The 288,358-nt window shown below is 43.6% G+C and overlaps 1 protein-coding gene across 2 annotated transcripts; it reads right to left on the bottom strand.

Annotated features, from left to right (window-relative positions):
• Positions 1–74,564: 74,564 nt before the first annotated feature.
• LOC140730296 (lysosomal proton-coupled steroid conjugate and bile acid symporter SLC46A3) lies at positions 74,565–208,973 on the bottom strand. 2 transcript variants are annotated; one of them, XM_073050512.1, is made up of 7 exons: positions 208,863–208,973; positions 198,997–199,732; positions 197,027–197,124; positions 143,358–143,496; positions 114,730–114,813; positions 112,684–112,840; positions 74,565–74,914 (listed from the first exon to the last, which is right to left on the bottom strand). In XM_073050512.1, exons 1-7 carry the CDS (start codon positions 208,962–208,964, stop codon positions 74,845–74,847), a joined length of 1,386 nt encoding a protein of 461 aa, XP_072906613.1. In that variant the 5' UTR covers positions 208,965–208,973; the 3' UTR covers positions 74,565–74,844. The 2 variants fall into 2 exon arrangements, with proteins under 2 accessions (XP_072906613.1, XP_072906614.1); XM_073050513.1 differs by lacking the exons at positions 112,684–112,840; positions 114,730–114,813.
• Positions 208,974–288,358: the final 79,385 nt, after the last annotated feature.

Here is a 288,358-nt window from a genome sequence, read left to right as displayed (position 1 = left end):
CAAGATAAAGCAATAACAATGCATAATGAAGTGTTACTGCTACAGAAAAAGTGCTGTTTGCATAAACAATAACGTGCAAGATCATAATATAGCAGTTTGTGAGGCCAAGGGTCCATCTTGGTATGCTCAGGAACCATTTATTCATCTAATAATGGCAGGGTAGAAGCTGCTCCTGGTGTGTGCTTTCAGGCTTTTGGAAGAAGGGAGAAGCGAGAATGTCTGGGGTGAGTGAAGTCTTTGATTATGCTGACTGCAGTGAAAAGTATTGACAGAATCTATAGAGGGGAGATTGCTTTCCTTGATGGGCTGAGCTACGGCCACAATTCTCAGCAGTTTCTTGTGGTCAAGCACTTTCTATGGAGCATCTATAAAAATTGGTGAGGGTCAACGGGAACATGCCAAATTTCTGTAGCCTCCCAAGGAAGTAGAGGTGTTATTGAATTAAATTGATTTGAGTTTATTCCTTACATCCTTCACATACATGAGGAGTAAGAATCTTCACATTAAGTCTCCATCTAAATGTGCAATATGCAATCATAGTAATTTATAATAAATAGAACAATCAATGTAACATAGAAATACACTCAGATCAGTGTGAGTTCATCAGTCTAATGGCCTGGTGGAAGAAGCTGTCCCAGAGCCTATTGGTCCTGGCTTTTATGCTGTGGTACCGTTTCCTGGATGGTAGCAGCTGGAGCAGATTGTGGTTGGGGTGACTCAGGTCTCCAATGATCCTACAGGCCCTTTCCACACCTGTCTTTGTAAATGTCCTGGATCATGGGAAGTTCACAGCTACAGATGTGCTGGGCTATCCGCACCACTCTCTGCAGAGTCCTGTGATTGACGGAAGTACAGTTCCCATACCAGGCAGTGATGCAGACAGTCAGGATGCTCTCAATTGTGTCCCTGTAGAAAGTTCTTGGGATCTGGGGGCCCATACCAAATTTCCTCAACCGTCTGAGGTGAGACACTGTTGTGCCTTTTTCACCACACAGCTGGTGTGTACAGACCACGTGAGGTCCCCGGCGAGCTTTTTTAGTCAAGACGTCAATATAGCTGGCACTACTGTGGTGGGCCATATCTCAAATAACAATGAATTGGAGTACAGAAAGGAGATAGAGAGTCTAGCAACATGGTGTCATAACAACAACCTTCCCTCAATGTCAACAAAAGAGCTGGTCATAGACCTCACATATTCCTGTCTGCATCTGTTAAATTTCACACCAAATGTCAGTGATATTAAATCGGATTCTGATTCTGAATCAGGACTGCTATTGGTGATATTCTCCCCAAGGAACATGAAACTCTCACCTCTCTGAAGCTCAACACCACTGATGCAAACTGGAGCATGTGAAGTCAATAACCAGCTTTCTTGCTGATATTGAGAGTAAGGTTGTTGTCATGACACATTTGTTACTGGGCTATCTCATTCCTATGCTTCGACTCATTGCTATTTGAGATACCCTTATATATGTACCGTTACATTGCAATACATAATAATAAAAAATTAATTACAGAGGCTATTTTTTTTAATTTAAATAAGTAGTGCAAAAAAAAGAAAGATAGTGTTCATAGATTCAATGTTCATTCAGAAATTGGATGGCAGAGGGGAAAAAGCTATTCCTGAATCGTTGTTTGTCCAACTTGAAGAAGATGGTGGGTCCATGAAGTGGTTCGAAAGCGGAGTTTATGAGGGGCAATGGATACTTGTTCTTTATGGTTATATGATTTAGGCCTCAGTAGTCAATGCAGGGACGTAGTGAACCAATCTTCTTCCCCACAAAGAAGAACCCTGCACCCACCGGGGAGGATGCCCGCCACGAGAGATTCACTGATGTAACCCTCCATTGCTCCCGTCTCTGGTTGGGACAAGTTATGCAGCTGACTGGTGGGGAGAGGAGCTCCGGGGAGAAGATCGATGGCACAATCGTATGGTCGGTGTGGAGGCAGGGAAAGGGCCCATTGCTTACTAAACACTTGTCCCAGGTCGTGGCACTCTGCTGGAACAAGTCAGGGGGTACAGCGGCAGACAGGGTCATGGTGGCTTTTACAAGGGAAAGGGCCAACTACAGACAAATGGAGTGACAAAACAGACTCCAGTTGGCTATCTTCCCAGTGGATCAATCAATGTGGGGATTATGGTAGCTTAACCAGGGGTACCCAAGAATTATAGGAGCTTGAGGAGGGGAAATTAGGTTAAATTGTACCTGTTCCTAATGGTTCCCAGAGAGAATCAAAGACAGTTATGATGTACGGTGAGTGACTCGGGCCAGAAGTCCTCCGTCCAGTGCCTGGGCTTCCAGAGGGGTACTCAATGGCTCCCGAGGAATTCCGGTTCAAGAATCTATGTTTTCATCCAATAGATTTCCCTCGACACCAGAGTCCACCAAGACGGACAGAGACAGGAACTGTTGGTGGTAGCTTACAGCAGATTGGATCTGCATCCGGGACAGAAGGGAATGTCGTCTGACTCACGCAGGGTCCCCCTTTCTACTGGTGAGCCCTCCCTTTTGGCCGACGGGAACAGGTAGCACGAAAATGGCCCAACTGACCACAATAGAGACAATCCCCTGCTCTGAATCTCCGGAGTCGCTCTGTGGGAGAAAGACAGCTCCGTCCCAGCTGTATTGGTTCCTCTCCCAGGGTGGTGGAAGCGGCCAGACCAGGAGCTATTATAGGAGCAGGAGGAGGAGAGAGGCTAGGGCTGGGAGAAGATGCTAAAGTGTGCCGTGGGGTGACCAAAGGAGTAGGAGGACCGGTCTGCTCTCTCTGGCGTTCTCGGAGTCGGTTGTCCAGCCTGATGACTAGGGAGATCAATGAATCCAGGCTGTTGGTGTCATCCCTAGCCGCCAGCTCGTCCTTTACCATGTCACAGAGGCCTTGCCGAAATACCTCCTGGAGTGCCTCATCATTCCACCCTGAGTAGGCCCCTAGCGTCCAGAACTCCATGGAGTATTCAGCAACACTGCGTGAACCCTGATGGAGGGTGAGTAGACACTTAGCGGCATCTTTACCATGGATGGGATGGTCAAAAATGTTCTTCATTTCTGAGATGAAGTGCAGGTTTCTGGATGATTATCTCAGATCACGGTGGCCCACGCAACAACCCCATGATGTAAGCTATCTTTGATCTGTCCAGGGCATACGTGGATGACTGCTGCTCGAACACCAAGGAGCATTGCAGCAGAAAGGCCTGGTACTTTCCCAGATCCCCAGCGTAGGGTTCTGGTTCCGGTACGTGTGATTCTCTTAGTGGTCGTGTTGTCGATGCATAGGGCGTTGCCCCTACAGGTTGACCCTTATAGCTGCAGGTTCAAAAGAAGACCTGGAAGATTATTGGGGACACCAATCACCCCAACCATGAACCGTCTGGGCTGATTCTGTCTGGCAAACAGTACTGCAGCATTAAAGCCAGGACCAACAGGCTATGGGACAGCTTCTTTCCACAAGCCGTTAGACTTGTAAATTTGCATGTCTCTACACTGCGACAGAGTCATAAAGCAAAGATTTTTACTCCGTTACATTGTGGGACGGATGAAGTATTTGCATAAATTCATTCATCTGTATTATCATCCTGTTCCTGGCCTGATTAGAATGGTCTGGTTGTGAATGTTTGGATGGTGCACCACACAGGCAGATGATGTTGCTCCGAATGGTGTTGAACTTCTTAGCTGTTATCAGAGCGACTCTTACCCTGGCAGGCAGAGAATCATGCTCCTCATATGTGCCTGTGGATGATAGAGAGATGCTGGAGTTTCAGAAGGTGAAAAACTAGCACCTAACCTCCATGGCAGACATTTCCCCACCTCAGCAGGGAATTAGGCACTCCAGTTACCCTCAATATATAGGTTGATACACCGTATTTACCATGTCAGTGCGTGAGAGTGGATTTTATTCCATTTCTCAATTTTCTACTTAGTCACTTGTGAATTCTGTAAGGGCAAATTTCTGTAAAATGAAAGGCTATAACTCAGGGGCTGTCTATGCTATTCAGTCATATTGTAGTGGGAGGGGGGATTTAAAGCAGATTTATGTGGCAAGTTTTCTTCACAGAGAGTCACAGGGAATGTGCTGAAAGGGAAAAGTGATTGAAACAGATCCATTAGTAGCTGCATGAGCCAATTAGACAGACGTATGACGAGCAGGGATTCGGGGGATACAGACCATGAGCAGGCAGATAAGCAGTTTAAATTGGCATCATGGTCACCACAGAAACCATGGGCCAGAGGGCCAGTTCCTTAGCTACACTGTTCTAAGCTCTCTGTCCTGGGGATGGGATGATGGACTTGCCACAGCTGCCTTCCTTTGTCCCAGGCATGAATCCAACCATTGGAGCAACTTCCCTTTGATGCTCGTTCATCTTTAGTTTATCCAGGGCTCCTTGATGTCGGAATCAGTCAAACGTAACCTCGTCCTGATGAATCTGAATGAAGGGTCTCGCCCTGAGCCGTTGTTGGTTTGTTCATTTCCACGGGTGCTGCCTGACCTGCTGCATTCCTCCCGAATCCTGCTTCTATGTGCTGTTTTCGATTTCCAGCCTCCGCAGACCTTCTTGTGTTTATGATTTGCCCTCTTCCTCTCCAGCCCTAAGGAAGGGTCTCTGCCCGAACATCGACTGTTTGTTTAGTTCCGTAGATGCTTCCTGACCTGCTGAGTTCCTCTGGTGTTCTGTGTGTGTCAGTCAAATATTGACTCATTAAGCGCTGGTGCTCCACCACGCTGTGTCCTCAGCTTCCCGCTCTACTACATGTACACACAGGGCTGTACAGCCACATCCTACTCTAACACCATCTGCAAGCTTGCAGTTGATACCTGTCATGGTCCCGATTGTTAATCCCCTATTTTGCCCCTAATCTCCTTGATTCCAATCGTTAATTTCCCATTTACTGCTAATTCACTTGATGACAACACACCTGGTCTCCATCAAGAACTGCAGTATAAGAACTCTAGCATCACAACCACTGGTTGCCAGTTCGTTGGTCTATTCCTGTGTGATAACTTTGTTTCCTGAATGCTTTGAATGGTTAGTTCTAAGTTCAGCTCCAGTTTCAAATTATTCCATGAAAATCCTGTCTCTGTGTCAAGACTCCACATCAGAGCTCTGTGTCAAGATTTCTCCTGTTTTCTGTTCAATGTTCACGTCTGTGCCAGCAACCCCAACTCAATCTCGGTGCCTGAGTCGTGCACATGGGTTCCCCCTAGTCGCTCCGTGCAACAGAACAAACTAGCCATAATGAACCCAGCGGACATGAGTCCCCTGCAACAAGCCCTCACCAGCTAGCGCTCCCTAGAGGGCCTGCATGTTCAGCTGCTCTGGGATGTCATGAAGAAACTCTGTTTCCTGTCAGTAAATGTAAAAAAAGGTCAGTGAACAGGTCGACTGAGTATCCGCTCATCTTACCCCGTCCACTCCGGGAACTCTGTCTAACCAGCTCGAGAGAAGTTCCAATCCACAAATGTGATGTGCTGTCCGTACTGACATCTGCAGTGCCCAATGATCAAGGTTGGTGCAGTTCCTGTACCAGGCGGTGATACAGCCAGTCAAGATGCTCTCAATGGTGCCCCTGCAGAAGGTCTTGAAAATTTGGGGGCTTATGTCAAACTTCTTCAGTCGCCTGAGGTGGAAGGGACACTGTTGTGCTTTTTTTTGCCATTGTATGTACAGTCCAGGTGAGAACTTCATTGATGTGTACACCGAGGAACTTGAATCTGCTCACCCTCTCAACCCCAGACCCATTGATGTTGATCGGTGTGAGTCTGTCTCCATTCCTCCTGTATTCCGCGATCAGCTCTTGTGTCTTTTGGATATTAAGGGGGAGGTGGTTATCTTGGCACCACTGTGTCAGAGTGTCAACCACTCCGCTGAGAATGAGTGGCAAAGAAACTGCTTCAGGGAGCAGGGTATCAGGTTGGAAATATAGAAACAAAGAAAGCCCACAGCACAATACAGGCCCTTCAGCCCACAATGCTGTGCCAAACATGTACTTACTTTAGAAATTACCTAAGGTTACCCATAGCACACTATTGTTCTAAGCATGTACCTATCCAGGAGTCTCTTAAAAGACCCTATTGTATCTACATCCATCACTGTCACCGGCAGCCCATTCCACACACTCACCACACTCTGCATAAGAAACTTACCCCTGACATTTACTCTCTACCTACTTTCAAGCATCTTAAAACTGTGCCCTCTTGTGTTAGATATTTCAGCCCCGGGAAAAAGCCTCTGACTATCCACATGATCAATGCCTCTCATCATCTTATAACACGTCTATCAGGTCACCTCTCATCCTCTGTCGCTCCAAGGTGAGAAGGCCAAGTTCACTCAACCTAATCTCATAAGGCATGCTCCCCAGTCCAGGCAACACCCTTGTAAATCTCTGCACCCTTTCTATGGCTTCCACATCCTTCCTGTAGTGAGGTGACCAGAACTGAGCAGAGTACTCCAAGTGGGGTCTGACCAGGCTCCTATACAGATGTAACATTGCCTCTCGGCTCTTGAACTCAATTCCACAATTGATGAAGGCCAATGCACTATACGCCTTCTTAACCACAGAGTCAAGCTGCGCAGCTGCTTTGATTGTCCTATGGACTCGGACCCCAAGATCCCTCTGATCCTCCACACTGCCAAAAGTCTTACCATTAATACTATATTCTGCTATCATATTTGACCTACCAAAATGAACCACCTCACATTTATCTGGGTTGAACTCCATCTGCCACTTCTCAGCCCAGTTTTACATCCTATTAATGACCCGCTGTAACCTCTGACAGCCCTCAATACTATCCTAAACACCCCCAACCTTTGTGTCATCAGTAAATTTACTAACCCATCCCTTCACTTCCTCATCCAGGTCATTTATAAAACTCACGAAGAGTAGGGGTTCCAGAACAGATCCCTGAGGCACACCACTGGTCACCGACCTCCATGCAGAATATGACCTGCCTGCAACCACTCTTTGCCTTCTGTGGGCAAGCCAGTTCTGAACCCACAAAGCAATGTTCCCTTGGATCCCATGCCTCCTTACTTCCTTAAGAAACCTTGTATTGGGTACCTTCTCAAAAGCCTTGCTGAAATCCATATACACTACATCTACTGCTCTACCTTCATCAATGTGCTTATTCACATCCTCAAAAAATTCAATCAGCCTCATAAAGCATGACCTGCTTTTGATAAAGCCATGCTGACTATTCCTAATCATATTATGCCTCTCCAAATGTTCATAAACGCTGCCTCTAAGGATCTCTTCCATCAGCTTACCAACCACTGAAGTGAGACTCACTGGTCTATAATTTCCTGGGCTATCTCTGCTCCCTTTCTTGAATAAGGGAACAACATCTGCAACCCTCCAATCCCCTGGAACCTCTCCCATCCCCAATGATGATGCAAAGATTATTGCCAGAGGCTCAACAATCTCCTCCCTCACCTCCCACAGTAGCCTACGGTACATTTTGTCCGGTCCCGGCGACTTATCCAACTTGAAGCTTTCCAAAAGCTCTAGCACATCCTCTTTCTTAATGTCTATATCCTCAAGCATTTCATTCTGCTGTAAGTCATCCCTACAATCGCTAAGGTCCTTTTCTGTAGTGAATACTGAAGCAAAGAATTCATTAAGTACCTCTGCTATCTCCTCCGGTTCCATACACACTTTTCCACTGTCACACTTGATTGGTCCTATTCTCTCACATCTTATCTTCTTGCTCTTCATATACTTGTAGAATGCCTTGGGGTTTTCCTTAATCCTGCTCACCAAGGCCTTCTCATGGCCCCTTCTGGCTCTCCTAATTTCATTCTTAAACTCCTTCCTGCTAGCCTTATAATTTTCTAGATCGCTATCATTACCTAGTTTTTTGAACCTTTTGTAAGCTTTTCTTTTCTTTTTGATTAGATTTTCAACAGCCTTTGTTCACCACGGTTCCTGTACCCTACCATCCTTTCCCTATCTCATTAAAATGTACCCATGCAGAACGCCATGCAAATATCCTCTGAGCATTTTCCACATTTCTGACGTACATTTCCCAGAGAAGATCTGTTCCCAATTTATGCTTCCAAGTTCCTGCCTGATAGTTTCATATTTCCCCTTACTCCAATTAAACGCTTTCTTAACTTGTCTGTTCCTCTCTTTTTCCAATGCTATGGTAAAGGAGATAAAATTGTGATCACTTCCTCCAAAATGCACTCCCACTGAAAGACCTATCATCTGACCAGGTTCATTTCCCAATACCAGATCAAATAAAGCCTCTCCTCTTGTAGGCTTATCTACATATTGTGTCAGAAAACCTTCCTGAACACACCTAACAAACTATTCCATCTAGACCCTTCACTCTAGGGAGATGCCAATCAATACTGGGGAAGTTAAAATCTCCCATCATGACAACCCTGTTATTATTGCACCTTTCCAGATTTTGTCTCCCTATCTGCTCCTTAATGTCCCTGTTACTATTGAGTGGTCTATAAAAAACACCCAGTAGAGTTATTGACCCCTTCCTGTTTCTAACTTCCACCCACAGAGACTCCATAGACATTTTCTTCACGACTTCCTCTTTTTCTGCAGCCATGACAACATCTCTGATCAACAGTGCCACGCCCCCACCTCTTTTGCCTCCCTCCCTGTCCTTTCTGAAATATCTAAAGCCTGGCACTCTAAGTAACCATTCCTGCCCCTGAGCCATCCAAGTCTCTGTAATGGCCACAACATCATTGTTCCAAGTACTGATCCACGCTCTAAGCTCATCCGCTTTGTTCATGATATTCCTTGCATCAAAGTACATCTCAAACCATCAGTCTGAGCGTGCCCCTTCTCTATCACCTGCCTATCCTCCCTCACACACCGTCTCCAAGCTTTCTCTATTTGTGAGCCAACCGCCCCATCCTCCGTCTCTTCAGTTCGGTTCCCACCCCCCAGCAATCCAAGTTTAAACTCTCCCCAATAGCCTAGGCAAACCTCCCTGCCAGGAGATTGTTCCCCCTCGGATACAAGTGCAGCCCGTCCTTTTTGTACAGGTCATGCCTGCCCCAAAAGAGGTCCCAATGATCTAAAAATCTGAATCCCTGCCCCCTGCTCCAATCCCTCATCCACGCATTTATTCTCCAGCTCATTCTATTCCTGTACTCACTGTTGCGTGGCACAGGCAGTAATCCCGAGATCACTACCTTTGAGAACCAGCTTCTCAGCTTCCTTCCTAACCCCCTGTAGTCTGTTTTCAGGACCTCCTCCCGATTCCTATTTTCCTATCTATGTCATTGGTACCAATATGTACCACAACCTCTGGCTGTTCACTTTCCCATTTCAGGATATTATGGATGCGATCAGTAACATCCCAGCCCCTGGCACCTGGAAGGCAAACTACCATCCGCGTTTCTTTCCTGCGCCCACAGAATCACCTCTCTGACCCCCTAACTATCGAGTCCCCTAGTACTGTTGCCTTCTTCCTTTCCCTACCCTTCTGAGCCACAGGGCCAGACTCTGTCCCAGCGGCACGGCCACTGTTGCTTCCCCCAGGTAGGCTGTTCCCCCCCCCCCCCCAACAGTACTCAAACAGGAGTAGTTATTGTTAAGGGGGACAGCCACCTAGTACTCTCTAGTATCTGACTCTTGCCCTTCCTGTTCCTGACTGTTACCCACTTATCTGTCTCTCGAGGCCCTGGTGTGACTACTTGCCTGTAACTCCTCTCTATCACCTCCTTGCTCTCCCTGACCAGACGAAGGTCATCGAGCTGCAACTCCAGTTCCCTAACACGGTCCCTTAGGAGCTGCAGCTCGGCGCACCTGGTGCAGATGTGACTGTCCAGGCGGCTGAGAGAGATGCGTTTGAGAGCAGAGTTGATAGTGGAAGAAGGGAAGCCCCTTTGTTTAAAAAAGGAAGACATCTCCTTCCACCTACCACCTCACCAGCCTCCAGGTTCTCTCCCATTTCCCGCACATCTGTCCTCACCCCATCCGCCTGCCACCCCCCTCGGGATAGGGTTCCCCTGTCCTCACTTACCACCCCACCAGCCTCCAGGTCCAACGTATAATTCTCCGTAACTTCCGCCACCTCCAACAGGATCCAACTACCAAGCACATCTTTCCCTCCCCGCCTCTTTCTGCTTTCCGCAGGGATCGCTCCCTATGCGACTCCCTTGTCCACTCGTCCCCCCCATCCCTTCCCACCGATCTCCCTTCTGGCATTTATCCTTGTAAGCGGAACAAGTGCTACACCTGCCCTTACACTTCCTCCCTCACCACCATTCAGGGCCCCAGACAGTCCTTCCAGCTGAGGTGACACTTCACCTGTGAGTCGGCTGGTGTGGTATACTGTGTCCGGTGCTCCCGGTGTGGCCTTTTATATATTGGTGAGACCCGATGCAAACTGGGAGACCGTTTCGCTGAACACCTACGCTCGGTCCGCCAGAGAAAGCAGGATCTCCCAGTGGCCACACATTTTAATTCCACATCCCATTCCTATTCTGATATGTCTATCCATGGCCTCCTCTACTGTCAAAATGAATCCAAACTCAGGTTGGAGGAACAACACCTTATATAGCGGCTGGGTAGCCTCCAACCTGATGGCATGAACATTGACTTCTCTCATTTCCATTAAGGCCCCTCCTCCCCTTCTTACCCCATCCCTGACATATTTAATTGTTTGCCTGTTCTCCATCTCCCTCTGGTGCTTTCTCCCCCCCCCCCCCCTCCTTTCTTTCTCCCGAGGCCTCCCGTCCCATGATCCTTTCCCTTCTCCAGCTCTGTATCACTTTCACCAATCACCTTTCCAGCTCTTAGCTTCATCCCACCCACTCCGGTCTTCTCCTATCATTTCACATTTCCCCCTCCCCCCCACTACTTTCAAATCTCTTACTATCTTTCCTTTCAGTTAGTCCTGACGAAGGGTCTCGGCCCGAAAAGTCGACAGTGCTTCTCCTTATAGATGCTGCCTGGCCTGCTGTGTTCCACCAGCATTTTGTGTGTGTTGTTTGAATTTCCAGCATCTGCAGATTTCCTCGTGTTTGCTCTTTCGATGACAAACTCTGCCATCTTCATCAGGGATGATGCCTAGGTATATTTGGTCTGGTGGTATTTATAACCCCGTCGTCCCTCATATGCTCAAGGATCAGCCCTGATGATGATGCAAACACACTGCCACCTTAGAGGGGAGCAGTCTACGGGGAACGCTATCACCCAAGTTTTCAAGTCTCCGGTCACCCTGACTTGGAAATAAATGGTTGTCACTTCACTGATGGGTCTGATCACCACCCAGTCGACACTGTGGGAGAAGGCTACAGTGATTCAAGAAGCCAGCTCATGGTTATCTACTCAGGGGCAATTAGTGACAGCTAATAAATTTGACCTTGGCAGTGAAATCCCCATCTTGCAAAATGAATAAAACATCTCTGAAGCCCGCAGGTTCACTGGCTGATTATAACATCTCATCACTGCTCTTGATAACAGAACAGACCCTTCTCTTCCCTGCACTTCCTACCCTGTGCCCACCACCTGGTACAAACTGGCACAGCTTGGTTTTGTGTTTAGTGCTAAAACATATAAAGGCATCGTTTCACTGAGTATTTCCACACATTCAGCATTGTCAAGCACTCCTACAGGAGTATTCACATTTATTTATTGAGCTAGAGCGCATAATAGGTCCTTCTGGCCCTTCAAGTTGTGCCACCCAGCAATCCTCCAACGTAATCCTAACCTAATCACGGGACATTTTAAAATGACCAATGAACCTACTAACCAGTGAGCTGTGGGTGGAAACCGGAGCACCCGGAAGAAACCCACGCAGTCACGGGGAGAACATACAGACCCGTTACAGGCAGCAGCGGGAATTGAACCCCGGTCACTGGAACTGCAAAGTTTTGTGCCCACGATGCTAACATTCTGCCCTTGACATCTGGAACAAAGAAGGTTCTGCAGACGCTGAAAATCCAAAACAGCACACACAAAATCGTGGAGAAGCTCAGCAAGTTGAGTAGCATCTATGGAGAAGAATAAAAACTTGATGTTTCACGCCAAGACCATTAATTAGGTTTCATCAGGACTTGGAATCTGTAATATTTCTTTCACTTCCCAGTAAATGATACCACAACTCCAGAAACAATCCAAGGGACCTTTACACTTTACCACAGCCTACTGGAATCCATCACATAAGCAAGTTTCTCTGTTTAGCTTTGAATTAACAAATAGTTTCAGTTACATGACTTACAGTTGATAGATAAATAAACAGTCCACATTCTTGTACTGGGCAAATACACTTAGTGGCTACTTTATTGAGTACAGGACTGAAAACTGGTGTGGTCTTCTGCAGCTCTAGCCCATCAGCTTCAAAGTTCACTGTGTTGAGCATTTGGAGATGCTCTTCTACACAGTACTGTTGTAACACATGGTTATTTAGTTACTGCCTTCTTCCTGTCAGCTTGAACCAGTCTAGCCATTCTTCTCTGACTTCCCTCATTAACAAGGCACTTTTGTCCACTGAACTGAAGCTCGCTCAATGTTCTTTTTGTTTCTCACACCGTTCTCTGTAAACTCTAGAGACTGTTGTGCATGAAAAATCCAGGATATCAGCAGTTTCTGAGATACTCAAAGCACCCAGACTGGCACCAACAACCATTCCATGGTCGAAGTCACTTCAATCATATTTTGATGTTGGTCTGAACTTTAACTGATCCCATGGCCATGTCTGCATGATATTAAGCTTTGAGTTGCTGCCACATGATTGGCTGATTAGATATTTGCATTAACATGCGGGCATACAGGCGTGTCTAATAAAGTGGACACTGAGTGTATATTTTCCATTACATTTCTTGGTCTGTGGAAAAAAAAATGAAAATCAGCTTTCTTTCTTCATAAACATGAGTCCAGACGGAGAAGACCACATACTCGTATAATTCTTTCTGAGTATGTTAGATCAGCTTTTAAGAGCAGGACAATCTTTTGGCGGGTGGCTGTACATTTCACCTACCTCAGGCCTCCCATTGTTTCAGCTGATAATTTCTGCTGGCAGACTTCTTTGTGCGACCTTGAGTGTTAACCCTTCCCATCCTGGTTCTAGCAATGCGTAAAATCCAATGCCAAAAAAATCAACATGGGCAAGAATCCATAATAGCTCAAGGCTGTAATGTTTTGAATTTAGGAATGATATTTGCTTTAGAAAGTATTTTTTCCATTCACAAAGGCATTTACTGCTGTGCCCATCTGCGGCTAGTTGGGACATTTCATAGGGCAGTGAGCATTCAGAAATTGGACCACATGATAACAGTTGTTTTCCTTCCTTTATGGGATTCTGAATTAGTTTTTTTATTTGTCACACATATTGCGGTAGAGGGAAAACCTGTCTTGCATACTGTTCAGACAGATCAATCCATTACTCAGTGCATTGAGGGAGCACGAGTTAAAACAGTAACAGATGCAGAATGAAGTTCACAGCTACAGAGAAAGTGCAGAACAGATAAGGTGCAAGATAGTAACAAGGTAGATTGTGAGGTCCAAACTCCATTTTATCATCCTAGGGAACTATTTAATAGTTTTATAACATTGGTGTGGACGTTGTTTTTGAGCCTGGTCTTACCTTCTTTCAGGCTTTTTTATCTTCTGCCTCGGGGAAGGGGCAGAAGAGAGGATGTCTGGTGTGGGTGGAGAAAGTATTAACAGTGTCCGTAAGACTATACGACATAGGAGCAGAATCAGGCCATTTTGCCTATCGAGTCCGCTCTGCCGTTCAATCGTGGCTGATTTATTTTCCCTCTCAATCCCATTCTCCTGCCTCTTCCTGTACCATTTGACACCCTTACTAATCAAGAAGTTATCGACCTCTGCTTTGAATACAGCCAATCATCTGGTCTCCACAGCCGGCTGTAGCAGTGAATACTAGCCTCTGGCTAAAGAAATTCCTCCTCACCTCTGTGCTTCTATTCTGAGCTATGCCCTCTGGTCCTAGACTCTCCCACTGTTGGAAAGATATTTTTTACTTCCCAGGCGCCTTGAAGGCAACCTCGTGCAGCACAGCTTGATGGATACAATCAAATATTCCCATTTCAACCTGATACAGCTGAGAATCACAACTGTTTCCAAGGCCTGTACAGTTAATAAAGATGTCTTAATGCAATTGAATAATCTATCACTGCTTAAAACCCATGGAAACAATGTGGCCATACTTTAAAATTACTCAGATCCATCTTGGGCACTAGCCTCTGTAGTATCCAAGACGCCTTTGATGAGCAGTGTCTCACAAAGGCAGTGTCCATTATTAGGGACCTCCAGCACCCAGGGCATGCCCTCTTCACACTGTTACTGTCAGGTAGGAGGTACAGAAGCCTGAAGGCACATACTCAGTGATTCAGGAACAGCTTCTTCCCCTCTGCCATCCGATTCCTATAAGGATATTGAACCCATGAACACAACCTCATTTTATATATATTATTTCTGTTTTTGCAGTATTGTTAATCTATTTTGTACACATATATACTTACAGCAATTGATTTAGTTATGTATTTTTTCTATATTATCATGTATTGCATTATACTGCTGCTGCTGTTAACAAATTTCACAACGCATGCTAGTGAAAATAAACCTGATTCTGATTCTGATCCACTCCACGTCCACTCTATCCAGGCCTTCCAGTATTTGGTCCTGACAATTGTAGTAGTTTCCCAGCTACTATGATGGTAGTATGAGGTTTTATTCATTTGAATTTAAATTTCTCAACTGTTATGCTGGATTTTAACTCAGATCCTCGACAATCAGGCTTCAGGATCCAGAGTGAAGTAACATAGCCAGTGACCTCTTCTTTAAAAGCCCCCACAGTTCACATACCCAGCCTTTGACGAGACATTGTGATCTCACCTACAATGCTTCCTCCCCGTCAACTGAGATTGGCCTCACATTCCCCGCCCCCCCCCCCGCCCCCCAGTATGATTTTCAATTGGAAAGGACAGCTTGATAAACAAATTGGTTGCCGACATGTATTGATTGGCCTGTTGCCCCTCCAGAGGCTAAGATTTGACGATAACAGGTACATTTCTGCAGACTATAATGGATTCACCAGCAGCATACGGAGAGCAGCTTCAGCTGAGGAATTACCCAGGGAATCGCAGATTATCAAAGAGACCCAGAGAGGTATTCATCACGTTAGCTATCATGAGAGCAGTTTTTTTTTAATGTATGCACCCTAACCTTGGACATTAGAGTGTTGGTGCTCCCAGACCACAAAGCTGGCAAAAACTTATAATAATAAAATCACAAAGCCTTTTGCTGTCAATAGGCCTCTGCCAAAGTCTGTAATGTTGCCCACTATCTGATGGTTAAAAAAGGAACCTGGTTCATCAAAGCACCTCCACTCCATTTCCATGTTTTCCTCAAGCATTGTGATTCTGTGGCCAAAGCAACGGCGTTAAACAGAGAATATAATGAATAGTTCCCAGTCACTGTTACTTGTAGTTTTATGAAAAAGCAACTATCAGATTCCTGAACCAGCATGAACCTCACTCACCTCAACTCAGAACTGATTCCACAACCTATGGACTCATTTTCAACAATTCCATAACTCAAGTTCTCGGTATTATTTATTTATTTAGTTATTTTTATTTGCACAGTTTGTCTTCTTTTGCATGCTGGTTGTCCGTCTTTGTGTGTAGTTTTTCATTGATTCTATATTCTTTCTTTGAATGCCAGCACAAAGATGAATTTCAGGGTAGTGTCAGGTGACATCTACATACTTTGATAATAGATTTAGTTTGAACTTTGAGTTACTTGGAGCTTTTCAGCACTGAGACAGTCCAGTTGGTTCACCTGCAAACACCAGAGTTTGTACTGCCTATTACCTCCCCCGATCTTTGCTGAGAGCTGAAGCGCTTTCACTCTTTCTCCCGCATTCCTCCGGTTCCCTGACACGGGACGTCCATCCAGCAGTGAAATTCTTGTTGGAGAATGCTGCTCCTCATTTTGCCTCACTCTCCCCCTACATCCCAGCATCACGCTGTTAGGTTAAATCATCATCATTATCGTAATTGCCGTGTCGCATGATGCAGGCGATCATGGTCATTGACCAAGATTGTTCTTGGCAAAGCTTTCTACAGGAGTGGCTTGCCATTGCCTTCTTCTGGGCAGTGTCTTTACAAGATGGGTGACCCCAGCCATTATCAATACTCTTCAGAGATTGTCTGCCTGGCATCAGCAGTTGCATCACCAGGATTTGTGATGCACACTAGCTGCTCGTACGGCCATTCACCACCTGTTCCCTTGGCTTCACATGATCCTGATTGAGGGTGTGAGCTAAGCAGGTGCTACACCATGCCCAAGGGTGACCTACAGGTTAGCACAGGGAATGAGCCTCTTACCCCTCCTTTGGTGAGATGTATCTCCCCCACCCCCCCAACCATCCCGCCACTCAGGTAGGTTAAACGGCTATCACAAAGTACCCCTTGTTGGATGAATCTAAGGGCAAGCTCGATAGACAGCTGTAAGAGGGAGTAAGATGCAGGGGTGTGTAGCATTAGATTGATCTTAGAGTAGGTTCATAGGTCAACACAACATTGTCGGCTGAAGGGCCTGTAGTGTGTTGTAATGTTCTCTGTTCTATGAAATAGGACGAGAGAATGGGTGGAATGGTATTGGTCTCAGGAGACAGCTTGGAGTTGCTGGGCTGAGCGAGCTCCTGTATTGTTATAAAATAATGTTTACATATGACTTTTGAGTGAGTGACGACTTACAATCAAACCTACAGACATCAGCATGTTGTCCTTCTAGACAAATGGGTTCCTTGCTCAAATTTCCTTGCAATTTGCCGGTAGACACTTTCCAGCCATTTGAAGAAAGGTTTATTTTGTCACCCCCTCATACAAATACTTGCAACTTCCACTATCCCCAGTATCTGGGCTAAATTTAGATTTCGCTAGCTCGAGCCATATCAAGTTCGCCGAAGAAACAACCGAGTCAGCAAGAACGATGAGTCAGCGTACAGAGAGGAGGTGCAGCAGCTAACGGACTGGTGCAGAGCCAACAACCTGTCTCTGAATGTGAACAAAACAAAAAAGATGGTTGTTGACTTCAGGAGGGCACGGAGCGACCACTCTCTGCTGAACATCGACGGCTCCTTGGTAGAGATCATTAAGAGCACCAAATTTCCTGGTGTTCATCTGGCGGAGAATCTCACCTGATCCCTCAACACCAGCTCCAAAGCCAAGAAAGCCCAGCAGTGTCTCCACTTTCCGCGAAGGCTGAGGAAAGTCCATCTCCCACCCCCCATCCTCATCACATTCTACAGGGGTTGTACTGAGAGCATCCTGAGCAGCTGCATCACTGCCTGTTTCGGAAATTGCACCCTCTCGGATCACAAGACCCTGCAGCGGATAGTGAGGTCAGCTGAGAAGATCATCGGGGTCTCTCTTCCCGCCATTACAGACATTTACACTACACGCTGCATCCGCAAAGCAAACAGCATTATGAAGGACCACACGCACCCCTCATACAAACTCTTCTCCCCCCTGCCATCTGGGAAAAGGCACCAAAGCATTCGGGCTCTCACGACCAGACTATGTAACTGTTTCTTCCCCCAAGCCATCAGACTCTTCAATACCCAGAGTCTGGACTGACACCAACTTACTGCCCTCTACTGTGCCTATTGTCTTGTTTATTATTTATTGTAATGCCTGCACTGTTTTGTGCACTTTATGCAGTCCTGGGTAGGTCTGTAGTCTAGTGTAGTTTTTGTGTTGTTTTACGTAGTTCAGTGTAGTTTTTGTATTATTTCATGTAGCACCATGGTCCTGAAAAACATTGTCTCATTTTTACTGTGTACTGTACCAGCAGTTATCGTCGAAATGACAATAAAAAGTGATTTGACCTGAATTGACAGAACAAGTTTACTATGTCCTGGGAATCTAAAATTTTGTTCCCTGTTCATTCCCTGCACATTCAGTTTTCCAGTATTTGCAGATCTGTTTTCCTTTGATCAAGGGCATTTTTAATCCACTAACCTAGTTCTTTATAAAACACTTATTTTTTAGCATTAACTGAAGCACTATTGTGATGGAGGGCCTCGACTGTTTATTTCCCTCTATAGACGCTTTCCAAACTACTGAGCTCTTCCATCTCTTTGTGTATGTTGATTCAACATGTATTACCGAACAGTAACACTTCAATCAGTGCTAAGGTGATGGAGTACAGTTTTCAGATAACAGCTTAAGCTGAGGTCTCACTATACCTCCAGATAGAATGACTCGTGACATGATTTCAAAGAAAAGCAGAGGAATTCTTCTTGGTGTCCTGGTATAAAATTAAAAATAGCGTTATTTGTCACATATACATTGAAACATTGAAACATACAGTGATATGTGTTCTTTTGTGTCAATGACCAACACAGTCCAAGATGTGTTGGAGCTCCCCACAAATGTTGCCAAGCTTCTGGCACAAACATAGCATGCCCACAACTCACTAACCTAACCAATAATTTTTTGGTATGTTGCAGGAAACTGGAGCACCCAGAGGAAACTCATGTAGATGTAAACTCCTTACAGATCAAGATATTAAAACTGTTAGTCTTTAAAAGCAACCCGCCTAGTTAACACTAGTCTAATCACAGGACAGTTTACAATGACCAATTAACCAACTGCTACCATAAGACCTTAAGATATGGGAGCAGAATTCAGTCTGTTAGAACCATAGAACCACAGAACATTACAGCACAGAAGTGGGCCTTTTGGCCCTTCTTGGCTGTGCTGAACCATTTTTCTGCCTCGTCCCACTGACCTGCACCTAGACCATATCCCTCCATACACCTCTCATCCATGTACCTGTCCAAGTTTTTCTTAAGTATTAAAAGTGAACCCGCATTTACCACTTCATCTGGCAGCTCATTCCACACTCCCACCACTCTCTGTGTGAAGAAGCCCTCCCTAATGTTCCCTTTAAACTTTTCCCCCTTCACCCTTAACCCATGTCCTCTTTTTTTTTCCTCCCCTAGCCTAAGTGGAAAAGGCCTGCTTGCATTCACTCTGTCTATAACCATCATAACTTTATATATCTCTATCAAATCTCCCCTCATTCTTCTACGCTCCAGGAATAAAGTCCTAACCTATTCAACCTTTCCCTGTAACTCAGTTTCTCAAGTGCTCGCAACATCCTTGTAAACCTTCTCTGCACTCTTTCAACCTTATTAATATCCTTCCTGTAATTTGATGACCAAAACTGCACACAATACTCCAAAGTCGGCCTCACCAATGCCTTATACAACCTCACCATAACATTACAACTCTTATACTCAATACTTTGATTTATAAAGGCCAATGTACCAAAAGCTCTCTTTACGACCCTATCCACCTGTGATGCCACTTTTAGGGAATTATGTATCTGTATTCCCAGATCCCTCTGTTCTACTCCACTCTTCATTTACCTTGTATGTTCTACCTTGGTTTGTCCTTCCAAAGTGCAATACCTCACACTTGTTTGTATTAAACTCTATCTGCCATTTTTCAGTCCATTTTTCCAGCTGGTCCAAATCCCTCTGAAAGCTTTGAAAACCTTCCTCACTGTCCACTACACCTCCAATCTTTGTATCATCAGCAAATTTGCTGATACAATTTACCACATTATCATCCAGGTCATTGATATAGATGACAAATAACAATGGACCCAACACTGATCCCTGTGGCACACAACTAGTCACAGGCCTCCACTCAGAAGCAATCCTCCACTACCACTCTCTGAGTTCTCCCATTGAGCCAATGTCTAATCCAATTTACTACCTCTCCATGTATACCTAGTGACTGAATCTTCCTAACTAACCTCCCATGTGGGACCTTGTGAAAGTCCATGTAGACAACATCCACTGCCTTCCCTTCATGGCTGAATGATTTCCCTCTCAACCCCAATCTCTTGCCTTCTCCCCATGTCCCTTCATAGGAGCAGAATGAGGACATTTGGCCCATTGAGTTTTCTTTGCTATTTCACCATGACTGATCCAATTTTCCTTCCAGCCCCAGCCTCCTACCTTCTCCCCATATCCCTTCATGCCCTAACCAGTCAAGAATCTATCAACTCTGCCTTAAATATACAAACTACTTAAAGAGAATGCCATAATTGAACATTGAACTCCAGTGCTCCAAGCAGTAATAGCATTGTGCTAACTGCTAGTCTTCCTGATCAATAGAGAAAAAAATACTAGCAGCCTGTAAAATATATGAACTGTGAAAGTGTTTGCAATGTCTTAGCAATGTGAACAACCCAGTATAGTAATTCTAAATATTTGGTGTTATCCATGTTTAAACCAATGCTAATACTTGAATAGATAAAGTGTGACAGCTAAAGGAATAATTGCTATTTGATTTCTCATGTACTTTTGAAAGGGCTAATTATGCAACATAAGTAAAAATGCATGAATCCCAGATTCAGCAGATAGACACTAACAGACTCATTTCACATATAATCTTCATTTACAGCACAACCATACAGTACAGTATAAAGCAAATGTATCTTTTTAACAGGCACGACGATTCTGGGTGCAAACTTCAAAAAACAATAATATCTCAGCAGGGGGATTAAGTTTCTCAAACTAAATTGGAAATGTGTGGCTCGAAGTGCAGTTTCTTACTGATGCAGTAGCTGTTTCAAGTCTCAATTTGTATGGGAAATGTGCCATGAAAAAGGTTCCGAGGAACTAATCCAACAGCATGAATTTTTTGAATAGAATTTTATGGGCTCTTTTGACAATTTCATTGCTTGTGTCGATTTTTTTTTTCAGCATGACTCCTTTTTGCCAGCTTTATTTTCTCTGTTAATCGAATATTAGTTCCGAGAAATTAATGTTTCCCAGTTAAAGCCCCATGTGTCACTAACAGATCAAGAGACTCTCCTCAGGTATTGCTGTCCTGAATTTTCTTTGACATCCCTCTCTCTGTTGGATTGCTTCCAGCTTGTACTGCACTATTGCCTTGCAGAGACTTGAAACTTAAGTCAATTGGCCCAGTCTCAATGGAAGACCCTTATGAGTCAGTTTCAGAGTTGGAAACAAAGCTGGACACATGAAAAGGGACTGGACATTAACCCAATGCAACACACACTTGAAGAGTGTTGTTGCTTTCTACATTGTAAAATTACTGAAGGGTTAAACAATTGATTTCATTGGAGCCTGTGCCAAGGAGACACGATAATGTGATGTTTACTGAGCTAGTAATCTAGAGACTTGGAATAATCATCTCCAAACCAGGTTTAAATCCCACCAGAGCAGTTAATTGGATAAATCTTGTATTAAAAATGCAAGCCATGCTTCCTTCTCATTGAAGATCAGCAGTGTTAAAATGAGAACAGGTTGGGGAAATGGAAACAGTAAATTTTGTTTGCTTTGACATCTCTTCTGTGTAGAAGGTTATCACAGGTTACAACGGGGCATAGATTGGATGCAGATCTGGGCTGAGAAGTGGTGAATGAATTCAGTCTGGAAAAGTATGAAGTGATACACTTAGGAATATCGAACTTGAAGGTGGAGTTCAAGGTTAATAGAAGGACTGTATGGTATTTTGATTTTCATAGTTGGGGAATTGAGTTTAAGTGTCACAATGTGGCGACCCACTTTCTACGCAAGCAAACCGGCTCACAAGATGGTGCACGCGTCGGCAGAGAGGCCAGTCCCAAAATGGCGCTGGGCCTTCTTCTTCACCAGTAAGGGGAGAAAGCCCGTGCGCGGGAAGAGACTTTTGTAATGCACTTCTGACGTCATTTCCGCCTGGAGAGGGTGGGAACGGAACTGCGTAAAAGCCAGTGCCGTGAAGTTTGAATAAATCAGTCTCGAGTGCAACTTACAGACTGCGTGTCATTATTTCTAGCTCTGTGTGTAGCACATCGCTACAACAAGGTAATATTGCAGCTCTGGTTCGACCACACTTGGAGTATTGTGCTCAGTTCGGTTGCCTCATTATAGGATGAATATGGAAGCTTTATACAGGATGAAGAGAAGATTTACCAGGATGCTGTCTGTATTAGAGTGCATGCCTAATTAAGGAAGGTTGAGTGAGCTAGGGCTTTTCTCTTTGAAGTGAAGGAGGATGAGAAGAAACTTAATATAGATGTATAAGATCAAAAGAGGCATAGATAGAGTGGACAGCCAGTGCCTTTTTCCCAAGGTGGTAATGGCTAATATCAGAAGACATAATTGTAAGCTGGAACATGAGTGCGGGTGCCCGTGGTATAAGAAGCATTATTTCGCTGGAATATGAGTGTAAGTGCCTGTGGTCGATGAACCATTGTTTCACTGGAATATGAGAGTGGATGCCCAGGAGAGTGATAAACCTTTCTCAGCAGTTACGTACCATGAATCAGAAACCATGGATGAACTGGGAGATCCAATCCCTACTGAAGTGTCTTGGACTGCAGTGTTCAAATTGGGTGACCCTGACCTTTACAAGAAAATAAGAGGTGACCGCCATCAGGTTACCAGGGATTCCAAGAGACAATACCAATCCAAAATCAGGTTCCAGAACAGCTGACACTTCCGGCAGGGGGATGGGGACCGAAGTGATAGGGCCGAGGATAGGGTATTTACTTTACAAACGGAGGCAGTGTGTAGTGAGACTGTCAGCAAGGACAGGCTGATGATGGGACAAAATTACAGTCAATAGGAGGAGCTGCAATGTAAAACATTGACGAAGTCGCAAAGAGTGACGAATACAGGACTGAAGGTGTTGTATTTGAATACAGGCAGTATAAAGAGTAAGGTAGATGAACTTGTTACAGATTGATGTGTATGATGTTGCGGACATCACTGAATCATGGTTGAAGGAAGATTATGCAGATTATTAACATCCAAGAATGCACGTTGTATCAAAAGGACAGGCAGGAAGGCAGAGGGGGCGGCCTGGCTCTGTTGGTAAAAAATGAAACCAAATCATTAGAAAGAGGTGACACAGGATCAGAAGGTGTAGAATCATTGTGGGTCGAGCTAAGAAACTGCAAGGGAGTTATATACAGACCCCCAAACAGTAGCCAAGATGTTGTGGGCTGCAAATTATAACAGGAGATAGAAAAAGCACGTCAAAAGAAAAATGTTATGATAGTCATGGGGGATTGCAATATGCTGGTAGATTGGGAAGATCAGGTTGGTGCTGGATGCCAGGAGAGGTAGTCTGTAGAGTGCCTATGAGCGATGTTCCCACTAAGGTGAATGCACGCGCACGCGCACACATCTTTTGCTACTAGTTCACAAAAGAATTTAAACTGCGCACAAAAGGTTGTCATCCACTACCTCGTTGGCATGTTAACAATATGTCACGATCATACACAATCACATTTCCTTTTCTGGTTTGTGATGTGGATGGTGTTGATAACATGGAGTTTGCAATGATTTGTCTGCAAATTTTAGAACTGGCTTATTCATTCTGTTTTTATTGACGAAATTATTGATTCACTATGTCAAATTCCAAAGAAGCAAAGGGTGAGAAGCGCAAATGAACTGCCAGTTCATTTAAAGTGGAATGGCTTAACAGAACAGTAGAAACTGCTACACCGAATGCTCACAGTTTTGCTAGCTGTTCAAATGGGTACTTCTATATATAAAATTCAGTGGACCCATGTTTTTGTTAATAAGCAAAACATTGCACAGCACAACACTTTTTTGAGCTCACTGAGGTCAGGAATGTGTGGCTACAAGAAATATTTATGTATAATACAGAAACTGGTGTTACCTACATGTATTGTCAGGATGCAAAAGTTGCTGGAGAATTTTCAAGTGGGAAGACGTGGGCTGATATTTGGAAACTTGACTTTTTAATGTGTCATTTAGCAAGCCAATCACATATGGACAGTGTACCAAAGAACCAATGAGCAATTCCTTCATTACCTGCTATGCATGTTTGGTGAGAGTGCAGATGAACGAGAGTGAAAATGATCAAACCCAAAGGAGATCAAAGTTCTTATTGACAGTGTTTGGCTAACTGTTATAATGGATAATTCTACATATGAAATTCATTGCACACATATTTTTGTCACTGGGCAAAGAAATTGCTCAGCAAAATTTGGAGGGAACTTTGCTTATTGGATAGGTTGAGCCCCCCAGTGGATCAGCTATTCTGGATTTGGTGCTGTGCAATGAACCAGAATTGATTAGAGAGCTAAACTAGAATGGTTGGGGCGTGGGAATCAAATTGAAGAGATGAGGAGAGAGGAGGTTAGTTCACAAGTAGAGAAAGCTAGTAGACAGTGTGTGAAGGAGGATAGGCGGGTGATAGAGAAGGGGAGCGCTCAGACCGAAGATGTAGGGGAGAAGGAAGAAATAGATAATAAAGTTGTTTGCACCGTTAGGGATAAACAAAGAGTAAGAGGTGGAAAATTTCTTAAATGCGTCTATTTTAATGCTAGGAGCATTGTAAGAAAGGTGGATGAGCTTAGAGCATGGACTGATACTTGGAAGTATGATGTTGTAGCTATTAGTGAAACATGGTTGCAGAATGGGTGTGATTGGCAACAAAATATTCCTGGATTTCGTTCCTTCAGGTGTGATAGAATCAGAGAGACAAGAAGGGGTGGTGTTGCATTGCTTGTCAGAGAAAATATTACAGCGGTGCTTTGGCAGGATAGATTAGAGGACTTGTCTAGGGAGGCTATTTGGGTGGAATTGAGGAATGGGAAAGCTGTAGTAACACTTATAGGGGTGTATTATAGACCACCTAATGGGGAGCGAGAATTGGAGGAGCAAATTTTAAGGAGATAGCAGATATTTGTAGTAAACACAAGGTTGTGATTGTGGGAGATTTTAATTTTCCATGCATAGACTGGGAAGCCCATACTGTAAAAGGGCTGGATGGTGTGGAGTTTGTAAAATGTGTGCAGGATAGTTTTTTGCAGCAATACATAGAGGTACCAACTAGAGAAGGGGCAGTGTGGATCTCCTGTTAGGGAATGAGATAGGTCAGGTGATGGAGGTATGTGTTGGGGAGCACTTCAGGTCCAGTGATCACAATGCCGTTAGTTTCAATGTAATTATGGAGAAGGATAGGACTGGACCCAGGGTTGAGATTTTTGATTGGAGAAAGGCTAACTTTGAGGAGATGTGAAAGGATTTAGAAGGAGTGGATTGGGACAATTTGTTTTATGGGAAGGATGTAATAGAGAAATGGAGGTCATTTAAAGGTGAAATTTTGAGGGTACAGAATCTTTATGTTCCTGTTAGGTTGAAAGGAAAGGTTAAAAGTTTGAGAGAGCCATGGTTTTCAAGGGATATTGGAAACTTGGTTTGGAAAAAGAGAGCGATCTACAATAAATATAGGCAGCATGGAGTAAATGAGATGCTCGAGGAATATAAAGAATGTAAAAAGAATCTTAAGAAAGAGATTAGAAAAGCTAAAAGAAGATATGAGGTTGTTTTGGCAAGTAAGGTGAAAATAAATCCAAAGGGTTTCTACAGTTATATTAATAACAAAAGGATAGTGAGGGATAAAATTGGTCCCTTAGAGAATCAGAGTGGACAGCTATGTGTGGAGCCAAAAGAGATGGGGGAAGATATTGAACAATTTCTTTTCTTCAGTATTCACTAAGGAGAAGGATATTGAATTGTGTAAGTTAAGGGAAACAAGTAGGGTAGTTATGAAAACTATGATGATTAAAGAAGAGGAAGTACTGGCGCTTTTAAAGAATATAAAGGTGGATAAGTCTCCAGGTGACTGACAGGAAATTCCTTAGGATCTTGAGGGAAGTTAGTGTAGAAATAGTAGGGGCTCTGACAGAAATATTTCAAATGTCATTAGAAACGGGGATAGTGCCGGAGAATTGGCGTATTGCTCATGTGATTCCATTGTTTAAAAAGGGTTCTAAGAGTAAACCTAGCAATTATCGGCCTGTAAGTTTGACATCAGAGGTGGGTAAATTAATGGAAAGAATTCTTAGAGATAGTATATATAATTATCTGGAAAGACAGGGTCTGATTAGGAACAGTCAACATGGATTTGTGCGTGGAAGGTCATGTTTGACAAATCTTATTGAATTTTTTGAAGAGGTTACTAGGAAAGCTGACGAGGGTAAAGCAGTGGATGTTGTCTATATGGACTTCAGTAAGGCCTTTGACAAGGTTCCACATGGAAGGTTAGTTATGAAGATTCAATCGTTAGGTACTAATATTGAAGTAGTAATATGGATTCAACAGTGGCTGGATGGGAGATGCCAGAGAGTAGTGGTGGATAACTGTTTGTCAGGTTGGAGGCCGGTGACTACTGGTGTGCCTCAGGGATCTGTACTGGGTCCAATGTTGTTTGTCATATACATCAATGATCTGGATGACTGGGTGGTAAATTGGATTAGTAAGTATGCAGATAATACTAAGATAGGTGGTGTAGATAATGAAGTAGGTTTTCAAAGTTTGCAGAGAGATTTAGGCCAGTTAGAAGAGTGGGCTGAACGATGGCAGATGGAGTTTAATGCTGATAAGTGTGGTGTGAGGTGCTACATTTTGATAGGAATAATCCAAATAGGACATACATGGTAAATGGTAGGGCATCGAGGAATGCAGTAGAACAGAGTGATCTAGGAATAATGGTGCATAGTTCCCTGAAGGTGAAATCTCATGTGGATAGGGTGGTGAAGAAAGCTTTTGGTATGCTGGCCTTTATAAATCAGAGCATTGAGTGTAGGAGTTGGGATGTAATGTTAAAATTGTACAAGGCATTGGTGAGGCCAAATTTGGAGCATTGTGTACAGTTCTGGTCACTGAATTATAGGAAGATGTCAACAAAATAGAGAGAGTACAAAGGAGATTTACTGGAATGTTACCTAGGTTTCAGCACCGAAGTTACAGAGAAAGGTTGAACAGGTTAGGTCTTTATTCTTTGGAGCGTAAAAGGTTGAGGGGGGACTTGATAGAGGTATTTAAAATTATGAGGGGGATAGATAGAGTTGACGTGGATAGGCTTTTTCCATTGAGAGTAGGGGAGATTCAAACAAGAGGACATAAGTTGAGTGTTAAGTGGCAAAAGTTTAGGGGTAACACGAGGGGTACTTCTTTATTCAGAGAGTGGTAGCTGTGTGGAACGAGCTTCCAGTAGAAGTGGTAGAGGCAGGTACAATATTGTAACTTAAAGTAAAATTGGATAGGTATGTGGACAGGAAAGGAATGGAGGGTTATGGGCTGAGTGCAGGTCAGTGGGACTAGGTGAGAGTAAGTGTTTGGCACAGACTAGAAGGGCCGAGATGGCCTGTTTCCGTGCTGTAATTGTTATATGGTAAAGGAACCGTATGGGGACAGTGATCATAACCTGATAGAATTCACCATGCAATTTGAGAAGGGGAAGCTAAAGTCAGGTGTATCAGCATTACACTGGAGTAAAGGGAATTACAGAGGCATGAGAAAAGAGCTGGCCTAAGTTAACTGGAAGGGGACATTAGCAGGGATGATGGCAGAGCAGCAATGACTGGAGTTTCTGGGAACAATCTGGAAGGTGCAAGATAAATACATCCCAAAGAAAAAGACATTCTAAAGGCAGGATGACGCAACCATGGCTAACAAGGGAAGTCAAAAACAACATAAAAGGGCATATAATAGAACAAACATTAGTGGAAAGTTAGGGGATTAGGAAGTTTTTAAAAACTAATAGAAGACAATTTTAAAAAGTCTTAAAGATGGAATATGAAGGTAAGTTTGCTAATAATATTAAAGAGGATTCCAAAAGTTTCTTCAGATATATAATAAGTAAAAGAGAGCCAAGAATGGATATTGGACTGCTGAAAAATGATTCTGGAGAGGTAGTAATTGGGGATGAAGAGCGTCAGAGAGCAGAAGTGAGCCAACAAGAAAAGACTCCCTTTATTCCCACTCTTTGCCTCTTGCCAATTAGCCAATGTTCTATCCATGTGTAATGTTCAATTAAGTTTGTGGGTCTGGCAAGTGAGATGGCCCAGTCCATCACAGGTAAAGCCTTCCCAGCCACTGAGCACAGCTACATGAATCGTTGTCGCAGGAAAGCAGTATCCATCATCAGGGATTCCCACCACGCTGGCCATGCTCTCTTCTCACTGCTGCCATCAGGAAGGAGGTAAAAGAACTTCAGCACTGACACTACCAGGTACAAGAACAGTTATTACCCCTCAACCATCAGGTCCTTGAACCAAAGGGTATAACATCACTCAACATTGCTTGCTCCATCAGTGAAATGTTCCCACAAAAATTAGACTCACTTTCAAGGACTCTTCAGCTCACATTCTTGGTATTTATTGCTTACTTATTTATTATTATTATTATTTCTTCTTTTTGTATTTGCACAGTTTGTTGTCTTCTGCTCTCCAGCTGATTGCCCTAGTTGGGCAGTCTTTCAATATCTTCTTTGATATTAGTTGCCACCTTCCTTTTTCCAATCCTTTATCTTCCCACTAGCTTTGGCTTCCTTGTATGCCCTCACTTTTGCTTTTACTTTGGTTCTGACTTCACTTGTCAGCCACGGTAGTGTCCTTCTTCCATTCAAAAATTTCTTACTTGGATTATATCTGTCTTGCACTTCCCTCATTTTTTGAAGAAGCTCCAGCCATTGCTGCTCTGCTGTCCTTCCTGCTAGTGTCCCTTTCCAGTCAACCTTGGCCAGTTCCCGTCTCATGCCATTGTAATTTCCTTTATTCCACTGAAATACTGACGCATTGGAATTTAGTTTCTCCTTCTCAAATTTCAAAGTGAACTCGATCATATTGTGATCACTTTTCCCTAAGGGTTCCTTAACCTTTAGCTCTCTTATCACCTCCGGATCATTGCACAACAACCAATCCCACACAGCTGATCCCCTAGTGGGTTCAACAACAAGCTGTTCTAAAAATCCACCCCTTAGACATTTTACAAATTCTCTCTCTTGAGGTCCAGTACTGGACTGGTTTTCATGTTAAAATGCCCAATGATTATCATGACATTGTCCTTCTGACACACCTTTCTAATCCACATCCCGGCTGCTGTATGGAGGCCTGTATACAACTGCCAGTAGGGTCCCTTTACCCTTGCCATTTCTTAACTGAACACATAGAGACTCTACACCTTCCGATCCTATGTCATCCCTTTCTAATTATTTAATATTATTTCTTATAAATAGAGCCACACACCCCCCTCTGCCCACTAACCTATCTTTCCGATATACCATGAACATTCAACTCCCAATGGCAGCCATCCTTTAGCCATAATGTCATACTTGCCAATCTGTAGCTATATTTCCAAGATTGTCCATTTTATTTCTTACACTGTGTGCATTCAAGTGCAACACTTTCAGTCCAGTATTTGCTACTTTCTGTTTTAACTGCAGCACACCTCTATTGCCCTGTAACTCATCCCACTGGCTGTGATTATGCCTCATCTCCTGCCTGTCCTTTGTATCCTCTCTGTTGCACGCTATCTTTGATTTATTTCTGTTTTCCCCTTCCTCAGCCCTATCACTCTGATTCCCATCCTCCTGCCAAATTAGTTTAAACCCTCCCTAACAGCTCTATTAAACATGCCTGCTAGGATATTGGGTTCAGGTGTTACCCATACTTTTTGTACAGGTCGTACCTCCCTTAGAAGATGCCCCAATGATCCTGGAACCCGAAGCCCTGCCCCCTTCACCAGTCTCTCAGCCACACATCAATATGCCTAATCATGCTATTCTTGTGCTCGTTAGCACATGGCACTGGCAGCAGTCCCAAGATGACTACCCTGCAGGTCCTGCTTTTCAGCTTCCTACCCAACTCCCTGAATTCTCACTTCAGGACCTCCTCCTTTTTTCTACCTATGTCATTGGTACCAACATGTCCGCTAGGCAGTGTCTCCCTTTGATGCCTGAACCTTCCCTGCTATCTAACTCACAACTGGTGCTCTGGTTATAGTCGCTGATAGGCCATGTACAATGGACAAACGCTCTCGAAGCTCCCCTTTTAAATAAGCACCACTGACCTGAGAGAAATCCCTCTTGGTAAAGCTTGGTAAAGAGTTCAATGCACCCTCTTCTGTTTACATCAACAGTGCTGGTATTAAGAGGGTTGAGAGCTGCAAGTTCTTAGGAGTGAATGTCACCAACAGACTGTCCTGGTCTTTTGTTGTTGATGGTAAATAACAGAAGAGACTCAATGGGCCAAATAGCCTAATTCTTCTCCCATTCTTATGGTCCAGACATGTAGATGCCACGAACACGAAAGCTCACCAGTGTCTCGACTTCCTCTTGACATGTCCCCTTGGACCCTTATTGATGCACCACAGAGAACGGCCTACCTGGATACACTGCTCTGCACATGACCACACGAAACTGCGGAGAGTAGTGGGCACAACTCAACACTCAGCACTTCACAGGAACCAACTTCCCCTCCGTGGACTCTGTTTGTAATTCTTGCTGCCTCAGTAAAGCAGGCAGCACAATCAAAGACCCCACCCACACTGCACATTCTCTTTTCTGCCTCCTCCCTGCACTTCCTTTGTAACTGTAGCCCTTTATTCTGCGATCTGTATTGTTGTACCTTACACTACCTCACTGCACTGCTGTAATGCAATGATCAATCTGAACTGGATGTAAGACACTACTAAATCCATATGAAGATAATAATCCAATTTAGCAGTTTGCCAACCCAAAGTGCTCGAGAAACCCAACAGGTCAGCTAACCTACAAACAACACATCTTCAAAGTCAAAGTAAACTTTATTATTGAAGAATATATATGTTATATATATATACTATATACTTGAGAATGGTGCCATCGAACAACGCGGCCAAAGGCAACGTCCTTCAGACAGTTCACAAAACTACTTCTTTTAATTCTTTAACAGATGATTCTGTTACTATTGGATCCAGTGATTTACATTTTGATTGGCATGCTTTTTAGGCTGATTGAAAAATTTGGTGCTTTGCTGTCCCTAAGCGATTTCCATTAGACCATAAGACATAGGAGCAGAATTAGGTCATTTGGCCATTGAGTGTGCGCCACCATTTTATCATGGCTGATCCATCAGCCCCAATCTCCTGCCTTCCTCCTGTATCCCTTCATGCCCTGATGCACCATCAATAACTCACTCTGAGGCGTAAGAAGTGAGATATCGGCTTTTATTGACTGGAAGAATGAACAACACTACATCCTGGAGAATGAGGCCGGGCTCAGGCCTCAATCGCCTTTATACAGGGGTCTGTGGGAGGAGCCACAGGAGCAGTCAGCAGGGGTCTGTGGGAGGAGCTACAGGAGCAGTCAGCAGGGTCTGTGGGAGGAGCTACAGGAGCAGTCCAGACAGGTATATGTAGTTCACCACATTCACCCCCCCCCCCTTTGTTTTAAAAAGAGTCCCCAGGTGGCGAAGTTTCTTACAAGTATATTTACAGGTTAAGTCTATCAGGTGGTCGAATCTGTCGCTGCGATCTACGTAGCTCTGGCTGCGATTGCACAGGTGCCGGAGGTGGTGATTGCACAGGAGACGGAGGTTATGCTGGTTCTGGCCTAACTGAGGTGTCAGGGATCCCTCACGTGTGTGCGAGGCGCCCGGAATATACGCGTATGAGATGCCTGGTACATGAGCATCGTGAGGAGTCTGTGTGGGGCACGGTGTGCGCGGTGTCACCTCGGGTACAGGGTTCATAGTTACTGTGGAGTGTACGGGATAGTGGTCTGCTGCTCCTGCGGGCGCCAGGTTGCGGACGGAGACCATGTCCTTTCGCCCATCAGGCAAGACCACGTAAGCATACTGGGGGTTAGCATGCAAAAGGTGAACCTTCTCTACCAGCGGGGAGTATTTATTACTCCTCACATGTTTTCGTAGCAGCACTGGCCCCGGGGACGTCAGCCAAACTGGTAGGGTGGTCCCAGTGACAGACTTCCTGGGAAAAAAGAATAGGCGTTCGTGAGGGGTGGCATTGGTGAACGTACATAACAGGGAGCGGATAGAGTGGAGTGCCTCAGGGAGGACCTCCTGCCATCGAGAGACCGGCAACCCTTTTGACTTAAGGGCTAAAATTGTGGCCTTCCACACTGTGGCATTCTCCCTCTCCACCTGTCCATTCCCCCGGGGATTGTAACTCGTGGTTCGACTAGTAGCAATGCCCCTAGCTAGCAGGTACCAATGCAGCTCGTCACTCATAAAGGAGGACCCTCTATCACTGTGGATATAGCAGGGATATCCGAACAGAGTGAAGAGCTGGCGCAGGGCTTTTATGATGGACGTGGTAGTGGTGTCAGGGCAGGGAATGGCAAAGGGGAATCGCGAGTACTCGTCAATAATATTGAGAAAATAGACATTGTGGTCGGTGGAGGGAAGGGGGCCCTTAAAGTCAACACTCAGTTGCTCAAAAGGGCGGGTGGCCTTGACAAGTTGCGCAGTGTCAGGACGGTAGAAGTGCGGTTTGCACTCAGTGCAGATTTGGCAGTCCCTGGTCATCATCCTGATGTCCTCCAGGGAGTACGGCAGGTTCCGGGCTTTCACGAAATGGTAAAATCGGGTGACCCCCGGATGGCAAAGATGTGCATGAAGGGCATACAGCTGGTCGAGCTGTGTGCTAGCACACGTTCCCCGGGATAGGGCATCAGGGGGCTCATTGAGTCTGCCAGGCCGGTACAGGATATCATAATTGTAGGTGGAGAGTTCTATTCTCCACCACAAAATTTTATCATTTTTGATTTTGCCCCACTGTTGGTTGCTGAACATGAACGCAACCAAGCGCTGGTTGGTCAGCAAGGTGAACCTTTTGCTGGTGAGATAGTGCCTCCAGTGCCTAATAGCTTCCACTATGGCCTGGGCTTCTTTCTCCACCGCGGAGTGCCGAAGTTCAGAGCCTTGAAGGGTACGAGAAAAGAATGCTACTGGCCTGCCTTCCTGATTGAGGGTAGCGGCAAGCGCGACGTCAGAGGCGTCACTCTCTACTTGGAAGGGAATGGTCTCGCCCACCGCATGCATCGTTGCTTTGGCAATGTCCCCTTTAATACAGCTGAAGGCCGCGCGGGCCTCGGCAGAGAGGGGAAAAGTGGTAGACTTGACCAGGGGGCGGGCCTTGTCTGCGTAATGGGGGACCCATTGGGCGTAATAGGAAAAAAAACCCAGGCACCGCCTGAGGGCTTTGAGAGTGGTGGGAAGAGGGAGTTCTAACAGGGGGCGCATACGGTCGGGGTCAGGGCCAATGACCCCATTTTCCACAAGATACCCAAGGATAGCGAGTCGGGTGGTTCTGAACACACACTTGTCCCTGTTATAAGTAAGGTTCAAAGCTTCGGCCACTTGGGAAAATCGTTGGAGTTTGGCGTCGTGATCCGACCAGTCGCGACCACAGATGGTGATGTTATCTAGATAGGGAAATGTGGCCTTCAGGTTGTACTGGTCCACCATCCGGTCCATTTCCCTCTGGAAGACTGAGACACCATTGGTGACACCAAATGGGATGCGCAGGAAGTGATAGAGCCTGCCGCCCGCCTCGAAGGTGGTGTAGGGGCGGTCCTCTGGGCGGATGGGGAGCTGGTGATAAGCGGATTTCAGATCTATTGTCGAGTACACCTTGTACTGAGCTATCTGGTTGACCATATCCGCGATGCGGGGTAGGGGGTACGCATCAAGCTGCGTGAACCTATTGATGGTCTGGCTATAGTCCACGACCATCCTATTTTTCTGCCCTGTCCGAACAACGACCACCTGGGCCCTCCGAGGACTTGTGCTTGGCTCAATGATCCCCTCCCTGAGCAGCCGCTGCACCTCCGACTTAATGAAGGCCCTGTCCCCTGCGCTGTACCTCCTGCTTTTAGTTGCCACCGGTTTACAGTCGGGGGTCAGGTTGGTGAACAGCGATGGGGGAGGGATCTTGAGGGTGGAGAGGCTGCAAGTAGTGTCAGTAGCACAGCTATCGGCATGGTGCTGGGCGGGACGTGTGGTTCGGTGTGTATGTGTGTGCGGTAACGGGGTATATGGCAAAGTCCCACCAAACTGAGGATTCCTGACAGTGAGCGGCGGGAGGGGCCCATCATATGCCATAGTCACACTTTCGAGATGGCTCTGGAAGTCGAGCCCCAACAGCACAGGTGCGCACAGTCTAGGCATGACCAGTAGCGCAAAGTTCCAATATTCTGTGCCCTGCACCACCAATGTCGCTACACAACCCACCCACCCGGATGTCTGTGGAATGCGACCCAGAAGTCAAGGTGATCCTGTGACTTACCGGCCATGTCACGAGTCCACAGCGTTGCACTGTGTCCGGGTGAATAAAACTCTCAGTGCTGCCTGTGTCAAACAGGCAGCTAGTCCTGTGTCCCTCCACCAGGATGTCCATCATTGACCTTGCGAGCTGGTGCGGAGCGCTTTGGTCGAGGGTTACGGTGGCCAGAGTTGAAATGCCGTCTTGGTGCCCGGTAAACACCGGCGAGTCGGGAACGGGGCATGGCCGCCCACATCCGGGCATGCAAGATGGCAGCCCCCACGTCTCACACGGGTAGGTAGGGGCGGGGCATGGTGACGCCAGCAAAGATGGTCGCTCCGGGCATGCAAGATGGCGGCCCCCACGTCTCAAAGGCAGCGCTGCTCAACCCCGCACGCGGTTTATACTTACAGGCTCTGGCAAAATGGCCCGGTTTTCCGCAACTGGAGCAGGTCGCTTCTCGAGCTGGGCAACGGTTTTGAGAATGTTTCTGAAGCCCACAGAAATAACACAGCTTTCGGTTTGACGAGTTCGGGGAGTGCGTGGAACCGCGACTGGCAGCGGCGTTGGCGAATTCGCTCGCGGGAACCGGTGGCGGCGGGGTCTGAGGTGTCCACGGAACCGGCGGGGAATCACACGACTGGACAGCGTCAGCGTTGTGCAGAGCAGCCTTCAGCGTGTCGGCCGTCACGATCGCCGAGCGTAAGGTAAGATCGGCATTTTCCAGCAGCCGCTGGCGCACGTACACTGACCTAATTCCTGTAACAAAGGCATCTCGTACCAAGAGTTCCGCATGCTGTTCCGCCGTGAGCGTTTTGCAGTCACAAGTCCGCACGAGTGCCTGTAGAGCTCGGAGAAATTCGGCGGATGACTCCGCAGGGCGCTGTCTGCGCGTGGCCAAGCAATGTCTGGCGTAGACAGCGTTCACCGGCCGCAGGTACTGTCTTTTGAGGGCATCAAGCGCCCCTTCATAGGTCGAGAGGTCCCTGATGAATGAATAAACTTTTGGGGCGACTCTCGAGAGGAGAATTCTATGCCTCACAGCGGGGTCAGTTGCACGAACCTCCTCCAAGTATGATTGGAAGCATGCAAGCCAGAGTTCAAAGGCAAGAGCTGCTTCAGGGTCTTGGGGGTCCAAATCCAATCTTTCCAGACGTAAAACGGTTTCCATGTTTTAACTTCCAGTCAATAAAATTGATGCACCATCAATAACTCACTCTGAGACGTAAGAAGCGAGATATCGGCTTTTATTGACTGGAAGAATGAACAACACTACATCCTGGAGAATGAGGCCGGGCTCAGGCCTCAATCGCCTTTATACAGGGGTCTGTGGGAGGAGCCACAGGAGCAGTCAGCAGGGGGCGTGTCCAGACAGGTATATGTAGTTCACCACATTCACCCCCCCCCCTTTGTTTTAAAAAGAGTCCCCAGGTGGCGAAGTTTCTTACAAGTATATTTACAGGTTAAGTCTATCAGGTGGTCGAATCTGTCGCTGCGATCTACGTAGCTCCGGCTGTGATTGCACAGGTGCTGGAGGTGGTGATTGCACAGGTGCCAGGGGTGGTGATTGCACAGGTGCCGGGGGTGGTGATTGCACGGGAGATGGAGGTTGTGCTGGTTCTGGCCTATCTGGAGGTGTCAGGGATCCCTCACGTGTGTGCGAGGCGCCCGGAATATACGCGTACGAGATGCCTGGTACATGAGCGTCGTGAGGAGTCTGTGTGGGGCACGGTGTGCGCGGTGTCACCTCGGGTACAGGGTTCATAGTTACCGTGGAGTGTACGGGGTAGTGGTCTGCTGCTCCTGCGGGCGCCAGGTCACGGACAGAGACCGTGTCCTCCCGCCCATCAGGCAAGACCACATAGGCATACTGGGGGTTAGCATGCAAAAGGTGAACCCCCTCGACCAGCAGGGAGTATTTATTACTCCTCACATGCTTTCGTAGCAGCACTGGCCCCGGGGACGCCAGCCAAACTGTTAGGGTGGTCCCAGTGACAGACTTCCTGGGAAAAGAGAATAGGCGTTTGTGAGGGGTGGTATTGGTGGACGTACATAACAGGGAGCGGATAGAGTGGAGTGTATATGTAGTTCACCACATGCCCTGACCGAGAATCTATCAACCTCTGCTTTAAATATTCATAGTCTTGGCCTCCACAGCTGCCTGTGGCAACAGATCCCACAGATTCACCACTCTCCTGCTAAATAAATTCCTCCTCATCTCCCTTCTCTATTCTGAGTCTGTGACCTCTGGTCCTAAACTCTTCCATCATTGGAAATATCATTTCTACATTTACTCTGTCAAGGCCTTTCAAGATTTGATAGGTTTCAATGAGGTCACCCTTTATTCCTCTGAATTCAAATGAATACAGGCCCAGAGCCATCAAACACTGTTCATATGACAAGCAGTTCAAAACTGAAATCATTTTCGTGAACCTCCTTTAAACCCTCTCCAGTTTCAGCGCATCCTTTCTAAGATTAGGGGCCAAAGATTGCTCACAGTACTCCAAGTGAGGCCTCACCAGTGCTTTATAGAGTCTCAACATTATATCCTTACTTTTGTATTCTAGTCCTCTTGAAATGAATGCTAACATCATATTTGCCTTCCTCATTACAGACTCAACCTGCAAATTAACTTTCAGGGAATCCTGCACATGGACTCTCAAGTGCCTTTGTACCTCCATTTTTTTTAGTATTTTTTCTCCATTTAGAATATAGTCAACCCTTTAATTTCTTCTACCAAAGTGCACGGCCATACACTTCCTGTGCCATTTGTATTCCATCTTCCATCTCTTTGCCCATTCTTCTAATCAGTCTAGGTCCTTCTGTAGCTTCTCTACTTCCTCAAACCTACCTGCCCCTCCATGTATTTTCATATCATCTGCAAACATTGCAACAAAGCCATCAATTCCATCATCCACATCATTGACGTATAATGTAAAAAAGTCCCAACACAGAACCCTATGGAACATGACTAGTCAATGGCAGCCAGCCAGTAAAGGCTCCCTTTATTCCCACTCTTTGCCTCCTGCCAATCAGCTACAGCTTTATCCATGCTAGAATCTTCCCTGTATTATCTTGGGCTCTGAATATTTTAAGCAGCCTCATGTATGGCACCTTGTTAATGTCCTTCTGAAAATCCAACTACTGAAAATCAACCAGTTCTCCTTTTTTTCTATCCTTTTTGTTACTTCTTCAAAGAATTCCATCAGGTTCGTCAGGCAAGACATTGTTTCCTTGAGGAAACCATGCAGACTATGGCCTATTTTATCATGTGCCTCGAAGTATCCCAAAACTACATCCTTAGGAATTAGTTCCAACATCTTCCCAACCACTGAGGTCAGACTAATTGGCCTATAATATCCTGTCTTATGCCCCTCTACCTTCTTGAAGAGTGGAGTGATATTTGCAATTTTCCAGTCTTCTGGAAACATTCCAGAATCTAGTGAGTCTTGAAAGATCATTACTAATGCCTCTGCAATCTCTTCAGCCACCTCTTTCAGAACCCTGGGGTGTACACCATCTGTTCCAGGTCACTTATCTACCTTCAGATCTTTCAGGTTCCCTAGTAATGGTAAATTCACACACTTCATGACTCCTTACACCTGAGACTTCCACCATGCTGCTAGAGTCTCCCATATCGAAGAATAATGCAAAATAATTGTTCAGTTCATCCACCATTTCCTTGTGACCCATTACTACCTCTCCAGCATTGTTTTCCAGCAGTCCGATATCCACTCTCACCTTCTCTTTTACACTTTATGTATCTGTAGAAACTTTTGGCATCTTCTTTAAGTTATTGGCTGGCTTACTTTCATATTTCATCTTTACATTCGTAATGTATTTTAGTTGTGTCTGTGGTATTTGAAAGCTTCCCAATCCTCTAACTTCCCACTATTTTTTGCTCTATTATATGCCTTCTCTTTGGCTTTAATGTTGGCTTTGATATGGCTCTTCCTCATTGGGATGTATATATCTTGTGTCTTTTGGGCTGGTTTGGATTGGAGCATGTGGCCCAGAGGCCAGGAAGCCTCGAGACAGGGTGCGAGACCACAACCAATTCCAATTCTTGCTGATTAAAGTGTCGAGTTGGAGAAGTTGAAGAACACACACTAAATGCTGGAGGAACTCAGCAGGTTAAGCAACACCTATGGAGAGGAATAAACAGTCAGCCTTTCAGACTAAAACCCTTCATGACTTCCTGAGCTCCTCCAGCATTTTGTGTGTGTTCCTCAAGATTTCCAGAATCTGCGGAATCTTGTGCATTTACCAGTTTACTGTTTTTAGAAGCGGTCTCCTCTGAGGTCAACATTTACTGTTCAATAGACTGTGAACTTCTTCCAAGTGCATCACAAGTTTGAAAGAGAGGTATGGTATTTTGTCAGAAAATAAGCAGAAAGCTCTACACTGCTTTGCTGAATCACCGCAGCTTTCTTCTGCTTGTCATTGCCTGTAGAATAGTGAAACTATTAAAAATTACCCATTGTTAGGGAAGTTGGAGGAAGTGTTGAGCTTCTGTACTCCTTGAAGACTTGGACTGTATAGTGGGACTAAAAGCACTGGAGAGGCACCATGAACAATGCCTCTTTGAAACTCTGCAAGTTCGTTGACACAATAAATGAACCAACAGCACTTTCCTCTCTGAGGCACAGAAACTGTTTCAAGGATTTTCTCCTTGGAGCAAAGGAGGATGAGCAGTGACCTGATAGAGGTGTACAATGTAATGAAAGGCATTGATCGTGTGGATAGTCAGAAGCTTTTCCCCAGGGCTGAAATAGATAGATAGATAGATACTTTATTCATCCCCATGGGGAAATTCAACATTTTTTCCAATGTCCCATACACTTGTTGTAGCAAAACTAATTACATACAATACTTAACTCAGTAAAAATATGATATGCATCTAAATCACTCTCTCAAAAAGCATTAATAATAATATTAATAATGGCTAGCACGAGAGGGCACAGTTTTAAGGTGCTTGGAAGTAGGAACAGAGGAGATGCCAGGGGTAACTTTTTTACGCAGAGAGTGGTGAGTGTGTGGAATGGGCTGCCGGTGACAGTGGTGGAGGCGGAAATGATAGAGTCTTTTAAGAGACTCCTGGATGGATACATGGAGCTTAGAAAAATAGAGGGCTATGGGTAAGCCTAGGTAGTTCTAAGGTAAGGACATGTTCGGCACAGCTTTGTGGGCCGAAGGGCCTGTATTGTGCTGTAGGTTTTCTATGTTTCTATGTTCTCAAAATCTACGTGAAAAACTAACATTCTGAAAGATGTACAAATCCCTGACCTGGAGTCAGTCAGAGTGCAGAGGAGCTTCTAGGAAGGCACTGCGAACATTGGGTTTCCATGTCAGCAGAATGGAGATGTCCAGTGAAAATGGTGGAAGGACCAAGGCAACACCCGCACATCCTTGGACTCTGTTGTCGTTGAAGCAAACATTGCACTCACTATATGTTTCGATGTACACATGACAGATAATCTTGTTCATCTTCACATAGCATGCCGCAATGCTATGAAAACACAGACCACAACAAGCAGTAAAGCATTAACAGGGAGACAAGCCCCATCCCTCCCACCCATGGACACGCACAGCCCTCCCACCCCAGGTGTCCTGGGCTCCTTGTGTGTGAAGTAGGAAGTACACAATTCAGCAGTAAACCAAACCTAACTCCGCAGAACACGGGAGTCGGAACAGAACATCCAAGCTCCAGGTGCTTTATTTGGGCAGCATGCACACATACAAGTAAGTAAAAGTAAAACTGAGAATGCCTCTTGAAGTCCAACCCTACGTCCCTGTTGTTAGAGGTGGAAAGAGGTAAGGCCAGCCAACAGGGCTCCGGTGAAGCTGTATAGGCCAATCTCCTGTACAGTGAATACAATGGATTACAGAAACATTGGTGAACTCCAACCACACCATCGACTTTGGACAATTGAGATGGGACGTCATCGATGGTCTTTGCTCCATTGGGAGCTAAGGGCCCAAGAAGAAGAAGAAAACTGAGAGTAAACCTGAAAAATAGCACAAGTACTTAATGCAGCAAACTTATGATGATTAAATCAAACATTCATCAGAGTTAGGAATATAGTTGTAAAATATCCATAAATACACACAACATGATTAAGCAACGTTTTAAAGATTGCAAGAAAATTAATTTAATGTAAGCATTCATTAACTTACCAAGGTTGGTCGATCACGATACTGATAATAGGGAATAAACTTTCTCAGAACATCAACACAAAATATTGCTCAGGTAGCGTTCTCTTTTATGAACTAAGCCAACACTCACAAATGACGGTTTGTGATGGTGCAAACAAGGGAAAGATTGACACAGGGTTGTGTAAGTATGCTTCAGTCTGACTCAAAAAACTCCACCACAACAAAGTGACTGCTCTCACATGATCCAGCTGAATTTCAAATTTAAAGGTGGCCTTGCAGTCAGAATCAAAGTCAGCAGCGCTATATTACGTCAGGATAGAGCATTTTCAGCCTCCAGCTGACACTCACAGGGCTTTGATTTCTTCAGGGGCCCCGCAGACCCAGGCATCCACAGACTTCCAGACTGCCGATCGACCTTCGGACTTCGATCTTCAGTATCGACCCCAGGACTTACCGACATGACGGATGAATGAGCATAAAGAAGTCACCCTCTGTCCTCTTAGGAGACACTGTGACACTATTTGACAAAGAGAGTAAGGGAATTTTCTTCCATGCTGTGGCTAAGATTAATCCCCCTATCAATAGTACCTCAAGAACAGTCTGACCATTAACTGATTGCTGTTTGTATGCTAGGACTCATAGATATAAGGAAAATGGAGGGTTATAGGCTGTGTAGGAGGGGTTACATTGATGGTGCAGTAGGCTCATTTAGGTGAACACAACATTATGGGCTGAAGGGCCTGTACTGGGCTGTACAAGTCTAAGTCTAACTCATAGCAGTTGCTGAGTCACCTTCTAAGGCAACAGAGTATTTAATTGCCTGGAAAATATTTTATAGTGTGCTAAGGTTGTTAAAGACACGGTACTGTATAAATTATTTCTTCCTTTAAGATTATGGTAAATATTCAACCATTATTTCCTTACAACATAGGAGTGGTTATTTGGTCCATTGGCTTATACTAGCTCTCAGAAGATTTTCATCAGTCCCTGTCACTCATTTCTGTGTACCCTGTTCTTCCTCACATGCCCATCAACTCTCAGTTCTCCTGCCACTAATCTTCATCAGGGATAACTGACGGTGGTCAGTTTATCTCCAACCAGCACATCTTCAAAGACAAAGTAAAATTTATTATTAAGGTATGTCTATGTTACTATATACTATATACTTGAAGATGTTGCTGGTGAATAATGTGACCAAAGATGACATCCTTCAGACAGTTCACCAGACTACTTTGTTTACCTTTTCTTTTAAGTATGAATCCGCGAGTATTGAAAACTTTAATTTACACTTTGATGGTGTTTTTGAGCCGATTGAGCGACCTGGCACTTTGCTGTCTCTGAGGGAGTTCGGTGAGCTTTGGGGCAGAGTGTGCTGTCTGGGGGTCAAAAAGCCTGGAGCTGGGGCGCAAGCCCATGATCGACTCCTTTTCTTGCCAATCTCACTCATTAAAGTGCCGAGCAAGTTTGAAATCAATGAGGACTAAAGTGGAAGGTGACCAGGTGTTCAGTAGTTTCTGCCTGCGTTTGACCAATCCCTCCCTCCCTCACACTCACCGTAGCCGGAGGAAGGTATTTGCATTTGACCGATCTCTCTCTCTCAGTCTCGCTCGATGCTGCCGGAGGATGGTGATGGAGTCTTGGGTCTTGGGCAAGATTTAATTAACACAGTTTATGCATTAGTTATGCATTTCATATTATGCGTATTTCTGATTTCTAGTTACTCCTTTTGATTGCTATTTTATGTGATTTCGATTGGGACTGACTGGCTCTGCTGCCTGCAGTTAACCAATGACAAAGCACGAAATTGAACTGAACTGAACTAAACAGAATATACATAGAGTGATTTTGATGTTTATATTCCGTGTGTTCTTCGCTCGTTTTTTGCTGTTTGCAGAATTTGTTCTTTTTTTTTTCCATGTTGGGTGTTTGACGTTTTCTTTAAATGGGTTCCAATGGTGTTTCTTTGTTTTGTGGCTGCTGTGGGAAGAAGAATCTTCGGGTTGTATACTGCCCACGCACTTTGATAATAAATGTACCTTGAATCTTGGAGTCATTGAATCTATACTCTCTTGAGATTTATTTTCTATAATCAAGAAAATAAAATACAATTGAATTTATAAAAAGCTAAGCATAATCAAAGACTGATGACCAATGTGCAAAAGTATATAACTTGTGCAAATAACAAGAAAGTAATATTGAGAACATGAGTTGTAAAGAGTCCTTGAAGGTGAATCTGTAGGTTGGGGATTGGTCCATCTTAGCAATGAGAAGAAAATGGAGAATCCAGCAGAAACCCAACCATTCACCGGGGCGTAGGAGGGAGGATGTGCCAAATCCACAGTTCTGTGTAGGGGCGTATCTACGGAAAATAGCACCCATGGCAAGCACTGAAATTGTGCCCCTGTTCAAACATCTGACACCCATCTTTTAGACAATGTTACCATAATATCAGCTCAAAAATAAAGTCAAGCTTGTTAATCTTTTAATTAACAAATTATGGCACTACATGAAAATTATAACTGCACCTTCCTTGCTTTCACTGATGCAAATTGGTCTATGATGTGACCAAAGTCAGTTTTTTCAGTTTCTTCTTTCTCTACACTCAGCAGAGCAAGATCACAGAGTCTGCCTTCACCCATGGAGGCTCTCAAGTATGAAACTATTAGTTTTAACTTGCTGAATGATCTCTCACAGCCGGCGACGGAAACTGCAATGGTTAGCATTATCTGAATAGCAATGCAAAGATTGGGGAAGATGCACTCATCTCCATACTGAACAATAAATTCATGAAGCTCTTCAGGTCTTGATATATTCATATTGACCAGCCTTGATAGCATCATTCGGCAAACCAAAATTTCTTCATATAGCTGCTATCCATCAACATCAGAGCTGTACAATTCACCCAAATTTTTACACTTCTTCTTTAGGTTGTTACTGTTGGCACCATAACACAGTCCCTCGACATCAAGAAGGAACCCAAACTTGGCATCAGTGTCATGGAAACGAGCGAACCTTTCATCCGTTTCTCTGTGAAGACGGTCGAGTGTTCCCTTCATGGCTCTTTCCATTTCCTCCTTAGCTGTTAATCCAGCGTCTCTTGAGTTTTCATCAGCCATTGTTTCTTTCGACTCTGAGGTCTTTCAACTTCAATATTCCGTTCTTGACAGAAACTGACTCCTTCTTTGAGTGACTCACTGACCAACACTTCTCTTTCATCATAAAAATGATCTCAGAGGACTTTCAAATCCAGGGCAGCATCGTGGAAGTTCATGCTAGGATCCTGCAGCCTCTTTTGAATACGGTCAATGCGAATAAGTACTTTGTTCCAAAATCCCAGCAAAATCAGAAAATCGTAACTCAACATCAAGTCAAGTCAAGTCTCTTTTATTGTCATTTTGACCATAACTGCTGGTACAGTATATAGTAAAAATGAAACAACATTTTTCAGGACCATGGTGTTACATGACACAGTACAAAAACTACACTGAACTACGTAAAAACAACACAGAAAAAAACTACACTAGACTACAGACCTACCCAGGACCGCATAAAGTGCACAAAACAGTGCAGACATTACAATAAATAACAAACAAGACAATAGGCACAGTAGAGGGCAGTAAGTTGGTGTCAGTCCAGACTCTGAGTATTGAGGGTCTGATGGCTTGGGGGAAGAAACTGTTGCACAGCCTAGTCATGAGAGCCCGAATGCTTCAGTGCCTTTTTCCAGATGGTAGGAAGGAGAAGAGTTTATGAGGGGTGCGTGGGGTCCTTCATAATGCTGTTTGCTTTGCGGATGCAGCATGTAGTGTAAATGTCTGTAATGGCGGGAAGAGAGACCCCGATGATCCTCTCAGCTGACCTCACTATCCGCTGCAGGGTCTTGTGATCCGAGATGGTGCAATTTCCAAACCAGGCAGTGATGCAGCTGCTCAGGATGCTCTCAATACAACCTCTGTAGAATGTGATGAGAATGGGGGGTGGGAGATGGACTTTCCTCAGCCTTTGCAGAAAGTAGAGACGCTGCTGGGCTTTCTTTGCTATGGAGCTGGTGTTGAGGGACCAGGTGAGTTTCTCCGCGAGGTGAATACCAAGAAATTTGGTGCTCTTAACGATCTCTACTGAAGAGCCATCAATGTTCAGCGGAGAGTGGTCGCTCTGTGCTCTCCTGAAGTCAACAGCCATCTCTTTTGTTTTGCTCACATTCAGAGACAGGTTGTTGGCTCTGCACCAGTCCGTTAGCTGCTGCACCTCCTCTCTGTATGCTGACTCATCATTCTTGCTGATGAGACCCACCACGGTCATTTCATTATAACCATACAACTATTACAGCACGGAAACAGGCCATCTCGGCCCTTCTAGCCGGTGCCGAACGCTTACTCTCACCTAGTCCCACTGACCTGCACTCAGCCCATAACCCTCCATTCCTTTCCTGTCCATATACCTATCCAATTTTACTTTAAGTGACAATACCGAACCTGCCTCTACCCCTTCTACTGGAAGCTCATTCCACACAGCTGCCACTCTCTGAGTAAAGAAATTCCCCCCGTGTTACCCCTAAACTTTTGCGTGCTAACTCTCAACTCATGTCCTCTCATTTGAATCTCCCCTACTCTCAATAGAAAAAGCCTATCCACATCAACTCTATCTATCCCCCTCATAATTTTAAATACCTCGATAGAGGTCCCCCCTCAACTTTCTACGCTCCAAAGAGTAAAGACATAACTTGTTCAACCTTTCTCTGTAACTTTGGTGCTGAAACCCAGGTAACATTCTAGTAAATCTCCTCTGTACTCTCTCTATTTTGTTGACATCTTTCCTATAATTCAGTGACCAGAATTGTAAACAATGCTCCAAATTCGGCCTTACCAATGCCTTGTACAATTTTAACATTACATCCCAACTCCTATACTCAATACTCTGATTTATAATGGCCAGCATACCAAAAGCTTTCTTCACCACCTTATCCACATGAGATTCCACCTTTAGGGAACTATGCACCATTATTCCTAGATCACTCTGTTCTACTGCATTCTTCAATGCTCTACCATTTACCATGTATGTCCTATTTGGATTATTCCTACTAAAATGTAGCACCTCACACTTATCAGCATTAAACTCCATCTGCCATCGTTCAGCCCACTCTTTTAACTGGCCTAAATCTCTCTGCAAGCTTTGAAAACCTACTTCATTATCCACAACGCCACCTATCTTAGTTCATTGGCAAACTTGATAATGTGGTTCGACCTGTGTATTGCTACACAGTCGTGGGTCAGCAGAGTGAGCAGCAGTGGACTGAGAACACAGCCCTGGTGGGCCCCCGTGTTCAGTATGATGGTGTTGGAGATGCTGCTTCCAATCTGGACTGACCGAGGTCTCCCAGTCAGGAAGTCCAGTATTCAGTTGCAGAGGGAGGTGTTCAGGCCCAGTAGGCTCAGCTTTCCAGTCAGTTTCTGAGGGATGATTTTGTTGAATGCTGAACTGAAGTCTATGAACAGCATCCGAACGTACGTCTTTTTTGTCTAGGTGGGTTAGGGCCAGCTGGAGGGTGATGGCAATGGCGTCATCTGTTGGGGCATGGTTGTACAACATGCGGTTGTACAGCTGCTTTGCATCACTTCTTGTTTCACTGGTCTCGTTTTCATTGTCTATCATGTCCTGGAGAACTTGAAGTATCTCCTCAAAGTATTTGTTGACGGGCTTCACTGCTTCTGTCCTTGCACTCCACCTGGTTTTGGACTCCGACTTAACAACCACAGGCATGGCATTTTTGAGTTCTTCTCAGCGCTGCGTTGAACGAGAGAAAAACACATAGAGAGCTTCAATTGTTCCAAAAAATGTGACCATCATTGTATCCTGCCTGGCTGCATGTACACCCACCAAGTTGAGTGAGTAATTATCACAATTCACAAACACTGCCAGGTTGTTTTCTCACTTATTCTTTGATGAACTCCACTTCTGTGTCCAGCCATCACAGCAGCGTTGTCATCGCACTGAGACCGACAATCTTGTAGCTCCATTTCGTCCTTCTCTAGCTGTTTCAAGATGTCTTCAACCAAGCTCTCAGCATCCTTCTGGTTTATCTAGATAAAACCAAGGAAGGACTCTCTAACATGGACTGTTTTCCTCTCAAAATCAACCTCCACATACCTCACTACTTCTGACATTTGCTCATGGTGTGCCTGATCCAGAGTCGAGTCGAACATGAGACCGCAGTACTTGGCTTTACGAATGCTTCTCAGTAAACTCTGGCAAACAGTGGATGCCATCATGTGGATGAATTCGTTCTGGACACCCTGTGAAAGATAAGACGTGGATTCAGGGTGACTTTTTAAATGCGTGAACTGTTCTTTTATGACAGGGTCAAAGATGACCAGTAGTTTCAGTAAGCCAAGGAAATTCCCCACATTGGAGTCCTTGTCTAGCTGAAGTGACTCCCTGCTTCCTCGCAAAGCCAGATTCTGAGTCACAAGGAATTTTATGCAGTGAAGGATTCTCGTCAAGATATCACGCCACTTCTGCTTTTCCTTCTCAATTTGTGACTGAAATACCGTGTATAACTCCTGTTTCCAGCTAAATTTCTTTCCGTTTCTTTCCACTGTGTGAAGCATTCCCGATGATTCTTGGCATTTTCATGAACACTAATCCTTTCAGTTGCTTTCCACTGGTTGAATCCACTTTCCTGCTCCAATGAGGAATGATGGTCTGACCAGGAATAGAGAAGACAAAAGACACAAAATGCAGACTTTTTAGACCAGCCATGAGCGAGTCACTTCCTCACTATGACCATTTCCCAAATTCCTCTTGAACCAACTTTTGTTCATTGAGCAGTTATTTGTTGGTAGGAAAGGCCCCTCACTGTTCTGGAAATACTTCAAACCCAGTTTTATTATTGCTGTTCTCAATGCGTCAGGCAGAATTGCTTTTCCAGTATCCTTGTCGAACTTCAGGAGTCCAATGTCATGCTGTTCAGTCACTTCTGGTATGACAGTTCGAGGCTCTTTGACACCATCCAGTTCACTAGGTTCAGTGTCATCAGGTTCAATCTCGTCAATAAACTCAACATCACCACCACCACCATTGTCTTCCCCTCCTGTCATGTCCACGTTCTTTGTGGCAGCCTCACTCTTAATCTCGTCATACTTGGATTTATCTAACTTAACTTCCTCCTCGGTTCGTGATGCAGTTGTACTTCATTCACCTTCGGATTCTAACAAACCTGTAGCAGGTGCAGGCGACTCCATGGAACATGTTGAACTACTTGTTCTGGGCTTTTCAAAGAAGGGCATGAAGAACTTGCTCGACTTCTTGGCTTCCTCCGCCTCCAACTTTCAGCTCTTCCGTCCTTCAGCTCCACTTTCCTTCTTCTTCGTGATGAAATATTTCATGATCTTCTTACACATTGTTCTGAAATAAGGCCATCCTAGTGCTTCTCACCCATGATAATCAAAGACAGATCATACATCTGAAGAAAATTCTTTTTTCACTATCTGAGGATGGCTTGTTTGACTTTAATAGAAACTGTTCAGTGGTGCCCAGGGCACGTGCCATACCTGCCATACATTAGATACGCCATGGGTTCTGTGTAAAAATCTTAGGTGCATATAAGAGGGGTGATTGATAAGTTCATGATCTAAGGTAGAAGGCATCAATTTTAGAAAACCTAGCACATTTATTTTTCCTACATGTACACACTTAGTCCAGCGGCCGTGGAGCGCACGGATCCCTTCTTTGTAGAAGTCGGCGTCTTGGACCTCCAGAAGTCGTCTACAGCATGGGGTGATTGATAAGTTTGTGGCCTAAGGTAGAAGGAGATGAGTTATTAACTTCAAACTTTCTGCATAATCACTCAAAGAGTTGAACTGCATGTGCATGTAACAAGAGCTGTATAACTCATCTCCTTCTACCTTAGGCCACAAACTTATCAATCACCCCTGCTGTGGACCACTTCTACAAAGAAGGGATCTGTATGCTCCACGACTGCTGGACTAAGTGTGTACATGTAGGAGGGGACTATGTTGAAAAATAAATGTGCTAGGTTTTCTAAAATTGACTCCTTCTACCTTAGGCCACGAACTTATCAATCATCCCTTGTGTATAGTTAGGGTGCCTAAGACTTTTGTATATTACTGTAGTACTGTAATTTTAAGTACAGTATTGCACTTGCTTGCACTTACTTATTTGCATTTGTACTGCTGCAAAAGAATAACAAATTTCATGGCTGATGCACCATCAATAACTCTCAGAGACGGGAGGCGAACGATAGGCTTTTATTACCTGCAAGAGACCACGATTAGCAGCAAGAGCCCACCACACAACATCCTGGAGACTGAGGGAGGAGCAGTGCCTCCAACCGCCTTTATACAGGGGTCTGTGGGAGGAGCCACAGGAGCAGTCAGCAGGGGGCATGTCCAGACAGGTATATGTAGTTCACCACATTCACCCCCCCCCCTTTGTTTTAAAAGAGAGTCCCCATGTGGTGAAGTTTCTTACAAGTATATTTACAGGTTAAGTCTATCGGGCGGTCGAATCTGTCGCTGCGATCTACGTAGCACCGGAGACGGAGGTTGTGCTGGCTCCGGCCTGACTTGAGGTGCCAGCCCGTTAGGCGTCAGTAATCCCTCATGCGTGTGCAAGGCGCCCGGTATGGGAGTGTCGTGAGGAGTCTGTGTAGGGCTTGGTGTGCGCGGTGTCTCGTGGGTATACACCTCGGTGGATACGGGGTTCATAGTCACCGTGGAGTGTTCGGGGTAAGGGGTCTGGTGCTCCTGCGGGCGCCAGGTCACAGACGGAGACCGTGTCCTCCCACCCATCAGGTAAGACCACGTAGGCATACTGGGGGTTCGCATGTAGAAGGTGAACCCTCTCGACCAGCGGGGAATATTTATTGCTCCTCACATGTTTCCGGAGCAGCACTGGCCCTGGGGACATCAGCCAAGCTGGTAGGGTGGTCCCAGTGGCAGACTTCCTGGGAAAAGAAAAGAGGCGCTCGTGAGGGGTGGCATTGGTGGACGTACATAACAGGGAGCGGATAGAGTGGAGTGCCTCGGGGAGAACCTCCTGCCAGCGAGAGACCGGCAATCCCTTTGACCTAAGGGCTAAGAGTGTGGCCTTCCACACAGTGGCATTCTCCCTCTCCACCTGTCCATTTCCCCGGGGATTATAGCTCGTGGTCCTACTAGTAGCAATGCCTCTAGCCAGCAGGTATTGGTGCAGCTCGTCACTCATAAAGGAGGACCCTCTATCACTGTGGATATAGCAGGGATATCCGAACAGAGTGAAGAGCTGGCGCAGGGCTTTTATGACGGACGTGGCAGTGGTGTCGGGGCAGGGGATGGCAAAGGGGAACCACGAGTACTCGTCGATTATGTTGAGAAGGTAGACATTGCGGTCGGTGGAGGGAAGGAGGCCCTTAAAATCAACACTCAGTCGCTCAAAGGGGCGGGTGGCCTTGATAAGTTGTGCCTTTTCAGGACGGTAGAAGTGCGGTTTGCACTCAGCGCAGACTTGGCAGTCCCTGGTCATCATCCTGATGTCCTCAAGGGATTAAGGCAGGTTCTGGGCTTTCACGAAATGGTAAAATCAGGTGACCCCCGGGTGGCAAAGATCTGCATGGAGGGTGTATAGCTGGTCGAGCTGTGCGCTGGCACACGCTCCCCGGGATAGGGCATCAGGGGGCTCATTGAGCCTTCCAGGACGGTACAGGATATCATAGTTGTAGGTGGAGAGTTCCATTCTCCACCGCAAAATTTTATCATTTTTGATTTTGCCCCGCTGTTGGTTGCTAAACATGAACGCAACTGAGCGCTGGTCGGTCAGCAAGGTGAACCTTTTGCCGGCGAGATAGTGCCTCCAGTGCCTAATAGCTTCCACTATGGCCTGGGCTTCTTTCTCCACCACGGAGTGCCGAATTTCAGAGCCTTGAAGGGTACTAGAGAAGAATGCTACCGGCCTTCCTGCCTGATTGAGAGTAGCAGCCAGCGCGAAGTTGGAGGCGTCACTCTCTACTTGGAAGAGAATGGTCTCGTCCATCGCATGCATCGTTGCTTTGGCAATGTCCCCTTTAATGCGACTGAAGGCTGCGTGGGCCTCGGCTGAGAGGGGAAATGCGGTGGACTTGACCAGGGGGTGGGCCTTGTCTGCGTAGTGAGGGACCCATTGGACGTAATAGGAAAAGAAGCCCAGGGACCGTTTGAGGGCTCTGAGGGTGGTGGGAAGAGGGAGTTCCAACAGGGGGCACATACGGTCGGGGTCAGGGCCAATGACCCCGTTCTCCACGACATACCCAAGGATAGCAAGTCAGGTGGTTCCGAACACACACTTGTCCCTGTTATAGGTGAGGTTAAGAGCTTTGGCCGCTTGGAAAAATCGTTGGAGGTTGGTGTCGTGATCCTGCCAGTCGTGACCGCAGATGGTGATGTAATCCAAATATGGGAACGTGGCCTTCAGTTGGCACTGGTCCACCATCCGGTCCATCTCCCTCTGGAAGACAGAGACACCATTCGTGACACCGAAGGGGACGCGCAGGAAGTGATAGAGCCTGCCGCCCGCCTCGAAGGTGGTGTAGGGGCGGTCCTCCGGGCGGATGGGGAGCTGATGGTAAGCGGATTTCAGGTCTATGGTCGAGTACACCTTGTACTGAGCTATCTGACTGACCATATCCGCGATGCGGGGTAGGGGGTACGCGTCAAGCTGCGTGAACCTATTGATGGACTGGCTATAGTCCACGACCATCCTATTTTTCTGCCCTGTCCGAACAACGACCACCTGGGCCCTCCGAGGACTTGTGCTTGGCTCAATGATCCCCTCCCTGAGCAGCCGCTGCACCTCCGACTTAATGAAGGCCCTGTCCCCCGCACTGTACCTCCTGCTTTTAGTTGCCACCGGTTTACAGTCGGGGGTCAGGTTGGCGAACAGCAGTGGGGGAGGGATCTTGAGGGTGGAGAGGCTGCAAGTGGTGTCAGTAGCGCGGCTGTTGGCATGATGCCGGGTGGGATGTGTGGGTCGGTGTGTGTGTATGGTCAGTAGCTGGGTATATGACGAAGTCCCACAAAACTGAGGATTTCTGACAGTGATTGGTGGGAGGGGCCCATCATACTGCATTGTCACACTTTTCAGGTGGCTCTGGAAGTCGAGCCCCAATAGCACAGGCGCGCACAGTTGAGGCATGACCAGTAACGCAAAGTCCCGATATTCTGTGCCCTGCACCATCAATGTCGCTACACAACCCACCCGGATGTCTGTGGACTGAGATCCAGAAGCCATGATGACCCTCTGGCTTACCGGCTGTGTCATGAGTCCACAGCGTTGCACTGTGTCCGGGTGAATAAAACTCTCAGTGCTGCCCATGTCAAACAGGCAGCTAGTCCTGTGCCCCTCCACCAGGATGTCCATCATTGACATGCTGGTGTGGAGCACTTTAGTCGAGGGTTACGGAGGCCAGAGTTGAATCGCCGTCTTGGTGCCCGGTAAGCACCCGTGGGTCGGAGGCGGGGCGAGGTGGCGCTGACAAAGATGGCCGCCCCCGTGCCTCGCACGCAGTGGGCAGTCAAGATGGCGGCGACCAAGATGGTGACCCCCATGCCTCGCACACGGTGCTGCTCGACCCCGCTTGTGGTTTAGACTTACAGGCCTTGGTGAAGTGGCCCTTCTTTCCACAGCTGGAGCAGGTTGCTTCTCGGGCTGGGCAGCATTTTCAGGGGTGCTTTTTGAGTCTGCAGAAGTAACACTGCGTGGACTTGCGACTGGCAGGAGCGTGGTCAATTGTGGGGACTTCACGGGCTCGCGACTGGCAGCAGCTGTGGTCGATTTGCCGGCAGGTGGCAGGGTCTGCAGCGTCCATGGGACCGGCGGGAGATCGCGCGGCTGGACAGCGTCAGCATTGTGCAGAGCAGCCTCCAGTGTGTCAGCCAGCTCGATCGCCGACTGTAAGGTAAGATTGGCGTTTTCCAGCAGCCGCTGGCGCATCTACACTGACCTGATCCCCGTAACAAAGGCATCTCATACCAGGAGCTCGGCATGCTGTTCCGCCATCAGTCCCCTGCAGTCACAGGCCCGCACGAGTCTCTGTAGGGCCCGGACAAACTCAGCGCTCGACTCTCCAGCCTGCTGCCGCCGTGTCGCTAAGCGATGCCTTGTGTAGACGGTGTTCACCGGCTGCAGGTACTGTCTTTTGAGGGCGTCCAGTGCCCCTTGGTAGGTCGGCAGTTCCCTGATTAGGGAGTATACCCGCGGACTGACCCTGGAGAGCAGAACTCTGTGCATGATAGCAGGCTCAGTCACGGGAATCTCTTCCAGGTACGATTGGAAGCATGCAAGCCAGAGTTCAAAGGCAATGGCTGCTTCGGGAGATTGAGGATCAATGTCCAATCTGTCTGGTTGTAAAATGCTCTCCATGTTTTAAAATTGCAGCTAATAAAATTGATGCACCATCAATAACGCTCGGAGACGGGAGGTGAACGATAGGCTTTTATTAGCTACAAGAGACCACAATTAGCAGCAAGAGATCCCCATACGACATCCTGGAGACTGAGGGAGGAGCAGTGCCTCCAATCGCCTTTATTCAGGGGTCTGTGGGAGGTGCCACAGGAGCAGTCAGCAGAGGGGCGTGTCCAGACAGGTATATGTAGTTCACCACAATGGCATACCGTGAGTGGCGATAAATCTGATTTTGATATGGGTCTCTATTGTGGTCTGAGAGTTGGAAGAAACAGGGAGAAGGGAATCATGGATGAGAAAAGGGAAAGGGAGAAGGGAGGAAGCAGGTAGCATCAATAAACCATCTCTTTGGAATTAAATGACCTTCCTTGGTGTCTCTGGGCTGGGTGTGTCTGCACCCATGCCACCCCCCACCCCTGGCTGTCCTTCTCTGCCACCTGACCCACACCCCTCCTGCGGCACTCCACCCTCACCATTCCCAACATCCTTTGCTCCCACAACATTTACAAGCTCACTCTCTGCTCCAAATTGACAAATACAGTACTGTGCATAAAGGTTTAGTCACCCTAGCTATATATGTGTGCCTAAGACTTTTGCACATTTCTATGGACAGCAAGCAAGTTTGCGATTAAGCATGGGCCACAGGAGAACGGCGGCAGTAGCAGCACTACCTGCTGCGTTGCCACACTGCACTCAGTAACTGTTGATTGCAGGAAGAGCTAATCCAGAGGATCTGGTCAAAGTTTTTTATTAAAGCCAAGGATCATTTAGCAAGGAGTTGTGTGAGGGAAGCAACACAGTACTCACGATAATTCTTGAGACATTATCAGCTGGGTGTCAATATTAATGGTATTTATTGTGATCAGAGGTCTCTAAGTTCTATAGTAACACGTTAGCCCTGGAGAAGATTAAACAAAGAATGGAGAGTAACAGGTGGGCAAGCTTTGTGTTCTCAGTAGTGCAAGAAATTTGCCATTTCACATGCTTCTCTCCTGATAGGTCATTCAGCTGAGGGGAATGCTTTTTTAAACAGCACAGAGGTTTGATTCACCCTCACATTCCTACATAACATCAACATAAATTTTTAAAAATGAATGTTTAGGCTCAATTTTCCACCATTAGGTTTTCTTATTAAAGCATTGTTGATCCTATTCAACATCCAAAGCAGAGGCAGGTGGACTAATTCTTGCATTTCCAAGGACACTTGTGGCTGATATTTCAGAAATTTGTTAATAGAAAAGAAGGTGCATCCAAGAATACATTCTCATCCATTATGTGAAGAGAACAGAGCTGTCCCATTCATTCCCCACTTCTTGGCAAGAATTGCATGCTGCCATAGTGAAAAATTGCAGCCGTTTCCAAAGATTCTGTTCTTTTCAATTCAGTTCAAGCCACCCAGCCTACTTTGTTGAAGACAGATAGGCAGAACAATGCTCGATCACTTTTGGATGGATTCCAGGAGAGAAAGATAGACTTGTTAAGTTCCATTGGTTTGAACCTGAGGCAATCAGAGATTAACCCACACTTACCTGAATGGATGTTCCATGCCTGGAAAATCTAAAGGCCTCTAGTAACAATTTAGAAAGTAAACTTCAAATCACATCAATGACCCCTGTGGAATTTAAATCTGGAACATTAAAAAATGTCAGTCATCATCTGCAATCACCAAATCCATCTGGTTTACTGATGTCCTTCAAGGAAAGTCATTTATTGAGGCTTTATGAGGGATTGGTTAGATTGCCTTCAGGCATTGTGAGCAGCTTTGAGCCCCATATCTCAGATAGGCTTTTTTTGGAGGTTTACAAGAATGATCCCGAGAATGAAAAGGTTAATGTATGAAGAGCGTTTGATGGCTCTGGGCTTGTACTTGCTGGAGTTTAGAAGAATAGGGGCGGGGGGTTCTCTTTAAAACCTACTAAGTACTGAAAGGCCTTAATAATGTTGACGTGGAGAGGATGTTTCCAGTCGTGGGAGAGCCTACGACCAAAGAGCACAGCCACAGAATTGAGGGACATCCCTTACAACAGAGATAAGGAGGAATTTCTTAATCCAGAGGGTGATGAAGCTGTGGAATTGACTACCACAGACGGCTGTGGAGGCCAAGTCATTGGGTATATTTGAAGCAGAAGTTGAATGGTTCTTGATTAGTCAAGGCATCAAAGGTACTGGGCAGAAAGCAGAAAAATAGGGTTGAGAGGATAAATGAATCAGTCATGATTGAATGGTGCAGAGGATTCGATGGGTTGAATATGTTCTCAAGACCATAAGACATAAGAATTAGGAGCAGAATTAGGATATTCGGGTCTTACAGTGGTGTCTAAAACCATGAGGGTCAATGCAGAGTCTTTCTCCCAGAGTTTCAGGTAAGAGAAGATTTACTAGAAATATGATGAGCAACCTTTTCACATTTAAATGGCACTTGGACAGGCACATGGATAGGAAAGGTTCTGAGAGGGAGGGGCCAAAAGCAAGCAAACGAGGCCATCTTTCGCAGGAGTTTAGATCAGTATGGACCAGTCTCTGTGCTGCGTGACCGTATGACTCTATCAGCTCCACTCTGCCGGGAAGGTTGTTGCAAGCTACTTGCAGTACTCTGGTGGATAAGTAAGGACATCCAAGTTTACGGGGAGACGAAAGGGGAATTAGGTTCAGAGGCAAATGATCAGCTATGATCGAATGGCCAAGCTCTCTAAACGCCTGATTTAACTACCTGCTCTTGCAGCACATTCCATACACTGACCTCCATCTGGGAGGAAGAGTTGCTCCTCGGGCTTCTGTTAAATTTCTCACCTCTTATGCTAAGCCTATGCCTTCTAGTTCTTGATTGTCCAGTCTTGGGGAAAAGACAGTGTGCATTGACCCTACCTAAGAGATAGAAGAAACAGAGGTTCTAACAGAGGTTAGAGGTACCCTGACCGTACTGGAACAAGCAGGGCACGGAGGGGTGTGGCGTTAATGCGGGTGAGCAGGATTAGCATGGTGGGAGCATAGATGTGGAGCTGTAGGGCCTGTACAGCTCTATAAATCACTATCAGCAGTTGTAACAGCTATATTAGCAGTGCGATAATTATTCTAAGCACAAGAGATTTTGCAGGTGCTGGAAATCCAGAGTAACATATACAAAACACTGGAGGAACTCGGCAGGTTAGGCAGCTTCTATTAAGGGGAATAAACAGTTAATGATTTGGGCCAAGACCCTTCATCAGGATCTGCATAATCATACATGATCCATCCCAGCATTTTGTATGGTAATTATTGTTTCAGTATTGAAGACACAGCTGTGAATCTCAGAAAGGGCACTGTACATTTTCATTGATGGAGATATGCCGGTCCAGGACCAGGAGGTGGGTATGGTGTGATGGGGATAAGAGAGGGCAAGGGGCCAGGGATCAGGTCTGGGAGCAATTAAACAAGGTAACTGGTAGTTAGTCTGTTACACGGGGGCATTGGGAGCGGATCCAAATGCAGGACACAGACACAGAGATAGTATAAACAGAACAGTGTTTATTGATAGTTACTAGGAAGGCCAGGGAGCAAAGACTAAATGTCAACATGGATGTAAACGTTAGATAACAAACCGGTAAAACCTGGACTAGGACTTGAACTTGGAACCTGGACTTGAACTTGCCTTGGACTCGACTTGGGCTAGGAACCTGGACTCAGACTCGACTTGGACTAGGAACCTGGACCCAGACTCGACTTGGACTCAAACCCTGGACCTCAACTTGGACTCGGACCCTGGACCTCAGCTTGGACTCAGAACTTGGACTTGTAACTTGGGCCTCGACTTGGACTCCGATCTTGGATCTTGACTCAGACTCAGAACTTGGATCTTGACGTGGACTCAGAACTTAACTGGGACTCAGCTTGGACTTGGAACTTGACTTGGAGCCCAGAAGTGGAACACAAAGCCTGGAACTGGAACACGGCTTGGAGCCTTGACTTGGAGGACTTGGACAACAAGGAGACAGACTACCCAACTCAGAGTAGCGGCAAACGGCCGGGCCTACTCAGCTGGACGGACTTAGACAACGAGGAAACAGAATACCCAACTCGGAGTAGCGGCGAATGGCCAGACCCACTCAGCTGGAAGGACTAGGACAGCAGGCTCTCGACTCGACCCAGGAACAGCGGGTGACAGGCTGTCAACTCAACCCAGGAACTACACACGGCAGGCTCTCGCCTTGACCCAGGAACTGCGCACGGCCGGCTCCCGACTCGACCCAGTCTCAGCCGGCTGTGTCAGCAGGACAGGCAGCATCTATGGAGAGGAATGATGAGTCGATGTTTCAGGCTGCGAGCCTTCATTAGGACTAGAAAGGAAGAAGGAAGAAGAAGGTGATTGGTTGAAAAGAATGGGTAAGAGTGGAGCTAGAATGGGGAATGGAAGGAGAGCAGAGAGAGAGGACAGAAATTTCTGAACATTGAAGAAATGATGTTTATGCTCTGGCCTCTAGGTGAGATCAAGGCCAAGTAGGGATGGACCAAATGATTGTTGGAAATATCCACATTCGTGAAAGAATAAATAAAAAGAATCTTTTGCCAGCAATGCACAGAGAATAGCAACATCCCGTGGAAATCCTGTCAGCCACACTAGAGTGAAGTGCCCTGGGAGAGAACCATTGAACCTTAAGAGAAGTGCAGGCCAGTCTGATACCTGAGATTCCGTCTGATTGAAATTGGTTTAATCGCATAATGTTAAAAGTGCATTATGCAATAGAATTTCTCAGCTAATCTGATGAGTGGTAATGGTCAGGATAAATAAAGGTTTTGCCTGCAAACACTTACTGGAATTTTTATATCCAAATTGAAGCACAGAGCCTTTTCTGTCTGTATACCTGTCCAAAATATTGTTAATGTATTTGCCTCCAACAATGTAGCACACCCTCAAGGATGAGCTCAACAGAATTAAGTTTCAGCAGAGCACGTACAGGAGCGAGATACACCAGCTAGTAGAGTGGTGTCACAGCAACAACCTTGCACTCAATGTCAGTAAGACCAAAGAACTGATTGTGGACTTCAGAAAGGGTAAGATGAAGAAACACACACCAATCTTCATAGAAGGATCAGAAGTGGAGAGAGTGAGCAATTTCGAGTTCCTGGGTGTCAATATCTCTGAGGATCTAATCTGGTCCCAACATATCGATGCAGCTATAAAGAAAGCAAGACAGTGACTATACTTCAAAAGGAGTCTGAGGAGATCTGGTATGTCATCTTGAAAACGTGAAAAATTCGACATATGCACAGTGGAAAGCATTCTGACTAGCTGGTATGTGGGGGGTAGAGCAACTGCACAGAATCGAAGAAAACTGCAGAGAGTTGTTAAATTAGTCAGCTCCATCATGGGCACAAGCCTCCATAGTATCCAGGACATCTTCAAGTATCAGTGCCTCTAAAAGGCGACATCCATCATTAAGGACCCACACCCCCCAGGCAGAATCAGAATCAGGTTTATTATCACCATCTAACTTAGCAGCAGCAGTTCAATGCAATACATCATCTAGCGGAGAGAAAAAATAGTAATAATAAATAACATTTTAAAAATAATAATAAATAAACAAGTAAATCAATTGCACATATTGAATAGATTAACAAAAATGCAAAAACAGAAATAATGCATATTAAAAAAAAAAGTGAGGTAGGGTCTGAAGATTCAATGTCCATTTGGGAATCTGATGGCAGAGGGGAAGAAGCTGTTCCTGAATCACTGAGTGTGTGCCTTCAGGTTTCTGTACCTCCTACCTCAAGTCAAGTCAAGTTTATTATCATTTCAACCCTAAACTGCTGGTATAGTACACAGTAAAAATGAAACAACGTTCCTCCAGGACCCTAGTGCTACATGAAACCACACAAAACTACATTAAGAAAGCACAAGGCTACACTAGACTACGTAAAACAACATAAAAACTGCACTAGACTACAGACCTGCACAGGACTACATAAAGTGCACAAAACAGTGCAGGGCAGTACAATAATTAATAAACAAGACAATAGGCACAGTAGAGGACAAATTACAATATAATAATAAATGATGTAGATGTCAGTCTTGACTCTGGGTATTGAGGAGTCTGATGGCTTGGGAGAAGAAACTGTTGCACAGTCTGGTCGTGAGAGCCCGAATGCTTTGGTACCTTTTGCCAGAAGGCAGGAGGGAGAAGAGTTTGTGTGAGGGGTGTGTGGGGTCCCTCACAATACTGTTAGCTTTGCGGGTGAAGTGTGTGGTGTAAATGTCTGTAATAGCGGGAAAAGAGACCCTGATGATCTTCTCAGCTGACCTCACTATCCACTGCAGGGTCTTGCGATCCGAGATGGTGCAATTTCTGAACCAGGCAGTGATGCAGCTGCTCAAGGTGTTCTTGATACAACCTCTGTAGAATGTGGTGAGGATGAGGGGGTGGGAGATGGACTTTCCTCAGCCTTTGCAGAAAGTAGAGAAGCGGCTGGGCTTTCTTGGCTATGGAGCTAGTGTTGAAGGACCAGTTGAGATTCTCCGCCAGGTGAACACCAAGAAATGTGGTGCTCTTTACGATCTCAACAGAAGAGCCATCGATGTTCAGCGGGGAGTGGTTACTCCATCCTCTCCTGAAGTCAACAACTATCTCTTTTGTTTAGTCCACATTCAGAGACAGGTTGTTGGCTCTGCTCCAGTCCGTTAGCCTCCTCACCTCCTCTCTGTATGCTGACTCATCATTTTTGCTGATGAGACCCACCACGGTCGTGTCATTGGCGAACTTGATGATGTGGTTCGAGCTGTGTATTGCTGCACAGTCATGGGTCAGCAGAGTGAACAGCAGTGGACTGAGCACGCAGCCCTGGGGGGCCCCCTCGTGCTCTGTGATGGGTTTGGAGATGCTGCTCCCGATCTGGACTGACTGAGGTCTCCCAGTCAGGAAGTCTAGGATCCAGTTGCAGAGGGAGGTGTTCAGGCCCAGTAGGCTCAGCTTTCCAATCAGTTTCTGAGGGATGATTGTGTTGAATGCTGAACTGAAGTCTATGGACAGCATTCGAACATACGTGTCTTCTTTGTCCAGGTGGGTGAGGGCCAGGTGGAGGATGATGGCAATGGGGTCATCTGTTGAGCGGTTGGGATGATACACAAACTGCAGGGGGTCCAGTGAGGGGGACAGCAGGGTCTTGATATGCCTCATGACCAGCCTCTCGAAACACTTCATGATGATGGATGTGTGTGCAACGAGACATTAGTCACTGAGGCAGGACATTGAAGACTTCTTCGGCACGGGGACGATGGTGGCGGCCTTGAAGCACGTTGGAATGGTGGTGTTGTTCAAGGAGATGTTGAAGATGTCAGTGAGAACATCTGTCAGCTGGTCTGCACATCCTCTGAGCACTCTGCCAGGAATATTGTCTGGTCCAGCAGTCTTCCGTGGGTTGACCCTGCACAGGGTTCTTCTCACATCGGCCACGGTGAGACACAGCACCTGGTCATTTGGAGGAGGGGTGGACTTCCTCGTCATTTTCCGCCTCGAAATGAGTGTAGAATTTGTTCAATGCATCCGGGAGGGAGAGATCACCCGCACAGTCAGGTGATGTTGTCCTGTAATTGGTGATGTCCTGAATGCTCTTCCACATGCGCCATGTGTCGCTCTATCCTGGAAGTGGCTGTGGATTCGCTGGGCATGTGCACGCTTTGCCCCTCTGATGGCCTGGGACAGTTTGGCCCTTGCTGTGGTTAGGGCTGCCTTGTCGCCTGCTCTGAGGGTGACGTCAGTATTACCTGATGGTAACAGTGAGAAAAGGGCATCCCCTGGGTTCTGGGAGTGCTGGACGCTGCCTTTCTGAGACACTGCTCCCTAAAGGTGTCCTGGGTACTTTGTAGGCTCATACCCAAGATGGAGCTGACTAGATTTACAACCTTCGGCAGCTTCTTTCAGTCCTGTGCCTCCATACCAGACAGTGATGCAGCCTGTCAGAATGGTCTCCATGGCACAACTGTAGAAGTTTTTGAGTGTATTTTTTGACTTGCTAAATCGCTTCAGACTCCTAACAAAGTATAGCCGTTGTCTTGCCTTCTTTATGACTATATCAATATGTTGAGACCAGGTTAGATCCTCAGAGATCTTGACACCCAGGAACTTGAAGCTGCTCACTCTTTCCACTTCAGAACCCTATATGAGGATTGGTATGTGTTCCTTCGTCTGACCCTTCCTGAAGTCCACAATCAGCTCTTTCGTCTTACTGATGTTGAGTGCCAGGTTGTTGCTGCGGCACCATTCCACTAGTTGGCATATCTCACTCCTGTACGCCCTCTCATCACCACCTGAGATTCTACCAACAATGGTTGTTCTCATGCTACCATCAGGAAGGAGGTACAGAAGCCTGAAGGCACACACTCGGTGATTTAGGAACAGCTTCTTCCCCTCTGCCATCTGATTGCTGAATGGTCATTGAACCCACGAACACCACCTCAATGTGCACTACTTATTCGTACACATATATATACTTACTGTAATTTCACAGTTTTTTTCTCTATATTATCGTGTATTGCATTGCACGGCTGCCATAAAGTTAACAAATTTCCTGACATACAACAGTGATGTTAAATCTGATTCTAACAGTACCAAGGAAGATGCCTCACCTCTGCAAAAACATAAGTACTTGCAGAACATTGCAAATGCGGCTTGTCATTTGATTCACTAGTTGACTTGGTAAACTATATTTCCATTCATACATTTTTCACCCAGCAAACTTTTTAAAAACTCATGCCCCATTTAAAATGTCATCAACAGAACACATTTTATTAAGGACCTCTTTTCTTAATTTATGAAGGAATTGCCGGGGGCAGCACATTACAATCCTCAGTCCATCAGTTCATTTAACACACATTAAGATGAAATGACACCCAATAAATCTACCGATAAAGTGTCACCGAATGCAGAACAAGCAGTTTCAGGTAGATGTTCATCAGAAATTGTGTCTGGTATACCAAAAATTACAAACCCACTTCTTAATAACTAATTGCTTTTGTACAATCACATATGTTATTGTTTTTCATGTAGTCAATGCGATTGATTTTCCCCTGCAAAGTTAGCTCTCAGTTTGTGGTGTCCTTCTGCAGTGACAGAAAACAGCAACTTGCATTGCATTACACTGACGCCACATCATGCAAACAGTTCACTGGCCCCTCTGCTTGCCTTCCACGAGAGCATCCTTTCAGTATATTCCTGTCATTGTTCTCACTTGTGTTTCTATCTAGCTTCCCCTACGTGTATTTGTGCAGTTTACCCCAATCATCTCTGACAATTGTATTATGGAAAGCGGCCAGTGAGTTGGTGGGCCAGTGAAGGAGTGGAGATTTGAGGCTTTGACTCGAGAGGCTTTGACTCGAGAGGCTTCGACGAGAAGAGGCTGAGGACGAGCTTCACTCCAAGTGAGGTAAGGCCGGGTAAGTTCCTTTCAAAGGAGAAAGTTTCAAAAGTTGAGGCAAGTATTGGGTAGGTCATGGCAGCTGAGATCAGCCCCGTGGTTTGTTCATCCTGCAGCATGTGGGAAATCAGGGATACTTCCAGTGTCCCTGATGATTGTGTGTGCAGGAAGTGTGTCCAACTGCAGCTTCTGGCAGACCGCATTGAGCGTCTGGAGCTGCGACACAGGAGGGAAGGAAAAGGAGTGGGAGAGCTATAGTGATAGGGGATTCGATTGTAAGGGGAGTAGATAGACGTTTCTGCGGCCGCAAACGAGACTCCAGGATGGTATGTTGCCTCCCTGGTGCAAGGGTCAAGGATGTCTCTGAGCGGCTGCAGGACATTCTGGAGTGGGAGGGTGAACAGCCAGTGGTCGTGGTGCACATAGGTACCAACGATATAGGTAAAAAAAAAAACGGGATGAGGTCCTACAAGGTGAATTTAGGGAGTTAGGAGATAAACTAAAAAGTAGGACCACAAAGGTAATAATCTCTGGATTACTACCAGTGCCAAGTGCTAGTCAGAGTAGAAATAGGAGGATATTTCAGATGAATACGTGGCTTGAAAAATGGTGCAAGGGGGAGGGATTCAAATTTCTGGGGCATTGGAACCAGTTCTGGGGGAGGTGGGACTGGTATAAACAGGGCGGTCTGCACCTGGGTTGGACTGGAACCAATGTCCTAGGGGGAGCGTTTGCTACTGCTGTTCAGGAGGCTTTAAACTAATGTGGCGGGGGGTGGGAACAAGTGCAGAGAGACAGAGGGCTGTAAAATGAGGGTAGAAGCAAAAAGTAGTAAGGTGAAAAGTAAAAGTGGCAGGCAGGCAAATCCAGGGCAAAAAGCAAAAAGGGCCACTTTTCAACATAATTGTATAAGGGCTAAGAGTGTTGTAAAAACAAGCCTGAAGGCTTTGTGTGTCAATGCGAGGAGCATTTGTAACAAGGTGGATGAATTGAATGTGCAGATAGTTATTAATGAATATGATATAGTTGGGATCACAGAGACATGGCTCCAGGGTGACCAAGGATGGGAGCTCAACATCCAGGGATCTTCAATATTCAGGAGGGATAGACAGGAAAGAAAAGGAGGTGGGGTAGCATTGCTGATTAGAGAGGAGATTAACGCAATAGAAAGAAAGGACATTAGCCTGGAGGATGTGGAATCGATATGGGTAGAGCTGCATAACACTAAGGAGTAGAAAACGCTGGTGGGAGTTGTGTACAGGCCATCTATCAGTAGTAGTGAGGTTGGGGATGGCATTAAACAGGAAATTAGAAAAGCATGCAATAAAGGAACAGTAGTTATAATGGGTGACTTCAATCTACATACAGATTGGGTGAACCAAATTGGTAAGGGTGCTGAGGAAGAGGATTTCTTGGAATGTATGCGGGATGGTTTGCTGAACCAACATGTCAAGGTACCAACTAGACAGCAGGCCATTCCAGATTGGGTATTGAGCAATGAGGAAGGGTTAGTTAGCAATCTTGTTGTGCGAGGCCCCTTGGGTAAAAGTGACCATAATATGGTGGAATTCTTCATTAAGATGGAGAGTGACATAGTTAATTCAGAAACAAAGGTTCTGAACTTAAAGAAGGGTAACTTTGAAGGTATGAGACGTGAATTAGCTAAGATAGACTGGCAAATGATACTTAAAGGGTTGACGGTGGATATGCAATGGCAAGCATTTAAAGATCACATGGATGAACTACAACAATTGTTCATCCCAGTTTGGCAAAAGAATAAACCAGGGAAGGTAGTGCACCCGTGGCTGACAAGGGAAATTAGGGATAGTATCAAGTCCAAAGAAGAAACATATAAATTAGAAAAAAAAAGCGGCACTCCTGAGGACTGGGAGAAATTCAGAGACCAGCAGAGGAGGACAAAGGGCTTAATTAGGAAAGGGAAAAAAGATTATGAGAGAAAGCTGGCAGGGAACATAAAAACTGACTGTAAAAGCTTTTATAGATACGTGAAAAGAAAAAGATTGGTCGAGACAAATGTAGGTCCTTTACAGTCAGAAACAGGTGAATTGATCATAGGGAACAAAGACATGGCAGACCAATTGAATAAGAACTTTGGTCTGTCTTCACTAAGGAGGACATAAATAATCTTCCGGAAATAGTAAGGGACCGAGGGTCTAGTGAGATGGAGGAACTGAGGGAAATACATGTTAGTAGGGAAGTGGTGTTAGGTAAATTGAAGGGATTAAAGGCAGATAAATCCCCAGGGCCAGATGGTCTGCATCCCAGAGTGCTTAAGGAAATAGCCCAAGAAATAGTGGATGCATTAGTGATAATTTTTCAAAACTCCTTAGATTCTGGATTAGTTCCTGAGGATTGGAGGGTGGCTAATGTAACCCCACTTTTTAAAAAAGGAGGGAGAGAGAAACTGGGGAATTATAGACCGGTTAGTCTGACATCGGTGGTGGGGAAAATGCTAGAGTCGGTTATCAAAGATGTGATAACAGCACATTTGGAAAGAGGTGAAATCATCGGACAAAGTCAGCATGGATTTGTGAAAGGAAAATCATGTCTGACGAATCTTATAGAATTTTTTGAAGATGTAACTAGTAGAGTGGATAGGGGAGAGCCAGTGGATGTGGTATATTTAGATTTTCAAAAGGCTTTTGACAAGGTCCCACACAGGAGATTAGTGTGCAAACTTAAAGCACACGGTATTGGGGGTATGGTATTGATGTGGATAGAGAATTAGTTGGCAGACAGGAAGCAAAGAGTGGGAGTAAACGGGACCTTTTCAGAATGGCAGGCAGTGACTAGTGGGGTACCGCAAGGCTCAGTGCTGGGACCCCAATTGTTTACAATATATATTAATGATTTAGACAAGGGAATTAAATGCAGCATCTCCAAGTTTGCGGATGACACAAAGCTGGGCAGCGGTATTAGCTGTGAGGAGGATGCTAAGAGGATGCAGGGTGACTTGGATAGGTTGGGTGAGTGGGCAAATTCATGGCAGATGCAATTTAATGTAGATAAATGTGAGGTTATCCACTTTGGTTGCAAGAACAGGAAAACAGATTATTATCTGAACGGTGGCCGAATTGGAAAAGGGAAGGTGCAATGAGACCTGGGTGTCATTGTACCAGTCATTGAAGGTGGGCATGCAGGTACAGCAGGCGGTGAAAAAGGCAAATGGTATGTTGGCATTCATAGCAAAAGGATTCAAGTATAGGAGCAGGGAGGTTCTACTGCAGTTGTACAAGGCCTTGGTGAGACCACACCTAGAGTATTGTGTGCACTTTTGGTCCCCTAATCTGAGGAAAGACATTCTTGCCATAGAGGGAGTACAAAGAAGGTTCACCAGATTGATTCCTGGGATGGCAGGACTTTCATATGAAGAAAGACTGGATCGACTAGGCTTATACTCACTAGAATTTAGAAGAGTGAAGGGGAATCTTATTGAAACGTATAAAATTCTGAAAGGATTGGACAGGCTAGATGCAGGAAGATTGTTTCCAATATTGGGGAAGTCCAGAACGAGGGGTCACAGTTTAAGGATAAAGGGGAAGCCTTTTAGGACCGAGATGAGGAAAAACTTCTTCACACAGAGAGTGGTGAATCTGTGGAATTCTCTGCCAAAGGAAACAGTTGAGGCCGGTTCATTGGCTATATTTAAGAGGAAGTTAGATATGGCCCTTGTGGCTAAAGGGATCAGGGAGTATGGAGAGAAAGCAGGTACAGGGTTCTGAATTGGATGATCAGCCATGATCATACTGAATGGCGGTGCAGGCTCGAAGGGCCAAATGGCCTACTCCTGCACCTATTTTCTATGTTTCTATGTTTCTGTTATCATAGTTTAAACACAAGAGACTGTAGATGTTGGAAATTCAGAGCAACATGCAGAAAATGTCAGAGGAACTCAGCCCATTGACACTTTATTCCTCTCCACAGATGCTGCCGGGCCTCCTGAATTCCTGTAGCGCTTTGTATGTGTTACTTAGGAGCTCAGCTGGTCAGGTAGCACCTATCGAGACAAATAAACAGTTGACATTTCAGGCCGAGACGTTTCAGGAGTTCTGATGAAAGGTCTTGGCTGAAAAAGTTGACTGAGTTCCTCCAGCCTTTTCTGAATGTAGTTCTATATTTACTCCATTACCTCAAATCTGCAAACTTTCCCCCCTCAAATGCTTTAAAGTATTCCCATTAATTCATATGGAAGGAATTTTGATGTTGAAATTTATCCATTGATTTCCGTTGTTTCTTCTTTCCTGCAACCGTGACTCAGTGTGGCTCACTGGGAGGCAGCACTGTTCTAGAGCATCACCCCAGTGGCCATTCGGCACGCGATGTGGATCGGGAAAACGTCAGCAGACCCTTCAGTCACACTCCTCCGAAACCAATTCCGTCTGCACATCACACATTTACACTGTCCAGAAGGAAGGTTGGAAACTATCAGACTGCTTTCCCATTCTGAAGCCACGAAGGATGTAGTTTTCTTGTACATAAACTAGTCTGGAATTATAATACAGTTCTGGAGTAGTGACACATCACTGGAGAAGCTGTCAAGCTCAGCACCTCTCAGGGAGTAAGGCTCCCACATTCTTTAAACAATAGGGTCGTTTTCTCCTCTTTATTCCTCAACCTCAACAGGATATCAGATGATGTATTCAGTTGTGGTATCCAGAAGATATGGGAGCAGAATTAAGCCATTCAGCCCATCTAGTCTGCTCTGATAATCATAGCTGATTATTTTCTCAACTCTGTTCTCCTGCGTTCTTGCTATTATTCTTAACTCTTTTAACAATCAAGAACCTATCAATCTCTATCTTAAATACACTCAATGACTTGACCTTCACAGTCCCCTGTGACAACAAATTCCACAGAATCACCATCCTCATCACAGTTCTGCCAAGCTGTGTACACAGATCCTAGACCCCTCCTACTAATGGAAACTTCCTGTCCATGTCCAGCCTTTTAGTTTTCAACAACAACCCATTCTCATTCTCCCTCTCTCTCTCTCTCTCTCTCTCTCTCTCTCTCTCTCTCTCTCTCTCTCTCTCTCTCTCTATAAATATATATATATACAGAGAGAAAGAGAGAGAGAGAGAGAGAGAGAGAGAGAGAGAGAGAGAAAACCTAGCACATTTATTTTTCAACATAGTCCTCTCCTACATTTTCACACTTAGTCCAGCGGTCGTGGAGCATACGGATCTTGGACTTCCAGAAAGCGTCCACAGATGGGGTGATTGATAAGTTCGTGGTCTAAGGTAGAAGGAGATGAGTTATACAGCTCTTGTTACATGCACATGCACGTCAACTCTTTGAGTGATTATGCAGAAAGTTTGAAGTTAATAACATATCCTTCTACCTTAGGCCACACACATCCTTGTACATAATTCTTGAGATTATTCTTGTGAACCTCCTCTGGACTCTGTCCAGGGCCAGCATACCTTTCCTCTGATACAGGGTCCAAAATTGTTTACAATATCTCGAATGCAATCTGAACAATTCTGTGAAATTACTGTATGGAAATTAAGACTTTTGTTAGGCTCAGAGGCCTCCTTTGGTTGAGGCCAACCATGGATGTTGCATTGTAGCTATCTAAATAGACAAGCCAGGGCAGTACAATAAGGAGAGTGATCTGTTGCCCATGTAGCAAGCTCTCCCCCTCCACAAATCTGAAGAACCCCAAGGAATGGCAGAGACCGATACAGTTTGGCACCAACAGTATCACAGGAGTTGCCAGTTGAACGTGACGTAGGCCTGCCTTAGGGACTCCAGCTCCAGATTTTTCCCTCAGGGTTTACTCCCAAAGCCTTCCCCAAGAATGATTTAGCCACAAGGCAGTAGAGGTTTGAGATCAGAGGTTTCCTTCTAGATGAGCTGCAAACCATGGCTGATGAGCCCCATCTGCCCAAAGTGATTGGTTTGGCTACATCTGGACTATTGCATTAAGGCCTGGTTTTCCCACTGCGGGAAAAATGTGAAGACGACGCAAAGGGTTCTGGGGGGGTTGACCAAGATACTGCCTGGATTCGAGAGTCTGTGCTACATAGACATTGGGCACACTAGTGTGGGTGTCTCTGGAGTGGTAGTGGCTGAAGATTGGGGAGAGGGGATGGTTTGATAGAAATTAATAAAATAAAAAAAGACGTAAATAGAATAGATGACAGTTTCCATTTCCTAAGGTCAAGAGGACTTGCATTGAAGTTGAGAGGGGCTAAATTCAAAGATGTGTGCGCAGTAAAAAAAATTTGCACAGTATGGTGGATGCTTGGGATGGTGGGGGAGTCAAATACAATAGAAGCATGTAAGAGGCTCTTAGTAGGACAAATGATTGTGAGAGGATGGAAACATGTCAACCATGTGCTGGCAGAACAGTATCAGGCATCATTCGCTTCATTAGTTTGGCATAGCATTGAGGGCTGAAAGTCCTGTTCAGTGTTCTGTGTTCCAAATGGACCACACTTGTTCCCAGGTCAGTGACTACATTTGGCAGGGAGATGTAATGGCTAAAAGTCAAAGCAAAATTTATTATCGAAGTGCACGGATGCGACCACATTCTACCTCGAGATTCATTTTCTTACGCAAAAATAAAAAAACAATAAAATTTTATGAAAATCAATACATAAAGACTGACAGAAACACAATGTACAAAAGAAGATAAATTGTACAGATAAAAATAAAATTATTACCCGCCAATTTTTCATGAACCCATGAAAACCAGCTCATTATTCCCTTCTTTCACACTATTAATTTATTTTGTAATTTATAATAACTTTATGTCTGCAGTGCTCTGCTGCCACAAAGCAACAATTTGCACATCATATAAGACAGTGATAATAAAGCTGATTCTGACTCTGTCCGAAAGAACACCACAAAAGAGGGTCCAGAGGTTCACAAAGGTTATTCCAGGAACAAAGTGGTTAACATGAGGAGCATTTGATTTGATCTGAAATCTTGATTTCCAAGATGGCGGCGCGACACAGCTTGCAGCGGCCACTCCGGAGCTGATTATCTGTTATTTGTGAAGTGGGGTGCTGTGCGCAATCATAATCGATTGAAAATGGACGTGGGAGCACGGAGGAACATCGGGAAATCTCCAGGAAGACCTTCTTCGTTGCTGCTGTGAGGTCCGGGACTCTGCTGGGAAGAACAGGCCCCCAGTCCTCGGGGTCGCATTGCCGATGGCCGTTAGTGGGGCCATCTTAATACGCTCGGCAGAGGATGGTGCTTGGAGAAGCTGTGCCGGAGGGGATGGTCGTCAGCTTGGAGGTTCGACGGACTCGGAGTCCGCTGTGGTCAGGTTGCTTTCGGTGTGTGCTGTGTCTGCAAGGCTGGGTTCGATGGACCTTTCATTGTGTGCTGCTTCTGCGAGGCTGAGTCGGGCAGCGCCGTGAAAGTCCATAGCGGGGGTATTCTCTTCTGCCACCGGCATGGGATGGCGAGTCTGTCGGGACCCTGGGGACTTGTGGAAACTGTGTGGTGATTTCTTTTGAACTTATAGTCCTTTAACATCTTTGGACTGTTTTTACTGTGCCCATGGTCCATTTTTTTATCAATTATGCTATTGTTTGCACTGTTGTAACTATATGTTGTAACTATGTGGTTTTGTGCAGGTCTTGTAGCTTTAGTTTTTGGTCTTGTTTTGTCTGGTGGATTTGGAGCTCCTTTCCAGGAAACGCGCTAAGACGGTAGCGCGATATTAATATGCAGCAGCCTCTCCGGACTCTGGATTGGGGATTGCCAAACGTTATGTGGATTTTCTGGTGTAGTCTGTTTTGTCTTATGCTTTTGTGATATCATTCTGGAGGAACGTTGTCTCGTTTTTTAACTGCATTGCATTTGTGGTTTCTAAATGACAATAAGCTGAATCTGAATCTGTATTTAAAAAACACAAAATGCTGGCAGAACTCAGCAGGCCAGACAGCATCTATGGGAGGAGGTAGTGACGACATTTCGGGCCGAAACCCATCATCAGGAGTGAAGTAACATGGGAAGGTCGAGGGGGGATAAGAAGTGGGGGGAGGGATAAAGTAGAGAACTGGGAAGTGATAGGCTGGAGGGAAATTACTTCACTCCTGATGAAGGGTTTCGGCCTGAAACGTTGTTATTACCTCCTCCCATAGATGCTGTTTGGCCTGCTGAGTTCTGCCAGCATTTTGTGTTTTTTATTTATTTCCAGCATCTGCAGATTCACTCGTGTTGCCTGTGAATCTGTATTTGATGGCTCTGGGCCTGTACTCACTGGAGGCTAGAAGAATGAGAGGGGATCTCACTGAAACCTGCTGAATACTGAAAGGCCAAGATAGAGTGTATGTGGAGAGGGTATTTCCCAAAGAGGGAGAGTCTAGGACCAGAGGGCACAGCCTCGAAATACAGGGACATCCCTTTAGAACAGCAATGAGGAGGAATTTGTTTAGCCGGAGGGTGGTGAATCTGTGGAATTCATTTCCACAGATGGCAGGGGAGGCCGAGTTATTGGGAATATTTAAAGCAGAGGTTGATATGTTCTTGATTAGTATGGGTGACAAAGATTACAGGAAGAATGCAGGGGAATGAGGTTGAGAGGGATTATAAATCACCCATGATGGAAAAGGCAGAACAGACTCAATGGATCAAATGGCCTAATTCTGCTCCTATGTCTTATGGTCTTTTGCCCTTACTCCAAGCCATTCTCTCATACGCTTCCAGGGAGCTAGTTTAAATTTCACCAAGTCTAAGAATGGATTTCACAAACCTACTACCAGAGGAGACTTTCCCCAAGCTAAGCATGGTTGAAGGTACATATAATGCCCTATACAAAAATAGATAGACCATAAAGGTCAATTCCAAACCTGTCTGCTCAGGATTAGCATAATTCCCCATTTAATAGTGCAGGCTAAGAGTGCCGAATGAGCATTATGTGAAACAAGTCAGCCTAACATTACTTTTCCATCTATAATGTGCAATATTTACTGAAATGCCTGCCAGAAATAATCTTGCATTTCAATAAAATTGAAACTGAACATACAAAACACATGAAATCTTAAAGGTTAAGAATAGAGAACTCCTCCTTAATTATCAGCTGGTGTATGCCTTTTTTGCACTAATATAAGCTGTTCGATTGAGATATAAAACCTGTACAAAATTTTCTGTCCTTTGAGTCTTGAATTACATGTACGCAATGTGCTTTATGATGTGTACAAATTAGCTGACCTCAAAGAATATATTTCAAATCTTTGGAGTGACATGGAATGCAAATTGGGCTACATCATCAGTTTGAAATTATAGCTTGAAATATTTAAAACTCAAGCAACATATTAAATTTTCTCATATAAATTAGCTTACTGGTATATCAAATCTTCACAGATCAAGTTCTGATTCAGATCAGAAATGAAATTTTATCATAAATACAAAAGATTCTGCCGATGCTGGAAATCCAGAGTAACACACACAAATTGCTGGAGGAGCTCAGCAGGTCAGGCAGCATCTAGGAAATTGAATAAACAGTCAATATTTCAGGTCAAGACTTTTCATCAGGACTGTAAAGAAAGAAGATGTCAGAATAAAAAGGTGGGGGGCAGGTTGGGAAGGAGAACAAGCCATAAGGAGATAGATGAAGCCAAGTAGGTGGGCAAGGTAAAAGTCTGGAAAAGATAGAATCTGATAGGAGAGGAGAGTGGGCCATGGAAGAAAGTGAAAGAGGGGGAGGCGATAGTTAAGAGGCAAGAGTAGAGAATAGAGGAAGAGGGAAGGGGGAGGGAAGAAGAAAAAAATACCAAAGGCAAAATCGATGTCCAAGCCATCAGGTTGGAGGTTACCTAAGTGGAATATGGAGTGTAGCTTCTCCATCCTGACAGTGGCCTCATCATGGCAAAAGTGGAGGTCATGGACCTGCATGATAAAATGGAAGTGGGGATAGGAATTAAAATGATTGGCCACCGGGTAATTCCGCTTTTGGTGCTCAACAAAGCAGTCAAAATTTTATCAGTATTTTTAGAAAAAGATGTGAAGGTGAGAACGAAACATTGAATACATATACTGCATAACTAGGACCACGGTTCCCACATGCAGCAAAACAGTCAAGTCAAGTTTGTTGTCAAGGCAAAAGAAATGTTGACCAAGGAACCCTGGAGTCTGTTAAAGCAGTGGAAGGCTCGAGAAGAATCATTAATGTTGGCAAGAAACTGTTGGCCAAAATGTTAAAGAAAAGTACTGAGACTGGTGAAATGAGGCCCTTGGGGCAAGAACACACTGAAATAATAGCATTAGAAGGGTAATCTATTTGCAGCTCTTGAGAAGAGCTAATAGTCTTGCAGGTAAATGCAAGCAAGCTTTTTCCCACTGAGATTGGTTGGGACAACTAGAGGTCATGGGTTAAGGGCAAAAGGTGAAAATTTTAAGGGGAACATTAGTGGAACTGTTTTCACTCAGAGAGTCGTGAAAGTGTAGAACAAGCTGCCAGCACAAGTGATGCATGCAAGCTCGGTTTCATCATTAAGAGAAGTTTGGTTAGGCACGTAGATGTAGGGCTATGGAGGGTTATGGTCCTGGTGCAGGTCGACGGGAGTAGGCAGTTTTAATGGCTCAGCATGGACTAGATGGACTGAAGGTCCTGTTTCTGTGCTGTAGTTTTCAAAGACTCTATGACTCAGTGTTGGAGACAATGGCTGATTGGACACAATGGAATATCCTGCTTTATCAGTCCAGAACATAAGAACGTAAGAAATAGGAGCAGGAGAAGTCTATTTGGCTCATTAATCTGCTCTACCGTTCAATAAGGTCATGACAGATCTGGCCTTGGACTCCGCCTACTTACCTTTTCCCCCATAATCTTTAATTCCCTTGTAACACAAGAATCTATCTAATTGTGGTCTTGCATATACTTAATGAGCTCACCTCTATTGCTTCCCTGGGCAGAGAATTCTACAGGTTCACAACTCCCTGAGGAAAGCAGTTTCTCCTTATCTGCAACCTAGACTTGCTTCCCTAGGTTATGTCCCCAGTATCATACTCATCTACCAGTGGAAACTATGTTCCTTCCTCTATCTTACCTATCCTGTTCATAATTCTATGTAAGCATTCCCAAATTCCTCTGCACAACAGCATGCTGCAATCTTTCAATAACAAAGTGACTTCCAGTTTTCCTTCTAAAGTGGATGACCTCACATTTAACAACATGACACTTGCCCATTCAATGAGCCTACCTATATCCTTCTGCAGACTTTACATAAGTCTGCACAATTTGTTTCTCCAATCAATTTAACGTCATCAGCAACTTAGATACACCACACTTCCAAATCATTCATATATATTGTGAACAGTTGCAGGCCCAGCACCAATTCCTGCAATACTCTGCTCACCACCTAATATCAACCAGACACACACCTATTTAATTCAACTCTGTGCCTTCCATTGGCTAACCAATGTTCTATCCATTACCCCCAACTCCATGGATCCTTAGCTTTTAGGTGGCACCTTCCACGCTCTTTCTGGAAAATCCAAATATAAAACATCTAAGCAACACACAGAAAATGCTGAAGGAACTCAGAAAGTCAGGAAGCATCTATGGAAATGAATAAACAATCCATGTTTCAGGCCAAAACGTCGACAATACACTTTTCCATAGATGTTGCCTAGCCTGCTGAATTCCTTCAGCATTTTGTGTGCGTTGCTCGGATTTCCAGCATCTGCAGATTTTCTCTTGTTTGTGCTTGAAGTGTGATATCTAACCATTCCCTACCATGCACAGTGCTCATTATATCCTCAAAGAACTCCAGTAAGTTTGTCTGACAGGATGTGTCCTTCATGAATCCATGCTGTGTCCGCCTCATGGAACGATTTCTATCCAGATGTCTCCCTTCCTATTTCTTCCTTAATAATAACTTCACACATTTTTCTACTACAGACATTAAGCTAACTGGCCTATAGTTACCCACCTTTTTAAACAATGGCGCGATTTTCACTGTGTACCAGTCTGCCGCAGATGTCAACAATGATCAGTTTCTCATCATTCTGACTTCAAATAGCAAGACTAAATTGCTGGTGCACTGTTATTTATTACTTTTGGCTTACTGACTAGTGCAATTGCTTACTTTGGAATGTCAGCTTTCCAAGATCATTTATTTTTCTAGAATTACACACCAGCGTATCACTTCCCTCTCCAGTACGTCACTACCACATCAGCTAGTAGTGCCAATTAATTGGTAAATTTTTAAAAGCAGTTTGGCATTTAACTGCACTATAAGATTGCTGCAATTATGTCAGGCTGATCAACACCCCCGCCCATTAACCTAACCCACCACCATTACATACACAGCAACTAATGTCACTTCATGTATGTACAATCAGTCTTTGTACATAACAGTGACTTGTACTTTGTGTTTTATAGTACATTTATAGTGTCTTTTTAATTTTTTATTGTGTTCTTGATGCTTATTGTGTTGTTTTATGCTGCATTGGATCGGGAGTAACAATCATTTTGTTCTCCTTAACACATCTACTGAAGAATGACAACAAACTATTGAATCTTGAATTTTATACAAAGTAACTATCATACCTTCAATACAATTACTTCATATTTTTAATTAAAATTTGATTGGCATGCACAATGGCCTGAAGTCAGATACAGGTTACCCAAACCTCTGAAATGAATCAAATGGAAATCGCAATCTTTTCTGGAACTATTAGCCCGTGACATTTAGATGAAAGCTGTAAGTACAGGCACAAAAGGCCAAATGTCCTCTCCTGTGGTGCAGGATTCCACTTCACCAAGACCAGCAACAGGACTGCTGTTGTCATCACGGACTCCAATTGCACGAATAATTTTCGAAACCTTCTTCATTCTTCTGTAGTATTGCGATTCTCAGTATCAGTCAAAGGACGCGAAGTTGGTATTTCACTAATCCATCTGGAAAGCAAAAGCAAAGAAAGTTTGTTAGAGGGTGATCCACAGAAAGTTGGAAAATATGCTCATTGGATCTCCTTTGATGATTAAAACTTGTTTTTATAGGTATTATTTCACTTTAGATTAATTCATTATATATTAGGGTGCCGTGAAATTCCCTGCTCTTCTGAAGCTCACAGAACAAACAGTATATAAGATAATAGAAAATGTAACACTAAGTACAATATTGTGCACGAAAGAGGATAGATACAAGGTTCGAAATCAAGATTTTGGACTAAGATTACAGTGCAATATGAAATCATGCAAAAAGAAATGCTGAAATGACAAGAACGAGGTAAAGTTAGGAGTACAAGAATGTGGCAGCATCACCAGTAAAGGGGTAGGAGAGAGGTCAGTGATTCAGAAGTCTGATGGGAGTGGGGAAGCAGATTCAAAGTACCGTATGTATGCAGTTTACAGCCCTGAGATTACTCTTCCCCAAGGACAGCCGGGAAACAAATCCCCCCCCCCCCCCCCACATGCTCAAGTGGTCAAAACACAGAATATAAAACACAAAATTAAAAGGCATATTTCAGTTCTGTTGCTTAAGATTAGACGTCTGTTTTTAAGCACCTGTGTCATCTCCCAGGTGACAGAACAAAATGTGCAGGACAGCAGGCATCCTTGATCATACCACTAGAATTTTTAAAGCAATTGGCCATGAGGATGGGCTGAGTGGAAGGAAATGACAACTCTACGATGGTCTGGGCAGTGTTTACCACTCTCTGCCGACTCCAATGGTCAAAAACACAGCCGCTGATATACCAAGCTTTGGTGCAACCTGCCAGGATTTATCACACATCTGTAGAAGACTGAGAAAATCCTCATGCACATGCTGAATCCTCTCATTTGCTGATGTGAAGGAACCAGATGAGGTTGTTAGTGGCATGGATGCAAGGAACTTGAAGCCTATAAATACCTAGTGTGGTGTCCTATTGTAGTATTATACAGTCTATTCTGTTATCGTTATTAATCTATAAATTTATTGGGTATGCCTGCAAGAAAAGGAATTTCAGAGTTGTATATGTGACATATATGCATTTTAATAATAAATTTACTTTGAATTTTGAACTTTAAAGACAAACTCTCTCAGATTTGTCATTGGCAAATATCAACTAACCAAGTAACATCATGATCTCACTTCCTTAGAGCTCTGCATCTCTGGAAATCACCGAATCACAGCCTAAAATGGTTTGCTGTAACATACATCGAACTTGGCACTGAGTTCAGTGGAGTTAGGACACAAATTGAAATTTATAAAATATTTTGCCAGTGCTCATAGCCATGTTTTACACAGTAAGATGTCCACTTGAGATAAGCTACTGAGAGATGGACGACCTAAGATCTTAAGACAAAGGAGCAGAATTAGGCCATTCAGCCCATTGAGTCCTGATCCTGGATCCCATTCAACCCGATATGCCTGCCCGCTCACCATACCCCTTGATGCCCTGACCAATCTATCAACTTCCACTTTGAATATACCCACGGACTTGGCCTCCGCCGCAGACTGTGACAGAGCATTCCACAGATTCACTACTCTTGGCTAAAAAATTTCACTCCACACCCACCTTATCTAGTCCTTTCAACATTCAGTAGGTTTCAATGAGATCCCCACACATCTTCTAAATTCCAGTGAGTATAGGCCCAACGCTGCTAAATGCTCCTCATTCCTGGAATCATTCCTCGTGAACCTCCTATGGACCGTCTCCAACCCATCCTTTCTGAGATAAGGGGCCCAAAACTGTTCTCAATACTCCAAGTGCAGCCTGACTAGTGTCTTGTAAAGCCTCAGCATTATCTCTTTGCTTTTATATTCTATTCCCCCTTGAAGTAAATGCCAGCTTCGCCACTGCCTTCTTTACCACAGACTCAACCTGTGAATTAACCTTCTGGGAGCCTTGCACGAGCACTTCTAAGTCCCTCTGCACCTCTGATGTTTGAATTTTCTGCCCATTTAAATAATAGTCTTCACTATTGTTCCTTTTACCAAAATGCATTATCATACACTTCCCAACACTGTTTTCCATCTGCCACTTCTTTGCCCAATTTATCTAAGTTCTGCTGCAATCGCACTACTTCCTCAGCGCTACCCACCCCTCTACCTATCTTCGTATCATCTGCAAACTTTGCCACAAAGCCATCTATTCCACTATCTAAATCATTGATAGACAATGTGAAAAGTAGCAGTCCCATTACTGACCCCGGAGGAACACCAGTAGACACTGGCAGCCAACCAGAAAAGGCCCCCTTTAATCCTACTTGCTGCCTCCTGCCTGTCAGCCATTCCTCTATCTATGCCAGTATCTTTCCTGTAGTGCATTAGGATTTTTATCTTATTAGGCAGCCTCACTGAGGCACCTTACCAAATGCCTTCTGAAAATCCAAGTAAATGACCTTTTCCACTCTTGAAAAAGACTTTTCCACTTTGCTATATACAGAAGCACAGAACACAAGACAACTGTAACTAACACTCAACCTACTAGGCTTCCAATCGCTCCTGACTCATTCTCAAAACATGATCATCCCTACACCACTGCAGCAACTAAGTGTCTTCCAATTGAAGACCAACTTATTACCCATCATTGCTCTGCTGTAGCAGGTCTCCTGCTGTGATGTTGTATCAAGGCACCCCAGGAATCCTGTTCTTGCTGAGAAAATCAGCATATTCCTTCTTTAAGTCACAATGCAGTTCCAAGCTCTCATTGCTAAAGGCAGTGCAGCCTGAAACTATTCCTCCTGGACGTAAACAAAAGAATATCTACAGATGCTGACTCCTCCAAGATCCAGTTACAGGCGATCTTCCCCTCAAACAACCAGTCCCGTGTCAAAAATACCAAGAATTTAATACAAATAAAACTTCATTCTCTTTCAAAAATGTTGTAAGGTTAGTGGGATATGACCATTAGACCCTGCCGACCCTTCAAGCCATGCCACCCCAGCAACCCCCCAAAACACCCTAGCCTAATCACTGGACAATGTACAGTGACCAGTTTAACTTACCTGGTATGCTTTTGGACTGAGAGAGGAAATCAGGGAAGCTGGAGAAAACCCATACATCCAGCAGGGAGGGGACATACAGATTCTTCTTTCAGAATGGCACCCTGATTGAACTCCAAACTCCAGAACGTCCCTACCTGACATATCATTCTGCTAACCACTACACTACCGTGGCGCCTTTATTTCCCAATAATTCCGCCATGCTCCACTCTTGCTCTCCGTGTAGCGTTGGCTTGCAAAGTCGTCAGTTTGGTGAGACTGGAACTACAGGTCATAGGTTAAGAGTGAACAGCGAAATATTTCAGGGCAGCCTGAGGGGGATCTTCTTCACTCAGTGGGTGGTGAGAGTGTGGAACGAGCTGCCAGCAGAAGTGGTGGATGCCGGTTCGATTTCCACATTTAAGAAAAATTTGGGTTAGTGCAAGGATGGGAGGGGTATGGAGGCCCATGTTCTAGGTGCAGGTTGATGGGACTAGGCAGAGCAATAGTTCAGCACGGACTGTATAAGCAAAAGGGCCTGTTTCTGTGCTGTTTCTATAAATTCTTTCATCAGCCAAAAGGCATCCATGAGACATGACATTTCCTCTTGTCAGAGAATGTAACTTTAAACAATTGAAGAACTAAGCCCTTCTAAAATTTAGAGAGATGGCACAAAAAGCTATTCTGAAATCTCTGGCTCTTGGTGTAGGTGATGTGGTGATTGAGGAAGGGAAGGAATTAGAACCTGGTACTACTTCTCGAAGTCCAGCTATTTCCCATAGTGGATCCATACATCCAGTGAGGAACAGTACAAATTATCCAAGGTGGTCGTTTTGTAGGTTTCTCCTCAGGAGACACATAAGACACGTATGTTTGAATGCTGTTCATAGACTTCAGTTCAGCATTCAATACAAACATCCCTCAGAAACTGATTGGAAAGCTGAACCTACTGGGCCTGAACACCTCCCTCTGCAACTGGATCCTAGACTTCCTGACTGGGAGTCCTCAGTCAGTCCGGATCGGAAGCAGCATCTCCAACACCATCACACTGAGCACGGGGCCCCCCAGGGCTGTGTGCTCAGTCCACTGCTGTTCACTCTGCTGACCCACGACTGTGCTGCAACACACATCTCAAACCATATCATCAAGTTCGTCGATGACACGACCGTGGTGGGTCTCATCAGCAAGAACGATGAGTCAGCATACAGAGAGGAGGTGCAGCGGCTAACAGACTGGTGCAGAGCCAGCAACCTGTCTCTTAATGTGAACAAAACAAAAGAGATGGTTGTTGACTTCAGGAGAGCATGGAGCGACCACTCTCTGCTGAACATTGATAGCTCCTCAGCTGAAATCGTTAAGAGCACCAAATTCCTTGGTGTTCACCTGGCGGAGAATCTCACCTGATCCCTCAACACCAGCTCCATAGCAAAGAAAGCCCAGCAGCGTCTCTGCTTTCTGTGAAGGCTGAAGAAAGTCCATCTCCCACCCCCCATCCTCATCACATTCTACAGGGGTTGTATTGAGAGCATCCTGAGCAGCTGCATCACTGCCTGGTTTGGGAATTGCACTGTCTCGAATCGCAAGACCCTGCAGCAGATTGTGAGGTCAGCTGAGAAGATCATTGGGGTCTCTCTTCCCACCATTACGGACATTTATACCACACGCTGCATCCGCAAAGCAAACAGCATTATGAAGGACCTCACGCACCCCTCATACAAACTCTTCTCCCTCCTGCCGTCTGGGAAAAGGCACCAAAGCATTCAGGCTGTCACGACCAGACTGTGTAACAGTTTCTTCCCCCAAGCTATCAGACTCCTCAATACCCAGAGTCTGGACTGACATCTACATCATTTATTATTATATTGAAATTTGTCCTCTACTGTGCCTATTTTCTTGTTTATTATTTGTTTATTTATTAATTAATTATTGTACTGCCCTGTACTGTTCTGTGCACTTTTTGTAGTCCTGTGTAGGTCTGTAGTCTAGTGTAGTTTTTGTGTTGGTTTACATAGTCTAGTATCTCACTAGTCTAGTGTAGTTTTGTGTTGTTTCATGTAGCACCAGGGTCCTGGAGGTACGTTGTTTCGTTTTTACTGTGTACTGTACCAGCAGTTTATGGTTGAAATGACAATAAAAAGTGACTTGAGTTGACTTGAGGAGAAGAGTAACCAAAATTTGTGAGAGTCAGTGAAGAAAGGAAACTGATCCTGCCACCATCCCATAGTATAGGTTGATTTGCCAAGCAGAACTCCAGGAATCAGCTCGATAAAAGAACTATGCACAACAAAGCTGTTCAAATTCGAGTTTAATTATCATTCAGCCATTTATGACTACCCATGAATACAGTCAAATAAAACAACACGGGGTCAAGGTGCAAAACGTAGTACCAATAATCATACACAGCAGAAGTCACGTATACTGTAGCGTACAGTCCCACAAAGAAAATATAATACAGTCGGAGTCCCTAAGTGACATGCCCCATAGATTAGATGGGGCATGAACACTGTGGGCAAGGACAGCTCTCAGCAGTCTGCATGCAATTCAACTTGTCTTCCACTGAGCGAACACTGGAGAGCAGCACTGACAGTAGCGGCCAGATCCCAACTCAGCATGGACGCCATGCCGCACTGCCTCTGAAGTCTCTCCTCCAGGCGGCCGCAAGTCAATATCAAAAGGCCTAGTCCTCACTACAAACGAGGGCACACAGTTCCCCCGCTGTCAGTCTCGCCAATAGACCAGTGAACCAGACTCGCAGTATTCTATAATACCAGTGTTCAACACGGTCTTGCAACCGCAAGAAAAATGTCCAAGACAATCACTCGCTGTTGGACTGCACAACAACTTCGTGCAACGACTCCGAAGTCTGTGTACAGGCATCTCCTTAACATCCTGCTGATGGGGCAGACCTGCAGTACTTGAAGTTCTTAATGTCCAGCAACGTCTTGGAACCATAAAAAAAAATGTTAAAAAAAGACCAAAACAACTTTGGTTGGCCCCAGAGATGCCGCTATGTCCGAGCATGCTGCCATCTTAGTAGAAGGGTCAGACCATTAACAGGTATGTGGCTGTCCACTGCAATCTCGGTAATTCAAACATTCTCCAGTGAGCTTGATCACATCAAGAAGGGAGTAAAAAAAAACTCCTCAAAACCTCCTTGAAAGAGGTTGTAGCACCCTCACTGACTTCTGGGTTTGCTAGGACCATGACTGCACAATCTCCACAAAAGCATCCAGATAGGGCGAGAGCACTTTTAGCCCCATCAGCAGAGGCCAAGCATGAACCGAATGAGCAACTTCCTCTACAGCACACTTGCCCCATCAAGTTCCACTTGGAGAGACTAGAACTAGATGTCATAGATTAAGGGTGAAAGGTCAAGTGTTTAAGGGGAACATGTGGGGGAACTTCTTCACTCAGAGAATGGTGGAACAACTGCTAGCGGAAATAGTGGATGCATTGTTGATTTCAACGTTTAAGAGGAAATGGAATAGGTCCATGGATGGGAGGAGTGATGAGTGCTTTGTTATAGCTGTATGTCAATGGGACTAAGCAGCATAATAGATTGTCATGAACTAGATGGGCTGAAGGCCCTGCTTCTCTGCTGTGGTGCGCTATGACTATATTACTCTGTTAGATATTTTGACCATGGGAAAAAAATACCAACTGTTCACTCTGTCCAAGCCTCTCATAATCGTATAGATTCCTATTAGGTCTGTCCTCAGTCTCCATAACTCTAGAGAAAACACATCAAGTTTGTCCAACTCCTTGTTATAATGCTCTGTAATCCAGACAGCAACTGGTAAACTTCTTCAGCACCCTCCCTAAACCTACTCTTATCGTGGAGTGACCAGAACTGAATGCAATATTGAAGACGAGGCCAAATCAGAGCTTCAAAAAGCTGCAACATAACTTGCTGCTTCTTGAGTTCAATGCCTCCACTAAAGGCATTCCATATGCCTTCTTTACCGCCCGATCAACCAGCGCAGCTGCGCACATAGACCCCAAGATCCTGACCTCACTATCCGCCTCATCATGGCCTTGCATTTCATTATCTGCTTGCACAACACCTTCTCCGTACCTGTGACAATTAATTCTTCATGCTGTTATTGCTTTTCTCTTCCTCTAGCTCAATGCTCGATGAAATAATCTGCATACTGGCATGCAAAATGAAGATTTTCCACAGTACCTATGACATTAATAGCCCTCTGACCTGCTTAGTATTCCCAACATCTTCTGCCCACGTTATAAATCTCATCTCACCATTCAACACTTGGATGTTACCCTTTCTGGAATGTGTCCACATTACATTTTGGATGCTGGGTGAGATGTAAGGTTCAGAGTTACAATTAGTCAGAACTCCATGGTGGGATTTCTGCTGTCAATTAGATCGGCCCCTGTAGTCTTCAGCTATAAAATACTTTTCTTACCAGAAGTTGCTTAAAATGTGAGCAATGAATCTTGAGAGCCAAATCAACAATATATTTCTTCAACCAAAGGCACTGAAGGATTGGTGGTAAGGAGGGAGAATTACAGGCTGTGAATTTTGTGTCAAAAGAGGCACAAAGAGGCAAGAGAAGAGCAGAATAAAAAAAGAGACTATAACTCTGTGACTGAGCAATAAAAGAGATAAATAAAATATAGCTTTTCAATCCAAATATCATCCTCCTCTTCTTCTTGCGCCCTTATCCTCCAGTGGAGTCGTCGGGGCGCCGTCATGACAAGCTTTGCACTAGTCTGTTCCATCTGTCACGGTTGTGTGCCAGGGCCTGGGTCACCGCAAATGTTTTCCCTGTCCATTCTTTAATGTTGTCCAGCCATCTTTTCTTCTGTCTGTCTGCCTCTCCTTCTTTTCCCCTCCATAGTTCCTTGTAGAAAGGTCTTTGCAAGGCCACTGGATCTTGTTACGTGGCCGTACCATCTCAGCTTTCTTTTCTCCACCGTTATGAGAAGGTCTTCATGGGGACCAATGTGGTGCTGGATGGTCTTGTGGACCTGCTCGTTTGTGGTGTGGTCCAAGTGTGGTGGCATCCATCGGTCTCGAGAGACCATGGATCTGCGCCTGGAGTTTCCAGGGCGCAGGCCTGGGCAGGGTTGTATGGGAGACTGGCAGTTGCCCAAGCTGCAGGCCTTCCCCTCTCCACGCCACCGATGTTGTCCAAGGGAAGGGCACTAGGACCCATGCAGCTTGGCACCGGTGACGTCGCAGAGCAATGTGTTGTTAAGTGCCTTGCTCAAGGACACAAACACGCTGCCTCAGCTGAGGCTCGAACCAGTGACCTTCAGGTTACTAGTCTGATGCCTTGCCCACTAGGCCACGCGCCAACTATGAAATGCCCAAGATGTTGTGATAGCATCTCATTTCCAATGCCTGTATCTTCCTCAGTAGTTCTGCTGTGAGGGTCCATGTCTCGTATGTGTACAGGAAGATGGAGAATACCAATGCACGTAGGAGTCTGATCTTGTACTTCATGGTGATGTTGCTGTCTCTCCATATTGTCTTGAGTTTGGACAGTGCAGTCATTGTCTGTGCGGTTCTTGCCAGGACTTCTGGTCTTGATCCTTTTTCACTGATGATTGCCCCAGGTATTTGAACTGCTGCACTGTCTCAAGTTTCTGACCATGGACTGAGATGTCTGTTGTGATGGCACCATTGGCATTTGCCAAGAGCTGGGTTTTCTCGCACTTATTTCCATTCCAACCTTTGTGGATGCTCTATCAAGATGGCTGACCAGGTTGGCCAGTTCGTCCTCTTTTCCTGCAAGTCCATCAATGTCATCAGCAAATCTTAGGTCTGTGATGTTCCTCCCTCCGATGCTGACTGTGCCCACAGGGCATCACTCATGATCCATTCCAGGAAGACGTTGAAGAGAGTGGGGGAAAGGAGGCAGCCCTGACGGACTCCTACAGAGGTATGGAACCACTCCCTGATGGCACTGCACTGGTTGCCTTGGCGTAAAGCTGATGGATTGTATGAATCAGCTTCTGTCCCATGTTGCATTTCTTCATGGTGGCCCATAAGGCATCATGCCAGACTCTGTCAAACGCCTTCTTGAAGTCTATGAAGACGTGGTAGAACTCTCTCTGGTGCTGAAGGTGTTTCTCACAGAGGGTGCGGAGGTTGAAAATCTGCTCATTGCCTTACGGAAGCCTGCTTGTTCCTTGGCAATGACGTCTTCTGCCTGAGGTCTCAGTCTGTTTAAGATGATTCTGAACATCACCTTGTTTGTACGGCTGATCAAACTGATGGTACGGTAATTCTGGCAAAGTTGGAGATTACCTTTCTTGGGAAGCACAATGATCAGCGACTGAGTCCAAAGTGTCGGCCATTCACCTGTCTGCCAGATCTTACTGCAGATGGTGGTAAGCATGTGTATTGTGGCCTCTCCTCCATGCTTCGGTAGTTCAGCAGGGATGTTGTCAACTCCCGCTGACTTCCCGCACTTCAGTGAGCGTATTGCGGCTTCAACTTCTTCACGCATGATTGGATAGTCATCCTCATTGGAAGATTCCTGTACATTCTGCACGCTTGGATCCCCTTTGCTCTGGTAGTTGTACAGTTCTGAACAGTACTCTGTCCACCTTCCCATTATTTCCTTTTCTTCTGTGAGACTTCTGCCATTTTTGTCTTGGATGGTGTTCACTTTGGCTTGTTTTTCTTTGATAAGATCTTTCACCAGTTGGAATGCCTTCTTCATGTTGTTGTTGGAGAGGCTGTCTTCAACATCCGCACATTGTTCAGCTATCCACCTTTGCTTTGCTTCCTTCATATCCCTCCTGATTTCCTTGTTGATTTTCCTGTACTCTGTTCTTCCCTCTGCTGTGTTTTTATCACTAAACACTAAATATCATATGAATTGCTAAATTAGAATCAGAGGCACAGCTTCAGAATAGAGATGCCCCTTTAAAACTAGAGGATATGGAGAAGATGTTTCCTATAACGGGCAGTCTTGGACCAGAGGGCACAGACTCTGAATAGAGGGAACGTCCATTTAGAACCAAGATGAGGAGGAATTTCTTTAGCCAGAGGGTGATGAATCTGAGGAATTCATTGCCATAGATGGCTGCAGAGGCCAGGTCATTGGGTGTACATAATGCGGAAGTTGAGAAGTTCTTGATTAGTAATGGGGTTAAGAGAGAAACGGGGTGAGGATGGGATTAAAAAATCTGCCATGATATAAAGGTGAAGCAGGGTCGATGGTATGTATTGCTTACTTCAGCACCTGTATCTTATGGCCTTATTTTCATATCCTCCCTAAAATAGAAATCTGAAAGAATGCGGCCAATTAACATTCATAGCCAACCATACTGATTGGCAGTAATTAGTAATTTTCACTTGGTACCGAAGCCACTTGCACCAATTACTGAACTGAGTATTTCCAGCACCTTTAGTTAGCATCTACTGTACGAATGTATCAACTTCACAGCAGTCAGGGATAAGGCAAAGATGTCGCTTTTGTGAAGAAAGTAGCAGAGCAGTGTAACTCGGAGTGCAACCTTTGGGTATTTCACCTCACATCTGCAGCTGCTCTGGTATTTACATGTGAATAATGACAAGTGCTGTCACAGACGTGTTATTTTCAAACCTAATTCATTAACACTGTGGGCCAAAGGACGTGTACTGTGCTGTGCTGTTCTATGTTCCCGTTATTAACCATCACGAGGTTTACCATCACAAAGCATCAGCTTGCTCCACCATTTTGTGACCTTGCACACGTGGACCACCCAGATGTGCCATCGAGGCCAGTCGGGTTTCAGAGCCAGGCCGTCTTCTGGCCCCATTTGCAGCCCACCTTTCACTCCTGCTTGCAGAGGATCACAACCTCTGACCCCGCACTATTTTGGAAAAGAGGAGTTAATGGTGTGGTTGAGGCACAGGTCAATAACTGGCTTAGCACGCCTGCCGACACATGAGAGGAAGATTACTATTCAAATCTTGGCTTAAACAGAGGGGACATGGAGAGGTTGATTCCTATAGGGGGGGAGACTAGGAAAAGTACACACTCAGGATAGAGGGATGTCCCTTTAGGACAGAAATGAGGAGGAATTTCTTTAGCCAAAGGATGGTAAATCTGTGGGATTCATTGCCACAGATGGCTGTGGAGGCCAAGTCACAGGGTGTAGTTAAAGCAGAGGCTGATAGGTTTTTGATTAGTAAGGGCTTCAAAGGAGAAGGGCAGAGAATGTGGTTGAGAGGAAAAATAAAACAGCCTTGATGGAGTGACAGAACAGACTCAGTGGGCTGAATGGCCTAATTCTGCTCCTTTGTCATATGTTTTTATGGGAAAAAGGTAGATAATTCTGCAGTCACTGCCCCCAGCCTTGAGAGCTGAAGCAACCCAGTAAGTTATAATATTTTTTATTTATTTAGAGATACTGCAGGGGTAACAGACCTTTCCAGCCTAGCGAGCCCATGTGACCAACTAATCTACTAACCCGGAAATCTTTGGATTGGGGAAGAAGCCATAGTTTCTGGAGGAAACCAGATTAAAGCAACAACAGAAGATTGTATTTATATTAACAATGTAAGAACTTGATAAGATGGCACTGGCAAGACACAGCAACGCTCTGCAGGCAACAAACAAAACTACTATTTTATTAAATACACATTTCCTGGACTATTATTACTGCAGTCCACAGCCTGTAATTTTCCTTTGTGAGTCATGCTTTTCTATCAGCTTTACAACTTGCCATTTTTGTGGTGTCCTGAAGGATTTGGCGAACCAGACTCTAAAGAATTCAGGTACAGCCACGGCGGCCATCGCTGGGATGGATGTGGGGCTGGGTCAAAAGCGGCAGGCCCAGGCCCTAGAGCAAAAATCAAACCAATGTTTGACTGATTTAAGCCCTAAAGCAGATGAAAAAGATCAAGGCTTCATGGCCAAGGATGAAGGACTCCGTGAGGTTTACTTGACTCAGTGCTGAACTGACTCTGCAGCTGTGGCCTGCAACGACCGGGGATCTTAGACTGGCTGCAGCACTGAACTGGTTCCCTGGCTGTGGACTCTGTGCTTCATGTTCTCTGTGCTATTTGTTTACTTTCTTTTATTATTTGCACAATTTGTTCTTTTTATCACATATTAGGTGTTTGACAGTCTTCGTTGTGTGGGTTTTTTTTAATGCTTTCTATTACGTTTGTTTTTGTGGCTGCCTGTAAGAAAACAAATCTCAAGCTTGTATATAATATGCATATTTTGATAATAAATTAACTTTGAACTTTGATAACAGGGTTGCCCGGTAGGGTAGATTAGCACAACACTTTACAGGTTGGGGCCCAGGAATGGGTGGGGCAAAGAAGATTGTAAGGGGCCAGAGGTCAGAGCCCAGACAGGGGCTGAGTGGGTGGGTGAGAGATTGGGGCCTGATTAGGGCCGGGGTTTTGCTGGTGGAGTTGGAGGGAGAGAAATATCGGAGGGGTCAGACTGAGGATTCAGTGTGAGCAGTGGAATCCTAGATCCCTAGCTCTGTTACTCAGGCACCTGCATCATCTCAGTCCCCGCAGAGCACAGCCACTTGTCTTCCAGCTGAGCACTTGTAGGAGCCCCTGCAATGACCTTCAGAGTGGCGAGTGAAGAAGGGAAGGAGATATAACTCAGAAACTCATTCTACTCTTTTCAATTTTGCTGACTATTTATATTTAAATATGGAATGTCAGGGATCATCACAAATAGCAACTTGAAAAAGTTAATGAGCCTGCCAGTGTGCAAGAATCAAGTTAAAATACACAGACAATGCTGAGGAAGCACAATTGCTAATGGCTATGTCTTTCCTGATGTTCTCTTCCATCATGTTGTCCAGCCCTATCATTACAAGTGTGAGAAGGAATAGAGGGACGCAAGCTCAGATGTGGGTGTACAACCCTTTCCTGACCAGTTTCATGGATGGTGAGCCTGACATTTTGGTTAACCCACATAGAAAAATGGTGAAATTTGGGGAAGACCGCAGTTAAAATTTGCTGGGGCGGGTTATCAGCCATAACTGAGTCTTAACAAATTGACTCTGTGCAGCTCCTGATGACATCACAAGATCCATCACAAAGCAGGCCTGGCAGCATCTCTACTTCCTTAGAAGTTGGTGCAGATTTGGCAGGCTATCTAAAACTTTGACAAACTTTTATTAATGCACAGTGGAGAGTATCATGACTGGTTGCATTGTGGCCTGGTATGGGAAACACCAATGCCCAAGAATGAAAAAGCCTACAAAAATAGTGAATAAAGCCTAGTCAATTACAGACAAAACTCCCCCCACCATTGAGAACATCCACAAGGAGCATCCATCATCAAAGACCCTCACCAACCAGGTCATACTCTCCTCTTGCTACTATCATCGGCCAAGAGTTCAGAAATCTTAGGTCCCTCACCACCAGGTTCAGGAACAGTTATTACCCTCGAACTATCAGGCTCCTAGATAACTTCACTCAACTTCTACAACCTATAGACTCACTTTCGAGGACACTTTACAACTCGTTGTCAATATTGTTTATTATTATTTGATTTTTTTTGTATTTGTGCAGCTTCTTTTGTACATAGGTTGTTTGTCTGTCTTAGTTTGCGTGTAGTTTTTCATTGATTCTATTGTATTTCTTTGTTCTACTGTGAATGCCTGCAAGAAATGTATCTCAGTGTTGTACACGGATATTTTGATAATAATTCACTTTGAACGTTGGCATTTAGAGATGACATCTGCCACATCCCTACTACCCTGGTCAGTTGGTAAATGCACAGAGATTGAATGATATCCCTCCATGGCAGCTACAGCCCAGCTGCAGGAAACTAGCCATGGAGGCAAAAAGAGACATGGGGGTGGGGTGGGGGGAATGGTGATCTGAAATATGAGGGAGCTTCCCTTCAAACACGGGCAGACAGTGATTTCCAGCGTGATTTCTCCTCTCTGCCATGACTTACATCCAGTCCCAAAGGATGGCCACCCTCCTGAGGCTCAGGCTAATAGACTGGTAGACACAACATCACCTCACACTGAGGAGTGCGTCAAGGAGTCACACAGAGATGCCTCAGCACAAAGACCAAGCAGTGAATCTAATGGTTGTATGCAAAACATCAACATCACATTGAACAACAAACAAGGTGCTGGAGAAACTCAGAGAATTAGATAGCACCTGCAGAGGGAAAGCAACAGTTGACATTTTGGTCATTCCTGAAGGAGGGTGTCAACCTGATGCTGCCTGACTTGCCGAGTTCCTTCAGCATCTTGATTCTTGCTCCGTGTTCCAGCATCTACAGTCTAGTGTCCCCACGCGACATTCAGGACCCTTTAATTTATGTAACTTTGGCAATCTTCTGTGGAATTTGCTCCTTGCTTGACGGCAAACCTTAAAGCTTCAAAATACTTAGAAAGTCACAAAGTCAAAAGTTAGTCAGCTGGCAGGGTGGAGATACTTCTCTACCAAAGAAGGTGTACAGTGCTCCTTCTCTCTGATAACTTGCAGGTCACACTACCCAGAAGAACGCAATATGGCAAAGCACTTCTGCAGAAAAAATTGCCATCAACAATCATGGTCATGAGACCCCGTCAAACAACACAGCATATAATGATGATGTCACAAAGAGTTGCAGTGCACATGATGACATCAGAGCATTTGTGTTTGATGCAAGGCAATCATCAGAAGCAGCTTAGGCACTATTGACTAGAAGCACCTGGTACATTTTCCCTTTGAGCTTGTATTCACTCAGAATGGACCACTAACACACTCTGCCCCACAGTATATCGCTTTTATGTACTGTACTATTTTTATTGCTGGTGAGATCACAATCTGAGTATTGTGTACACCTCTAGTTACCAAACTACAGGAGTGATGTGATTGTACCAGAGAGTGTACAGGTGAGATTTATGAGGACTGAAATTTTTTTAGCTATACTGGGGTTGTTTTGTTTGGAAGAGCAGACACTGAGGGGTGACTTCAGTGATTTGTATAACATTATGAGAGGCCTAGAGAGAGTAGATAGGAAAGACCTATTTCCCTTGGCAGTACCAAGTACCAAGCAGAAAGAAAAGAGAAAACAATAATTTCACCCAGAGCATGTTAGACATCTGGAATTGACTGTAAAATAGTGGTAGACATAGAAACTCTCACGTTTAAACAGTTCTTGTGCGTGCACTCAAAGAGCCACAATCTGCAGTACTAATGACCATAATTGGAAGGTGGGATCAGGCTAGATAGCTCCTTTTCGACTAGAGTAAACATACCAGACAGAAAACCCTCCTTCTATGTCATTATTTTTCAATAACTCAATATTAAGAATGTTTTCAATCCAATATCCAGGTAGTAAATGATACTGTATAATGGTAATAAAACTTTGATTATAAAAAAAATACAGACCTTAAATCATGGGACTCCTGTTATATATTATTGTTGGACTTTTATTTTCCTCAGGAGGCTAAAGAAATTTGACAAGTCCCTGTCGACCCTTATCAATTATTATCTCTGCACTGTAGAAAGTATACCATCTGGATGCATGACAGCTTGCTTTGGCAACTGCACTGCCTACAACCACAAGAAACTGCAGAGAGTTGTGGACACAGCTCAGCACATCACAGAAAAAAATCTCCCCTCCATGAACTCTTGCTATACTTCTTGCTGCCTCAGTAAAGCAGCCAGCATAATCAAAGACCCCAACCGCTCTGGACATCCTCTCTTCTCCCCTCTCCCACTGGGCAGAAGATACTGAAGCCTGACAGAACATACCACCAGGCTCAAGGACAGTTTCTACCCTGCTGTTCCTTAGTAGGTTATGAAAGGTTCCCTAGTACATTAAAATGGACTCCTGACCTCACAGTTTACCTCATTACAATCTTGCACCTTATTGTGTATTTGCTCTGCACTTTCTCCGAAACGGTTCTGTTTTATTCTGCACTCTGTCACTGTTTTCTTCTTGTTCTACCTCAATGTAATAAGACAAGGTAAGATCAGCTAAAGCTTTATTTATCCCAAAGGAGATTATTGTTGCACAGTTGCTCAATCAGAAATATATACTTTAAAATACAAAATGTAAGCATTGAGGTACAAAAGAATACAAAAAGTGCATTAAAAAAGCAATAGCACAAAATACAGATGTGGAATGAAACCATATACTTAAATACTTAAGGAGGAGGAGCTGTAAAGTCTTATAGCCACAGGGAGCAAGGATATCTTGTCGCATTCAGTGGTGCACCTCAGGGCAATCAGTCTGTTACTAAAGGTGCCCCTCTGTTTGTCCAGTAGGTCATGGAGGGGGTGGGAAGGACTGTCCATAATGCTCCATAGCCCTGCATCAGACACGATCACCAGGGAATCCAGTTCCACCCGCAGAACAGAACCAACCTTCCTGACAAGCTTATCAGCTAAGCTTGTTTGACTGCAGGGTGTTTTCAGTTTCCTGAAGTCCACCAGCAACTCCTTAGTCTTAGTGATGCTGAACTGCAGGTGATTCAGCCCACACCCCTTAACAAAGTAGACCACCTCTCCTCTGTACTCAGCCTCTTGTCCCCAACCGATACAGCCTACTACTGCTGAATCGGCTGAAAACTTCTGCAGGTGGCAGGACTCCGAGTTGTACCTGAAGTCCGAGGTGTGGACGGTGAACAGGAAGGGGAACAGGACAGTCCCTTGAGGTGCCCCTGTGCTGCTAACCACGGTATCTGATACACAGATCTACAATCTCACATACCGTGGCCGTCTGGACAGGTAGTCTGTAGTTGAGGACACTAGGGGAGCATCCACCTGCATCTCCATGAACTTACTCCCTGGTAAAGCAGGCCGTATGGTGTTAAAAGCGCTGGAGAAATGAATGAATTGATCTGTTTGAACAGCATATTTATTTATTTATTGAGATACAGGACAGAGTAGGCCCTTCCAGCCCTTTGAACCATGTTGCTCAGCAACCACCCCCCACCCCACCCCCAATTAAATCCTGGCCTAATCATGGGACAATTTACATTGAGCAATTAACCTACCAACCTTTGGAAAGTGGGAGGAATCTGCAGCACCAGGAGGAAACCCATGTGGTCATGGGGAGAACGTACAAACTCCTTACAGGCAGCAGTGAGAATTGAACCCGGGTCACTGGTACTGTAAAGTGTTGTGCTAATCACTACGCTACAGTGACATCCCCCGAACACAAGACGAGTTTTTCACTGTACTTCAGTACGTCGGTCAATAATAAACCAAATCCAATTCCAAAAAAAAAAAATGCTACAACTATACAGTTGAGAGAGGGTGAGCCTCGATGTGGTGGGGTACACCCGTAAACTTCACATGGACCTGACGGCCAAACGACTTCAAATCCAAAGGATGGAACCTTTTAGTTACCACTGTCTCCTCATAAAATCAAAGGAAGCTGCTCGAGTATAGGAGAACTGGACCACTGGTCCTAATATTTTGATCACCTATAATTGGGGTTCTTCCCACTCCAGTGTCCATGGGTCTTTACTGCACACAAACTGGCTGCTTCCTACAGTGATAACATTTCAAAGATTCCTTATTGGTTATGAAGAACTGGTATTTCGAAAGGAAGTACAAGTGCAGCTCTGATTCTGCAAGCAACAAACTCACTTTCAGGGACTTATGTTCGCAGTATTACTTTTTTTTAAAAATTTGAACTAATCTGTCTTTTTGGCACGGTGGTTGTTTGTCAGTCTTTCTTTAAAGAGTCATTGTCATGACAAGGTGTAGCATAGAAACAGTCTAGTCCGTGTTGAACCAGTTAATCTGCCTACACTCATCGACCTCTACTGGGACCATAGTCCTTCATACCCCTGCTATCCATCTACCTATCCAAACTTCTCACAAACATTGAAATTGAGCTTGCATGCTCCGCTATGTATAATTTTCCATAAATTCTATTGTATTTCTTTATTTTCCTATAAACGCGTGAAAGAAAATAAATGCCAAGGTAGTATGTGGTGACACAGTATATATGGATTTTGATAATAAATTTACTTTGACTTTGATATTTGCTTTCTATCCCAGTAACTGATCCAAGGGAATAGGGGTGGGTGAAATGGAGAACAGTTGGATGAAGTGTGAAAAGAAAGCACTGATGCCAAAGCGCTAGAACACTCTTTACAAATGATAATCATTAATTTTAAATCAGAGTTTACTGGATTTTCATTATTTGCAATTTTTGCAAAAAGTAAGGTACAGACAGGTCACCTGAGTTAAATTATGGATTAATTGTGGCAGAATATAATAATAGAACTATCTGTGGTGAACTACATATACCTGTCTGGACAGCTCCTGTGGCTCCTCTCACAGACCCCTGTATAAAGGCGATTTAGGCCTGAGCCCGGCCTCATTCTCCAGGATGTAGTGTTGTTCATTCTTCCAGTCAATAAAAGCCGATATCTCGCTTCTTACGTCTCAGAGTGAGTTATTGATGGTGCATCACTATCTTCATTTCAATTGTCTTATTACATGCCAATTAAATCCCAACTTGAGAGTGACACACACAAAATGCTGGAGCAATTCAGGCATCTACGGGAGGAAATAACCAGTTGACATTTCAGCCTGAGAGGCTTCGTCAAGGACTGGAAAGGAAGGGGACAGAAGCCAGAATAAGAAAGTAGTGGGAGGGGCAGGAGTATAAGCTGGCAGGTGATAGGTGAGACCAGGTGAGGGGGAAGTTGAAGTAAGAAGCCGGGAGGCGATAGGTGGAAGTGGTAAAGGGCTGAAGAAGAAGGAATCTAATTGGAGGGGACAGTGGACCATGGAAGAAAGGGAAGGGGGAGAGGAACCAGAGGAAGGTGATGGGTAGGTGAAGAGAACAGAAGGGTGGGAGGGGAATGCAAATGGGGAATGGAAAAAGAGAGAAGTAGGGAAGGGGAGAAATTATCAAATGTTAGAGAAATCAATATTCATGCCATCAGGTTAGAGGCTATGGAGCCAAATTATGTGATGTTGCCCCTCCATCCTGAGTTTGGCCTCATCAAGACACTAGATGAGGTCATAGACAGACTTGTCAGAATAGGAATGAATAGTCAAATTGAAATGGGTGGCCACCAGGAGATCCATCCTTTGGCAGCCGAAAAAGCAAAGGTGTTTGACTAAATTATCGGCTTTAAACTGGTATCAGAGCTCCATTCAGAACATAAATAACATTCACTTGGAACGCAAGAGTCGTCCATTTGTCTTACTCTTCAAATACCACTGGAGGAAATCTGTTCAAGAGGGAGCTGCACTACATGAGAACAACCTCTACTGTGATGCAGGGAACAAGTGAAAGGAGAGACTGAACAAGCCAAAGTCCCAACCCTTAACCACAGCCAACACTGAGTCTTACCCACACAGCACCAGGATATATGGATCCTGGATCGGCCTCTACAGGACCTGAGGACACACCAATGGACAACCCCTTAGGAGGACATCACACTCAACTCCAGTGGTTTGCAAATACACTATTGAGTTTGTATACTCAAATACACTATTTGCAAAAGAATTGTAGAATATGGAAAATTAAGAACACATAATTCAAAGACAGTCACAGATTCAGACAGAAATGCAGGACATAAGTAGGCCCTTCCACCCACAGATTTCACGCTGACCATCACCCACCCGTTTAAGCTAACCCTTTATCAATCTCAGTTTCTATTCTCTCCACATTCTCATCAGCTGCCCCCAGATTCAACCACTCACCTACATGCGTGTAGCAATTTACAGTGGAGGGAGAATGAAAATCATCTGTCAGAGAGGCGCCACAGCAACACCTTCTAACTCAATGTCAGTAAGACCAAGGAGCTGAGTATTGACTTCAGGATGAGGAAACCAGAGGTCCATGACCTAGTCGTCATCGGGGGATCAGAGGTGGAGAGGGTTAGTAACTTTAAATTCCTCAGCGCTATCATTTCAGAGGAGCTGTCCTGGATCTAGCATGTAAGTGCAATTACAATGAAGGCATATACTTGTGAGTTTGTGAAAATTCGGCAAGGCACCTAAAACTTTGACAAACTTCTTTCGATGAATGGTGGAAAGTGTATTGACTGGCTGTATTGCAGCCTGGTATGAAAACATCAATGCCTTTGATTGCAAAATCATACAAAAAGTAATTGATACGGCCCAGTCCAGCATGGGTAAAGCCCTCTGAGTTCATCTACACGAAGTGTTGCTGCAGGAAAGCAGCATCCATCATCAGAGATCCCACCATCTAGGACATGCTCTTTTCTCACTGCTACCATCAGGCAGAAGGGATAGGAGACTCAGGACTCACACCACCAGGTTCAGGAACAGCTATTATCCCTCAACCATCAGGCTGTTGAACCAAAAGGGATAACTTCACTTAATTTCACTTGCCTCATCTCTGAAATGTTCCCACAACCTGTGGACTCACTTTAAAAGACTCGTCATCTCATTTTCTTGATATTTATTTATTATAATTGCTATTATTTCTTTCTTTTTGCATTTGTAGTGTATTTTCTTTAGAACACCAGCTGTCTGCCGTGTTGATGCAGTCCCCAATTGATTCTACCATGATTATTAACTTTATTGAATATTCATGAAAATGAATCTTGGACCACAAATCGTATCTGGTGACATACATGTATTTTGATAATAAATTTACTTTGAACATTGAATATTTAAATGCAACCCCAGAAATGTCTGCAATGCAACAGATAAATGGAGAAACCGGAAGAAACCATACAGTCACAGGGAGAGCATTCAAACTCTCCACAGAGAGCACCGTAGGTCAGAATCGAACCCAGGACTGGCACCATAAGGCACCAACTCTGCTTCCTGCACGACCAGGCCACCCTAACTCCTCTGCACTCCTGGTGCCACCACTGCTCTCCCACGAGCAGCCAGTACAATTGAGGAGTGCAGAGTGATGGAGACACAAGGAAGCTTGGCACCTAGCCACACCCTCTTCATGACACAAGCTCGAAGAGTGGGTACAGATTCCCATCCTCCCAGTGACATGGATCAATTTGCCAACTGAAGCTAAATAGACAGAGACGACCACTTCTGTATTGCATGTTGCTATAGTGAGAGGACAGAACTGAGATCACAATTTGATCAGCCATGACTATATTAAGCAGCCGAAGAGTCTTGAGGAGCTGAGTGGCCCACCTTTGTTCCAAAGAACGAGGTGATATCGCATTCTACATCCTTACCTCACGAGTCGCTGTGAGTGGTTAAAGGGGGAAGCTCAAAGACACTGTCACAAAAGGGAGAATCCATTCTTAGAGAGAAGAAACCAAGGAGGAAATGCACCAAATTGTTCTGTCTTAGTGTTTCTCTCACCAATCAGAGCTCATAGAATCACAGTAGTGATGGAGAGGAAAGGGAGCACACAGACTAAAGACTGAAATGAGTGAGCAGAATTCCAAGAGTCACGCTACAGCCCACACCACATTGTCTTTTCCAAAAATATCACTCCCTCCACTCAAATGCTAACATATAATTAACAAATCTTGAAGCTACACAAAACATTTCTGCCAAATGCCACTTTTGAAAAAGGGAGTAATTTTGTGTTGTCATTGTTGTGTTTAATTACATATTCCTCAAGTTTCAAATTTGCCTACCCTCTAAGGTAGCGTAGTGATTAGTACAACACTATTACAGCTCGGGGCATCAAAGTTCGGAGTTCAATTCCAACGCTGTCTGTAAGGGGTTTCTACATCCTCCCATGAATGTGTGGGAATCCTCCCACATTGCAAAGACATGCCAGTTAATAGGGTAATTGGTCATTGTAAATTTGTCCTGTGATTAGGCCAGTGTTAAGCAGCATCCATCGTCAAGAACCATCACCATCCACGCCATGCTCTCTTCTCCATGCTGTAATCAGGAAGGAAGTATAGGAACCTCAGGACCCACGCTACCAGGTTTAGGAACAGTTATTACCCCTCAACCATCAGCCTCTTGAAGCAAAAGGGATAACTTCACTCACCTCAACGCTGATCTGTTCCCACAACCTATGGAGTCATTTTCATCTCACATTGTCGATATTTATTGTTTATTTATTTATATAATAATACAATATACAAACTGAATAGGTATTTTGCATCGGTCTTCATGGTGGAAGACACTAGCAGTATGATGGATGTTCCAGGGGTCAGGGGTCATGAAATGTGGAAAGTTAACATAACTAGAGAGAAGGTTCGTGGGAAACAGCGAGGTCTGAAAGTAGATACATCACCTGGACCCCAGAGTTCTGAAAGATTTGGCTGAAGGGATCATGGAGGCATTAGTAATAAACTTTCAAGAAACACTAGATTCTGGAATGGTTCTGGAAGACTGGAAAATTGCAAATGTCATTCCATTCTTCAAGAAGGGAGAGAAGCAGAAGAAAGGAAATTATAGGCCAGTTAGTCTGACTTCAGTGGTTGGGAAGATTTTGGAGTTGATTATTAGGGATGAAGCCTCGGGGTACTTGGAGACACATGATAAAGTAGGCAGTAGTCAGCATGGTTTCCTCAAGGGAAAATCTTGCCTGCCAAATCAAAATAACAAGCAGGATAGACAAAGGAGAATCGGTTGATGTGTACTTGGATTTTCAGGTCTTTGACAAGATGCACACATCAGGCTACTTAACAAGCTAAAAGCCCATGGTATTACAGTAAAGATTCTAGCATGGATAAAGCAGTGGCTGATTTGCAAGATGCAAAGAGTGGGAATACTGGCCGGCTGCTAGTGACAAGTGCTGTTCCACAGGGGTGTGTGTTGCAACCAATTCTTTTTATGTTATATGTCAGTAATCTGGATGATAGAATTGATGGCTTTGTTGCAAAGTTTGCAGATGACATGAAGATAAGTGGAGGGGCAGGTAGTTTTGAAGAAGTAGAGAGGCTATAGAAGGACTTAAGACATATTAGGCAAATGGGCAAATAAATGGCAGATGGAATACAGTGTCAAGAAGTGTATGGTCATGAACTTTGTTAGAAGAAGTGAGAGTTGACTATTTTCCAGATGGAGGGAAATTACAAAAATCTGAGGTGCAAAGGGAATTGGGAGTCCTTGTGCAGGATTCCCTAAAAGTTAATCTGCAGGTTGAGTCTGTGGTGAGGAAGGCAAATGCAATGTTATCATTAATTTCAAGAGGACGAGAATATAAAGGCAAGGATGTAACGTTAAAGCTTTATAAAAGAGATCAAGTCACACAGCACAGAAATAGGCCATTCAGCCCACCTGGTCTATGCCAACCAAACTTCCCATTGAAGATAGCTCTGTTTGCTTATACTTAGTCCTTATGTCCCTGACACTGTCCTATCCATCTACAGTACCTGTCCAACTGCCCTTTAAATGTTTTTTAATGGACCTGTCCTGGGCAATTCCTCCAGCAGCTCATTCCATACAGTGACCACCTTCTGGTGAAAATGTTTCCCCTTGGGTTCCAAGTAAATCTCTTCACTTTAAACCTATCACTTAGCTCTCGAAAGCCCAACCCTGGCATGAAGGCTGTGCGCATTGACCCTATCTATGCCCCTCATGACATTACCCCTCATTTTCCTACACTCCATGGAAAATGTCCCAACCTGTTCAACTGTTCTCCATAACACAGTCCTTTGAATGCTGGCCACATCCTCATAAATCTCCTCTGCACTCCTCTCAGCTTAATGACACTTTTCCTAGAGCAGGGTGACCAAACCTGATCACGTGATGTAAAGGACAAATGGGAGAGTGCCTAACATCCGTCAAGACAACACAAGAAACTCAAGTCCCCTTTCTTCAAAGTGAACGCAAGTTGCTTATCAAAGTACATGTATGTCACAATATACTATCTTGAGATTTATTTTCTTACAGGCATTTACAGGAAAATAAAGAAATACAATAGAATTCATGAAAACTACAAATAAACAAAGACTGACAAATAACCAATCTGCAAAAGAAAAAAAGAGCAAATAAAAAAAAATAATACTGAGAATGTGAGTTGTAGACTCCTTGAAAGAGAGTCTGTAGGTTGTGGAAATAGTTCAGAGAAGAGTGTGTGGAGTTTTGATCGAGGAATGACTGCAAAGGCGCATGGACGTCAGCGAGTTAGATGGGCAGGAAGAGTTTAAAAGAAGACAGCTTTATAGAATAGGCGTCAGAAGGCAACGGAGTAGAGGGAGTGAAAGCAGGAGGGCATTGGCAATAACGGGTCGAGGCGAGGTAAGTTACTTGTGAAGAATAGGAATAGGAAGTACATCTGTGAGGCCGGTGTTCTGTACTGGGTGTTAGATGTTGGATGTCCGGGAGATTCCCAGCCTCCTGGATGACCAAATCTGTGCCAGGTGCATCAAGCCACGGCTCCTTGGGGACTGGGTTAGGAAACTGGAAATGCAGCTCCATGACCTTCGTCTGGTCAAGGAAAGTGAGGAGGTGATAGAGAGGAGCTACAGGCAGGTAGTCACACTGGGGCCTCGGGAGACAGATAAGTGTGTAACAGTAAGGAGAGGGAAGGGCAAGAGTCAGATACTAGACAGTACTATGTGGCCGTCCCCCTTAACAATAAGTACTCCTGTTTGAATGCTGTTGGGACAACCTACCTGGGAGAAGTAACAGTGGTCGTGCCTCTGGCACAGAGTCTGGCCCTGTGGCTCAGAAGAGTAGGGAAAGGAAGAGGATGGCAGCAATGATAGGGGACTCTATAGTTAGAGGGTCAGACAGGCGATTCTGTGGGCGCAGAAAAGAAACACAGATGGTAGTTTGCCTCCCAGGTGTCAGGGTCCGGGATGTTTCTGATCGTGTCCATGATATCTTGAAGTGGGAAGGTGAACAGGCAGAGGTTGTGGTACATATTGGTACCAATGACATAGGCAGGAAAAGGAACGAGGTCCTGAAAACAGACTACAGGGAGTTAGGAAGGAAGTTGAGAAGCAGGACCACAAAGGTAGTAATCTCAGGATTACTGCCTGTGCCATGTGAGAGTGAGTATAGGAATAGAATAAGGTGGAGGATAAATGCGTGGCTGAGAGATTGGAGCAAAAGGCAGGGATTCAGATTTCTGGATCATTGGGACTTCTGTTGGGGCAGGTGTGACCTGTACAAAAAGGACAGGTTGCACTTGAATCCAAGGGGGGACCAATATCCTGGTAGGGAGGTTTGCTAAGGCTATTGGAGAGAGTTTAAACTAGAATTGCTGGGGGGTGGGAACCAAACTGAAGAGACAGAGGAAGGGGCAGTTGGCTCACAAATTGAGAAAGCTTGTAGATAGTGTGAGAGGGAGGATAGCAGGTCAATAACTCTACTGCGTGTTTTTTGAACATCCAATAGTAACAGGGACATCAAAGAGCAGGTAGGGAGACAGATTCTGGAAAGATGCAATAATAACAGGATTGGGAGATTTTAATTTTCCCAATATTGAGTGGCATCTCACTAGAGCGAGGGGTTTAGATGGGGTGGAGTTTGTTAGGTGTGTTCAGGAAGGTTTCCTGACACAATATATAGATGAACCTAGAAGAAGAGAGGCTGTACTTGATCTGGTATTGGGAAATGAACCCGGTCAGGTGTCAGGTTTCTCAGTGGGAGAGCATTTTGGAGATAGCGATCACAATTCTATTTCCTTTACCATAGCATCAGAGAGGGATGGGAACAGACAAGTTAGGAAAGCATTTAATTGGAGTAAGGGGAAATATCAGTCAGGAACTTGGAAGCATAAATTGGGAACAAATGTTCTCAGGGAAATGTATGGAAGCAATATGGCAAATGTTCAGGGAGTATTTGCATGGCTTTCTGCATAGGTACGTTACAATGAGACAGGGAAAGGATGGTAAAGTACAGAAACCATTGTGTACAAAGGCTGTTGAAAATCTAGTCAAGAAGAAAAGCTTACAAAAGGTTCAAAAAACTAGGTAATGATAGAGATCTAGAAAATTATAAGGCTAGCAGGAAGGATCTTTAGAATGAAATTAGGAGAGCCAGAAGGGGCCATGAGAAGGCCTTGACGAACAGGATTAAGGAAAACCCCAAGGCATTCTACAAGTATATGAAGAGCAAGAGGATAAGACGTGAGAGAATAGGACCAATCAATGTGATAGTAGAAAAATGTGCATGGAACTGGAGGAGATAACAGAGGTTCTTAATGAATACTTTGCTTCAGTATTCACTATGGAAAAGGACCTTGGCGATTGTAGGGATGACTTAGAGTGGAATGAAAAGCTTGAGCTTAGACATTATGAAAGAGGATGTGCTGGAGCTTTTGGAAAGCATCAATTTGGATTGGTCACCGGGACCAGAAGAGAGATACCCCAAGCTACTGTGGGAGGTAAGAGAGGAGATTGCTAAGCCTCTGGTAATGATCTTTGCATCATCAATGGGGACGGCAGAGGTTCTGGAGAATTAGAGGGTTGCAGATGGTGTTCCTTTATTCAGGAAAGAGAGTAGAGATAGCCCAGAAAATTATAGACCAGTGGATCTTACTTCAGTGGTTGGTAATTTGAAGGAGAAGATCCTGAGAAGCAGGATTTATAAACATTTGGAGAGGCATAAGATGTTTAGGAATAGTGAGCATGGCTTTACAAAGGCAGGTTGTGCCTTACGAGCCTGTTTGAATTTTTTGAGGATGTGACTAAACACATTGATGAAGGTAGGGCAGTAGATGTAGTGCATATGGATTTCAGCAAGACATTTGATAAGGTACCCCATGCAAGGCTTACTGAGAAAGTAAGGAGGCATGGGATCCAAGGGAAACTTGCTTTGTGGATCCAGAATTGGCTTGCTCACAGAAGGCAAAAAATTTTGGGGCAGGGTTCCCGGATCTGATCCTGATCAAAGCAAGGATCAAGATCTGATGCAGTATTTTGACCCAAAATGTCAAGAATTCTTTACCCTCCACAAAAGCTGCTTGGCTTACTGAGTTCCTCCAGCACATTGTCTGAGAAAAAGAATGTTTGGTTTGAAGATCATGATCTTAAATCCAGCATGAAGTTTATGATCCACTAGGAAAAGTGATCTCTGTTCCTAAGATAAGGATTACGTATAGCAGGTACCTCAAAGCCCTGGAGAGATATCAGAATCAGAAACAGAGTCAGGTTTATTATCAACACAAGTTCTTGAACTGCTGGAAATCCAGAGCAACAGACTCAAAATGTTGGATGATCTCAGCAAGTCAGTCAGCATCTTCTAGCTAGTCCTCCTTCCCCTTCACCCACCTTTTTATTCTGGCATCCTCCCCTTTCCTTTCCAGAAGGGTCTTGGCCCAAAACATCGACTAGTTATTAATTCCCATAGATGCTGTCTGACCCACTGAGTTCCTCCGGCATTTTGTGTGAGTTATTCTGGTTTATTATCATTAGATCATTAATATCTGGTGTGAAGTTTGTTGTTTTGCAACAGCAGTATAGTGCAGACATAAAATTACTACAAATTACAGAACCATTTAAATGCACGTCAGGACGCTGAAGCACAGGTCCAATCGCAGACCGAGTACTGTGCGCACCGTGATATTTACTGAGCAGCAAATCCCGAGGAGCAACAAGCCAGCGCCAAAGTTCAGGCAGAGATCAAAAATTCCAGAGATATCCAAATGTTTCTGTGCTGTAGCTTTCTGTGACTCTGTGACCAGAATCGGGAAACAGGCAGAGTCAATACTCAGATAGACAGAGTACAGATACAAATGCTGAAAAACTCATTGCCACAATCTGGCAACAAACAGGTGAAAGCATAGGACTAAAGTACACTGAGAGGCAGAGATAAACAGAGAGGCAGATGATAGGTGGAGCACAATGAGATACAGGTGGCAGCAAAACAGGTAATAATGAGGAACAGATGAGAGGCGGAGTACTCAGTAATACAGGGGCCGGAGCAGAGACAGGAGCACATGGCAATACAAAACCACAGACTGACAGCTGGGGGAAAACACACGAAAGGACAGAGTGCAACTGGAGGTACTGACAAAGCAACGCACATAAAATGACGGAGGACCTTCACCAGTCCTGAAGAAGGGTTTCAGCCCAAAACATCATCTGTTTACTCTTTTCCATAGATGCTACCTGACCTGCTGAGTTCCTTCAGTATTCTATGTGTGTTGCTTTGGATTTCCAGCACCTGCAGATTTCCTCGTGTTTGAAAGTAATTTATACTGGCTGCCCAGTCAGCCCGCACCATTCAATTACACCCATGTGACCTGCACATCTTTGGAATGTTGAGAGGAAACTGAGGCACTGGGAAGAGACCAGTGCAGTCAGGGGGACAATTCCTTACAGAGGGCAGTGGAGTTGAACCAGGGCTGCCGGCACTGTAATAGTATTGTGCTAACCGCCATGCAACCGTACTGCAATCTTGTGCTGGTCTCTAATACAATTTACAATGATGAAGGATTATCTAAGTGGGCACTGAAAACCTAGAATCTCTTCACTGGGAGCACACAGAAACTCAATGAAAGTGGCAGAGGGCTACACTATGGCCTACACTACCCATGCATCCATCCCCTCGAGTGTCTCCTGCCCCACCTGTGACTGTTTTTGGAGGGTCCTCACGCTCCCTCTCAGGACACATGGAACTGAGATGGAAATAAGTCACCCTCTCTGCAGAGGGACTGGCTACACAGAAACTGCACAGCAGTTTCCCTTTGACATTTCTTCTCTGCTTGGTGGATTAAGGACATTTGCCTCTGCACACTCAGAAACCAAGTTGAGATTAACTGCTGATATAAAAGGGAAGCGCTATTAAGGCCAGTGCGGAAAAACTGCGAGTGTTTGTCAGCTATTGTAATTAACTTTTAATTTGAAACATGAAAGCCAAAAATATTGCACACCAGTGAACGATAAATTTCGTCTTGCTTGACAATGCCAAGTCATCTGCACTTCACATCACTTCTTTAATATTCAGACAGGATGCAGCCTGGTCCTGTACAGTCAAATACAGGTCATTTCACTTGAGCAGTAGTAACTCTCCTCAGTAATCCACTGAAACCATAAACCATTCATTATTCCCAAACAGATGGAACGTGACATTCCTGTGGTCTTCCTCTGCCCTGTCCTGCTGGTAGTTTACATGTATTAAGCTGGATTCTTGTCAGTATTTCAACCCTTTACACTCCTGGGTTGGGTGCTCAAGCTTCCTGCACAACCTATTTTGCTATAAAATATCGATACTTTGACCTTATTGCTGTGGAGTGCTATCTGTTGCACATATGCTATCTTATGTTTCTCTTTTTTCCAGAATTAGGTCCAACAGCAGACACGTTGTAGTATTATTATTATTTATTTATTTACAGGGACAGTGCAGGCCCAACAAGGCCGCACTGCCCAGTTATACCCATGTGAGCAATTAACCTACTAACTCGTACATCTTTGGAGTGTGGAAGGAAACTGGAGCACTGAGAGGATCTTTTCCTTCATTGCGACTTTTTTTTCCATTACGTTCTGTTGGTTCTTAAAAGCTTCCCAATCTTCTAATTTACCATTAGTTTTTGCTCTATTATATGCCCTCTCATTTTGTTGGCTTTGAATTCTCTAATCAGCCATGGTTTGTCATCCTCCCTCTAGAATTCTTCTTCTTCTTTAGGACGTAAATACCCTGCACCTTCCGAATTGCACCCAGAAATTCCAGCCATTGCTGCTCTGCCATCATCCCTGCTAGTGTCCCTTTCCAATCAATTTTGGCCAGCTCCGATCTCATGCCTCTGTAATTCCCTTTACTCGACACAGTCACAGGGAGAGTCCTCACAGACAGCAGTGGGATTGAACCTGGGTTGCTGGCGCTGTAATAGTGTTAGGCTAACCACTACTCTAAAATGCCACTCGTGTATTTAAGGAAGCATGTGGAAACTTCTGAAGGATGAGGAACAGACTCATTGACACCTACTGAATATCGAATGTTGAAAGGCCTCAATAGAGTGGATATGGAGAGGATGTTTCCTGTAGTGGGGGAGTCTAACACCAGAGGACACGGCTTCAGAATAGAGGGGCATCCATCTGGAACGAAGATGAGGAAGACTTTCTTCAGCCAGGGAGTGGTGAACCTGTGGAATTTGTTGCCACAGGCAGCTGTGGAGGCCAAGTCATTGGGTATATTTACTCTAAGGCAGAGGTTGATAGATTCTTGATTGAAGGGACACGGAGAAGGCAGGAGATTAGGGCTGAGAGGGAAATGGATCAGCAATGATGAAATGGTGGTCAGACTCAATGGGCCAAATGGCCTAATTCTGCTTCTATACCTTATGGTCTTAAGGATAGAGGGGACATGGACAAGATGTTTTTATAAATGGGTGAGTCTAGGATCCAAGGGCACAGCCTCAGAATAAAGGAGAAATTTCTGCAGCTGGAGGGTGCTGAATCCATGGAATTCATTACCACTGAGGGCCTTGGAAACCAAATCATTGTGTGTATTCAAGGCAGAAATTGATAGGTTCTTGTTTGGTAAGGAGGCTACGGAATAGAGGCAGAAGGCAAAAGAATGGGTTGAAAAAAAAAGTGATTGTTGAATGGTGAAGCATTTTCTTCTGAATTCTGCTCCCCCATCTAATGATTTATGGTCTACGTTTAATGTCCTGATTCAGTTTCTAACATCCACAATCTCCAGGGCCTATTGTCTCACAAAACACCTCATTAGAGTTGGTCAAAATCCACAGTTTCAGCAACACCCTTACCAAGCCTTTACAATTCCTCATTATCTCCACCGCTGAAAAATGAACTCACAAAAATGTATCCCACAAAACAAGTAAAGCTTATATTATGAAATTTTTAAAAAGAAAGTGCCTCAGCTATCCAAGTACCTTTGTAAGGACAGATATCGCCCGTTCAAAGATTAAGGTCAAAAACTCTTGGGATTGGGAACATGTCAAAACAAACTAACTGAGTTTGCAAAGAGGAAGGTGGGATTATGGAGAACACAAAGATGGGTGAGGCCAGTGTCATTTAAGTGATTGTAATGTTTATAGAATGATCTGGTTAATAGGTTAAGGAGGGGATTAAAGAGAAAAAACAAACAAGCAAAGGACCTTGTAAAAGCTTCCAGGTAGCACGCAGAGCTGTTGCTGAAACTTCCAGCAAAACACTGCTGGAAGTGTCCCGGGAATCAGGTGTTTCGGGCTGGTGAGGGGAGAGTTACTAAAGCAGAAGTCTCTGCCAGTGGGAGAGCAGAAACTATGAAGAACACCTTTCAATGCCCGAAACTCCAATTGATCAGTTCCCTCCACTGATACTGCCTGACTTGCTGAGTTCCTCCAGAATTTTTGTGTGTCACCTGAATTTTTTATTTATTTTGTAATTTATCATAATTTTATGTCTTTGCACTGGACTGCTGCCGCAAAACAGCAAATTTTATGCTGTAGAAGACATAGATAAAAAATTTGATTTATCTTGATTCTAAACCATAAGACATAGGAGGAGAATTAGGCCATTTGGCCCATCGAGTCTGCTCCGCCATTCGATCATGGTTGATAATTTTTCTCCCCTCCTCAGCCCCACTCCCCAGCCTTCTCCCCATAACCTTTGATGCTGAGTCCAATCAACAACCTAATTAGCACTGCCTTAAATATACCCAAAGACCTGGCACCCACAGATGCCTGTGGTAATGAATTCCACAAATTCACCAATCTCTAGTTAAAGAAATTTCTCCACATCTCTTTTAAATGGACGCCCCTCTATCCTGAGGCTGTACCCTCCTGTCCTAGACTCCCCCACCATTGGAAACATCCTTTCCACATCTACTCTGTCAAGGCCTTTCAACATTCAAAAGGTTTCAATGAGATTTCCCCCTCATCCTGCTAAATTCTGTGTGTTCCCTCAACTTCCCTGAAGTTCACAATCAATTCTTTGGTCTTTCTGACATTAAGTGCAATATTATTGTTGGAACACCATTCGACCAGCTGATCTATCTCTCTCCCGTGTATCTGCTTCTCGCCATCTGAACAGCAGCTGTTGTCAGCAGATTTAAAGGTGGCATTTCAGCTGTGTCTAGCCACACAATCGTGGGTGTGGAGGGAGTAGAGGATTAGGCCAAGCACACATCCTTAAGGTCTTAAGGTGTGCCAGTGTTGCCTGTCAGCGAGGAGGAGGTGTTATTTTTGATCTGCATGGACTGCTCTTCTGGTGGGGAAGTCAAGGAGCAGGTTGCAGAGGAAGTACAGAGGCCCTGGTTTTGGAACTTGTTGATTAGAACTGAGGGTATGATTGTGCTGAACACTGAGTAGTCAACAAACAGCAGCCTAACGTAGGTATTACTATTGTCCAGGTGATCCAAGACCGATTAGAGAGCCAGAGAGTTTGCATCCACTGTAGCAACAGGCAAATTACAGCAGGTCCAGGTCCTTGCTTAGGCAGGAGTAGTTTCTAGCTATGACCAAAGCATTTCATCCCTGTAGGTGTGTTTTGGAAAAAGTCTGATCTATCCTAATTTGCTGTCCCGGTGCTTGAAATGTGGCAACACTTTTGGGCTTTGCCCACCACAGTCCTCGAACTGTGTCGGTCATTGGCGCAGTATAACACATTTCCCTTCATATTTCAATGCATATTTGACAAATCTTTGTGTCCACCTGCACTGCACTTTATATTTAACTGTAACACTACACACTGAATTCTGTTTTCCTTTCTTTTGTACTCCTTCCTTCTGCTTGGTACTGCACAAGCACTGCCGGGCGCCTGTTATAATGTGCAGTCGGTGTGAACGGTGAGAGTTAAATTGTAACATGAGCTTTTACACTAGATCCCCTAAATTGATTTGATTGAGTCTATCTTTAAAAATATTAATGTCAGAAATACTGCGCAGGTCTGGCGGCAGAAGATTCCACTCTCTTGTTGATCTTGGGTAGAGGGAGTACTGGTAGCAAATCTTGTAGAATGAAGAAGGTTTCCAGTGTGTAAGGTCCAGTTTGCTGTCGAGTTGAACAGACCCTGTGACGAATTTGGATGTTTGATGGAGTGATGTTGTGAACTTCTTTGAAAATGGAGATTAACCGTAGATTAGTACGTCGGTTTTCAGGTGGGTCCCTTTGAAGGTTAGAGAGCACATTGGTGACACTGGATTTCCTGCTGTAATCGTTCAGCACAAAGCGAGCAGCACGGCGTTGGATTTTTTCGATGGACTTCTTATTGTTAGCTTGATGCGGATCCCATATGGCCGCACAATACTCAAGCTTTGGGCGGACAAGTGTCTTGTATGTCATGACCTTGACAAATTTACTACATGAGTGGAGGTTTCTTTGCAGGATGCCCAGCATTTTGTTTGCTCTGGCTGTAATCTGGCTGTATGTGGCAAGCCCAGTTAAGATCCTTGCTGATTTCAATGCCAAGATATGGGTGGTGGGTGACTGGTTCCATGTACTTATGTATGGAATGATCTGTCTGGAAGGTATGTGAACAATAGCTTTTCATGGTATCTCCATACAGGTGACAATAATAAACCAATACCAATTATAAATTAGAATATATGGCACAATCAGAAAGGGTCTACAGTAACAAAGGGATCATACAGTACTTAGGCATAAGCTTTAACTTTGGCAAACTGTGTTGAAAAAGTTGTTCATAAAACATACCAAATCCAGGGATTCCTAAGCAGATACTCGTAGGACAACAGAGGGGAGTTATAACGAACTTGTATAAAACATTGTTCGGCCTCCAACCTGGAATTCTGCTTCCAGCTCTGGCCACCCCACTTTAAGAAGGATGTGATCGTCTTAGAGAGGGTATATTTACCGGAAGAGTTCGATGGATGAGCAGAACAGTTAGACTGGAGCAGATGCAATTACAGTAGCTTTTGGCCAAGGACATGGGAATTCAAAATTTGGGGCAAAAGATACAAGGGCAATGTCAGAGGTGCCCTTCCACCAAGAATGGCTACGTTCAGAACTCTGTATGGAAATAACATCAAGCAGTGCCTCTGGAAGGGAACAGGACAGCCAGGTGTGGGATAATGATTTGCAGAGTTATGGGAAAAGATCAAGGCAATAGGAGGGTTGATCCACAGTGTAGACCCAATAAACCTGAACCACTGACCACATTTATAATGAGTGCTTCCACAAAAAAAGGCAGCAGTATTATTAAGGACCGTCACCATCTAGTCCATGCTCACTTCTTGTTGCTGCCATCAGGAAGGAGGTACAGGAGCCTCAGGACTCACACCACCACGTTCAGGAACAGTTATTACCCCTCAACCATCAGGCTCTTGAACCAAAGGAGATAACTTCACTCAACTTCACTTGGCCCATCACTAAAATGTTCCCACAACAAATGGACTCACTTTCAAGAACTGTTCAGCTAATGTTTTCAATATTTATTCCTTATTTATTTATGATTATTCTTACTTTCTTTTGTATTTACATAGATTATTGTCTTTTGCACACTGGTTGTATGCCCAGTGTAGTCTTTCATTGATTCTATTATGGTTATTGTATTTATTGAGTATGCCCAGAAGAAAATAAATCTGAGGGTTGCATACGATGATGTATATGTACTTTTATAAAATTATTTTGAATTTCAGACTGACCAATGCCTTACAAAGCCTGAAGGTCAATTGCTGCACCCTCTCATTGCCTTGGGAGAAGTCAATTAAGATGAGTCCTCCAAATCTGCTGGCAGGACATGAACCAGCTTCAGTGTCCTCTCCTAGGATAGATTAATCTCAGCTGGTTACATTAAAAGCACATAATGAGGCTTATTCTAATGGTCTCATAGGAGAGTGGGGTTGAGAGAAAAATGGATTAGCCATGATGAAATGATGGAGCAGATTCAATGGGCTGAATGGCCCAATTTTACTTCCATGTCTCATGGTCCATGGCCTTAGATAATGCAGTCGAGAGTCCATTTTAGGGAAAGATTCAATAATCTTCTAACAGTCCTCGAGCCTGGTGGTATATGCTTCCAGGCTTTGTATTTTCTGGTCAATGGAGGAGGGGAAAAGAGAGTGTGTTTGGGGTGGGTGGAATCTTTGATTATGCTGGCTGTTTTACTGGGGGGTGGGGTGTGTGTGTGTGTGTGTGTGTGTGTGTGTGTGTGTGTGTGTGTGTGTGTGTGTGTGTGTGTGTGTGTGTGTGTGTGTGTGTGTGTGTGTGTGTGTGTGTGTGTGTGTGTGTGTGTGTGATTTGTGAATTTGCCTTTGTGTCTATTTGTACGTGTGTGTGAATATGCATGTCTGTGAGTGTGAGTGTATGTGTCTGTGTGTGTGCGCATGTGTGTTGAAGGGTGGAACAGAGTGGAGAGGGGGAAGAAGGGGGTCTTTAGAGGAAGTGCTGACAGGAGATCTGTACATTGACGACCACTATGGAAACTACTGTTCAATTCCACCCCTTTCTCTTCAGATTCGAAGCAGTTCTATATTTAGAGTGATTATCCATGGTAAATGTGAAAAAATAGGTTTCATGAGTGAAGTGCTTTTTTTTCATCCCATTCTTATGTTCTGCACACTCCCACACACTTACACCAGCAGAATATAACATTCAAATCCCCCAACCAAGAAAATAATCCAGGTGCTCAGCTCTACAAATTAATCAGTCAGCTATAATCTCATTACTTAGCTAGTCACACAGATCACAGGGCCAATTATTTTTAATATACAAATAAGCAATGAGCGCTACTATTTGTGAAAATGCAATTAATCTTGAGAAAAATGACAAACCACAGGCAAAAGTTTAAGAAGATTAAACTGTGAAATATTGCCTGCGTTCCTTAGTAATCTAATGAAAATTTTCCAGGATCTTGCATTACAAGCTATATTATTCAACAAATTGTTCACACAGATGAGATCTCAATAGCCCTCAACTGGGTAGAAATCATTATTTTTTTAATATTCATTTGTGGAATAAGGCTGTCCTTAGTTCAGTGAGAACTGCTCTATAAAGTTCAAGAGAGAGAGAACTGAAGCAAGTGGAAATTGTACAATGCAAGAAAAAACTCGCAAAGATTCAATGCAATAACTGAAGTGATGAATACCAAAAATAAATGATACTTGATTAGAACACATTTTTTATTTGTTACAAAAGGAAAGTTGGAAAAGTAGACACTATGAGACAAAGGGAGATTTTAGGAGGAGACCAAGGGAGGTACAGAAACATTGTTTAAAATACATTTGGACAGGTCCATGGATCAGAATCAGGTTTAATATCACTGACGTATATTGTGAAATTTGTTGTCTTTGCAGCAATACATAATAATACAAAAATCTGAAGTATACTGTATGTAAACACCAGGAAATCTACAGATACTGAAAATTCAAGCAACACACCAAAAATGCTGGTGGAACACAGCAGGCCAGGCAGCTTCTAAAGGAAAAAAATACAGTCGACGTTTCGGGTCTTCCTATAGATACTGCCTGGCCTGCTGCGTTCCACCAGCATTTTGTATACTTATATGTAAATATTAAATAGTTAAATTAAATAAGTAGCACAAAAATAGAAATTAAAAAGTAGTGAGGTAGTGTTCATGGGTTCAATGTCCATTCAGAAAATGGATGGCTGAGGGAAAGATGATGTTCTTGAATTGTTGAGTGTGTGCCTTCAGAATTCTGTACCTCCTTCCTGATGGTAGCAATGAGAACAAGGCACGGCCTGAATGATAGGGAGTCCTTAATGATGGATGCTACCTTTTTGAAGCATCGCTCCTTGAAGTTGCGCTGGATACTACGGAGGCTAGAGCGTTTGAGGGAGACGACTGAGCTTACAACTTTCTGCAGCTTGTTTCGATCCTGTGCAGTAGCGCCTCCCCCTCCCCGTAGCAGACGGTGACGCAGCCAGTTAGAATGCTCTCCACGGATAGGACAGATTTTGAGAAGTATCGACTCAAAACTGTCAAATGGGTTTAGCATAGATGGGCTTCTTGGTCAACATGAGTGAGTTAACTGAAGGGTCTGTTTCCATGCTGTATTACTCTGAGTTTATGACCCTCAGAAAGGAGAGGCTCAAAGTTCATATTAGCCTGAGTTTCACTGGCAGTAACAAGTACATTGCAAAAGTTGGTAGAAAATTAAAATTTAAGGGAAGGTCTAGAATCAAACTATTTACTTATGTATTCAATGAGATACGGTGCAGAATAGGACCACGCCGCCCAGCAAGCTCCCAAGTTGACCCCAGGACAATATACAATGACCAATTAATTTACCAGTTGATACAGCTTTGGACTGTGGGGGGGGGGGGGGGCAGAACCAGGACACCCGGAAAAAACATAGGCATGTCACAGGGAGAACATACAAAGGCAGCATTGGGAATTGAACCTGGGTCACCTGTACTATGCTACCGTGCACCCATTATGTCACGTTTCTAATATATATGTCTCCATTATATTTTACTAATGGAAATGCATAATGGAGACACATAAAAATGATGATGAACACACAGTCAAGAAGGAAGGGTATGCAAGAGGAAAATTATGGGTTTTTTTTTTAAAACACAAGGAAAAGGATGAGAAAGTTCAGGCTAGATTGGGAAAGTTAGAGAGCAAAATGTAACCTTTCATAGAGGATAAATGAAAGATGTTGCTTTTAAATAAATGTTTTGTCTGTTTTCTCAAGGGAAAAGATAGTGGTAAATAATGAGCACAAGAGAATGGAATGGAATTGCACAAGTCAGAGGAGCTGCTATTCATGGTTTATAGGCCTTCAGAATGGCACAGGATGTGGGCAACCCACTTCAGGTCATTGCAAGGTCAATATTGCTCACGTACAATGATCGAAGCTATTACGGACAGCCAGCGCAGATGCCAAAGACATGTCATAAATAATACAGTTCTTTGATCAGGGAAAAGTGTATTGAGAAAGGAAATATGATAAATAAGAAGGATATAGAATTGATACTATTAACAAAATGAAGGCAGAGGGTTTAACGACTATTATTGAATGGAGCATCACTTTTCCCTTTGTTGCCCATTATTTCATATACATAACACAGACACATACATGAGGAACCCAAAAATAATGAGCTACTTACTGTACAAGAATCAATAGGATCACTTGGAGGCCTGCCATCACAATGAAGGGGAAACCAGGCAATATCGTGAGCGTTTCAGGATAAAGTGTGTAAAATGCAGATGCCCCAATTATAACACAGACTGTTTCTATAGAAGCCATACAAGAAAACATCGCACCTATTCACAAAAGAAAATTAAACAAATTTATAAAGTTACCAATACAAGTTCGGAATGATGACCAGCAAGCAAGCACAGCAGCAGATGAAATGTTGCCAACTATTAACCTAGTTCATAAACTCGAGAAATTCTGCAGATGCTGGAAATCCAAAGCAACACACACAAAATGCTGCAGGAACTCAGTAGATCAGAATATGTATATTGAATATATAAAAAAATGCAAAAACAGAAATAATATATATTTAAAAAGTGAGGTAGTGTTAATGGGTTTAATGTCCATTTAGGAATCAGATGGCAGAGGGGAAGGAGCTGTTCCTGAATCACTGACTGTGTACCTTCAGGCTTCTGTACCTCCTACCTGATGGTAACAGTGAGAAAAGGACATGCCCTGGATGCTGGGGGTCCTTAATAATGGATGCTGCCTTTCTGAGACACTGCTCCCTGAAGATAACCTGGGTAGCCTAGTGTTTGAAATACTCAGCCAGTCAGGCAACCTCTTGTAGAAATAATCTGTTTTTTTCTTCAGAGGCTACATGACTACTGAGTGTGTGCAGCATTTTAGAAGTTATGTAGCATGAAAACAGACCCTTCAGCCCACTGACTCTGGGCTAACCTTACTGTACCCATTTATACTAATCCTACACTAATACCATTCAATCTTTTTCTTTCAGCCCTCTCCACACACTAGAGACAACTCACAGTGGCCAATGAACTTACCAAGCTGCAAATCTTCAGGGTGTGGGTGGGAGCCAGAGCTCATGGAAGAATCTCACAGAGGGATTTTCAAGAAAGTGTGCAAACTCCACACAGACAGCACCAGAGGTCAAGATTGAACCTGGGTCTCAGGAGCTGTGAGGTAATTTATTTTTTATTGAGCCTTCAAACCAAATAATCCCCTGATTTAATCCTAGCCTAATCACGGGACAATCTCCAATTAACCTACCAACTTGTACCTCTTTGGAGGAAACCAGAATACACAGAGGAAACCCACGAGATCATGGGGAGGACGTACAAACTCCTTACAGCAGGATTTGAACCCAAGGAGCCTGTACTGCAAAGTGCTGTGCTAACCCTTCTGCTACCAGGCCTCTTACGTGAGCCTCATTTTCCATTTCGTATTTCCAGTATCAGCTCTCTTCCAATTTCCAAGATAGGTTCGATGCAGAAAAAAATCCAAAATTAAGTTAAAAATACTGGAACTAGTCATCAGTTTGAGAGATGCACACAAAAACTTTTCAGCTTGGTGAATTTCCATGAAAGATCACGGACCTGAAATAATACGTCCATTTGTTTCTCCACAGTTACTGTCCACCTGCTGAGTACTTGCAGCGTTTTTGTTCTTATTTCAGAATTTATTTCTAGTTTGACAAAAATAGTCCCTTAAATCTTTTGGAATGCATAATAAAACACTCCAGGGCCTTTCTTCATAAACAGACAAACAACTTCCTAAACCTCCAACTTTTATTTTTTCTAGATTTTGCTTAAATAGAAACAGAACTGATGAAAGGGCATCAACCTGAAATATTGACTCTGTTCCTCTCCCTACAGCTGCTGCCTGATGCACCGAGTATTTCCAGCATATCCTGTTTTATTTCAGACTTGGAGCAATTTTTCAAAATGGTTTTAGTTTTGCTCTGTACTTTGAGTAAATATGGTTGCATCACCATTTATCTTGTGCACAGCGCAAAGCAATCATCCATGCCTTTGTTTGACTTGATTTATAAGATTTATGAGGGAATATTGAACATTTGTGAAAGTTATAATGGTATAATATGAAAGGAATCAGATTAAGATCACGTTTCAAGCCATTTGTAATGAAAGCAAGTCAAATCGAATTATAACAAAATCATTAAATGTAATTATTTTGCAAGCTAAATTGCAATATTGACCTTGCTCATTTTGTTCCACAACAGTTGATGCCACAGAGCGCAGTATAGGTCCAAGGAATCCAGAGAAACTATTCATCACGGCACCTAAAAGATTAATATTTCAAGAATACCATCACTACATTTTGTTCATTAAGAAGTGCAGATCAATTTTGTTTCTTCCTACACAGTTGATAACAAGAGAGTGTTGTAGTTGAAACTGAAGTAAAAGATACTGTATTTTCAGAGTGTAGAACACAGATCAGTATAGCACCGTATGGGCCCTTCGGCCTACAATGTTGTGCCAACTTTTTAAACCTACTCCACGATCAATCTAACCCTTCCCTCCTACACAGCCCATAACCTTCCATTTTACCTTCACCCATTCAGCATCGTCATCTGAGAGTTTCTTCAATGATCCCAATTCAACAACCCCTACCACTACCCCCAGCAGTGCATTCCCAGTACCTACTGCCCTTGGTAACCTAACACTGACCGCTCCCTAAATTTTCCTACGCTCATCTTCTCTAGAGCTTTCTAACATCAAATTAGTAATGCTGCATTATCAGCTAAAATTTCTGACATGGAGTGTAACATGCATCAGCCAGTACATTTCATTAGGAGTTTCACGAGATTTGGAATGTCGCCAAAGATACTCACAAATTTCTAATCAACAAGTTCCAAAATCTGGGCCTCCATACCTCCTTCTGCAACTCGAATTTTGACTTCCTCAGTGGGAGACCACGGTCAATGTGAATTGGAAATAACATCTACACCTTACTGACTATCAACGCTAGTGCACCTCAGTGATGTGTGCTTAGCCCACTGCTCTACTCTCTCTACACCCATGACTATGAGGCTAGGCACAGCTCAAATGCCAACTATAAATTTGCTGATGATACAGCTATTGTTGGAAGAATTTCAGATGGTGACAATAGGGCATACAGAAGTGAGATATATCAGCTAGTTGGGTGGTGTCGCAGCAACAACATATGTTCAACGTCAGTAAGACTGAAGAATTGATTGTGGACTTCAGTAAGGCTAAGATGAGGGAACACATATCTGTCCTCATAGAGGGATGAGAAGTGGAACGAGTGAGCAATTTCACTCTTGGGTAGCAATATCTCTGAGGACCTATCCTGGACCCAACATATCAATACAACTACAAAGAAGGCACAATAGTGGTTCTATTTCATTCAGAGTTTGAGGAGATCTGGTATGTCACCAAAGACACTCGCAAATTTCTACAGATGTGCTGTGGAGAACATTCTAACTGGATGTATCTCCGTCTGGTATGGGGTGGGAACTGCTTCACAGAATCAAAATAAGCTGCAGCTTAATCAGCTCCATCATGGGCACTAGCCTCCCCAGTATCCAGGACATCTTCAAGGAGCGATACATCCAAAAGGTGGTATCCATCATTAAGGACCTCCATCACCCAGGTCATGCCTTGTTCTCATTGCTACCATCAGGAAGGAGGTACAGAAGCCTGAAGGCGCACACCCAATGATTGTCAGGGCACTGGAGCAGGGATCCAATCGCAGACCCAGTACTGTGCACACAGTGATATTAATTGAGTACCAAATCCCAAAGTGCAAACAAAGTCGGCATCAAAGTTCAGGCAGAGATCAAACCATCCAGAAAAATCCAAGAACCAGAATCAGGAAACAGGCAGAGTCGATAGTCAGACAGACAGAGTGCAGATACAAATGCTGGAAAAACTCAGGAAAAATTCTCTGACACAATCTGGCAACAAACAAGTGAAAACACAGGACTGAAATACACTGAGCAATAAACAGAGAGGCAGATGATAGGTGGAGCACAATGAGACATGGGGGGCAGCAATACAGGTAATAATGAGAAGCGGATGAGAGACAGAGTACTCAGTGATACAGGGGCCGGAGCAGAGCAGGAACGGGGACAGGAGCACATGGCAATACAAAAGCACAGACTGATGGCTGGGAGAAAACACACAAAAAGACAAAGTTCAACGGAGGTACTGACAACGATTTAGGAAACAACTTCTTCTCTTCTGCCATTTGATTTCTGAATGGGCATTGAACCCATGACATTACCTCACTACTCAACGTAACTCCCGTTTTTTTTCTCTATTATAATGTATTGCATTGTACTGCTGCCACTTAACAACAAATTTCATGACATATGCCAATGATATTAAACCTGATTCTGATTATTTAACACATCTCACCGAGGACTATTCCTACCTTGGTCTCTAAGATGTACAAAGAGAGGGATTGACCAAATAATATGCTTTAGTCATACTGAAATACAAATATTTCCCAGGATATCAGAGAAAATCCTTTACCCTTCTTCCATTTTGGCAATGGAATCTTTTATGCATTAATGCCACACTTTAAAGCTTTAATCAAAAGTATTCATTCAGTATTGAATTAAAACTTCATCCTAAATTGCATGGAGCCCCAAATAGGATTTGAAATGAGTCAAGAGGCTCACCAATGCCTCTTTCTGTAAACTATCTAATCCAGCTCTCACCTTGAGGCTCTTACCTATGGATGGGGATTAGCTTTCACCTGCGCCGTGGTTTAGATAGAATCAGAGACTCCAAGAACTGCACAATGTTCAAACATCAATTTGGTTTCTTCAAAGGAGAAGATGGCAAACAAGTCAGCCACCAGAGACATCAACTAGTGTACTTCCACATATTATATCAGAAAGTGATTACAAATTTACCTGTTTTAATTGAGACATTTGTTTTCATTCATTTGCACTCTCAAGATTAAATTCCACCTGGAAATCCTCAGTGTATTTCTCCATGTAATCTGTATCATGCTGCATCACTGGGCAACCTTCTTGCCTATTTACAACACTACCAACTTAACACTGATAACCAATATATATCTACGTATTCATCCCTGGACTTATGATAGAACTTAGGACATAATACAACCATTTAGCCCACAATGTTACAAAAAGTACTGGACACGGCCCAGTCCATCACAGGTAAGGCCTTCCCCACCATTGAGCACACCTGCATGAATCACTGCTGCAAGGAAGCAGCATCCATCATCAGGGACCCCCGCCACCCAGGACCTGCTCTCTTCTCACTGCTGCCATCAGGAAGGTGGCATGGGAGTATAAGGACTCACAGCTCTGTTTGCCCCATCATTGAAATGTTCCCGCACCCAATGGACACACCTTCTAGGTCTCTTAAACTCAAGCTCTCGATATGTGTTGCTTATTTATTTATTGTTATTATTATTTCTTTTGTATCTGCACAGTTTGTTACCTTTGGCAAAGGGTATGTGTGAGGCCAGTACTAAATGCCCAGGTTGGCATGGTCTTTCATTGATTCTGTTATGGTTAATGGTCTCTGGATTTACTGAGTATGTCCAGAGGAAAATGACTCTCAGGGTTGTATATGGTGACATATATGTACTTTGAAAATAAATTTACTTTGAACTTTGAATTAATTAAACTAGCAATTAAAAGTCTACTAAACTAGCTCCTTCTGCCTACACATGCTCATATCCCTCCACTCTCTGCATATCCATGAGAGCTTTCTAAACACCTCCATCACAGTCACTTCCACCACCACCTTTGGCAGTGCATTTCAACCACCCGCTACTTTATGCAAAAACACTTGCTTCACACATACCCTTTGAACTTACCTCTCTCACCTTTCATGCACGTCTTATAGTACTAGGCATTTCAATCCTATCTTCATGTACTTCTGACTGGTGAATACCGTTGAGAAGTGTTTATTTAGGACATTATCCACAATGCCTGGTTCCAAAAGCAGATGACTCATTTGGTCCCTAGGGACACCAATCTTCCCCTAGCTCGGGGGTTCCCAACCTATTTTATGACATGAACCACGGTCTGTGGATCCAGGTTGGGAACCCTTGCCTTATCTACCTCTTGAGTTTCATCAAGGCTAAAATGGAGGAGTTACTTCTCCATATTTATTTGACTCTAGGGATTTCACTGGATGACAGACTGAAGTTTCAGCAGCGTCTTTTGTCGATGAGAACCCAAACCAAATCCAAAAGTTTTCAGCATCTGCAGGTTTTTTTTCCTTTAAAGTCCAGAGGATGTCAAACCCTACTTCAGCCCTTGATGATAACGAAAGCAGCAGTGTAGTGGTAGAAAGACCCGGAGCACAGGGGCAGCAGCGTGGTAACATCGCGGTTAACACAATCGCTTCACAGTGCTAGCCGTCGTCAGTCAGGGTCCTCTTCCTGCCACTGTCTGCAAGGAGCTGTACGTTCTCCCTGTGGCAACATGGGTTTCTTCCGGCTGCTCGGTTTCGTCCCACATTCCAAAGGTGCGCGGTTAGGGTCAGTAAACTGCATGGATGTTATATTGCACCTGGATGCGTGGTGACACTTAACGGGCACAATCCTCGCTGATTTGATTCGAGGCAGACGAGGCACTTCACTGTATGTTTTGCTGTTTACATGTGCACGTGACAAATAAAGCTAATCTTTATCTAACCTTTAATCTTTAGAAATAGGAGAGGGCAGTCCACACTCAACCTCAGAATTCAAAGTATCGGGGGTCGTGTGAGTGAGAATGAGCTGCCAGCACAAGTGGTGCATGTAAGTTTGATTTCAACACTTAAGAGAAGTTTGGATAGGTACATGGAGGTAGGTGTATTGTGGGGGTGGTCCCAGTGCAGATCAAAGGAAGCAGGCAGGTTAAGTAGTTGAGCATGGACTAGTTGGACTGAAGGTTTTGTTTCTGTGCTATTCTATGACTCTACTTTCTTCCCCAAAAGATATAGGCTTCCATTCTTTGCACGCACCCCATGACAGAAACTGCTGCAATTTTTATTTCTTACCTGCCTAGTTATTGGTCAAGAAAATTGCCCTATTAACCAGAGGGAGAATGCTATCTGTTAATACGATTAACTTTGAGCATGGGAGAACATTCACTGGAACTAAATTTATAATTCCAAATGTTTCACAGCAATCTTGAGTGTGTATCCTGCTGATCTAGGTGCAAAATACTTGAAAGTAATTGCTTTTAACGGTCAATAAAGGAGAGTCTGGTCATCTGCTATAAAGTAACATTGGATTTACATCAAGAATTTTTTGCTCATTAAGTACATATCCCTGCATGATAATTCAAGTGTCTGCAATAAATTGGTCGGACAAGAATCCCACTGTGTTCCAGCTTTATTTATTTGACGGTTTTCTAGCCTGGTGATACAACAAAAAGGAATTGCACTTGGACACATTTAATACTACAGCCCATTCCTGGAATGCAATCATCGGGGTTCCACATCTGCATCATTTCCTCCATGTTCTGAGGGGTCTAAAGTATAGACACCATAAAACATCTCCGCAAACCTCCACAATGGTTTTATTGGTTACCTGAGAAAATGAGTGATGGATCTTGTCTGACCATAATGCTTTCTAACTTCATTCTTGGCTTATGAGAGCATACCTTAATGGTGTAACATTGCATCTGTCACTTGATCAAGTATCTGTACTTCTCCTGACTTTTAACTACTTGAAGTTAATTAAATCCATGCCAGCAGGCTCCTGATGCATCCACTACAAATCAGGCTTAAATCGAAAGACGTTCTTTGTTAGGTTCTGACATATCCCATAGCTCACGATCCAGAACACTAGTGACAATCAGCCCTGCACCAGAAGTCAATTGGATTTGTTCAAGATATAATGTCAAGAATCAGACTTCAATTTCAACATAAAGTCCTCTTGGCAAAAGAATATATTCCATGCAAAACTACAGCAAGGAGTTACACCTTTCCAGATGTCGACGTGTGTGCGCGCGCGTAAACACACACACACACACACACACACACACACACACACACACACACACACACACACACACACACACACACACACACACACACACACACACACACACACACACACACACACACACACACACACTTACTTTTGTTTTATGCATCCGTGATTTTACCCCCTCCCGCCCTGACTGTGTGTTGTCAGCAGCTGACATCCTGAGCTCGAGAACTTCCTCACTAGATCTTCTACCCTCTCTGCTTCTATATTTTATGAGGAGATTTGGTTTGTCACCTAAAGTACTAGCAAATTTCTACAGACGTACTGTGGAGAGCATTGTAACTGGCTGCGTCACTGGTATGGCGGTAGGAGGGGCTACTGTACAGGATCAAAGCGAGCAGCAGAGAGTTGTAAAATCAGTCAGCCCCATCATGGGCACTAGCCTTCGTAGAATCCAGGACACCTTCAAGGAGCGATGCCTCAAAAGGTGGTGTCTATCATTAAGGACCCTCATCACCCAGAACATTGTTACGGTCAGGAAGAAGGGACAGGAGCCTAAAGGCACACACCCAATGATTCAGAAACAGCTTCTTCCCCTCTGCCATCTGATTTCTGAATGGACATTGAGCCCAAAAACAATACCTCACTACTATTTTTATTTCTTTTTTGCATCACTTATTTTATATATATCTACTTTAATTCACAGTTTTTTCCTATTATTATGTATTGCATTGTACTGCTGCTGAAAAGTGATGTTAAACCTGATTCTGATTCCCGTTCACTGTTGTAAGTCTCTCCTTTCACTGTGACAAAATTTTCAGTGATTTGCTCCAGTACCTTCTGGCTTGTTTTTGTAACAAATTTCATTTGATGACATTCTTGTAAAGTCGATGGGAATATTTTACCATATGAAAGATTCTATAGTGACTTGTTTACAGAACCCCTGCACCAGTTGTGATCCTTCCTCCAATTATTAAGGAAACCTTCAAGACCATAACCACAGAAGCAGTTTTTGAAGACTAAAGAACTGGGAACTTCAGTGTTCATGAAGAGCAATAGGTGAACTGATATTATGCATAATAATGGACGAATGGAGTGCCCAGGGAGAAAGGAACAGCTCCTCTGGTGAAGGGCTTCACTTGTCCATTCTGGGGAACCTCATTCACCTTTGGTCCCCACTGGACACTCATTGCTCACCTGGGGCTCCAAGTGGCTGTTTGCATGTGACAGTACCCACACCCCCTGTACACCGCTTCGACAGGCAGGCTTAACCAGGTGTGGATAGCCGGTAGGCCTCATGCCCTGCTGAGATAGGGACATGCCTGTCCTAGCATTCGAAGTCAGCTCCAGCAAACTGGCCAGATGAAACCTACAGTGAGATCCAACAGCCAGAAAGGCAGTTCTGCAACACTGTGAAGAGTGACAGTCATGACAAGGCACAGAAGACATCATGGTCATCCACTACAACCAAGGAAGACCGCAGTTTGTAGTGCTTGTTCGTACCACTGGACCTGGACCTGAGGTCAACAGAGTGGACCTTCCCCGGTGAAAGGGCTTTTCCACTTTAAAAATTCTCCCGCACAGGTTTCCCATCATCGTTGGACAGGATGGACAACCACCATTATGCATAATGCAATCAGTATTTATCTGAAGAAAAGTGTGCCTGGTTCTGGTTGAAAACTGAAAGTTCACCATGGCACCCTGACCCTTCTGACAATGGGCTCCGCCTGGATACAGGTTTAACAGAAGAATCTATATGAGGGCTGCATGCTGGCAGCAACATCCATCATCAAAGATCTTCACCATCAGGGCCGTGCCATCTTCCCACAGCTGCCATCAGGCAGGAAGTACTGAAGCCTGATGTCTCACACCACAAGGCTCAAGAACAGCTACTTCACTTCTAACATATTGTTGTTGAATTAATTAACACACCCCTAATCACTACAGTTTAGCAGTATGATGCCTACTCTGATCACACTGCAATAAAATAGACTTTTTTGTGACCTCGACAGGTCAGGCAGCATCTCTACAGAGGAATAAACAATTGACAATCAGACTGACACCCTTCATCAGAACGCAATCTGAAAGGGTCTCAGCCCGAAACCTCAACTGCTTATTCCTCTCCATAGATGCTGCCTGACCTGCTGAGTTCCTTCAGAACTTGTTGTGCGTTGCTCTGGATTTCCAGGGTGGAGACACATCACTACCGAAGGAAGTGTAAGGCACTCCCTCCCTCCACTAGCCTGCAGGTCACCCTTGGGCAAGATGTAGTACCTGCTCAGCCCCCTGATTAGCGTCACGTAAAGCCATGGGAGCAGGTGGTGGATATTCGTATGAGCAGCTGGTGTTTAACAAGTCCTGTTTACGAAACAACTGAGTCCAGGCAGACAATCTCTGAAGCATATTTTCAGGGGTAAGTTTTTGTGCAGGTTGACTCCGTGGTTAAGAAGGCATACGGTATATTGGCCTTCATCAATTGTGGAACTGAATTTAGGAGCCGAAAGGTAATGTTGCAACTGTATAGGTCCCTGGTCAGACCCCCCTTAGAGTACTGTGCTCAGTTCCGGTCGCCTCACTACAGGATGTTGAAGCCATAGAAAGGGTGCAGAGGAGATTTAAAAGGATGTTGCCCGGATTGGGGAGCATGCCTTATGAAAACAGATTGAGTGAACTCGGTCTTTTCTCCTTGGAGCAACGGAGGATAAGAGGTGACCTGATAGAGGTGAATAAGATGATGAGAGGCATTGATCATGTGGATAGTCAGAGGCTTTTTCCCAGGGCTGAAATGGCTGCCACAAGAGGGCACATGTTTAAGGTGCATGGGAGTGGGTACAGAGGAGATGTCAGGGGTAAGTTTTTTACTCAAAGAGTGGTGAGTGTGCGGAATGGGCTGCCAGTGATGGTGGTGGAGGCGTTTATGATAGAGTCTTTTAAGAGACTTTTGGATAGATACATGGAGCTTCGAAAAATAGAGGGCTATGGGTAACCAGGAGGAGGTTACCAGGAACGTGGATGAAGGGAAGGCAGTGGATGCTGTATACATGGACTTCAGTAAGGCCTTTGACAAGGTCCCACATGGGAGGTTAGTTAGGAAGATTCAGTTGCTAGGTATACATGGTGAGGTAGTAAATTGGATTAGACATTGGCTCAATGGGAGAAGTCAGAGAGTGGTAATGGAGGATTGCTACTCTGAGTGGAGGCCTGTGACAAGTGGTGTGCCACAGGGATCAGTGCTGGGTCCATTGATATTTGTCATCTATATCAATGATCTGGATGATAATGTGGTAAATTGGATCAGCAAATTTGCTGATGATACAAAGATTGGAGGTGTAGTGGACAGTGAGGAAGGTTTTCAAAGCTTGCAGAGGGATTTGGACCAGTTGGAAAAATGGGCTGAGAAATGGCAGATGGAGCTTAATGCAGACAAGTGTGAGGTATTGCACTTTGGAAGGAAACCCAAGGTAGAACATACAAGCTAAATGGTAGGATACTAAGGAGTGCCATAGAACAGAGGGATCTGGGAATACAGATACATAATTCCCTAAAAGTGATGTCACAGGAAGATAGGGTCGTAAAGAGAGTTTTTAATACATTGGCCTTTATAAATCAAAGTATTGAGTATAAGAGTTCGAACGTTATGGTGAGGTTGTATAAGACATTGGTGAGACCGAATTTGGAGAATTGTGTGCGGTTTTGGTCACCTAATTACAGGAAGGGATATTAATAAGGTTGAAGGAGTGCAGAGAAGGTTTACAAGGCTGTTGCCAGGACTTGAGAAACAGTTACAGAGAAAGGTTGAATAGGTTATGACTTTATTCCCTGGAGCGTAGAAGAATGACAGGAGATTTGATAGAGGTATATAAAATTATGATGGGTACAGATAGAGTGAATGCAAGCAGGCTTTTCCCACTGAGGATAGGGGAGAAAAAAACTAGAGGACATGTGTTAAGGGTGAAGGGGGGAAAGTTTAAAGGGAACATTAGGGGGGGCTTCTTCCCACTGAGAGTGGTGGGAGTGTGGAATGAGCTGCCAGATGAAGTAGTAAATGCGGGCTCACTTTTAACATTTCAGAAAAACTTGGACAGGTACATGGATGAGAGGTGTATGGAGGGATATGGTCCAGGTGCAGGTCAGTGGGACTAGGCAGAAAAATGGTTTGGCACAGCCAAGAAGGACCAAAGGGCCCATTTCTGTGCTGTAATGTTCTGTGGTTCTATGGTAAACCTAGTAATTTCTAAGTAGGGACATGTTTGGCACAACTTTGTGGGCCGAAGGGCCTATATTGTGCTGTAGGTTTTCTATGTTTCTATGTTTAGTATTGATAATGACTGGGGTCACCCGTCTCGTGAAGAAGGCAGAAATGGCAACCTACTTCCGTAGAAAAATTTGCCAAGAGCATGGAAAGACCATGATCACCCACCTCATACAACAAGGCACAGAATAATAATAGAAACATAGAAACAAAGAAAACCTACAGCACAGTACAGGCCCCTCGGCCCACAAAGCTGTGCTGAACAAGCCCTTACCCAAGAAATTACCTAGGGTTACCAAAAGCTCTCTATTTTTCTGAGCTCCGTGTACCTGTCCAGGAGTCTCATAAAAGACCCTATTGTATCTGCCTCCACTAGCATCACCGGCAGCCCATTCCACTCTCTGCATAAAAAAAGCTTATCCCTGACATTTCCTCTGTACCTAATGTTGTTCTGGATTTCCAACATTTGCAGAAACTCCAGTTTTTTTTTGTATTCTTGTTGTGTTTTTATCTTGTAAAAATTGTGCATAGTTTATGTTTAATTTCTGTTCTTCATGTCAATGTTGTTTATATAATGCAATGTGAGGCTGGAGAATTTAAATCTGTGGCTATGCTAAATTAAACTCTAATAAACTGCAGTGTGTGGGGCTTAAGGGGCATTAAGCGTGCATGGCAGGCTTGAGATTGTTGCAGCCAGTGAGGATGAGAGTGAGGAGCTATAGGAAGGGTGAGCAAGCAAACCATGGTTCAGCGAGCCATTCAAGAGTGGGAAGAGGAGAAAAATATAGTTGTAATAGGGGAATAGACACAATGAAATGAGTTAATTTGGAATGCGAGTGGAAGGATCCAGTTGTCATGGTCCATGTAGTTACCAACGATATGGGAAGAACAAGGAAAGAGGTTCTTCTGAGAGAACTTGAGCAGAAAGGGACTAGATTAAAACACAGAATCAAAGAAGGTAATAATCTCTGAGCCACGTTTAAACTAGCACAGGGTTAAAAAGTTTAGAGAGCAAAATGCTGGCTCAAAGATTGTTAGAAGTGGTTTGAATTTGTGGGACATTAGCAGCAGTAATGGGGAAGGAGAAATTTGTTCCGATGGGATAGGCTCCACTGGGCCAATTTGGGTACAGGGCCTAAAACTGTGGATAGGGTTTTAACTAAATAGTTGTGGGGTGGGCTTAATAGCTTGGAAAAGTGAGGATAAAGTAAAAGGAAAGGAGATTGCAGGAGAAGGTACAGAAATTTCCAGAATAAAAAAAGATAAATGTTTAGAAAATGACAAATATTTAACTTCCAGTAACATGGAGACAAGATTGAAAAGGGTTATACCATAAATGCAAGAGTGAAGTTAACCAAAAATGAATACAATATTCCAGATTTTGAGTTTCATTGAGTTACAACACTCCCTCACAGCTCAGCAACTCAACCTCCCAACTAATGATGGCCAACACACCACACACCTTCTTAAAAACCCTATCAACTGGCATGGCAACTTTGAGGGATCTATGGACATGGACGTTAAGATAGCTCTGAATCTGAATTACATTTAATATCACTGACATTTGTCATTATGTTTGTTATTATGCAGCAGCTGTACAGTGCAATACATGAAAAAAATCTTCTATCTCAATAAGAAATTTTATATATATGTAACAACTCTCTCATCTGGGCTTATTAGCTAACTCTGCTAACAGCTATGTGACTCAGTGATGAGAAAGCCATCTTTCATAAGCAATATATGTCTAGGCGTGGTACAGTTTAGGGTTCAACCAAACAGGAACATCAGGATGTTCTGATTAAAGGAACCTCAATTCGAGTGAATGCTGTGTAACAACTGCCCATGCACAGCCCAGAAGTGACAGACTGTACATGAGCATAAAGTTATAAAGAAAATAAATTTACCAAATTCATAGTTATAGAAAAAGGAAAAGAAAAATAAATGGGCCCATTATAGTTGAACCAGTCCAATGTGCACTTAAACATTGGAGCTCATTTCTCGAGTAGTCGGGGGTGTACCACTTTACTCATGCACTGGACCCACAGTCTGCATGAAAGCACCCGCCACAATCTGAATTTCCCTTGAAGACCATCTCAAACAAACAGAAGGATTGGCCCTTCCTCCTTGGAGCCATTCATCTGGCCAAAGCACTTCTTGCAATGGGGACTCTCCTTCCAACGGCATTCTGCCGCACCTTCCCGTGCCCTGCTCCGCAACTCCCACCAAAAGGACCCCAAACCAGATTACAGTCCTTCAGAAATCTCTTCCCACCCAGCTCTGGAACCTTCTCTGCATCTCACAACCCTCATTGGCTGGAACGAGATTCCCAAGTTGGACAACATGGCTCCTTATCTTTAGCCAAAGCCAAAACCATCTTACCAGCAGAACACACTGCTTTTAAAGAAATTGGCTAAAATGAAATACCTCACAGCATAGCAGTGAAAATCTTAACCAGGACATTGAGTGTGTGTCTTCAGACTCCTGTACCTCCTCTCTGATGGTAGTAATAAGAGCAGAGCATGTCCTGGGTGATGGGGTCCTTCTTGGGGCAATGCTTTTTGAAGATGTCCTCAATGCTGGGGAGTCTGCTGCCTATGATGGAACTGGTTGCATTACAACCCTCTGTGGCTTTTGCCAATCCTGTGCAGTAGCCCCACCATACCAGATGGTCTTGCAACCAGTTAGAATGCTTTCTGCAATACATAGGTAGAAATTTGTTAGCTTGTTGGTGACATAGCGATTTGTTAAAGTCTTTGGTGATGGAATACAGTGTAGGGAGGTGTACAGTCATGCACTTCGGTAGAAGGAATAAGGCGTGGGCTATTTTCTAAACAGGAAGCAAGTTCAGAAATTGAAGGTGCAAATGCACTTGGGAGGCCTACTGCAGGATTCCCTGAAAGTTAACCTGCAGGATGAGTTGGTAGTAGAGAGGACTAGAATATAGAATATACTGTAAAAGGAAGGATGTGATGCTGAAGCTTTATAAGGCAATGGCCAGACTGAATTTGGAGCATTATGAGCAGTCTTGGGTCCCTTATGTAATAAAGGATGTGCTGGCATTGGAGAAGGTCCAGAGGAGGTTCATAAGAATGATTCCAGGAATGAAATGGTTAATGTACGAGGAGTGTTTGATGACTCTACACTTGTACTTGCTGGAGTGTAGAAAAACGAGGAGAGGATCTCATGACAACGTATCATAAATGTAACGGCCTAGATAGAGTGGATGAGGAGGGGATGTTTCCAAAAGTGGGTGAGTTTAGGACCAGAGGGCAAAGCCTCAGACTAGGACATCCCATTATAATGGAGATGAGGAAGAACTTCTTTTGGCAGAGGATCATGAATCTATGAAATTCTATGAATGCTAAGTCATTGGGTATATTTAAAGCAGAGATTGATTGGTTCTTGATAAGTAAGGACATCAAAGGTCACGTGAGAAGGCAGGAGAATGAGACTGAGAGGGATAATAAAGCATCCATGGTGGAATGATGGGGCAGAGTCAACAGGCCAAATTGCCTAATTCTGCTCCTATATCTTATGGCTTTGGCAAGGTAGGGCCAATGGTGTGCAGTGTGAAGGGGGAGTTTGGTGAGGGTAGGGGAAGATAGAGACTGGTGGTTAGTAAGCGGAACTAGATGGCAGAAGGATTTTGGAGAGAAATCCAAAGGGGTTAATTCATGATCTAAGGAACCATTATACAACATTGTTCATAATTCGATAGAATTATACATAGTCTGCAAGCAATGTAATTCAAACTGAAGCCAGAACTGTAAATCTACATAAAGCAAACTGAAGGTATGAAGCATTAGTCAGCTTCACTGGACTGAGAAACTACACTAAAGTCAAAGTCGTATGCATGAGTACACACATGTGCAAATACAGGGAAAAACTTGCTTGCAGCAGCATCACAGGATGATAGCAACATTCACAAGGAAAACTAATTCCTTGGTATTATCATTTCAGAGGATCCGTCCTGTGACCAGCACTTAAGTGCCACTGCAATGAAAACTTTGGCAAACTTCTACAGATACACAGTGGCTGATTACATCACGGGCTGGTATGGAAATACCAGTGCCCAAGAATGGAAAAGCCTACAAAAAGTGATGGATATAGACCAATCCATCAGTGAGCACATCTAGCAGGAGCGTGACCACAAGAAAGCAACATCCATCATCAGGGACCCCCGCCATCCCGGCCATGCTCTCTTCTCACTGCTGCCAGCGGGAAGGAGGTACAGGAGCCTCAGGACTCACGCCACCAGGTTCAGGAACCCAACAACCATCAGGCTCATGAACCAACGTGGATGACCTCATTCCCTCAACACCGAACTGATTCCACAACTTACCGACTCACTCTCAAGGACTCCAACACTCATGTTCTCAGCATTATTTATTTGTCTATTTGTTGGTTATTTATAGTTGCACAGCTTGTCTTGTTGCACTGTATACAGTATGTACTCTGATAATAAATTTAGTCTGAATTCAATTTTAAATTAAATATAAATTACGCACAATTTTTACAGAAAAGAGCACTGCAAGAACAAAAATTCCTGTGTTGTGCAAGGTAGTCATAGTGTTGCTATACTGAGAGCGTGTTTAGGCTTGAGCAGGTTGGTTCAAAAATGAAATGGTTACAGGGAAGAAGCTGTTCTTGAACATGATGGTGTAGGACTTGATGCTTCAGTACCTCTTACATTAAAGGCTATGTCTGCAAACTAGCAATGACATTTTAAAATGTTAATACTGTATGCCTCAATTTATTACTCAGATATCTCTCTAAACACAAAACCCTCACATTAAAAGCCATCCAACCGTGGCTCTCAGGAGAAGTAGCATTCCATCAAAGGAAACAGCCTTTGAGGGTGTAAGAAATGTTGCAAACTTCTGCTTGAGCATGTACCAAGCAGGCAAATAAGGAGAGAAGCAGTGGATGTATTGTAATTGGATTTTCAGAAGGCTTTCTGTAAACACAAGGATTAGTAAATAAAATTGGAGTGTATGATTTGGGGTGATCAATTGGCATGGATTAATGATGGTAAACAGACCATCATTAATAACTAATTTGTATTATTAAATAAATAATACTTTGATTTATAATTATTTGTTTATTAGACCATAAGATTATAGGAGCAGAATTAGGCCATTTGGCCCATCAAGTCTGCTCTGCCATTTCGCCATGGCTGACCCATTTCCCTCTCAGCCTCAAAACTCCTATCTTCTCCCATAGGTCTGTAACCAGTGGAGTGTTTGCATTTCTTACCAGTCCTTACCAGAGAACCGGGTGGCAAGAGGGCGTGTCACATCCATAGTGCTGACAATACGGAGTTGGGTGGCAGTGAGGACTGTGCAGAAGATGCAGGGAGGTTTTGGTGGGTGGATACGGTCAAGCTAAGGGAGCAGGCAAGGACATGGAATATAATGTGGGGGGAAATGCAAGGTTGTTTTCCTTTATGGGGGGTGGTGAAGAATAGAGAAGCCGAGTATTTGAATGTTGAGAGCATGAAAAGTATTGGTGTTCAAGAGAACCCAGTCTCATTGTATTTGAAAGATACAGCAAGTAATTAGAAAGTCAATGGCATAATGACCTTCAAGAGGATTGAGCATAATAGTAATATTTCTTTCAGCATTTATACAGCTCTGGGAATATTATGAATATATCTGGTCTCTCTAAATGAGGTAAGGCATGTTTACAAATTCAGAAGTATAAGCAAGTTTCATCAATTGATTCTTGGGATGCTGCGGGTAATCCTTTCAGAAGGGAATAATAAACTAGGCATATGACTTCATGAGAATGTGATGGGGTTTAGCAGTTTACATAGATACAGGGATGAACTACTGAACTTCTATGTCCAGGACTAGGGTCACAGTCTTGAAATAAGAAGTCAGTCTTTCTTCAGCCACAAGGTGGTGAATCTTTGACACGCTCTACTTGAAGGGTGGAGGTTCCATCGCCAAGTGCAATTAATACAATGATTCAGGAGTTTTTTTGAATATTCAGAGAAAAAATGGACATGGGCCTAATGCAGGAAACTGGTGCTCAGGTAAAAGGTCATCTATTATCCTATTAAACGATGGAAGAGGATTGATGAGCTGAAAGGCCTATGCCTCCCTCTATTTCTTACATTCTTGGCCATTATATCATTATACCTCATTACATCTTTACCCAGCCATTAGGTGGTTGGGTGGGGGAGGGTGGAGTGCTGAAGAAGTGACGAGTGAAAAGAAATGAAAAGGAGCCAATGGAATGAGATGGTTAAAAGTGAAGGGGAACCTGAGAGGGAACTTCTTCACTTAAAGAATGATGTGAGTGTGGAACGAGCTGCCAACGGAAGTAGTGAATGCAGGTTTGATTTCAACATTGAAGGGGAACCTGAGAGGGAACTTCTTCACTTAAAGAGTGATGTGAGTGTGGAACGAGCTGCCAACAGAAGTAGTGAATGCAGGTTTGATTTCAACATTGAAGGGGAACCTGAGAGGGAACTTCTTCACTTAAAGAGTGATGTGAGTGTGGAACGAGCTGCCAACGGAAGTAGTGAATGCAGGTTTGATTTCAACATTGAAGAGAAGTCTGGACAGGTACAGTGTATGGGTGGGATGCCTATGGAGGGCTATGGTCCGGGACCTGGTCAATGGCACTAGGCAGATTAATAATTTGACATAGGCTTATCTAAGAAAAGATGTGTTGACATTGGAGATGATCCAGAGGAGGTTCACATGAATGATTCCAAGAATGAAAGGGAATATATGAGAAGTATTTGATGGCTCTGGGCCTGTACTTGCTGGAGTTCAGAAGAAAGAGGAACAATCTCATTGCAACCTATCAAATATTGAAAGGCCAAGATAGAGTGGATGTAGAAAGGATGTTTTCTATAGTGAGTAAGGCTAGGACTAGAGGGAACAACCTCGGAATAGAGAATATCCATTTAGAACAGAGATAAGGAAGAATTTCTTGAGCCAGAGGGTGGTGAATCAGGCAGCTGCAGATGCCAAATTTTTGGGTGTATTTAAAGTGGGGGTTGATAGGTCCTTGATTAGTCAGGGTAACAAAGGTTATTGGGAGAAACAGGAGAATGGGTTTGAGGGGGATAATAAACCAGCCATGGCGAAATGGTGAAGCAGACTCGATGGGACAAATGGCCTAACTTGCTTCTATGTCTTTTGGTATTCTGGTCGCATAGAAGAGCTGAACAGCCTGTTTCTGAACTGTAGTGCTCTACGAGTAAAATCGGGTTGGCTATACACAGGCTCTTTTACATCTCCTCCACTAACTGCGATGGAAAGTTTCATACAGAACTTGGGAACTGGTGCCATGTGAACACAGAATGGTTAACAGTTTATTAATAGAAGGAGTACCATAACTAGGTATTTAGTACTGGGAAAACAATTACTTACAGTTAACATACATCAACAAAAACAGTGAAATATAAAGATCCAGAACAAATCTGAAGGAGAAACTAATATTTAGAGTTAAAAACTGGGAGAAAGCAAGGTCAGTTTGAATTATTTTCTTAAGTATTAACTAACCAGGAAGCAGTAGCTGTGGATAATTGTGCATATTTATTTAAGGATTTCCAGTTTTCACAAGCCACTCGTTTGTTTCTGAGATCTCTACCACGATTATAAATAATCCTAACTTTTTTTTAAATTGAGAGAAAATGTTGCTAATTCTCAAAATGGTGGTAAAACCTGATTCAAACCCAGATAGCCTAGAGCTGGGGTAGCTATGAAGGCTGCTTACAGTGATGTTGTTGTTGATAAGGGAACATTGTGGTTCTGAGCAAATCAAGTTGTACCTCCAGCCCTTGTGCCTCAATTTGTAATATCTGTGATCTGAAAGAACTCAAACTGCTGATATGCTGGAGACGGACTTATTGAGGAAAAACAGATATCTATTCAGTCACTGAATACACGTACACAAAGAGCATACAGGGTGAACAGAACCAGCTCAAGAATGGAGAGTGGAAGGAGGAAATTATTACCTATTTATCTTCTGTATGACTCAAGGCATTTGTTGGGTGCTATAGACTGAACCATTTCAGAATCAGAATCACTTTATTGCCAGTATGCGAAACGTACCAGAGTTGATTGTGGTTCAGTGCCAAGCATAAATCACAGGACAATACCATAACAGACGACACAATAGCAATCAACAGTTTACCAGACAATAGTGTAAACAGCCTTGAGCAATCAACAATTAGCAGAATGGTCACACATGCAAACATCAATAATCAAACTGTGTGAACGTATGAACAGAGTTAATAATTATCAACAGAACAAGGAGAGCAAGAGAAGACCATCTAACGGATGTTCTGCAGGGAATGCTAGGGTATCACACCTGAGTGAGTTTTGTTGAGAAGTTCGATAGCTCCAGGAAAGAAGCTTCAGAGATGACGCTTAGGCCTGGTGGTGATGGACTTGCAACGTCTCCTGGATGGCAACTTGGTGAGTAGGTGACTGCTAGGGTGGGTGGAGTCAGCAGTAATTTTTTCCAGCTCTGGCGATGAACAGGACTTTTAATGTCGGCAGCTGACACTCAATGATCGTCTCCGCTGAGAGGACCACTCACTACAACCTGAACTTGGAGAGGGAGGAGGCGGCAAGAAACCAAATGTAGGCCGCAACACTCTCAACGATGGCTGAGTGAAAACCCATCACGACGCGCCCTGAGGTGTTAAGTTTCCTCGGTTGCAATAAGTTGTGATTCCAGCGCACAGGATGCCATGCAGACCAAGCAGGTGCTAAAGGGTTTTTGATTTATTCTGTATATCACAGATATTGATTTACCCTCACAGGAGAGTCGGCAACATGTCAATAGCAGTACTGTTTCCACTCTTCCTTGCCGCCAGTGCTGCAAACCTAATTTTTCATGCTCTCCACGTATTTGATCAAAAAAATCTTCTCCATGTCAAACCGTAATGTTCCACCCCAGCAAACGTTCAGAGGTGAAGTGGGGAAACAGAACACAATTATGTGACACACAGCCAAACAAGCTTAGCTCCATGTCTCTGCTGCAACTACTTCTTCAAAGTAAATTCCTAATCAAAGTATATATATATATATCTCACAATACACAACCCTGAGATTCATTTTCATGTGGGCGTACTCAGTAAACCCCTTGAAGGGATAAAAACCATAATAAATTCAATGAAATACCCCAGCTTGGGCATTCGACCAGCCAGCATGCAAAAGACAACAAACTGTGCAAACACAAAAAGAAAGTTAATAATAATTAATAAATAAGCAATAAATATTGAGAACATGAGATGAAGAGTTCTTGAAAGTGTGTCCATAGGTAATGGGATCAATTCAGTGATGGGGCAAGTGAAGTTTAGTGAAGTTATTCCCTTTGGTTCAAGAAGCTGAAGATAGAGGGGTAATAACTGTTCCTGACCCTGGGGGTGTGAGTCCGGAGGCTCCTGTACCTCTTTGACGGCAGCAAGAAGACAGCATACCCTGGGTGGGGAGAGTCCTTGATAATGGATGCTGCTTTCCTGTCGCAACACTTCATTTAGATGTACTCAGTCGTGGGGTGGGTATTACCCATGATGGACCGGGCTGGTGGTGTGGGTCCTGAGGTACAGGAGCCCTAAAACCTACACCACCAGGTTCAGGAACAGTTGTTACCCCTCAATCATCAAGCTCTTGAACCAGAGGGGGAGAACTTTACTCACCTTCACTTGCTCCATCACTGAACTATTCTCAGATGAATGTTTCATCACGAGGGCTTTTCTCTCAAGAGTGAAGGAGGATGAGAGGTAACTTGACAGATGAACATTAGGACATAGAAATCTGCAGCATATTACAGGCCCTTCGGCTCACAATGTTGTGCCGACCATATAACTTACTCTAGGAACTGCCTGGAATTTCCCTAGCGCATAGCCCTCTATTTTTCTGAGCCCCATGTACCTATCTAAAAGGCTCTTGAAAAAACCTATCGTATCTGCCTCCACCACTGCTGCCAGCAGCCCATTCCGTGCACCAACCACACTCTCAGTGAAAAAAATTTACCCCTGACATCCACTCAGTACCTATTTCCAGGCACCTTAAAGCCCCCTCATGTTAGCCATTTCAGCCCTGGGGGAAAAGCCTCTGACTATCCACAGTGTACAAGGAGAGCTATTAATCGAGATATTTTCCCAGGCAGAAATGGCTAATAGCAGCAGGCATAATTTTATGTTGATTGGAGGACAGTATGGGGGAGGGGGTTGTCAGAGGTGAGTATTTTGCACGGAGTGAATGTATGAAATGCCCTGTCAGGAGTGGTGGATGAGACAGATACATTAGGGGCATTTAAGAAACTCGTAGAAAAGTAGATGGATGATAGAAAAAATGGAGGGCTATGCAGGGGAGAAGGGTTAGATTGATCTTAAGAGTATGTTAAAAGGTCAGCACAACATCGTGAGCTTCATGGGCTATACTGTGCTGTATAGGCCACAGATTTACATTTCTATGAATGGATAAAGTGAAAAAATAATCATAAGAAATAATGGCCCTGTATTCCAAGGCCCAAACTATCCATAGTAATTTGGAATAGAGCAAATAAGTGAAATTGTGGAGTTCATCTATCTTTCCTTATTCTTCTTTATTTGAGCACACCAAACCTGATTTGTATACCTCAAATTACAAGTGCCCCATGCCAGAAATAACTACCCTTCTCCACTGGCAGTTTAGATAGTCCAGCAGGAATTACAACAATTTGGTGAAACGGTTGACCTCTCTCTCTCCCTCTGCAATGCTCATTCCCCATTCCCTGGATTATTGATGCACAAATTCACATGTCACTCTTGCTGTTTGAAATCATCGTATTCTGTAAGCTTGGTCCTCAGACTGCATTTGATGCCCAGTTAACAGGTCAGTGGCGGCCAGTGCTATCATGTTTGCTGTTGTGTGCTGGGGCAGCAGGCTGAGGGTTGCAGACACCAACAGAATCAACAAACTCATTCGTAAGGCCAGTGATGTTGTGGGGGTGGAACTGGACTCTCTGATGGTGGTGTCTGAAAAGAGGATGCTGTCCAAGTTGCATGCCATCTTGGACAATGTCTCCCATCCACTCCATAATGTACTGGTTAGGCACAGGGATACGTTCAGCCAGAGACTCATTCTACCGAGATGCAACACTGAGCGTCATAGGAAGTCATTCCTGCCTGTGGCCATCAAACTTTACAACTCCTCCCTCGGAGTGTCAGACACCCTGAGCCAATAGACTGGTCCTGGACTTTTTCCAATTGGCATAATTTACCTATTATTATTTATTATTTATGGTTTTATATTGCTATATTTCTACACTATTCTTGGTTGGTGTGACTGTAACAAAACCCAATTTCCCTCGAGATCAATAAAGTATGTCTGTCTGTCTGCATCCTTCTCTGTGGTTGCAGGGCAGGCTGGTTTGGTCCAAGACCGCAAGAACTTGCTGAGAGTTGTGAATGCAGCCCAGTCCAGCATGAAAGCGAGCCTCACCTCCAGTGAGTACCTCACTACTGATGCACCATCAATAACTCACTCTGAGACGTAAGAAGCGAGATATCGGCTTTTATTGACTGGAAGAATGAACAACACTACATCCTGGAGAATGAGGCCGGGCTCAGGCCTCAATCGCCTTTATGCAGGGGTCTGTGGGAGGAGCCACAGGAGCAGTCCAGACAGGTATATGTAGCTCACCACAACTACACTCACTACTGCCTCAGAAAAGTAGCTAACACCACCAAGGACCCTTCCACTGTGTCCTCCTTATCATCAGGCAGAAGGTACTAAGGGGTTGAGTCGATAGTAAGGATGCCATATGCAATGCCAGCATTCATTTCAAGAAGACTCGTATACAAAAGCAAGTATGTAATGCTGAGACTTTATAGTCAGACCATATTAGGAGTATTATGAGCAGTTCTGGGTTCTACAGCCGGTTTTGGAGAGAGTGCAGAGGAAATCTGGAGAAGGTTTACAAGAATGACCCTGGCAATGAAAGGATTAACATCTGAGGAGCATTTGACTTGAGCAACCAGAACTTGCTGCAGTTTAGAAGAATGATGCAGAAATCGCACTGAATCCCATTGAATATTGTAAGGCCTAGAGAGAGTGGACATGGAGAGGATGTTTCCAATAGTGGGAGAGTTTGGGAACAGCTTCACAATAGAAGGACGTCCCTTTAAAACAAAGATGAGGAAAAATTTCTTGAGCCAGAGAGTGGTAAAGCTGCAGAAATCATATGCACAGGCAGTTGTGGAGGTCAAGTCCTTCAATATGTTTAAAGCAGAGGTTGATTAGTTTTTGTATAATAAAGGCATTGAAGGTTACAGGGAAAAGGCAGTAAAGCAGCATTGAAATGGAAAATAAATCAGCCATGATTGAACAGCGGAGCAGACTCCATGACCCGAATGGCCTAACTCTGTTGCTATGTCTTATGGTCTAAAGGCTTGGGAGGACGTACTGCAAGACTCAAGGTCAGCTTCTATCCCACTCTCATCAGACTCTTGAATAGACTTCTCAAATGCTAAAGATGAAATCTTGATCTCCCAATTTATCTCAAGTGTTGTCGCCCTTACTTATCATAAAGTTTTATTTATTTATTGAGATACAGTGGGGAATAGGCCCTTCCAAACATTCGAGCTGGGCCACCTAGGAACCCTTGGCTTAACCCTAGCCTAATTATGGGACAGTTTACAATGACCAATTATCCTACCAACCAGTGCATCGTTGGAGAAAACTAAAGCACCCAGAGGAAACCCACACAGTCACCAGGACAACATACAAACTCCTTACAGGCAGTGGTGGGAATTGAACCCAGATCACTGGTCACCAGCACTGAGAAGCATACAGCACTAACTGCCAAGTTGCCTTTGTATTATTTACCTGTACTACACTTTAGGGTCGTAAGGAAAGCTTTTGGCACGTTGGCCTTTATAAATCAGAATACAAAGTACAGGAGATGGGATGCTATGCTGAAGTTGTACAAGATATTGGTGAGGCCTAATTCGAAGTATTGTGTGCCATTTTGGTCACCTGCCTACAGGAAAGATGTACATAAGGTTGAAAGAGTACAGAGAAAATGTACAAGGATGTTGCTGGACTGGTGGATCTGAGCTATAAGGAAGGATTGAATAGGTTAGGACTTTATTCCTTAGACCGTAGAAGACTGAAGGAAGTTTGATAAAGATATACAAAATTATGAGGGGTATAGATACAGTAAATTCAGCAGGCAGTTGTTAGAGTGTGGAGCAAGCTGCCAGTGCAAGTGGTGCGTGGAAATTCGATTTCAGCATTTAAGTGAAGTACATGCTGGTAGGGGTATGGAGGTGCAAGTCAGGAGTAGGCAGTTAAATGTTTTCACCATAGACCAGATGGGCCGAAGAGCCTGCTTCTAGCATCTACTTTTCTATGACTTCCCTCTGTAATTATAACAGTCTATTCTGCATTCTGTCACTATCTAAATGTACTTACTGTGCATACTGCATGCAAACAAAAGCTATCCACGATTATCTCAGTACATATGACAATAATAGATAATTTACCAGCATTTATAACACGGTCACCATCTCATTGACCGTTCCTTTAAGTTAACATTCCTGAGAGAAGCCTAATGAGAACCATCCCTATTCAATTGCAGTCATGAAATTTTCTTCTTAACTACCCTTCTATTCTTGGGAAGTGAAATAGAGGAATTTTTATGTCTCCTTTGTAGTATTTCTCTGTTAGTAATGAAATCATTAGAGCCATCCCAGTTTACTTCCTATTGGAACTAAAATTAAGCAGTGTTACAGAATTAAACTTATACAGCTGCTTTTATAGTTCACTTGGGTTACGTCAAAAAATTATATTGAAAAACCTTTCCTTAAGCGTCCACACAACTGCTTACTTGCTGTTTTGTTTAAATTACTAATGCCTTCATTATCAGTTGCTTTGAAGAAGTAATTTACAAGATACTTCAGGTCGGCACATGCGTTTATTAAACGCAGGACTTAAGTTCAGTCCTGACCTCCGGTGATACCTGTATGAAGTTTACACATTTTTCCTGTGCATAATAAGTGCTCTGGTTTCCTCCCACTTCCCAAAGATAGGTTAGTTGGTAGGTTAATTGGCCAACTAAACTGCACCTCAAGTAGGTGTGAGGTAGAATCTCAGGAGAGTTGGATCAAGATGGCATTGAAGAACCATGGCGATGTTCTGCAGACTACATACAAAACTTCTTGTTCAGGAACACTTAATATGCTTCAGCCATCATGCTCTTTAACTCAACATCACTTGTCCCATCACTGAACTGTTCCCACAACCTACGGACTCACATTCAAGGACACGTCATCTCATGTTCTCAATATTTATTCCTTACTTCAGTAAGGACTTTAACAAGGTCCTGCATGGGAGGTTAGTTAGGAAGATTCAGTCGCTAGTTATACGTGGTGAGCTAGTAAATTGGATTAGACATTGGCTCAATGGGAGAAGTCAGAGAGTGGTTGTGGAGGATTGCTACTCTGAGTGGAGGCCTGTGACTAGTGGTGTGCCACAGGGATCAGTGCTGGGTCCATTGTTATTTGTTATCTATATCAATGATCTGGATGATAACGTAGTAAATTGGATCAGCAAATTTGCTAATGATACAAAGATTGGAGGTGTAGTGGACAGTGAGGAAGGTTTTCAAAGCTTGCAGAGGGATTTGGACCAGCTGGAAAAATGGGCTGAAAAATGGCAGATGGAGTTTAATACAGACAAATGTGATGTATTGCACTTTGGAAGGACAAACCAAGGTAGAACATACAAGGTAAATGGTAGGGCACTGAGGAGTGCAGTAGAACAGAGGGATCTGGGAATACAGATACAAAATTCCCTAAAAGTGGCATCACAGGTAGATAGGGTCGTAAAGAGAGCTTTTGGTACATTGGCCTTTATAAATCAAAGTATTGAGTATAAGAGTTGTAATGTTATGGTGAGGTTGTATAAGGCATTGGTGAGGCCGAATTTGGAGTATTGTGTGCAGTTTTGGTCACCGAATTACAGGAAGGATATTAATAAGGTTGAAAGAGTGCAGAGAAGGTTTACAAGGATGTTGCCGGGACTTGAGAAACTGAGTTACAGAGAAAGGTTGAATAGGTTAGGAATTTATTCCCTGGAGCGTAGAAGAATGAGGAGAGATTTGATAGAGGTATATAAAATTATGACGAGTATAGATAGAATGAATGCAAGCAGGCTTTTTCCACTGAGGCCAGGGGAGAAAAAAAGCAAAGGACATGGGTTAAGGGTGAAGGGGGAAAAGTTTAAAGGGGACATGGGGGGGGGGCTTCTTCACACAGCGAGTGGTGGGAGTGTGGAATGAGCTGCCAGATGAAGTGGTAAATGTGGGCTGACTTTTAACATTTAAGAAAAACTTGGACAGGTACATGGATGAGAAGTGTATGGAGGGATATGGTCCAGGTGCAGATCAGTGGGACTAGGCAGTAAAATGATTCGGCACTGCCTAAAAGGTCCAAAAGGCCTGTTTCTGTGCTGTAATGTTCTATAGTTCTATATATTTATTGCTTTTATTTATTTTTTCCATTTGTTTTTACACACTTTGTTGTCCTTTGCACACTGGTTGTCTGCCCTGTTGATAACAGTCTTTCCTTGATTCCATTATGGTTATTGGAGTTACTGTGTATGCTCACTAAAAATTGAATCTCAGGGTTTTATATGGTGACATACATTTACTTTGATAATAATTTTACTTTGAACTTTGAGTTGAGAGGAACGTGGGGAGAATTTTAAAAAACGGGATTACAAAAGAATTGTTGTAAATGGGTCCTTAATGATTGGCATGCACTCATTATTTTCTGTGCTGTATTCCACTTAGACTATAATTCTTCTTTTAAAAGTTCATTCTTTGAACCATGACATTTTGCAAGTGCAAATCTACAGTATAACCTCTTTAGCTGACTATTAGCCCAGAGCACTGTATTCAGGAACAGCCTCTCCTGTGGGTTAAAGGTTAATGTAAACAGATAAACAAACTAAATTTGATGGGGGGTGGGGGGTCAGACGTTAACATTTCCAATGGTCCACAACTGTTGCATTTTGCCCAGGCATTCAACGAAGAAAAACTGCAGCATTCCAAAGCTTTGCTTCGTAAAACATGGCACCACTCCAATGCCTAGTTCACTAACACCATTTTGCTCTTCAATTTGCAGTGTCAAACTGGGCTTTTAAGCTTTGAAAAAAATCACAAATACTTAGAATAAGCTGGTTTGTTCAGCTATTCCCCATTGTCCAACTATTTCTCTTGCACTGCTAAAGTCTTCATTACTGAATAAATCAAAACCCTGCTTGCTATTAGGGTTAAGGTTCACACACACAAAATGAATAATAACAACAGAGCCATTTATCAAGTGGAGGCTGACTAATAATAACCGACGGATCACCAGGGGATGATCTAGATAAATAGGTAACCAGTCATAAGTGTATTTTCCTATCTCCACATTTGTTATGTCTGACATACACATACACTGAGACAACATCAGATATTGCATTTCAAGTTCCGATCATAAATATTGCAGCTTAAATAATATAGAAACATAAATTTCTAATGATCACTGATGGTTAAGAGCAAGCATAATTAACCAAAAATAGAGATCAAAGTCTAAATATCATAATTAAGGAGATGTCATTATAGAAAGTTTAATGCAATTGATGAAATGCCTTTGCCCGCTGTGAGGGAACCTAAAGAATGTAAAATTACCTCTTTTTTTAAATGAAGTCTAATTAAAATAACAAACAGATAGTTTTGATATTGGATTATTATTGTCGGAGAGACAGTGACAGCCTTTGCCTGCAACACCATTCAGACAGATCATTCCATATACATATAAAAATGAGAAACAGGAATTGGAACGTAGTGTTACAGTTACAGAGAAGTTGTACATGGAGGTACTTGGATAAATGAGATGCAACGTCAACGGCAAGGTAGATTGAGAGAACAAGTGTTCATTTTATAGGACAAACAAGAGAAAATCTGCAGAGGCTGGAAATCCAGAACAACATGCACAAAATGTTGGTGGCACTCAGCTAGTCAGGCAGCACCTATGGAAAAGAGTAAACAGTTAACGCTTCGGACCGAGACCCTTCATAGGGACTGGAAAAGAATGGAGAAGAAATCAGAGTAAGAAGGTGGTGGGGGGAGGGGTGGAGGAAGTATGAGGTAGTAGGTGATAGGTGAAACCGGGAGAGGGAGGGGGTGAAGTAAAGAGCTGGGAAGTTGATTGGTGAAAGAGATAAAGGACTGGAGAGGGGGGAATCTGATAGGAGAGGACAGATGGCCATGGAAGAAAGGGAAGGGGGAGGAGCACCAGAAGGAGGTGAAGGGCAGGTAAGGAGATAAGGTGAGAGGGGAAAACTGGAATGGGGATTGGAGAAGGGGTTGGGGGTGTTATCTGTTCAAGAGTCTAATAACAATGGGATAGAAAGGTATCTTCTGCCTGACCGGAGTGGGGGGGTTGTGGAGTGGATATAGAAAAATCAAGAGGGGCGGAGTCCTTAATTATGTCGCCAGCTTCAGTGAGCTGGTGGGAAACTTAGACAAAGGCAATGGAGGAGAGGCTGGCTCCTGTGATGGACTGAGTTGCGACCACAACTCCCCAAAATGTATTGCAGTCTTGGGCAGAGCAGTTGTTACCACAGGCTAAGACACATCTGGATAGGATGGTTTCTATAGTGCATCTGTAAAACTTGGTGAGGGTCATCAGGGACAAATCAAATTTTCTTAGCCTTCTGAGGATGACAGTTGGGTGTAGGGCCTGGTTCCATTCTGTAACATGCTGGTGGATCCTAATGCTTTGCTGATCCAAAAGTATTTGCCAGCTCAGGAATGAGGCTTAAAACTTCTTGCTTACAGGTATTCTACAAAGAGTTAGAAGAACGAAGAGCAAACAATGAAAGAACAGAGACAACAAATAAAAGCACAAGAAAAAGAAGTTGTGGTCATCTCATACACAAATTAGAGACAAACAAAACTCCATTGATAACAATTAACCTATAAAATAGCCAGATTTAAGCGGTGTGTTACATCCTTCAGAAAAATACAAGAGCAATTGTACCATGACTACTGGAAAATTCAATGAACAATTACATGTACATACAGTATATAATTATATAACAATGCAAGCATAGGAAAAGTTAAACTACAAAAAATGAGAGAAGTAACAATTCTACACCCTAATCCATATATGTCAAACTCAAGGCCCGCAGGCCAAATCCGGCCCGCGGTGGAATTATCTTTGGCCCGCGAGATAATATCTAATTACTATTAAAGCTGGCCCCAGTAATCGAAGTGCCTAAGGCGTATGATATGGCTAATGCTGAGTTTATTCAGGTACCAGGTTTTCAGGGTTTTTAGTGTTTATTCGGCAGTCTTCTTCATAAGAAACGGAATTTGTAAAGTGAAACACTTTGTAGTTATAGCAGAGACTGAGACACATGAGAGCAGGCTGAAAAAACAGAGGCAACGAAAGCTGCGTTCGCACGCGTCCGACTGATCCGGCCCGCATGAAGCTGCATTTTGCTCAATCCGGCCCGTGACCTAAAATGAGTTTGACACCCCTGCCCTAATCCATCAACACTATGATACAAATGTTCAGACAAATACATTGCACAACTTAAATTCCAAACTTTCATTCTGAACAGTGTACTTACTCAGAAATGCCATCCAGGTATTGGTGGACAATGCAAGCAGGATGAGGGAAATCACTCTCACCAATGCCCCCAGTTTGGCCAGGGTCAATTCCTTGCTGCAACGCAACAAAAATGGAAAGATCCCGATCAAGATAACTCCCTGTGGAGAAATAACATCACTGAGCAGTGCTGATTTTTTGCAAGCCCATTATTGATTTAAATAAGAAACAGCCATTCTATAGCATTTAAACTGGACTGAGGAAATAACTACCCTAATAATGGATCCCTTATTAATATTTTAAGAATGTTTTTCTGCAAACGAAAGGGATAAAATAAATTTCAAGGAAAATAAGGAATTTCAAAGCAAAAAAGTTACCTAAGTGGAGGAGGGGGTAGAAAATAGTACTCTACTTGTCTAAGAGCCTTTGAAAAGCCAGCTAGTGGAGGAGTCTTGGAAAGTGTAACTGTGCCGCAGTTTAGAAAGTGGAGAAGGAGATGTTGGCTGGAATACCAGACTTTCCACAGTACATGCACTCAGGCTCTTTCCTGGATAAATTGTCAGTAACAAATTAGGTATTCTTTTGTTTTAAAAAAAAGACATAAGTATTTGAATATTCAGAGGGGCAACTTCTAGGTGGAGAGAACGTGATTTCAATGGCAGGTGACTGTGAAATGTTAAGATTACAGGACAGTTAAGAGTTTAGATTAACTGTTAAGAGTTTGGTAGTTGTGTGGTTTAGATTAGATTAGATTCAACTTTATTGTCATTGTGCCAAGTGCAGATACAAAGCCAATGAAATGCAGTTAGCATCTAACCAGAAATGCAAAGAATAGTGTTATTTACAAAATAACTGCGAATAAAAAGTATTACAGCATACAAATATAAAAGTACTGAGACAGTACAATATCCCTCCAAAAATTATTTAAGCTTACACAGGACCAAAACATATGAGTTAGAGTAGCCACCTCTACATTACATCTGTCACAAATAGGGCTTATATTAGGAAAAATATGCACCAATTTATCTTTGGACATATGGGCCGTGTGTACTATCTTAAACTGAATTAAGGAATGACGTGCACAGTTAGATGAATTGTGTTGATAATACTATCTAAAGTTATAGATGTGGATGTTCAACCCAATTCACTTACGGCAATTTTTGGGGATTATTCCAGAGACACAGGACAATTGCCATACCACACTGAGATGCAGTTGGTGAGTACGCTCTCAATGGTACAGCGGTAAAAGTCCGTCAGTATCCTGGGACAGAAGTGAGCTTTCTTGATACTCTGCAGGAAATAAAGGTGCTGTTGCGCCTCTTTGATCAGGATGGAAGAGTTCAGGGACCAGGTGAGATCCTCGGAAATGTGGACACCAAGGAATTTGAAGCTTGATACAGTACACGCTCCACTACAGCTCTGTTGATGTAGATGGAGACGTGAGAGTGGCTCCTAGCATGCCTGAAGTGAACATTGATTTCCTTGGTCTTCTGGGTGTTAAGGGCCAGGTGGTTGTCGACACACCACATGGCCAGGTGCTGGACCTTGTTCCTGTAGGCCATCTCATCATCCCCTCTAATCAGGTCAACCACCATGGTGTCATCTGCGAACTTGATTATGAGTTAGAATCATGTACAGGAAGGCAGTACGCAGTACAGGGACCATGTACAGTGTGGGAAGGAAGGTAGGTAATTAGTCTGAGACAGGTACACCTCAGCAGTGGGCCATTTGCTTATGGAAAAGCCATCGTCCAACCAGTCTATCACTTTTCCTGCAGTCAGGAGTGATCCCTCCTGATGTAGAAATTCCTTTGAGCAGATTAAGGTGCTTTCCCAGAGATCTTAGGTGCCGTGCTTGGGATCTTCTGATATACATACATAAAATACAAGCCAGGAAATTAGGTCAGGTCCAGCTGCAGGTGACTGGATGGTGTAGTGAAATGGGGCAGAGGGCAGGTAAGGTGGTGCTGGTACCCCCCAGCCCTCAGTACTTGTGCAGAAAGACAACCCACTCCATTTTCATAGAGAGTCACAGTACAGAAACTGGCCCATCAGCCAACTGATCCATGCTAGTCCCAGTTGCCCACATCTGGCCCATAATCCTCCAAGCCCTTCTATAGAACACTACAGCACAGAAACAGGCCTTTTGGCCCTTCTTGGCTGCGCCGAAACATTTTTCTGCCTAGTCCCACTCACCTGCACCTGGACCATATCCCTCCATACACCTCTCATCATGTACCTGTCCAAGTTTTTCTTAAATGTTAAAAGTCAGCTCGCATTTACCACTTCATCTGGCAGCTCATTCCACACTCCCACCACTCTCTGTGTAAAGAAGCCCCCCACCCCCAATGTTCCCTTTAAGCTGTTCCCCCTTCACCCTTAACCCATGTCCTCTGGTTTTTTTCTCCCCTAGCCTCAGTGAAAAAAGCCTGCTTGCATTCACTCTATCTATACCCATCATAATTCTATATACCTCTATTAAATCTCCCCTCATTCTTCTACACTGCAGGAATAAAGTCCTAACCTATTCAACCTTTCTCTGTAACTCAGTTTCTCAAGTCCCGGCAACATCCTTGTAAACCTTCTCCGTACTCTTTCAACCTTATTAATATCCTTCCTGTAATTCAGTGACCAAAACTGCACACCATAATCCAAATTCGGCCTCACCAATGCCTTATACAACCTCACCATAACATTACAACTCTTTTACTCAATACTTTGATTTATAAAGGCCAATGTACCAAAAACTCTCTTTACTACCCTATCTACCTGTGATGCCACTTTTAGGGAATTTTGTATCTGTATTCCCAGATCCTTCTGTTCTACTGCACTCCTCAGTGCCCTACCATTTACCTTGTATGTTCTACCTTGGTTTGTCCTTCCAAAGTGCAATACGTCACACTTGTCTGCATTAAACTCCATCTGCCATTTTTCAGCCCATTTTTCCAGCTGGTCCAAATCCCTCTGCAAGCTTTGAAAACCTTCCGCAATCTCCACTACACCTCCAATCTTTGTATCATCAACAAATTTGCTGATACAATTTACCACATTATCATCCAGGTCAATGATATAGATGACAAATAACAATGGACCCAGCACTGATCCCTGTGGCACACACTAGTCACAGGCCTCCACTCAGAGAAGCAACCCTCCACTACCACTCTCTGGCTTCTCCCACTGAGCCAATGTCTAATCCAATTTACTACCTCACCATGTATACCTAGCGACTGAATCTTCCTAACTAACCTCCCATGCGGGACCTTGTCAAAGGCCTTACTGAAGTCCATGTAGACAACAACCACTGCCTTCCCTTCATCCACTTTCTTGGTAACATCCTCAAAAAACTCTAAGAGATTTGTTAAACATGACCTACCACACACAGAGCCATGTTGACTCTCCCTAATAAGTCCCTGTCTATCTAAATACTTGTAGATCCTATCTCTTAGTACTCCTTCCAATAATTCACCTACTACCGACATCAAACTTACCGGCCTATAATTTCCCAGATTACTTTTAGAGCTTTTTTTAAACAACAGAACAACATGAGCTATCCTCCAATCCTCCGGCACCTCACCTGTAGATACCCACATTTTAAATATATCTGCCAGTGCCCCTGCAATTCCAACACTTGTCTCCTTCAAGGTCCGAGGGAATACCCTGTCAGGTCCTGGGGATTTATCTACTCTGATTTGCCTCAAGATAGCAAGCACCTCCTCCTCTTCAATCTGTATAGGTTCCATGACCTCACTACTTGTTTGCCTTATTTCCATTGACTCCATGCCAGTTTCCTTAGTAAATGCAGACGCAAAAAACCCATTTAAGATCTCTCCCATTACTTTTGGTTCCATACATAGCCGACCACTCTGATCTTCAAGAGGACCAATTTTATCCCTTACTATCCTTTTGCTCTTAATATACCTGTAGAAGCTCTTTGGATTATCCTTCACCTTGACTGCTAAAGCTACCTCATGTCTTCTTTTAGCCCTCCTGATTTCTTTCTTAAGTATTTTTTGCACTTTTTATACTCCTCAAGCACCTTATTTGCTCCCTGTTTCCTATATGTCTACATCTCTCTCTCTTTTTCTTCATCAGAGTTCCAATATCCCTCGAGAACCAAGGTTCCTTATTCTTATTCACTTTGCCTTTAATCCTGACAGGAACATACAAACTCTGCACTCTCAAAATTTCTCCTTTGAAGGCCTCCCACTTACCAGCGACACCCTTGCCAGAGAACAACCTGTCCCAATCCACACTTTTTAGATCCTTTCTCATTTCTTCAAATTTGGCCTTTTTCCAGTTTAGAACCTCAACCCAAGGACCAGATCTATCTTTATTCATGATCAAGTTGAAATTAATGGTGTGATCACTGGAACCAAAGTGTTCCTCTTCACACACTTACTTCACCTGCCCTAACTCATTTCCTAATAGGAGATCTAATATTGCATCCTCTCTAGTTGGTACCTCTATATATTGATTTAGAAAACTTACCTGAACACATTTTACGAAGTCTAACCCATCTAGAGATTTTAACAGTATGGGAGTCCCAATCAATATGTGGAAAATTAAAATCCCCTACTACCACAACTTTATGTTTCCTAGAGTTGTCTGCTATCTCTCCGCAGATTTGCTCCTCCAATTCTCGCTGACTATTAGGTGGTCTATAATACAACCCCATTAATGTGGTCATACCTTTCCTGTTTCTCAGCTCCACCCATATGGCCTCAGTAAGACAAGCCCTCTAATCTGTCCTGCTGAAGCACTGCTGTAATATTTTCCCTGACTAGCAAAGCCACCCCCCTCCCCCACCACCCTTCATCCCTCTGCCTCTATCACATCTGAAACATCAGAACCCTGGAACATTGAGCTGCCAGTCCTGCCCCTCCTGCAGCCAAGTTTCAGTAATGGCTATGATGTCATAATTCCATGTGTCAATCCATGTCCTCAGCTCGTCAGCCTTCCCCACAATACTCCTCGCATTGAAATAGACGCACCTTAGAAGATTATTATCACCACACACAACCCTTCTATTTGTACTTTGCATGAACCTTTAACATCATTTATCTTCACCCCCATTCCACTATCTACTCTGGCACTCTAGTTCCAATCCCCCTGCAAATCTAGTTTAACCCCCCCCCCCCCCCATAGCACTAACAAACCTCCCTGCAAGGATATTGGTCCCCCTGTGGTTCAGGTGTAACCTGTCTCTCTTGTACAGGGCCCACCTGCCCCAGAAGAGGTCCCAATGATCCTGAAATCTGAAACCCTGCCCCCTACACCAGTTCCTCAGCCACGTGTTCATCCTCCAGAGCATCCTATTCTTACCCTCACTAGCACGTGGCACAGGTAGCAATCCTGAGATTACCACCCTCGAGGTCCTGCCTTTTAACTTCCTACCAAGCTCTCTATACTCACTCTTCAGGACCTCCTCACTCTTTCTTCCTGTGTCATTGGTACTGATGTGTATCATGACATCTGGCTGATCACTCTCCCATTTCAGAATGCTGTGCATGCGATCAGAGACATCCCTGACCCTGGCACCCAGGAGGCAACAAACTATCCGGACTGTGAGAGGAAACCAGCGCACCTAGGAAAAACACACGAATTCCATGGGAAGGATGTACAGAGTCTCCTTACAGAATGGCACTGGAATTGGACTCCGAACTCCGATGCTCCAAGCTGTAAAAATGTCATGCTAATCGCTACATGACCACGGTATTTTATGTTGTGAGACTCACCTAATTTTAACCCCAATGCAAGTGCTTCAATGGACACAAAGTCTCACTTTAGTACCTATTCTCAGATTCACTCGTGTGAGCTCAACAACCTCATTCTGTTGTACCCACCAGAAACATCTGGGGTCGGCAATGAAACAAATTGCAACCACAGAGGGAGGAGAGGGGCTGCAGGAGAGGGAGTGGAAAAAGGAGGGGTGAGGGGAAATCACTTCAATGAATTAGTGCAAAATTAACTAGATTGAAAATCATTTTAGCTTAGAGGCAAGCCCTTAGATGGGATAATGAGAACAATTCTCATACCTTAGGGTAACAGGACCTCTGGAGAAGACACTGAAGGGTTTTACCAGAATGATAGAAGAGAAGCAGTTACATCAAGCCAGAGTTAGACATTGAGCCATGTACCACAGACTCAGGCCCTCTGGCCCACAAAATCTGTTGATCGTATCCATCCACACTATTTTAGCATAATAATCCCGCTGCTGTCTGTAAGGAGTTTGTACATTCTCCCCGTGACACCATGGGTCCTCTCCTGGTGCTCCAGTTTCCTCCCACATTCCAAAAGGCGTACAGTTAGGGTTAGATATAGTGTGTTGTGGGCATGCTATTTGTTCATTTATTGATATACAAGCCACGCTGCCCAGCTATCCCCCGATTTAATCCTAGCCTAATCGCAGGGCCAATTAACCTATCAACTGGTACGTCTTTGGACCATGGGAGGGAACTGGAGCACCCGGAGGAAACCACACAGTCATGGGGAGAACCTACAAACTCCTTACAGACAGTGAGGAGAATTGAACCCGGGTCACCTGTACTGTAAAGTGTTGTGCTAATTTTTGTGTCTGTACACAACTACATATATATTTTAAAAAATGCATAAAGATCCAGTATGACATCATTGCTACTCAGCCAGTAACGCCAGGTATCAGATAAGTCTTCTGAATTTACCTGTTACAGTGGGGAGTATCTTAACTGGTTGCATCACAGCCCGGTATGAAAACACCAATGCCCAGGAACAGTGAAGTCTACACAAAGTGGTGGATACTCCGCATTACCAGCAAAGCCCTCCACACCTCTGAGCTTATTTACAAGAAGCACTGACACAAGAAAAAAGCATCCATCATCAAAGACCCCCACCATCCAGGGCATGCCCCCTTATCTCCACTACCACCAGGCAGAGCATACAGCAGCCTTCAGTTCCGTACAACACAGTTCAGAAACCATTGTTACCCCACAAACATCAGGCTCCTGAACGACACTCACCTCAATTCTGAGTTGTTTGCACAACCTTACAGACTCATTTTCAAGGACCACAACTCATCATGTTCTCAGAATATTTACTGATTTGCATAATTTGTCTTCTTTTGCACATTGGTTGTTTTTTAGTCTTTATTTATGTGTAGGTTTTTTTTTACATAAATTCTTTGGCATTTCTTTATTTGCCTACAAATGCTGGAAGAAAATTAATGTCAAGATAGTACATGATGACATTCAAATTATATACTTTGACTTTGCTGTTGTGCCACAATGTTGAACATCTCAAGGTGCTTAACCTTTAGGTTTATGGACAAGTGCTGGAGCGGGATTAAGACCATAAGACGTAGGAGCTGAATTGGGCCATTTGGCACATCAACTCTGCAACACCATTTCATCATGGCCGACCCATTTTCCCTCTCAGCCCCAATCTCCTGCCTTCCTCACGTATCCCTTCATGCCCTGACCAATCAAGAATCAATCAACCTCTGCCTTAAATATACATAACGAATTAGCCTCCACAGCTGCCTGTGACAACAAATTCCACAGATTCTTCACTCTCTGGCTAAAGAAATTCCGATTCATCGCCATTCTATAAGGACGTCCCTCTATTGCGAGGCTGAGCTTTCTGGTTTTAAACTCTCCCACCATAGGAAACATCCACTCCACATTCACTCTATCGAGGCCTTTCACTATTCAAATGCTCTTCATATGACAAGTCATTTAATCCTAGAATCATTTTCATGAACCTTCTTTGAGCTCTCTCCAGTTTCAGCACATTCTTTCTAAGAAAAGGGGTTCAAAACTGCTCACAATACTCTGAGTGTGGCCTCACTAGTGTTTTATAAAGCCTTAACATTACATCCTTGCCTTTATTTTCTAGTTCTCTTGAATACCGACATCATACACCTTCCTCACCACAGACTCAACTTGCAAATTAACCTTAGAGAATCCTGCACAAGCACTCCCAAATCCTTTGCACCTCAGATTTTTATATTTTCTCTCCATTTAGAAAACAGTCAATCCTTTCATTTCTTCTACCAAAGAGCAAGACCGTACATGTCCTAACACTGTAGTCTATCTGCCACTTCTTTGCCCATTCTCCTAATCTGTCTAAATCCTTCTGTAGTCTCCCTATTTCCTCAAAACTATCTGCCCCTCCACCTATCTTCATATCATCTGCAAACTTTGCAACAAAGCCATCAATTCCATCATCCAAATCAATGACATATAATGTAAGAAGAATCAATCCCAACACAGACCCCTGTGGAACCCCACTACTCACTGGCATCCAACCAGAAAAGGCTCCCTTTATTCCCATTCCTTGCCTCCTGCCAATCAGCTACAGCTTTAACCATGCTAGAATCTTCCCTGTAATACCATGGGCTTGTAGCTTGTTAAGCAGACTCATGTGTGCGACCTTGTCAAAGGCCTTCTGAAAATCCAAGTACACAACATAAACCGATTCTCCTTTGTCTATCTGCTTGTCATTTCTTCAAAGAATTCCAACAGATTTGTCAGGCAAGATTTTCCCTTGAGGAAACCATGCTGACTATGGCCTATTTTATCATGTGTATCCAAGTATCCCAAAACCAAATCTTTAACAATTGGCTCCAATATCTTCCCAACCACTGAGGTCAGACTAACTGGCCTATAGTTTCCTTTCTTCTGCCTCTCTCCCTTCTTGAAGAGTGGAGTGACATTTGCAATTTTCCAGTTTTCTGGAACCATTTCAGAATCTAGTGATTCTTGAAAGATCATTAATAAAGCCTCCACGATCTCTTCAGCCACCTCTTTCAGAACTCTGGGTGTACACAATCTAGTCCAGGTGACTTACCTACCTTCAGACTTTTCAGTTTCCCAAGAACCTTCTCTCTAGTAATGGTAACTTCACACACTTCATGACCCCTGACACCTGGAGCTTTCACCATACTGCTAGTGTCTTCCACAATGAAGACTGATGCTAAATGCTGACTTGGTTCATCCGCCATTTCCTTGTCCCCCATTACTAGCTCTTCAGCATCATTTTCCTGCAGTCTGATATACTCTCTCACCTGCCTTTGACACTTTATGTATGTGTAGAAACTTTTGGGATCCTCTTTAATATTATTGGCTAGCTTACTTTTGTATTCCATATTTACCTTCTTAACGACTTTTTAGTTGCCTTCTGTTGGTATTTAAAAGCTTCTCAATCTTCTAACTTCCCACTAATTTTTGCTCTATTATATGACCTGTTTTTTAAAGCTACGTGGGAAAAGAATCAAAAGTGGAGATATACTTATTTTCAAAGATGCAGTGCATGATCAAGAATTCACAACCTCACAGACAGTGGAAGCAGATGTAATAGCAAATTCGTAAAGACAGCAATCACACACTTTAAGGAGATCTATTTAACGAGCTAAGAGTAAAGACAAGGAACGTGTGACTAATTGGATAGTACTTTGAAAAAGATGATATGTATAATAGACTTAGTAGTTGCCCTCTGCACTGTAAGAATCACAAGATCTATTAAAACCGCCAGGGAAGCTGTTGTCTGGAGAATGAAACATAGTTAAGCTTGCTCAGTGTGTGGGTTAGTCTCCATTATCCTCCAGTGCCTCTCTTCCATTGTCCATCCAGCCAATGTTAGATCCACTCTAGATGTGGGTCATGCAATGGACACTCCATGTCGATTGGGAATCCTCCAACACGTCTCCCTTCATTTTATCAATTGTATCTTGCTCCTTAGTGGACAGAATTTCAGGTTCTGCAGACACGAGAAAATCTGCAGAGCTGGAAGTCCAAAGCAGCACAAACACAAAATACTAGAACTCAGCAGCATCTATGGAACAGAGTAAACTGTCGATGTTTAGGCTGAACACTTTAGTTCTAGATTAGCTACAACAAAGTCTAATAAGAGATTGGGAGGATTGAAGTCATTACATTCAGCCTGTGTTATTAAAAATACAAACTCACCAGCCACTCGGTACCCTTCTGGCAATCATCTCAGTCAGAACCAGACTGTGCTCTCTACCTGACCAACTGAGCAGGGCCTCAGATCCCACATCATCTGGTGTGAGGGGGCGGTGGGATGATCTACTGAGCAGAATCAAAATACACTGCAGGTTTGTAAACTTAATCAGCTCCATCATGGGCACCAGCTTCCATAGTATCCAGGACATCTTCAAGGAGCAATGCCTCAAGGAGGTAACTTCCATCATTAAGGACCCCCATCACCCAGGTTATCCTTTGTTCTCATTGCTACCATCAGGAAGGAGGTACAGAAGCCTAAAGGCAAACACACAGTGATTCAGAAACAGCTTCTCCCCCTCTTCCACCCAATTTCTCAATGGACATTGAACCCAGGAACACATTTTATTTCTATTTTTGCACTACTTATTTAATTTACAGTAACTATTCAATATATGTAATTTATTGTTTCTTTTCTATTATTATATATTCCACAGATACCGCAAAGACAGCAAATTTCATGATACGTGTTGGTGATATTAAAGCTGATTCTGACACATTTTCATCAGTAAGGCCACCAGCTTTCACCAGTTATATTTTTCATCTCTGTCCCTCTCTCATCCTCACTACACAATTGGCAATTTCCCTTCCAAATCCTCATCAATGCAAAGTCCAAGGAAATTCTGCAGATACAAGAGACTGCAGATGCTGGAATTGGAAGCAAAAATAAATCTTCTGGAGGCAGCAACTGTGAAGAGAAATAGTTGGCATTTTGGGCCGAGAGAGAGAGAGAGGTGACATAGGTGAGTGGGAAGGATGGGTCAAAATTTGGCCTTTTCACCTCATTCTACCTGTCACTTACCAGCTCATGCTCAACCCCTTCTGCTTGCCTCTTTCAAAAATGATTCAAAAGTACATTTATTATCAAAGAATGTATAAATTATACAACCTTGAGATTCATCGGCTTACCAGCAGCTGCAAGGCAAGAAACCCGAAAGAACCCAATTAAAAAGAAGAGACCAACCCCCAATGTGCAGAGAAAGAGAAAACAAATCACGAATCATGCAAACAACAGGAGTGGGCAACAATGACAGCGTTCCGAACCAAAATGAGACCTGAGATCCAAATCCTTGGAGCAGCCCAGAGTAGGCCCAAAGCCTCGGTACCAGTCCTTCATATTGGTGGGGCAAATTGCCACAGAGTTCGCCAACAAGAAGCACAGCAGCTGGGGGCATTCTTTCAGCCTCACGTCGCGGAGAGAGGAGTGAACATCATGGGAGAGCGAGCAAAACCAGCCCGGCTCTGGACACACAGCCTTTCCAGTTTATCTTGGCCGGCATTTAAATTGTGCAAACAGCAGATCGTACCTTGCATTTGGACCTAGGCTCCACTGCGGCAAATCACTCCGGGCCTAGAACACACCACCCAACAATTCACTTCAGGCCCAGATTTCCCTGCCGAAAAAGCTGTTCTCAACCTTTCCAAATCAGTTCTACACTTAGAGCGATCCAACCTCGCACCCTGGTTAGTTGGACAGGCATCAAGACGCCTCTCCCTCAACTTCTCCTCTCCGAATTGCTTACTCCAACTCCATCTGCATCAATTTTGCAGCACACCAGCATGGCTTATCTCTTGAATTCACTTTGCCTTCGCTTTCCTCTTCATTGTTTGTGGTAATAGTTTAACAAAATTTACTTCAAAAAAGTGTTATTAGTGAAGTTTTTAGTCAAATTTCTTTGCTTTGGAACTACCAGTAAGGTGTCACACACCTTCAGTAGCGCCATCTTAAACCAAAACTCTTTATTCTAGCAATTGCCCCTTTAACTTTCAGCCTAAGTGAACAGTCTTGACCCTCGATGTCAACTGTTCATTTCCCTTCACAGATGCTGCCTGACCCATTGATTTCCTCCAGTACCACACAAAAAGAATTCAGCAGGTCAGGCAGCATCTATGGAGAGGAATAAACAGTCCAGGTTTCAGGCCAAGACTCTTCATCAGGAGTTCCTCCAGTAATTTGGTACTCGCTCAGTAATATTCGAACCCATGCTGAGTCCTGCTCAGGTACAATCTACGTCCATAAGGTTGATGGTGGTTCCCGGAGGAAAGCAATCCCCTCACCTCTTCTTCCATCTTGTTATCTCTCACTCATGCCTCTCCCATAATTTCTGCTTTTAAACTATGAGGTGATTTAACAAAGGCAATTAACTAAATCTCTTTGGGATGTAGGAAGAAAACAAAGTGACCATAGTAAACCCTCGTATTCGCAGAGAGGACCTGCAAATTCTGCACAAACAGCATCAGCAGTCAGGATCAAACCCGGGTTGCTGTATCTCTGGGGCAGCAACATCACCTGCTTGCCGCTGTACCACACAACCTCCTAATTTAAGTGATCTTCATAGAGCCACAGAAAAGTATAGCACAAAAACAGGCCATTCAGCCCAGTTTGTCCATGCCAAAACATTTCAAGCGCCTACTCCCATCGACCTACATCAAGACCGCAGCCCGCCATACCCCTACTATCTATGTACCTATCCAACCTACTCTTGAACGTTGAAATCAAGCTCACATGCACCTCTTGCACTGGCAGCTCATTCTACACTCTCACAACCCTCTGAGTGAAAAAGTTCCCCCTCATGTTCCCCTTAAACCTTTCACCTTGCACCCTTAACCCATGACCTTTAGTTGCAGTCCCAACCAACCTCAGTGGAAATAGCCTGCTTGCATTTACCCTATCTATACCACTCATAATTTTGTATACTTCTGTCAAATCTCCTCTCAATCTTCTACATTCCAAGGAAAATTTCCTAACCTATTCAATCTTTCCCTAAAACTCGATTCCTCCAGACACTGCAACATCCTTGTAAAGTCTCTCTGTACTCTTTCAACCTTATTTACATCTTTCCTGTAAGTAGGTGACCAAAACTGCACACAATACTCCAAATTCGGCCTCACCAACGTCTTATACAACTTCAACATAGCATCCCATCTCCTGACTTAATAATTTGATTTATGAAGGCCAAAGTGCCAAATGCTTTCTTTACAACCTTACCTACCTGTGATGCCACTTTCAATGAATTATGGATCTGTATTCCCAAATCACATTGTTCTATAGGACGCCTCAGTGCCCTACCGTTTACTGTGTAAGACCTACCTTAGTTGGTCCTACCAAAGAACAACACCTCGCAATTGTCTGCATTAAATTCCATCTGCCATTTTTGGTTCATTTTCCCAACTGGTTCAGATCCCACTTCAAGCCACGATAGCCTTCTTCTATCCCCCAATCTTGGTGTCACCTGCAAATTTGCTGATCCAGATCACATTATCATCCAGATCATTGATATAGATGACAAACAACAATGGACCCAGCACCAATCCCCATGGCACTCCACTAGTCACAGGCCTCCAATTAGAGCAGTCCACTCTACACACTTACTGCACAAATGACAGCCAAGCCTTTCTCATTCTTGTTCCCAATCTCCCTCCTCTTTGCTATTCCACCCAATACTCCTGTTCCCTTCGGGCTCACCACAAAATAAAACTCTTCAATAATGCTTTAGTCACCTGGTCAAGTATTTCTCCCATGTCTCATTGTAGAAGACCGCCTCCTCATACCTGCAAAAGACTGAAGATATCTGCTGATTGTAAAGATAATGCACAACTGTCCAGTGTTAGTATTAGACCATAAGACATAGGAGCAGAACTAGTCTATCAACCTGTAGAGCCTGCTCCACTATTCCATCATGGCTGAGGTATTATCCCATTCAACCCCATTCTCCTGTGTTCTCCCTGTAATCTTTGACACTCTGACTAATAAAGAACCTGTCAACCTCCAATTTAAATACATGTAGTGCACACTGGTCCTCTGCCCTGTTGGTTTTGCACGCTGGTTGTCCACCCTGTTGGTGTGGTCTTTCATTGATTCTATTATGGTTATTGGATTTATTATGTCTGCAAGAACACGCATCTCAGGGTTGTATTTAGTGACACATATGTATTTTGATAATAAATTTACTCTGAGCTTTGAACTTTGACTTGGCCTCCACCACCACCTTTTTGAAGCATTGTCTTTTGAAGATGGCCTCAATGCTGGGAGGCTCATGCCCATGATGGAGTTTACAACCCTCTGCAACTTTTTCCAGTCCTGTGCAGTGGCCCCTCCATAACAGATGGTGATGCAACCAGTTAGGATGTTCTCCATGGTACATCTGTGGAGATTTGCAAGAGCCTTTGTGGACATTCCAAGTCTCCTCAAGCTCCTAATGAATATAGCTGTTTTTGTGTCGTCTTTATAATTGCATCAATATGTTGGGATCAGGATAGATCTTCAGAGATGTTGATACCCAGGAACTTGAAACTGTTCACCATTTCCATTGATGATCCCTCGATGAGGATGCATGTGTGTGTTCCATCGACTTCACCTTCCTGAAGTCCACAATCAATTCCTTGTTCTTAATGACGCTGAGTGCAAGGTTGTCGTTGCGACACCACACAATCAGCTGATCTATCTCGCTCCCGTACACCTCCTTGTCACCATATGAGGTTCTGCCAACAACAGTTTTGCCATCGGCAAATTTATAGATGGCATTTGAGCTCTGCTTAGCCACGCTTTCGTTGGTGTAGAGGGAGAAGAGCAGTAGGCGAAGCACACGTCATGAGGTGTGCCAGTGTATTGAAGAGATGTTATTCCTGATCTGTACTGAATGTGGTCTCCCGTTGAGAAGGTCGAGGATCCAAATGCAGTGGAAGGTACAAAGGCCCAGGTTTTGGAGCTTGTTGATTAGTACTGAGAATATGATGGCATTAAATGCTGAGCTGTAATCAATAAACAGCTGCCCAACATCAGTATTACTCTTGTCTAGTGATCTAAGGCCAAATGAGGAACCAGTGAGATTACACCTGCTGTAGATCTATTACGGTGATAGGCAAATTGCAACAGGTCCAGATCCTTTCTTAGGCAGGAGCTGATGAACCTCTCAAGGGACTTCTTCACAGTAGACGTGAGTGCATGTGGGTGACGTGGGTGATAGTCGTTGAGGCAGCTCACCTGGCTCTTCTTGAGCACTGGTACGATTGCTGCTCTTTTGAAGCGGGGGAGATGTCTGACTACAAAAGCAAGAGAGTGAAGATGTCCTTGAATACTCCCGCCAGTTGATTGGCACAGTTTTTCAATGCCCTACCAGGTACACCATCAGGGCCTGGCACTTGCGTGGAATCACCCTCAGGAATATCACTCAATGATATTCTGACATCAGCCTCCGAGACAGAGATGACAGGGTCACCAGTTACCTCAGGGATTCGCACAGGTGTAGTTTTATTCTCCCTTTCAAAATGTGCCTAAAAGGTTTGGAGCCCATTTAGAAGTGAAACATCACAGCCTTTCATGATGCTGGATTTCACTCTGTAAACCCTGCCATCCAATTCCATCTCTAGCTTCAATCAGGATTGTTTTTTTCACTCTTAAAATAGTCTTCCATAGGTCATACCTGGACTTCCTTTACAGTTCTGGATTACTGCTGTTGAATGCCACAGATGTAGCCCTCAGCAGACTATGAATCTCATCACTCATCCACGACTTTTGGTTTAGGTATGTCCGACATAGGCACACCCTCTTTTGGGATCCAGTACCAAACTAATTTTCCCAATCTACATTACCTGCATATTGAAATCTCCCATAACTATCGCATCATTGACTTAATGACATGCCTTTTTAATCTCCTGTTGTAATTTATATCCCATATCTTGACTACAGTTTGGGGGCCTGTATAAAAGTCCCATTAGGGTCTTTTTAACTCTACCGACAAAGATTCCACATCTTCAGATCTTATGTTACTTCTGTCTAAAGATCTGATTTCAATGTTTACCAACAGAGCCACCCCATACCCTTTGCCTGTCCTTTTTAATACAGTCCTTGGATGTTAAATCCCCAGCTATAATCTTCTTTCAGTCATGACTCAGTGATGCCCATAACATCATACATGCCAATTTGTAACTGTACTACAAGATTGTCTACTTTATTCTGTATACTGTATGCATTCAAATATAACGCCTTCAGTCCTCTTATTTGTCACCCTTTTCAAGTTTGTCCCTATGTTACACTTCAATTATCCCACTGATTGTAATTTTGCCCTATCATCTGCCTGTCCTTCCTCACAGTCTCACTACACCCTGCATCTACTTGTATACCAACTGCCCCATCCTCAGCCCTATCACTCCAGGTTATATCCTGCTGCCAAATTAGTTTAACCTTCCCCAATGGCTCTAGAAAACCTGCTCGCAAGTATATTGGTCTCGCTTGAGTTCAGGTGTAACCCACCCCTTTTGTAGAGGTCATAACCTTTCCCAAATGAGATCCAATGATCCAGAAATCTGAAACCCAATTCTTCAGCCACGCAATCATCTGCAAATCATCCGATTCTTACCTTCACATGCAGCAACCTAAAGATCATTACCTGGATGTCCTGCTTTTCAGCTTTCAATCTAACTTAGCCTCATCTCTCTTCAGGATCTCCTCACTTGTCCAACCTATGATGTCGGTACCAATATGTACCACAACTTTCAGCTGTACACCCTCCGCCTTTAGAATGCTGTAGACCCAATCTGAGCCATCCCTGACCCTGACACCTGAGAGGCAACATACAGTCTGGGGAGTCTCTTTCACATCCACAGAATCTGCTGTCTGCTCCTCTAACTATGGAATCCCCTATCACTACTGCACTCTTCTTCTTTCCCCCTTCCCTTCTGAGCCACAGAGCCAGACTCAGTGACAGAGACCAGCTCGCTGCAGCTTCCCCCAACAGCACCCTAAGTGGTATTTTGGGAAACCACCACAGTGGTACTCTACAATGGCTGCCTATTCCCTTTCCCTCTCCTGACAGTCACACAGGTAGCTGTGACCTGTAACTTAGAGGTGACTACCTCCTGTAGCTCCCATCCATCACCTCCTCATTCTCCCACATGAGCCGAAGGCCTTTGAGCTGAAGTTCCTGTTCCTTAACACGTGCAGCAATCTAAAGGTTATTACCCTGGTGGTCTCTAAGAAGCTGCAGCTCGGTGTACTTGGTACAGATGTAGTTGTCAGCGAGACTGAAGGTCTCCTAGGATTCCCACATCTCGCACAAAGAACATACCACTAACTCTGGGCCCATTCTCACCACAATTGCTGCTTAGTAATAGGCCAAGGAAGCCTCTGTACAACAGTGAAGACTAGAAATAATAGAGCTCTTTTCTCCAGATATACCAGACTGGAGGTCAGGAGCCCCAAGGGGTGCTTGTTACAGATAATTACAAAATGATTTGTTAGGGCGAATGCAGAGATTCCCAGTGACTGTAGAAAAAAAGTGCGACATCGTTACCAATGATGAGGGCTCAGGAGAAAAATCTTTGCGTGCCATGTAGAATTGCCACATGGAGATATCAACTAATAGGCTGTTTGATACGTGCAGAAGGGAGGACAGAGTGCTGTACCACACATACATGTGAAACAGAAGCCGCTTGGCCCTCTAAAAGACTGCTGAACTTCTAATTCAACTCCATATTCCCACTTTGTTCCTCTTTCCCTATATTTATTTCTGTCTGCCTGATCATCCATCTGAGCTCTGAATGAACTCAGTGACTGAACCTCCAGAGTCCTCTGCGTCAGGGGATTGTAAAGCTTCACTACCCCTCTGAATGTGCCAAGGAGCCTTTGTCTGCTCGTCCAATCAGCAGGAAGCATCACTGACATTGATAGTTTCACTCTCCACAGGTGCCACCTGACCAGCTGGGTTTTTCCAGCATGTGCTGTTTTTGCTCCAGATGTGGAACATCTACAGCTTTTGCTCCTCCAGTACATTCCCAGTCTGGTTATAGTTGATCAGAAATTGGCCTCAGGTCTATCTTACATAGAACATAAAACCCAGAATACACTGCAACACAGGACAGACGCTTCAGCCCACGATGTTGCACCAAACTTTTAACCTACTCTAATATCAATCTAACCTTTCCCTCCTACACAGCCCTCCATTTTTCTATCATCCATGTGCCTATCTAAGAGTTTAATAAATGCCCCGAATGTATCTGCCTCTGCCACCATCCCTGGCAGGAAATTCCACACACTCACCACTATGTATAAAAAAAAGACTACCTCTGACCTCCTCCCTATATTTTCCTCCAGTCGCCTTAAAATCAAGCCCCTTCATGTTAGCCATTTCAACCCTTTTCAGGACTTTCTCCCATTTCAGGAGAAAGTCTCTGGCTGTCCACTCGAGCTATGGTTATTATCATCTTGTACAATTCTGTCAAGTTGCCTCTCATCATACTTTGCTCCAAAGAGGAAATCCTTACCTTTATAAAACATATTCCACTGCGATTCAATTTACAATTCAAATACTGAATTCTTCAGTCAGTGAAACAAGGAACGTAATCATTTCAAAGATACACTTTTTGAGCCATTAAACACTATATAACTTAAACAACTCGGGAACTGCTGAAGTTAAAAGTAGATTTTATACTACATGTTGAGAAACTATAGCATTTGTAAATCTAAAATAGAAACAGGAAGTGCTGGAGATACATCCAGAGAGAGAGAAAAACTCCTTTATCAACACTAAAAATGACAATGTTTTGCGTTGCAGAGAAGGGAATGGGTGAAGAAAACAAAAGGCACAATGTGTGATAGAGAGGAGATCAGGAAAAACAAGTGGTGGTGCTGGCTCAGCTACAGTGATGAAAGGTTGTGAAGAAAAGGAGATGAAAGTGCAGAGGAAATGAATGAAAACTCAGGAAAATAATCAAAAATACCAGATGCTGGAACTGTAAGGTATGTACTGGAGAAGCAAAAAGCTGCAAATTCTCCATATCTGAAACAAAAACAGAAAATAAACACAAGAGATTATTCAGACACTGTAAATCTTCAGCAGTCCCTCCGTTGATGTTACCTAACTTGCTGAATTCCTCCAGCATTTTGAAAATGTTGCTCAGAAACAGAAAATACTCTCAGCAGGTCAGGCAGCATCCGCAGAGAGGGGAACAGTCACGGATTTTGGTCAATGGCTCCCCATCTGGACTGTTTCATTTTTAGTAGTACTACATTATGTCTGGATTCCTTCTGGCTTTCAAAGAATATATGAAAACACTTACACAAGAAAATCTGCAGTTGCTGGAAATCCAGAGCAACACACACAAAATGCTGGGGGAACTCAGCAGAAGGGTCTCGGCACGAAACGTCAACTATTTACTCTTTTCCATAAATGCTACCTGGCCTGCTGCATTCCTCCAACATTTTATATGAAAACACTTCTTTTAAACTAGTACTACCAGTTTTGAACTGAGGAGAAAATCTTTCCTTTAAATTCCTCCCCCACCCCCACTCAATTCCGGAAAACCGCTGTAAAAGTCAAATGATATCCATGTAGCTTAGTCCTTACTTTCAATTTGTTCTTTATTCAATATGCTATTAAACTTTGACGAATACCCTTTAAAATTAGGCAGATTAATGACTGGAACATTGGATTTTCAGTCAATCATTCAGCTGGCTGGACCCAATGAATTCATTTTCTCTGCTGCTATCTCATCAGAAAACAGGGTACAAGCAATTGTTAATCTATTGATAGCAATTCCATTCATAATATCATGGTCTTTACTCAAAAAAACTGCCAGTTCAACACATTTGAAATGCAAAGACTCAGATTGATACCAGACTGTAGCTCCACAGGGACATAAAATTCCAGCTTTGACCGTAAGACCATAAGATATAAGAGCAGAACTAGGCCATTTGGCCCATCGAGTCTGCTCCACCATTTCATCATGGCTGATCCAATTTTTCTCTCAGCCCCAGTCTCCTCCCCATATCCCCTCACGCCCTGACCAATCAAGAATCTATCAACTTCTGCCCTAAATATACATAAAGACTCGGCCTCCACAGCTGCCTGTCGCTAAGAATTCCACAGATTCACCACTTTCTGGCTAAAGAAATTCCTCCTCATTTCTGTTCTAAAAGGATGCCCCTGTATTCTGAGGCCATGTTCTCTGGTCTTGGACTCTCCCGCTACATCCCCTTCACATCCACTCTGTCAAGGCCTTTCACCATTCGATAGGTTTCAATAAGGTCACTCCTCATTCTTCTGAATTCCAGTGGATAAAGGCCCGGAACCATCAAATGTTCTTCATATGACAGGCCATTCATTTTCATGACCCTCCTTTGAACGCTCTCTAAATTCAGCACATCCTTTCTAAGGGGCCCAAAACTGCTCACAATGTTTCAAGTAAGGCCTCACCAGTGCTTTATAAAGTCTCAGCATTACATCCTTGCATTTATATTCTATCCTCTTGAAATGAAAGCTAACATTGCATTTGCATTCATCACCACAAACTCAACCTGCAAATTAACCTTTAGGGAATCCTGCACAAGGACTCCCAAGTCCCTTTGAGCCTCAGTTTTTTTTTAATATTTTATCTACACTTAGAAAACAGTCAACTCTTTCATTTCTTCTACCATAGTGCATGACCATACAATTCCCGACACAGTATTCCGTCTGTCATTTCTTTGCCCATTCTTCTAATCTGTTTAAGTCCTTCTGTAGCCTCTCTACTTCCTCAAACTGCTTGCCCCTCCACCTATCTTCATTTTGTCTACAAACTTTACAACAAAGCTATCAAGCCCATTATCTAAATCATTGACATATAATGTAAAAAGAGTAAATCCCATCACAGACCCCTATGGAATACCACCAGTCGTCAGCAGCAAAACAGAAAAAGCTCCCTTTATTCCCACTCTTTGCCTCCTGCCGATCAGCCACTGTTTTATCCATGTAAAAACCTTTCCTGTAATACCATGGGCTGTTAGCTTGTTAAGCAGCCTCATGTGTGGTACCTTGTCAAAGGCCTTCTGAAAATCCAAGTATGCAAGATCAACCAATTCTCTTTTGTATAATCAGCTTGTTATTTCTTCAAAGAACTCCAACATGTTGACTACAGCCTATTCTATCACGTGCCTCCAAGTATCCTGAGACCTCATCCTTAATAATGGACTCTAACATCTTCCCAACCACTGAGGTCAGTCCAACTGGAGTATAGCTTCCTTTTTTCTGCCTCTCGCCCTTCTTAAAGAGTGGATTGACTTTTGCAACTTTTTTAGTTTTCCAGAAGCATTCCAGAATCTCGTGATTCTTGAAAGATTATTGCTAATGCCTCCATAACCTCTTTAGCCACCTCTTTCAGAACCCTGGGGTGTGTACCAGGTGACTTGTCTACCTTCCCAAGAAGTTTTCCAAGAAGCTTCTCTCTAGTTATGGTAACTTCAAACACTTCATGACCCCTGACACCTGGAACTTCCACCATACTGCTGGTATCTTCCACAGTGAAGACTGATACAAAATACTTATTTAGTTCATCCACAATTTCATTGTGCCCCATTACTACTGCTCCAGAATCATTTTCCAACAGTCTAATATCCACTCTTGCTATTCTTTTACACATTATGTTTCTGAAGAAACCTTTGGTGCACCCTCTAATATTATTGGCTAGCTTTCCTTTGTATTCCATCTTTACCTCCCTAATGACCTTTTTAGTTTCCTTCTGTTGGTTTTTAAAAGCTTCCCAATCCTCTAACTTCCCACCAATTTTTGCTCTACTATATGCCCTCTCTTTGGCTTTTATGTTGGTTTTGACTTCTCGTTAGCCACAGTTAGGTCATCTTTCCTTTAGAATACTTCTTCCTCTTTGGGAATGTATATATCCTATGCCTTCTGAGTTGCTTCCAGAAATTCCAGACATTCCTGCTCTGCCGTCATCCCTGCCAGTGTTCTTTTCCAATTGATTCTGGCCAACTCTTATCTCATGCCTCTGTAATTCCCTTTACTCCACCGTAATACTGATACATCTGCCTTTAGCTTCTTCTCAGATTTCAGGGTGAATTTGATCATATTCACTTCCCTTAAGGGTTCTTTTAGCTTAAGCTTTCTAATCAATTCTGGTTCATTGCACAACACCCAATCCAGAATAGCCGATCCTTTAGTGGGTTCAATCATGAGCTGTGCTAAAAAGCCATCTTGCAGGCACTCTAGAAATTCCCCCTCCTGAAATCTAGCACCAATCTAATTTTCCCAGTGTACCTGCATATTGAAGTCCCCTATGACTTTCGTGACGTTGCCCATTTGGTATGTATTTTCCTTCTCCCATTGTAATTTGCAGGCCACATCCTTATTACTGTTTAGGGGTCTGTATACAACTCCCATCAGGGTCTTTTTACCCTTGCAGTTCCTTATCTCTATCACAATGATTCAACACCTTCAGACCCTACGTCACCTCTTCCTAATAATATTTCATTTTTTTACCAACAGAGCAATGCTGCCCCTCTGCCTTCCAGCCTGTCCTTTTGATACAATGTGTATCCTTGGACATCAAGCTCCCAGCTATAATCTTCTTTCAGCCGTGATTCAGTGATGTCTACAACAACATAGCTGCCAATTTGCAACTGTGTTGCAAGTTCATCTACCTTATTCCATATACTATGCACATTCAAATGCAACACTTTCAGAACTGTGAGCTTCTGTTTATTCTGGTTTCTGCCCCCTTTTCCCAGTCCTGATGAAGGGTCCCAGCCTGAAATGTCAACTGTTCGTTTTCCCCCCCATAGATGCTGACAGACTTGCTAAGTTCCTCCAGCATTTTGTGTGTGTTGTTCACCAGTGTCATAAAATGCCAAATTCAGAGAGACCCCATTACGACCTGTTCAGAATATTTGGCAAAGTTTTCCAGTTTTCTCTTCCCCAATGCCATGTATTTATAACCAATTGGAAATAACAACTCTACCTCGCTGACAATCAACACTGACACACCTCAGGGATATGTGTTTAGCCCACTGCTCTATTTTCTCTATACCCTTGACTGTGTGGTTAGGCACAGCTCAAACTGCATCTGCAAATTTGCTGATGATACAACCATTGTTGGCAGAATCTCAGTTGGTGACGTGCAGGTGTACAGGTGCAAGATATACCAACTGGTTGAGTGGTGTCACAGCAACAACCTTGCACTCAATATCAGTAAGATCAAGGAACTGTTTGTAGACTTCAGAAAGGGTAAAATGAGGGGACACACACCAGTCCTCATAAAGGGATCAAACGCGAGGAGAGTGAGCAATTTCAAGTTCCTGGGTCACAATATTTCTGAGGACCTAACCAGGACCCAACATGTCAATGCAGCTATAAAGAAGGCAAGACAGCGACTATATTTCATTTGGATTTTCAGGAGATTTGACGTCACCAAAAGCACTTGCAGATGTCTACAGATGTACTGTGGTGAGCATTCCAACTGTTTGCATCTCTGTCTGATATGGGGGGGGGGGGGGGCTACTGTATAGGATCAAAATGAGCTACAGGGAGTTGTAAAATTAGACAGCTGTATCATGGGCACTATCCTCCATTGTGTCCAGGACATCTTCAGGGAGCTGTACCTCAAAAAGGTGACATCCATCATTAAGGACCTCCACCACCAAGGACCTGTCCTCTTCTCATTGCTACCATCAGGAAGGAGGTACAGGAGCCTGAAGGCACACACTAAGGAACAGCTTCTAACCCTCTGCCATGCAATTTCTGAATGGACATTGAGCCCATGAACACTACCTCACCACTCTTTTTTAAATTTCCTACATTTTACACTACTTATTTAATTAACTATTAGATATATATACACACACACACACACATACAGTGTGGCGTGTGGCCAAATGGTTAAGGCATCGGTCTAGTGATCTGAAGGTCGCTAGTTCGAGCCTTAGCTGAGGGAGCGTGTTGTGTCCTTGAGCAAGACACTTAACCACACATTGCTCTGCGACGACACTGCTGCCAAGCTGTATGGGTCCTAATGCCCTTCCCTTGGACAACATTGGTGGTGTGGAGAAGGGAGATTTGCAGCATGGGCAACTGCCGGTCTCCCATACAACCTTCCCAGGCCTCAGTCATCATCGAAAATCTATGGACAGCCGGTGTACACACACACACACACACACACACACACACACACACAGTCGGATTTGTACGTAAGTCGGAACAAGTACATCTGGTATTATTTAGCGTCAGTTCGTCAAACGTTTGTCTTAGTATATAGTATATATTTTACCTTTCTATGCATATAGAATAATTAAGAAACATATGTATTCCAATATTTAAACAGCTGCGTTGCTTAGTAATGTAGCTTTCATCAGGGCAGGGCGTTTCACACGATCCATTATTCTCACTTTATCCGTTATCCTTTAAAATTGTTCCGATCGTTGACCGACTGCAGCCTAACGCTTTTCCAATTACCGATGGCATTTCACCTCTTTCCAAACGCTTTATTATTTCCACTTTATTTTCAAACGCGATCGCTTCCCGTCAATGGAACAGAAACACTGCGGGCAGCAGGTCCCGAGCTGCACCGGCTCCCAAGGTCCGCTGGGTCCTAAGGACCACCGCACTGAATTCCCCGAGTCCTAAACTCCACCGCTCTGAAACAGGTTAAATGGGACAAGTGGGGGCTGTGCTGGGTTTGGGTATTTGATCCTCCACAATATTCCGCGTGGGTATTTAAACTGGAGGTGGCACTGTTTTTTTTACGAGGTCGAGTTGCAAACTCGACATCAACCCGGCACGGATAGTACGGGAGTCACTGGATCGACATCAACTCGGCACGGGAGCGGTCTGTCACTAGATCAAACGCGCTGATCTCACTGCACCACCAGCTGACCGGAACGGGGGGGAGGGTGGGGTCAGGGTGAATCTTACTAAGAAAAATTTAAGCCAAATACAAAGTCAATGGCAACGACTTAAAAACTTAAAATGGCGGACGGCGTCACGATCTGACTTAAAATGGCGGACAGCGTTCTCCTTCCTTGGTTCGTAAGTACGAGTTGTCCGTAAGTCGGACGTTTGTAACTCAGGGACTACACACACACACATATACACACACACAGTATATACACTATAATTCACAGTTTTCTCTTTCCCTCTGTTATTATGTATTGCATTGTATTGCTGTCGCAAAGTTAACAGATTTCACGACATTTGCCAGTGATATTAAACCTGATTCTGATTCTGACTAACTTTGTTAGCATTGCCCTCCTGATCACAATTCACTGTACAAAGTTGCTCATGTTTCCTCTTGTCCTATTATCAGTTCTGGTTCACTGATGTCTTTCATAAAGTTATACAGCATTACAGCACAGAAACAGGCCCTTTTGGCCCATCTAGTTTGTGCCAGCCTGGTCCTCTGCCTCGTTTCATCTACCTACCCCCGGACCATAGCCCTCCATATCTCTCTCATTTTCCTCTCTCTTTTACCTTTATAAAATCTCCCTTCATTCTCCAATGCTTCAGTGCATAAAATTCTAACCTATTCTGTCTTTCCCTAAAGCTCCTATATTCCCCATCTTCTCCATCCCAGCAAAATCCTTGTCAATCTTCTCTGCACTCTTATTGATATCTCTCCTGTAGGTTGATGGCCAGAAATCTAAATTCAGCCTCACCATCTGATACAGCTCGAACATCACATCCCAACACCTGTATTCAATGCTTTGGTTTATCAAGGTCAACGTGCTCTCTTTATGACTTTATCGACCTGTGATGCCATTTTCAAGGGGATGGATCTGTATTCCCAGATCGCCATTCAGCCAAGGAAATTTCCCATCTTGATCCATTCTGTCTAGGCCCATCAATATGGCCGACTCCTCAGGCCAGAGACAATTGAGTATGGAAACTCCAATGCACAAGAACACAAGATTCTATAGAGAGCAGTAGACTCAGCAGTTCCATTACAGGTACAGTTCTCCCCACTACTGAGGATAGCTACAAGAGACAATGTGTCAGGAAGGTAACATCTATCTCAGAACCATACCCTCTTCTCAGAGCATACGAGGACTCAAGACCCACATCTCAGGGGAAGATTCCTCCCGACTGCCATCAAGTTCTTGAACTGATCTGATTTGCCCAAACACCACCTCAGATGGTATTTCTTTTTCTCACACAACTTGCACTGATATCATTAACGTCTGTCATGTAACTTATGTTTGTCAGGCACTGTGCTGTTGCTGCTGTATGAAGCTAATTTTCATGCCACTTACACACTGTGTATGTATTTCTTTGACAATAAACTCGAGCTAGAATTAGAAATTTACGTTACATAAAGCTAGGATTAGTCATAGAACTGTACAGCACAGAAACAGGCCTTAAGGCCCAGCAAGTCCACGCCCACAGCCCACAAATAATTTTTTAAAAAGCAAATATAAGCAAATATCAAACCTACACTTAACAAAAGCTCCTTATTTACCAGACACCTAGAAGAATAAGGAAAAGCCAATTCCACTCAGCTGAGAGAAAGGAATGTATGGAGATGATGAGAGGCATCAGCCAAAATTGTCAACCACCCACTTCCCTCCATAGATGCTGGCTGAAGTGCTGAGTTCCTCCAGCACTTTGAGTGTGTGTTGTATTGGAATGATAATGATCTGTTAAAGACCACACTATAATCTATAATAATCTATATATATTTTATTTTATTTGGTTCTATAAATGATAAACTAGGTTCCATAACTTATAATCATTTTTACAGTATTGAATGGCTGAGTGGAGATACATCTCTACCAAAGGAGAGGCAAGGCACTCCTTCCCTCCACTAGCCTATAGACCACCCTTAGGTAAGGTGTAGCACGTGCTTAGCCCCCGATCAGGGTGATGTGAAGCCATGGGAACAGGTGATGAATGGTATGAGCAGCCGGTGCATATCACAAGTCCTGGTGACGCAACCGCTGATGCCAGGCAGACAATCTCTGAAGAATATTGATAATGACTGGGGTCACCCATCTTGTAAGGACACTGCCCAGAAGGTGGCAATGACAAACCACTTCTGTAGAATAATTTGCCAAGAACAATCTTGGCCAAGGGACCATGATTACCTACAGTACACCACACATAATGAATGAATGATGGTGATTTGTAACATTAGGCAGGTTCACTTGGCCATTTTACCTGTGCCATCTTTTCGATAGTGCCGTTCAATAAGTTCTGTATCTCTGCATGCTCCGTGCGCCACAGAAAACATATCTCATCCTTGTAAAGGGTCCACCTCCATTTCACATTAGAGGGTACCCTTTAAGTTGTATAGAAGATGGATCCTCATTTCTATTGAAACAAAGCTATTCCAGGAATGTCCTCTGACAATACCAGGAGTTCCCAATCTGAGGTCCATGGACCCCTTGCTTAATTTTATTGGTCCATGGCATAAAAAATGTTGGGAAGCTCTGGACTACACACACATAGATGTAACTACGGAGAGTGCAACCTGTACCTTAAAGTTCTGCAATGTGCATGTGTCCTAGTGTCTAGACTTCCATTACTTAAAAATTAAATTCCATTTATTGTTGCCAAGGAAAATTTGTCATTGCCATAAAAGAATAAAATTTTAAAAATGGATAAATGGGCATCTGTTTCATTGCTGTAATGCTCGGTTTGAATTCTGGAAGCACTAGAGAAGGTGCAGAGATGATTTACAAGGATGCTGCCTGTCTTATGAGGAAAGGTTGAGTAAGCTAGGGCTTTTTTCTTTGGATTGAAAGGGGATGACAGGCGAATGCATAGGGGCGTACAAAATTAGAAGAAGCATTGATAGCGTGGACAGCCAGAGATTGGTAATGGATAATACAAGACAGCATAATTTTAAGGTGATTGGAGGGATTTATAGGGGAGAAATAAGAGATAAGTTTTTTTTACACAGAGAGTGGTAAATGCATAGAACGCGCAGCTGGGATTGGCAGATACATTAGGGATCTTTAATACTACTTAGAAGGCACTTAAAGAAAGAAAAATGGAGGGCTAGATGGAAGGGAAGGGTTAGATTGATCTTGGTGGTGGTTAAAAGGTCAGCACAACGTCGAGGGCTGAAGGGCCTGTACTGTGCTGTTCTATTTTCTATAAATTCATACACAAAAGTTTCTGATCATCATTCACATTTTATTCTTTGTAGAAAACGGATTCCATGGCACAGAAAAAAAGTTGCCACTAAGCAATTTACTTTGTCAGCTTATATTCTTCCATTAATAAAAAAATCAAATAGTCCATGTTTTTCTTAGGAAAATATTTGTCCAACTACCTTCAAAAGTGCAGCCAGATCCTCAAGTTCCTGCACTACTTCAGCAAGAAAGGAGCACTTCACACGAAATCCCTTATTTCACTGTTTTCAATAAGCGTGCCACAGTTTTTTTTAGTTACACAACCTGCCGTGTTTACAAGCTGTGTCAGCTGCCTGGTATTCCTGAAAGTCGGCTGAACACACACCTGAACACCTGGAAGAATTCATGCTTCCAGCAAACATGCCTCAGGAATCTAATTGGAAACATTCCGGCGAGTGGGATTTTATTATTTTTGGATTAAACTTAAAACTAATGGGAGTTTGATATTCAAAACCAGGTTGTGGACATTTCCTTTCTGTTTTTCCCCTGCATTTAATTCCACTGATGGAGGCCGCAAAAAGGGTGGCCTCCTCCACAGGGAGGAGAATTTCCACCCAACTCTGAAGGTTATTCCACCAGTGTGATGGATGGATTGATAAATTCATAAACCGGGAAGGCTGCAGATCTTTATTTGTTAACTTACGGAACTATTGCATCTCTGAAGGAGCCAGAATACTGTGGGAGAAGAGGAAGGGGAGTTTTTCCCCTTAGCTTTATGAAATTGGTATTATTATCATTTTTAAAGTATAGCCTGGTGGCAAATAAAGTCCCAAACTGTGCATCATGTGATACTAATAACAGGTTAGTTAGAAATTCCTCACCCTGCTTTAAACAGAAGCATTAAGTCATTTAATTTTCCAAGCTAACCTCTGTTAAAATAGCATGAAAGGAGATTTTAGATTAAAGCATTAATGTGCTCAGAATTTAAAAATCCAGCAAAAGGAATCAAGACTTAGAGAGGATCGAAACAGAAAGGGGAAGCATTTGTTTTATCCCTTCAAAAACAATCCCGCAAAGCCTTCCTGGGAACTACAAAGTGCACGCCAGAAGCGAGATGGAAGGTTCAACGTTTTTCTGGGTGAGGGACAATCTGAATGCTCAACAGGGGTGGTCAAAGGCATCCACCCCTGCCACTTTGATACCCCCCTCCCAGTCAACAAGGCAGAGTATACAGAGAGAGCAAGAACCATCACACTCAGGAACTGCTCAAACCCCGCAATTATTGCACCTCATTTGTCTAACTGCACAACACATTATCTGTAATTGCACAACGGTATTTTGGTTTCTGCTTTCTTTTTAAAATCCTGATGTGTTTATGTATGGAATGACCTATCTGACCGGTATAATAAACAAGATCATTTCACTGTATCTCGACACAGATGATGATAAGAACATTGGCCATAAGACATAGGAGCAGAATTAGGCCATCTGGCCCATCGAGTCTGCTCCGTCACTGAATCATGGCTGATCCTTTATTTTTCTCCTCCTCAATCCCACTCCCCAGCCCTCTCCCCGTAACTTTTGATGCCATGTCCAATCAGGAACCTATCAATCTCTGCCTTAAATACACCCAACGACCTGGCCTCCACAGCTGCATGTGGCAACAAATTCCACAAATTCACCACCCTTTGGTGAAAGAAATTTCTCCACATCTGTTTTGAAAGGGTGCCCCTCTATCCTGAGTCTGTATCCTCTTGTCCTAGACTCTCCCAGCATGGAAAACATCCTTTCCACATCTACTCTGTCTAGGCTTTTCAACATACGAAAGGTTTCAATGAAATACCCGCTTATCCTTCTAAATTCCAGCAAGTACAGACCCACAGCCATCAAACGCTCCTCATATGATAACCCTTTCATTCCTGGAATCATCTTATGAACCTCCTCTGGACCCTCTCCAATGCCAGCACATCTTTTCGAAGATGAGGGGCCCAAAACTGTTCACAATACTCAAGGTGAGGCCTCACCAGTGCCTTATAAAGCCTCAGCATCACATCCTTGCTGTGATAATAATGAAGCAATTGTTATCATCATTATCATGTTCCGTGTCATATAACGTGGACAATCATGATTGTTCTTGGCAAATTTTCTGCAGAAATGGTTTGCCATTGCCTTCTACTGGGTAGTGTATCAACAAGTCTGGTGACCCCAGCCGTTAGCAATACTCTTCAGAGATAGTCTGCCTGGCGTCAATGGTCACATAACCAGAACTTTGTGACGTGCACCAATTGCTCATGGGATAATCCACCAGCTGCTCCCACGGCTTCACGGGACCCTGCCTAAGGGCAGCTAAGCAGGTTCTAAGTGGCAGACGGAATCCAGTGTTGGGGAATGTATGATAAAGCATTTTGGTCAAAGGAACAATAGTGCAGGCTATTATCTAAACGGGGAGAAGGTTCAAACATCAGAAGTACAGAGGGACTCAGGAATCCTCATGCAAGGCTCCAAGAAGATTAGTTTGCAGGTTGAGTTTGTGGTAAAGAAGGCAAATGCAATGTTGGCATTTATTTCAAGGGGAATAGAATATAAAAACAAGGAGATAATGCTGAAGATCTATAAAACACTAGTCAGGCCGTACTTGGAGGATTGTCAGCAGTTTTGGGCTCCGTATCTCAGAAAGGATGTGTTGTCATTGGTGAGTCCAGAGGAGGTTCACGAGGATGATTCTGGGAATGAAGGGGTTAACATATGAGGAGCGTCTGGGATCTTTGGGCCTGTACTCACTGGAATTTAGAAGAACGCATGGGGATCTCATTGAAGCCTACTGAATGTTGAAAGGACTAGATGTGGTGATAATGGATCGAGGCGAAGTAGGTTACCTGTGAAGAATAGAAACAGAAAGTATGACTGTGAGGCTGGTGTTCTGTGAGTGTCAGATGTGGGATGTCCAGGAGACTCCCAGCCTCCCGGACAGCCACATCTGCACCAGGTGCATCGAGCTGCAGCTCCTTAGGAATCACGTTAGGGAACTGGAGCTGCAGTTCAATGACCTTCCTCTGGTCAGAGAAAGTGAAGAGGTGATAGAGAGGAGCTATAGGCAGGTAGTCACACTGGGGCCTCGGGAGACAGATAAGTGGGTAACAGTAAGGAGAGGGAAGGGCAAGAGTCAGATACTAGACAGTACTATGTGGCCGTCCCCCTTAACAATAAGTACTCCTGTTTGAATGCTGTTGGGACAACCTACCTGGGAGAAGTAACAGTGGTCGTGCCTCTGGCACAGAGTCTGGCCCTGTGGCTCAGAAGAGTAGGGAAAGGAAGAGGATGGCAGCAGTGATAGGGGACTCTATAGTTAGGGGTTCAGACAGGCGATTCTGTGGAGCAGGAAAGAAATGCGGATGGTAGTTTGCCTCCCAGGTGTCAGGGTCCGGGATGTTTCTGATTGCGTCCACGATATCCTGAAGTGGGAAGGTGAACAGCCAGAGGTCGTGATACATATTGGTACCAACGACATAGGTAGGAAAAGGGAGGAGGTCCTGAAAACAGACTATAGGGAGTTAGGAAGGAAGCTGAGAAGCAGGACCTCAAAGGTAGTAATCTCGGGATTATTGCCTGTGCCATATGACAGTGAGTATAGGAATAGAGTGAGGATAAATGTGTGGCTGAGGGATTGCAGCAAAAGGCAAGGATTCAAATTTCTGGATCATTGTGACCTCTGTTGGGGCAGGTGTGACCTGTACAAAAAGGGTTGCACTTGAATCCAAGGGGGACCAATATCCTGGTAGGAAGGTTTGCTAAGGCTATTGGGGAGAGTTTAAACTAGAATTGCTGGAGGGTGGGAACCGAACTGAAGAGATGGAGGAAAGGGCAGTTGGCTCACAAACAGAAAAAGCTTGGAGACAGTGCGAGAGGGAGGATATTAACAGGGTTGTTGTGGTTGGAGATTTTAATTTCCCATATATAGATTGGCATGCTCTGGTCAAGTGTCAGATCTCTCAGTGGGAGAGCATTTTGGAGGTACTGATCACAATTCTGTCTCCTTTACCATAGCATTCGACAGGGATAGGAACAGACAAGTTAGGGAAGCGTTTAATTGGAGTAAGGGGAAACATGAAGCTATCAGGCAGGAATTTGGAAGCATAAGTTGGGAACAGATGTTCTCAGTGAAATGTATGGCAGAAATGTAGCAAATGTTCAGGGGATATTTGCCTGGCGTTCTGCATAGGTACATTCCAACGAGACAGGGAAAGGATGGTAAAGTACAGAAACCATTGTGTACAAAGGCTGTTGAAAATCTAGTCGAGAAGAAAAGCTTACAAAAGGTTCCAAAAAAAAAACAGATAATGATAGAGATCTAGAAGATTATAAGGCTAGCAGGAAGAAGTTTAAGAATGAAATTAGGAGAGCCAAAAGGGGCCATGAGAAGGCCTTAGCAAGCAGGATTAAGGAAAACCCCAAGGCATTGTACAAGTATGTGAAGAGCAAGAGGATAAGATGTGAGAGAATAGGACCAATCAACTGTGACAGGGGAAATGTGTGTATGGAACCGTAGGAGATAGCAGAGATACCTAACAAATACTTTGCTTCAGTATTCACTACGGAAAAGGATCTTGGCTATTGCAGGGATGATTTGCAGTGAATTAAAAAGCTTGAGCAGAGAGACATTAAGAAAGAGGATGTGCTAGAACTTCTGGAATGCATCAAGTTGGTGGAGCAGACTTGATGGGCTGAATGGCCTAATTCTGCTCCTATGTCTTAAGGTTCTATACTTTGCCCAGAAATAAAGCAATAAACAAATAAAAAGTAATTACTACCTTAATTCTTAATCATTAACTAGTTTCGCTTTACATTAGTACAGTATAGGCTACAATGTTGTGCCAAGCTTTTGACCAACTCTAAAATCCGTCTAACCCTTCCCCCCCACATAGCCCTCCAATGATGCTGTTAAACCGTAAGACACAGAAGTATAATTAGACCATTTGGCCCATTACGTCTGCTCTGCCTTTCCAAAATGGGCAATTTATTATCCTGCCTCCTCCTCATAACCTTTGGAGGCTTTATTAATCAAGAATATATCACCATCCACTTTAAATATACCTTCCACGCCCAAATGTGGCAATGAATTCCATGGATTAACCATTGTCTGGCTAAACTAAACCTTCACATCTCTGTTCCAAAGGGATGTCCTTGTATTCTGAGACTGTACTCTTTGGTCCTTGACTCCCCCACCATGAGAAACAATCTCTCCATATCCACTCTATCTTACCCTTTCAACATTCAACAGGTTTCAGTGAGATCCCCTTCTCTTGCTTCTAAACTCCAGTGAGTACAAAGCCAGAGTGATCAAACGTTCCTCGTACATTAACCCTTTCATTCCTGGGATCATCATTTCAGCAATGTTCTTCCATAATTTCTGTTTTTTTGTCATTACTACAGTGCCAGCTCCTGTGGTCTTGCCACATATAGGCCTAGATCAACAATGCCATGAGCGACATGGTAGCATTGTGGTTAGCACAACGCTCTACAGTACCAGCAAACCGGGTTCAATTCCCGCCACTGTCTGTAACGTTTTGTATGTTCTCCCTGTGACAGCATGAGTTTCCTCCGGGTGCTCCAGTTTCCTCACACTGTCCAAAAACATGCCTGTTGGTATGTTAATTGGTCCTTGTAAATTGTCCCATGATTAGGCAGGGCTTGCTGGGCAACACGGCTCAAAGGGCTGGAAGGGCCTAGTTCAAGCCTGCCTCGACATCACTTCCTTTCCCACCTTTCCCAGCAGCTGATGAACACCTGGAATTACTGTGGACTCCAAATCCATCTGCACGAGGAAGGTGACAATTGAAGAAAGGCCAACACTACGTTCTCAGCAAGACAGGGGAAAGGCAATAATGTTGCCCCACTGGAACCACCCACATCCCAAGAACAAACAAAATCAACTGCCACTAATCTGCATCTCCTCTGCCTCCAGTGTAACCACAGTATTGTATCTGAGGGAAAACAACACAATGTGAGATCACCGTGCACACTGGAACAGACTGACACAACATCCTTCCTTTACCAGGCAAAAAAATTATTCTCTTCACTTGCTGCAATTTCATTTTAAATCTTCTCCTCATCTTGAAATGACATTGCTCACACTCGGTGCTGGTTTGTGATAGATTGTGGCAGCCTTACAACAGCTCTCGGACTCCCCTCCCCCCATCATGTCTAACAGGGGCCGTTTCTGACAGAGCATTCGGAATAGGAAACTCGCCCAACACGAAACGTGACGGCATCATGGGTCGCCAAGCAGCGAGCAGATATGGAACCCTGAACAAAAAGAAAACCGAACACTGGAAGAACGTAACCAGCCAAGCAGCATCAATGCAAGCAAAATGTGTAGGTCGATGCTTCCAGGTATGATCCTGCATCAGGTCTGGGAGGGAATGGGAAAGATTACCAGGCTACAGCATTACAAGTGGGGGAGTGGAATGTGGAGGGATAGGTCGGAAGAGATTTGGAGTAATGTGCGCAGTTTTGGGCCAAGGTCCTTTCAGGTTCTCATAGGGGAGAAGAGATCAGAGAACATTTCCCTCTCTGACACCTTTAATGATTGGATTATCTTATGAGGTAAGTTGGGACAGAGTTAGCTTGTAAGCTCCCACCTAAAGCCTCCTAATGGTGTGCATCTCAAATAGCCTCTGACAACCAAGTCCAGCTCCTGGCCTTCACGTGTGGCTTAACTACTAAGCCCAGAGGAACTGGTTCTACTGACAGGAGAAGGGGCAAAGGCAGGCCACTTGTGCCTCATGACCAGTTGGAAGCTCATCTACAAAAGGAAAACCCTGATCTCAAGCCTCCACTGCCTTGCGGCTATAACCAACTCAGCAGAAGGCTTCAGGAGAAAACCCCCAGGGAAAGATCTGGAGCTGGAGTCCCAAAGGCAGTCCTACATTGAGTTCAATGCTGACTGGCAAATCCTGCAATGCTGCTGGTGCTAAATTGTATTGATCTCTGCCATTCCTTTGGATTGATCAGCTACGTAGAGAGGGGGAGCTTGCTACATGGGCAACAGCTTGCTCTCCATATCGTACTGCCCTGGCTGGTGTATCAATACAGCTAGGATGCAATATCCATGGTCAACTCCACCCAATGGAGGCCTCCTTTAGACCCCATTTCAAAATCACAAAGGGTGTAAGTAAGGTGGAAGCCAGCTCATTAATCCATCATCAAGGACAGGGGACCATAGGTGGAGACTGTACATTCTTTACACAGCAAGTTATGGACACATGGAACAAACTACCTAGCTGTGTAGCTGAGAGTAGTGCCTTAGAGACTTTCAAATCTAAACTCAGTAATTATTTCAACGCACTATGTAAATAGGAATTTGGTAAGCTTGGATGGCCTGTACTTGTCAAAACTTTCTCATGGCGAATCTGTGGAATTCATTGCTACAGATGGCTGTGGAGGCCAAATTATTGGGTATATATAAAGCAGAGGTTGATGGGTCTTGATTAGTATGGGTGTCAAAGTTTACAGAAGGCAGAAGAATAGGGCTGAGAGTGAAGATAAACCAGCCATGATGAAATGGCAGAGAAGACTCAATGGGTTGAATAACCTAACTCTGCTCCCCTGTCTTATGCTCTTAAACTGGAGAGGCTGCTAGGGGCAGCGGTAACATGATGGGGAGGGTGTTCTATGGAGACAAAACTGGATGGGCAAAGGATGAACAAAGAGGGAAGTAGGTGGACAAGTGGAAAATTCCATGTTCGTATCTCTATCCAGTCCCACTCCACTTGTACCCGGTTCCACCTACCCAACATCCCTTCCCCAAATGGTTCCACCTATCACCAACCAGCTTTCCCACTCTCCATTCCACCATAATCTGGCAACTTTTCCTGTTCTCTTCCGGTCCTGACATAGGATCTTGACTCAAACCATCGATTTCAATCTTTTGCCTCCACAGATGCTGTTTGACCTTCTGAGAGCTTCCAGAATTCTGTTATATACACTCTTCTAATCTGGAAACTCATCTGTACATACTTTTCCTCCTCACTTGCACTGGAGTTTCGGCTTGTCTGGTCTATATGCAATTGGAAGTATCCCATTATTACTGCTTCATTCTTGATACCTGTTTGACCATTGAGATCTTCCAGAATTCTGACTCTTTGTGCTAGAGTCCACCACGTGCTCTCACTTTTAACAGACATGGAACTCCATCTCGACTGTGAGACCCATACTTTTCCCCAAACGCAGTGAATATTTCACAATAAACCAAGAGTAATCAAGAATCTTAATACCGAATAAAGACCGAGCCAGGAAGAGTTAAAAGGGCATCGTAATACATTGCATTACATTTCCTTACTCAGCCATCTGAGGAACAGAGTATGAATTTTTATTGACAACACTTCAATCAGTGGAGTAATTTTAGGAATTCAGCTGATGAAAATTGCGATCAGTCAGTGGTATCAGGAAATATTTCATAAAAATCTAAATTAGATTAGTCTCGGGAAAGCTCAGACCATGTGCAGTGACCCGTTTCCACAAGATTCTTCACGGCAAGTGTGTGATTACAAACAAGAGAAAATCTGCAGATGCTGGAAATCCGAGCAACACACATAAAATGCTGGAGGAATTCAACAGGCCAGGCAGCATCTATGGAAAAGAGCAGAGTCGACATTTCAGGCCGAGACTCTTCGGCAGGACTCAGCCCGAAACATCGACTGGTTACTCTTTTCTACAGATGCTGCCTGGCCTGCTGAGTTCTTCCAGCATCTTGTGTGGAAGAGTGCGATTACTTGGGTCTCTGCATCTTCTTCTATTCTTCACTGTTACAACTGCTACAACTCCCACTCGTTACATTTTTTTATATTGCTGAAAAAAAAGACATTAAAGTGAATGGAACTCAAGTATTTCCTGGCTGGCTTATGAATACATCTGATTTAGAACACAGAACATTACAGCACAGTATAGGCCTTTCAGCCCATATTGCAACCTACTCTAAGATTGATCCAACCCTTCCATCGCACATGGCCCTTCATTTTTCTATCATCCAAGTTCCTATCTAAATATTCCCGTGGACAGGTTTAGTAGAGCTGCTGGGAGTGGTTTAAATTAATACGGCAGGGGGGTGGGAACCAGTACGATGGAGCTGAGGATGAGCCAGCAGGTTCACAAGTAGATGATGATGTAACGTGAATGTAAGGAAGGACAAGCCAGTGACTGGGTACCAATGCAGACAGAGCAAAGAGTTAAATTGTACCACAGAGATAAAATTCAAAAGAGCGAAGAATACAGGACTGAAGATGCTGTATTTAAAAGCGTGTAGCATTCGGAATAAGGTGGACGAGCTTGTGGGACGATTAGAGATGAGTCAATATGACGCTGTGGGCATCACTGAGTCGTGGCTGAAAGAAGGCCATAGTAGGGAGCTTAGCATCAAAGGATAAACTTTGTATTGAAAGGGCAGGCTGGGAGGCATAAGTGATGGCGTGGCTCTGTTGGTGAGAGATGGAATTACATCTTTTTAAAGAGGCGACATAGGGTCAGAGAATGTTGAATCTTCATGGGTGGAGTTAAGAAACTGGAAGGGGTAAAAAAAAAAGCCATTATGAGTATCATACATAAGTCTACAAATAGTAGGCAATATGTGGGGTTGAGATTGCAAAGGGAGCTGGAAAAGGTATGTAAGAAGGGTAATGACACAATTGTAACAGGGGACTTCAATATGCAAAGGGATTGGAGCTGAACCTAAAGGAACCCTTAGGAGACAGTGATCATTATATGATTGAATTCATTCTGCAACTTGAGAGGGAGAAGCATAACTCACATGTATCACTATCGCAATGGAATAAAGGGAATTACAGAGGCATGAGAGAGGAGCTTACCCAGGTGGATTTGAGGAGGAGACTAGCAGGGTTGACAGCAGAACAGAGATGACTGAAATTTCTGGGAATAGTTCACAAGGTGCAGGATAGATATGTCCCCCAGAGGGAGAAGTTCTCAAAAGGCAGGTGTAGGCAGTCATGGCTGACAAAGAAAATTAAGGACTGCATAAAAGCCAAGGAAAGGGCATATAGGGTAGAAAAAGTGGATGGGAAGTTGGATGATTGGCAAGATTTTAAAATCCAACAAAAAGCAACTAAAACAGTGAGTGTTGGGGAAGTGCTGAAGTCTGTTATTAAGGATGAGATTTCAGGGTGCTTGGAAACTAATGATAAAATAAGTCAAAGTCAGCATTATTTCTGTGAAGGGAAATCTTGCCTGACAAATCTGTCAGAATTCTTCAAAGAAGTAACAAGCAGGGAAGACAAAAGAGAGGCAGTGGATGTCATTTATTTGGATTTTCAGAAGGCATTTGATAAGGTGCCATACATGAGGCTGCTTAACAAGATAAAGTCCTATGGCATAACAGGAAAGATACTGGCATGGACAACGGAATAGCAGACAGGCAGGAGGTACGACAGAGAATAGAAGGGGCTTTTTCTGGTTGGCTGCCAGTGACTGGTGGTGTTCCCCAGGGGTCAGTATTGGGACCACTACTTTTCACATTGTTTGTCAATGTTTTAGATAATGGAAATGATGGTTTGTGGCAATGTCTGCGGATGATACACAGATAAGTGGAGGGGCAGGTAGTGCTGAGGAAGCAATGCGATTGCAGCAGGACTTAGACAACTTGAAAGAATGGGCAAAAAGTTGCAGATGGAATACAGTGTTGGGAAGTGTATAATGATGCATTTTGGTAAAAGGAACAATAGAGCTGGACTATTATCTTAATCAATGGACTATTAGCTATGTCATGGTTCAAAAATCATAGGTACAGAGGGACTTAGGAGCCCTCGTGCAAGACTTCTAGAAGGTTAATTTACAGGTGGAGTCTGTGGTAAAGGCGGCAAATGCAATGTTGGCATTTGTTTCAAGAGGAATAGAATATATAAACAAGATAATGCTGAAGCTTTATAAGACACTAGTCAGGCCACACTTGGAGTACTGTCAACAGTTTTGGGCCCCATATCTCAGAAAGGATGTATTGTCATTGGAGAGAGTCCAGAGGATGTTTATGAGGATGATTCCAGGAATGAAGGGGTTAACATATGAGGAGCATTTGGCAGCTTTAGGCCTGTACTCACTAGAATTTAGAAGAATCCATAGGGATCTCATTGAAACCTACCGAATGTTGAAAGGCTGAATGTGGAGAGGCTGTTTCCTGTGGAGGGGGTATCCAGAACTAGAGGGCACAGCCTCCAAATTGAGGGGTGACCTTTTAGAACAGAGGTAAGGAGGAATTTTTTATCCAGAGAGTGGTGAAGCTGTGGAATGCTCTGCCACAGACTGCGGTGGAGGCCAAATCAGTCGTTTAGTTAAGGCAGAAGTTGATTGTTTCCTGATTGGTCAGGGCGTCAAAGGATATGGCGAGAAGGTGGCAGGTGTATGGGGTTGAGTGGGATCTGAGAAAAGCCATGATGGAATGGCAAAGGAGACTCAATGGGCTGAATGGCCTATGTCTTGTGGTCCCTAATGTATCTGCCTCTCCCACTGCCCTAGCATGACATTCAACACATCCACCACTATGTCCTCTGACATCCTCAATCAGCTTAAAATCACGGCCCTCAAATTAGCAAGAGGATTTATATTCTTTGCTATTTCATAAGCCATCAGTAAAATATAACCAAAACAAATTGCATTGTTTCTCCCCATACCTCACTCTCACTTGTTAATAGATTCCCTGGTACGAATAGTTCAGCTACTTGTTGCTGTTTATCTTATTCTAAAAGAGTTAGGATAATACGAGTTGGCATAATTTTAAGGTCACTGGAGGAAAGTATAGGGGGGAGGCCAGAGGTCAGTTTTTTTTTAAACAGAGTGATGGGTGGGCAGAACACCCTGCCAGAGGTGGTGGTAGATGCAGATATATCAGGGGCATTTAAAAGACTCTTAGAACACCAACCCCACCTGCTCAGGTCTACACACTCTGCTTAATGCAGTTGTTCCTCAAACCCATCAGAACAAGCAGTAAGTATTGTCCTGTGCTGGTCCTGATGCAGGGTCTCGATCTGAAATGTTGATACTTCCTTTCTCCCAGCAGATGCTTCTCGGTCTACTGAGTGCCACCAACAGACTATTTGCCACTCCATATTCCAGCCGCTGCAGCCTATTGCATATCCAAACAACAGCTAATACTGCCCACAGCCAGGAAGAATTATATTATAAGAACTACTCTTCACCCATTCACAAAAGGTTCACAGATAGTTTTTATTGACCAAAGATTCTTTGGAATCAACAAGGCACGCAAGGCAAATGAGATTAGTGTAGGTTGGCACAGCAAGCATCATGAACACGATGGGCTGAAGGGCCTGTTTCGGTTCTGTAGGACTCTATGAGCACAGTAGCTGATTACCCCACTTTATATTGCCTTGCCCTTCACAGCTCTAATGCAATCAGTAAAAGGCTGAGTGCACAAAACTTGAGGGGCACAGTTTAGGTGAATGCACACAGTCTTTTTCCCAGGGTTGGGAATCCAAGTACAAGGGCATTGGTTTAAAGAGAGAAGAGATTTATTAGGAACCTGAGGTGCAATTCCTTCTCCCAGAGGATGGTCAGTATATGGAATGCGCTACCAGAGAAAGGGACGGAGACAGGTACATTAACAAAATTTCAACTATACTTGGATAGGACAGGTTAAGAGCAGGGTGCTTAATGGTTTTGGTTCATGGCATAAAAAAGGTTCAGACTTTAGAGTGATATGGGCATCTTTGTTGACATGGACCAGATAAGCAGATAGGACTGTATCTATATTGTATGACTCAATTACCACTGAACTCGCAAGTGGTAACTGCTTTTCCACTGATCAAGTCATTTGTGACAGGCATTTCTCACAACAACATCAGGTTCATCCATCTGCATCCTCCAAAATGAAACACTCCTCTCCCCTCTACAGATCATCAGCTCCATGCTCCATCCCATCTCTCGTGTTCAGAGCAAATCTTCCTACATGCACAAATTACCACTGGTACTTAGTAACTAGGGAACTGGCAAAGTGTTAACGTGACGGCAGCTCACTGCAACCCCCTTTTCTCCACGAAAACACACAAGAATCAGGCTTGTCGCTGAATATTTATAGCTGACCAAATCAGATCTGCTTGAATATCCTAATCTTTTCTAGATTATGCATGCACATCAGTGTGGGATTTACTGCAGAGCAAATCGAGAGAACATGTATGCTGTTTTACGAGTTTATACACTTGGGTAAATAAACTAGGGAGAAGGCATTTTGCTATGAGTAGTTTTGCATAAACTAAATGCAGTTGTTGGTCTCCACCTCACGCTAGAACCTCAACTATAAAAGAACAATAAAGGACCAAGATGCTGCATTTTCTCTACTTAACTGCCTCAGCACCAGATGCTACACGAGACTGCTCAATTCAACCAAACCGCAATCCAAACTCAGTCCAATTGAGCGTGATCAACCAAATCAAATTGTAAGCTGCTATAGTCTAGTGCAAACATGATAAATTCAGTGGAGAATTGTTATGTAAGGGAAGCATAATGTTCCTTTATGTTTAAAAAAACCCAATTAAGACGAGAGCAAAAATATCAATGTTACAAATGGAAATACAGAAAAATAAATTCATGGAAACCCTCCCCACCATTGAGCACATCTACATACCACAAGACCATAAGACACAGGAGCAGAATTAGGCCATTTGGCCCATCGAGTCTGCTCCACTATGCAAGCACGGCTGATCCTTTTTGCCCCTCCTCAGTCCCACTCCCCGCCCTTCTCCCCGTAATCTTTGATGTCATGTCCAATCAAGAACCTATCAATCTCTGCCTAAAATACACCCAACTAACTGGCCTCCACAGCTGCCTGTGGTAACAAATTACAAATTCCACAAATTCACCACCCTCTTACGAAAGAAATTTCTCCGCATCTCCATTTTAAATTTATCCTGAGGCTGTGTTTCAATGAGACGCCCCCCCCCCCCCCACACCCTTCTAAATCAGAATCAGGTTCATTATCACCAGCATGTGGCATAAAATTTGCTAACTTAGCAGCAGTTCAATGCAATACATAATACAGTAGAGAAAAATAAATAGAATTAATACTAATAATAAATTACAGTATACATATATTGACTAGATTTAAAAAGATGCAAAAAACAGAAATACTGTATATTAAAAAAGTGAGGTGGTGTCCAAGGGTTCAACTTCCATTGAGGAATCGGATGGCAGAGGGGAAGAAGCTGTTCCTGAATCACTGAGTGTATGCCTTCAGGCTTCTGTACTTCCTACCTGATGGTAACAGTGAGAAAAGGGCATGCCCTGGGTGCTGGAGGTCCTTAATAATGGACACTGCCTTTCTGAGACACGGCTCCCTGAAGATGTCCTGGGTACTTTGTAGGCTCATACCCAAAATGCTGACTAGATTTACAACCTTCTGTAGCTTCTTTTGGTCCTGTGCAGTAGCCCCTCCATTCCAGACAGTGATGCAGCCTGTCAGAATGTTCTCAATGGTACATCTATAGAAGTTTTTGAGTGCATTTGTTGACATAGCAAATCTCTTCAAATTCCTAATGAAGTATAGCCGCTATCTTGCTTTCTTCATAACTACATCGATATGTTGGGACCAGGTTGGATCCTCAGAGATCTTGACACCCAGGAACTTGAAACTGTTCATTCTGTCAACTTCTGATCCCCCTATGATGATTGGTATGTGTTCCTTCGTCTTACCCTTCCTGAAGTCCACAATCAGCTCTTCCCTCTTACTTGCATTGAGTGCCAGGTTGTTGCTGTGGCACCACTCCACCAGCTGGCATATCTCACTCCTGTACACCCTCTCGTCATCACCTGAGATTCTACCAACAATGGTTGTATCGTCAGCAAATTTATAGATGGTATTTGAGCTATGCCCAGCCACATAGTCATGTGTATATACAGAGTAGAGCAGTGGGCCAAGCACACACCCGAGGTTCACCAGTGTTGATCGTCAGCAAGGAGGATATGTTATCAGCAAGCTGCACAGTTTGTGATCTTCCGGTTAGGAAGTCGAGGATCCAATTGCAGAGGGAGGTACAGAGGCCCAGATTCTGCAACTTCTCAATCAGGATTGTGGGAATGATGGTATTAAATGCTGAGCTATAGTCAATGAACAGCATCCTGACACAGGTGTTCGTGTTGTCCAGGTCGTCTAAAGCCGTGTGAAGAGCCATTGAGATTGAATCTGCCAGTGACCTATTATGGTGATAGGCAAATTGCAATGGGTCCAAGTCCTTGCTGAAGCAGGAGTTCAGTCTTGGCATAACCAACTCTCAAAGCATTTCATCACTGTCAATGTGAGTGCTACCGGGCGATAAGTCATTAAGGCGGCCCACATTATTCTTCTTAGGCACTGATTCTTCTTAGCTTCTTTCCAACTGTGATAAGACTGATGAACGGATCCTGACCCGGATCTGGGCCATACCTTCCAAATATCCGGACCTGACTTGCACTACCTTACTTTCCCTTTTCTATTTTCTAATTATGATTTATAATTTAAATTTTTATTATATTTACTTTGATTTGTACTTCAGGGAGCGCGAAGTACAGAATCAAAAATTGCTGTGATGATTGTATGCTCTAGTATCGATTGTTTGGTGACAATAAAGTAAAGTAAGTAACAGTAACAGCATAATTGTTGCCTTTTTGAAGCAAGTGGGAACTTCTATCCGTAGCAGTGTGAGGTTGAAAATGTCCTTGAATACTCCCACCCGTTGGTTGGCACAGGTATTCAAAGCCTTACCAGAAACTCCATCGGGACCTTCCATCTTGCAATGGTTCACACTCTTTCAACATCGGCCTCTGAGACAGAGATCACAGGGTCATCAGGTGCAGCAGGGATCTTCACAGCTGTAGTTGTGTTCTCCCTTTCAAAGTGGGTATAGAAGGTGTTGAGTTCATCTGGTAGTGAAGCACAGTTGCCATTCATGCTATTGTGTTTTGCTTTGTTTAAAGTAATGTCTTGCAAACCCTGCCAGAGTTACCTTGCATCCGATGTCGCCTCCAAACTCATTCCAAATTATCTTTCCGCCTTTGAAGTAGCCCTCCACAAATCCACAAAATCCACTAAAGTCCTGACGAAGGGTCTTGGCCCGAAACGTCGACAGTGCTTCTCCCTATAGATGCTGCCTGGCCTGCTGTGTTCCACCAGCATTTTGTGTGTGTTGCTTGAATCTCCAGCATCTGCAGATTTCCTCGTGTCTCCACAAATCATACCTGGTTTTCTAGTACAGGCCTGGGTTGTCAGACTTGAATGCTACAGATCTAGCCTTCAGCAGACAGCGTACCTCCTGGTTCATCCACGGCCTTTGGTTTGGGAATGTACAGTAAGTCCTTGCTAGTCCACACAGGTTTTAATGTAGTCGGTAACAACTGCAGCATACTCATCCTGGTTCGAAGATGAATCCCTGAATGCAGTCCAGTCCACCGATTCAAAGCAGTCCTATAGGTGCTCCTGTGCTTCTCCTTTTCCCCTATTATTCTTTCTCCTGCCTCATTTTCTAGTGGTCCTATATCCACTCTCAACTCTCTTTTATTTTTAACATACTTGAAAAAAATTTTTACTATCCACTTTGATGTTATTTGCTAGCTTGCTTTCATATTTCATGTTTTCCATTCTAATGATTTTTTTAGTTGCTCTCTGTAGCTATTTAAAAGCTTCCCAATCCTCTATCTTCCCACTAATTTTTGCTTTGTTGTATGCCCTCCCCTTTGCTTTTACAGTTGCTTTCCTTGTCAGCCACGGTTGTGCTATTTTACCATTTGAGTATTTCTTCATTTTTGGAATACATATGTCCTACACCTTCCTCATTTTTCCTAGAAATGCATACCACTGTTCCTCTACTGACATCCTTGCCAGCAGCACCTTCCAATTTACTTTGGCCAACTCCTCTCTCATACCGCTGTAATTTACCTTACTCCACTGAAATACTGCTACATCAGACTTTACTTTCTCCCTGTCAAATTTCAAATTGAACTCAGTTATATTGTGAACACTGTCCCCTAAGGGTTCGTTTACCTTAAGCTCCCTAATTGCCTTTGGTTCATTACATAACACCCAATCCAGTATAGCCAATCCCCTAGTAGGCTCAACAACAAACTGCTCTAAAAAGCCATCGTAGGCATTCAACAAACTCACTCTCTTGAGATCAATTACCAATCTGATTTTCCCAACCAACCTGCATGTTAAAATCTCCCATGACTACCATAATATTGCCTTTTTGACACACCTTTTCTATTTCCTGTTGTAATCTGTTGTCCACCTCCCAGCCACTGTTGGGAGGTATATAATTGTTATCAATGTCCTTTTACCTTTGAAATTTCTTAACTCAACCCACAAGGATTCAACATCTTCTGATCCTATGTCACATCTCTCTACTGACTTGATGCCATTCTTTACCACCCCCTCTGCCTACCTTCCTATCCCTCTGATACAAGGTGTAACCTTGGATATTCAGCTCCCAACTAGAACCATTCTTCAGCCAAGATCCAGTGATGGCCACAACATCATACCTGGCAATCTGTAATAGTGCAACAAGATCATCCACCTTATTTCTTATACTATGCTCATTTAGATACAACACCTTAAGTACTGTATTTGCTATCCTTTCTGATTCTGCATCCCTAATGTTTTGATACTCAGCCTGTTGGCTGCAACCAAGTCCCATCACCTGCCTGCCCTTTCTGACAATCTGACTGCACGCTACCTTTACTTTTTACCATCTGTCCTACCCTGAGTCTCTTCACTCCGGTTCCCACCCTCCTGCCAAATTAGTTTAAACCCTCCCCAACAGCTCAAACAAACATGCCCGCAAGAATATTGGTCCCCCTCGGGTTCTGGTGCAACCTATCACTTTTGAACAGGTCATACCTTCCCCAGAAGAGATCCCAATGATCTAAGAACCTGAAGCCGTGCCCCCTGCACCAGCTTCTCAGCCATGCATTTATCTGTCAGTTCATCCTGTTTCTGCCCTCATTGGCACATGGCACAATTAGGAATCCAGAAATTACTACCCTGAGGTCTTCTCGCTATTGCCATCAAGAAGGTGGTACAGGAGCCTCAGGACTCACACCACCAGGTTCAGGAACAGTTACTACCTCTTAACCATAAGGATATAACTTCACTCAACTTCACTTGTCCCATCATTAAGATGCTCCCACAACCAATGGTCTCACTTTCAAGGATTCTTCATCTCATGTTCTCGATATTTTTTGTTTATTTATTGTTATTATTGTTTCTTTTTTTCTTCTTCTAGTTTTTACATCTTGATCTTGGGAAGGTACATTTAATTCACTAGAGAATTCCCTTATTAACTCTCCTATTGCTCTTTACGATCTGATCTCTCATCTTGGTATCCTCATCTGAATAATGCTCTGTTCTTGTATCTCCATTGACTCCTTTCTTTTCGGACTTCCATTCATCCTGCTGGGCTTTGGTCTTTGCATTTACTTTTACAAGTGGCTTTTTGTCTCAATCCCGAAGTTCATGTAATAACTTTAATGCAGGAAGAGCAGATTCTGGTTCTTTATACTTACAAAAACCAAATGCTTGCAACTTTCCTGATGCTCCATGGTCCTCTTCCAGCTTAAAACCAAGCCACATTTTGCAAGTAACTGCCTGATTAACATTTTGCAGTCAATTACTAAGGATGAAGTCGCAGGGTACTTCGAGGTACACGATAAAATAGGGCACAGCCAGCATAGTTTCCTCAAGGGAAAATCTTGTCTGCCAAGTCAGTTGGATTATTTAAAGAAATAGCAAGCAGAATAGACACAGGAGAATCAGTTAATGTTGTGTACTTGGATTTTCAGAAGGCCTTTAAGAAGGTGCCACACATGAGGCTGCTTAACAAGTTACAAGCCCATGGTATTACAGGAAACATTGTAGCATGGATAAAGCAGTGTCTGATTGGCAAGAGGCAAAGAGTAAGAATAAAAGCAGTCTTTTCTGGTTGGCTGTTGGTGACTAGTGGTGTTCCACAGAGGTCTGTGTTGAGACCAATTCTTATTATGTTGTATGCCAATGATTTGAATGATGGAATTGATAGCTTTATTGCAAAGTTTGCAGACGATATGAAGATTGGTGGACGGGCAAGTAGTTTTGGGGAAGTAGAGAGGCTACAGAAGGACAGACAGATCTGGAGAATGGGCAAAGAAATGGCAGATGGAATACTGTGTTGGGAATTGTATGAGTATGCACTTCGGTAGAAGAAATGAAAGGGTTGACTATTTTCTAAATAGACAGAAAATACAAATAACTGAGGGGGTTGGGAGTCCTTGTGCAGGATACCCTAAAGGTTAATCTGGGTAAGGAAGGAAAATGCAATAGTATCATTAATTTCAAAAGGACTAGAATATAAAAGCAAGGATATAATGTTGAGACTTTATAAAGCACTGGTGAGGTCTCATTTGGGAGTATTATGAGCAATTTTTGTCCTATTATCTTAGATAGGATGTGTTGAAACTGGACAGGCTTCAAAGGAGGTTCATGAAAATGAATCCAGTATTGAATGGCTTGTCATATGAAGAACATTTGAAGGTCTGGGCTTGCATTCACTAGAATTCTGAAGAATGAGGGGTGACCTCATTGAAACCTATTGACTGTTGAAAGGCCTCATTAGAGTGGATGGGGAGAGGATGTTTCCCTCAATGGGATGGGTCCCCAATCCAATTGTAGTTATCTCAGCCAAGCATGCCCCCACAATGCTGGTCCTTCTGTTTTTGCCACATGCAAGATCAATGTAGTTTATTGGTTGTTGTACTTCACAGTTGCAAATGTCATTCCCTCAGAAGTTATCTTTTCTCCAGTTGGACATCTGCAAGCTTCAGTTTAGTATCTTTGAAATGCCTCTCAAACTCACTTGATGAAACAACTGAAACAGCTGAGCCAGTGTCCAAATCCATTTTAATTAATTTGCCAATCACATCTGGTGTAAACCATATTGCTTGTCTACTGTTAATTTTCACACTGTAAATCTCAAGGCCACAAAGCCCTGTGTCACTCTAATCATTATCCGATTTTTCAGATCAGTGCTCTTTTTGAAACTGCAACTTTTTTTATATATATATCTTTTTTCTCTTCCCTGTGTGGTCCATTTACTTCTGTCTGCCCAATATGCTCTTTGTTGCATTTTCTCCAAGTTTCACCCACACCTGTACTGGTCTGGTATACGAGAGCCCCTGCCACAACGGTAACACAACATGTCTGGCCAGGCCTGTTTTTGTTTAGACATTGAAATTTTGTTCACACTTGCTCTCATTCCTGACTGCAACTCAATTGTGTCTCTGGCTGCAGTTTGCATTGAAACAGCGATTTCAACTGCTCTCTTAAATGTAAATTGCGTTTCAGTTAGGAACTGTTATCAAATGCTTTCTCGTAAAGTTCCACAGGCTAAACGACGTCTCAGTGTATCAGTCCGCCCATTACCAATCTGACAAATTTCAGCAAATCTCTTCAATTCAGCCATGCATGCTGAAAAGGACTCCCTTAATTCTTGATTCCATTTATGAAATCAAAAACATTCTTCAATCAACAATGGCTTTGGTTCTAAATGCTCCTGCATACTTTGACAATATCAGTAAAGCTCATTTTTGCAGGTTTGGTTGGAGAAGTCAAACCTTGAAGTAAACTATCTATCTGTAGAAACATAGAAAACCTACAGCACAATACAGGCCACAAAGCTGTATCAAACATGTCCCTACCTTAGAAATTACTAGGCTTACCCATAGCCCTCTATTTTACTAAGCTCCATGTACATATCCAAAAGTCTCTTAAAAGACCCTACCATATCTGCCTCCAGCACTACTGCCGGCAGCCCATTCCACACACTCACCACTCTCTGAGTAAAAAACTTACCCCTGACATCTCCTCTGTACCTACTCCCCAGCACTTTAAACCTGTGTCCTCTTGTGGCAACCATTCCAGCCCTGGGAAAAAGCCTCTGACTATCCACACGATCAATGCCTCTCATCATCTTATAAGCCAATGCACTCAGCAAAACCGGTATTTGTTTCTCATTGGCTATTTCATTTCCTACAAAATACTGTTCAATTTGCTCAGTATATAAAATCTAGTTATTTGTTGTGTATTCAAACAGGTCAAGCTTTCCAATGTAGCCAGCTACTTCTACTCTTTTTTTATTATCACCCAGTACTCACTATTTATGAAGCCTGAATTCTTCCATTTTCTGCCTTTTATTTAACTCCACCATCTCTGCGCACTGTGCGTTGCATTTTTTTAAACTGCACTCTTCCTCACTGCATTATTTTTTAGTCTGAATGTCTCGCTGTGCTTCAACAGGTTGACCGCTGTCTCAGGTTCATTTTAAAAAATACCCCATTGCCACAGTTATGTTTGTAACTTCAAAACATTAAATTAACTCAAAGGAAGATACAGGAGTCCAAAACGTGTCTAACATCTTTACTTTAAATGAGATGTGCATGTATCACGTGGTAGTGTGATGACGTATGCGATTCGTGTATTCATAAATACAACCCACAATGAATCATTCAAACAAACAAGCATCAAAAAATGAATGTGATAGTAAAGTTAAATTAGTCCAATAGTCTCCAGGGAACTGAATAGCAACACCATCAAAAATATTTTAGGGGCAATGCAAGTGGGTGTATCTGTCTATCAGCAACAGTAATAATGGGGAAAACTCTACAACTGTGGTAGTTTAAGGTGGACCTTCAAATGCTGAAATAGCCACACTAACTGTAAATGGCTTTAAGCGGAACCTTCTGTTGAAAAAGTTATGGGCATATTGCAACAGTATGGTGCAAAAAAAAAACCAGATTGCTGGTTCGTTCTTTTCATTCTGGGAGTGATAACACTTTTACCTTTCCAGAATGTTCCCTTGAAAGATGGTCCCAGATGGGACTCGTTAGTCAAAAGTGCAGTGCCGACATTCAAACGCAATGCTAAAGAACTATGAAACAAAGCGTCCCCTCCCACACACCCCCCAACACCATGGGACCACTGTTTGACTGAAAAATATTGACCTCAAGTAAAACAAGCAAGACATTATCGTCCAGTTGATGAAAAATTAACTTCATGTTGGATTTTTTTATTGTGGCAACAATGTAATGGAGGGAGAATTTTGAAGAACGGTTTGCATTGGAGGCTGTTTCCTTCTTTTACACAACCAATTATTTACTCAACCCAGGTCAATCCCATTTTCCCTGCCACCTTTGGGCTACACAAGGCACCTGGCAACTGAGACCCTCTTATGACTGCTACTCCCAGGGCGACAGTGATTCTCAATATGAAGGAAGTGTTTGACTTCTGTGAGATCCCCTCTCACAGAGGCACTTTTAGATGCTATGGTATGGCTGACCAGGATATAAAATGAGGGTGATGTTGAGCAATGCAAGTCAAAACACAAACTGATTGCTTATAATCACCCAAGGACAAGTACATTCTCGACGGAGAGTGGATAATCCATCACCTCTGTCCCAGTTAAAATTGGATATTTCCTCCTAAAGGTAAACAGATGTATTTCAACACACTGTAGAGTCCAGTCCCTGGAAAGAATTTGTTGTCTGAACCAGACAAAACATGAAAAAAAAAACAAAAGATGCTGGGGATTTCCAGCATCTGCAGTCTTTTTTTTGGCTTTTCAAACACATATTTGTGTAAGAACTGAACTGAAAGTGTCAGGTTAACTGAATGCAAACAAATCACAAAATGGTCCATTGTACAAAGACACTGCCAGGGACAGTAACAGTAGTTGGAAAGGTTGTTGGCCATAGATATCCACTACATCTTGCGTTTCCCTACATCAGTGTTGTTGACCATTTTATTGAAAAATCACAGAAACACTCAGAAAGGTGAAAATATTTTGCAATTGTAACAGGCATTTTGAACTCCGGTAAATCAATTCTGTGCATGGTAACGTGCCAAAGGACCAATCAAGATCTTACTGGGAGAAGGAAGGGATAACAGAGATAACACAGTTGGCCCAACAAGGATCAGAGGAACATGTCAGTCCATGGCCTCCTCTTGTGCCAGAATGAGGCCACACCCTCAGAATGGCGCAGCACCATCTTATATTCCATCTGGGTAGCCTCCAACCTGCTGTTACAGATATCCCTCTAGTAAATAAACTCTTCTTCTCCAGCCCTTTAACTTTCCCACCCACTTGGCTTCACCTATCACGCTCCAGCTGTCCTCCTTCCCCTCCCTCCACCTTTTTATTCTGGCATCTTCCCCCTTCCTTTCCAGTCCTGAAGGGTCCTTTGAGGGAATAAAAGGATCCTTTTCTGGTTGGCTGCCAGTGACTCGTGGAGTTCCGCAGGGATGTTAGGATCTTTTTTTATGCTGTATATCAATGATTTAGATGACGGAATAGCTGGCTTTGTTACCAAGTTTGCAGACAATACAAAGACTGGTGGATGGACAGGTAGTGTGGAAGAAACAGGTAGGCTTAGACAGATTAGGAGAATGGGCAAGAGAGTGGCAAATGAAATACAATGTTGAAAAATGCATGGTCTTGTGCTTTGGTAGTAGAAATAAATGTGCAGAATAGTTTCTAAACGGGAAGAAAACCCAAAAATCTGAGATGCAAATGGATTTGGGAGTTCTTGTGCAGAACACCCTAAGGGTTAGCTTGCAGGTAGAGTTGGTGGTGAGGAAGGCAAATGCCATATTAACATTCATTTCAGGAGGTCTAGAATACAAGAGCAGGGATGTGATGCTGAGGCTTTATAAGGCACTGGTGAGGTCTCACCTTGAGTATTGTGAACAGATTTGGACTCTTCATCTAAGAAAAGATGTGTACCGGGGAGGGTTCAGACGATGTTCACAAGGATAATTCTGGGAATGAAAGGGTTATCATACGGGGAACGTTTTATAGCTCTGGGTCTGTACTTGCTGGAATTTAGAAGGATGAGAGGGGATCTCATTGAAACCTTTTGAATGTTGAAAGGCCTAGGCAGAGAGGATGTGGAAAGGATGTTTCCCATGGTGGGGGAGTCTAGGACAAGAGGGCACAGCCTCCGGATAGAGGGGCGTCCATTAAAACAGATGCAGAGAAATTTCTTTAGCCAGCGGTTGGTGAATTTGTGGAATTTATTACCACTGGCAGCTGTGGAGGCTGGGTCATTTGGGGTATTTAAGGCAGAGCATGATAGGTTCTTGATTGGCCACGGCATCAAAATTTATGGGGAGAAGGCTGGGGAATGGGGTTGAGGAGGGGGGAAAAAAGGATCAGCCAGGATTGAATGGTAGAGAAGACACAACGGGCCAAATGGCCTATTTCTGCTCCTATGTCTTATGGTCTTATGTACACAACCGTTCCTATCCATTCTCCTGTCAAAATGCCTTTGAAAAGTTGTAATTGTATCTGCGTCTAGCATTTCCTCTGGGAGCTCATTCCACATGCCCCCGCACCCTTTTGAAAGAAATATTTGTCCTTTGGGTCCATTTTAAATCCTTCCCCTCTCACCTTAAACCTATGTCCTTTAATCTTGGACCCAATGACTCTGGGGGAAAAAAGACTGACCATCCATTTTATTGATACCCCTCAAGATTTTAAATGCCTCTCTAAGGTCACCACTCAGCGTTCTTTGTTCCAAAGGAAATAGACTCTCTGTTGGTCAGGATGTTGCACCCCGGCTCTGTATGTGATACCCAAGCCAGGGCAGTACAATATGGAGAGCAAGCTTTTGCCCTGATAGCAGGTTCCCCCTCTCCACACAGCTGATGAATCCAAAGGATGACAGAGACCGATTCAGTTTGGCACCAGTGACATCGCAGGAGTTGCCAGTCAGTAATGAACACAATGTAGGACTGCCTTAAGGACCCCAGCTCCAGATACTTCCCAGGGTTTACTCCCTAAGCTTTCCCCATGGATGAGCATAGCCGTAAGGAAGCAGAGGTTTGAGATCACAGTTTTCGTTCTCCTAGATAAGCTGCCAACCACAGCAAACGAGCCCCATCTGCCCGGCGACTAATTTTAAGGCACCAGCAACCCAGCTTTGCCCCTTCACCTGTCAGTAGAAATAGTTCCTCTGGGCTTAGTAACTAAGCCACATGTGAAGGCCAGGAGCTGGACTTGGTTGTTCAAGGCTATTTGAGAGGCATGCCATTGGAAACGTTTAATAGGTCATGTTAGTTTATCCCCACTACCTCCACCAACTATGCCAACTTAAGGAATCAAGGGAAAGAATCCCAGCCCTTTTGCAAGAACAAATTTCAAGCAGATTCCATTTTTAAGACTGGCCCCTCTTACCCCAAATGAAACCAGAGTTACCAACGGTTAAGTAAACCACTTATTTTGATATCAGGACTTAAGAGAATAAGCAGCTTGTCAGTTATCTCCCGGTGCTGTGCATAATTAGGTTGGACTGCTAAATGAATTGAAACCAGGAGAAAAGAAAGACAAAAGAAGCAAGATCCCTACACGTGATTGCTGGCAAATACTCTGTAGGAATGCGGATGTGTAATCGTCTAGTGAAGTCAGAATTGCACTCTGCTGTGATTCCCTTTCATGCTTCAAGCAAGAAGATTTTCTAAACAGGAGAAGAGGATGAAACATAAAATTGGATAAAGTGAAAGGATACAGGTGAGCAAATTGATCTTTAAGTAATTATCAAACGACAGCAAAGCCAAAACAATGAAGTGCAAACATATCTGTAAGTGCTTGGGAATGCAAGAATACATGCAGCTCTGTTTGAATTATATTCTCCATGCAAGGCTTGTCCAACAAATGTACACGGGATTTACAGCATAAAAATCACCTATTCAGCTCAACCATCTCATATTGGGAACCTTTCAAACCTGAGCTGGCAATAGGAGAATCAAATATCGGCAACATGCAAAGAGAGGCCAATACCCTTGCCCAGTACTTACACCAAGAAACATCTTCATTGCATTGTACACTCCATATAGTTCGGGTGAAAAGTGGTGTGGTGGGTGTGTCAGGAATAAAATCAGAATAGACTGTTCACCTGTAAAATAGGATTATTGAAAACAATTTAGCATGCAGATAATTTTAGGACATTGTATCTTTTTTTGGATAATCGACTGTAGTAGAGAGAAAATTTAAGTACCTGATGAGGAAAAGTCATGGTAACATTAGTCCTGAAGCTATTTAAGAAACTATAATGTCATAATTGAAAACAAGAAAATAACCATTTCCTTTCTCATCTAATTTTATCTTATCACAAATAATTTTCCTTCCACCATAGGCATAACACTCAAATTTCTCTGACATCACAAACGTGATTGGTCAATCTTGGCCGAACCATACCCTCTGCAACATAGTGGCACTGTGGTTAGAGTTACTAATTCACAGATCTAAAGATCTGGGTTCAGTCCTAGCCTTGAGTACTGACTATATACATTTTGTTCTTTCTCCACAGAGCTGCAAGAGTGGCCCATGTGAGTACTTTTCTAGAAAAGTACAGTTTAGAAACAGGACCTTCAGCCCATCTAGTCCATGCTGAACCATTAAAATTGCCTACTCCCATCGACCACCCCTTTTTGGGACCGGTAATTTACCTACATGCAGTTTACAATTAAACTTAGCACATCCTCAGGAGATGGGATGTTATATTGACACTGTATGAGATGTTGCTAAGGCCTAATCTGGAGTACAGAGCAACTTTGCATGAATATTGCTGGGTCTGGAGGATCTAATTTATAAAAGAGAGATTGAATAGGTTAGGACTATATGCCTCAAAATGTAGAAGATTGAGGGGACATTTGATAGAGGTATACAAAATAATGAGGGGCATAATTAGGCTTTTTCCACTGAGGTTGGGATGGGACTACAATCAGAGGTCATGGGTTAAGGGTGAAAGGTGAAAAGTTTAAGGGGAACATGAGGGGAAACTTCAGAGGGTTGTAAGAGTGTGGAATGAGCGGCCCACAGAAGTAGAGCACGCGAGCTCGATTTCAACATTTGGAAGAAGTTTGGACAGGTACGTGGATAGCATTTGGAGGGCTATGGTCTCAGTGCAGGTCGATGGGAATAGGCAGTCTAAGTGGTTTCGGCCTGGACTAGATCACCAAAATACCTGTTTCTGTGCTATACTTCTCTGATTCTATAACAGCAATTTGTTTTTCACCTCCATTTCCCTCCCTTTTCATCTCCATTTCCTAATACCAACGTCCTTGATCTCATTAACTTACAAAGTTTACTGCAAATCTTCCCAATGTGCAATAGAAAATTTTATTTAAATATAATTGAAATGGAACAAAGGTCCACTTCCATTTCTCATTTAATAAACTTATAGTCCTTTAACATCTTTGGACTGTTTTTACTGTGCCCATGGTCTGTTTTTTATCAATTATGCTATTGTTTGCACTGTTGTAACTATATGTTGTAACTATGTGGTTTTGTGCAGGTCTTGTAGCTTTAGTTTTTGGTCTTGTTTTGTCTGGTGGATTTGGAGCTCCTTTCCAGGAAACGCGCTAAGACGGTAGCGCGATATTAATACGCAGCAGCCTCTCCAGACTCTGGATTGGGGATTGCCAAACGTTACGTGGATTTTCTGGTGTAGTCTGTTTTGTCATATGCTTTTGTGATATCATTCTGAAGGAACATTGTCTCATTTTTTAACTGCACTGCATTTGTGATTTCTAAGTGACAATAAACTGAATCTGAATCTGAATAAAGAACACCAGCCAAGGAAAAGAACAAATAAAAACCAAATGAGATTAAATAAGAAAAAAATAAAAAATCATTTACTTACTCTAAAATGACTAGCATTGTGACATTAGACACATGAACTCAAACACAAGCCTAGCCCAAACGAATTCACACTCCAGGACATCAAGCTGCCTCAAACATAAAAAAAAAACAAATTGCAACTTACCAGTGCCGCAAACACTCATCAACATGCCACAAATAAAAATGAGATATAGCTTCAATCGATCTTGTCCTTCTCGTGCCTTTGAAAAAGTTTTCCACGTTTTTGAGGCATATAATAACAAGGAATTTTTTAGGGTTCTATCTGTGCTGTTGGGAGGTGTTTCACCAGCCAAGTCCGACCATTCACTGGAACGATTTGACTCCTTCAGCCACAGAAGTACGTAGCAAATAGTCAGTACTTGGCATCCACAGTACACACCAAAAACATAAATTAAGGTGAAACGCTGGAGCAACCATCCACTCAGTAGAAATCCAACAGTTCCCCCGATATAAAGCATTGCTTCTACAATGCTGATGTACTTGGTTCGATTCTCAACATTAGTAGTGTCAGAAATATAACTGAAGACACTGAGAAAAATAACAGGATAATTTCCAAAGATTGCAATTATAGCAGCTGCTAAAACGCACCAGTACACGGATATTTCTTTCACACACACCATCACTATCAAAATTATGCCGCCGATTAATGCGCCAACAGAGGGCAATATCATGCCAAGCTTACGACCTCCTTGATCAGACCAGGCACCAAGCAGGATTGACGTAGGTATGGACAAGAAGGTATTAACAGCTGTGTAGAGTAGCATAACATACGAGGCTTGACTTTGAATGACGAGAGAATCCTGTAAATTGTGTGAGAAGTTGCTACACACATCCTTTTCAAAATGCAGCTCTTCACAAATCTGGAAAATATAAACACTTCAATTATTCAACATTATGAAGTGAACATAGTTGCTATCACAACGCTTTACAGTACAGGCAACCCAGGTTCAACTCCGGCCGCTGCCTGTAAAGAGTTTGTACGTTCTCCCCGTGACCGCGAGGGTTTTCTCTGGCTGCTCCAAAGATGTACAGTTGGTAGGTTAATTGGTCATTGTAAATTGTTAGGCTAGGATTAGGCTAGGATTAAATCGGGTGATCACTAGGCTCAAAGGGCTGGAAAGGCCTATTCCACGCAGTATCACAACTTAAAAAAAGGAATAATAAACTTGCTGCAAGGTAAAGGCAATTTGGCTCAATAGGTTTATAGCAGCTTCAATTAGAACAATCACAAGGTCATGATGTGGATGCAAGTTAGGCCATTCAGCCCATCAGATCTACTCTGCCATTCTATCGCAGTTGTTTTTTTTTCTCTGAATCCCATTTTCCTGCCTTCTCTCTTTAACCCTCAACCCCATTACCAATCAAGAATTTATCAATCTTTGTCTTAAATACACCCAATTTCTTTGAAGCTAACCTTTATCAATGACGGCCTCTCCAATCTCATCAATGCCAACTCCAGCACTTTTTTTGATGTAGAGCAGAGGTTCCCAACTTTTCATTTGCCATTAACCCAGGTCCATGGACCCCAGATTGGGAACCCTTGTTATAGAGGGAGTGTATTAGAGGTTCACCATACTGATCTGTAAGATGGTAGCTCTGTTGCATGGGGAGAAGCTGTCAGTAGCTTTCAGATAAAAAACAGCATCTGTTTACAGGAATATCAAAGCAATCCAGCAGCCTTAAGCAGACCTCTTGAATTATCTTTTATTTTGTCAATTATTTTAAAAATATTAATTAATTAGCTTAAATTAGCTTTAAATTGAAACACCGTCAGTAAAATTCAAACTAAGCTGTTAAAGATGAGGTGATATTTTTGGGAAATGATATTAAGTTTGAAGCAGTCTTCACTTGTTTGAGTACAGCTATTGGCCAATTTCACTAAGCCTATTGATCTATTAATACACCAGGGTTTTGACATTTGGTCCTCCATCCATGTTTGATATCCGAGATGCTTTCAGGGGCCAATCATACTGGTTCTATACCAGAGCCAGTCACATTCCCCCACTTGCTTACTCAATTCCCAAAGCCCTATGGTTTCAGCGATTTACCCAGCTCCCTTTCAGACATCACAATAAATCTGCATCCACTTCGACCACTGGCAGTGCATTGCAGATCCTCATTCTGAAAGCAAAATGCTCTCACAACATTTAAGAGTCATCTGGGTGAGCACTTGAATCGCTGAGGTACAGTGGATTGTACACCAAATGCTATTAAAGGGGATTAGTGTAAATATGTATATTATCAAAACCAGACTCATCCGCCGCTATGTCCATGTAAGCCATTATGATTGATAGCATGGGTATGACAGGCTGAATGGTCTGTTTCTGTGCTCTGTCACTCTCCCAGCACACTACTGAACTTCCATCACTTAACTTGCAGAGGATTTTCATTCTATTTTTCCTAGTCTTTGACCTCCTCTGTCAAAGAGAGAAGGTTCTCTATCTACCTTTTTATTCTGGCTTCTGCTGGCTTTCTTTCCAGTCCTGAAGAACAGTCACAGCCTGAAAAGTTGACTCTTCATTCCTCTCCGTAGGTGCTACCCATCTCTGTCATGGACAGTCCCAAAGGAGAAAGGTCAGGCATGGGTCTAGCAACCCCATCCCATAAAAACCCAGCACTACAGAAATGCCAACACAAGCTACAAAGACTCCATCGCTGGGAGGGGAAGGGTATTCGATGATGGGCTACATCTGGAGACAATTTGAAAGATTGGGCCAGGACAGCAGACTCCAGCAAGCTGCTGTTGGTGGCCTATGCCCCAAGGGGGCTGATAGGCTCAAGAAGCAGAATAGATGTTGCCAGACCTGCTGTGTCCTTCCAGCATTTGGTGCGTGTCGCGCAAGCTTTCCAGCATCCATGGAATCCCTTGTGTTCTCTCTATCTGTAACTTTCACGAGAATCCCTCACCTACTCAGTGGAGAACAATCAAGATCACGCACATATTTTAATGTGTCACAGAGGATAGCATGACTGCCCAAATCAGGTCACAGGTTCTGATCTGATCACCAAAATCAAGAAGGTAGTATCGAGGGAGAGCTGTACTGTGACCTTTTGGATGAGATTTTAAAACAAGGCATAAAAGATCCCGCGATACAAATTGAAAACGTCTGGTGTGCTGAATGTTTAACCCCAAACCTACATTTCTGATTCGGACTCTCTGGTCAGCTCAGTGTTACGTGAAAATTGTTTCCTGTATTTAAAACAGCAACTGCACTTCACACCACATCAACTACATATTGAAAGGGGAAGTGATACAACAAGCCAGACCAGAATATACACTTGAACGGCAGGGACCTGGAGAGTGTTGTAGTAAAGAGACATCAAGAGAAAACAAGTACAGAGTTCTCCAAAAGTGCTGACACTGGTAGATGGTGGGGGGGGGGGGGGGGGGGGTGAATTGTGCTTTCCATCATCGTCAGCGGACCAAGTACAGCAATTGTATTGTTCAAAGTAAATGTGTTATCAAAGTACATATATGCCACCATATATAACCCTGAAATTCACTGACCTGTGGGCATACTCAAAAAATCCATAATAGAATAATAACCAACTTGGCCATTCAATAAGTATGCAGAAGATAACAAACTATGCAAATACAAGATGAAAGAATTAATTAATTAATTAATTAATAGATAGATAGATAGATAGATAAATAAGCAAGCATGCAATAAATAACAAGAACATGAGATGACGAGTCCTTGAAAGTGAGTCCATATCACCAGCATGTAAGCACAGGAGACTGAGAAACGGTTACAGCATTGCCTTTTTTTTTAATTGCCTTGTGTCAGTGGACTAGGCTGTGTTCAAGAACTCATCTAAGGGCCTGAATGACTACACCAGGGTCATTACAGACTTTATTTAAGCGGCTGCGGATGAGTGCCCCCCATGAAATCATTCAGGGTTTTCTACAATCAAAAGCCCTGGGCGAAGAATGAAATCTGGAACCTGCTGAGAGCCATATCAGAGGCATTCACTTCTGGAGATCAAGGATGCTACAAGAAGTGGAGATTCCAGACTAGACTGGAATCAATGAGGGATGCTCGGCCTCTATGGCAGGGTCTGAATGCCATAACCTCCTACAAAGTTAAATCTTGCGATGCAGAGGACAGCAGAGCTTTGCTTCCAAATGAGCTCAATGCCTTCTGTGCTCACTTTGACCACCAGAGCAGGGAGGAACCATCGCATACCCCCATGTTTCTCCATGATTCTTTGGTCTCAATATCTGAAGATGACATGCATGCTGCCTTCAGGAGAGTGAATTCAAGGAAAACATCCAGTCTAAACAGAGCACCTGGCCGAGTACTGAAGACCTGTGCTGACCAACTGGCTGGTGTATTCACAGACATCTTCAACCTCTTGCTCTGGAAGTGTGCAGTACCCACCTTCTTCAAGCAGGCTTCAATTCTACCGGTGCCCGAAAAGAGTGTAGTAACCTGTCTAAAGGACCATCTCCCAGTGGCAATTACATCCCCAGTGATGAAGTGTTTTGGGAGGCTGATGTTGAAGCATATCAGCTCCTGTCAGAATGGTGACATGGATCCGCTCCAATTCACCTACCAAAGCAACAGGTCTACAGCAGATGCCATCTCATTGACTCTTCACACAACCCTGGAACATCTGGACAACAAAGAAACATACATCAGGGTGCTCTTTATCAATTACAATTCAGCACTTAACACCATTGTCCCCTCAAAACTAATCAGTAAACTTCAAGACCTGGACCTCAAAACTCCCTTGTGTAATTGGATCCTGGATTTCCTCACTTACAGACCCTGGTCAGTTTGGAATGGCAAAAACATCTCCATCAGCACAGGAACACCACAGAGATGTGTACTTAGCTCCCTGCTCTACTTGCTTTACACCTGTGACTGTGTGGCTAAGTACAGCTCCAACACCAGATACAAGTTTGCTGACGACACCACTGTTGTGGGCTGTACCAAAGGGAGTGATGAATCAGCATACAGGAGGGAGAATAAAAACTTGGCTGGGTGGTGTAATAACAACAACCTCTCACTTAATGTCAACAAGACCAAAGAAATGATTGCCGACTTCAGGAGAGGGTAATGAGAGGTCCATGATCCAGTAATCATCGGAGGATCAGAGGTGGAGAGGGTCAGTAACGTTAAATTCCTGGGTGTCACTATCTCAGAGGACCTGTCTTGGATCCATCATATAAATATTATTGTGAAGAAAGCACAACAGTGCCTCTACTTCCTCAGGAGTCTATGGAGATTAGGCATGTCATTGAAAATCGTGGCAGGCTTCTGTAGATGTGTGGTGGAAAGTGTGCTGACTGGCTGCATTATGGCCTGGTGTGGGAACATTGAAAATCCTACAAAAGGTAGTGGATTCAGCCCAGTACATCACAGGTAAAACCCTCCTAACCATTGAGCACATCTACATGAAACGTTGCTGTAGAAAAGCAGAATCCATGATCAGAGATCCTCACCAACCAGGCTATGCTCTTTTCTCACTTCTACCTTCAGGTAGGTGGTGCAGGTGCCTCAGGACTTACACCACTAGGTTCAAAAACAGTTACTACCCCTCATCCATCAGGCTCTCGAACAAAAAAGGATAACTACATTCATTAAAGGATTCATTAAAAGATTCTGTTATTTCATCTTTGTTATTTGTTGCTATTTATCGATATCTGCATTTGTACAGATTGTTTACAGTTTACAGTTTCTGATGTTCACAGTTACTGTTCTATAGATTTGCTAAGTATGCCTGTAGAAAAAAAAATCTTGAGATTGTATGCGGTGACATGCATGTACTTTGATAATAAATTTTACTTTCAACTTTGAAATGTTGTAGGAACATTTCAATGATGGAGCGAATGAAGTTGAGTGAAGTTCTTCCCTCTGGTTCAAGAGCATGTGGTTGAGGGGTAGTAACTGTTGCTGAACCTGGTAGTGTGAACTTTGTGGCACCTGCACCTTCTACCTGAAGGCAGCAGTGAGAAATGAGCATTGCCTGGGTGGTGGGGGTCTCTGATGATGGATGCTGATTATAAAATACCAGGTTATAGCTCTACAAAGTCATGAGTGACAGGGGAGATAGTCACAGTCTTCTCCCCACAGCAGGGGAGCCCAAAACTAGACAGCACAGGTGTAAGGTGAGAAGGGAAGGATTCCAAGGGGATCTGAGAAGCTGGTTTTTCTACACAGAGGATTGTAGGTGTATGGAATGAGATGCCAGGGGAACTGGTGGAAGCAAAACACAATTGCAATGGATGAAGAGATTAGGAAAAGTTCAGAGGAATATGGGCCAAAAGCAAGCAAATACAAGTAACTCAGTTAGGCTGGTCAGCGTGGATGAGTCTGTGCCGAAGGGCCTGTTTCTATGTGACTCTATAACTCTATGATATCATGCCTTTAAATGCAAACTTCTTCCAAAGTTATTCCAAGGACACAACACCAGCCAAAACCTATCATAACTGGCTAAAGAACAGGACAATTGGTGCCATCATTTAACTGAAAGCAATTACTGCACTACCACATGCATTGCAAGTCAGATCAGGAGCTTCTAATCCAAGCAGTCTCCACACCAATGCCAGCATAATAAATAAAGCATAACTCTAACACCAAAACAAACCAAACCAAACATGGTGAAAGAGCTCGGGAAACCAAAATATGTTTTTTTAAAAATATATCAGCAATCCTTGTTCAATACTACAGAAAAATAATTAGATGAGGGAATTTCAGACAGGATTGTTTAAGGACCCTAACCATACCATATGTTTTGGTCAATTATTGAATTTCCATTAGCTATGCAGTGGCCATGATTTCTGAATTTATCGAGTATGCCCACAAAAAAGTGAATCTCTGAGTTGTATAAGGTGACATATATGTATTTCGATAACATTTACTTTAAACTTTGAATATCTATCTAGCTTTACCCAAATAATTATCCAACACTGGTTGACTGCTGTGTACCATGGACTATCACAGGATCTATGGTGACCTTATCCTAAACTTACTAACATGATTAAAAAGGCATTGATAATAAGCACAAAACATTCTGCAGACACTGGAGATCTTGAGCAAAGCATGCAAAATGCTGGAGAAAGCCAGCAGGTCAGGCCACGTTGATGGAAAGGAGTAAACTGTCGATGTTTTGGCTGTCTCTGCAGAGTGTCACCATTGTGTCACCTGACGAGCTCCTCTGGCAATTAGTGTGTGTGGTGTTCAAAAACACAGAAAACGCTTTCCATTTGTTTTTTGTTGAAGTGTGGAACATACAAACACGAAAGTTTTACTCAAACTCCATTTAAGTCATATTTTGAGTACAGTCGAGGATTAAGGCGGAACATTGCGGAGGTGGAGGTGGGGAGGGGGAGTAGTGGGGGCAGAGGAGATTTACAAAGATTTTGCAGGACTTGGAAAATTGTACCATTGGGAAAGTTTGGCTAAGACAGAGCTGTCTTTGTTGGAGGAAAGATGTAAATTTGGGACTTGGAGAGCATTCTAACTGGCTGCATCACCATCTGGTATGGGGGGGGCGGGGCTACTGCACTAGAACGAAGTAAGCTGCAGAAAGTTGTAAAATCAGTCAGCTCCGTCATGGGCACTAGCCTTCGTGGTGTCCAAGACATCTTCAAGGAGTGATGCCACAAGAAGGTGGTTTCCATCATTAAGGGTCCCCACCGCCCAGGACATGTCCTCTTCTCACTGTTACCACCAGGAAGGAGGTACAGAAGCCTGAAGACACACGCTAAACAATTCGGGAACAACACCTTCCCCTCTAACATCCAATTTCTGAATGGACATTGAACCCGTGAACACTACCTCACTATACGCATGCATGCTTACTGTAATTCACAGGTTTTTTTCCTATGTTTCGCACTGTACTGCTGCCGTAAAGTTAACAAATCTCACAACATATGCTAGTGATATTAAACCCGGTTCAAGTGCCAATACTGAAATTAAGGCAGGCCTATTCCTTTAAAAGTGATGTTAAAAATAAGAGGGAACAGATTTAGAATTAATTACATTTTTTTTTAAAAACCTGCAGAAACTGGAAATCTGAAATAAGAACACAAAATGTTGTAAACATTCACCAAGTTAGGCAGCATCGTTAGAAAGAGAACCAGAGTTAACACTTATCCATTCCTGACAAAGGGTCTTCAGCCTGGCACTGTAACTCTGTTTCTCTCTCTGTCTGTAGATGCTACCTGACCGGCTGAGGGCTTCCAGCAACTTCTTCCTTTCCTTTTTACTGTAGACGTGAAGTGATTTTAGAAGGGTGGAGGGGAGGTGGGGCCACTGTATTTCACTCAGATGGTGGTAGGGTTCGAGACGTCACTGCCTGAAATAAGTTGAACCAGCCATCAGACTTAAGCAGCATTCCACACTCAGTGGTCACTTTATTAGTTACCTGCTGAGTGTATGTTTGTGGTCTTCTGCTGCTGTAGCCCACCCACTTCACAGGTTGACGTGTTGTGCGTTCGGAGATGTTCTTCTGCACACCACTGTTGCACAATGCTAATGTGGTGAACTAGATATACCTGTCTGACTGCTCCTGTGGCTCCTCCCACAGACCCTGCTGACTGCTCCTGTGGCTCCTCCCACAGACCCCTGTATAAAGGCGACTGTGGTCTGCTGCTCTCCCTCATTTTCCCAGGATGTAGTGTTGTTCTTCAGTCAATAAAAGCCGATATCTCACTTCCTAAGTCTCAGCGTGAGTTATTGATGGTGCATCAGCTATATAGCTCAGGGCATCAGATTTTCCGAGTACAATTGCAAAGTCCTCTGTAAGAAAATTTGAACGTTCTTCCCACGTGCCTATGGGTTTCCTCCGGGTGCCTCTAGTTTCCTCTCACAACCCAGTGGAACTGGTTAGTAGATTAACTGATCATTGTAAATTGTCCTGTGATTAGGCTAGGGTTAAAATAGGTGGGCTGCAGAGCAGTGTGGCTTGTTGGACCAGAAGGGGCTATTCCACACTGTATCTCCAAATAAAGTGTGATTATTTGAGCTACTGCCACCTTCCTGTCTGTTTGAACCAGTCTGCCCATTGTCCCATAGCCTCTCACATTAACAAGGGGTTTTCATCCACAGAACTGCCACTCACTGGATGTTTATTTGGGGGGGGGGGTTGCGCACCGTTCTCTGTAAACCCATGAAGCTATTGTGTGCAAATTTCCGGGAGATCATCAATCACTGAGATACTCAAACCACCGTGTTTGACATCAACTACCATTCCATGGCCAAAGTCACAGATCACATTTCCTCCCTATTCTGATGTTTGATCTGAACCTCTTGATGGTATCTGCAGGCTTTTATGCACTGGCTTGCTACCACACAATAGGCTGATTAGATATTCCCGTTAGCAAGCAGGTGCATCTAATAAAGTGACCTCTGAGTGTATGTCCACTTAAAAAGCTCTGGCCTGAAAGATGGACCTAGTGCAGGTAAAGTATGAATGAGGGGACCAAGTGGCCACCTTCCTAGGCTGATGTTTCCCCTATTCTAACTTGTGTGAGTAATTAATGTAAACACTCTCTCAGCTCTACCTAACATATCCCAGGAAGTGCATGGTCTGATCAAAGTTTATTCCTCAGTTATTCTCCAGCAAAAAAAGTGCTTAAAACTTTTATTTGCTGAACTGTTGTTTATTACTCGGCCCCTATGTTAAAATATTGACTACACCTTAAAAACAAAACGATATTACTGCCGTTACGGTACTTTGGGAGGATATGAAAGCGAATACTTAAGTCTAAGTATTTTGCAGCCGCACCTAACCATCTCATAACGGTGGCAACTTTTGAGGAAGCGCGTTTGGCTCTGGATTTGCGGGTGGTTCCCAGTACGCTTTTGAGGAAGTGCGTTTGGCTCTGGATTTGCGGGTGGTTCCCAGTACGCTTTTGAGGAAACGCGTTTGGCTCTGGATTTGCGGGTGATTCCTAGTACGCTTTTGGCAAAGAATGGAAGCAGTCCCACTCCACCACTCGGACCAAACAGCGGCAACGCTTAGCAGCTTCGGACTCACCTTGACCAATACCAACTGCTGAATGGCGAAGGAGCTGAGATAGGTGGACATCAAGAATAGGAACACCACCGGCTCTACCGTGATGATGGTCCTGAGATCCATTTCAAAGCTGTCAAGGGGGCAAGCCACTTGCAACCTGCACCTCAGGTAAATCAGGAAGACAGGTGAGGGAGGCGGGTTGCTACCTGTCCAACACCGGTCGTGCTTCAGGCGGACCCGCCCTCCGCTGCCTCCAGCGCCAATAGCGACGTTCGCGGCACCTTGGCGACCAAGTTGGCGACCAGATTTTACTGGATGCCTGGAGGAGATTTTTGCATACAACACCGCGGCATCGGTGAATCACGTGCTATCCATTCATCTGGGTTCGAGAGGTTCAGTCCAGGTCATGACATTTTTTTTCTCTCTCGCCTTAACCCCGAGTAAGAAGTCAATGTAACAGCGGTGAAACCCAGCGTCAGCTTTTGTGCTGGCACTCCCCTGAGATGAGGTTTGATCAGTTTCGAAACGCACACACGTGCTCCCCCCGAGTAGACGTTTGACTACTTGGCTTACTCCTGCAGATATAATTTCTGTATGTTCTGTGTGCGTGCCTGTGATGATTTTTTTCCATTGTACCTCCATTTCGCCATACTTGTGCATATTACAATGAGCATGACTTGATTTGACTTCCATTGCAGGGGTACTGGGGATCATCTATGTGAAGTGTGTGTTGGCACTGGACAAGTCTTAAGAAAATCCAAACGGGTTTTAAAGTCGCTCGTTCTTTGATGCCGATGTCCATCTTATAATGGACCATTGATCTATGGACTGCCTTACCTGTAACAACTGTGAACTCCAATTTTGAAAGCACACATGGGTTCTTCCTACAAAGGGCTCCTTGCCCGCTCCCTCTCCTGTTTCACAAAATGTGGAACAAGGAGAAAAGGCTTCGGGGCATGAAAAATTGGAATTCTTTATCAAGGACCCTTGGGCATAGAGCTACTGGATATCACGAAAGTGTAATTCATGAGGGGATTCCTGGACATCTCTCGATGTGGTCAAATGGGATTGTTTAAGGATACACCCGCCATGTCCTTTCACAATGTTGGATCACCACCAGACCCACTCACCAGAGTTCCCTGAGCTGAGAATTTGAAAGGAAATCTTTTATCTTTCTGGGAAAGAAACCTTGGTATCCTGGAATTGCAACTTCACTCTGAGGAATTGCCAGTGTAATCTCAGTTTCCAATGGTTACAAAAGCTTGGTGCCCCAGATCAACAGGGATCTTTTTTTTTCATTTGTTTGCATCAATGCGAGCAAAGTTTGCCAACTGACACTGAAGGGATAATGATGGACAACATGGGGGGGGGGGGTGGGGTTGGGAGGAAGAGGCTGATAACTGCACGTGCAAGCTCTGAGCAGGGAAGATTTACCAGGATGTTGCCAGGACTGGAGGAACCAGGTGCTAGGAAGAGATTGAACAGGTTGGCATTTTATTCAGTGGAATGTGGGACAACGATGCTGATCTGAGAGAAGTTGCCTAATTCAGGAGGGGCATAGATAAGGTGAATGCACACAGTCTTTTTCCCAGGGTCGGGGAATCAAGAACAAGCGTGTATAGGTTTGAGGTGAGATGGAAAAGATTTAATAGAAATCTTATGGACAACTTTTTATTTGTTTATTGGGATACAGCATGGTTTCTGTAAAGGGAAATCTTGCCTGACAAACCTGTTAGAATTCTTTGAGGAAGTAACAAGCAGGGTGGACAAAGGAGAGGCAGTGGATGTCATTTACTTAGATTTTCAGAAGGCATTTTATTAGGTGCCTCATATGAGGCTGCTTAACTAGATAAAATCTTAAAGTGTTGCAGGAAATATATTGGCATGGATAGAGGAATGGCTGACAAGCAGGAAGCAGTGAGTGAGAATAAAAGGGACCTTTTCTGGTTGGCTGCCAGTCACTAGTGGTGTTCCTCAGGGGTCAGTATTGGGACCGTTACTTTTCACATTGTTTGTCAATGATTTAGATAGTCGAATTGATGGCTTTATGGCAAAGTTTACAGATGATAAGAAGACAGTGGAGGGGTGGGTAGTGCTGAGGAAGCAATGCGATTGCAGCAGGACTTAGACAAATTGCAAGGATGGGCAAAAAAGTTGCAGATGGACTACAGTGTGGGAAATGTACGATAATGCATTTTGTTGAAAGAAACAATAGTGCAGACTATTATCTAAATGGGGAGAAAATTCAAACTTCAGAGGTTCAAAGGGACCTAGGAGTCCTCGAGCAAGACTCCCAGAGGGTTAATTCTCAGGTTGAGTCTGTGGTAAAGAAGGCAAATGAAATGTTGGCATTAATTTCAAGGGGAATAGAATATAAAAGCAAGGAGATAATGCTGTAGCTTTATAAGACACTCGTCAGGCATCACTTGGAGTATTGTCAACAGCTTTGGGCCCCTTATCTCAGAAATTCAGAAAGGATGTATTGTCATTGAAGTGCATCCAGAGGAGGTTCACGAGGATGATTCCAGGAATGAAGGGGTTAACATATGAGGAGCGTTTGGTAGCTTTGGGCCTGTACTCACTGAAATTTAGAAGACTGCGTGGGGACCTCATTGAAACCTACTGAATGTTGAAAGGACTAGATAAGGTGGATGTGGAAAGGATGTTTCCTACGGTGGGGGTATCCAGAACAAGAGGGCACAGCCTCAAAGTTGAGGGGTGACCTTTTAGAACAGAAGTAAGGAGAGATTTTTTTTTAACCAAAGCATGGTGGATCTGTGGAATGCTCTGCCACAGACTATAGTGCAGGCCAAGTCCGTGGCTATATTTAAAGTGGAAGTTGATAGTTTCCTGATTGGTCAGTGTATCAAAGAATATGACGAGAAGGCTAGTGTATGGGGTTGAATGGGATCCGGGATTAGCCATGATGAAATGGCAGAGTGGACTTGACGAGCCGAATGGCCTAATTCTGCTCCTGTCTTATGGTCTTATACAGCCCTTTGAGCCATGTGCCCAGCAATCCCCTTGATTTAATCCTAACCTAGTCGTGGGACAATGGACCAGGACTAATTAACCAACCAAATGTACGTCTTTGGGCTATGGGAGGAAACCGGAGCATCCGGAGGAAACCCGCGTGGTCACAGGGAGAACGTGCAAACTCCTTACAGGCAGCAGCAGGAAGTAAACCCCAGTCGTCTGTACTGTAAAGTGCTGTACTATGCTACACTGAAGAAGGTTAGTATATGATATGAGTGACCAGAGGAATTGGTTAAGGCTGGTACAGTAACAATGTCAAAAAGACATTGGAACACATGGATGGCAAATGATATGGGTCAAACACAGGCAAATGGGAATTTTTATCAGCGTGGTCATGTCGTGCCAATGTTGTGCCTAATTCCATACACTGTGATCCTATGACTCTGAGTCCATCAATGTAAATCACATCCATTTTCACAAGCTCCAGAAGGAAATATTCTTCTTTCCCTCTCTCCAGCCAGTGATGCAACTGCTTGCCTCTTGACTCATTTCTCCCATGTCTGTCTTCCCCTCATGATCCTTCACCTATATACTTCCATTAAAGTCTTCTGTGCTTCTGCCAGCAAGTTTCCCTTCTGCTGTCTCTGCTCCTCAGTATCTCCCACCCACTCTTCCTTCTTGTTACTAAGTATATGTGTCTATGGAGCATTCTGTCAGTAATATTCTGTTAACTGTAAATAAAACACATTTTGTTTCCTGAGTTGGAGAAAGGAAAGAATCTAAACCGGTGGAGTATCGGTTTAAGGTTTCTTGGAGCTATGGGAAATTGTGTCACATTGCACAATTTAGATGTACAGTCAGTGGTTAATTCATTAGGTACATCTGTGCACCTGCTCGTTAATGCAAATATCTAATCAGCCAATCACATGGCAACAACTCAATGTATAAAAGCATGCAGACATGGTCAAGACATTCTTCAGATCAAATATCAGAATGGGGAAGAAACGTGATCTAAGTGACTTTCACTGTGAAATGATTATTGGTGCCAGATGGAGTGGTTTGAGTATCTCAGAAACCGTTGATCTCCTGGGATTTTCATGCACAACAGTCTTCAGAGAAGGGGTTCCCAACCTTTTTTAAGCCACGGCTCCCTACCATTAACCGATGGGTCTTCGGTGTTTACAGAGAAAGGTGGGAAAAACAGGAAAACATCCAATGGGTGGCAGTTCTGTGGGTGAAATTGCCTTGTTAGTGAGAGAGTGCAGAGGAGAACGGCCAGGCTGGTTCAATCTGAAAGGAAGGTGACAGTAACTCAAATAACCAGATGTTACAACAATGTAGAAGAGCGTCTCTGAACGCACAACACGTCGAACTTTGAAGGTTGGAAGGATAACTGGGCGATGTCACTTCTCCAAGTGAATAGTTCAGAGATAGAATATGTGTGAAGTTGGTGAAAGGACGGGGAGAATAAGATAATGAAATGAATGTACAGTGGGATGAATGGGTAGTTGACGTTCAATGAAGACGGAGTGTGATAAGAGGCCTTGGCAAGAATGGTAAGAACACAAGTGCTAGAGAATCTGAGACCAGAATCGAATCACGATTTTGAGACTTGAGACGAGAGCAGGATTCTTGACTAGATGCTAGATGAGGGTGCTTGGGACTACAACTAGAGGTCATGAGGTGAAAGGTGAGAAGTTTAGGGGTCATGAAGGGAAGCCTCCTCACTCAGAGGGTCGGAAGAGTGTGGGAATAGCTGCCAGTGCAGGTGGTGCACGTGAGCACAGTTTCAATGTTTACGAGAAGTTTGAATACATACATGGATGGTAGGGGTATTGAGGGCTATGGTCCCGGTTCAGGTCAATGGGAGTAGGCAGTTTAAGGACTAGATGGGCCACGGGGCTTGCTTCTGTGCTGTACTTTTCTATGACTCCATGACTAACCTGACAAGACTAGATGAACATCCAAAAGAGACAAAAATCCTAAATGCAATCGCAGACTGAACCAAAGTTGAGTTGACATTGAGCCCCAACACAGGTGCTTTCTAAATATCCAAATCTTGGCATGAAAACATGGCCACCAATTAGTGCAGTGGGCCAGAATCTTTAAATGGAGAATTGCCTGAGGATGGCTCAGTCAGATGAGTACTGTAACACAGAGTGGTCCAAGGGGCCTGTTTCTTTGCTAGTTATAAGTCTATTATCCTTAAATTCCCTCTGTAAATGGATGAGAGGGGTTTGGAGGGATATGGCCCAGGTGCAGGTCAGTGGGACTAGGCAGAAAAATGGTTGGGCACAGCCAAGAAGGGCCAAAAGGCCTGTTTCTGTGCTGTAATGTTCTATGGTTCTATGGTTCTAAACATCTTCGCAACTTCTACCTTCTTTTACCCATTCAGGTAGTCTCATTTATACCCGGAGAAGGACAAGGGCAGCAGGGGCAGGGGAGTATCGTCTCCCGCAAGCTCCCCGCGAAGGTACACACCATCTCAACCTGAAAATATATCACCACTCCTTCATCGTTGCTGAGGCTAAAGCAACAAGGTCTTTCCTCAGCATCGTGGGAGCAGGTTCACCGGTAGGATTGCAGAAGATCAGGACGGTGCTTCACCATCACCTTCTCAAGGCCAATAAGCGATAAATGTTGGCTTTGCAGTCAAAGCCAGTTCCAGAAAATTAATTTCAAAAGAACTGACCAAGCTTTTCTCAAACTTCCAACATCTGCAGAAATTCTTGTGTGTAAGCTTTTGTTCTGAGCTCCTTTGTGATATGATGTCCATTTTCTCAATAACTCTACTGTGATGCGCCTTGGGATGATTTACTGCCGCGCGTACCAGACCTCGGAAAATCCTGACCACAGAAAATGCCCCTAATCAGCTTCCACTGAGAAGGAAAACTGTTCATTTTATATATAAATACTCAAGGGTCGCGTAAGTGTTCTGAGAACCACTGAGAACCCGAAGTTTCTATAAGTTCGAAACACCATTGTCTGAGATCACAAACACATATTCTGTAGATTCTGTAGATGATGGAAATCCAAAGCAAACCACACAAAATGCTGGAGGGACTCAACAGGTCAGGCAGCATCTATGGAAAGGAATAGAGTTGACATTTCAGGCCGAGACAGAAGAGGGAAGAAGCCTGAGCAAGAAGGTGGGTGGGGGTTGGAAGGAGTAGAAGGCACACAAGATAGAAAGTGTTTTGTGAAGCCTGGTGATGGAGAAGGTAGGAGGGTGGGGATGGGGAATGGTGAAGTGAGAAGGTAGGAAGTGATAGAGTGAAAAGGAGATACACGGGTGGCACGATAGCATAGTGGTTAACACAACACTTTAAAGTACAGATGACCCAGGGTTCAATTCCCGCCACTGCCTGTAAGGAGTTTGTACGTTCTCCCTTATGGGTTTCCTCAAGGTGCTCCAGTTTCCTGCCACAGTCAGTCCAAAGACGTACCGGTTGGTAGGTTAATTGTCACTGCAAATTGTCCCGTGATTAGGATTAAATCTGGGGGGTGCTGAGCGCTCGAAGGGCCGGAAGGGCCTGTTCCGTGTATCTCAGTCAAATAAAAAAAGAATAAATGAGAAGGAATCTGATAACAGAGGAGAGTGCAGCTTGAGATGAAGGGAAGAAGGAGGAGTACCAGAGGGAGGTGATGGGCCTGTTGTGGTCAGAGCATGAAAGACTGAGGTTTCAGAGAACCAAAGGGCAGAGTAATTCACTCGTAGTGCTGACAGAAGCAACTGTAAAATAAAACTCTATGGATTCTCACGCCGGGCTCTTATACGGTGAAGAAGGGAGCCAGAACGTTGAATGGAGGAAGAGAGAAGGGGTAGAGGGTGACATTGCCGAAAATTAGGAAAACTGTAGTCAGCTGGGATGGTAAAACGTTCACTAGTAGGTTAATTAGCTACAATTTAATATAGCTCTTAGTTTGATCTTAGAACTAGTTAATGAGTATATAAATTTGTACTACAATTCAAAACATGCTTGATCAGGGGGTGTTGCCAGACCACAGAAAGCCAGACTGAAGAGGTTGAATGTTATTGCTATCATCGTATTGGGCAAGGGAAAAAATCTATTCACCATTGGAAAATGTGAACTTTAGTTTCTAGATTTTAACTGTGCATGAATTAAAGAGACTGATGTCTCCCTGTTCAGAGGCTGGGTATCTGGACACATTCTAACTCCTTCACAAAGGGTGATTGTCATTTGTAAAGTATTGCAGTGCTTCACCGTATAAGAGCCTGGCGTGAGAATCCATAGAGTTTCATTTTACAGTTGCTTCTGTCAGCACTCTGGGTGAATTACTCTGCACTTTGGATCTCTGAAACCTCAGTCTTTCATGCTCTGACCACAACATGACAGATGTGCTCTTTTCTGTTGAGTCAGACTGATGAAATAATGATCAGGAGACCTAAAGGAGTGACAGCCAGTTCAGGCAGAAGTGGGCCTAAGGACCAATTCAACGCAGCACAATTAGACCTTGGCTTGTTTGCTTTCAATGTTTTAATTCAGTTTATGGATGTTTTTTTTCTGGTTTTCATTTATGCTTGGCAAAATTAAACAATTTAGCAAATTAAAAGCAAACTTTCTGGACAAGAATAACTTTTGGTCTCTAGAAAATCCAATTCAATTGAAATTAATACCGCACATTTATATTATAGATCAATTAAAATTAATACAGTGCATTAATATTATAGATCAATTGAAATTAATACAGCATTAATTCATATTATAGATCACAGCACAGTACAGGCCTTTCAGCCCACAATGTTGTGCCACCTTTTAACCTACTCAAAGATCAAACTAACGCTTCCCTCCTACAGAGCTTACCATTGTTCCGTCAGCTGTGTGCCTATGTAAGAGTTTCTCAAATGCTGCTGCTAACATATCCGCCTCTACCACCGCCCGCAGCAGAGCATTGCGCACACCCACCACTCTCTGTGTAAAGAACTTACCACTAATCTTCCTCTAGATTGTACTTTCCTCCAATCCGCTTAAAATCATGATCCCTTGGGTTAAGCCATTTCCATCCTGGGAAAAAGAGACTCAATCTATGCCTCTTGTCATCTTTTAAAACTCTGTCAAGTCACCTCTCATACTCCTTCACTCCAAAAAGAAATTGCCCTGTTTTGCTCAACCTATCCTCATAAGATATGCTCTCTAGACCAGACAGCATCCTGGCGAATCTCCTCTGCACTCTCTCTAAAGCTTCCACATCCTTCCTATAATGAGGCAATTAAAACTGAACACAATATTCCAAGTGTGGTTTAGCCAGGTTTTTATAGAGCTGCAACATTGCTGAGCGGCACTTGAACTCAAAACTAATGGCAGTTTGTTTTTAATTTGCTTAAGTGTTTACTTTTGCCAAACATAAATGAAAAACAGGAAAAAACACCCATAACCTGAAATAAAAATTAAAAGCAAACAAGTCAAGGCCTAATTGTGCTGAGTTTTCATTTGAACTGACTGTCACTCCATCAAGTCTCCTGATCATTATTTCGCCAAATGCCTTCTTAATAACTCTATCAACTTGCGCGGCGAATTTGAGGGACCTATTAACTGGAATATTAACATTAAAATTCACCATTCTCTGCCAGGTAACACTGTTGTCATGGCAATGAGCAGTACATCCCATGCAGAATTGAGAAGAACCATCAGATGACATCTTTGTGTTGAAACCCATTTGCAATAATCTTAGAGAAAAAGAGAAATACAGAGAGATAAATACGACAGAATCCCAGAATCTTTTTTCCAAGTTTAAGATGCCTAGTACTACAGAGCATGCAGTTAAGGTGAGAAAGTTCAAAGGTGATGTGTCAGCCAGGCTTCTTTCAGAGCGGTGGGTGTGCAGAATGGACTTCCAGGGTGGAAACATATAACAGTGGTGTTTAAGGGGAGTTAGACATATGAATATGAAGGAGTGGAGGGATATGGATTGTGTGCAGACAGAGGAAATACAATTTATTCTGGCATCACACTGAGCGTAGACAATGTAGACTGAAGGCCTCGTTCCTGTTCTGTATGGTTCCATGTTCTAATTCCTGGGACGAGTGTTCTGTACTATCATAAATAACTAAAGAATTTGGATCTGTATTCTTGAAAGTTTGAAAGAATGAAGGATGTTTTTGTGGAAAACACGAATTCCTTAAGGGGTCATGACTAGAGATTGAGAGGTATATAAAATTTTGAGGGGTGAATGCATGCAGGCATTTTCTCCTCCAGTAGACTAGAACTGGAGGCATTATATTTAGGGTGAAATGTTTAAGAGGAATCTGAGGGGAAATTTTGTCACACAGAGACTGAGGTGGTCAAGCTGCCAGCAGGTGATAGAGGCAAACACGAGGAGATCTGCAGATGCTGGAAGTTCAAGCAACACACACAAGATGCCGATGGAACACAGCAGGCCAGGCAGCGTCTACAGGAAGGAGTACAGTCGACGTTATGGGCCGAAACCCTTCGTCAGGACTTCTCAAAGGGCCCCAGCCCGAAACTTCGACTGTGCTTCTTCTGTAGATGCTGCCTGGCCTGCTGCGTTCCACCAGCATTTTGTGTGTGTAGCAGGTGATAGATGTGGCTTCAATTGTACCAATTAATAGAAATTTGGATAAGTAAGTACAAAGATGGGAGGGGTTTGGAGCGATATGGTCCAGGTACAGGTAGATGGGACTAGGCAGAAGATCGGGTCAGCAGAGACTATATAGGCCAAGAGCCTGGTTTCTGTGTTGTAGTGCTCTATGATTCTGTATTTCATTAGCGGGAGAGACACAAATAAGGGGACATAGTTATAAAATTAGGGGTTAAGGACTTAAAACTGAGATGGGTGGGAACTTCTTCTTGCAGAGAGTGGTGTATTCTTTGAGTTCTCTACCCCAGAGGACCATTGGAGGTATTTAAAAAGGAGTATGTATATTATTGAAACATCAGTGTACTAAGAATGATGGGGAACTGACACAGAGGAGTATTTGAGCTCAGGGGAAGATCAGCCATGACATATTGTATGTCACTGCACATATGAGCGACCAGGTAGCCTCGGTTTCAATCAATAGTGCTGAGGTGGAGAAGGTTAAGGTCTTCAAGTCCCTATAGTAGGTGTAAGCATCACCATTAGCCTGTCTTGGTCCAACCACATAGACACAATGGTTAGGAAAGCACACTATGCCTCTACTTCCTCAGAAGACGAAGGAAATTCGGCATATCCCCATTGACTCTCACCAATTCTATCAATGCGCCATTAAAAGAATCCTAGATACACCTCAGCTTGGTATAACAGCTGCTCTACTCCCTTTATTTGCTCCTTGGTGAAGGTTGTATAGGTAAATGCTTTGCCTCATCCACATTATTTTAATATTTTAACCATTCATCAATTTTAGTTATTTTTAATGTGTTTAAAGTTTATTGATGGCATGTTCACCCTGATGGGTTGGGATGTTGAAATTGCAGAGTTGTGGATATACATGAAAACCAGCCCCCCCCCCCCCCATGTACTCTGTCTACACTTTACGCTGCCTCAGAAAAACAGCCTGCATAATCAAAGACACCTCCCACTCTGACATTTTCTCTTCTCTACCCCACCTCCTTCTATTGGACAGAAGATACAAGGGCTTTAAAAAACGCACCATCAACCTCAAGGACATTTACAAGGGAAAATTTACAAGGATGTTGTCAGGACTGGAGCACCTGAGTCACAAGGAAAGTTTGACTAGGCTACGACTTTATTCCTTGGAACGTAGAAGATTGGCAGGAAATTTGAAAGAGGTATACGAAATTATGAGGGGTATAGATAGAAACTACAATTGGAGGTCATCGGTTAAGGGTGAAAATTGAAAAGTGTAAGGGGAACATGAAGGGTAATGTCTTCATTAATAGGGTTGTGAGAGTGTGGAATGAGCTGACAGCACAAATGGGGCATGGAGTCTTGACTTCAATGTTTAAAAGAAATGTTAAATGGATGGGTGGGCTATGGTCCCAGTGCAGATCAATGGGAGTAGGCAGTTTAAATGGTTTGGCATGGACTAGATGGGCCAAAGGGCCTGCTTCTGTGTTGTACTTTTCCATGACCCTATGACTTTATGATAGTTTTTATCCTGCCATTATGAGACTCTTGAAAGTTAAACATGAACCCTTGTCCTCACAAACTGCCTCATCGTGGTCCATGCACTTTATTATGTACCTGCATTGCATTTTCTTTGTAACCGTAACCATAACACTATAATCTTTATTCCATTGTTACTTTTCCCATGTACTACCTCAAAGTAATTACGTTCGATATGATCTGTGTGGATGACTTGTAAAACTAAGTTTTCCGCTGTCTTTCTAATTTCAAAGATCTCTATTTGTAGGAATTGATTGAGAAAATAACAAGCAGGATAGGCGAAGAAGAATGGGTGGATGTTGCTTACTTGGGTTTTCAGGCTTGAGGCTGCTTAACAAGGTAAGAGCCCTTGGTATTACAGGAGAGACACCAGCATGGATAGAGGATTGCTGACTGGCAGGAGGCAAAGACTGGGAATGAAGGGAACCTGTTCTGGTTGGTTGCCAGTGACTAGTGGTGCTCCACAGGGGCATGAGTTTATGTTATATGTCAATGATGTCACAAGCATCCTTTAGACGGCTTTTGCACAAGAAGGCTGCTGAAGAGGCGAGATGAGGCAAGGATGAAGATCAAGCCCTCCAAGTCGCGGAGCCTATCCCTCCGAAAAGGGGTCAGAAGCAGCAACATCACCTCTGTTATAGGGGGCGAGGAGATCCCAATGTTGGCCAGGCAGCCAAAGTCTTGGGAGGCAGTACAGCGCAGAGCTCTCTAACAGGCTGATGGGAAGAATAGCCATAGAAACAGCTTGCAGAGGGCCCGGCCAGAATCGACCAGAGCCAACAATCCAGGAAGTACGAAGTGTGGTGCTACCAGTTCACACTGTACCAAAGGATGATGTGGCCCCCGAAACTGTGTAAAATTCACTCAGTAGGATGGATGGGATAGCCAACTCATACATCCAGAAATGGCTGGGCTGCCTCAGTGCTTCTCGGACACTGGCCTCTTCGGGAAGGACATGTTGCAGCTGCCACTAAGATCCTGGGGTACGAGCAGGAGAAAACACGACTGACCATTGAGCTGAGGGAGTCCAGTGCCCTGATCCATACCGGCCATAAATGGAGAGCTTAAACTGAAGTAGATCAGGCAATCAGCAGATTGCAGGTTGTCGGCAGAGTGCAGACTGAACAGGCAGGACTTGGCTGGGGTCAGGCAGAACGTTTCCGTTCCAAGGGCTTGAAGGAGGAGAGGAAAGCCACAGTAATGGACCTGGTGACAAGGACAGAGCAGGAATACTACAGGGTGAAGACAGTGGCACAGGACCACGAAGGAAGCTGCCTGGCCTGGTGAGTTCTTCCAGCAATTTGTGTGTGATCCTTTACTCCCATCAGATTTACAAGCTCCCGCTCCACTTCACATTGACAAATACAGTACTGTGCAGAAGTCTCAGGCACCCTGGCAATATATATGTGCCTAAGACTTTTGCACAGTACTGTTTATGTCACTGTATACAACCCTGAGATTCATTTTCCTCCAAGGGTGAATCTTATCCCCTTTGTGGAGCATAAGCAGTTCGGTGGTGATTCCATCCACAGTGAATTGAGAAGATTAGTTATCCATTTGATTACTAATTTAATTGGTTTGGCACAATGCTATGGCCCAAAGGGCCCGTTCCCGTGCTCTACTGTTCTATGTTCTTCCGTAACAATGCCCAGATGAATTATAAATGAGTGGGCACTTGGATCAGGCAGTGGGCTGTGAAACCGTCACCTAACAGAACTTTGCGGCAGGAAGAATGCTGTGCCTTTGATTTGAAGACACAGGAGACTGCAGACGTTGGAATCCTGGTGGAGGACCTCGGTGGGTTGATGTCACATCTGTGAGAGGAAAGGAACTGTTGACATTTGGGGTCAAGCCCCTGAACCCAGGCTCATTGATTCAGAGTAGAGTGATTTTGGAAGTTCCTAAATTAGTCATTGGGAGCTTCCAACCCATCTTTGGAATTGCTATTGAAATTGATTTATTATTGTCACGCGTACTGAGATACAGTGAAAAGCTTGTCCTGCACACTGTTCATACGGATCAGATCATTGCACTGTGCATTGAGGTAGAACAAGGTAAAACAGCAACAATGCAGAATAAAGTGTAACAGCCTCAGAGAAAGTGCAGTGCAGGTAAACTATAAGGTACAAGATTGTGAGGTAGATTGTGAGGTGAAGAGTCCAATTTATCATACCTTAACCATCCAATAGTCTTACAACAACAAGGTAGAAGCGGTCCTTGTGCTTGCTGGTAGCTGCTTTCATAATTTTGCATCCTCTATCCTATGGCAGAGGGGAAAACATCCAGAGCATGTGGGGTCTTTGTTATGTTGGCTGCTTTACCGAGGCAGCAAGAAGTATAGACAGAGTCTTAGAGGGGAGGCTGGTTTCCGTGATGTGCTGATTTTTGTCCAAAACTCTGCACTTTCTTTCCCTCATCATCTTTCTGAAGGAAGGTAATGGTCATCTCCAGATTCCATTTGGCCGATGCGCCATAGCTTCTGTTTACAGATTGTGACGCATCTTAACAGAAGTTTCCGTTTCTGTGCTATTTTTTGTTGTATGTTTATTATCTCGGCTTTAAAGAATGGTGTAATTGAAAATGTTAAACAATGATAGATAAGCTTGCGTTAGGCAAGGATATTATGGGTTATAGAACACAGGGAGATGGCTTTCAGATCGACATCGGCCTTAACCTAATTGAGTGGTGGACCAGGCTTGAGGGATTGAATGCCTGTTTCTGCCTTGCTCTGAATGGGGAAAATTGATTGCTGGTGTGTATACCATCCTGATGGCTGAAAGATCACACTAGCAGTGCAAATGTAGACATTGTCCAGACAGGGGGAGTCAAAGCAAGCTCTGTGACAAGATGGTTACAGCCCATAAATCACCAGGTGAAACAAAAAGATTAATGAAATTTTAAAACTACTGATGGGAAAACAACAATACATGAGAATAGCTGGTGCTAAAGCCATTAACATTCATCAGTTCTGCAGAAATCATCTATCACTTTCAATTCTTGAAAGAAGATTTCTTTTTAAAAACAAGGCTGGGATAAAGCATGCAGCTACTGAATATGATACTGAATATAAAAACTAATGTAACCTTGGAGACAAAAGTGAGAAGCATTCCCTGTCTCAGAAATTTCCCTAACGCAGAGCAACAATAGTATCTTTTACTCCTGCCAGCATACCTTTCTTTAGAATACAATGGGTGTGGCGAAGGAGGTAAATTCGAATTTAAACAGGTGCAGAGAATGTGTTGAACAATTAATTAACTGTGCCGACTCAGGAAAATGCAGAGAGCTGGAAAGGGTCCAGCATTGTGTGTGACCAACACCAGTAAAGACAATCAAAACATAAAATGCCAAGAATATCCAGCAGGTCAGGGTACACCTGTGAGGAGAGAAATTGGGCGACATTTCAGGTGGGAGACCATACACCCATAGTTTTTTTTTGCTGAGAATAATCATGGATTACCAACCATTGCAGCCGGGCTTCAGACCATTCATATAGTTAGCTTCTTATCACATAATGCAGTGGGTTGAGCCATGACGGGGTAGATTGAGAGATCAAGATCAAGTTCAAATTTATTGTCATTCATGAAGACACATGTACACAGCTAAGCGAAACTTGATTCCCCTGGGGCCAAGGTGCAAAACACAGCACATATAGATCCAACACACAGTGCATATAGTTACAATCTGTCACATATGGTCACAAAATAATATTAGCATAGGTCCCTGAGGAGCACGGCCTGAAGATTGACCAGTTGGCATGGAATGCAAGGTCCATGCTTAAGTAAATCAGTATAATATTATTGACACTATTGTAATAAAACAAGCAGTCGTATAAATATATGCAACAGCCGCAATAGAAGATGGAAAGTGACCAGTGCAGGATGAGAGTGTGTCTGTGAGTTGGGGAGTGGGGGAGGATGGTGGCAGATTGGCATTCAGACAGTGTGTGCGTGTGTGCTACGGGTTACGTAGTCTAACTGCCTGGGGGAAGATGCTGTTCCGCAGCCTGACAGTACTGGTTCTTATGCTGCGGTGCCTTCTGCCTGATGCAGGAGGTCAAAGAGATTGTGGGAAGGGTGGGAGGGGCCTTTAACAATACTAGAGGCACTGCTGAAATGTTCATCTTTACCATAGGATGTCCTTTCAACAGTCTGGTAACAGCGGGTCCTTGAGCTTTTGAATCTTCTGCCCATTGAGAGGGGAAACACTGAGCACATCCACGTGAAATGCTGTCACAGGAAAGCAGCACCCATCATCGGGACCCCCACCACCCATGACGTGCTCACTTCTCGTGACTGCCACCAGTCAGAACTCACACCACCAAGTTCATGAACAATTATTACCCCCCTACCATCAGGCTCTTGAACCAAAGAGGATAAATTCAGTCAACTTCACTTGCCCCATCACTGAAATGGCCCCTCTACCTATGGACTCACTTCCAAGGACTCTTCATCTCATGTTCTCGATACTTATTGCTTATTTATTTATGCAGCAATTATTATTTCTTCTTTTTGCAATTGCACAGTTTGTTATCTTCTGCACTCTGTTGAGCACCCTATAGTTGGACTGTCCTTCATTGATTCTGCTATGGTTATTATTATATAGATTTAAAGAGTATGCCCACAAGAAAATGAATTTCAGGCTTGTACATGGAGACATATACATACTTTGATAATATATTTACTTTGATATTCTCTTAAGGGCTTGTCAGTAGATTCCCTTAATGGAGAATGGCTGTATGTGACTTTGTTTAACATAGGGAGGCTGATGCGCAGGCAGCCATCGCACGGTCTTTGAGATTCCAGGTCAGGGTCCAGTGGCATGGAATGCAAGATGCCTGGGGAACCTTCACTGCCTTTCTGATGGGTCATCATCTTCCATCTGCTCCACCATCCAGGTCTTGGTTGGATCACTCTTTCTGGAACCTCCCCCCTTGACCTTATCACTATGGGCGACCCTACCAGGAGCCAAGCGGCAGGTGGCTAAGCGCCAGAAGGCATCGTTCTCAGAATCTCAGGAACACGCAGGTCCCTCCTCCATGACAAGGTAACGGTCCTCAGAGAAGATTTCACAAGCACCCGCATCTGACAGAATGAAGGTAATTGGCAAAAGAATATGAAACAAGCGGTTAATGTCTTAGTGAACTGCCTGGGAATTTATGTGGAGGCAGAATTAGTTGGGAGGGAGCTGGATGACTATCTGAATGGATATACAAGGCTGAATTAGCAGGGTTTTGGCCGAGGGTCTCCCCCCAACATGTTAACCCTGTTTCTTTTCCTATAGATGCAGCCTCGCCTGCTGAGTATTTCTAGCGTTTTCCATACTTGTTTTCTGATCTTCAGCATCTGCAGGTTTCTTTAGATTTTCACCAGATGAAGGCTGTACTTCAGCTGAGCAAACAACTGGAGAAATGGCCAAGCGGTCAAGGCATCACAGTTCCAGCAGGAAGAGGCCAGACACCAGCTCTCCTCACAAAAACACGGTGATCCACTGAAATAGTGCAAGAGAGGATCTTGGCCCCTACTGAACACCTGCCTGGTCATGCATCTTCACTGACAAGAGTCACGCTCCACAGTAGCAGGACCTAACTCATTGCCAAAGCATTCTACATAATCTGCACCTGTTAATAGCTGCTAGGGAAACCAGCATCCCCTCCATTAACTCTGACTACATTAAATGAAGCTGCCAACATAATCAGCGACCTCTCCCACCCCAGTAACTTCCTTTCATCTCCCCTCCCAACAGGCAGAAGATACAAAAGCTCAAGGACCCACTGCTGTTATCAGACTCTTGAATGGACATCATACGCTGAAGATGAACTCAATCTATCTCCTTTGTCATGGCTCAACACGTTAAATAGTGTTATACTAACTAACAATATGAATGGTCTGAACCCCAGATATAGTGGGTGACAATCTGTCTTGCTGAGTCTGTCTGCCTTTGTTTTGGTCCTTTTATTTCCCTGTGACTGGTTTTAATGTCTTGTTGGAAGTAGGCTTATTTCAAAGTTCCAAGTAATTATCAAGGAACCATATACTGTACTACCCTGAGATTCATTTCCTTGCAGGCAATCACAGTAAAATAAAAAAATTCAAAGGAATCAATGAAAAATACTACACCCAAATATCAACCAAACGACAGAAGCTACTGACCAAAATTTCATTCTGCTGTGTGTAGTAATTAATTCTGTATGTGGAATTACATAAAATACAAATACAAATTGTGTGGGGAAAAAAAACTGAAGTGAAGAGTTTAAGTCAGCAGGTTTCCTTGCGAAGGATCTCGACCATGTGAGTTTATTCTCCTAAAGTTAGATTATCTGCTTCGTAATCACTGCTGTTGATGTGTTGTAACAATTTATGGAATGGATTTGTTTAGCCTTGAGTTAGTCTTGATGTCAGCAACTGCTGTCACAGCTTGTTGGCCTTCAGTGTCAAGGCCACCTCACTGATGTGCGATGGCATTTACAATGAAAGATTAACAATAGTAGAAATGGCAGACTTATTGAAAAATTATTTATGATTCATTGTAGAGAATGCCCAAAAGGCTTTGTATGTTATCAATTAATAATTTGATTGTTGCTATTTGTTTCCTATTCCTCCTACTTCTCTTCCCATCCACTGTCCTCTGGGGAACGTTGACATGCCAATCCTGCTGTTTCTAAAGGATATTTTACTTTTAAAACACAGAGAATGGAGAAAAATGGCATTTGATGAGACACACAATTGTGCTGTACAGTAATTTCTTCTAAGCCCTCAGAATATTCACAATAGATCACAAGGCAAATGTACCACCTGGTGGGACTCCTGTCTCTTAAAGATCCAGGGTTTAGAGAGCTCAAATTTGACAAGCAATACTTTGCAATGCACTCTTTTTGAAATCATTTTCAATTTATAAAGTTACTGCCCACTTGTGTTTAATCCCTTTTTTGTATCTATATTTTATCTCAAGCCTTGAAAAGTGAATCATTCTGAGCCAGTGTAAAGTATTTGTATCTGACCCTTGGTTCATATCAGAACAGAAAGGTTATTTTTGAGGTTGGTGCTGACAAGTGAAATAGTATTTGCATTCACAATCGAAATGCTAGTTTATCATTTTCATTACATATTTAATGTTCAAATGACAGCAGATTTTTCATTAATGTACAGAAAAATCAATGCAGATGACCCCTTTCATGATAGGGGTTTCTTTGTTGATGAAGCACTGAACTGAGGTCAAGAAGATATGCCATGTTTTCCTGGTTTCAAAACCTCATATAAATGATGCAATGGGCTGGATACACCCAGTGGCCATTTTATTAGGTACACATGTACACCTGCACTTTAATGCAAATACCTAATCAGCCAATCACGTGCTAGCAACTCAATGCATAAAAGCATGCAGACGTGGTCAAGAGGTTCAGTTGTTGTTCAGACCAAACGTCAGGATGGGGGAAGAAATGTGATCGAAGTGACTTTGAGCGTGGAATGATTGTTGTTGCCGGATGGTGTGGTTTGAGTATCTCAGAAACCGCTGATCTCCGGAGACTTTCGTGCACAGCGGAGTTTACAGAGGATGGTGCAACAATGGAAGAACATCCAGTGAGCGGCAGTTCTGTGGGTGAAAACACCTTGTTAATGAGAGAGGTCAGAGGAGAAGGGCCAGACTGGTTCATGCTGACAGGAAGGCGACAGTAACTCAAATAACCACGCATTGCAACAGTGGTGTGCAGAACAGCATCTCTGAATGCACAACACAACGAACCTTGAAGTGGATGGACAACAGCAACAGAGGATCCTGAACATACACTCAGTGGCCACTTAATTAGATACAGAAGGTACCTAATAAGGCAGCTACTGATTGTATATTTGTACCAACTGGTTATGGATTTCTAATATTGATTACTACACAGCAGACGAATCTGTTCTTTACTTGTTTATTTATTATTATTTTTACTTTATTTTTTTTTTCTGATTCTTTACACACTTTAGGGTTGTGAAACTCTACCAGGAGCATTTTACTGTTTGATTTCATCTCTTTTCAGTGAAAGGTGCTCATATAGAAGTGACTAGTTGCATTTCAGAGATCAGAGAACACGATGCAGGCTGATGCTTCACTGCAGCACAAAATGGATTAATGCCTCAAGTTTTTTTTTTGAATGAGAATTTAGATCAAAATTGAATCACTAATACATTAAAGATCCAACACCACTATTCAAAAAAGAACTGGGAGTCAGATTCAGGTTCAATTATTTATCACATGTACATTGAAAAATACAGTAAAATGCACTGTTGGCGTTAACAGCCGTCACAGCCTAAGGATGAGCCGAGGGCAGCCCACAAGTGCTGCCACTCGTTCTGCTGCCAATGGAGCATGCCCACAATGTTCAGCGGAATAATAACATCAAATCAATCCCCGATTCTCCCTCACACCCACTCACACATACAGACAGGCATCTAAACCCAGGACAGGCTGCTCCTGGGCCTCCAGTCCCCAGTGGACTTACAGACTTGCAGACCCTGGCCTTCGGGCGTCAGGCCTCAACTTCGACACCTCTGGTCTCGTTTACTTTGGCCTTCAGCCTTCGGTATCAACCCCAGCATTCGCCAATGACAGGACCCCAAACCCAAGGTCTCGAACTCCGACTTGCCAACTCAGTGACTTTAGGGGGCCATCAGTCCTCATGCCTCCTGCCCAGACACACTGCCAATCCTAGGACTCACCATAAGAACATAAGGAATAGGAGGAAGAGTAGGCCATCTGGCCTGTTGAGCCTTCTCTGCCATTCAATAAGATCATGGCTAATCTGGCCATGGACTCGTCTCCACCCTATCAGCCTTTTCCCCATAACCATCAATTCCTCTACTATGCAAACATCTATCCAAACTTGTCTTAAATATATTTACCGAGGTAGCCTCCATTGCTTCACTGGGCAGAGAATTCCCCAGATTCACCACTCTCTAAGAAAAGCAGTCCCTCCTCATTTCCATCCTAAATCTACTCTTCCGAATCTTGAGGCTATGTCCCCTAGTTCTAGTCTCATCCATCAGAAGAAATAACTTCCCTGCCTTTATCTTAACTATCCCTTTCATAATTTTATATGTTTTTATGAGATCTCCTCTCATTCTTCTGAATTCGAGTGAGTACAGTCCCAGGCGAATCAATCGCTCCTCGTAGATTAACCTCCTCATCTCTGGAATCAACCTGGTGAACCTCCTCTAAATTGCTTTAAAAGCCAGTACATTCTTCCTCAAGTATGGAGACCAGATCTGCATGCAGTACCCCAGGTGCGGCTTCACAAGTACCCTGTACAGTTGCAGCACACCCTCCCTGCTCATAAATTTGATCCCTCTAGCAATGAAGGCCACATTCCATTTGCCTCCTTGAGAGCCTGCTGCAACTGCCAAACTTTTGTGATTCATGCACAAGCACACCCAAGCCCCTCTGCACAGCAGCATGCGGCAAATTTTTACCTTTTAAATAATAATGCGATCTTCCATGTTTCCTTCCAAAGTGGATGACCTCACATTTACCAACATTGTATTCCACCTGCCAGACCCTTGCCCACTCACTTAGCCTAATCTACACCTCTCTGCAAATTCTCCGTATCTTCTGCACAATTTGCTTTTCCACTCAATTTAGTATCATCAGCAACCTGGGGAACCTGCCATCCTAGATGGTCACCAGCCCTCATCCTCGCTGGATTCGAACATAGTGCCAACCCAACATTTGTTCACGGGGTTTGCAGCCCTTTGGACATGTTGTGCTTCGACCTGGGTTCTGGTCTGGCTTCTAACTTCCCCACATCCCTGTCCCTAAACCCTAACCTGACCCCCTAACTCCCCATTATGTCCCCAGAATCATTTCCATGAACCTAAAATACAATAAGTCTGAGCCATGACCCCAATGGTCATCACAGTTCGCACCATCTTGACTAGAAGCTTCTATGACTCTTTACAATAAGAACTCAATTTTCCCAACTTCTGAGCAAACATTTATTCCTGAATCAAAATCAGTAAAGCAAATTAACTACCCATTTATCTTTGTTATTTGTGCTGAAATGGCTGATGTGGTTTCTGCATTTACAATGATAATTACAATTCAAAACCACTTGGGGATGTGTTGGGGCTCATTGCGATGGTGAACAAGGCAAATCCCCACTCTCATTACCAAATATTATTCAATGTGCCAATAATTATTTCATTCTGCAGGTTGAGATCAACGCAAAATCAATGGAAACATTCTTCATTGTCCCTCCAAAGCACCGGCCTATTGAAAATGAATCATCATTTAGCCAATTAGAAATTCAGTAACTACAACTCCGGCAACTTGCTGATTCAATTTCAGAGCTTCCCTGGAGAAAATTCACAGCAGTGACAGTTTGGGTTATAGCTATGTGTAACCTCCTTGAAGGTTTAACCTATCTAAGCACCAGCCTTTTTTACATCTCATTTGAACTGCGCATAAACTCCAGAACAATGCAGCATTTTGTACAACAATACAACACGTATGCCATACAGATTCAACACCGCTACATAAATGTATGGCTTTTCATTTTGCTGGGTTGCGATAGTCTGAACTAGCACACAGAGAAACAGATTTAGAAGAAAGCTGAAGACTAAAATGTCTTTTGCTATCCTCCATATGAATGCTGTTCACTCTTCATGCTCAGCTTTGAATTTTGTGCTTTGACTGGTGATACAGTTTTTGATCCTTCAGTATTCTGCTTTCTTGTAAATCTGTTTGTTCCCTGGCAATCATTCCTCAATATTTCTTTATCCGGCCTAGCTACTCCTATATTCCACATCCATGACCTTCAGTAAATTCAAAGGCTACAAGGCTATCTTTCCATCTCTTTATTAGTTAGTGACAACCTAACTTTTCCTTGGTTCTCACCTGAAGTTGCCACTGGGAGCAACTGATATTTTGCTGGACATTTTCCACACTGGAACATTGCATAAAGAACATTACATTAGTTTTCCTCTGTTTTACAGTAATATGATGCTCTTTGTTACCTCTGTTCAGTCTTGAAAAGAAAGGACATATTAAGGCCTGTGGGGCTCAAGCTTTTCCAGGCCTTAGAAAATAGAACGTTAAACATTACAGATAGTACAGCCCTTCAGCCCACAATATTGTGCCGAACTTTGAACCTACTCTATAATCAATGTAACCCTTCCCTCCTACTTGGCCCTCCATTTTTTAATCATCTCTAACAAAAAATATCAGAGAGCTTCTAAAATAACCCTAATGTATCTGTATCCAAATTCTGCGAACCACAGTTTCTGAAGAGACATTGGACTGCGTCACAGGAGAGAGTTCAAAATAAGCGAGCGGGGGCAATTAGGGCATTCTGCGAGCCACAGTTCCAGTGGAGATGTTGGATTGTGTAGTGGGAGAGAGATTTGAAGAGGAGTGGGGGCTGTCAGGTCATTCAGTATGCCACAGTTCCCGAGGAAACTTTGGAGGGTGTGCACTTAGACACTTGGCAATTTGCAATAAATAGGATTAAGTGGAGAGGCTATTGTGGGAGTGGCTGAGTATCAGAGTGAAGAGATCAGGCTTTGGCTCATAGAGGCTTCAGTAACTTTCCACATACTAACTGAGGCTCCCAAACTGTAAAAGTTTGTCAAATGTGTTTGGGAAAGTTTCCTTAATCAGTACATAGAACTCCCAACTGGAGAGAGCGCAATACTTGATCTCCTCTTAGAGAATGAAATAGGGCAGGTGACAGAAAATTGTGCAGGGGAACACTTTGCCATTAGTTTCAAGATAGTTATGGAGAAGGATAGGTCTGGTCCTCAGGATGAGATTCTAAATTGGAGAAAGGCCAATTTTGATGGTATCAGAAAGGATCCGGCAAGTATAGATTGTTTTCTGGGAAAGGTGTACTTGGTAAGTGAGAGGCCTTCTGTGGTGAACTACATATACCTGTCTGGACACGCCCCCTGCTGACTGCTCCTGTGGCTCCTCCCACAGACCCCTGTATAAAGGCGATTGAGGTCTGAGCCCGGCCTCTCTGTCTCCAGGATGTAGCATGGTGGTCAACCACTGCTTGTTCCTTCTTCCAGTCAATCAAAGCCGATATCTCGCCTTTACGTCTCAGAGAGAGTTATTGATGGTGCATCACCTTCAAATGTGAAATTTTGAAAGTACAGACTTACATGTTCCTGTCAGAATAAAAGTCAAGGTTAACAGATGTAGGGAGCCTTGGTTCTTGTGAGACCCTGATTAGGAAAATGAAGGAAGTATGTAGCAGGTATAAATAGGAAGGAGTAAATGAGGTACTTGAGGAGCTTAAAACATGCAAGAGGATGTTTAAGAAGGAAATTGGGATAACTAAAAGAAAGCATGATGTTGTTCTAGCAGACAAGGTGAAGGAGAATTCCAAGGGTTTAGACAGATAAATTAAGAGCAAAAAGATAGCAAAGGACAAAATTGGCCCTCTGGAAGATCAGAATGATCATCTATGCATGGAGCCGAAAAGAAATGGGAGAGATTTTGAATGGATTTTTTGCATCTATATTTACTTCGGAGCTGGGCAAAGAGGCAGTAGAAATGAGGCCAAGGCAGTAGTGAGGTTATGGGCCATATACAGATTACTGAGAAGGAGGTGTTTGCTGTCTTGAAGAAAATTAGGGTGGATAAATCCCCAGGGTTTGGTAAGATGTTCCCTTGGATCCTGTAGGATCTGAGTGACGCAGTAGTGGAGGCCCTAGCAGAGATACATATTTAAAAAGTCCTTAGCCACAGATGAGGTGCCAGAGGATTGAAGGATAGTTTATGAAAAGCTCTAAAAATAAGCTGGGAAATCACAGGCCAGTGAGCCTGACATCAGTAGAGGGAAAGTTATTGGACAATATTCTAAGGAACCAAATACATAAGTATTTGGATAGAAAGGAACTGATTAAGGATAGTCAACATGTTTTGTGCATGCTCGGTCACATCTAACCAAACTTATATAGACCTTTTGAGGAAGTTGCCAGGAAATTTGATGAAGGCAAGGCAGTTGATGCTGTCTACATGAACTTTGGCAACACCTTTCACAAGGTCCCACGTGGGACGTTAGTCAGGAAGGTTCATTCGCTTGGTATTCAAGATGAGATAGTAAATTAGATTAGACATTGGTTTTACAGGAGAAGCCAGAGAGTGGTAGTAGCTGGTTGCCTTTCTTACTGCAGGCCTGTCACTAGTGGGGTGCTGCAGGGATCAGTACCGGGTTCTTTGCTGTTTGTCATCTACTGTATATCAGCAATCTGGATGAAAATGTAGTAAACTGGATCAGCAAGTTTGTGGTTGACACCAAGATTGGGAATGTTGTGGACAATGAAGAAGACCTTCAAAGCTTGCAGTGGGACACACAGAATGCTGGAGGAACTCAGCAGGCCAGGCAGCATCTATGAAAAGGAATGTAGTTGACGTTTCGTGCCGAGACCCTTCATCAGGATTGTAGTGGGATTTGGATCAACTGGAATTTAATGCGGTTTTGAAATTTGAGAGGACAAGGCAGCCTGGGACTTACACAGTGAGCGGCAGGGCGCTAAGGAGTGCTGTAGAACAAAGGGATCCGGGAATACAGGTCCATAATTCCTTGAAAGTGGGGTCACTTTGATAGGGTTATAAAGAAAACTTTTGGCACTGGGCATCATAGATCAAAGTATTGAGTACAGGAGTTGGGATATTATGCTGAAATTGTATAAGACATTAGTGAGGCCTAGTTTGGAGGACTACTTACAGTTTTAGTCACCTACCTACAGGAAAGAAGTCAGCAAGATTGAAAGAGTGAAGAGAACGTTGTAGGACTTGAGGACCTGAGTTACAGGGAAAGATTGAATAAGCACTTTATTCCCTAGAGTATAGAAGAATGAAGGACGATTTGATAGATGTAACAAAATTATGAGGGGTATCGTTAGGATAAATGCAGTCTTTTTCAACTGAGTTTGGGTGAGACTAGAACTAGAGGACATAGGTTACAGGTGAAAGGTGAAATATTTAAGGGGAACATGAAGGGTTTTCCTTCGCTCAGAGGATGGTGGGAGTGTGGAACAAGCTGTCAGTGGAAGTGGTAGATGCAGGTTCAATTTCAACATTTAAGGGGAGCTTAGACAGGTAGGTAGATGAGATGGGTGTAGAGACCAATGGTCTAGGTGCAGGTTGATGGAACTGGGCAGATTAGTAGTCCATCGTGGACTAGAGGATCTGACAGGCCTGTTTCTGTACTGTATGTTCTATGACTCTGTCTGTTTCTACCACCATCCCTGGCAGTGTGTTCCAAGCACCTACCACTCTCTGTGTAATGAACCTGACATCTTCCCTATACTTCCTCCAATCACCTTAAAATTATGCCCTCTTGTATTAGGCATTTCAAGCCAGGGTAGAACTAATAGGACTTGATGTTTCAATATCTATGATAAAGTCGGCACTCTTGATGCTGGCAGTAGGCTTGGAGTGGTAACAAGGAGGGTAGCTACTTCATCAGGGTCATCAGGTGGGCACCTTCCTTCTTTGACATTTTGTTGATAAGCCCACAACGTCTCCAGGGGGCTCAACGGTGCTACCTGGTGTCCCAGATACACCCCCCTCAGTTCCATACCCTCCTGTCTTCATCTTGCAGCCCAGTTGCTGTCTTTCCTTTTCATCCAAATCCGATTGCTGCTTTCTTCTGCTGCATTTGACAAGGATTTGATTGCTTGTTGGAGGGAGACGCTCCTCACCCCCACCTTCTTCAATAGTCTGGTTGTAGATGTAGCTATGAATCCCCTGCATCCCACTTCTATGGGAAAATCTTGGTCTTCCAGCCATTCTGGGCAGCTTCAGTTGCCAATTCAGAGTACTTGGTCTTTTTCCTCTCATAAGCTTCTTCAACGCCATCTTCCCATGGTACCGTCAATTCCACAACATATGCCAGCTTGCCTGTTGTGGACCACAGGACTATGTCTGGCCGGAGTGCTGTAGCCGCAATGTCCGAGGGAAACACAAGCTTTTTCTCCAAGTCCACGTCCATTTTCCAATCCCGAGCAACATGCAGAATGCTTATATCCTCTGATGTTACTTGGTGCTCTGGAGGTTGGCCTGCTGGTACAAATCATGTAATGTGGATATTTCCTGCCGATGTTTGTGGGAGAGCATTTTCTGTGGTTTGCCTCTGTCCCAAGATTGATGTCAGCTGTCTGAGAACTTGGTTATGCCGCCAAGTATACCGGCCCTGGCTGAGGCTCATGGTGCATCCTGTTAAAATGTGCCTTAGTGATCCGGGTGCTTGACAAAGAGAGCAAGTGGAGTCTTCTCCCCACCACTGGTTCAGGTTCTGCGGTGTGGGTAGGAGGTCATAAGTGGCTCTGATGACAGAACATAGCCGAGATCCCTCCATCTCCCAGATGTCACGCCAACTGAGTTTCCTCTTTTCCAGGCTCTCCCAATTAGTCCATTGGCCCTGGTTGGCCATTGAAAAAGCTCTGGCGTGTTGCTTTGCCTCCTCCTGTCTCCTCACGTCCTCCACCACGAGCCATCTTGTCTGCACTGATGTTGCCTTGTGCCATTGAGGAGCCTTTGGGACGAGCCCGAGACCGGCTCTCCCATGTTGGACTTGGCCAACCACATCCCTGAAGTGAAGAGCAGACCTAGCACTCTGAATGGCTTCAGATGGGGTCCACTTCCTCCCCATTGCCACACGGGGGCCGCTGTTTGAATAACAGTATCTTCAGATTCAGTGAGGGTCATGATCAACCTTGCTTTGGCGCATTTGAATTCTTCCACAAGACTTGTAATTGGTAATTCCAATTTGCCGTTCCCGTACAGTCCAACAGGACTTAAGCATTGTGGAAGTCCAAGCCACTGTTTCACATGTGTGCTGATCACTCTTTCGAGCTTTTCCACCTCGTTGATGGGGATTTCATACACTGTTAAAGGCCACATGAGTCTTGGGAGTATGCCGAACTGGAAGCACCACAGCTTGAGTCTTCCTGGCAGCCAGGTCTTGCTGATGCGAGCTATGTACGTGATGGTATCCTTTTTGAGTTGTTTAAACTGCTCGGTGTCCTTGAGCTTAGTATCATACCATCGACCCAAGCTCTTCACTAGCATTTCTGAAACAGTTGAGACAGGTGTTCCACCAATATGAAATATTTGATCCGTGACTTGACCTTTGACAATGGAGATGCTTCTGCACTTGCTGGGCTTGATCTTCATCTTCGCCCATGTGATGTTTTGATGAAGCTTTTGCAGAAGTCTCTTGGTGCAGGGGACAGCTGTCGTCAGTATTGTTATATCGTCCATATAGGCTCGTATCGGTGGTAACCTTTGACCAAACTGTAGCCGTTTTCCTCCCACACCCCATTTTGAGGCTCTGATAATGAGCTCCATTGCCACAGTGAAGGCCAATGGGGAGATGGTGCATCCCACCATGATGCCTACTTCCAGTGGTTGTCAAGCTGTGGTGAAGTCTGATGTTAGGAGACAAACTTGCATATCCTGGAAGTAGTGTTTTACCAGATTTGTTATTGTTGCAAGCACCTGAAAGAATTCAAAAGCAGTCCACTGTAGGGAATGAGGAACTGATCCACAGGCGTTGTCCCGGTCAAGGAACAAGACATGCAAATCCTCTCCTTCCTTCTTAGCCATCTGGATTTGATGCCATATGATGCTGGTATGTTCAAGGCATCCCAAGAAGCCTGCTATGCCAGACTTTTGGATTGATGTGTCAATGAAATGGTTTTGTTTCAGATACCTTGTAAGCCTTTGCACCAAAACGCTGAAAAAGATCTTGCCTTCTGTGTTCAGAAGGTTTATTTGGCGAAACTGTTCAAAGGTGGATGAATTCTTTTCTTTTGGGATCAGAACTCCCCCCGCTCTTCTCCAGGCTTTGGGGATAACTTGCTTTTCCCATGCAACCCTCATGTTTCTCCAGAGGAATCTCAGAACATCCGGGGTGTTCTTGTAAACACACTGTTAGGGCCTGGTGCTGATGCCGATCTTGCCTTCCTCACTGCCTTTTTTACCTCACTCAGCTTGGGAGAGGTGATGTTAAATAGATGTTGTGAGGGTGAGATTGGTGGGATGTCATGAGATTGGTGGGATGTCAGCTGGGACAAGTATCGGTTCATCTTTTAGCTCATCAGTGTGGATGGTTCTGAGATATCTTTCAACCTCCTCTTTTGATTCTTTCAGGGATCTGCTTTTCTCTTTTGTGAAAATGCCTTTCACATATTAAAAGGGGTCTTTGTAGAAGTCTGTTCTAGCTTTTGCCTCCTTTTTGCGTCGTTTCTTTAAATTCTCTGCTCTACGCAGCTTGGAGAACCTCTGTTTTAGGTCCTCTTAAAGGAGGTTGATGCCCTTCCTTTCTTCTGCTGCTGCTTTTTTCCACAACTTCCTCAGGCCTCTTCTTTCTTTAACAAGTCGTTGGATTTCCTGGAGACGACGGGATTTGGGGGGAGGAGGCATATCTTTCCTGCTGACCTGTTCCTTCACTCCAAATTTCTCCTTTCCATAGCTGTAAATCAGGTCGCCCATCTTGTCCAACTTCTTTTCTACTGATCCCTTGATGCCACTTAAGATCAGGTTCACATCTGCATTGATGGTTTCCCATTCCTTGCTGCTAGACTTTGGCTATTTCACCAACGGCTTACGTCCTTGCATGTTCTCCACTTTACGATATGCCTGGCTGTGTCTTGGACTGCTGCTTGTGCCTGAAACTTCTTCCACATCCCGTAGGGTGCTGATACTCTGCGGACTGTGGGTTTCTTCCTGCCACTGAGTTTCATCCGACTGATTTGACCTTCCTCTTAACAGAATCTGGTCAATGCAGGACCCTAGGTTGGAGATTTTCAAGCATTTCTTCCGTCCTTGATGAACTTTAAGACTACGAATTGATGTTACTTTAGTCCAGCCACACCCACCGGTCTGAAGAACATGTCCAGCTGTTGGTTTCTCAGGAGTATTGCCACTTTCTTGATTCATTGTCATGTCCATGCCAAGGTTCATTACCGGGGAGGTCAGTCAGAGAGTCTCCTTGCGCCCCCACTCTCGCAGACTCTGGGGGTATACTTCTCTTTAAATATCTCTGGCTGTCCATTCTAAATATTCCACTTAGCGTCTTGTACACCTCTATTAAGTCATCTTACCCTCCTTCGCTCCAATGAGAAAAGCCCTTTGCTCACTCAACCTAGCTTTATAAAATAGGTCCTCTAATCCAGCCAGCACCATGGTAAATCTCCTCTGCACTCTCTCTAAAGCTTCCACATCCTTCCTATAAAGAGGTGACCAGAACCAAATACAACATTCCAAGTGTGGTCTAAACTAGTGCTGTGACATTAGGCTTTGAATTGACTTCATGAAGGGATAGTCACCACACACCATGGTAATAAGGCTCTTTATCTGGGTTGCAAGCCAATTTGCTACTAGCACAAAGCTAAAAGTTTAGTGTAAATTCAGAGTGTTAGGGTGCATTCTGGAGTTATGTGAATATATCAGATATTAATTCAAACGAGAACCAATCTTCGGTTCTTAATACACAGTACCGTGCAAAGGTCTTAGGCACTTATATATAGCTATGGTGCCTAAGACTTTTGCATATTACTGTAGTTACTTTATGTATTGCACTGTACTGCTGCCACAAAATAAAAACACTTCATGAAATATGTGAGTGACAGTAGATCTGATTCTGATTTGGGTCTGAGAGTGGGAAGGCGGCAGGAGGAGGGGAATCCTGGTTGAGAAAAGGGGAAAGGAGAGGGGAGGGATCAGGAAGCACCACAGGGGCATTCTGTAATGGTCAACAAACATTGTCTGGAATCAAATGACCTTGCCTGGTGTCTCAGCGGTGGGTGTGTCCACACCCATACCACACAGCCCCCCACCCCTGGCACTCCCCTACCATCTGTTCCACACCCCTCCCGTGCCGCTCCACACTCACCATTCTCAATATCCTTTGTTCACGCCAGATTTGCAAACGCTCTCCAATCCACATTGACACTGCAAAACTGTGTAAAGGACTGAGGCTTCTCACTATAGATGTGTCTCAGACTTTTGCACAGTGCTGTAAACTGTAAATTGCAAGCAGTAAATTTAATTTAAAAGCACATTTTTGCAAATAATCTATACTGGCTATGAAGCACAGGCTGGATGCTCAAGAGATGAAATACAAATCAATGGGGTTATGTAAATTGGCCTGCATCAAGCCAGGCAACTACAACTGAATTGTTTGCACCATAGTAACCAAGCTTGCAGACAAGACTGACATTATCACCTAGCGCAGCTGATCTATTAATATCTGGGAGATTTGTGTGTATTCAGAGAGTCAGCCTCAAGACACTAATCTTGGGCATCTGGCTCTCTGACCTCAAAAGTTCTCAGACTATCTGTGTGAAGTAGTTTGTCCCAAAAAAAGTGATGAATGGACCTTCAGAGAACTCAAGCAAAATGCAGAAGGAAGTCATCAGGGCAGGCAGCACAAACACGAGGAAATCTGCAGATGCTGGAAATCCAAGCAACACACACAAAGTGCTGGAGGAACTCAGCAGGCCAGGCAGCATCTATGGAAATGATTAAACAGTTGATGTTTCCGGCCAGGATCTTCATGAAATTCAGAGGTGTCTTATTAATTACAATGTACTTCCACTGTAAATATGAATGTACCTCAAAGGAACCATTTGTCCATACAAAATACTGAAGTATATGTAACAATGGAAATTGTTTCCAATCACCTGCTGTGCCTTTGACCTTTAGAATATAAGAATGGGATGTATTTGACTTTTGGAGACTCGACCGAGAGTGTATCCATGAGAATGTCTGTTTGTTGTGATGAATGAAGACTTCTATGTCCACCAACTCTCCAGCATCTCCAGTGACTTAATCACAGTCACAACAGAGAGCTGGGGGGCCACTTGACACCACATAAAAGTGAAGCATCTCCTTCAGGTGTTTTAAGCTGAAATCACATGGAGCGCACTTAAAGCACCTACGTTCCAAGATCTTTCTGTCTGTCTCTTTGCAGGGATCCTTTGTTTTCACCTGCAAAGAGTGCGCCTGGTCTTGATCTATTCGTTCCAGTCACCCATCAAATCATGGGCTACTGAAGCAAGCTGACAGGCTGAAATGGTGCTCAGTTGGTGTCAAGATGCACTGCCGTCTAACACTTCATTTCAGTTCCCTGAGATGTGAAGACATTTTTTAGGATATTACAGGCTGCTTACATTTGAGGTCCAGAACTGACTCTATGCCCTGTAGACTCACTTTCGACAACTCAGTAACATCTATGTACTTTATTTTTATTTGCAAAATTTGTCTCCTTTTGCACATTGGTTGTTTGTCAGTCTTTGTTATTTATAGTTATTTTCATAAATTCTATTGTATGTTTTTATTTTTCTGTAAGTGGCTACAAAGAAATGTATCTGAAGGTAGTATATTTGAATTTGAATTTATTTAAATCTTACATCCATCCCGCAAAGTGAGGGAGTAAAAATATTTGTGTTATGACTCAATCACAATGTACAGACATGAATTTATAAGTTCAATGGTCCGTAGAAAGAAACTACCCTGTATGTAAATAGTTTGATAATTACATAATTTGATAATGAATTTACTTTGAACTTTGAATACACCCCCTGCCAGGAATTCCCCGTAAACAACTACATATGGGGTTTTGAAAGGAAACTCAATTCTGTATTTTGTTGTCCAATATTACAAACCAGAAAATACTGGAGCGTAGATGATCTGAGAGACAGGATAAGCCAGGTAACGATCTTTGACCTCAATCTGGGGTGAAACAGCTGATGCATTGCCTGTTTTCAAATTAAATGCTCCTCAAATGTTGTGGTGCAACAGTGTGCTAATGTTGCCTCTTGCCCTTTGTAACCACACATAAAGTTGCATGTGAAATAATACCATTAGCCCTTATCTTTTTGCTACCTTTCTCACAGTGCACGTAACAGGTTTTTGCACACACAGGACTTTCTTTCAACTCTTTACCCTCCTTCTTAAAGTCACGGAAAAATATTTGACAGGGCAATTAGTAGTTTTGACAACAGATGATTTACAACCAAAATACCACCGGACCAGATTGTCACATGACGGAAAGTACCTGAGTGAACTTTAGTGCCAAGCCTCTCCAAGTAAAAGGTAGGACTGGATTAGAAATAGACTGAACATGAACACAGCCTCAGGGCATAAATATTGGAAATTACTGTAATTCCTAAAGACCTGAAGGAAAACAGAAATGCACAGTGGGTTTACAAATGCACATTTATTATCACTGACATATCCCTGAGATTTGTTGTCTGACAGCAGCAGTACAGTGTAATACATACTTCAAAAAAAACTATAGGTGACTGTAAGAAATAGCAAAATAACTAGTGCAAACAGAGACATAATATTGAGGTTGTCTTCCTGGTTCATGGATGCTGAAGGGAAGAAACTGTTCCTAAATTATTGAGTGTACAACCTCAGTTCCTGTACCTCCCCCCGATGGTGGTAATAAGATGAGGGCATGCCCTGGGTGGTGGTTGTCCTTCATGATGGATGCTGCCTTTGTGAGCTGTCTTCTTTTGACGACGTCCCTGACAGTGGGGGGACTAGTGCCTGTGATGCAGCTGGCTGAGTCTACAGCTCTCTGCGGCTTCTTCTGACCCTGTGTAGTTGCCCCTCCACACCAGACGATGATGCAACCAGTCACAACGCTCCTCCAGTGGAGAACAGACTCCGACAGGACCCCGGCCACCTTGGAAAGAGAAAAGAAAATGAGAAGAGAAGAATCAGCTGCTTCGCGGATGAACTGAAAGACGTCACCTGGGTCTGCAGACTCCTCTGGTGCCATCTTTAGCTCCTCCCACTCCCATTGAAACTGATCCAGTTCCACACACTCACTACCCCCTGAGTGAAGAAGTTCTCCCTCATGTTCCCATAATCATTTCACTTTTCACCCTCAACCTATGACCTCTACTTCTGGTCTCACAGAACCTCAGTGGGAAAAGGCCCTTTACACTTACCCTCTCTATAGCCCTCACAATTTTGTATACTCCAAAGTTTCAAAGTTTCAGAATACATTTATTATCAAAGAATGGATAAATTCTACACCCTGGAGACTTGCTTGTTTATGGGCAAGAAACCTGAAAGAACCCAATAAAGAAAATAAAATAAATATCAACTCCGAACATGCAGAGAAAGTGGGGGGGGGAGCACAAATCATCAAATAACAGAAGCGAGTGACACCGATAAAGTAGTGGTGGTGGGGGTGTGGAGGGTTGGGTTAGTGGGTGAACGTGTTGATCACCCTTATTGCTTGGGGAAAGTAACAGCTTTTCAGTCTGGTCATCCTGGGATGAATGCTACGTAGCCTCCTCCCTGACGGGAGTGGAACAAACAGTCCATGAGTGAATGTTGTTTTCCTTCAGGATGTTACTGGCCCTTTTCCGGCATTTTCCTCTATAAACGGTATGTCCTCGATGGTGGGTGGACTGGTGCCAGTGACACATCGGACAGTTCCGACTACCTGTTGTAAGGCCTTCCTGTCCACTGCCGTGCACTTTCCATACCAGGCAGTGATGCAGCTCGTTAGGTCGCTCTCTCTGCAGAATGACTTGAGTATAAACGTGCAGAGTCCAGCTTGTTCCAGCCTGCTCAAAATGTAGAGAAATTGGTGAGCTTGCCTGATTGTGTATAATATGTTCTGAGAGCATGAGGGGCTGTGCTAGAAGTGCGCTCCCAGGAGTTTGAAACTGCTGGCCAACTGATGCACCATCAATAACTCACTCTGAGACGTAAGAAGCAAGATATCGGCTTTTATTGACTGGAAGAATGAACAACACTACATCCTGGAGAATGAGGCCGGGCTCAGGCCTCAATCGCCTTTATACAGGGGTCTGTGGGAGGAGCCACAGGAGCAGTCCAGACAGGTATACGTAGTTCACCACACCAACGTGAACCACGGCCGCCCTTCTAGAGTAGATATCCCCACTGAGTTTATCGGTTAGGACAGCCATGCCCTGTTCTTGGATGTTTGAACACAAGCTCCAATATTTACACATCACTAAAGTCAAAGTCCTACGTGCATCAGCCATACTGAGTTGAGTATTTTTGCCATTGTTCACAGTCAATATAAAATAATAAATGGCATTGGTAAAGCTGTATGAATGTGTAGGACTAGGCAGTTAGAGCTCAGTTGTTTGATGGATGTCATTTGTACAGAGTAATCTTGGCAATCTTTAACAAATAAATACAAGTCCAGCTCCTTGCCATGTTTTTATGACCACCACTCAATCCCAGTGGCAATTTCAGCCCTTCCGCTGCCACGGCTCGCTACGCTGCTCATTCAGATGCAGATGTGCTGTACATGAGCTATGCAGATCACAAATACTCAGCGGTCCCAACGAAGGGTCTCGGCCTGAAACGCAGACGGTCCGTTTCTGTCCATAGACGCCGCCTGACCCACTGACCTCCTCCAGGATTTTGTGCGTTGCTCCAGATTTCCAGCATTTTGCGTCTACAGATACTCCAGGGATGGAAGGTAGAACAGCTCAGTATAGGCCCTTCATCCCACGTTGTTGTGTTGACCTTTGACCTCCTCCAATATCCTTCTCTCCTGCATAGCTCTCCATTTTCTTTTCACCGATGTATCTAACGTCTTTTAAATGTACCTTTCACTACCACCAATCCTGCACTTACCACTCCCTGTGCAAAAAAACCTATCTCTGACATTCCCCACTATACTTTTCTCCAAACACCTTAAAATTATACATTCTGGTATTAACCTTTGCCTCCCTGGGAAAAACGTGCTGGCTGTCCACTCCACCTATGCCTCTTATCATCTTACATATTTCCGTCAAGCCCATTGTCATCCTCCGTTACTTCAAAGAGAAAAGCCTAAGGATACTCAACCTTTCCTCATAAAACACGCTCTCTAATCTAGACAGCATCTTGGTAAATCTCCTCTGCATCCTCTCTAAAGCTTCTATATCATCCCTATAATGAGGCGACCAGAACTGAACGCAATACTCGAAGCATGATCTACCCTGAGTTTTATAGAGCTGCAGCATTACCTCGCGGTTCTTGAACTCCCTCAACTAATGAAGGCCAACACACCACACCCCTTCTTAACTACCCTACCAACTTGCGCAGCAACTTTGAGGGTTTATGGGTGTGAACCCTGAGATCCCTTTGTTCCTCAACACTTCTAAGAATTCTGAATTAACCTTGCACTCTCCCTTCAAACCTGACCTCCCAACATGAATTACTTCACACTTCTCTGGAATGAGGTCTTGCAATGGGTCTCTGTTGTAAACACAAGAGATTTTGCAGATGGTGGAAGTCCAGAGTAGCACAGACAAAATGCTGAAGGAACTCAGCTGATCAGCCAGCATCTAAGGAAATGAATAAACAGTTGATGTTTTGGACCAAAACCCTTCTTCAGCATTGGAAATGAAGGGGGAAGATGCCATAATAAAAAGGTGGGGGGGAGGGGAAGGAGGATAGCCAGAAGGTGATAGGCAAAGCTAGGTGGGTAGGAAAGGTAAAGGGCTAGAAAAGGAAGAATCTGATAGGAGAGAGGAGTCGATGATGGGAGAAAGGGAAGAAGGAGGGACACCAGAGCGAGGTGACAGGCAGGTGAGGAGAAGAGGTAAGAGGCCAGTGTGGGAAATTGGAGAAAAGGGAAGGTGGAAGGAAAGAAATTAAAGGAAAGAGAAATCAATGTTCATGTCATCAGGTTGGAGACTATCTAGACAGATTGCTCCTCTGTCTGAGAGTGGCCTCATTGTGGCAAAAGAGGAGGCCATGGGCCAACATGTGGATGGGAAAGGGTATAGGAATTAAAATGGCTGGCCTCCAGGAAATTCCCTTTGACAGGTGGAGGGGAGGTGCTCAACTCCATAAATGTAAGGCTGTCCTGTCAGTTCAGTCTTTGTCACCTGATACCTGAGGAGCAAAGGTGACATAGAGTGGAGAAACGAACACCTTTTGCACAGTACATGATAGTTTCCTCATTCCCTTGTGCACTTGTTGTTGCTATAACCTAAAGGACCCATGTTTGTTCCTTGTGTAGTAATCACAGACCTACATTATGGTGTGCAATATTCACTCTAATTTTATTGTATAGCTACATGGACCAACTATTGCTGAGAGTAAGAAATTTTTACATGGCCTGAAAACTGCATAGCACTTTAAATGTTTTTTTTAAACAAGGGGTGATTGATATGTTCGTGGCCTAAAGTAGGAGTCAATTTTAGAAAACCTAGCACATTTATTTTTCAACATAGTCCCCTCCTACATTTACACACTTAGTCCAGCGATCGTGGAGCATATGGATCTTGGACCTCCAGAAAGTGTCCACAGATGGGTGATTGATAAATTTGTGGCCTAAGGTAGAAGGAGATGAGTTATACAGCTCTCGTTACATACACATGCAGGTCAACTCTTTGTGTGATTATGCAGAAAGTTTGAAGTTAGTAATTCATCTCCTTCTATCTTAGGCCACGAACCTATCAATCACCCTTGCTGTGGACACTTTCTGGAGGTCCAAGATCCATATGCTCCACGACCGTTGGACTAAGTGTGTAAATGTAGGAGAGGACTATGTTGAAAATAAATGTGCTAGGTTTTCTAAAATTGACTCCTTCTACCTTAGCCACAAACTTATCAATCACCCCTGGTATATAATATGCATACTATGAATATTTAGAATGAAAATTGAAAAATCACGTACTTTTTACTTACTAATTGGTTATATTGAAATACAGTACACCTTTCACATTTCGTGAACTTTTTCTTTCTCTCTTTATTCCAGCTGCGGGCTAACAAGTGCAATGTACACAGAAGCACTGCCATTACAGTGCAGCCACACACCCACAGGGCTTAGAGAGAACTCTGATCGTGTGGTACTGCTTACTGAGGAGTTGGGTATTGTTTAAATGGAAGACTTGTAATTCCTGCAGAAGTTGTGATAGGCAAAATGCCAATAGGTACCAAAATGAACACCCTGATCCAACCACCCTAACCTTCACCACATCGTGGTTCGGGTAATCATACAATATACTAACATTGAAATGCTTTGTCAAAGAAAACATCACCTATGGGGATCAAAACTTCAACGTGAGTGGGAAACACGGTGATTTTCTCGATTCCCATCTGCCTGGTTCCCTTTTGGCCACGAAACCATGGAGGCAATTCACTGTAGCAGAGCCAGGGCAAGTCAGAGTTGAGGTGGGGTCCAGGTCCAAGAGCGAGGGGAGACCTGAGGTTTAATCGACTTAAGCACTAACTGAATCGAGGCAGCAGGACCCAGGCTCAAGAGCATATCAAAGCAGTAGGGCCAAGAGCCAAAGTCCAAGAGCGAGGAAGGACCTGAGGTTTGATCGGTTTAAGCACTAAGTGAATCGAGGCCATGGAACCCAGGCTCAAGAGAGTATCAAAGCGATAGGGCTCGGGTCCAAGAGCGAGGAAGGACCTGAGGTTTGATTGGTTTAAGCACCAAGCTGAATTGAGGATGTGGAACGCAGGCTCAAGAGAGTATCAAAGCAGTAGGGCTCAGGTCCAAGAGCAAGGAAGGACCTGAGGTTTGGGTGATTTCAGCACCAAGGCAGATTGAAACGGTCAGGGTGTCAGGGTCAGAGGTGAGGGACAGGCCAGTGTTCAGCTCAGTGCTCTGCGAGGTTTACTCATCTCTGCGCTGAACTGATGCTGTCATCTGCAACTAATGGATTTCTGAATTGGCTGCAGTGAGCCTGACTTCATAAATTTCAGTTATGGACACTATTTAGTACATAGAACAGAAATCTACAGCACATTACAGGCCCTTTGGCCCACAATGTCGTGCTAACTATGTAACCTACTCTAGAAACTGCCTACAATGTCCCTAACACATAGCACTCTATATTTCTAAGCTCCATGTACCTATCTGAGAGTCTCTTAAAAGACCCTATTTTATCCACTTCTACCACCGTCACCAGCAGTGCATTTCACACACCCACCACTCTCTGTGTGAAAAATTTACCCCTGACATCCCCTCTGTACCTACTTCCAAGCACCTTAAAACTATGCCCCCTCATTTTAGCCATTTCAGCCCTGGGAAAAAGACTCGGACTATCCACATGATCAATGCCTCTCATCATCTTGTACACCTCTATCAGCACTTCTCATCTTCAAGACAAGTCAGATCAACTTTTATTGTCATTTTGATCAAAACTGCTGGTACAGTGCATAGTAAAAATGAGACAACGTTTTTCAGGACCATGGTTTACATGACACAGTACAAAAAACTAGACTGAACTATGTAATGAAAAAACACAGAGAAAGCGACTCTAAACTACAGACCTACACTGGACTGCATAAAGTGCACAAAAACAGTGCAGGCATTACAATAAATAATAAACAGGACAATAGGGCAAGGTGTCAGTCCAGGCTTCGGGTATTGAGGAGTCTGATAGCTTGGGGGAAGAAACTGTTACATAGTCTGGTCGTGAGAGCCCGAATGCTTCGGAGCCTTTTCCCAGACAGCAGGCGGGAGAAGAGATTGTATGAGGGGTGCATGGGGTCCTTCATAATGCTGTTTCCTTTGCGGATGCAGCGTGTAGTGTAAATATCCGTAATGGTGGGAAGAGAGACCCTGATGATCTTCTCAGCTGACCTCACTATCTGCTGCAGGGTCTTGCGATCTGAGATGGTGCAATTTCCGAACCAGGCAGTGATGCAGCTGCTCAGGATGCTCTCAATACAACCCCTGTAGAATGTGAAGAGGATGGGGGGTGGGAGATGGACTTTCCTCAGCCTTCGCAGAAAGTAGAGACGCTGCTGGGCTTTCTTTGCTATGGAGCTGGTGTTGAGGGACCAGGTGAGATTCTCCGTCAGGTGAACACCAAGAAATTTGGTGCTCTTTACGATCTCTACCGAGGAGCTGTCGATGTTTAGCGGGGAGTGGTCGCCCTCCTGAAGTCAACAACCACCTCTTTTGTTTTGTTCACATTAAGAGACAGGTTGTTGGCTCTGCACCAGTCCGTTAGCCACTGCACCTCCTCTCTGTAAGCTGACTTGTCGTTCTTGCTGATGAGACACACCACGGTCGTGTCATCGGCAAACTTGATGATGTGGTTCGAGCTGTGTGTTGCAGCACAGTCGTGGGTCAGCAGAGTGAACAGCAGTGGACTGAGCACACAGCCCTGGGGAGCCCCCGTGCTCAGTGTGATGGTGTTGGAGATGCTGCCTCCAATCCGGACTGACTGAGGTCTCCTAGTCAGGAAGTCTAGGATCCAGTTGCAGAGGCAGAGGGAGTTTCAGTCACTCCAAGGAGAAAAGGTCAAGTTCAGTCAACTTATTCTCATGAGGCATGCTCCCCAATCCAGGCAACGTCCTTTTAAATCTCCTCTGCACCCTTTCTATGGCTTCCACATCCTTCCTGTAGTGAGGTCTAACCTGTTTGCTCACTTTTACTGTCTGCACACTTTGCTTCTTTTTCTGCACACTGGGTGTTTGATGTCTTTGTTTGTTTCAATGGGTTCTACTGAGTTTCTTTGTTTTGTGGCTGCCTGTAGGGAGACAAATCTCAAGGCTGCATCAAGTATGCATACCTTGATAATAAATGCACTTTGAAGACTTTGAAATCTTTTAAAAGCTGGGCTATCTGTATATATGGGTTTCTTGTGGGCAGCAGAGTTGAACGACTGATGGAGCTGCTGTCTCCGCAGCACCAGAATCTCGAGTTCAGTCTGGGGCTTGGCCACCGTCTGGTGTCTGCACGTCTGTTGCTATAAACACAAGAGATTTCACAGATGCTGGAGATCCAGAGTAACACACGCAAAGGCAGGGTAGATCGATCCCTGTGGAAAGTGGAGAGTGTGGGAGCAGGAGGTGGGGGTGGGGGGAAAAGGGTGGAAGTGGTGGAGAATGATGTATGGGATCCTCATTACTAGGCAGCTTTCCTCTAGTATCCTAAAAACGCGTAGTTTGGTAGGTTAATTGGCCAGTGGAGGTGAGTGTCAGAATTTGAGGGGGCTTGATGAGAAGAGATAAAATAGGATCAAGGTAGGATTAGGTTCTGTGGGTGGAAGACAGTCAGTGTAGTGGGCTGACTCTCTTGATGTGATGGTTTCATCAGGAACATTTTCAGTGAATTTGCAGCTTTCATTAAGCAAATATTGAAATGAGAACAACCATCTGTTGAGCAGCAATTAGATGTGGACCTTTGGTTCCGCAGAGAATTAGACAACATTCAGTGCAGGCTAAACGGGAAATCCTATGCATTATTGTAATCAGCATCCTCTAATGCTAAGCCAAGCAAGTGTGACAGCGAAGATGCTCCTTTCATCCAAAGAGATATAAATAAAATGTCCCCGTCACTATCTACAGTCTCCCCCTGTGGCAGGGCAGTTTATTGTGGTGGCAAATCAGTAGAATTCGAACCAAGTGTTTAGATTCATAGATTGACTGAGTTAATTGGTACAGAAATGGACCCATCAGCACAGTTGGTCTGTGCCATCCAGGGTGCCCATCTAAACCAGTTGTATCAGCCAGTATTTAATCCACATCCACTCCAAACCCTCTCTATCCATGTAGCTGTCCAAGTGTCTATTAAACATTGTAATTGTATCCACAATTCCCACTTCCTCTGGAAGTTCATTCTGTGGACCTGCCAAAAAAAAAACGTGGCCCTCAGATCCCCTTTAATCTTCCCCTTTCTCCTTAAACCTCTGCCCTTTGGTTTTAGATAGATAGATATTTTATTGATCCCAAAGGAAATTACAGTGTCACGGTAGCATTACAAGTGCACTGATATACAAATACACGAGTATTAGAAGAGAAGGAAGAAAGAATAAAAAATTGATTAATGACATCCATTAGTCTCGCTTGACTATGGATCTGTGCCTGGAAAGTCTTGCTTCAGCTCTCTGGGACGCAGGCCTGGGCAAGGTTGTATGGGAGACCGGCAGTTGCCCAAGCAGCAAGTCTCCCCTCTCCATGCCACCAAAGTTGTCCAAGGGAAGGGCAAGGGCCGGTACAGCTGGGCACCGGTGACGTCGCAGGAGTTGCCAGAGCAAGGTTGAAGGCAACGTCGGACTGCCTTAGGGACTCCGGCTCCGGATTTGTCCTCAGGGTTTAGTCCCGAAGCCTTTCCCATGAGTGGGTATGGCCGCAAGGCAGCGGAGGTTTGAAATCAGAGTTTTCCCTCTCTTAGATGGAGAGTCTTCCCAGGCTGACGAGCTCCAACTACCTGAAGCACTGGTTTTAAGGCACCAGGACCCACCTTCGCCCCTTCTTCTGTCAGTAGAAGTAGTTCCACCGGGCTTAGAGGCTAAGCCATACAAGAAGGCCAGGAGTCGAACTTGGTTGTCAGAGGCTATTTGATGCATATGCCATGAGGAGCACTTTTCGGTAGTGGGAGCTTGTCCTCACTACCACTCCTCGGCTTGACAACCTTGGAACCAAATAAAAAATAAGTTACTTCAAACAGTCCAACAGGAGGAGGTCATCACTAGGTAACCATAGGGAAGACTCCCCTCCCTGGGAAAAAGACTACTATTATCAACTTTACTTACGCCCCTCATAATTTTATACATCTCTAAAAGGTCACTGCTCAGATTCCTTCACTGCAGGGAAAATAATCCCAGTTTATCTGATTCTACATTCTAACTCAAAGTCTCGTGAATCAGTCCTCGCCTTTCCAAATGCAAGTAAACCCCATCTCCCAGAATCCCCTCCAGGAATTTTTCCACCGAGTTCACACTTACTGTCATCTGACTGTACACAACCTAACAAAACATTTCTCCGGACCACAGTGTGCCCACAATACATAGAACACTCACGGCATATAAAACAAATTTATTATCACAAATAAGTTAACAAAATATAGCTCAAATTACATTAACAGTGCGCAGTACAGGTGAACGGTGAACAGCTTGCTTGTTGTCCTAGTGCTGAGACCTTGGTGGTGGCAGGGTATTCATTAGTCTCATAGCCTGTGGAAAGAAGCTGTTATGCAGACTGGCAGTCCTAGCCCTGATGCTCCTGTACAAAGGGAACATCTGCAGATACTGGAAATCCAAAGCAACATGCACAAAATGCTGGAGGAACTCAGCAGGCCAGACAACATCTATAGAAAAGAGTAAACTGTTGACACTTCGGGCTGAGGCCCTTCATCAGGACTGGAAAGGAAGAGGAGAAGTCAGAGTAAGACGGTGAAGGGAGTGGATGAAGAATTACAAGGTAGTAGATGATAGGTGAAATCAGGAGAGGGAGAGGGGGTGAAGTAGAGCTGGGAAATTGGTGAAAGAGATAAAGGGCTAGAAAAGGGGAATCTGATAGGACAAGATAGAACACCATGGAAGAAAGGGGACGAGGAGGAACACCTGAGGGGGGTGATGGGCAGGTAAGGAGATAAGGTGAGAAAGGGAAACAGGAATGCGAATGGGAATTGAAGTGGGTGGCTACCGGGAGATCCCTCTGTCTGGCAGATGGAGTGTGCCTCCATTCCTGACAGTAGTGGGTCAAAAAGATTATGGGATGGGATCCTCAACCACTGATACAAGGTGACAAAAATAATAATTACTATTAAAAATGTGTTAAGAATCTGCCTGATTTTGGCAAATGTGTTTCTTACACATGAGAAGCGTCTAAATTTTGGAATATTGGAACACACCAAACACGTTGTATCCAGCCTGTCCTATCTGCATCACTTTAAAGAAGCAGTCAGTTGTTCCCGAATATTTAAGCCTTTATTTTTAACTGGAGGCAACTTTTGAGTTTTGATGTCCAAGTCATTTGAAAAAAGAATGCCCAGAGTATTTGAAATCCTAAGTTCCAATGCGGGAAGCAAGGATGGATGAGATGGGCAAAAGTTTCAGAGAGAAGCAAAAGAGTAGACCAGCTTCACCACAAATCCATAGCAACCAACAGCTCTCAGTCATCCTTCAATAGCAAATCTATTTTTGGAGTTAGACCATAAGACAGTTACACAGAGTCATTTGACCCATTGTGTCTGCTCCACCATTCTGTTAACCCCCTCAACCCCATCTCCTGTCTCCTTCCATAACCTTTGATGCCCTTACTAATCAAGACCCTATCAACCTCTGCTTTAAATATACCCAATGAATTGGCCTGCATAGCCGCCAGTGGGAATGACCTTAAGTATACGAGCACCACGAAATAGAAAATTTTCTATTCAGCCAGAATAGAAAATCAAAGACTGCAGTTGGTGGTCATCTGAAATAAAAATATAACAGAAAGCACTGGAAATACTCAGCAGGTAAGGTCACACCTGTGGGAAGACAAACAGGTTGAAGACATTTATTTTTTTGTTTATTTTTGCAATACAATGCGGAATAGGCCCATCCATCTGCTGATTTAATCCAAGCCTAATCATTGGACAATCCACAATGACCAATTGACCTACCAACTGGTAGGTCTTTGGACTGTGGGAGGAAACCGGAGCACCAGGAGGAAACCCTTGTGGACGTACAAACTCCTTACGGACAGCGGTGGGAATTGAACCCGGGTCACCGGTACTGTAAAGCATTGTGCTAACCATTATGCTACCGTGCCACAATTCACCATCATTGGATTGGATTACTGGACTGGATGAGATGGGATTATTAAAGGAGTCATACAGCATGCTAACAAAGCCTGTCGCCCCAACTGGTCAATTTAAGCTATCTGAGGAGCCATGTATTATGATAATTATGGTCATTAGTCACATTGGTGGGGACATGGCAAAAGGAAAGGGAATAAATTACGTATTCTTGTTTATTTCGTGGTGCTCGTAGCTTGGAACCTTTGCTGACAACTCAATAACACTTAATACCATTTCAATAGAACCATAGAACATACAGCACAGAAACAGGCCTTTTGGCCCTTCTTGGCTGTGCCCAACCATTTTCTGCCTAGTCCCACTGACCTGCACCTGGCCCATATCCCTCCATACACCTCTCATCCATGTACCTGTCCACGGTTTTCTTAAATGTCACAAGTGAGCCGGCATTCACCACTTTATCTGGCAGCTCATTCCACACTCCCACCACTCTCTGTGTGAAGAAGCCCCCCCAATGTTCCCTTTAAACTTTTCCCCCTTCACCCTTAACCCATAACCTCTGTTTTTTTTCTCCCCTAGCCTCAGTGGAAAAAGCCTGCTTGCATTCACTCTATCTATACCCATCATAATTTTATACACCTCTATCAAATCACCCCTCATTCTCCTATGCTCCAGGGAATAAAGTCCTAACCTATTCAACCTTTCTCTGTAACTCAGTTTCTCAAGTCCCGGTAACATCCTTGTAAACCTTCTCTGCACTCTTTCAACCTTATTAATATCCTTCCTGTAATTAGGTGACCAAAACTGCACACAATTCTCCAAAGTCAGTCTCACCAATGTCTTATACAACCTCACCATTACATTCCAACTCTTATACTCAATACTTTGATTTATAAAGGCCAATGAACCAAAAGCTCTCTTTATGACCCTATCCACCTGTGATGCCACTTTTAGGGAATTATGTATCTGTGCTCCCAGATCCCTCTGTTCTACTGCACTCCCCAGTGCCCTACCATTTACCTGTATGTTCTATCTTGGTTTGACCTTCCGAAGTGCAATACATTCAAGATTGAATGTTTTCTAGTTGCTGATAAAGGATTGGAATAAGGAATTCAACTCTTTGGAACAATCATCTCATTGGAACTGAGGGTGTATCATGTAAGTATACCAACTCCGTAGGGGTCGCAGGCTTGCAGCAAATGCTTTACATTGATTTTGGATTTGATGTTGCGGCTACACGATCCAAAATATTCATATCAAACCCTCTAAAGATTCCCATCAAAATAAACTAGTCCCATTATTCCTCTGAACCATTTCTATCTATTACAAATACTTGAAATGTATCTACTGCTACCATTTATTCTGGCAGTTAATTCCATGTATTGAACTTTGTCCGAGTGAAAAAGTTGCCCCTCAGAATTGTGCTAAATGTCTCCCCTTTTACCTTGAACCTCTGCCACCTAGTTCTTGATTCCTCAATTCACTGCACGTGAAGATGGTAGGAACAGAATTATTCAGGGCCTTCATGAGGGAATTAGGCAGACACTTGAGGAAGAAAATTCAGTGTACATTCAAAGTTCAAGTTCAAAGTATACTTATTAATGAAGTATGTATACTATACACAACCTGGAGATTCGTCTTCTTACAGGCAGCCACCAAAGAAAGAAAGACAATGGAACCCATTAAACAAAATCCACACAACAAAGACCAACAAACACCTAATGTGCCCAAAGAAAGAACAAATTGTACAAACAATAAGAAATAAACAAGTAACACTCAGAACGTGAATGGCAGAGTCCCCGAGAGTGAGTCCACAGCTTCAGCGTTGAGGCGAGTTAAACTGGTCCAGGATCCCAGTAGCTACAGGCCACAGCCGTGGGGCCAGTTCAGCATTGAGGCTAGGAAACCGGTCCAGGAGCCTGATGGCTGCAGGCCACAGCCACAAAGCCAGTTTGGAGCTGAGGCAAACGCCAATGATACAGGCCACAGCTGCAGAGTCAGTTGAGTACTGAGGCGAGTTCAGCCTACATGCTCAGCCTTGACTACTTGATCTTCTAAATCTGATCCAGCACTTAAATCAGCCAAACATTTTCCACTCTCAGGCCCAGGCCCCACCAGCAAATGGCCACTGCAGCCGTACCTGCATTCTTGGGCGTCCGGGTTTCTGAATCCTTCCGGATTCCGCAAACACACTAGATCGTACAGATTATTCAAAAGCACAGCTCCCAAAAGGAGAGTACAGGTTGCCGATTGCAGAGATTTTAGTCCAGAAAAAGTGTAATTAATAGAATAATTAGCAGTTTTGTTTGCTGTCTGCAAAGCATCACTGTGTCCCATCAATGCCATCGTTATCATACTGCACGATGGCAAGAAAAGAGCAGGAGAATGATTAGGTTTCTAAAGAACCTGGAACATTACAGCACAGTACAGACCCTTCAGCCCACAATATTGTGCCAACCTTTTAACCTACTCTAAGGTCAATGAAACATAATTAAAACATAGAACATCACAGCTCAGTGCAGGCCCAGGAGAAAGCCTTCATCTTGTACCTGTTGATTCTGCAGTTCGTTGTCACAGGAGTTTCTGCCTTTAATTCAGATCTCCTCTTAACATCATAAAAAATGCTGCAATTTGTATGTTTACTCATATTCCTTCCAGAAAGCTAATGAAGCACAAACGACAGCCAATTTTTATTATGTCCGCATTGCCTCAACAACTTCCCTGCCTTTCTCAGACTGCAGTACTGTATATGATTCTCCCTTGTACACAAAAAGTTGTTGCAAATCGTTTATATTTGCAGGATGCTTCAAGTTGTGTTAGAGGACATAAATCTAACCCATACTGTACAAATTTTACTTTGGTGAAACTGTTGCTGCATTTTCTTCTGGGTCTGTTCTTTTTGTAACAATGAAGCTTCACTGTAGTATGAGCTGATAAACAAAATTTCTTGGATGCAAAATGCAAGCCCCCGGCACTTTATACATAAAATTAAATTCTATTTGTACTCTGAGCATTAATGATTGTGTGTGTTTTTTTTCCCGAATGATAGCTTGTATTGCCTGAAGATCAATAATTTGTACTTGGTCTTACTGACGTTAGACATAGGGTCGTAGGAAGATGCCACGTGGAAACAGGCACTTTGACCAACCAAGTCTGTGCTGACCATCAATTCTTTACAGCACAAGGAAGGCTGAAAGGAAATTTGATACAAGTTTCTGCCAATGCCTTATAAAGCCTCAGCATCACATTATTGTTCTTATATTCTAGTTCTCTCAAAATTAATGCCAACATTGCATTTGCCTTCCTCACCACAAACTCAACCTGCAAGTTAACCCTTAGGGAATCCCGCTCAAGGACTCCCAAGTTCCTTAGCACCTCTGACATCTGAATTTCCACCCAAATAGAAAACAGTCCAAACTTTTACTCCTTCTACCAAAGTGCATGGCCATACCCTTCCCTGCACTATATTCCATCTGCCACTTATCTGTCCATTCTCCCAATCTGACCAAGTCCTTCTGCAGCCTCTCTGTTTCCTCAAAACTACCTGCCCCTCCACCTAACTTCGTATTGTCTGCAAACTTGGCACAAAGCCATCAGTTCTGTCATCCATAACACTGACATACTGTATAACTTGAAAAGAAGCAGTTCCAATATCAACCCCCGTGGAACACGATTTGTCACTGGTAGCCAACTCGAATAAGCCTGTTTATTCTGACTAGTTGCCTCCAGCCAATTTTCTATCCACGTTAGTATCTTTCCTGTAATACCATGGACTCTTATCTTGTTAAGGAGACTAATGTGAGGCACCTTGTCAAAGGCCTTCTGAACAACAAATAAACAACATCCACTGACTCATCTTTGTCTATCCTGCCTGTTATATCCTCAAGTAATGCCAACAAATCTGTCAAACAACATTTCCCTTTAAGAAAATCATGCTGACTTTGGCCTACATTATCATGCACCTCCAAGTACCCTGAAACCTCTTCCTTAATGTGGACTCCAACATCTTTCCAACTACTAATTGGCTAACAGGCCTGTAATTTCCTTTCTTCTGCCTCCCTCCTTTCCTAAAGAGTGGAGTGACATTTGCAATTTTCTAGTCCTCTGGAACCACTCCAGAATCTAGTGATTCTTAAAAGATCATTACTAATGCCTCCACAATCCCTTCAGCCACCTCTTTCAGAAACCTGGGGTATCATCCATCTGATTCAGCTGACTTATCTATCTTCAGACCTTTCGGATTGCCAAGCATTTTCTCCTTAGTAATAGCAACAATACACTCTTCTGCCCCTTGACACTCTCAGATTTTGGCTAACTCCCCATGGCTTCCACAGTGAAGACTGAAGCAAAATACTTATTAAGTTCCTCCTCTATTTCTTCGTTTCCCCATTACTATCTCTCCAGCATCATTTTCAAGCGGTCCAATATCCACTCTTGCCTCTCATATAAACTTTACCTTTGGTATCCTCTTTGATATTTTTGGCTAGCTTACCATCATATCGCATCTTTTCTCTCCTTAAGTTTTTTTTTTCTAGTTGCCTTCTGTTGGTTGTTAAAAACTTCCCAGTCCTCTAACTTCTCACTAATTTGTACAACATAGGGCAGCCAAGTATCTCAGCAACCAATTGGAGCTAACATCCCAAAGAACTGATTGGCTAATGAATGTTCATTGAAGACTAGTTGAGTCCTACTCTTCCCTCCTTGATTCCTGCATTTGAATTTCAGATTTTCATTAATCCTACATTAATTCTGCACTTTATTCTCTCATATTCTCATCAATTTCACCCAAGATCCTACCACTAGGCATAATTTACAGTGGCTATTTAACCTGTCAACCCACACACCTTTGGGATGTGGAAGGAAACCAGAACACCTGTGAGAAACCCAGCATGGCCACAGAGAGAATGTGCACCACAGACGTGGAGGTCTGGATTAAATCTGGGTCTTTGACAGATGAGAGGTAACGTGATAGAGGTGTATAAAATGATAAGAGGCAATAACCTTGCACTTAATGTCAGTAAGACTAAGGAATTGATTTTGGATTTCAGGTAGGGGAACTCAAAGAAACACACACCAGTCCTGATCGAGGGATCGTCAATGGAAATGGTGAACAGTTCCAAGTTCCTGGGTGTCAACATCTCTGAAGATCTATTCTGAGCCCAACATACTGATGCAATTACAAAGAAGTTACAACAGCGGCTATAGATCATTAGTAGTTTCAGGAGATTTGATATGTTACCAAAAACATTAGCAAATTTCTACAGATGTACTATGGAGAGCATTCCAACTTGGTTGTATCACAATCTGGTATGGAGGAGCCACTGCATAGGATCGGAAAAAGCTGCAGAGGGGTGAAAGTTCAGCCAGCTCCATAATGTTCACAAGCCTCTTCAGTGTTGAGGGCATCACCAAAAGGCGATGCCTCAAAAAGGCAGCATCCATCATCAAGACCCCCATCACCCAGGATGTGCTCTCTTCATCATACTATAATTAGAGAGGAGGTACAGAAGCCTGAGGACACACAATCAATATTTTAGGAACAGCTTCTTCTCCTCTGCCGTCAGATTTCTGACTTCTGAATGGACAATGAACCACCTCACTATGTGGGAGGGAAGCAGTAGATTGATCTTGGAGTATATTAAAAGGTTGGCAGAATATCATGGGCCAAAGAGCCTGCACTGTGTTGTACTGCACTGTGAGCCTCAGAGCTAACACCACCAGGTTTAGGAACTGTTATTACCCCTCACCATCAGGCTCTTACACCAAAAGGGGATAACTTCACCCAACTTCACTAGCCATACCTTTGAAATGTTCCCACAACTAATGGACTCACTTTCAAGGACTCTTCATCTCATATTCTCAATATTTATTGCTTAATTATTTATTATTATTATTATTATTATTTGTTTCTTTTTGTATTTAAATAGTTTGTTATCTCCTGCACTCTAGTTGAACGCAACAGCTGGGCGGTCCTATTATTATTGTACTATAGATTTATTGCCGATGTCTGCAAGAAAATGATTCTCAGAGTCTAATGTTGTGATATATATGTACTTTTGTGTGGCGGGGTGGAGATGCATCTCTGCAAAAGGAGGCGTAAAGTGCCCCTTCCTTCAGCTTGCCTGTTGGTCACCATCGGGCACGATCAGGGTGATGTGAAGCCATGGGAGCAGGCGGTGGATGGTCATACGAGCATCTGGTAACATATCACAAGTCCTGTTTGTGCAACCACTGATACCAGGCAGGCAGTCTCTGAAGAGTATTGATAATGGCTAGGGTCATCTGTCTTGTAAAGACACTGCCCAGCAGAAGGCAATAGCAAGCCTTTCCTGCAGAAAAATTTTGCCAAGAAATGGAAAGCCCATAATCGCCACATGGCACATAACAAACGAACAATATGTAGTTTGATAATAAATTTACTTTGAACTTTTGACCTTGTTTTATGTTCAGTACACCACTGTGCCATCCTCCGAAGCACATTGTTGGAACCTGTTGAAGATCAGTGCCTCTTATTCCCTCCTGGTGAAGGGTCTCGGTCCAAAACATCAATTGTTTATTCACTTCCAGAGATGCTGACCTGCTGACTAGCATTTTGTGTGTGTAACTTCTTCTGTAAGGAGTCTGTGTGTTCTCCCCATAACCACGTGGGTTTGATCTGGGTGTTCCGGTTTCCTCCAACATTTCAGTGAGGTACAGTTTAGAGTCAGTATGCATGCTATGTTGCCTCTGGAAGCATGGTGGCACATGTGAGCTGCCCCCAGAACATCACTGGACTTTGTCAGCCATTGATCTAAACAATCCATTTCACTGTATGGTCAATATTTCGATGTACCTGTAACAAATAAAGCTAACCTTTTAAAAATCTTTAATGTGTACACAGCCTCTCACCACTTAACAAGCAACTTGCACTCATGAAGTATCTTAAAGATAGTAGGATCTGAAATAATTCGTTAAATAAGAAAAGATATGAAGACTTGGCCTTAATCAGAAAGCAATGAAATATGACTAGAAATTTGGCCTAAAGATGTATTCCGGAAAGGCAGGTGGGGGTGCAGTTAGATTTAATAAAGAAGTGACAGAGATGAAACCATTAGTGCTGGTGTGGGTGTTATTCCCCCATGGAGTTCAGGAAGAGCAAAAGAGAAAGCGAGAGATGGGCAGAATTGTAAGGTCAGGTACAGGGCTGAGCTGAAAGGAAGAGCATATGAGAATATGTCACTCTGAGGAACAAATCCAGAGGTTACTCACAAAAGCCATTATATGCCGAGAGCAGATGAATGCTATTAGCATGTATTATAGTTCCTGAAGGAAAAGCAGGTGAAAATGGAGGAAACTGAGCCATAACGCCCACAGAAAATAAATGATTAAAAATAAACAGAGCGAAGGAAATGGTGCAAGGCAAACATCTGTGATATAAATGAGCCAGGAACTCCTGACGTCAGGCAAAATACTTCATATTAAGACTTTGACTTTTCATTTAATTTTTTGACACACACCACTTAAATCTATCCTAATTTATTGAAAGTGCCGACAATGACGTCCAGAAGCAGATAATATATATTGCATCAAGAATCCACTCGACATGTTCAGCTTCTTGAGGTAAATTTTCATCTATAGGTTCCTTCCTACTTACATCGAAATGCAGGCAAAAGTGACCTTCTCCAAAGACAAGGAGATAGAATATGAAACAAAATATACCATTTCAGCATAAGGAGAAACTATTTAACTTGCTCTCACAAAATACAGATATTTTTGAAATAATATGAGTGTGTTATAAATCATCTACATGAACAGACCACATTACTTTCAAATAAGATGTACATTGTTATTAGTGTCACGAGGGAAATACAAATCACATATTCTATGCTTATTAATAATGCATTTGATTTATGTTTTGTAGAGGGGTAAAAAAATTTGACTGTAATTACTTATTTGGATGTACTTAATGGTGTTTTCACTTCCATTGTCGATTGGCTTGGGTAATTTCATTGGGCCATTGTTCTGCATCGTTGAACATTCTTTTTGTTAAATTGTTCTACTTAAACGACATGAAGGGAAAAAAAGTGATTTCCAAATAAAAACTGCTTCTGTAACAGGAATGTGGAGTTTTGCCTGTGAAAAATTAACTTGCAATGGCATCAAATTTAGCAGAGCGATTGCTGTGGCTGTTTTCAAGGCTTGTTGTAGAAGAAAACATTAAAGTCCTGGAGAAACACACACATAAAATGCTGGAAGAGCTCAGCAAGTCAGGCAGCATCTTTGGAGGCAAATTAGTAGTCTACATTTCAGGCTGAAACTCTTCATCAGGACTGGAAAGGAAGGGGGCTGAATCCAGAATAACCTCTTCCTTTCTAGTCCTGATAAAGGGTCTCAGCCCGAAACGTTGACTGTTAATTCCCATCCATCAATGCTGCCTGACACGTTGAGTTCCTCCAGTATTTTGTGCATGTTGCTCAAGATGTCCAGCATATGCCGAATCTCTGGTAACTAAAATCCTGGGCATAGTATCAATTGCTCTGGACCCTTCTCTGCAGGGTTTGAGATCTACACGCGGATAACAAATCTTACGTCAATAATTCCACAAATCTGGATTTTTTTTAAGAGAGACAGCACAATAACAGGCCCTTCCATCCCAACCAGTCTGTACCACTCTATTACACCCATGTGACCAATTAACCTACTAACCTGTACGTCTTTGGAATGTGGGTGGAAACTGGAGCACCCAAGGAAACCAACACATTTACAGGGAGAACATACAAACTCCTTACAGACAGTGGGTGGGAACTCAACCCATTTGCTGGCGCTGTAAAACGTTACCTTGGACATCCATTTAGAACTGCGATGAGGGGGAATTTCTTCAGGACGTTGGACATCCATTTAGAACAGAGATGAGGAGGAATTTTTTAAAGGTGGTGAATCTGTGGAATTCATTGTCACAGGCAGCTGTGGAGTCCAGGTCATTGGGTGTATTTGAGGTGGAGACTGATAGGCTCTTGATTAGTAAGGGCATGAAAGGTTACAGGGAAAAGACCGGAGAAAGAGTTGAGTGGGAAATGGCTCAGCCATGATGAAATGGCGAAGCAGATTCAATGGACCAAATGTCCTAACTCTGCTCCTATCTCTTTTCGTCTTATGGTCTTACACTTGAAAGACTTAGAATTATGCTAAGAATGACTCAGCAAGTTGGGAGGATACAGATTCCGTTTATCTACAGTGGGAATTCCCGGGAAGAGGAAAAGTCCCACATGCTTGCCGAATTGCCAAAGAGTGAATCAAGCTCCACCCAGAGCCCCACTCGTCCTGCACATTGTCACTGTGGACATTCTGAGGCAATGTGCACAGCACAGGATCAGATGGAACATCAATTTTGTAATTGACTCAATTTTACTTTCTACTAAGCTTACTGGAGAATAATTGAAACAGAGCAGAAAACTAGTGTAATACCAAATGTCATCTATTTTCCAAGGATTAAAGCACCCCATCCACATCCCTCCACCCAAAGAACCTATAGAAACTCTCCTGCCTCTGAAACTCAATTGCATTTCCAACAATGATGAGACAGCCTACAGAGGAGAAGTCAACACCCTGGCACGGTGGTGCCAAGAAAACTACCTCTCCCTCAATGTTGAAGAAACAAGGGAGTTGTTCATGGGTTACAGGAGGAATGGAGGCAGGCCCTCTATTGTAGTTGAGAGGGTGAGTAGTTTCAAGATCCTTGGTGATGTATATACACAACACTGAGGATCTCACCTGGACTGTACATACCAGCTGTGTAGTGAGAAAAGCACAACAGTTCCTCTTTCACCGCCACCTGGTATGGGAACTGTACTACCCTCAATCGCAGGGCACTAAAGAGAGTGGTGTGGACAGCCCAGCACATCTGTGGATATGAACGTTCCTCTATTCAGGACACTTAGGTGCATAGAAAGGGCCCAGTGGATCATCAGGGACTCCAGCCACCTCAACCACAAACTGTTTCAGCTGCTTCCATCTGGCAAATGGTACGGCAGCATTAAGGCCAGGACCAACAGGCTCCGGGACAGCTTCTTCCACCAGGCCATCAGATTTACCAATACACATTGATCTGATTGTGTATCTGACTGCACATGCATGTATACAAAACAACTATGTATACAATTGTACTGTTCTGGCAATCTCTTCCCACATTTCCCTTCCTTATTGCTTGTCCATAGCGATGGAGATGCAGCATAAAGATTTTTACTCCCTTGGATGTAAGAAATAAAATAAAAATAAATAAATTGAATTGAATTAAAGGGGCTAAGGCATAAGTGAATAAATAAATAAATAAATGGCTAGATAGATAGATAGGATTAAGGCAATTGATGGTGGACATACACTCATTGGTTGAAGAGCCTGTTTCCTTACTGCACCTCGTTATGACTCAGTGGCTTCTTCAAGCTTTAAGCTCCCAAAATATTCGAGCTTGTGCTGATGCTAAGCAGCACAGAGAGGAGATTCCTGGTGCTATAACACATACATTGGGAGATGCTCTTCGGATATTAAAGCCCATCGATATAATGAGGAGCTACATCTCACCTTGGGCTTCAGTGACATTCTGAAAGATACCCCTTCACTACTGCAGAGCCTGAAGCTGAGAATGTTTGCTGTCAATTCCTTTCTCTCCTCTACCATCTGGAACAATGTACAGGAGCTTCAAAGCCTGGTGTATCAAAAGGGCCATGTTATTATAGTCATGGGAGGCTTCAACATGCAAAAGTCAGGTTGGTAATGGATCTCAAGAGAGTGAGTTTGTTGAATGCCTACAAGATCACTTTTTAGAGAAGTTTGTCATTTGCGCCTACTAAGGAATCAACTATACTGGATTGGTTGTTATGTAATGATCCTGAGGTGTTTAGGGAGCTTAAGGTAAAATAACACTTAGGAGGCAGTGATCACAATGTGATTGAGTTCAACCTGAAATTTGACAGGGAGAAAGTAAAGTCTGTTGTAGCAGTATTTTAGTGGAGTAAAGGAAATTACTTTGGTATGAGAGAGGAGTTGGCCAAAGTAAATTGGAAGGAGATGCTGGCAAGGATGACAGCAGAGCAGTCTGAGTAGTGTGAGTTTCTAGGAAAAATGAGGAAGGTGCAGGATAGATGTATTCAAAAACAAAGGAATACTCAAGTGGAAAAATTGTATAACCATGGCTGACAAGAGAAATCAAAGTTAATATGAAAGCAAAACAGAGGGCAAACAAAAACGCAAAAATAGTGGTAAGATAGTAGACAGTGAAGTTTTTAGAAACCTACAGAGAGCAACTAAAAGAATCATTAGGAAGGAAAAGATGAAATGCGAAAACAAGCTAGCAAACAGTATCGAAGTGGATAGTAACAGCTTTATCCAGTATGTAAAAAATAAAAGAGAGATGAGAGTGGATATAGGACTGCTAGAAAATGAGGCCAGAGAAATAATAATAAAGAACAAGGAGATAGAAGATGAACTAAATGAGTATTTTGCATCAGTCTTCACTGTTGAAGACACTAGCAGTGTGCCAGATGCTGAAGAGTGTGAGGGAAGAGAAGTGAGTGCAGTTACTATTACACGGGAGAAGGTGCTCAAAAAGCTGAAAGACCTAAAGGTACATAAGTCACCCGGACCAGGTGACCTGCACTCTAGGGTTCTGAAAGAGGCAGTGGTGGAGATTGTTGAGGCATTAGCAATGACCTTTCAAGAATCATTGGACTCTGGCATGGTGCCAGAGGACTGGAAAATTGTAAATGTCACTCCACTCTTTAAGAAAGGAGGGAGGCAGCAGAAAGGAAATTATAGACCAGTTAGCTTGACCCTAGTGGCTGGGAAGATGCTGGAGTCAGTTGTTAAGGATGAGGTGATGGAGTACTTGGTGACACAGGACAAGATAGGACAAAGTCAGCATGGTTTCCTTTAGGGAAAATCTTGCCTGACGAACCTGTTGAAATTCTTTGAGGAGATTACAAGTAGGATAGATAAAGGGGATGCGATGGATATTGTATATTTGGACTTTCAGAAGGCCTTTGACAAGGTGCCATACATGAGGCTGCTTACCAAGTTAAGAGCCCATGGTATTACAGGAAAGTTACTGGCATGGTTAAAGCATTCACTGATCAGTAGGAGGCAGTGAGTGGGGGAAAAAAGGATCCTTTTCTGGTTGGCTGCCAGTGACTACTGATGTTGCACAGAGGTCGGTGTTGGGACCACTTCTTTTTATGCTGTATATGAATGATTTAGATTTTGGAATAGATGGCTTTATTGCCAAGTTTGCAGATGATACGAAGATTGGTGGAGGGGCAGGTAGTGTTGAGGAAACAGGTAGGCTGCCGAAGATCTTAGACAGATTAGGAGAATGGGCAAGTAAGTGGCAAATGAAATACAATGTTAGAAAATGCATGGTTATGCACTTTAACCATATAACATACATAACCATATAACAATTACAGCACAGAAACAGGCCATCTCGGCCCTTCTAGTCCGTGCCAAACGCTTACTCTCACCTAGTCCCACCGACCTGCACTCAGCCCATAACCCTCCATTCCTTTCCTGTCCATATACCTATCCAATTTTTTTTAAATGACAATATCGAAACTGCCTCTACCACTTCTACTGGAAGCTTGTTCCACACAGCTATCACTCTCGGAGTAAAGAAGTTCCCCTCATGTTACCCCTAAACTTTTGCCCCCTAACTCTCAACTCATGTCCTCTTGTTTGAATCTCCCCTACTCTCAATGGAAAAAGCCTATCCACGTCAACTCTATCTATCCCCCTCATAATTTTAAATCCCTCTATCAAGTCCCCCCTCAACCTTCTACGCTCCAAAGAATAAAGACCTAACTTGTTCAACTTTTCTCTGTAACTTAGGTGCTGAGACCCAGGTAACATTCTAGTAAGTCTCCTCTGTACTCTCTCTATCTTGTTGACATCTTTCCTATAATTCGATGACCAGAATTGTACACAATACTCCAAATTCGGCCTCACCAATGCCTTGTACAATTTTAACATTACATCCCAACTCCTATACTCAATGCTCTGATTTATAAAGGTCAGCATACCAAAAGCTTTCTTCACCACCCTAACCACATGAGATTCCACCTTCAGGGAACTATGCACCATTATTCCTAGATCACTCTGTTCTACTGCATTCCTCAATGCCCTACCATTTACCATGTATGTCCTATTTTGATTAGTCCTACCAAAATGTAGCACCTCACACTTATCAGCATTAAACTCCATCTGCCATCATTCAGCCCACTCTTCTAATTGGCCTAAATCTCTCTGCAAGCTTTGAAAACCTACTTCATTATCCACAACGCCACCTATCTTAGTATCATCTGCATACTTACTAATCCAATTTACCACTCCATCATCCAGATCATTAATGTATATGACAAAGAACATTGAGCCCAGTACAGATCCCTGAGGCACACCACTAGTCACCGGCCTCCAACCTGACAAACAGTTATCCACTACTACTCTCTGGCATCTCCCATTCAGCCACTGTTGAATCCATTTTACTACTTCAATATCAATACCCAATGATTGAACCTTCCTAACTAACCTTCCATGTGGAACCTTGTCAAAGGCCTTACTGAAGTCCATAGAGACAACATCCACTGCTTTACCCTGGTCAACTTTCCTAGTAACCTCTTCAAAAAATTCAATGAGATTTGTCAAACATGACCTTCCACACACAAATCCTTGTTGACTGTTCCTAATCAGACCCCGTCTATCCAGATAATTATATATACCATCTCTAAGAATACTTTCCATTAATTTACCCACCACTGACATCAAACTTATAGGCTGATAATTGCTAGGTTTACTCTTAGAACCATACTCTTCTTTAGCAGAAGAAAAAAATGTGCAAACTATTTTCTAAATGGAGAGCAAATCCAAAAATCTCAGATGCAAAAGGATTTGTGAGCCCTTGTGCAGAACACCTTAAAGGTTAACTTACAGGTAGAGTTGGTGGTGAGGAAAGCAAATGCAATGTCAGCATTCATTTCATGAGGTCTAGAATACAAGAGCAGGGATGTGATGCTGAGGCTTTATAAGGCACTGGTGAGGCCTTACCTTGAGTATTGTGAACAGCTTTGGGCTCCTCAGCTAAGAAAAGATGTGCTGGCATTGGAGAGTGTTCAGAGGAGATTCTTCAAGGATGATTCCAGGAATGAAAGGGTTGTCATATGAGGAATGTTTGATAGCTTTGAGTCTGTACTCACTTAAATTCAGGAGGATGGGGGGGGAGGATCTCATTGAAACCTTTAGAATGTTGAAAGGCCTAGATGGAGTAGATGGATTAGATGTGAAAAGAGAGGCACCATTTAAAACAGAGACGTGGAAAAAATTTCATTAGCCAGAGGGTGGTGAATTTGTGGAATTTATTACCACATGCAACGATGGAGGCTAAATCATTGGGTGTATTTAAGGCAGAGCTTGATAGGTTCTTGATTGGACATGACATCAAAGGTTACGGGGAGAAAGCCGGGGAGTAGAGCTGAGGAGAAAATAAAAGGATCATCCATGATTGAATGGCAGAACAGACTCGATGGCTAAATGGCCTAATTCTACCTTTATGTCTTATGGACATCTAGACTTAAGAACAGCCTCTTCTCCACTGCTACCAGACTTCTGAATCAATCATTTCAACAGGAACCAGCTTGCCCTGCATCGACTCTGCCTGTACTTCTTGCTGCCTCAGTAAAGCTGTCAACGCAATCAAATTCTCAATTCTCTCCTCTCTCCTCTCCCATCGGGCAGAAAATACAAAAGCCTGAAAGCGTGTACCACCAGGCTCAAGGACAGCTTCAATCCCACTGTTATCAAACTCACGGACGCATCTCTTGCACAATAAGGTAGACTCTGGGCCTCACAATTTCCCTCGTTAGGATCTTGCACTTTATCATTCAACCTGTACTATACTTTTTCAGTGACATTTACGATTTCTTCTGTGTTGTTATTGTTTTACCGTATTCCAGCTCAATGCACTGTGTAATAATTTGATCTGTATGGACAGTATGCAAGACAAGCTGTTCACTGTATCATGGTACATGTAACAATAGTAAACTAATACCAATGCATCCCCTTTCCACTGGTCCTGCCACGTTCTTGAACTCTTAATGCTTCCTCTCTCAGTTATTTCAGTGTTGGCTTTTTAGCATTTTTGTTGGCACTACTTCAGATATTGCACAGCAGTCTTTGCACCATTCTGTCATTTTCAGCTCACCATTGTTGATACTACTGCTGTTGTTCTTCTTATCATATTTATCATTAAATTTATTATTAACATATATATTGTTTTATATACATACCCCATGTGCATCATTGCAGTTAGCATGTGCAGTTAGCGTAATGCTTTACTGTGCCTGCAATTGGTGTTCAATTCCCACTGCTATCCATAAGGAATTTGTATGTTCTCCCCGTGACTCATATGACCCCCTGACATTGGGGAGGGTTCAGAGGAGGTTCACGAGAATGATTCCGGGAATGAAAGGGCTGTCGTATGAGGAATGTTTGATGGCTCTGGGCCTAAATTCACTGGAGTTTAGGAGAACGGGTGGGGATCGCAAAAAAACTTATTGAATATTGAAAGGCCTAGATAGAGTGGATGTGGAGAGGATGTTTCCTTTGGAGGGGGAGTATAGGATCAGAGGGCACAAACTCAGAATTGTGGGACGTCCATTTAGAATGTAGATGAGGAGGAATTTCTTTAGCCAGAGGGTGGCGAATCTTTGGAATTCATTGCCACAGGCAGCAGTGGAGGCCAGATCTTCGGGTGAACTTAAGGCAAAGGTTGATAAGCTCTTGATCAGTCAGGGCATGAAAGGTTACAGAGAGAAGGTGGGAGAGTGGGGCTGAGAGGGAAATGGATCAGCCATGATGGAATAGTGGGGCAGACTCGATGGGTTGAATGGCCTAACTTTGCTCCTACTGCTTGTGGTCTTATGGACCATATGAGTTTTCTTTGGGTGTTCCAGTTTCTTCCCACATGCTAAAGGTTAGAGGTTAGGGTTAGTCAGTGTGGGCATGCTATGTTGGAGCCAGAAACATGGTGACCGTTGTGGGCACCCCGGCACATCCTCAAACTGTATTGGTCATTGACACAAACAACACATTTCACTGTATGTTTCAATGTTTTGATGTACATGTGACAAATAAAGCTATTCTTTCATCTTTATCCTGTGAGCTTCACACGAGCAAGGAACTTTATTGCTTCCTGTTGTATATGATAATAAGCTAGTCTGAATCTGAACGTTGACGTATTTAACAAAACTGACCGGCTTCAGGGCCAGAAGGGCCTGATATTTGTTAAATGTTAAATTCCCCAGTCAGTGTCTCTCTTAGCAAATCTCACAATGCTGCCACTATAACCCAACCCCTCCCCTCCTGCACCACAACCAAGTCTGATTCTCTGAAATTAAAGCATCAAATGGTGGAATTGCTCAGTAGGTCAATTGTCATTTGTGAAGAGAGAAATACGGTTATTGTTTCAAGTCAATCACCTTTTGTTGAGTATTTAATATTTCAATAATATTTGAACAATCCAGGTTTTATATGTTGATTAAGCTTTCCTGTTCATTTAAATCATTCACTACGGGTTATATGTGAAAATATGGGAATCGCACACTTATCACATGATACGAGCACACCTCACTTAAAGTAAGCATGATGCTAGACCTGCATTTCGGACTCTTGTCTCTTTGCTTGAATTAGTTTTAAGGTTTTGAAGTTACAAATCGTGGCACTTTTCACCCTGGTGTGTCTTACGTCTTAGAGAGCGAGGAGTGGGCAGAGAGAGGGGTAGGGTGGAGACCAAGGTTATCTGTGTGAGACAATGCTTTCAGAGCTGTCTAGTTAGAGACAGAGAGGAAACAATGAAAGAACTCCACAGCTTCCTGAAAATGGCTGCACACGCTGATAGCATAGCAAAGCTGGGGCACGGCATTCTTGCCTTTATTTGTCAAGGCTTTAAGTTCAAGAGTTGAGAAGCTATCTTGCAGCTTCATAAAAGTCTGTATAGGTCACATCTGCAGTACTGCATTCAATTCTGGTTGCACCATAATTGGAAGAAAGTTGAGGCTTTGGAGAGAGTGCAGAAGACATTTAGACCACAAGACCATAAGATATAGAAGCAGAATTAGGCCATTTGGCCCATCAAGTCTGCTCCGCCATTTCATCATGGCTGATCCATTTTCCTCTCAGCCCCAATCTCCTGCCTTCTCCCCGTTACCCTTCATGTCCTTTATCAGGATGCTGTCTGGGTTAGAGGGCCTGTGCTATAAGAAGAGTTCAGACAAACTTGGGTTGTTTCCTTTGGAGCAGTAGAGACTGAGAGATGATCTGATAGAGGTTTATAAGACTATGAGAGGCAAAGGCCAGTATCTTATTCGCAGGGTCGAAATATCAGACATCAGTGGGCATATATTTAAGGCAAGGGGAGGAAGCTCAAAGTGGATGGGTAGGGCAACATTTTTCTGCACACAGAGTGGTAGAGACCTGGTGTGCATTGCTAGAGATGGTAGCAGAGGCAAACTTGACAGAAGTTTTTAAGAGGCTCTTAGATAGGCATGTGAGTTGGAACTAGAAATGATTTATTGTTGTCACGTGTACTGTGATACAATGGAAAGCTTATCTTGCATACTTTTCATTCAGATTAATTCATTAACCAGTGTATTGAAGTAGAACAAGGTAAAACAATAACAATGCGGAAGGAAGTGTAACGGCTCCTGCCAACAGTATGAATCACTATTTGGCCCCTTGAGCCTGCTCTGCCCTTTAATAATAACAGTTGATCTGGCTGGAATCTCAACTCTTTATTCCTATCTATCTGTGGTAATATTTCACCTTCCAACTTATGAAGGATCAATCTGCCTCTGCTTTGAAAATAATCAAAGACTCTCCTTTCACCATCCTTTGAGGAACAGAGTTCTTAAAAGATCACAGTCTCTTGGAAGGAAAAAGAGCACTTCATCTTTGTCTTAAATGGGTGACCTATCTTTTGAAACAGTGCTTCTTTCATTCTAATTTCCACAATTACCCTGCCAAGACCCCTCGGAAGCTTACATGTTTAAATCAAGACCTTGTTTATTCTTTTAAATTCCAAAGGGGACAGCCAAGCTTGTCCAAGCTTTCCTTACAAGGCCGATTCACCTATTAGTCTGGTGAACCTTCTTTGAAGTGCTTCCATCCTCAGGCTGACACAGTACTCCTATGGTGATCTTACCAAGAGGCGGTCTCAAGTCGAGTCAAATCAAGTTATCGAGTTGAATTCATTGTCATATACACAAATAATGAAAACCTCACTTGCAGCAGCATCATAGGTGCGTAGATCAGATACACAACGTTCATACACACAACAAGGCACTATATTACTGCTGTATATAAATGAAGTACAACTTTGGAAACTCGGTTAATTCAATGAACTGCTGACTTTACAGCTTAGATAGGCCCAGAGCAAAATCAAACTGCTGAAGGAACTCAATAGGTCAGGCATCACGTGTGGAGGGAAAAGGATAGTCAATGTATTGGTTGGAGACTCTTCATCTGGACTGGAAGACAGAGGGGAGAAAGCCAGCATAAAGAGGTGAGTGGTGGGGAGTGGAACAAGCAATAGGTGGATCCAGGCGAGGAAGGGTGATGGGCAGATGGAGTCAGGCAGAGGAGGGAAGGACAGAAGTGGAGATAAATTTGGCCCAGGGGTCCAAAGACCACTCCAACTTAGCGCAACTTGTCATAAGAACATAAGAAATGGGAGCAGGAGTAGGCCATCCAGCCCATCGACCCTGCCCCGCCATTCAATAAGACCTTGGCTGATCTGTCTGTTAACTCAGCTCCATCTACCTGCCTTTTCACCATAACTCTTAATTCCCTTACTATGTAAAAACCTATCTAACTGTTTCTTAAATATATTTAGTGAAGAAGCCTCAACTGCTTCCCTGGGCAGAGAATTCCACAGATTCACCACTCTCTGGGGAAAACAGTTTCTCTTCATCTCCGTCCTAAATCTTCTCCCCTGAATCTTGAGGCAATGTCCCCTAGTTCTATCTTATCTATCCCTTTCAAAATTTTGTATGTTTCTATAAGATTCCCCCCTCTTTCTTCTGAATTCCAGAGAGTACAGTCCCAGGTGACTCAATCTCTCCTCATAGGTTAACCCCTTCTCTCTGGAATCAACCTGGTGAACCTCCTCTGCACTCCCTCCAAAGCCAGTATATCCTTCCTCAAGTATGGAGACCAGAACTGCACACAGTACTCCAGGTGCGGTCTCACCAGTACCCTGTATAGTTGCAGCATGACCTCCCTGCTCTTGAACTCAATCCCTCGAGCAATGAAGGCCAACATTCCGTTTGCCTTCTTAATAACCTGTTGCACCTGCAAGCCAACTTTTTGCAATTCATGCACAAGCACTCCCAAGTCCCTCTACACAACAGCACGCTGCAATCTTTCACCATTTAAATAATAATCTGCTCTTCTATTATTCATCTCCCAGTATGCAGAAAAGAACTATGATAACAATGTGATGACCGGAAGAGTTGGATCAGTCCATGTTTGAATGGCAGAGCAGACTCGATGGGCTGAACGGCCTATTTCTGCTCCTAAATTTTATGGTCTTATGGTCTTTATATGATGCACCACCAGGCTCAAGGGCAGCTTCTATCCTGCTATTGTAAGACCTCCTGTACAGTATGGTGGGTTCTTGACCTCACAATCTACCTCATCATGGCCCTCGCACCTTATTGCCCACTTGCACTGCACTTTCTTTCAGGCAGATGGCCGTCATCAGCCATGGTTGGCAGTTCATCTAGCAGAAGGAAATCTCCACCACCTTGCAGCTAAGCCCACTCACGGGTGAGGCTTTGGGAGGAAAAATCCAGAGCTGGAGTCCCTACGGCTGTCCTAAGTTGAGTTCAACGCAGACCAGCAACTCCTGTGACGCCGCTGGTGCCAAACTGTATCGGTCTTTGTAATTCCTATGGTTTTATCAGCTGTGTGAAGGAGAGCTTGCTACATGGACAACAGCTTGCTCTGCAGATCATACTGCCCTGGCTTGCATATCATGTGAAGAACTCAGATAGCTACGGAGGGCCTCAGAACAAAAACTGTGCTTTCTCTGTAACTTTAACACTATATTCTACATTGTTATTGTCTCCCCTCTGCCACCTTAACGTATTGATGTGGTGAATAATCTGAATCGATGGCAAGCAAAACAAAGTTTTCACTGCACCTCGTACGTATCACCATAAGATATCAATTTACTAATTCTCCTGCACTGGGTGAAGAGTTAATTTGAACATGTGGGTAGTTTTCTGAAACAGGCCTGATAAATGCCTCAGTGTATTGCTCAGGCAATCAGCCTTCCCTCTTGTTTTATATTCTCGCCTGCATTGTGTGACTGTGTACCTGCTGAATGGGTAGAGTGATTACTACCTATAACCATTCGACAGATGCTTCATCAAAAGAGAATTAGTGGAGAACATAAGCACAGACCATTTCATCCATCACCCATTGTAAATTAACCAGACACGTGTGCCTCCAACTAAAGTGTTAGAATGAAAATGGATCTAGGAAGTGTAGGAAGGATCTAGCCAAGCACAGCAAGTGTATCCGTTTGAACTACTCGAAGAAATCGGCGGTAGCAGAACACTGCATTCGCAATGGCCATAGGTTTGACTTCGATGGACAAAACTACTGTGTCGTGCCAAAGGCTGTTGGGACCGTCTGTTGAAGGAAGCCATTGAAGTAAAACTAGAGGAAAAGAATTTTGACAAAGACAAAGATCTCCCTACAAGTAAGAACTGGAATTCGATTGTAAAACAAACTGGGACCGTGAAAACTGGATTGGATGATGACTAACCAATCAGGAGGGATGGATGATGGGGGTACAAATACCTCCGGAACACACACGCCCAGGCATCATCCCTGATGAAGATGTCATTGAAACGTGGGTTAATATCAATTCCTCTACCTGGCTGAAAGCACAAGAAGAGTTTATTCAAAGTATTAGAATATGCACTGTTGACACTATGGGGCCAATCAGACGGCTACCTATTGAAATCACTGCTTAGCTCCACATTGTTCAATATTGGGCACCTCGGTGACGTAGCAGTCAGCACGATGCTTTTCCAGCTTGGAGCATTACAGAGTTCGGAGTTCAATTCTGGCACCAACTGTAAAGAGACTCTGTGCATCCTCCCTGAGGAATGCATAGGTTTTTAATTAATTCATTTATTTATTGAAATACAGCACAAAACAGGTCATTCCAGCCCTTCGAGCCACGTCACTCAGCAATCCCTTGATTTAATCCCAGCCTAATCATGGGACTATTTCCAGTGACCAATTGACCTACCAACCAGTGCACCTTTGGCATATGTGAGGAAACCCCTGTGGTAAGGCAGCGATGAGAAATGAGCCGGTGTTGCTGATACTGTAAAGCACCGTGCTAACCCCTACACTACCATGTCACCTTAACTTTCCCCGAGTGCCTCCAGTTTCCTCCCATGGTCCAATGACATACGGGTTAGGTTAATTGGTCATTGTAAGTTACCCATGATTAGGCGAGGGTTAATCAGGGTTGAGGGGTTGCTGGGGCAGTGTGGCTCGAAGGGCTGAATTGCTAAATTAAAAAACAAACTACTGTAATGCTTTGAGTAACCGCTATGCATCGATATGGTGGACTGTGCAGCTGTTGTGAAAATTTAGCTGCAAAAGCCCCCAAATACCAAAATACCCACGGACCACATATCACAATACATTACTGTCAATCATACAGAAACAGCCTTCACTTGGGGAAAAAATCTTCATTTTTCATTAGGTTCTGACAGTCAACTGAACAGCAGTTGAGAAAAACAAATTGCGCATTCTCACTACAATCTGATTTAATTTAACGGTAGTTCAGTAGAATGATTTTCCACTCTTTTTGTTTTAATTCAGACCTAATGTTTAAGCCTATGAGAGGCACATGATTTCCATTTTCTCCTTTATATTTTAAGTACCCCTGAAGTGATTGATCGAAGATACATGGCTGACACAAACAGGAATCACAGCTCCAATATCATTTTTAATAATCGAGTAAATTTGTTTTTGAAAGACTCTGTGCTGTTGGAAATGTGGTGGCTTGTGGTGGCTAATGCTAAGTTGGAATGGAATATGGACCACAGCAAAAAGCATTGGCATTAATAAATGAAAAATAATCAGAATTGTGAATCCTGTGCCAAAGAGCACAACTCTCTATAAGCGAATTGAGATACAATATTTACATCGAATGAATAAACCCACTGACTGATTCAATTTGTCTCCCATCTGAGGGGACTGAGGAACACTGGGATATGCTCCCAGTAGAATGGAGGAGGCTGCTGTTCCATGGGTGAGGCCTTAGGACAGGCCTCATTCCAACTGATAAAACAGTGGAAATGGGAGGCTTTGATGGGCAGCTTGAATGGCTGCTGTACAGATCGGGGTCAGCTTGCCCGGTTTGCCCTGTCTGCAAGCTCCGGCACCCAGAATTCATTGGTCATGACCTTCTTGAAGGTTGCCCCTCTCCCACTGTGAGGAATTGGAGTCTTCCTCCAGATGTTCTGAATAAAAAGATCCTTTTCTGGTTGGCCGCCTGTGACGAGTGGTGCTCCGCAAGGGTCAGATGTGGGACCACTTCTTTTTATGCTGTACTTCAATGATTTAGATGATGGAACAGATGGCTTTGTTGCCAAGTTTGCAGATGATACAAGGACTGGTATAAGGGGCAGGAAGTGTTGAGGAAATAGGTAGGCAGTAGAAGGACTCAGACAGATTAGGAGAAAGGGCGAGAGAGTGGCAAGTGAAATACAATGTTGGAAAATGCACTGTCATGCACTTTGGTCATAGAATTAAATGTGCAAACTATTTTCTAAAAGGGGAGAGAATCCAAACATCTCAGATGCAAAGGGATTTGAGAGTCGTTGTGCAGAACACTCTAAAAGTTAACGTGCAGGTAGAGTCAGTAGTGAGGAAGGCAAATCCAATGTTAGCATTCATTTCAAGAGTCTAGAATACAAGAGTGGGGATGTGATGCTGAAGCCTTATAAGGAACTGGTGAGGTCTCACCTTGACTATTGTGAAGAGTTTCGGGCTCCTCATCTAAGAAAAGATGTGCCGGCATTGGAGAGGGTCCAGAGAAGGTGCTCAAGGATGATCCTGGGAATGAAAGGGTTATCATATGAGGAACATTTGATGGCTCTAGGTCTGTACTCACTGGAATTTAGAAGAATTCAGATTCAGATTCAGTTTATTGCCATTTAGAAACCACAAATGCAATGCAGTTAAAAAATGAGACAACGTTCCACCAGAATGATATCATAAAAGCATATGACAAACCTACCAGAAAATCCACATAACATTTGGCAATCCCCAATCCAGAGTCCAGAGAGGCTGCTGCGTATTAATATCGCGCTACCGTCTAGCGCGTTCCCCGGAACGGAGCTCCAAATCCACCAGACAAAACAAGACCAAAAACTAAAGCTACAAGACCTGCACAAAACCACATAGTTACAACATATAGTTACAACAGTGCAAACAATAGCATAATTGATAAAAAAAAAACAGACTATGGGCACAGTGAAAATAGTCCAAGATGTTAAAGGACTGTAAGTTCAAAAGAAATCACCACAGTTTCCACAAGTCCCCAGGGTCCCGACAGATTCACCATCCCACGCCGGTGGCAGAAGGGAATACCCCCGCTATGGACTTCCAAGGCATCGCCCGACTCAGCCTCGCAGACGCAGCACACAATGGAAGCTCCGTCGAAACCAGCCTCACAGACGCAGCATACACCGAAAGCAACCTGAGTCCGTCAAACCTCCGAGCCGACGGCCATCCCCTCCGGCACAGCTTCTCAGAGCACCATCCTCTGCTGAGCGTATTAAGACGGCCCCGCCGACGGCCATCGGCAACACAACCCCGAGGACTGCGGGCCTGTTCTTACCAGCAGAGTCCCGGACCTCTCAGCAGCAGCAGCAACGAAGAAGGTCTTCCTGGAATTTCCCAATGTTTCTCCGTGCTTCCATGTCCGTTTTCAATCGATTATGATTGCGCACGGCACCCCACTTCACAAATAACAGATAATCAGTTCCGGAGTGGCCGCTGCAAGCTGCGTCGCGCCGCCATCTTGGATGATTTGAATGAGGGGGGATCTCATTGAAACCTTTCAAATGTTGAAAGGCTGAGACAGAGTAGATGTGAAAAGGATGTTTCCCATGGTGGGGGAGTCTAGGACAAGAGGGCACAGCCTCAGGATAGAAGGGTATCCATTTAAAACAGAGAAGCAGAGAAATTTCTTTAGCCCAAGGGTGGTGAATTTATGAAATTTATTACCACAGGCAGCTGTGGAGACCAGGTCATTGGGTGTATTTAAGGGAGAGCTTGATTGGTTCTTGATTGGACATGGCATCAAAGGTTTTGGGGAAAAGGCTAGGGAGTGGGGCGAGGAGGAGATTAAAAGGATCAGCCATGTTTGAATGGCAGAGCAGATTCGAAGGGCCAAATGGCCTAATTCTGCTCCTATGTCTTATGGTCTTATGGTCTTATGGTCTAGTCCCTGGAAAGGGAACGTTTTTCAGTACCATTGAAAGAGGCCACCACTATTAAGAAATATTTATTGATTTCTATATTTTTTATTATCTTATGGTAACTTTTTAATGTCTTGTACTGTACTGCAAGACACAAAATTTGCTGTTTTGCGGCAGCAGATGTCAGTGATAAACAACATACTCCAATTCTGTTTCTAATTCACTTGTTCCTTTGAGTCAATACCACCTCTAAGAGCAGTGCCATCAATTCCATTTCAAGAGATTAAAACTCATTAATACCCCCCCCCCAACATGGAATATCCTTATACCCACTTACATCAGGGGTAATTTAGAATAGCTAGCTAACCTCCCAACTATCATAGCGGAAAGCAGAGTACCCAGAAGAAAGGAAGAGGCAGCACCTGAATCCGCCATATACAGCTACCTGTATTAGGTAATTGCTGTGGATTCCAGGATTGAATGGCTCATCATATGAAGAGCAGTTGATGACTCTGGGCCTGTACTCACTGTAATTCAGAGGAATGAGGGGTGACCTCATTGAAACCTATCGAATGGTGAAAGGACTCGACAGAGTGGATGTGGAGAAGACGTTTCCTATGGTGGGAGAGTCTAAGACCAGAGGACACAGCTTCAGAATAGAGGGGAATCCTTTTAGAAGGGAGATGAAAGGAATTTCTTTAGCCAGAGAGTGGTGAATCTGTGGAATTCATTGCCTCAGGTGACTGTTGAGGCAAAGTCATTGGGCATATTTTAGGCAGAGATAGTATAGATTCCTGATTAGTCAGGGGAGAAGGCAGGAGATTGGGGCTGAGAGGGAAAGTGGATCAGCCATGATGAAATGGCAGCGCGGGCTCAGTAAGCAATGGCCTAAACCCTGCTCCTATATCTTACGGTCTTACGGAGTGTTGGAATGACATGCAACAAAAAACAACATTCAACCATTATCAGGAATAAAGAATTATATAAAAATAAAGTTAAAAGTGATGATATGGAATAAAATATGCATAAATACATAAATACCAGCACATATTTACAATGTTAGCAGCATTATAAACAGTGGTTTAAAGAGTTCCCAGTGCAGTGAAGTGAAGGCGGTAATAGATAGAAGGGCTGTCTAGAATTATTGATCAGGTTAACTGCCTGGGGGGGAGAAACTTTTCAAATGGCATGATGAAAGGCAGGCAAACTGAGGTTTGTCACCCTTCAAGTTTAAGTACTCTGTGGAATGACGTTCTAGTGTTTGCCGTTGCACTAATCTCCTGTTCAACACACTTGGTAATTTGCCTTGCAGAGCGCCTTAACAGAAACTGCTCTGGCTGCATTACTGGTGTGTCATTAGCAAAGAAGCTGAGTGGGTTGAATCTGTTTTCTCATGCTGGAACAAGGTAGTGGTGAAGGAGGTCTCAAGGACTATTGAGTGGTGGAGCTTGGTGTATGTAATCTAGACACAGAATGAGGTCAGACCGACCGCTTGGAAATGAGCTGGTCCCTCATGTGTCTCGTTCCATTTCTTTGAAGTGACCTTTCTTTCCTTGTCTTTTGCCTCGTTTCTCTCACTTCATGAGTCCTTCTGATGCCTAATTACAATATAGATGCATCTCGAGTTTATGCAGCACATTGTTTTGTGGGAGCTGTGTAAAGAGCACCCTCGTACACAGCTGCAGTTGCTCTGAACAACCTATCCAGCCAGATGTTATTGGTGAGTCAACCACTGTCTGAGACTTCTGTGTGACTTAATTTGCCTCGGGGGAGCCCGGCATTAATATTTTCACAATTTTTCCCACCTGCCTCCGGCAAGTTCCTGTCACAAAATCAAGAAATCATTTCACTGAAATGCCAGCATGCGAGTGGAGTTAATTAAGAATGTCTGTCCATTATTTTAAACTCCTTCCACTTCCTTATCGCTGTGCAAGGCTAAATCTGCTGCCAAAGAGAGTACTGTTGAGTAAAGGGTTTACAGATCTATATCAGTGATAAAATCATATTTCTGTGTAGTCCATTGTCTGCTCTTGTTGAATAAGAGGGAAATTTGACTGTACCATTTTGGCAACAGATCTATTTCAATAAAATTCCTTCATGTATACTGAAAACCGGGGTTTGGGAAAACATGTTAATAAATTCACTATTAATATTAATAACACACCATATTATTTTAAAACATCACTGTAAAAGGCTCAGTAGCTGACATCTTTTTTTCCAGCACGTACTTAAATGTATGAGGCTAACAACGAAAGTCTCTGATTCTTTCTAGCTGCCTAATCACTTACCCTGGATACCGCTGCAGCAAACATACAGTTCAGATACCCTTAAAAACTCCAAGGCATGTTTTAAGGTGAATCCGACACTCTTATAAAGCACCATACTTCTTACACCACCCACCTAAGTAGAGAAACTTCCCATAGAATCACAACTATTTACAGTACAGACAGTATATGCTCTAAGCCGGTGTGGAATAGATTGGCCTGTTTCTGTGCTTTTGATACACCATCAATAACTCTCAGAGACAGGAGGCAAACGATTGGCTTTTATTAGCTGCAAGAGACCATGATTAGCAACAAGAGACCACCACACAACATCCTGGAGACTGAGGGAGGAGCAGTGACTCCAATCGCCTTTATACAGGGATCAGTGGGAGGAGCCACAGGAGCAGTCAGCAGAGGGGGCGTGTCCAGACAGGTATATGTAGTTCACCACAGCTTTAGTGCTCTATGACTCTATTTGCAAACTTAACGCCACCCCCCCCCCCACACACACACTTTCCAAAAGTAACTTATATTAACTACAAAGAGTAGGGATCCCAGAGCAGCTAAAACGTTCTTTGTTAGTATTCCATTAGTTCTTCTGCATGTTGGAAGCCCAACAGATATTAAGCTGTCTCCAGAATCAATTTTTAAAAACTACAAAACAAATCTCTAATGATCAATATGAGTTTTTTTTGTGGCTCTAAATATTCAATTGGCAAAGGGGAGCCTGATAAAGAATTTATGATTTTCAATTTAACTGCATCCTATCCTCACAGGCCAGTCCCGCCATGTTACTGGCACAATCAGTGTAACTACTTTGTTTTGAGAATTGTTACAAATGCCCAGTATCTCTTTCAATGCTTTTACTGATTTTACGAATGGATTTACACAAGTTAAAATGTGTTGACCGCAATCTCTTAAATACAGTGGGGGGGTTTTTGTGTTTTCCCTGTTTCATTGAGGTATCTGTTTCTGTTGCTGTCCGATTCCCTGCATTTCCGCTCCTGTTTCTTGTGCTCTGTGCATGTACTCCGCTGTCTCTTTGCTAAGAATGCCTCTGTGCCTGTCAGCCTTGGTGCATCCTTTCACCTCCATGACAGTGCCCTCATCCAGTCATAGACGAGTAACTCTGTGACATTCCACACGGTGAGGAGCTGCCACTGGATTTCTCACCCCCCCCCCCTCCATCTGTACTGATCCTCCACATAACGTCAGCCGCAGTCTTACATTCGTCTAAAGGAGAAATGATGTCAAATCACCTTCTGACCTTAACATTTCAGGAGGCATTTTATGCACAGCTCTGTCTTCAGACTTCATCGGCTGCAAAATTGTCAATGTAGAATGTGTTGCCAGAAAGAGGATAGAAGAATATAAGAAATAAAAGCAGGAGTAGGCGGCTCAGTGCATCATTCTTCCCCTACCATTAAATAATTTTTAATATTTATATTTGCTGATGGCACAGCACCAGGTGGGATATCAAAAAGCTGAATGGTTTGCCATGAATATAATGTGATATTGTAAAGTAAACAAAGTCAGCGGTAGATCTGAAGTAGCCTTTCGTTCGACAAAATGAGACATAGCAGGCATCATATTGAGGCCCTTTCGGAGGAGGAGGCCTGTTTGACCTAACATTACATGACATTTTACATGCTACAGATCAAAGGACTACTCTATATTTACAATGTATCTACAATGCTTTCTTTCAACTACATATAACTTCCACACTTTTTTTGCACCCACACGCCAAGTCAACATTGTCTGTTTTTTTTTTCAATTTAACTGCTGTTCACAGCTCTAGAAAACTATTGTCCAGGGCTGCAATTTAAATTTAATCTACGGTCCATGTTCGGGTCAAAAGCTTGGGTACTGAAGTTAGTTGCTTTGCACCCTAACTCCAGAACATGGTCTCATAATGGAAAGATGTGAAGTTATTCGATTTGATGCACAAAACAGAAAAGCTGAGTGCTTCTTAAATGCTGACGTTCAGAGGGGCCTTGTTACATGAGTCACTGAACGTAATATATAAAGATTGGGAAGACAAGTGGTATGACAGCTTTTATTATGAAGATTTAAGTATAAGAGCAAAAATGTCTCACTTATATATAGAGAGAGCTTTGGTGAAACCTATGTTTTCACCAAGGCCACGCATGAGGATATACTTCTAAAGCGGAAATGCAATGAAGATTTACCAGATTGGTTCCAGGGATGGTTGGTTTGCTGTTTTTGAGAGATTATGTCGTCAAGGCCTGTACTCTCTGGAGTTTAGGAGAATCTAATTGAAGCTTATAAAATTTTTACGGGGCTTAATAGGCTTGATGCAGATAGGATAATTTCCTAAATAAGGAGTCTAGAGCCAGGGGTCACATAAGGTGAAATTTCTTCACAAAGAGAATGTGAAATATCAGAATTCTATGCCTCAGAGTGCTGTGGTCTTTGAGTTAATTCAAAACAGAGACTGGTGGATTTCTGGACTTTAAAGGAATCAGGAGATAAATGGGGTTAGTGCAGGAAAATAGAGATAAGGGAGAATATTACCATGTTCTTGTTAAGTACAGGAGCAAAAAAATGTCTAACTGCAACTGTGTAGGGTTTCGTGAGTGGCCACTTTATTAGGCACCTCTCGTAGCTAATAAAATGGCCACTGAGTGAACATTCGTGGTCTTCTGCTGCTGTAGCCCATCCACTTAAAGGTTCAACATGTTGGGCTTTCAGAGGTGCTCTTCTACACACCACTGTTGCAACACGCGTTGTCACCTTCTTGTCATCTTGAGTCAGTCTGGCCATTTTCGTCTGAATTCACTCATTAACCAGGCATTTTTGTCCACAGAACTGCCAGTCACTGGGTGTTTATTTTTGTTTCTTGCACCATTCTCTGTAAACCGTAGAGAATGTTGAGCATCGAAATCTCAGGAGACCAGCAGTTCTTGAGATACTCAAACCACCCCATCTGGCACCAACAATCATTCCACAGTTAAAGTCAGATCATATTTCCTCCCCATTCTGATATTTGGTCTGAACAACAACTGAATCTCTTGACCATGTCTGCATGCTTTTATGCTTTGAGTTGCTGCCACGTGATCGGTTGATTAGATATTTGCATTAACAAGCAGGTGCACTGGTGTACCTAATAAAGTAGCCAGCAAGTACTACTAATGCAGGAAGAAGAGGCCTAACAGTTCTATTTATTAAGGGTTAACTATTTCCACTGTAATGGTTCATATTTCAGGCAGGTGTCCTTTGATCACGATTTCCTCAGAAGTGTCTGCTGATCAGATCACTTTCACAAGAGTGGGAAGTCACCTCTGTAGAAAATGGCAATTATTAGTTTTTCTTCAAAAAGTACCAATCAAAGGTCATCCACCTGCAACTTTTATGCTGTTTCTCTCTCTCTGCGGATTGCTGCCTGACCCGCTGAGTATCTCCAATATGTTCTATTTTAATTTCAGAAGGCCGGCAGTTACACATTGCATTAATACAGTATAGCCTTCTATTGCTTTCTCCGGGATATGGGTTTCTACTCCATTCCCCTAGTTGAGTTATTCATGTCAACTGCTCTTTGGCATAGCAACAGTAAAATTCTAACCCAGCCATTGGTAAAGAATTTTCTGCTGATTTACTTCTTGGCAATATTGCTGACTTCTCAGAGTATTGTCACCCTTGTCATGGAGGAGAGGCTCCTGAGTTCCTGAGATCACAAGAGTGATGCCCTCTGGGGTTTAGCTATCTGGTGCTTTGCTCTCCTGCTGGACTCACCCACGGTGGTAAAATCAAGGTGGGGGGGGTCCCAAAAAAAGGGTGATCCAACCAAGACCTCAGTGGTGGAGCTGGTGGAAGATGATAACACATTACAATGTCAGTGAAGATTGCATCCATAAAGGATTCCCAGTCATCTCACACTTGGGGCCCTGACCCTGATCTGTCAAGAACCGTGTGGTGGCTCTCCATACATCAGCCACCCCATATTCAACCAATTCACACTCAGGCATCCTCCATTTATGTGGATCTCCAGTCAGCCTCTACAGCCACCTCAAGATCCACCAGTAGACAACCCTTTAGGAGAACATCCTACTTGACTTGAGTGACCACATTACTATCATTCCTGCTGACCATTTTAGGAGTTTGTGAAGGTTCAGCTTGACACCTAAAGCTCTGACAAACTTCTATAGCTCAAAGTAAAAAGTTCGAAGTTCAAAGAAAATTTATTATCAGGGTACATACATGCCACCACATACAACACTGAGATTCTTTTTCTACAGGCGTACTTAGCGAATCTATAGAACAGTAACTGTAAACATCAGGAATTGTAAACAAACTGTGCATTAGCTGTGTGGTGGAGAGTATATTGACTGGTTGCATCACAGCCTGGTGCGGAAACACCGATGCCCTTGAATGGAAATTCCTACAATAAGTACTGGGTACAACACTGTCCATCAGGGATAAATCCCTCCCCATCTGTGAGCACATCTGCATGGAGTGTTGTCACAAGAAAGCATCATCCATCATCAGGGACTCTCACCATCCAGGACATGCTCTCCTCACGCTGCTGTCGTCAGGAGCCTCAGCAGTCACGCCGCCAGGTTCAGGAACAGTGATTACTCCTCAGCCATCAGGCTCTCGAACCAGAGGGGATAACTTCACTCAGTTTCACTCTCCCCATCACTAAATATTTCCCACAACCTGTGAACTCACATTCAAGGACTTCTTATCTCATGTTCTCAATATTATTTATTTATTTGTTTGTTTGTTTGTTTATTTATTTCTTCCTTCTTGTTGTCTTTCACAGTTTGTTGTCTTATACACACTGGTCAAACACCCAAGTTGGTACGGTCTTTGATCCTACTATAGTTATTATTTAATTAAGGATTTATTGAGTATGCCTACAATAAAATGACGTACATGTACTTTGATAATAAATTTACTTTGAACTTTGAATTTTTATTCATAATGTGTCTCAGGTGTTAATCTTGAATCAGAGCTGACAGAGAAAAAAAAGCTTTGGATGCATAAGATCATGAACAAGGTATGACATGTGGAGGCTATTTAGCCCATCATATCATTTAGCCAATCCAAAGACGGCCAGCCAACCTATTCCTATTAGCAGCAGACACTTTGCAAAACAAGACACAGCTTCTCAAATACACATTCAAATAGTGTTTAATTGGGATAGTTGTTTCTGACTCAGTGGGAAAAGTTAGAGATAAAGTTTTGAAGTGGCTGAGAAAGGACGGAGAGGCAGAGCAAAGAGCCGGGAGTTTCTATGATTGTGTAGAAAACAGAAGAGATTAATTGAGTTGTCAAATCCAATTATAGCCCTGTCAGATTAACCATTTGTTCCTCACAGAATCTTCTCTTTTTGGATTATGTAGCCTTTTTTACTACTTAATCCGTCTTGCCTTCCAACCTTTCACAGCTTTCCCTTTCATTGTCTCCAGTCATTTCACTTTTCTTTGTGGTTTCATTTTTATTTTATCCCTGTCTTTTACCAGTTCTGCTGAAGAGGGGCATTGAGACATTAACCCTGTGCTTCCCTCGACAGAAACTGCCTGACCTATTCATGTTTCCAGGATGTCCTGTTCTTGGATTTTATTTATAACCTTATAATTTATCATCTTCTTTGGATCCATCCAAATGAGAGAGTTTTCCCATCTGCACAAAATCCTTCCAATCTACACACAAGAGATTCTGCAGATGATAGAAATCCAGAGTAACACACACAAAATTCTGGAAGAACTCAGCAGATCAGGCAGAATCTACGGAGAGAAATAGAGTTGACATTTCGGTCCGAGATCCTTGACCAGGACTTCGCAATCCTTACAATCTACCCTGTATACGCTCCTCATGATGTTGCAATACTAATCGGTTTCTGTCTCTTTCTCCCTTTCAGGCAATGGTTTCTAGACCTTTTCTATTCCCAGGTTCAAAAGTCTTTACAAACAAATGAATTACAGTACTGTGCAGAAGTCTTATGTATACACACACACACACACACACACACACACACATATATATGTGTGTGTGTGTGTGTGTGTGTGTATAGATAGATAGATAGCAAGGGTGCCTAAGATTTTTGTTGTACTGTAGTCATTTTATGTATTGCACTGTACTGCTGCCACAAAAAAAACAGACTTCATGACATATGTGAGTGATGATAAACTTGATTTCTATTACAGAATATGAATATGAATATGGGTTTCTATTGTGGACTGAGAGTGGGAAGGCGCAGGGAGAGGGTGAATCATGGTTAGGAAAAGGGGAGGGAGAGGGAAGCAGCAGAGAGACATTATTTAATGATCAATAAACCAATTAGAAACACAGAAAACCTACAGCACAATACAGGCCCTTCAGCCCACAATGCTGTGCCGAGCATGTCCTTACTTTAGAAATTACCTAGTTACCCATAGCCCTCCATTTTTCTAAGCTCCGTGTACCTATCCAGGAGTCTCTTAAAAGGTCATATCGTATCTACCTCCACCACTGTCGCTGGCAGTCCATTCCACACACTCACCACTCTCTGCATAAAAAACTTACCCCTCACATCTCTGTACTTACTTCCAAGCACCTTAAAACTGTGCCCTCTTATGCTAGCCATCTCAGCCTTGGGAAAAAGCCTCTGACTATCCACTCAATCAATGCCGCTCATCATCTTGTACACCTCTATCAGATCACCTCTTATCCTCTGACTCTGCAAGGAGAAAAGGCCAGTTCACTCAAACTATTCTCATAAGACATGCTCCCCAATGCTCCTCATTTCTACAGTTTCCACATCCTTCCTGTACTGAGGTGACCAGAACTGAGCGCAGTACTCCAAGTGGGGTCTGACCAGGGCCCTATATAGCCGTAACATTACCTCTCAGCTCCTAAACTCAATCCCATGATTGATGAAGGCCAATACACCGTACGCCTTCTTAACCACCACATCAACCTGCGCAGCTGCTTTGAACATCCTGTGGACTTGGACCCCAAGATCCCTCTGACCCTCCACACTGCCAGGAATCTTAGAACCAAATGACCTTGCCTGATGTGTCAGGACTGGGTGTCTCTGCTTGTCACTCCTTCCCTGCCACCTGACCTACACCCTTCCCGCGGTGCACCACCCTCACCATTCCCAATGTCCTTTGCTCCGCCAGATTTACAAAACTCACTCACCGTGCCACGTTGACAAACACAATACCATGCACGGATACACCATTCAGCCCTTCCAGCCTGCATTGCCATCTAATAAACCATTGGCTGTTCTGATCATGGTTGCCTTTCACTGCCCTTGCTTACCAAGAATTTCTCAAATTCTGCCACTGACATATTCAAAGACTCTTTGCTGAAGGGAGATCTAAAGATTCATGAACTTCTTAAACAGAAAATATGCCTTCTCATTTCTGTCCTAACTAGGTGACCTGCTGAAAGGCTGAGATGGGGTGGATGTGGAGAGGATGTTAATGGGAGTCTGAGACCAGAAGGCACAGACTCAGAATAGAAGTACTGTACGTTCTGTTAGAACAGAGATTATTTATTTATTCAGTAATACAGCACGGAATTAAACCTTCCAGACCTTGAGCCACACTGCCCCAGCAACTCCTGAGAAACCCTGACTGAATCACAGGACAATTCACAATGGCCGATTAACCTACCAGCTGTGTCTTTGGACTGTGGGAGGAAGCAGAACCATCCAGAGAAAGCCCGCGCATTCCACGGGGAGGACACACAGAATTGAACTCCAGGACACCCCGAGCAGTAATAGCACCACGCTACCATGGCCTGAGAGCGGTGAATCTTTGGAATTCATTGCCACAGGCAGCAGTGGAGACCAAGTCATTTAAAAGAGAAGTTGATAAGTTTTTGATTACTAAGTGTGTCCAAGGTTTTGGGGAGTGTTGTGTTGTGAAGAAAGTCACTGGGGAGACACTGAAGCTAATGAATATAGAGTGTTTTATTCATCAAACTGAGACACCCTCAGTGGAAGAGGCCTGGTTCACCTAATATTACATGACATTTTATATGCTAGAGATCAAAGGAGAATTCTATATTTACTATGTATCTACAAAACTTCCTTTGAATTACATGTAAGGTTTCACTGCTATTGCAATGGCCTCTCTGTGATGTTCCACTGCTAAGGTAATGATTTCTCTGTAGCAACAGTGTTTGGGTTATGACTAGAGATAATGGGGGCTTTGGAATGTGCGCCATCCATTGAGAGGCATGTTGTTCTTTCTTGTGGGTCTGAGAGAAGGGATTTCATGGTCTTTTGCCGGGTGAGATGAGGAGAGAAGATGTGGAGAGAGTTGGTAGATCACTGGACGTAGTGGACTTGGAGCGAGGGTCCGAGACACTTGGAAGAGGTTGATGGGGAACAAATGGACGGAAACATGAGCTTGGATGTGTGCATTAGACAGTTTCACGTGAATGGGTCTTCTTTCTTTTTTTTGTTTCTTTACTAACCTATAGTCAAATTACGAATGATAAAGCTCAATCGTTTAATTGCATATTGTGGATTGTTTGTTATTTCGTGGTACTGATTTGTAACGGGAACACATCACGCAGCATCCACCCAAACAAGATTTCTCAAGTTTGGCTGGGCCAGAGGCTGTCTTCCCCTAGTTTAAGCCACTAGCCGAATCAAGGGTTACAATTGTGGGGCTTACATTCCGGGATTGATTTTGTTGGATGCTGTGTGATTACCTTGAGCAGTGGGGTAGATATTCGTACTCTGGATGAATTGTTAATTTACCTGTTAAGTACTGTTAAACTTGCGATTGTGGGTGGAGGTTTGATTAAATGGCGGTTGCAGCTCTAATTTTAATGCAGATCAGCACTGACGTAGCAGTGACAGAGGGGGCTGAATTGAGTTTCCCATAGCTGGGGGTGGAGATTTCAAAGACAGGGTTTCTACATTTCTGAAGAGCGTTCCTGCCCTGGGGGTGAAAGCCATGTGTCAGTTTGCCATCACCGTGAAGGCAGAGGGAAAGGAGGGGCAGGAGCGAGAGGTGGATCAATTGGGGGCTTCTGATGACGCCATTCCCCAAGTGTACTGTAACCTGACTGCTCTGAAGACAAACCAGCTGCCAGAATTGAGCTCGGGGGAAGTGACAGCTGCTCGGCAAGATGACCCGGGCATCGGTATCATTTGGTCAGCGGTCGAAAAGGGAGACACGGGCTCAGGCAGAGAAGATGAAACTTGCGGCGGTGCCT

Source organism: Hemitrygon akajei, chromosome 7 (assembly GCF_048418815.1).
Source record: "Hemitrygon akajei chromosome 7, sHemAka1.3, whole genome shotgun sequence".
Classification (NCBI taxonomy): domain Eukaryota; kingdom Metazoa; phylum Chordata; class Chondrichthyes; order Myliobatiformes; family Dasyatidae; genus Hemitrygon; species Hemitrygon akajei.
The sequence above is the reverse complement of the archived record's forward strand: the minus strand, read 5'-3'. Positions and strand labels throughout refer to the sequence as shown.

Bases quoted from the DNA above. Each gene is read 5' to 3' on its own strand.
- LOC140730296 (XM_073050512.1), bottom strand. From the start codon at position 208,964: ATGGATCTCAGGACCATCATCACGGTAGAGCCGGTGGTGTTCCTATTC. The intron at 199,733-208,862 runs GTGAGTCCGAAG...TATATTTTCCAG, and splicing joins AGCAGTTGGTATTGGTCAAG to ATTTGTGAAGAGCTGCATTT. The intron at 197,125-198,996 runs GTAAGTTGCAAT...CCTATTTTACAG, and splicing joins GATGAGTGTTTGCGGCACTG to GTGAACAGTCTATTCTGATT.